The sequence below is a fragment of the Asterias rubens genome, chromosome 6 (genome assembly GCF_902459465.1).
Source record: "Asterias rubens chromosome 6, eAstRub1.3, whole genome shotgun sequence".
Classification (NCBI taxonomy): domain Eukaryota; kingdom Metazoa; phylum Echinodermata; class Asteroidea; order Forcipulatida; family Asteriidae; genus Asterias; species Asterias rubens.
In genome coordinates, this window is record NC_047067.1 from 3,625,161 (window position 1) to 3,898,382 (window position 273,222).

The 273,222-nt window shown below is 38.1% G+C and overlaps 13 protein-coding genes across 25 annotated transcripts in view; 6 read left to right on the forward strand and 7 right to left on the reverse strand.

Annotated features, from left to right (window-relative positions):
- Positions 1-28,465: 28,465 nt before the first annotated feature.
- On the forward strand, positions 28,466-32,925 carry LOC117291285 (caltractin-like). The gene is made up of 7 exons (XM_033772918.1): positions 28,466-28,488; positions 28,542-28,649; positions 29,178-29,282; positions 29,571-29,595; positions 30,953-31,018; positions 31,583-31,604; positions 32,062-32,925. The coding sequence occupies exons 1-7, from the start codon at positions 28,466-28,468 to the stop codon at positions 32,232-32,234; spliced, it is 522 nt and encodes a 173-aa protein (XP_033628809.1). The 3' UTR covers positions 32,235-32,925.
- Positions 32,926-32,997: 72 nt separating this feature from the next.
- Positions 32,998-54,685, reverse strand: LOC117291731 (43 kDa receptor-associated protein of the synapse-like). Its single transcript, XM_033773599.1, has 7 exons — positions 53,223-54,685; positions 51,607-52,443; positions 37,148-37,246; positions 36,074-36,196; positions 35,913-35,966; positions 35,236-35,435; positions 32,998-33,784 (listed from the first exon to the last, which is right to left on the reverse strand). Exons 2-7 carry the CDS (start codon positions 52,291-52,293, stop codon positions 33,706-33,708), a joined length of 1,242 nt encoding a protein of 413 aa, XP_033629490.1. The 5' UTR covers positions 52,294-52,443; positions 53,223-54,685; the 3' UTR covers positions 32,998-33,705.
- Positions 54,686-57,354: 2,669 nt separating this feature from the next.
- LOC117291633 lies at positions 57,355-69,241 on the reverse strand. 2 transcript variants are annotated; one of them, XM_033773468.1, is made up of 7 exons: positions 67,631-69,241; positions 66,744-66,966; positions 63,859-65,122; positions 62,622-62,711; positions 60,254-61,525; positions 58,197-58,446; positions 57,355-57,725 (listed from the first exon to the last, which is right to left on the reverse strand). In XM_033773468.1, the coding sequence occupies exons 1-7, from the start codon at positions 68,690-68,692 to the stop codon at positions 57,501-57,503; spliced, it is 4,386 nt and encodes a 1,461-aa protein (XP_033629359.1). In that variant the 5' UTR covers positions 68,693-69,241; the 3' UTR covers positions 57,355-57,500. The 2 variants fall into 2 exon arrangements, with proteins under 2 accessions (XP_033629359.1, XP_033629360.1); XM_033773469.1 differs by lacking the exon at positions 60,254-61,525.
- Positions 69,242-75,833: 6,592 nt separating this feature from the next.
- Positions 75,834-87,769, reverse strand: LOC117291815. Of its 2 annotated transcripts, XM_033773734.1 has the most exons (11): positions 87,627-87,769; positions 86,161-86,326; positions 84,829-84,988; positions 83,326-83,875; positions 82,065-82,996; positions 80,777-80,935; positions 79,977-80,089; positions 79,127-79,340; positions 78,368-78,643; positions 77,993-78,174; positions 75,834-77,621 (listed from the first exon to the last, which is right to left on the reverse strand). In XM_033773734.1, the coding sequence occupies exons 2-11, from the start codon at positions 86,278-86,280 to the stop codon at positions 76,275-76,277; spliced, it is 4,053 nt and encodes a 1,350-aa protein (XP_033629625.1). In that variant the 5' UTR covers positions 86,281-86,326; positions 87,627-87,769; the 3' UTR covers positions 75,834-76,274. The 2 variants fall into 2 exon arrangements, with proteins under 2 accessions (XP_033629625.1, XP_033629626.1); XM_033773735.1 differs by lacking the exon at positions 87,627-87,769 and having other exon boundaries at positions 84,829-84,983; positions 86,161-86,316.
- A 660-nt stretch (positions 87,770-88,429) lies between these two features.
- LOC117291915 (NEDD8 ultimate buster 1-like) lies at positions 88,430-95,858 on the forward strand. Of its 3 annotated transcripts, none has more exons than XM_033773920.1 (11): positions 88,430-88,551; positions 89,397-89,557; positions 90,019-90,251; positions 90,895-91,121; positions 91,440-91,635; positions 91,973-92,082; positions 92,228-92,412; positions 92,885-93,126; positions 93,696-93,891; positions 94,811-94,946; positions 95,360-95,858. In XM_033773920.1, the coding sequence occupies exons 2-11, from the start codon at positions 89,423-89,425 to the stop codon at positions 95,554-95,556; spliced, it is 1,857 nt and encodes a 618-aa protein (XP_033629811.1). In that variant the 5' UTR covers positions 88,430-88,551; positions 89,397-89,422; the 3' UTR covers positions 95,557-95,858. The 3 variants fall into 3 exon arrangements, with proteins under 3 accessions (XP_033629811.1, XP_033629810.1, XP_033629812.1); XM_033773919.1 differs by having other exon boundaries at positions 89,400-89,557; XM_033773921.1 differs by lacking the exon at positions 94,811-94,946 and having other exon boundaries at positions 89,400-89,557; positions 95,360-95,511.
- A 1,932-nt stretch (positions 95,859-97,790) lies between these two features.
- On the reverse strand, positions 97,791-121,253 carry LOC117291243 (cell division cycle protein 27 homolog). The gene is made up of 20 exons (XM_033772862.1): positions 121,119-121,253; positions 119,959-120,034; positions 119,376-119,523; positions 118,730-118,855; positions 117,421-117,518; positions 117,140-117,300; positions 116,503-116,726; positions 115,057-115,174; positions 114,254-114,375; positions 113,761-113,836; positions 113,064-113,286; positions 112,422-112,594; positions 111,840-111,992; positions 110,716-110,796; positions 109,736-109,863; positions 108,862-108,979; positions 108,145-108,348; positions 106,492-106,666; positions 103,777-103,922; positions 97,791-98,577 (listed from the first exon to the last, which is right to left on the reverse strand). Exons 1-19 carry the CDS (start codon positions 121,140-121,142, stop codon positions 103,816-103,818), a joined length of 2,535 nt encoding a protein of 844 aa, XP_033628753.1. The 5' UTR covers positions 121,143-121,253; the 3' UTR covers positions 97,791-98,577; positions 103,777-103,815.
- A 1,399-nt stretch (positions 121,254-122,652) lies between these two features.
- On the forward strand, positions 122,653-136,262 carry LOC117291866 (armadillo repeat-containing protein 8-like). The gene is made up of 20 exons (XM_033773806.1): positions 122,653-122,738; positions 123,010-123,083; positions 124,012-124,083; positions 124,759-124,898; positions 126,227-126,324; positions 127,037-127,129; positions 127,564-127,644; positions 127,897-127,972; positions 128,306-128,396; positions 128,763-128,823; positions 129,363-129,551; positions 130,060-130,143; positions 130,692-130,774; positions 131,097-131,178; positions 131,731-131,820; positions 132,351-132,593; positions 133,125-133,220; positions 133,749-133,844; positions 134,207-134,373; positions 135,105-136,262. The coding sequence occupies exons 1-20, from the start codon at positions 122,718-122,720 to the stop codon at positions 135,136-135,138; spliced, it is 1,971 nt and encodes a 656-aa protein (XP_033629697.1). The 5' UTR covers positions 122,653-122,717; the 3' UTR covers positions 135,139-136,262.
- Positions 136,263-138,808: 2,546 nt separating this feature from the next.
- On the reverse strand, positions 138,809-176,296 carry LOC117291867 (SPATS2-like protein). Of its 3 annotated transcripts, none has more exons than XM_033773809.1 (12): positions 176,073-176,296; positions 164,082-164,170; positions 160,646-160,754; positions 154,350-154,399; positions 151,146-151,284; positions 147,926-148,441; positions 147,365-147,500; positions 146,458-146,516; positions 145,394-145,503; positions 144,678-144,758; positions 143,759-144,031; positions 138,809-143,600 (listed from the first exon to the last, which is right to left on the reverse strand). In XM_033773809.1, exons 2-12 carry the CDS (start codon positions 164,100-164,102, stop codon positions 142,695-142,697), a joined length of 2,400 nt encoding a protein of 799 aa, XP_033629700.1. In that variant the 5' UTR covers positions 164,103-164,170; positions 176,073-176,296; the 3' UTR covers positions 138,809-142,694. The 3 variants fall into 3 exon arrangements, with proteins under 3 accessions (XP_033629700.1, XP_033629698.1, XP_033629699.1); XM_033773807.1 differs by lacking the exon at positions 176,073-176,296 and adding an exon at positions 174,297-174,473; XM_033773808.1 differs by lacking the exon at positions 176,073-176,296 and adding an exon at positions 170,082-170,353.
- A 2,929-nt stretch (positions 176,297-179,225) lies between these two features.
- On the forward strand, positions 179,226-192,125 carry LOC117291462 (microspherule protein 1-like). Its single transcript, XM_033773174.1, has 13 exons — positions 179,226-179,381; positions 180,651-180,902; positions 181,846-181,983; positions 183,203-183,373; positions 184,179-184,288; positions 185,384-185,492; positions 185,884-186,022; positions 186,615-186,690; positions 187,483-187,511; positions 188,372-188,464; positions 189,004-189,086; positions 189,892-190,107; positions 190,612-192,125. Exons 1-13 carry the CDS (start codon positions 179,349-179,351, stop codon positions 190,693-190,695), a joined length of 1,533 nt encoding a protein of 510 aa, XP_033629065.1. The 5' UTR covers positions 179,226-179,348; the 3' UTR covers positions 190,696-192,125.
- Positions 192,126-192,749: 624 nt separating this feature from the next.
- Positions 192,750-206,289, forward strand: LOC117291463 (endoplasmic reticulum resident protein 44-like). Its single transcript, XM_033773175.1, has 10 exons — positions 192,750-192,914; positions 194,831-194,949; positions 197,745-197,860; positions 198,589-198,773; positions 200,159-200,274; positions 201,792-201,849; positions 202,167-202,283; positions 203,058-203,169; positions 205,437-205,578; positions 205,940-206,289. The coding sequence occupies exons 1-10, from the start codon at positions 192,831-192,833 to the stop codon at positions 206,160-206,162; spliced, it is 1,272 nt and encodes a 423-aa protein (XP_033629066.1). The 5' UTR covers positions 192,750-192,830; the 3' UTR covers positions 206,163-206,289.
- Positions 206,290-209,719: 3,430 nt separating this feature from the next.
- LOC117291464 (tetratricopeptide repeat protein 25-like) lies at positions 209,720-228,107 on the forward strand. Of its 5 annotated transcripts, XM_033773176.1 has the most exons (13): positions 209,720-209,994; positions 214,163-214,294; positions 215,028-215,181; positions 215,652-215,713; positions 216,341-216,524; positions 217,133-217,354; positions 218,420-218,627; positions 219,000-219,283; positions 219,759-220,001; positions 220,440-220,562; positions 223,132-223,215; positions 223,855-224,085; positions 226,383-228,107. In XM_033773176.1, exons 1-13 carry the CDS (start codon positions 209,872-209,874, stop codon positions 226,580-226,582), a joined length of 2,250 nt encoding a protein of 749 aa, XP_033629067.1. In that variant the 5' UTR covers positions 209,720-209,871; the 3' UTR covers positions 226,583-228,107. The 5 variants fall into 5 exon arrangements, with proteins under 5 accessions (XP_033629067.1, XP_033629070.1, XP_033629069.1 ...); XM_033773179.1 differs by lacking the exon at positions 223,855-224,085; XM_033773178.1 differs by lacking the exon at positions 220,440-220,562.
- A 1,911-nt stretch (positions 228,108-230,018) lies between these two features.
- On the reverse strand, positions 230,019-243,376 carry LOC117291465 (protein arginine N-methyltransferase 2-like). Of its 3 annotated transcripts, XM_033773182.1 has the most exons (11): positions 243,294-243,376; positions 240,101-240,253; positions 237,904-238,077; positions 236,311-236,400; positions 235,568-235,639; positions 235,014-235,178; positions 234,567-234,742; positions 233,247-233,376; positions 232,242-232,381; positions 231,512-231,680; positions 230,019-230,962 (listed from the first exon to the last, which is right to left on the reverse strand). In XM_033773182.1, exons 2-11 carry the CDS (start codon positions 240,233-240,235, stop codon positions 230,930-230,932), a joined length of 1,284 nt encoding a protein of 427 aa, XP_033629073.1. In that variant the 5' UTR covers positions 240,236-240,253; positions 243,294-243,376; the 3' UTR covers positions 230,019-230,929. The 3 variants fall into 3 exon arrangements, with proteins under 3 accessions (XP_033629073.1, XP_033629075.1, XP_033629074.1); XM_033773184.1 differs by lacking the exon at positions 237,904-238,077; XM_033773183.1 differs by lacking the exons at positions 240,101-240,253; positions 243,294-243,376 and adding an exon at positions 239,584-239,715.
- Positions 243,377-250,081: 6,705 nt separating this feature from the next.
- Positions 250,082-273,222, reverse strand: part of LOC117291286 (hyalin-like) — a gene marked incomplete in the record, with an annotated part of 39,822 nt that continues 16,681 nt past the window's right edge. Inside the window, 21 exon segments of the mRNA XM_033772920.1 lie at positions 250,082-250,215; positions 250,641-250,716; positions 251,965-252,057; positions 252,257-252,310; positions 252,821-253,075; positions 256,999-257,190; positions 258,104-258,334; positions 259,979-260,218; positions 260,907-261,146; positions 261,949-262,188; positions 262,985-263,224; positions 263,969-264,208; positions 265,005-265,244; positions 266,041-266,280; positions 267,077-267,316; positions 268,113-268,352; positions 269,097-269,336; positions 270,132-270,371; positions 271,165-271,404; positions 271,958-272,009; positions 272,148-272,365. Coding sequence (XP_033628811.1) covers positions 250,682-250,716; positions 251,965-252,057; positions 252,257-252,310; positions 252,821-253,075; positions 256,999-257,190; positions 258,104-258,334; positions 259,979-260,218; positions 260,907-261,146; positions 261,949-262,188; positions 262,985-263,224; positions 263,969-264,208; positions 265,005-265,244; positions 266,041-266,280; positions 267,077-267,316; positions 268,113-268,352; positions 269,097-269,336; positions 270,132-270,371; positions 271,165-271,404; positions 271,958-272,009; positions 272,148-272,365 — 4,010 coding nt within the window.

Sequence of the window (273,222 nt, forward strand, 5' to 3'; positions counted from 1 at the left end):
TCACGTATAAAACGTTTAAGCGGAACGTGCAGCTAAACCTCCCTATTACAGACCTCTGCATAAAGAAACCCCATAGTTTGAGGTTAGTATCTGCACGTACATGTACACCGAAGAAAACCATAATGCAAACCTGCAGGTTGAGGTTGGTCTGCATCTAAACCCCAGATACCCCGTTTCAGAGCTAAGCCCTGTGACCAAAACTTACATTCTGGTCCTCCCACCCCCTCCCACACTACACACACCTGGTCGACCATAGCCACTTCCCCCACCACCCCACTCAAAGAAAGCACGAGTTGTTGTGGTTTGTACCCTGTAACATGTCCATTCGGAATGTGCAAATGTTTGTAAGAAATTATTTTCCAGCGTTCGACTTCCAAGCCATTCACCAAATTGAATGAACACACCAATTGAACAGTCACGTCAGGAATAATTGTCCCATTATCAGATGGTGACAAAAATGTTTTTTTAGAAATGGAGTTCACCCCTGTGTGACTTTTGAACGTGATGGCCGACTGATAACGGACTCAAATCTTGCCAGTTAGAATAAAAAATAACCCAAAACTTGAAAGTGCTTTACGTTCAGCTATGTCGTGTTTCTTACATTTGATTGTTAACGAGGGTTTCATGTTGGGTTTTAAAGGCAATGAAACAAGGTTTGAACAAATGAATCACATCAAAAAAATAAAACTTTCGTCTGTACAATACAGGCCTACAAAACAAGTACATGTACATGTACATTGATGGTTTGTATTTGTCATATTTTTATTTATTCTTTGTAAAAAACTTTTTTGTGGTTTTGGTAAATTGGTTTCATTTTCAGTGACGGAAGAACATTTCTTAAATTGCTTGATCCAAGATGGTCGTCTAATTTAACGATCAAAGCAGGGGAAATTTGAGTTATCCATCTTTGGGAGATGTTCCATCAAAGTGGTATCTCACTTTGTCCGATTCAAGAAATGAACAAAAACACTTTGAACATGGTTTCAATCGGTCATTAGAGTAAACGCCCAAATAGTGAAAAATCTTGTAAAAGTTGTTTGTTTGGGTGTTTGTTTTGGTACTTGGTGTGTCTTCTAGCTTAGTTCTAGACTTTAACATTGCATGTGGATACTTTTCAATGGGAGTTTGTGTCGATATATGTTTTTTTTTATCAGCAAGATTGAAGCTACAAACAAGAGTGTGTCAAAAATAATGCCACGGGTGGTGTCACATAGATAGAATCTAAATTTTCACAAAGTTTGTAAAAAGTAAAATGTATTTATGCCAAAACAATTTCAGGGCACTTGAATTTCTTCCTTTCCCCAAATAATCACAAATAATTACCCAAATATCTACTCTGTCTTCGGGGTTATGGTGCCAGACCGTACATTGAAAAATCTTTATTCCATTGTTTTCATCGTGATGTTTATTTTGAAATTCCTTGCATTGTCCTGAAATAAACAGAACTTTGTTTGGAATTTAAGACAGATCAATGACCAATTTAAGTTTTGTTTATCAGTAACTTTTGTTTTGTTTATCATGTATGTAATTCAAATCATGAACATTCTCTAGTCGAAGAATGTGTTTCTTTGACAACAGTGAATAGCTACTTTTTAATAACAAATACTTGTGTTTTTATACCAAGTGCGATAACGAGGGAAACTGACTGGGTAAATTTTCAAATAATTGTTGGTTGAACAAAGAAAACTTGAGCTTTCTTTGTTGAACAATTTTAACGTATCTTATCATACATTCAGACATTTACGCAGAAAATAGTTTTGTTTACCAACAAAAAGAACTTAATGAATGCAAAAAATAGTTATAAAGGTCTGACGTTTCGACCCGAGCAGAGTTTTTCACGAAGGCTAAAATGAGAAGGATTCCGCTAGGGTCGAAACGTCAACCCATTTACTATTTTATGCAGACAATATTTTGTTCGAGTTAGTGAACAGTCGTCTAGATTTTCTTGCTCCTGGACTCGACGCAAACTAATAGCCCCTCAGCAGGCCCGCGAACTCACTGACCAAATTTGGTAATAATATTGACGGACGCTGGCCGCAGCTTGACCGAATGCCACATCAACTTTTGTTGTGCAGCATAAAGCCACGTATCTGCCAACGGTCATTCAGGGAAATATTATTCGATAATACTTAGGAATTTGTTGCTAGGGACAGTGTTTTGATGAAGGATATACCGTTCACCTAGCAGCAACCTTACGAATCAGAGCAACTTTTGCAGTCATGGATTCCTGAAGTATTATTTCAAAATAGAAAACAGTAACACACCATAATTTTCTTAACTTAGAACGAGTTGTATTGTGCCCAACGTTTAGACTAGACTGTTCTGGTCGTCAACTCGTCGAAACTTTGCAATGAAAAATGTCCCTACCACTAAAGCCTCAAATCCTACACTAAACAAGTTATGTTTTCTTAAAGAACAAAAGAAAACAGCCATGTGATGGTATCTGTCTGGTTTAAAATTTAGTGTTACCCTATATAAAAAAAACTAAAAACCTTGAAAACAAAACACTGTAAAAATAAAAACACAAAGAAAACATTTTGCTTCTTGATTGTGATTTCAACTTTGCAGAAAGCATAGGTCGATCATGGTTTTCAATGCCGGAGTTTTGTTAAAGATGCTTTATTGCACTGGATGGGGAAAATTAGCATTGCACTAAACTTCTACTCCTCAACCTTTAATCGACAGGGTCCATGTTCGGACATTATCCGTTACCCGTTACTCCAAAAACATCGAACCCGCACAGCGGTAGTTTTTTCTTTTGCGATTATATAAAGAAAAGGATCAGCACCGTCTCAGTCGCTTTAAGATTGATTGTAAGCAAACTTTGTGTCCCATAGTAACCGACCAAGACATCTCCAAATTAACGCCAAGTGTCCCGTGTCTCCCGCGAGGCTACTGCACCCAGACACGCGGTGACCTCACAACTTGACCTTATGCCAGCTGTTTTTTCCTTCCTTCGACTTTCTCCAAGCAGTTTTTTACTACGGCTAGGGACCGTATTCGACAACTTAAAAATAACCACCATGTGTTGTTTTGCAATAAAATGTTAAAGGAGTGTTGATTGCAATTAAGGGGCTGAGTGGTAAGCCCAACCCACTGACCTCTGTGGTACCGAGCGAGCTTGTTGTGTTTATTACTTGTGGAAATGCAGGCGAAAGCTTTATAGTAATTGGAAAATAAATTAGATTTTAAAGAATGTTTTGGTTGTGCCTGCATAAAAACATATTTATATATATTTCAAGGCTGTATTTAGCACTTTTTGAAGCTGTAAGCAGAAGACTTTCAAAAGCTGTAAAGTGTATTCACAAATCACAATGGTTTCTAAAGTCATGATTTGGCACACTTCTGTTGTCGATTCATTTTGACATCGAAACTCTACGTTGTGTTGTTTGTGTTTCTCGGAAAAGGAATATTTGCAGCTCCCCCGGGGTTTGGGTTTTAATTGTGAGGAGTCTGTCGAGTTTCAAGTTTCAAACTTTCGCATGATGTTTTCCACCAGGGCCCAATTTCATGGCTCTGCTTTTAATACAGTAAGCCCAGAATCGGCGCTTACGGAAGCAGGGAATTATGTGCATACGACAAGCGTATTTCACGGGTTAGCGGCGAATTTGGGCTTCTGCGCGTGCGTACTCCACGTTATTAGGCATTCTACGCTTACAAGGCTAGCGCAGAAATTCGGCGCTTGCACGTAAGCGGGGAATCGTGATCGTAAGCGCAGAATTCGGCGGTAAGCAGAGCCATGAAATTGGGCCCAGTTATTATCAGGAACCGGATATGGGAAATGCATATCAGGGAAAGAAACAGATAACATATCATGCTTGGTTCTAAGTGTTATCATTTATCAAGCAAGTTATGCCAATTGCACGTTCCAGTATCACTATTAATAAAATCGCCCTATGTTTTAAAATTAGGATTCGGATTAAACACTCTCGATTAAATTTCACAGAAGTGTATTTCTTTGAACCCAAGGTTATCAACAAAGGGCAACCATGGAAACACGAGTACGCCAATTGTTCTTGTGCATTGATGTTGACCCGAGCCACAACGCACAAGTTTGTTTACTTCATTGTTAAACCGAAAGCCCCAAGCGACCGTGATTGGAATGATTTCACCTTGAATGTTTCTATACAACAGGTCCAGGTTGAGAGTAACCATCAAGGATTTGAATTGTGTTCTTTCCTCCGAGAGTAAATCGTCCATTCAGGGGCTTGTGTAATCAATCTAAATAATGACCTTGAGACGGTGTCAGATGCAATTGTGTCCGCCATGCAATACTGTCCGCCTTGGACACTTTTGCATTTGCAATCGTTTCCGGGGCTATGCAAAAACCGTCAGGCGGACATGTATATGACTGTACATGTATTTGCGCGCGTATATTGCATAGAGGACATAAATGCATACACCAACGGCACAACAGAAAAAACTTATACTCAAAGGTTCTTGACACGTTTTGGTAATAATTATTGCCGAATACCAGTCTCACTTGGTGTGTCCCAACATTAAGTAAAAAATACAAATCTGTGAAAATTGTTACTCAGTAATTGGTCATCGACCTCAGTTGCAAGAGAATAATACAAGAAAAACAAAATTGTTTCAGATGCCTATATATTAACTATCTCTTTCTCAAAAAATACATTACTTCAGAGGGAGCAGTTTCTCACAATATTTTATACTATCAACAGCTCTCAAATGCTCGTTACCAAGTAAGTTTTATGCTACAACTACCAATAGTTAGTCGGCTCCAATTTAATATTTACTAATGAGGGACAGTACAAGAGGGCGAATGTTTGAGCTATTTTTCTAATACTTTATTTATTCCGGTATTTTGGAGTTTCACTCATCGGATTATGGCATGGTGGTAAAAACACAGAATGAACTGTTGTAACTGTGTGTGCCAGTTCTTGTGCTGATAAATCTGATAACATAACATATTTTTCGATAATATGTCCTGGTATACAATATAGTACGGGTGGCGTTTTTGTCTTCGTGCCTTGTAGACTTTCACTGTTTTGTTCTTTCTTATTTCTTCATTTTTGGCTAGCTTTCGTAATTATCTTTTTGACTTGATGTACAAAATGTCCGCAATTTCAACCTTTGACTGCCGTGGAATATTTGTTGTTAAGAATATGAACGAACGAACGGATGTTGTTAATGTATTTTTATGGGGGGATCATGTTCCTTCTGTGTGAAAACAAAAATGCAACTGAAATCCAATTGAATTGTCATAGAAACATGACACCATTATAGCTTATATTAAAAAGGCGCGAGCTGGCAAGAGAAACAAAGACAAGTTGTGATGACAATCATTTTTGGCGTGAAAGTCACGGCATGCTTGACGTATCATTCACTCGCACGTCACTTGTCAACACGTGGTCAGCACAACTTGTGCTTAGAAGAGTCTTATTGTGACCTTAATTTGGAGTATGACCTCAACATCAACATCAAAATACCAACTGTCAGAACTTAGATTTCTTGTTTTAAAGGCTGGACACAAATGGTAATTACTCAAAATAATTGCTAGCATAAAAGCTTACTATGTTACGAGAGCTGTTGATGGTATAAAACAATGTGAGAAACGGCTCCCTCTGAAGTAACGTAGTTTTAGAAGAAAGGTAATTTCCTCACTCAAATAGTAAAAGACTTTTATTGAGCATCTGAAATAACACAAGTTGTGCAAGATATTAGTGTCTTTCATTTTTCTCTTGCAACTTTATAGATGACCAATTGATTTCAAATTTTCACAGATTTGTTATTTTATGCATTGTGTTGGGTTACACCAAGTTAGAAGTTGACAATTACCAAAGGTATTCAGTGCCTTTAATACCAAATGCAAATAATTACCTTTGGTTTTTGAAACCGTTCGATGTTACCAATCCTACATAAATGTAGATGATACATAACAAAACTTATTTTAAAAAAATCATTTGAAAAGGTGGTCGCATTTTTAAGATATCGCCGAAAACCCAGAGCACCGGATTCGAGCTCTGCTGTTTGATCAGCGGAGTGTGGGTTCGAATCCCGGTCGTGACACTTGCTATACATAAAATTGGGGAGGTAGTGCTTTCTGCTCTACCGGCCAGGCTTCGGACTGATGATGCCCAAGCCTACCTAACCCTGTTTCAGCTTCCTCCATGTTCAGCCCTAGGAGTAGGTGGAAACGGCCTCTGGACAAAAATAATTGTAGCCCACAACCTGAAGTGGCCTTCAGGCCTTGTGTTTTTGGCGACTTGCAAAAAAAAAAAAAAAAAAAAAAACTTTTCAGATTCAAATGTTGGGGCATAACAACTGATGTATGATGATTGAAGAAAGCACAGGTCGGAGTCGGTCCACTATACTTGTTGCCCTCATTGACAAATTCATTAAAAAAAAACGAGTAGGATGAGAATTGCATTTCACAAGACACAATGTGGTACAAAACATTATAAAAGTAAATGTCCTTGACTTTCTGAAATGAATAGTCCTATTTCTAAATAGAGAAACCCTTGAAGTTATTTTTGAATCACTAATTGGTAATGAAACCAGTGTGAAAAGTGCCTTGCACAGTGGCTCGAAGATACCCCAGAAGGGAAGACGATGAAGAGATGCCACTTTACCAAAGATAAACTTGACGCCTTGAAAGACACGCACAGTTGAGACGATCAGTTTCGGTTTCTGTCTTGTGAGAAAGTATTAGCTTAGAGGATAGATCATAAGAAATTCATTGTAGCAACTCCCCCCCCCCCCCCCACCACCACCACCACCACCACCACCCCATCCGATCATTATCACCACCACCACCACCAGCCAGACTCCAACCTAATCAAGTGCTAATTTTAGTGTGCATTCTCCATTTAAAGGCAGTGGACACTATTGGTAATTACTCAAAATAATTATTAGCATAAAACCTTACTTGGTAACGAGTAATGGGGAGAGTTTGGTAGTATAAAACCTTGTGAGAAACGGCTCCCTCTGAAGTGGAGTAGTTTTCGAGAAAGAAGTAATTTCCCACGAATTTGATTTCGAGACCTAAATTAGAACTTGAGGTCTCGAAATCAACCATCTAAACGCACACAACTTCGTGTGACAAGAGTGTTTTTTCTTTCATTATTATCTCGCAACTTCAACGACCAATTGAGCTCAAGTTTTCACAGGTTTGTTATTTCATGCATATGTTGACATACACCAAATGAGAAGACTGGTCTTTGACAATTACCAATAGTGTCCACTGTCTTTAAAAAGAATATATAATATTATTGTTGCTTCATTGGCAGGGGGCGACTGGTTGTACACATCTTAAAATTACAGGGTTTTTTTAAACTAATATCTAACCTTTTCAAAATATCTAACCTTTTCAAACTGCATTGTGTAAATGTATCAAGGTTAAAAAAAAAATCCCCGAAACATCATCATCATCATGTACAACAATCAAACCAACAATAATTAAAAAAAAAATTATATATCATATCTGGCAAAATGATTTGCGGTTACATTTCCACATTCATAAGAGACACTCCAGACGGGCAATATCTGACCATAGCGACAGTGATCTGACATAGCCGACAGGCCCCCATAGCAACGTGCGTCAATAATTTGGCGGGAAAAAATCATGACACACGTTAGAGCAAACGCGGCAAATGGCTGAACCAAATTACTTCTATGCTTCATGTTGCGGTACTCGAGTGTCGCAAAATCTCCACTGCTTATTTTGATTGCCCCAACAGAAAAAGAAAAAAGTACACAAAACCCATAACACGGTACCCTTGAACCGGTGTTTCCACGAAAACCTGTACCGTTTGTGATGACATTGCGATACCATTGCGACAGTATTTCGCATTGTACTGTAGGCAAACTTGCTAAATTCAAGAGGATTTGCGTTTATTTTCCTATATAGAACACAATTCAAAACACACACAAACCCGAATTTGATCAAATATTTTGATTTGCACTTATAGCTGTTTTGTGCTTGTTAATAACAAGAAAATTTAATTGAAACTAATTTAAAAAACAATTACCAAACTTTCCCTTTACACCAAATCAAAACCACATTGATCATTTGGTTATAAATTTATTAATCTCAAACATACAATATTAGTGATTACTTTTACGCCGGAAATACAAACTGCGTGGGGTCACAGCTTATCCCTAATATGATTTATAGGAGTGTACAAACATGTTTGTTTAGCACTTGTATGTATGGCTAGACAGCGCGTCATCTGACTGACATATTATATTTTTTATAATGCAGTAATCCGAGCGTAAAGAATGACACTGCAATCATTGGTATTCGAAGAATGTTGTTGTTTTGGGTAAATACCTTTGCGCATCACTGGCGCGATATGGGGGGCAAAACACAGTCAGTGAGTGTTCAATTTAGAGTGACTTTGAACGCCAACAACTGGCCCTGGTTGTCAAATTTTTCTTTCATAATTGCAACCCAGTCTGTGTTTAGTTGATTTTTCCCCGTTACCTGTTTGACTTGTCTCTATGTAGTATGTTTGTCGAGGCTGTATTGTTGGTTTACATAGATTAAATATTTCCCCTTCGTCGTATGTGCTTATGATTTTGCTAATCTACGAAATATTTTGTAATTATGTTATATTTTGAAAAAGATTAGTATGAAGTTGATGTAGACTTGAACTGAACTGAAGATCGTATTGTAATTTTGTATTCAATTGATTTACTCTAATTAGAATAACTAATAATGTTAGACACCATTGGTAAGTTTATTCTTAAAGGCAGTGGACACTATTGGTAACGACTCAAAATAATTATTAGCATAAAACCTTACTTGTTAAAGAGTAGTGGGGAGAGGATGATAGTATAAAACATTGTGAGAAACGGCTCCCTCTAAAAGTAATGTAGTTTTCGAGAAAGAAGTAATTTTCACGAATTTTATTTCAAGACCTCAGATTTAGAACTTGAGGTCTTGAAATCAAGCATCAGAAAGCACACAACTTCGTGTGACAAGGGTGTTTTTTCTTTCATAGTTATCTCGCAACTTTGACGACCGATTGAGCTAAAATTATCACAGGTTTGTCATTTTATGTATTCGTTGAGATACACCAAGTGAGAAGACTGGTCTTTGACAATTACCAATAGTGTCCACTACCTTTAAGAAATGTTTGTTCACTGAACTATAATTTCCAATGCATTCCTCTCCGTGTTCAATGCCAGGAATGTGGAAAACAATACTTTCAAATTTTGAAAGACAGAAACAAATACATTGTCAAAAACCTCCCTTGCCTTTGTCCCTCTCATGTATCTTGAAGGCGCTTAGCACATTTTGTCAAAGACCAGTATTCTTGGTGTGTCCCAACATATGTACACACAAAAAAAAAATCTGTGCAATGTTGGACTCAAAATAAGTCATAAAAAAAAAAAAAAAAAATAAATCCTATAGTTGCACAAAATGTCTGGCTTTTCAAATGCCTGTTCAAGTCTTTTAATAATTGAGTGAGAAATTACCTCTTTCTCGAAAACTATACGTTACTTCAGAGGGAGCCGTTTCTCTCACAATGTTGTATGCTCCCAACAACTCTCATTTGCCCCTTGCCAAGCAAGTTTTAATGCCAAAATTATTTTGAGTAATCACCGAAGGATAGACCATCAAAATATTGAACTTGAACCGTCTGACAATAATGACATTGCACAAAGACATATTTTCGTCAATTGTAAACTAAAATTCACTGTCAGCTCGGACACAATTGGTGTTTGCGTAAACAAGAAAGGCATCGGTCTGTTGGCAAATAGTTAATCAAATGACCTTGAATTCAAGTCGAGGTATGTGGGTTTATAAAGCTGAAAACAACAATTAAACTTGAAAAAATGTATTATTCCGGGGGAGTTATGGTAAGTTGTGTGGTGGGTGAGTTCGTGAAAAACAGTGGTTGCTAAAAGCAAAGGTGATTGAACAATACTTTGAACAATACGTTAATATGTTTGTGTGTGTTGAGCCTTTGCTCTATGGTTGGGCATATGATGCTTTCGGTGGTAAAATATTTCCACGAAGATTTTGCAAAAACTGTCAACTCTGTTTTATTTTTATGCAGATATTTGAATCGTATATGAATATGAATCGTATAATATAATACGATTATGATAGAATCACAACAAATCAGGAAGGCATAATAATCATGCAGGTTTTGAACTGGGTGTGAATACAAGGCCTATGCCTTAAGGTTTGCGGTACCCTGAATGTGCTGGTTCAACCAATTTCCACACAAAAAGTGTCAAATATTTTAAAGTAAAAAAAAGCATCCTACAAAACATTTAGAGTGAGGATAAGCATGCAAAACAAGTACTGACATATCTTGAAAGCAAGTGTCTATATCCATAGTTTTGAAGGGCTACATAAATATAAAGTATACATAAGTTATTATCTCCCCATTGAAACATTCCAGACACAAATAAATCATGTGAAAATATAAAACAAGAATGGTATGTGGAATGTGTCACTTCAGCAACGTCATAATGTATCCAAACATAACAGGTTAATAATGTTACATTGTGGGTGCGTTTAAACAGCTGATCCTTAGTGAGAGGTTGAGACATAATCCCTATACATTGTTTGCCTTTAAGCTCTACGCACGAGGCTCGCGTGCCACGGATCGACCTATACCATCTCAATCAACGGAATTGTTTCTCCTTTATCGACCTCAAATAGCTTTCTTGTGTCTCATTTTCCCGCCAAAAGTGTAGGGTTTTCCTTTCTTCCCTTTCTTCCAAAGTCTCTTTGCTCTTTTAGGTTAACATGGATCGATTTTTGTATTTTATTGTTCGCTTTTTAGACAGATGGCATGTCAGGTTATATACCTTCCCCCCCCCCCCCCCCGAGAAAAAAACAAACAAACAAACAACATAACCCACACACACACCTCCTTTGAGGGCGGTGTGGCACCGAAATTTAGCGTTAATTTTCTTTTTTACCAGAGCAGGCGTGTTTGTTGAGTCGTATGTAATAAACCATCGCGCCTTGGAATTTGGGCGCTTTGCGGGCGTATATTTTCAAAAGAATCACTTGGAGCTTTTTTTTAAGTGGAATATAATTACTAAATTTAGCCATAGAAATTGTAATGATTTAGGGGAAGGGGTGAACCAAATCTTTGACGCCAAAAAATTGCGGTTATGTTCCAAAGGTTGTATTCGAAGAGCCACATTGGGGGGTTGGTCCTGAGGTTGGGACATAATCCTTCCATTGTTTGCTTTTAAGCTCTGCGCATGAGACTCGCGTGCCACGGATCGACCCAATGCGGAATTGTTTCTCCTTTATCGACCACCACTCAATAGTTTTCTTGTGTCTCATTTTCCCGCCAAAATTGTAAGTTGTTTCCATTCTTCCTTTACTGAAGTCTCTTCGCTTTTTTAGGTTAACATGGATCGATGCTTGTCTTTTATTGTTCGATTTCAGACAGATGGCATCGTCAGGTTATAACTGCCACCCCTTCAAAAAGCATACCACTGTACCCCCACACATATTACTCCCTTTGTTGGGGGGGGGGCCTGTGCACCATGACAAACCGACATTCACTATAGCATTTCATAAATGATCAGTTTAAAGGCAGTGGACACTATTGGTAATTACTCAAAATAATTATGAGCATAAAACTTAACTTGGTAACAAGTAGTTGATGGAATAAAACATTGTGAGAAACGGCTCCCTCTGAAGTGACGTAGTTTTAGAGAAAGAAGTAATGTTCCACAAATTTGTTTTCGAGACCTCAGATTTAGAATTTGAGGTCTCGAAATCAAGCACCAAAAAGCATACAACTTCGTGTGACGTGTTTATCTTTCAATAATATCTCACAACTTATAGACGACCAATTAAGCTCAAATTTTCACAGGTTTTACATTTTGTGCAATTATGTTGAGATACACCCAGAGAGAAGACTGGTCTTTGATAATTACCAATAGTGTCCACTGCCTTAAGCATAACGGTTGTTGGACCGTAGGTAATAAACCATCAGAACGTTAAAGGTGCACCTCGGGATTGGGCACTTTGGGGCTTCGTCGAATATTGTTATTCGAGAGATTTATTTTTAAGTAGAACAACTCATGAAATTGTGTGTGGGAGAGGGCTCTTTCATGACCGAAAACAGTCCACTATTTTGTTGGCGGGGGGGGGGGGGGTGATCACTATACCCACTTTATGTATTTACAAAACACTGTAAGTGTTTTGCGCATTTACATCTCCTAAAAAGGATAAGGAGCAATTGTAATTACAGCCAAACTATTTTTTTAAAGATTAGAAGGTATACTTTGCCCGTATAGATACAGTCTCCACACACGCCAAGACACCTGCCTGGGAAACCACTAAAGTAACGGAACACCTCGTACACTTTTTACAGCCAGAAGTAAACTTTGTCAGAGTTCTTCATACAGTTAGGTTTGCACATAGGCTTATCACAGAATACTTTAGGAATCTCTTCCATTACTGCGGATAAACTCTTCGCCAAAAGGCACTTTAAATATCTCCACTTTTCCGGGTTCCTCCGGCAGCTGAGTTGGCCATTACCCAGGGTGCCATAAACAAGGTCATGTTTTGTCACACCGAGTTTGTCTCATCATGTTTGTATTTCCTTTCAAAGTTGCGCGAGGTGCCACGCGTGCGGTAAATAAACCAGTCTTGGGGGAAAGGCTTATAGCACCCTTTTTACTTTATCGATCATGGTCATTGCATTAGTTTGTCTTCCTTTGTGCCGGGGGCTGGCTTTCAAGACGCTTCACTTTTGTATCTGGGCAAAAATAGTAAAAAAAGACCCCCGCGAAAAAGTTTGAGCAAACTTAACACGTGAGCGCCACGCGCCGTCCAAGTAAACATCGACTTTACATCAGTTTTTGTTCGTATCGACTTGCTGATTCTCAGTCACTCTCAAAAATCGAACCATGTTCCTCCGTGATCGAACTGCTTAGTTCTTTGTTCCCGCCATTTCCCATATTTATTCATTAGGGAATCTATTGAGCAAGGTGGGGTAACTGACTGCGTGGTTAAAACTTAAATAATTTTGGGTCCATTTGGCGCGTTTATCTGGAAGTTGCAGGTTCAATTCCCACTCTAGTAAATTTGCCTTTGTCCAACTCAAAAGGATTTTTCTTGCAGAGAACCTTTTCTCCGTCAAAACTCTAGAAACTTGTGTAGAAGTGACGTAAGGTTATACTAAAACTGTACTAAACGAACACCCAAACACGCACTTGGATACGAACAACAAAAAGTCAATACGAAATTGTAAAATTGTGAAACAATTAATTACAATTTAATTACGACGTTTTATAGCAAACCAATATCGTTAATTGGTTCAAGGAGAAAGAGGTTGGGAAAACCAAACGATATTATGTGACACCACATACGAAAGAGCTTTAGCGACTGAACATCCTGCAGACACGAATGTCACCCAGCCCGATGGAGGTACACAAAACATTAGGCCTGGGATTTCTCTGTCTGCTTTGTATCGGGTTTGCTATATAGGACTTTGAGGAAAGTGGGCAGATATCATGATATTGTGTTCTATTAACATCTCTCCAGCTAACATGAGTAATTACAAATAGTTTCCAGTGCTTTAAGTGAACATTTCTACAGTCTGTATGGGTATGGTTACGGGTAAATGGCTATAAAGTTCCTCCTTATATTGACATAGGCCTTACAGTACTTCCCTAAAGTCATTCACTCTATGAACAATATGAGTATAACACTCAAGTCATATATTATACTCAAGTATTATATGTTCAACGGCCATTCGAGTGGGAAAGCTTTAGTTTTCCGGGTCATCAATACAAAAACAATTAAGTTTAAAATAAAATAAAAATACACCAGTATCCAGGATACCGGCTCAAGAGGATGCATGATAAAATTGTGAAAACAAAAACACTGGTGATCACACTGTATAAGTTCGCATACGTATTTCGAAGGGCGATTTAGTGCATTCATTGTTATAATGGTGACCAATCAGACGGGTCATTTGTAGTTCAGCCCATATGGCAGCTTGGTTTCGTCACATGCATTTACTAAAATTAATGTCACGTCATCTTTTCGCAGGCCAACTTCTCTGTTCTTTCACGGTCTTTTTAAACATTGAGGTACCTAGCCAAAAGTAACCATTGTCAAACAGGATTACCCTAAAAACACAATCAGTGGGTCGCGTGTACATTTGCATGAACTGTTGTTATTATAATACATGCCGCGCGTACTTAAGTAAATCCTAAACTGACGATCAATGAACGGCCACTGCATCTACTCTCTTTTGTTGTAAATTGATTTTTAGTTTTGCCTGCAGCTGAGGCCTGTTCGACCTTTTGTCTTGTTCAGAAGTAGATTTATTTCTGCAAGAAACAATCAAGCTTTTAAAATTAGCCGAACAGTTTTAAGAGATTCAAGATCAGTGTCTTTCCTGCGGCTTTAAACTTAAACCTTTTTGTCACGAATTGATTTCGGATTTGCACAAAGAAGATCAGGTTAAAGCGCTTACTGGTAATATCCTCTTCTGTTTTTAAGTAACATTATTTCGGGATTTGAAAACCTGTTTGGTGAGCTTAAACTCGGCTTTAGTTTCTTTTCAGAAACAAGCTTAAACTCTTGCCGGGTTTTGAGGCGACATATTGCCTCAAACCCAACAGCAGTGGGCAAAAAGCTCACTAAAGATCACACGGCCGATTGAAGTCCTTGTAATGAATTATAACTTCCTTGGCTAGTTAAAACTAAAGGCGGGCGCAGTTTTTTTTTCTTCCTATAGTAATGGCCCAATTTCATCGAGCTGCTTAAGCACAAATTGCAGCTAAGCGCAACAACATGTTGCTTTCCAGTACATGGGAAAAGGATACCGGCTAAACCACCATGTGATGTTTTACAATATGTGGCTGGTATCCTGCTCATTTCTGCTTAGACACAAACAATTATTAAGCAATTTGTTCAGCTCTATGAAAGTGGGACTTGGTCGCCTTGTACGCGCTTGTATGAACCTCCATCCGTGGCTTATTTTAGGCCTTCCGCTCAAGATCATTACGCTCCTATATAACAGATGCAATGCTGAACAAACTAAGCTCGTATCTTTTGCACCGAAGCACGGTTTCAACGAGCTGTTTGAATATTTGAAAGAAAGCTCGGATATATCCACCATGCCTTTGCTTACAACACGAGTGTTAAGCCCTATACTATGGAGGTATAGGATTGTTCTAACTGCTTGGACAGCTCTGTTGTTTTACCCAGAACTGGCCAATGAGTCGTGTTCCGCTGCCCCAAGCTCCCCAGGTGGTGTCGCGTGCCCTTTGTCTTTACCCAACAAAGCCCCCCTTTTTATGGTAACAATACCGGGTCCTTTTCCCAATCATTCGGTAACCCTTGTGTGGGTACGCGCGTGCCTTAGCTTCCTTTGTTCTGGGTGCACAGATATGGCAAGCCGTCCCATGGTCCAGACTGACGACTGACCACGCCCGGGGCGCAAAAAACAGTAAACCACAAGTAAGCAACTAATGCAAGACCATAATTGCTGATTCTTTTTTTCTGTTAGTTTCTAATCGTAGCTTGTGGTTTGAATAATGAGTCAACAGAACATTGCTACTGCCCCCCCCCCCCTCGCCCCACGCCACATTTACGATAAAGGCTTGCCGTTAATTAACAGGAACGCCGGCTGGACAATTCAACACTCAGCAGCATATGGTGTTTCCCCGTACGTGGTTTTGTTTACATTGTTTGAAACACAACTATGGAACAGCGTTTCGCCGGCTGTCGCTCATTAAAAAAGAAGGGGAAAAACGGTCAAAACAAAGACTAAAAATAACGATGGAGGGCTAGTTCAATGCTCTATGAAATACCAGAGCATAACACAATTTCAGGGGAGACAAATTTTCCGGTTGACCCAATATCCGGAAAGTTTGGCGAAGTTTGTCCAGAAAGGGTCGTCTTTGTTGAATTCTGTTATAACTTTGGATGATTCATGGTTTTGGAATACACTCAAATTTGAGTAACACGTAAGGCGCAGGCATACAACTTCTCAACAGGCGATTTTCTTTTCAGGTTTTTTTTTCAGTCAGTGCTGCAAAACAAGAGGCATTTTCCTCTTTTTTTTGTATGAAGTTGCAAGTGAAGGAGCATGACACGAAGATAATTTTGCCTCACATATTTTCATTGGTTTATGTACAAAACACTACAAGAAATTAGTGAATAACATACTATAACAAATACTTCAGATGGCCACAAAAGACTGATTTAGTGTCACATAAACTATACCAAACCCTTAATCCAGGCTGTACAAGTAAAAACATCTGTAGCTACTGCAAAATATTAAGGTCACCTTGCTGCGGGTTTAAGTGAGATAAATTTCCAGTATACACCAATATTTATGCCCTCAATCGTATTACACACTCAAGTGCTGGTGGTAAGTTGCTTAACAAAAACTGGTTATATATTAAGTAGGATTTGAAACTTTGCATGGTGGAAGTAAGATATAGAAAAGTTTGCGGTAACACCATGTAATAACAATCTCTCAATGAGTTGGGGTGGTTCTGAAAAGAACCGTTGGATTAACTCGACGTTTCGATCAGTATGCTCTGATCGTCTTCTGGAGAATGGTTATGTATTCGAATAGAACGTAGTGTCACAACAGGCTGTCTTCTACACCCGCTTGTTGTACAGAGAACCTGTGACAACAGCTAAGACAATTATTATTCAAACATCACACGCTGCTGGGTCGCGTGGGGGATTAAAATAAATTCTTTGTTACCTCAACATCCAAGATACAAAATTGAACATTCCTTTGTCCAAAGGATTAGAGGACATATGGTCGCTAGGCAACTGACAGGATGAGTCTTTCAGAGGAGCAGGTGCGCCAAGAAGTCAGTTTGTTTGTTCTGGAAACAGAGATTATGAGAGAGAGTTTCTATGGGGGCTTTAATTAGTGCGACGTTGCCCACTTGGAATGAAAAGAGACAAGACGGCTTGTCGAATATACTATCCAACCTTTTGAGAATTTGCAACGGCTCATTTTAAACCATTTATTCGCTGTAATATCTTCCCTTAACTTCCGATGGTGTGAAATCGGCTCAATAATTACAGAATAGTCTGCAAAATCTTCGCATTAAGTGATTCTATGAACATATGTTCTTTATGCGTAGTTTGCTTTGTAAACTGACGGTATACTGCACGTCCTTGGAGGAAAGATGCTTTGATGCTAGGCCTCCACGTCTTTGTCATCTTCTTATTGTGGGTAATGGCCAAACGAAATTTAAGAAACCAAAAGACCGTCTTGTCTTTTTGAATGCACAATGGTTGCCGACTCGTCTTTTCCCTCAAGCATATGTCGATAGTTTGCATAGTTGAGAAACAAAGCTGCACCGTGGAAAGTTATCTGATGTTGTCCAGAAGTTTCACAAGTTTCTAAATACGGGACCCATTTTGCATTGTTGTCAATAATTTGAAGAGTAGCCTACTTTTGTTCTGACTACTGTTAGTGTTAATAAGGTTTTTTTTAACGCAAGGGATAGGGGTTTTCTTCTTTTCGCCCGTTTGCTTCAATCGTTTACAAACCGTGAGATAATTGAAATTATTCGAAAAGGTATAAAATGAGGTCAAGCAACGTGCTAACAATGTGATGAATTGAAACAAAGCTCCTGAAACTTAGAGACAAAGGTATTATCAGCATGCATGCAGTAGTGGTTTTCTTCAGTCTTTTCGTCCATTTTGCGCCTCAATCTAATAAAAACTGTGAAGATAACTGACATTATTTGAAAAAGTCCCAAAATGAGGTACAGCAACGTGCAACTAATGTGTTTAAAAAAAGAACAAAACATTTTTTAGCATAATATGCAACCCATATGGACTCCGAGATCACCACGAAACAAAGCAACAAAGAGTTCACGGCTGTCAAAGCCTGACTGCCCCCTACTGAGCATGGCTTTCGAGCTGTCGTCCACGTGTGTGCTTGATTAATGCTACAGGCTTATTAGCCAAGGGTAGCATAAGCTGACAACATAACTTTGTTGTCAAGTCCTCTGCAGTAGCCAGGTAATTGTATATTCAACATTTTGAGGGTCAGTTTCAACTCAACATTCCTCCATAAAATGGATTTAGTTACTCGATCGACTCGACCCCATTCCAGTTTCTGCCAAGTCAAGTTTCGATAGATAGTGACGTCTGGTATATTATTATCAAATTAATTTATGATTTCATTTTTTGCCTCTACAATTCAGAGACTTTCAAACTTCTGGAGGTTCTTTTGTCTTTTCAGGGATTTGCTTTTCTTTGAAAATTTGAACTTGGAATGACATTGATTGACGCCGGGTCTGCTTTCTAGTCGTGACACTGTGAAAATAATGTCCACACTATAAAACTGTTATTATTAAATACATAGGCCTATTAGTAAAAAAAAATGTAACAATAATAATATAATCGTTTAGATGTACGCCAGAGGAAAAAGTAGTGGCCGCTGTTCGTTGGTTAAAATGCACATTATACCAAAACTGTAAACGTGTAAAAATGTACGGAATGGGGTCTTATCGAACCTCTGTTGAGTCAGTTCCTGCTCGGGTTATCTTTCCGGTCAAGTCTCAATATCTGACCTTCATCCCGGAGGGAAATCCATGATTCGTTATTATTATTATTTTTTTTATTTAGTCGGCATAAAAACACATACAAAGTACAAACATATACAGTACAAAACAAAAGCCAGGGACATATGCCTGGAATTAAAAAAGTTTACCTAAAAACTGTAACCCGAAGGCCTTCAATTCCAATATCCCTGGCCATATATTCAAAATCTATATTTATTTACAATTATGACGCAACTTCAACAATAACAGCAACAACAGCAACAGCAGAAACAACAAAACGTACAAAATACTAGCACTAACAACAATAAAAACAACAACAACAACAGCTTTCCTCAGAAAGCAAATGGTATACAAACGTAATCACAAATGTAGGCCAACGGGTAAACAGAAAGAATAATACTGCCATCGCAAACATGTTTACCGCCACATTACAAAACTTTACAAAACACATCAACGAAGTCAAAATAATGTCAGAAGCATTCGTGGGCTATAATAATTATGAATGGACTGTAAGGCAGTGGACACTATTGGTAATTACTCAAAATAATTATTAGCATAAAACCTTACTTGGTAACGAGTAATGGGGAGAGATTGATTGTATAAAACATTGTGAGAAACTGCTCTCTCTGAAGTGACATAGTTTTCGAGAAATAAGTTGTTTCCACGAACTTCATTTCGAGACCTCAGATTTAGAATTTGAGGTCTCGAAATCAACCATCTAAATGCGCACACATCTTCGTGTGACAATTGGGTGTTTTTTCTTTCATTATTATCTCGCAACTTCGACGACCAATTGAGCTCAAATTTTCACAGGTTTGTTATTTTATGCATATGTTGAGATACACAAAGTGAGAAGACTGGTCTTTGACAATTTACCAATAGTGTCCACTAGATAGATAGAAAACTTCACGAGTGTTCTTTTTCAGGGAACCAATAACGGTGCGTCTCCCTCAAAGAAAACAATTTCTGAAAAGAAAAAATCCCCAATTAATGAGCTTATCTATGTACGGTATAATTAGGTTGTAGTCAATGTATGCTTTATGGATTTCCTGTATGGATTTCACTAATCCCTTATGTAACGTTTGAAAATTAAAATTAGGGTAATCAAAGTACTTTTCCCCTTATTTTTCAAAACAGATCTTGTGGTCTAACCACAAACATCATACCGTTATCCAACTAATAATAAGTTTGCAAACAAATATTTTGGTTAAACCATCTGGCGTAGGGAAATGTAATAATATTTGGTGATGTAATAACTGAGGAGGTTCGCGTGGCTTTAGCATTAAATATGAACCGGGTGTAGGAAATCTGGCTTTTGAATTGACATTGTGGTTTTATTATCTGTGACACCCACTGTTGCAGGTGTCGTTTACTTCAAGCGGTTTTTATTGTCAGATTTGTTTTGTTCAGTTTGCGGTTAGGGGACGTGCTTGAGCATCCGTTATGCAACGAGATGGACATGGTGGTAACTGTTACGAAGAATTGCCGTTTGAATGCTGAATTAATTAACCAGTGACAGAAACAATCTTTAATACAGGGCTATATATAAAATCGATGGGTAGTAAAAACACAAATACTGTTCAAGTGTTAAAGAAAATCCAGATGTAACCGAGTGATAATAATTATTGTGACAAAGCTCGAAATGCAGTTTAACAATATTTGTTTGTTTTATGTTATTTCAACACAGGTGCAATTATTGTATGGTTATATGTATAGGCATGTACAGCATCCGTGTTAACATGTGTTCTTTAAGAAGTAACTATAATACTAAAATAGTAATCTTTTCGGGTACAACCATGTATAAGATATCTTTTGATTGAGTTACTGAAAAGATCCGTGGTCTTTTTCTGAAGACGAGATACTGTTCGAAAGGTCGAGACCACACCGGCCCTTATCAGAGCCAACACTCATAGTTCTTCTTATTTTTCACACCATGCAAGCTCCAAAATTGTTACACTTTTACATTTTCATCTTTAAAAACACGTGATTTTTTTGGACAAATTATTTCCCTTGATCGAGTTGATGGTCGCCACAGTATACGAATTTCATTTCAAGTCAAGCTTCGTTTTGCTTGACCACGTTGCATAAAAAACGCTTTACCGAAATCAAGGTCATAAAAATGTCATAACAATTATGTCATTTCTTCATTATTGTGATGTTGGAAATCCTTCTAAAAAGTGCAATAGCTGACCATTATTGGAGAAGTGCACCGAAGGGTCACCATGCTATTATTAACCAAACAACGCACACGTCAACTTACGTGAGACCAAACACAATACGGTTGCCCACCCATTCAGTTTATTACTGGTTTGAAAGTAAAATCACACGCTCGAAATGTGGTTTAATACTTTGCGCACTTTGTTGACAACCTAGAATATAACTCAGTGACTGGTTTTCAATGTCATGGAAAACATGGCTTTAATAGAAACTGTATAGGCCTATTTTATAATATATTATTGTTAACCACGTACTTCTTAAACTCAACCTGTTGCCTTTTTGCGAAAATCAAACCACTTTGAATTGGGTCCGATACGTGACGTGAGTAGAGATACAGCCGTTGTGTATAAGCAAGTTCTTTAAGAGTGAATCGTTAGAAGTTAAACAAACTACAAATGAAACCAACAGATCTAAAGAACGATACTGAATATTGTTTTGAATTTTTTTGTTCAAAATACCTCAGTTATTAAAGCACTATAGCTCCCAAAAACGCGATTCGAAACAAAATATTTTGTGTTGATGATGGTATGGATGACTATTGATGAATATTGGTTACTCGGCATAACAGCCTGAGCAGCCGTGTATACATTCTGTTCATTGCTCTCAATGTTGTGTTACAAAGGTTTAAAACAGATTGGATGTTGTGTGTATTGTCATTATTGCATAATAATGAACAACTTTTGGTCCATAATGGGTCAACTGAAACAAATTATAATATCGAGACCACAAATGAATATCCAGACCAGTTAGCATAACAGTTAACAACTTCGAGTCAAAAATGGGCCGACTGAAACAAATAAATACACAGACCACAAATAAATATCTAGGCAATTTAAAGTATAACAATAAACAACTTTGAGTCCAAATTGGACAAACTGCAACCAACGAATAATCCAGGCCAAAGCTGAATGTCAGATCATTGAGAAAGGAAAAACATGAGAGCATCCCAGCCAAACAAATTGTGACCCAAATGTGTCAAAGTAAACAAACATTGAGCCCACAATAGTGCACCATGCCAGCTAGATAACAAAACACTCTAACAGCACTCTCAAGGTCTTTGTCTCAGTTTGTTCAATCCCGCTGTTTCTATTGTTGTCCATCTTGGATCGGGAGGTCACATTACTTTAGATATTATTATGAATTAATGATTATGTCATGGTGATTAAGCGGACAGTTGTACTTGCGCAGTGGGTGTTTTCAACAATCGTAGAGGAACAGTGTCACGACTTTATAATCTAAGGATTGTTTGGCATAACATTATTGATCTTGCGAACAATATTCTTGACCGATTGGCCTGACATTTTGTTGTTTTATGCAACAGCCAGAGTGATTGATAAACTTAACAATGACGAAACAAGCAAGCACAGTTAAGCTCTACCAATTCCGAGAATGTGTTCTATGTGAAATGGAAAAACCAGCGAACAGATAACTAATCAAACCTATTTAATTCATAGATGACGAATGTGAAGCATTGTTGACCTCAAGTTGTATTATCTGCAAACTACGGACAATAAAAACACGATTTGGATACAAACGCAAGAGGGCGTACTTCAGACTTATTAACGGTGCACCACACTAAAATAAACTCCCGTAGTAAACAATTCTAAAAGGCAAAATTTTCAAAAATAGTCAATGACATGTTTACAGTCTTTCAGCTTCTTAAAACCAAATCAGATATATTTTTTTCAGACAACTAAATTTCAGATTTCTTTTTGATTTTAAGTAGGTCAGCCATAATTTTGATTATTGTGATGTTGGAAATCCTTCTAAAAAGTGCATTAGCTGACCATTATTGGAGAAGTGCACCTAAGGGTCACCATGCGATTATTAACCAAACAACGCACACGTCATCTTACGTGAGACCAAACACAATACGGTTGCCCACCCGTTCAGTTTATTTCTGGTTTGAAAGTAAAATCACACGCTCGAAATGTGGTTTAATACTTTGCGCACTTTGTTGACAACCTAGAATATTACTCAGTGACTGGTTTTAAATGTCATGGAAAACATGGCTTCTACAGAAACTGTATTGGTCTATTTTATAAGGTAATGTTAAACACGTATACTTCTTAAACTCAACCTGTTGCCTTTCGAAAATCAAACCACTTTGAAATAGGTCCGATACGTGACGTGAGTAGAGATGCAGCCGTTGTGTATAAGCAAAAGTTCATTAAGAGTGAATCGTTAGAAGTAAAACAAACTACAAATGAAATCAACAGATCTAAACAACGATACTGAATATTGTTATGGACATTTGTGGTAAAATACCTCAGTTATTAAAACACTCTAGCTCCCAAAAACGCGATTTAAAACAAAATATTTTGTGGTGATGATGGTATGGATAAATATTGATGACTATTGCTTACTCGGCACGACAGCCCGAGCAGCTGCCTATTCTGTCCATTACTCACAACAGTGTGTTACAAAGATAAAAACAGATTGGATGTTGTGTGTATTGTCATTATTGCATAATAATGAACAACTTTTGGTCCATAATGGGTCAAATGAAACAAACTATAACATACAGACCACAAATAAATATCCAGACCATTTAGCATAACAATTAACAACTTCGAGTCAAAAATGGGCCAACTGAAACAAATAAATACACAGACCAAAAAAATCCAGACAATTTAAAGTATAACAATAAACAACTTTGAGTCCAAATTGGACAAACTGCAACCAACGAATAATTCAGGCCAAAGCTGAATGTCAGATCATTGAGAAAGGAAAAAACATGAGAGCATCCCAGCCAAACGAATCGTGACCCAAATGTGTCAAAGTAAACAAACATTGAGCCCACAATAGTGCACCATGACAGCTAGATAACAATACACTCTTTCAGCACTCTCAAGGTCTTTGTCTCAGTTTGTTCAATCCCGCTGTTTATTTTGTTGTCCATCTTGGATCGGAAGGTCACATTACTTTAGATATTATTATGAGTTAATGATTATGTCATGGTGGTTAAGCGGACAGTTGTAGCTGCGCAGTAGGTGTTTTTAACAATAATCGTAGAGGAACAGTGTCACGACTTTATAATCTACGGATTGTTTGGCATAAAATTATTGATCTTGCGAACAATATTCTTGACCGATTGGCCTGACATTTTGTTGTTTTATGCAACAGCCAGAGTGATTGATAAACTTAACATTGACGAAACAAGCAAGCACAGTTAAGCTCTACCAAATCCGAGAATGTGTACTATGTGAAATGGAAAAACCAGCGAACAGATAACTAATCAAACCTATTTAATTCATAGATGACGAATGTGAAGCATTGTTGACCTCAAGTTGTATTAGGGACTTTTTCGTTTTCAACGACGGATGGTTCTGCGACGGTGAAGATGACATTTGACGTCATCTGCGCATGCGTCGGCTTTGAGGACGGTCGTCCCTCAATTTCTACGACAGTACTTGGGATGAATCTTCGTTGTGCTGAAAACGACAACGTTTAGCTGAACAACCGTCGCAGAACCATCCGTCGCCGAAAACGAAAAGTCCCTATTATCTGCAAACTACGGACAATAAAAACACGATTTGGATACAAACGCAAGAGGGCGTACTTCAGACTTATTAACGGTGCACCACACTAAAATAAACTCCCGTAGTAAACTATGCTAAAAATAGTCAACGACATGTTTACAGTCTCTCAGCCTCTTAAAATCAAATCCGAGATATTTTTTTCAGACAACTAAATTTCAGATTTCTTTTTAATTTTAAGTAGGTCAGCCATAATTTTGAGTTTTTGCTTATACCCCAGAAAAAACGCCCCCAAATAATGTGCTTTTTCCCAAACAGCCTCGCTGCAAGTTTCCTCGAGGCATTCCTTCCATTCCCTAGCCAAATAGTACCAACTTTAAAGCCTAAATTGGAGAAATCACCTCAAAAATTGAAGCACCGAGTCCGCAGGTTGTGATACATTGTTGTAATTTGACAATCTATTAATTGCATGACCCACACAACGTCTTCAAAATATTTGTGTGCCTACAAAATATAATAAAGATCAGCTTGGCGCATGAGTTTTGGTATATTTAGTGTGGTGCACTGCATCGACTGTGATTGTGACACGCATCACCAGCATGAATATTATTTCTTTAAAAATGTTCTTCTCAACATTCTTAAATAGATTACTTGTAAGCTTAGTGTTATCCACGAAACTAGAGGTGGAATATGCCTCATAATTTAAAAGTAATAACCCCATAAATGAGTCATTGTGACCCTGTAGCAAGACAAGTCTTTTTCCGCAAGACAAACAACGCCGTCTTACATTGCCTAATGATATAATTGGAAACATTGTTTTATTGGATAAAATGTGCAGTGATGTAAGGATTCCATATCTGTGTTTTGATATGTCCGAGGTGAAGTTGGTCAGCTTGCACTTCCGGTCGTCTGCATGCAGCGTGCACAATGTTTATGCATATTATGTTATACTTTTTATGTATAAATTTACGTATGATTATCAGCGGGTCCCCATTTGAAGTGGATGCGTGGTCGAAAATGTGCAGTTTGTAATTCACAAGCCTCGAAGTTTGACGTCACCTAGCCTGAACGTCTGACGTCATTCTTGGAGGCTCGTATCCATGAGGATAAAGACAGGGCCCAGTCTAGACGTCACCTCACGCGCACCCTTTGTTCAGAGTTCCGACAAAAGAGGGCGCTATACCAGTTAACCACGAGACGGATGCGCTCATCCGCATGGTAAACAAAAAATTCGCATTCAGAAAACAACCTCAATGACTATACTAAGACAAAAAGATTATTTTCTGAAATCTTTTATTAACAACTGAGAGGATTACATCTTAACGGGTTTCGTGACTACAATACTTAAAAAACATTAATTTACGGAAAAATACTGTGTTGCACAGTCACCGTTACCTTTTTCCCAGTGGACACTATTACTCAAAATAATTGTTAGCATAAAACCTTACTTGGTAACGAGCAATGTAGAGCTGTTGATAGTATGAAATATTATGAGAAACGGCTCCCTCTTAAGAAACGTAGTTTTCGAGAGAAAAAAAGTAATTTTTCCACGAAAAATGTTGATTTCGAGACCTCAGAATTAGACTTCGAGGTCCCGAAATCAAGTATCTGAAAGCACACAACTTCGTGTGACAAGGGTGTTTTTTCTTCCATTATTATCTCGCAATTTCAACGACCAATTGAGTTAAAATTTTCACAGGTTTGTTATTTTGTGCATATGTTGAAATACACCAAGTGAGATGCTTTTTTTATTTTACAATTACCAAAGGTGTCCTGTGTGTTTAAAGGAACATTACAGAATGGGTAAGAAAACAATTATCGTGAAGTTGACAGTTTTAAATAAAACGTACACGGTCCAATGATCCTGATAGCTGATAACATCCCTTGAAAAGTTTCTGCCTGAAATGACATTGTATGCAATGTCAGTTTGGTAGGGTGCACTCCTAAATCTTGCTGAGTTATGTGATTTTCTGAACAGTAGCCTTGTCTAAAAAAGAGTGTTTTATCCTTTAGGCCTATGTCAATCCAATTACCATTAGTTAGAAAGTCCCTTTAAAATCATTCTCCCAAGCTATTTGTAGTTCCATCGATCGACCCAAGTGCAAACATTATCTCCTTGAGCAAACAACCATCGAGTTACAGTTAGCCTTTACACCAGTCGCTACTCTTTAAAAGCGGTTGGAGTTTGCGCCCATAGAAATGGAAACACCACATAGGCCTAATACACAAAAGATGTCCGTCAAAATACTCCACAGACCAGCCCACCTCTCTCCCAACCGTCCTCTCCCCTCCACTTCTCCTTTTCTCTCCCCCTCTGTAGTAACTTGCATGTGTTGCAAAATGGCTGCTGTTTTAGTCGAGTATTAGTTTAGTTCAATGTTTCCACGATAACAGCCATCTCTACTTTTATGAACTCGATTGTGACATTAAAACCGTAAGCGAGCATCTATGTTGAAAAATATTCTTCAATGGAGTTCAAGAAAACTCAGGTACGTTATGTTTTATAGAAATGCTGTCGAGGCAGTGACTGAGCGACTACTGCGCAATAAGCCCGGTTCATACATGTACTTCCTGCGAATGAGAGGCGAATTTTTAACGTTGCTGTTTTCGGAGCGATGTATCGCAGAATTTGAACACACATTTCAAATGTTGTGAATTATTCGTTGCGAATTTGTGACGTCAGAGTTCCTATCGCATTCACATATTTGCAGGAAGTATGAACCGGGCTTTACGTCTGATACGAGGCTAGCAAAGACTACCGCGTACCACAGCATCCATAGTAACCTTTGCAGTGATGTGTTTGTTTCCAGTCGATGATATTGACTAAGTCCATCAAATCACTGCTAAATGGATCCATTTCAAAACGCAGCCATCGAGACTATTTCAAACGCACCAGTTCGACAACAACAATCACCCCGCTCTCTAAAACAAAATTCGAAGCAGAGATGATACACGATTACAAGGAAAGTGCGAAAGTGCTTGAATGGTGATCCAGCGACTTGGCTACGACTTATGCTACGACTTCATGAGCCGTTAGCTGCAACGACCGCGTTGAAGGATAGAAGATTTTGGCGCTCTAGCCATTAACGAAGCCATTCATTCTGAAACGTTGTTGAGATGTGATAAGACGAGAGACACTGTTTATTATTGGGAATCACATTGCGTTGGATTTGAAGGTAAGTTTTCTATTGTATAAATAGTAAGAAACATTCATTTTGCAGAAAGCATCGGTGCCAATTAATGTTAATACACGAGAAACACTGCATTGGTGACAGCTCACATCAAATTTTACTGAATGCATATTTTTTAAACTGAACGCATAATTTTGTTTAAGTATAATATGAATAAGGCACCTATAATACACATGTATGTCAGGCAACTCACCACCATATCTGGACAATAAGTTTCATTACATTTCTGTTTATTTTTATAGCTGGCTTAGTTTGCGTTTATGGTTTTGTTAAGTGCAGCTATCCATTCTATCGTACTGTTTAGCATCATACAGAGGGAATATCCGATAACCACAAGCTATTCATTCCAAATCATTTGGAGTATGGGCAAGATGAAGTCCATGTTGTATATAGGTTGGTGACGGTGCAAAGTCTGGCCATAATGATGTTCTCTGTCAGTGTGAAGTACATCATAGCTATAAATTTAGTCATAATGTGAAGTGTGTAATGAGTATTTGATCGTGGAATAATTGAATTAGCTGTGTCTGGACTCTGAGATGAAAGCACATTTAGATGGAAAGTACCCTAGCGAATACATCGGAACATGTCGGAACATATAGTTGTTGGAACATATGGTTGTTGGAACATAGGGTGTTGGAACATAGGGTGTCGGAACATAGGGTGTTGGAACATAGGGTGTCGGAACATAGGGTGTCGGAACATAGGGTGTCGGAACATAGGGTGTCGGAACATAGGGTGTCGGAACATAGGGTGTTGGAATAATAGAGCATTCACTAGTATAATACTTTTTTGTCTTCCTCAGATTTATCCCAGGCGACGGTCATCACACACTTTTGAGGATTCTTTCATTTCACTAGCAAAATACAACAACAACAACACAACAACAACAACAACAACAACAACAGCACCAACAACAACAACAACAACGGCAACAACATTTATAAATGGAGTCATCAAGGTACAAAAAGAGAACTGTGAAAGTACCCAAAGCATCCCTCCTGGAGTCCAGCGAGCCCATCACTGCCCGTTCAACAAGCCGCAAACAAAAGTCTCGGACCGGTAAAGATGTTCCTCCGGAGGAGCATCGGGTAGACGCCCCCCGGCCAGAGGTTGCAAGACACGCTCTTGAGAATATTAACAGTGTCAAAGAAGTAAACGAAGTGGACGCGAAACTCCAAGGAGAACTCACACCACAGGAAATACGGGATTTGAGATTTGTTTTTGACACATTCGACAACGAACATCGCGGGTAAGTTCAGTTTTTGTAACTTGAGTCTGCTTTTCAGTAACGGAGGCAATTTAATACCTACATAACAAAGGGACTGATTAACCGAAGCTTTTATCTGGTTTTATAGCTCGTGCATAAAGAGAGAAGTTTTTCTTCTTTCCTATTGAAAATGTAACTACTTGCACACACATAATATTTACACCGATGATAATCATGACAGTAAAGTTAGTTTGATATTGAACATTCACATTATGTTTATACAGCGAATGTCGATGTTGCTTTTTAAATGTTGGATATTGGACACCAGTATTCGATGTACAAACATGTGAATGTTCATTGTCCAATATCTTAAAAGCAACGTAGATATTGGCTGCAGAAAACACAAGGGAAAGTCCCATAACCAAAATGTAATGGACCTACGAAATCAAAACGCAAGAACGGAACAATATTGATTTACACCATTACTTTTTCTGGGTTTAGGAGTCATCCTAAACCTAACTTTACTGTGATGATTGTATGTGTAATATTAAATCTTCGTTTTGTGAACAGGTCTATTGATTTCGATGATCTAAGGAGGGCAATGCGAGTAATTGGATTCAAAATCAACCAGGATGATTTAAATGAGGTTTCAGGTGAGGTTTCAGGTCTAGACAGGTCTATTGATAGATGTTAAATTTTCATCGGGGATAGAGAATATTTATTTATGTATAACCCATATACACAGATATGTGTTAGCACCATTGGCCTACTCATTACTTTCCCGAGTTTGGTTAAAGGCAGTGGACACTAATTACTCAAAATAATTATTAGCATAAAACCTCATACAATTGGTAACGAGTAATGGGGAGAGGTTGATGGTATAAAAACATTGTGAGAAACGGTTCACTCTGAAGTGACGTAGTTTTCGAGAAAGAAGTAATTTTCCACGAATTTGATTTCGAGACCTCAGATTAATTTAGAATTTGAGGTCTTGAAATCAAGCGTCTGAAAGCACACAACGACGACCAATCGAGCTCAAATTTTCACAAGTTTGTTATTTTATGCACATGTTGAGATACACCAAGTGAGAAGACTGGTTTTTGACAATTACCAGTAGTTTCTAGTGTCTTTAAAACAAAATCACATGCATATTACTCGAGTCTATGGACGCTTCAACCCATAACCTCGCTACTTTAACCTTACATGGTGTTTTGAATTTGATATTGTCATAATATTCTACATTTTAAGGTAGCATACAAATGTTTCCGTAACTGGATTTTCTACTATACTTATATTCCCTTCTCTGTTTTATATTTGAAGGTGGTATACAAGGCGGGCTGGGTACCCCTGGGTAAGATATTTTTTATAAACGAATCTTCGAAAGCTTTCCATAAAGGAAGTGGACATTTTTTTTAATTTCACAAAATAATTGTTAGCATAACAACTTGAGAGCTGTTGACAGTACAAAACAACGCGAGAAACGGCTCCCTCTGAAGTGGCTTAGTTTTGAGACAGAAGTAATTTCTCACTGAAATATTTGAACTGAATTCGAGACCTCGGCTGAGGTCTCGAATTCAAGGCATCTGAAGGCACACAACTTGTGATTCGAGACCTCGGCTGAGGTCTCGAATTCAAGGCATCTGAAGGCACACAACTTGTGCGACAAGGGTGTTTTCCTTCCCAACTTCGACGACCTATTGAGTCCACATTTTCACATGTTTGCCTATGTTGAGATACCCCAAGTGAGAATACTGGTCTGAGCCCTTTCCTATAAATATAAGTGGATCATTGAGGCAAAGAGTGAAATAGTGTTGTCGTGTATGATGCAGAATGAACTCAACTTAAAAACAATGTGATCGGGAGACTCTTCACCTTTGCTTGTATACGTCTAGACCTTATTTCAAGTCTGAGATTGCGGTTATTTATCAACATCAGCCACGCAAAACTCTCCTACAGATTAGCTAGCAAACGCCTGGACTGGTACCCTGTCCACAAGGATAAGACAGCTCCTTGCTTTCAGAACCATAGATTTCATTGGATACAATGATTTCATTGGATAAACGTGAAGTGACGTAATTTTTCTATATCTGTGTTTTTATCGTGATTGTGTTTGATTTTTCTTCTGAAATGTGTTCAGCTCTAAGATTGGATGCACTTTTTGAAATGCATTACCGTACAACAACTCTACGTTTAACTTGCCCAAAGTTATGATCACGTGACGGGAAAAAAATCATTAAATACCTGGTTGTGTTGTTAAATGTTTGCTGCATCGCAATTCCCGCCATCAGAGGTATTAATTTTGTTTTCTCTTTCACATTGTCTAATTCAGCAATATCGGGTTTCAGCAGTTTCTTGAGTTGGTTATCTACAAGCAGGGAGACGCTCGAGATATATACGGGGATTTAGAGCAGGTATGTGCACCTATTATGACAATAAGTCGTCGTGCAAGTCCAGTAGACGGCGTTCCAGTCCAGACTCGTCGTTCTAGTTTGTTTGTTTGTTGTTATTTTGTTTTGGCTGGTTGTTTGTTGTTGGTTTGTTTTGTTTGTTTGTTGCTTGTTGTTGTTTTGTTTTGGTGGGTTTTTTTTATTGTTGTTTGTTGGGTTTTTTGGGTCGGTTGTTTTTTGTTTGTTTAAACGTTTGTTGGAAGGGGGGGGGGGCACAACATTTTGTGCGGCCGTCAGCCTCAAACTGTGCTTTGATGGTCCTTAGCTTCTGACAAAAAAAAACCCACATCAAAACATGGCAAAGAGAAACACAAAAGAGATAAGGCCTATTCTTTCGATCAACAAAATGTGTTGAGACGATTTTTATTTTCAAAGAGTACATCGTAAACACAAGAATAAGTGCAACGTTGGCTTATAGTCAGGAACAGTGTTTGTGTAACCGGTACGGGAGATATGGATTACAACGCACCAAGTGACAATGTGTCATTAATATTGGTGATATAAATAAACTATTATTCATTTCCACAGGGATTCAGCATGATGGACCTAGGTAAGTTGTTACAGTCCAATATCACTTTATTCTAACAACAATAAAGTTAACAAGGCCAGTCTAATAGATAGTCATTTAATTACCATGAAAGTCAGTTCAAGACGTACCTATACTCTTACTGAGTTGCTAATTATGAATTTCGAATGCGGATTTTGAGTCCTGAGATTCATGTCTTTTGTCCATGTCTCTTCACGCTAATATGTTTGCTACATGTAGTTGCTTCCATCCCCCCCCCCCTCCACCGAAAAAAACCCATATACGAATCTTTTATAGGAATCTTATAGGAATCAAATAACTGACGAAAAATCTATAAGAATCCTATTTGAATGCTATGATTTCGCCTATTATAGATAGAACTTTTTTGTGTACAGGGATTACTAATTAATGGGTTAATCCAGAACGAATTCTTACCATTATAACAGACAACTTCCTATACCCCATGACCTTTAACCTACAGGAGAGAAAGGTCATTTGAACTTTGACGACATCAAGAAAGCTTCGGTGACGGCAGGACTAAGGTTTCGAGACAGCGAGATTCGAGACATGATGGACGAAGCGGACACCAACGGAGATGATCTCATTACAAAGGACGAGTTCTTCCAAATTATGCTCCAAACTAACTTATTTTAGGCGGGAGATTTGTCGTCCGTCGAATTCTAAACAAGGACTAGCCTACCTCAAGTCTGCGCTAAACGTCGCTCTTTTGTCGTTTAACGCAGACTAAGCCCATTTACACAGGTTAGCTGTGTGTACTTTTACAAAGAATAGTCAACACCAACTCCAATCATATTGCCTTATTGAGACAGCTGCAAGCTATCATCAGCATTATTTCGAAACTGCGAATATTGGCTCTGGCTAACGCTCACCAGGCTCCAGCGCCTATACCGGTATTTTCGAAACACATCATCCACTGACGAGTTATCTGCACACGGGTCTCTGAACAGATGATAGTTTGTTAACACTACATAATGAGCTTTGAAACTATATACATGTAGTTTGAAAGCCGCTTTTCATTTATTGCGACCTCTGGCGTTACATCAAACGAGTTGTGTTGTATCGGTTAAAACTAACGCCTGGGTGGGCAGACTATACAACGATTCGTAAATCGGTTTTACCCATAAGAAAATTAGTCATTACGGCGTTGCATGCACTGTAAAAGCCAAATATAAGCTCCATGTTCTATTAAAAACCTTGAAATAGTTGAAAATACATGCAACGGAGTTTACAACGAGACTTTCCATGCATAATCAGGTTACAATAAATATACACCATGTACACGTTTTAGATACAAAATTTGGTCATAGAGGGCGTTTAAAAAAAATACCGTTAAATACATTATTTTTGTACAACGTTATTTATACCCAAGGACATCAGTAATCACCACAGAAACTCAAAGAAGAGTCACTAAAGCTTTCTTTATTCTGATAATAAAAGTACCAGTAAATGTTGTATTTAAAGTCATTGGTTTTGGACGAGAAACTTAATTTCCGCTTTACATCATAATTATAGTCATAAGTCATTTAACCAATTTCTCCAAAATTGTTGGCTGGCCACGTTAAGGCAGAACAAGTTTAGTTCACGTGTTTCTGCATCCACCTGTGCTTATTACGATCTCGCAAACACGAAGAAGAAACCGAGTCCTGGTGACAATTTTGTGATTGTTTTTGTTGCCTCGGTCATTTTCAATCATTCCGACATGCACTACGTATCATCGTCCACCTTTAGACACGGCATTCCAAACGCGGTCTGCAGGAGTAATCATTATCTGAACAACAAAAATCAAACGTTACAGGCCAATGGGGGACTTTCAGGACGCGTGGTGGCAGCAGACTTACCAGGTAAAATCCACTGTTCTCGGTAAAATGTGCTATTGGCTCAGAACTACGTAAACAATGGCAATATACCTGGTAAGTCTGCTGCCACCTAGCGCCTCAAAGTCTCCCATTCACATAAAGCAGATTTAATGAGTACTGTTTCCAGCTGCTTTATTAGCGTGCAGGTTACAAGCACTGCTTGTATTGCTTATTATTTTAGAAGGAAGGCTTTTGAGTGAAGGTGTAGAGGAAACTGGAGTAGAACTCGTGGGTTGCAAGACAGTATTTCAAACGAATATTGGCACCGTTAGCATCTTTTTGCAATTTGGGCACCCTCTCGCCTTGAACGTACTGGTTTCGGAGCACCTATAAAGCAAAACAAAAACATGATAGTAAATATTATTTACTTCAACACTTCCTGAAAATAAACTCTTATGAGTTCAAATGACGGTATTGAAGCAGCTATCAATAAAATAATAACAATAAGTGTTTCATATTATATTATTATTATTATATTATTTAAATGGGGTCTCATGCTAGGCCTCAAGGTGCTTAACACGAAATAAAAATACATGTTTAATATTACTTAAAAAAAAACACGTAATACAGAAAGTACAGTTGATAACTACAAAGAAGAAGAAAAATGATTATTAATTAAACCTAAACAAAGCCACAAGGAGCCCAAAATATATTTTTTTTTAGATAGGCCTACTCAAACGAAATCAACTAAATTAATTAACAGAAAAAATACTAGAGGTGAGGGAGGTTGCCGGCACCTCACCGTTGAGATCCTCAGCATCTGGGTACGGGTACGTAAAAAGACTTAAAATATAATACTATAAAAAAAACAAGTTGAGCTAAAACCAATACAACAGTTAGAATTAAAAGGTTATAAGACTTTAAAAATAGACAAATATGAATAACTTAATACACCAAGATGTATGTATGGAGAGTAAACAAAATGCAAAAGGGAGAAGTCTCTAGCACGTCAACCTTTGATGTAGACGTCCGTTTAATGTGCAGGTTAAATTTTACTTGTGGAAAAATAAAGTTGGAGTCAAAACTGTTATGGAAGACTTTAACGCTACGTGTCGGCAGACTTACCAGGTATTAAATTTCATTGATTACGTAGTCCGTGAATGCGTACATTGGATTTACCTGGTAAGTCTGCTGCCACCTAGTGTCGCCAAAAGTTTCACATGTTTATAGATTCGAGGCTTAGAAATATTTTCTCAGCACAATTGAATTTCGGACTGTCTACTGAAAATGACCTCTCCATGTCTAACTCTTGGTGGAGCCCTATACACGTTCAACTCTAAAACCACGATAAACATTTTATCGCAAAATACTTGGTACCAATCTAGTGGAGCTGTGGATCAAGGTGCATGCTGGTCTAGTTAGCGATCAAGTTAGATTGAAAGCTAGACTAGTATGCACCTCATTCAATTCAGTTCAATTCACAATTATATCCACACAAAAAATCCACAATATTATAGAACTACATTGTATGCATACGTGTATATAAAAGACAGAAAAAGAATAAACTAGCGGGAAACAAGGCCCCAGATAAGCCAGGTAGCTTGTAACGGCTTGCCTTTAAAAAACAAAAGACAACTAATGAGCGCTTGGGCAACGGGTATAAACGCCTCTCTTAATATTTATGCATGACGTCATAATTCTTACCCAAAATGAGGCTATGGGCGCACGTCCCCTATCACTTGCAGTGGCTGCGCCCATCGCCTCGTTTTAAGTTAGCATTGTGACGTACCTTATGCATAAATATTAAGAGAGGCATATACGAAAAGGTCTATGGTTACCTTGTGTGATATATATGACAGCACGACATGACATGCAGACTGTCATGGCGGCTCCCAATCACCTCATGACAAACGCCACAGTAGAGAGCCAAGTCTCTCAGGTAGCGGTCAAACTTGGAGGCGTGGTCTTGGGATGCCTTTGGATTACCCAGGGCTCGGTGAAGCTGGTGCATTAGCCAATGAGATCGCAGCATACACATCTGAAACAAATAAACCCAGTTCATCAAATCAAACTTTTCTAAATATTTTTGTATAGTAGTTTTTAAGTATTTTTTACTTTAAATTGTATTCAAGTGTATTTTATTTTAATCCCCAAAAAAGTTGTATTCATGTTGCAAATAAAACTGCTATTCTAATTTATTCAACAATGAAGACTACATTTTTCAAGCATTCAACAACTCGCCAACCGCAAATTTGAGAATGTATCTATTTATTTTATTCAATTCAAGTTAATGGGTGATTTTGTTCTCTTCAAGTGTTGAACATTTATATCATTCCAAAAGATATTCACATGCGACAGGGACTTTTCCTGTCTTATATCTTGATTTGTTCAACAATCAATAAAAACAATTATTTTTATTTTCATGATTAAAGCTACGATCTTGAAGTGTGAGCTTACAATAAATAATAATCATTTCTATAACTTCTAACACTTCAGATATCAGGGTACAACTTACTTTGTTTCCCATTGCTGTTGCGAGTTCCAAGGCTTGTTTGTTTACATCCACAGCCTAAATAACAAAGAGTAAACAAATTATGATAAACAAAAACTCTGTAATATTTGGTTGACTAATGATGCTTCTGGTAAACAAAAATTACATGTTTTTTTTCAACTTACCTTATCGAATTGCCTCATCATAACAAGTGTCTTTGCCATCCCAGACAGAACCTGGAGTTGTCCAAGTCTGTCGGCGACTTCCACAGCGATACTTAGAGAAGATTCGTAGCGCGGGTAAGCCCTCTGTTGGTCAAAAATAAACAATCATTCCAATTACACAATTTGAAAAAGTAGTCGTAATATTTCGATCGTGTTGTTTAAGAAGTTTTTTTTTATCATCATCATACATTATCATATTGCTGTCCTTACATTTCACATTTCAAAGCATAAGATCAGAAAAATTGATAATTCACAAGATTTTAATTGATCAGTAATACTTCTACACGATAAATATTTATATTAGAAAATACATAATATAAAAAGAAGTAACAACAATGTTAGGCTTAGGTGGAGCTGAGGCTTTCGGGCCTTAACCTATTGACATACAAACAAACATATCATTCAAAAAGTAAAAACAACTGTTATTTTGTATATTCTAGTGGAGAAAACAAAAATTCCCTTAAAAAATGAAGCCATCCGCATTGCACAGCTGAAAAATAAATACCGAATTAATTTCTTGCAATAATATTCATAATATCAATGGTTCCGTATAAGCATGGAAGAAGGAAAATGTCCTTCACCCACGGTCCAAGTAACATACAATTCTCTGTAGGGCGCCCTCTTGTATCATCTGTCAACCAGCTATCTAGCTGCACTGTAGATGAAAGATGATGCCAACATTTATTTTTACGAACATTGTTTATTTTCTCTGGAATTCCGGACGATAAGCTAGTATCCCTCGATATGACTCAATATGTATGCGCGCAAGTTTCTTGATCAGTATTACATACAGCCTCGGGATTTGTTGCAAATAATGATTATGGAATCCCACGCTCCTTCTGGGTCACTTGTACCATGGAGATTAAAATAAAAATGGTTATGGCTACGGTGCTACAATGTCACATACATGTACACATGAAGTTGTGTGTACAAATGAAGGTTTATGAAGAAAAGAAAAAATACAAGGCATTTTATGGTGTTGGGGGGGGGGGGGGGGTGGGGTAGGGGTGGATGAAAGATTTGTTTTTTATTTACCTCACAATCTCCACGTTTCCGATGGATGTCGGCAAAGATACAAAGGCATCGAGCCTGGATGGTTCGATCACTCAGCTGCAGTGCCATTTTCATTGCCTCCTGAAATTAGACAAAAGAAACGACAGAGTCAACTTTGAATTGGTGGGTACTAAGTTATTGTATTATATTTCATATATTTCAGGTTCATACTGGCAGATGGGTACACAAGAAGGCATAGATCAATAAATGGCAGATAATCATTATATTGGAATAATTTGGATCAGGAGGAAGAAGTTATTGGTGCCCAATCGGCAAAATGGGACCGATTAATTTGTGTTCATTCCTTCTTTTTAATTTTTGATTTAGAAAAGACTAATTACTGCTACAAAATAAAACTTATTTCACATTTACACCAAACTATAGTTTTTGCCATTTTCTACGGGAGGAAAAAAAGAACACCGGCTGAGAGCTGGAAAGCTGCAAGTCTGTCTGTGCCCAATTTCATAGAGCTGCTAAGCACAAACATTTGCTTAGCATGAAATTTCTACCTCGATAAAAACAGGATTATCAACAAAATTTCCACATGATTTTCAGGATGAGCAAACATCAGCTGAATACCAGTAACAAGCAATATGCAACAAATGGAAATTATGTTGGTAATCCTGTTTTTATAAAGGCAGAAATTTTATGCTAAGCAAATTTGTGTGTTTAGCAGCTCTATGAAATTGGGCCCTGGTGTGTTCGTGAATAAGAAAAGTCAAGCTCATAAGCTTGCCCCACAGTTATTGAACTATAGATACAAACATGTGTCCACAATGTTTGAATAAAAATTACAACACGATGACCTTGGTGTTTGAGTTTGATAAACCCACAGCGGGATCCGCGGCATTGTGTACACGATTAATATTAAAGGTTTCGCCCATGAATGAAGCAATTCTCCGTAAAGACAAGTAATGATTTCTCTTTTATCTCGGTCCGCAGTCACGACGATTTTTGTTTTGTTATTATTTTTTTATTTTGAGCGAGGAGGAACACGAAACCGGAATAAAAGTTGTTGCTAGGCAACTGGCAGCGATTCTATACTGGGAAGCAGAGCACAGAGAACGTCTATGAAACAACCAGCCTAGAAACAGCCTGTAGGGGCTAAAACCAAAGTCTTTATCCCGGACGCAAATTTAACATATTTTAAACCCTGTGACTTTCAAACTTTTTAACTGGATTTGTTTTATTAAACAAAACTGTTTATCTATTCTCTCGACTCAGAACTGCATGACAATTTACATCAATTACAATCTAAATTTACTAAATTAAACACTAATTTGTAAGTTTTTGATTAATTATCTCGATTGAGATTGTTGTCAGGTTGAAGTAGTAAGGTTAACATTGACCGAAAGCCCATATCTTGCACAGCTCAAGTAGATGGACTGGAGATGGACCCATCAACGCTGCCCTACCCCCATGTTCTCAAACCAATTCCTGACGTCAGATACTGCTCAAACGCTTGACAATCACAATACTCCACACATAAACGTAAAAGGGTCAAGTGATAAGACAACCAGAGCAGACTTGTCATGTCACTAGAACTCCTAGACCTATTTATGTTCACCATCAAATCCTTACACAAAGCACATGGGCAAATACGCTAATTGCCCTCAAACCGAATTTCTGAACGTCAAACACACTGATAAGAAAGTCAAGTTGAAAGAGGTCAAGTTCAGATGTCATGATCTATGACCTTTACAGACAGCACTGGTTTATCTTATTGACAGATTGTTTAGCTTGTTGATTTTGATGCATGTCATGTTGCACAGGGTCACCACCCTTGTAAAACAATAAGAAGTTGGTATTCGTTCGACTGTACATGTATGTGGGAAAAAGGTTACTCAAAATAGCCACTACTTTCGAGAACGAATTCTCTACCCTGTCTCTTTACAAAAGTTTGTTGAACTTTAAGATGGTTATAAATCATGAAGAAAAAATCATTTTACACCTTAATTCGCAATGCAAACAACTTGTGGATACCACCTATACCAGTCCCGAGCAATTTACACAGTGTGTTTTGGCTTGTCACCGTTTCTGGTGTTGGTACCTGTTGTAGATAAAGTGTTTGGCCATGACATGAATCCCTACTCACTGTGATTTTGAACGAAGATGTATGTAATATAATTTACATGCAGAAGTTTGAGCTTCATAAGTCGTGAATGTTTTGAGAAAGAAAGAAATCACAGAGCAATATTTTCAATGAGTCATTTGAGTCGCGTAAATCCGTTTTTATGCTAAAAAAGTATGTTCGTCTCATTACATAGACGAACATTATTTTGTGAAGTTGTTTGTGTTGTAAAAAAAAGTACCCACAACCATTTTTTAAGAATTACTTCTCTATGCTTAAAAAATCTTTTTTTGATTATAGTAGCTTGATGAAATTGGACCCATCTAAACAGCATATCCAGTTCATCTAGTAGAAACCAAAGTTGATTCTGTCTATCATTCCTTTCTACGTGTTAAAAGATACCAGCTTTTATGGATTCAATATAATCCAAAAACTCCTCCCTCAGGACAAGCGGAACCGATGCGGCAAAAATCACCCTAACTCCTTCACAGGTTATCGCCTTGATTATCACACCATCGCTACGTGGTCCGGTGCCACGACCCCTTTTAGTGGGAGTTATTTTATGATAAATAGAATGAAGTTGGTAAACTTGTTTCGAGCTATCCATCAACATGATACATTGCACTCTATGATTATGAACAATGTTAGCTCCAGCTGGCTCTAGATCAGTTCACTTTAGATTGTTTTTAGGTTTTGGGGGTTTTAATTACAGATCAGATCAGGGTCAGAGGTTGATCCGGGTCACCACCGATTTGAATATTCCATAATGTAGGGGGAATAGTTGGTTAAGTAACCAGTATTGTAGAACCTTTCACATTGTATCTAATAGCACTTTATCACTGCGCAGCCATCTTGAATTTCCCCATCGAACTCAATGTAATCTAACCGAGGCTGGAAGGAGAAATAGTCAGGTTCTTTTTTTGTACATTGAATATCGACATCTATTACTGTGACTGGATATAGGGAACATGCCCAAAATGATGGCAGCATGATGAATTACTATTGCGACAAGTGTCTGACATTGAACAAAGATGAACCCATGTAAGTCTTGGAACATGAACTCAACTGAAAAATTTGGTACAAATAAATGTGCAACACGAGAGTACCAACGAGAGGGGCCTTGAGTAACTCAAAGAAAACATGAAAAGGACAACAACACGCAGGTATGGCGTTCCATACTTCATCTATGTTACAAAAGCTCTATGGGTAATACACACTGTCTTTACCATGTATGAAGGAAAACACAATGTTTTCACCCTAAGTAGGTCTACTTATTTCATCAATACTTGTTTTTTAAGGGACTCCGACAGGTAGGATTTGGTATACTGGACAGTGGAACCACCTCCCCTCCCCTCCCCTCCCCTGGACACGGTTCAATCAGCTACACCATCTGTCGCAATTGGACAAAGCAAATCAAGGTAACCTACTCAAAGTAGTGTTCCAACTGAAGTAGTATTTGAGAGCATTTTCAAGGACGCTCTCCCTCTCCCTCTGTACAGATTTCAAACAGAGTCCAGTTTCTTCCCCTTTTTCTCGAAAATCCCCTGAACAGTGTGTCTTAGTTATAATGGTAATCGAGTTTGTCATTTGACGGCTCTTGCTCCCGAAACTCTTGCCGTCGGCAATGCCCTTTTGTCCCCATGAAGACCGCGTGAAGGAGAGGGTCTAACACGATGGATAAAATGGTATTCATCCCACTTTTAGCGTTAAATTGTCAAAATCCACTTAAATTTCTCCAGGCATTTATTAGCCGTTACCTTGGAAACGCATATTATTAGAGAGTACTATAACCTTGAATAGAGTATTAATCAATTTGATTTGAAATGGAGGCTTATCGGTGTTTAATAGCAACGGTTTATAGTTTAAAGGCAGTGGACACTATTGGTAATTGTCAAAGACTAGCCTTCACAGTTGGTGTATCACAACATATGCATAAAATAACTAACCTGTGAAAATTTGAGCTCAATCTGTCATCAAAGTTGCGAGATAATAGTAAAAGAAAGAAACACCCTTGTCACACGTGTGCGTTTAGATGGTTGATTTCGAGACCTCAAGTTCTAAATATGAGGTCTCGAAATCAAATTCGTGGAAAATTACTTCTTTCTTGAAAACTAAGTCACTTCAGAGGGAGCCGTTTCTCACAATGTTCTATACCATCAACCTCTCCCCATTACTCGTAATCAAGAAAGGTTTTATGATGATAATTATTTTCCAATAGTGTCCACTGCCTTTAAAGCTGTTATTCTGTTGGTAAAATACAGTCAATGGTTCATAAAATGAGATACAGTAAAACGCTCTATAAACCCAAAGAGTTAAATTGCAAATACTGATAAACCTAGCATTCTTTCATAATATAAGTTGTTTTTATTACACTCCACAACTCCCAGGTCAGACTTGACCCGGACTCCGGATCCCTAGGGCCTGACCCAATTAAGGGTCAGGCTGACCCGGAATGGTTCAGAAATGGGATATCAACTCAGATTCTGCGTCATTTAGACGCCTTTATTGGTCGTTTTTTAACATGGATTCAAGATAATACTGACCCAGAAATGGTTCAGGCCCAACGGGACCCGGATGGTAAGGATCCGGGTCAATTGTGCCCCGAAAGTTTCAAGAGTGTAGGCTCTTTACAACATCTCCTGTCCATTGGGCCTTCCTGGAACCATCCAAACACCTTTGGATACCAGCAACGACATTAAAATGGCGCCTCGGGCGTTCATCATTCACAGCAACAACCTCACACCTTCGCATTCCTTTAAGTCAGATAACTGTAAATCAGACAAATTCTTCATTTTGTAAACTTCATTTTTATGCCAAAAATGTTGTCTTGTCTATTATACGATTTATTTACAAACAAATTTTACTAACATACCAGCTCCATAAACCACAACATTGTTCTCAAAAATATCTTGATATGAGTAATTGATTGATAAAGTTATTTGATTGATTGATATGTTTAATGAAATTGTATTCATGTTTACTCGATTGTGAAATTACAACTGACGGCCAACCAGCTGGTTAAACCTGGTTGCTCCTTCAACTAATCATTTCAACCATACATCAATTTTAATAAGCAACTGGAAAGCCAAAATATTGCGGATTTTAAGTGTTTGTTTTTTCCGAGAGGCACTTCCGAGGGACGGCCTTGTAACTTGGTGCGTGGGAACAAGACTCAGGAGCTAAGAGGGTACGGGGCCATGGGCGATTTGGACCCACTCCAAATCGTAAAGGGCGACAGACGGTGTAACTTTACATCCACAGACGGGCACTTCAGTGTTTAATCCAGAGAAAATATATTATTTCACTCGGTTGATATATGTTTTTACAGTTCAGAAAATATGCATCAAAAAGAGAAAAAAAAACATTCAAGGAACAATAAGATAATTTTCTAAGAAAAACAAAATCACATTCAAGGACAAAAAGATCACATTCCAGGACAAAAAGATCATGTTCAAGTACAAAAGATCACATTAAAGGACAAAGAGATCGCATTCAAAGACAACAAGACCACATTCAAGGACAAAAAGATCACATTCAAGTACAAAAGATCACATTAAAGGACAAAGAGATCGCATTCAAAGACAACAAGACTATACATTGAGGGAAAAAACATATTTAAGGACAAAAAGATAACATTCAAAGACAAAAAGATCACATTCAAGAAAGACAAAAAGGTCACATTCAAAGACAAACAGATCAAATTCAAAGACAAATAGCGCATGCAAATCAGAAATAAGTGTACAGTTTTTGTCTGACGTTATTGACATTTCCTAAAATTGTATTCGGTTTATTAAATGGTCATTGTTGAGTTGAGACAACTGTCACAATGTCTTCTGTTCATGTGTAGTTGTTTTTTCCTGGGTCGTTGCTTTGTTTTGATAAAAACAGAATGGCACACAATTTAAAAGCTCCATTAGTTGATTGCGCCATCTTCGTGCCGCATCTTAGCATGGTATGTTTCTTACGATTAGGAAACTTAACCTTTTAGTTCTCATGAGACCGGACATTATTACCTGTTTTCGCTTGACTGTCTCGTATATCATCATACAATTTAATAAAAAAATCTGTGGGACTTCAAATAGTTTACATGCAACATTCTCGGAGTTTGAAAGACCTCGTAAATTGAATCACCTTTGGGTGGGATTTTTACTAGCCATGCCAAGCCCTGTGGACAGGATTTAACTGATGTGGAAAATAAGTTCGTATCAGATTAATTGAAACAACTTGGTTCTTTGACCTTTGAGGTTGTTGTGTAGATCCCAGCTATTACCGTCGGACTAAAGGCACTTTCACACGAAAGCAACTTAACAAGGGTCACTTGCTTTATTTTAGCATGGTTGCGAAGTTTTTCAAAATGCACTTCGTGTGAAAGGACAAAAATGTTTATCTTGCTATAAAGTATACGGCAAATATGATAAGAGATTTCACTATTTATAAGAGACCTTTCTTGGACAGTCCAAAAAATGTTGTCCTTTCAACTTGTAAAATGTCACCTCGCTCAAATAAAGCAAGGGACCTATGCTAAATTGCTGCCGTGTGAAAATGACTTTAGAGAAATTTCGACTTCGATGCAAGAGCTGTTTTTGTTTGATCGTTTGTTTGATTGTGTTCTGTTTGGGTGGGTTATTTTGAAACACTTTATCGGGTTGCCTTTCTACGGTATGATTGGTGTAGATTAAATTCTCTCTCTCTCTCTCTCTATCAAATTAAAGTTTAACCAAACATTTACTTTGGATCTCTAAAAATCTCGCATATAAATCCTTCCGTTGCGAGTAAATAATTAAACTCAATATTATTATTAACCCATCTTGAGACGACACATCTAATCTATTGTCAGTTCACATCTGTAAATTTCATCTCAGTCTTATGACATGTTGACATTGTACACATCTAGTATGTGGGTGGTACGAGCATTATGCATGCAGATGTTTTCATCAAATATTCACTCATTAAGAGAAAATAAGAACAACGGGTCTTAATCGGCTTGAAATGTCTCTATCTGGTTTTCCCAGCGTATTTTTGACAATGTATAATAATCTTACTTTTTCTTTTAGATGTATACAACCCGATGTTTGCATGTGCATTTCATTATTATTTTTTGACTGTGGTACATGTTTTATTAAACCATTTTTTAATTTGAAAGAACTTGAATTTGTAAAACAGTGACAAAAAAGTGTCAAACGATACCATATTATCTTGATATTCAACATATTAAGCACTTAAAGGAATGGACATTAATATTCGTACATTAATCTTTACCGTGTGGTTCCTTGACAACTCTGGACATTTTAAAGAGACAGATTTTTCTTTTTGACACTCTGTCACGTTACTTTCAGCTCACTGTAACTTCGGTCATCGTCACCATGTTCCGTGTTCACATGATGGCTACATTATTTATTTCACGGCGTCTATGATGGTAAACCAAAAGCATTCGAGACCCATCGTATGATAAATCGATGTTTTTCATTTCAATATGCATTGCTAATCGTCATCTAGATTTCAACACATCATCAACCCCATGAAAAAAAATGCACCCGGTTTTAGATGGCCGAGTTTGAGATAAGCCGAATATCATTGTTCTTTGTTGTCTCTTCCATTTTGCTTTCATTTTTTTTTTCAGAGGGATCTTCAATTACTAATAATAAATGCAAATTAATTACTACTATTTCGATGTCCGTTCTTCGCCTGCCCCATGCATGGTTCCTTATGATATGATACTGTGTCATGCATTTGTTACTTAGTTTGTTTCATATTACAATGACATTCTTTTGTATTTTAGAGCATTTTATTTTCAGTATAGTTTCAGTTTGTTGACAAGATTGTATATCTTGATTTCCTGCATTTATCACTGGATCCACTTCTATGTAAATGGATCAGTGCTATGATTTAGTACACGTAGCCTATACTCTAAGATGCGAGTCACATACATTTAGGCCAATACATGATTTGGCAAATACTTTGAAACCTTTGGGAACTTGTTGGAATCAGAAGGAACTATTCGCAAGAAACCGAATCGAGTCATGTACAGTAAGCAGTCAGTTTAAAAACAATCACAAACTTGTTTTCGATCTTTCCAAATCACGCAACACATCTTTCCGATTGTTCATTATATACATTGATGTTTCTAGTATCTAAAATATGCCTGGCTTTAACAACTTGTTAACGGGTTCAACAATTACAGTTAAGCGGCCAACTTAAGCCATAGAGGTTGAATTACTAAACCTTGACCAATGGATATGGTTCCAATAAGTAGTTTAACCCGGTAGTTTTATTGAATGTTAGTTCCAACCGTTAATAACTCACGCTGTGGCGTTGTGTATAAGTTTACTGCCACTGCTGTGATATTGATGACGATTTAAGGATGGACTGGCGCCGATTGTGCCACACGTCTAGCTTCATGCTATAGACAAGATGATCCAAAATCATCTGAAGGAATTTTGTCTAAATTGCCTTTGTGATTTGAAGAGGCACTGGACAACTTTGGAAATTGTCAAAGACCAGTATTCTCACTCCCAACATATGCATAAATCTGTAAAAATTTGGACTCATTGATCATCGAAGTTGCAAGTGAATTTAATGACAGAAAAAACACCCTAGTGCACGAAATTGTGTGCTTTTAAATGTCTAATAAAAGGCGTCAGGCCTGGTCTTTTAACATTTTGAGTGTGAAATGACCTCTTTCCCAAAAACTATACGTTACTTCAGAAGGAGACGTTTCTCATAACGTTTTATACTATGAACAGCTCTCTAAAGTTTGTATGCTAAAAATTATTTGAGTAAATATCAATAGTGTGCAGTGCCTTTATTAGACTCAGATCCATGAAAGATAAATCAGATTTGTGATTGGTAAACTGCCGTTAGTGACAACTATTTAGTTCTTAAGTGTACTTGTGTAGTAGTACTAGCAAAATGACAAAGGTACCTCGATATTCAAATGTGCAAGAGTACGCAGAAGTGTGTAGATTTAAAAAGTCAAAAACATTTATTCACACTCCAGAGTGAAATGCACTTCTTTTCGAAATTTATCAAGTTTGTTTTATGTAAAAGTGTGAGCACGATCGGTGTAGTATGATGGGAAGCAAAACAAGGATTATGTAAATGATGCCATGCTCAAGGTCACTTTTCAAATTGGAAAAAAAGAATAATGTACAATTTATATGTATATGTAATTTTAAATGTTTGGTCGCACAAAGTCACGCCACCCAGACACGGTAAAGCAAAGTACAACGAGCAAAAAGTGCAATTCCCCTTTGCAAGTATATTCGAACTGAATAGACCATAACAGAAAATCCGTCAATGTATCATCAATTAGATGCAAACAATTCGCTGAACTTCATGTTGAACTCTATACTGGACCATCTCCAAATTCACAGTGGTTTGTTTTGCTTCAACCCGGACGTCACGCTGGGTGGAAGGGTAAAAGAGGTTAACCACATTGCCCTATCGCAGTGCCGAGAGGGCTCGGGTGGGTGGAGGTGGGAAGTCTGGTAAAAACATTAAAATATCCAACTAAACACAAGGACTAAAATACATACACATTTTATTTTGTTTATAATATCAAATCTGGCTGGAGCCATATTCCCATGAGTTAAAAGGTTAATAAACTGCATTCAATTTTTCTCTCAGAAAATTTGCGGTTTTATCCGATACTAATTTATCTTGTTCTTGTAAATCCATTCATCTCCATCAGCAATGATTCCACTGTTGATTTTCACACAAAAATTGGACTCTTTCAAACTATTGGTTCAAGGTTAACATCGTATTTTGTATTTTGTTTATTTCTTTGCTGTTAATGTTACGTATTTTCAGCGTGTTTGTAATATGAGGAGTGGTCTTAAGTGTGAATAAAAAAATTCCTCCGTGGAACAAAAACAAACAAAAAACATACACTACTGGCATATTATAAGCGTCAACAGACAAATAAACTTATGCATTGCATCGTCAAATGACGTCATCGACAACATGATCAGACTCTCGGTTTCTGTGAGAGCTTGAAAACTTACGAGCCATTATTAGAGCTTGAAAACGTATACGTTCTTCAAAGAACAGTGTATCGTGGCCCTGGCCTAAAAACACATATATCATTCAGTTTCCATTGGGAATTGTAATGACCTTGATTCGTTTAAAATTGCGAACACTGGTGTCAAAATTGTCTGTGAAATATTGAAAACTGTGGGTGAAAAGTTGAAAACTGTGGGTGATAATTTGAAGCTATATTTACAAGTCAAAATTGCCCACTTGGTGAAGTTGACCGTAAATGGTAAAGTAACAAACAAAGTGCCAAACCCTCCGTAAAAAAGACCCCCAAAAGCACTCCAGAAAACCCCATTATGTGTTACACTTAATTTGCCGACAGTCTTTTCGTCATTAGTACGATAAAAGAGTGAGTTTGTATTCGTAGCTGACAGGGGTCGGAACCTATACACTCTTTCTCCAGGCATAACACATTTTGTATTCAATGTTGCAAATTCACAGCTCAGTCCTTTTCTACCCTCAACACAACTTCATCCTTGAGTCCATTGTGTAACAACAAAGCTAAGGTGTGAACCACTCCACCACTTCAAAGGAAACCCTGCTTTTTATAACGAGCTTAGGGTGCGTCTTAAACAGTCATTTCACGTCAAATATATATACATTGTACAAGTCATTTCTGTGACAAATTATCAAGTAATTTCTGCGACAAGTTACATTATTTAAATACTGTACATAAAACGAAAGGTCTGAAGTAGTTCTTGCTCCAGAAAACTTTACAACTTTTATGCCCCCCCCCCTCCCCTGCGGTAACTCACACGAACGCAAAAACGTTCATTGCAAAATCCCAGTTATAGTGTTTCCTAAAACAAGTGATCAGTAATTCCAAGTTACATTGTTTAAAAACTATGTGTATAAACAAACGATCATTGCTAAAATAACAATTCTCAACGATGCTCGAAAGTAGTTCACTGCTCCAGAAAACTTTACAACTTTTATGTTTTCCTCATTGGGTGAAAACTCAAGAAGAGTTGATTGCAAAAGTTGAATATTAACTGTTATTTCAGATCAAATGACTAGTAATTATGTGCCAAATTATTACATTATTAAAATACTATATTGAAAGAAATAGATGCTTAAAGACAGTGGACACTATTGGTAATTGTCAAAGACTAGTATTCACTGTTGGTGTATCTCAACATATGCATAAAATAACAAGCCTGTGAAAATTTGAGCTCAATCGGTCGTCGAAGTTGCGAGATAATAATGAAAGAAAAAACACCCATGTCACACGAAGTTGTGTGCTTTCTGATGCTTGATTTCGAGACCTCAAATTCTAAACTTGAGGTCTCGAAATCAAATACGTGGAAAATTACTTCTTTCTCGAAAACTACATCACTTCAGAGGGAGCCGTTTCTCACAATGTTTTATACTACCAACCTCTCCCCATTACGCGTCACCAAGTAAGGTTTTGTGCTAATAATTATTTTGAGTAATTCAGTGTTGGAGTAATTACCAATAGTGTCTACTGCCTTTAAAAGGCCAATACTCAACGATGTTCTACAGTGGTTCTGCCCCATAGAACTTGTCAACATTTGAACGTTTTCTCCCTTGGGGTGAAAACTCACGAACAAAAAAAGTTGCCCAGTATATCCTGAAAAATAACAGTTTATTCTATCCATAACTTGACAAGCTCAACAGTCAGTCGGCCATGAAAATAATAATAATATCTGTGAACCATTGAACCATGGAGGAGTGTGTAACATGTATGAATAAACTAATTCAAAAGTATTTTTTTACGCTAACAATTATTTTGAGTAAATTACCAATAGTGTATAGTGCCGTTAATGTTGCCCCTTGGGATGAAAACTAACGAACGCAAAACAAAGTTGATTGCAAAACCCAAGTTACAATAGCCTATCATAAAACAAGTGATCTGAGTTTAGTGCATCCATAACTCCACAAGCCGGTCAGTCGGCCATGAAAGTAATAATATCCTTTTAAATTAGTGAACCATGTAGGAATGGCTACCATGGATGAATAAACTAATTCAAAATGCAAATTCAGTATCTGCCGAAGTGGACACTCCATCGCAACCGAATAAGGAATTCCCAACTCTCAATGGATTTGCCTAAAGAGCCAGATGAATAACACCACACTAAAAACAAGGTCAACGATAACTAATGAAAGGCACATCAAACTTCCAAGTAATTAATTCTCAATGACTTCACCCACACCCGCTTGGAATAACACACACAGCTTATTTCCCTCCACGTCATTTTTTTTTAGTTTTGCAACATGCCTCACTCTAGCCCATCAGCCCATTCCCAAATTCGCTATGAGTTATTGGATAATCACCAACAGAGGCAACTTTAGAACCTGGAATGTAATTTACATTCACATAAACATTCCAACAGCTATAAAGAATGAGTCGCTCAATGTTGTTGTATTTACGATACACAGGGACGTCGAAATACAAACCACTCCGTAAAGAATGTTGAAAGTGTGCTGTACGAGTAGAATCACGGTACATTAAATATTCTGCTCGTTAAAGATTATATCCACTTCGGTAATAGTTGAGAAAAACAAATTAACTATTTATAAACGGTACTTCTTTTTTTTACGCCACCAATTAAATTGCCACAAGTACGACGCGCCTAAAATGCAGCCCTTGTCGAGGACATTTTGCCCCCTCCCCCTCCTTCCCGAAACAAAGTTCATAGAGCTTGTCTTTCCCTCGGTTTACGCTGCCACTAACAACTTTTAGTGACGAAATTGTGGGAGCTTTGTCTATTTTTACAGGGCCCAGATTCATAAAGTCTGTGTAAGCACAAAAACCTGGCTTAGTACACAAAAGTATCAATTAACAGAAACAGGTCACCAGCCAAAATGACTCTAACTTCACATTATAGTTGTGACTGGTGCCACAAAGAAATGTGCCAAAAATACTGCTTAAAATAAAAGCTTTATGAAATAATTATTGGTTTGTTACTGATGATGTCTTATTAAAAAGTAAGATCCAGATCAATATGGAGTTCATTTAAATAATGTCAATTAAATTCACATCTTTAATCACCGTCACACCCCTCAAACACCAATTACTAGTGGAGAATATTAATTCAAGTCAAAGAGGGACTGGCGATCCTGAAATGCCAACGGACCATTAGGTAGTACCAGCAGCGTGCATAAGTTGGCAGGATTTAATTTCACGATGATTATTATTCGCTTGATGGAAGTAAAAAGTTTAATACACCTTAGTAATTGGCTGAATTATGAAAGGACGGATAATAATAATCCGTCGACCCAATTTCGCTTTTGCAAAAATAATCCAGCAAAAATAAATCGTCAAGCTTAAAGTACGTTCCTCTCATTATAAGGTTCTTTCCATGATGTATTTATATTTAATTCATGCTTAATGGTTTTACTGTTGACGTTGTGCTACCACAAAACGTTTGTTTCGAGGTTCTCAGCAAAGGGCACAATTGAATGACTAGCTAAACTTTGCTGCTATTAAACTTCGCTGCGAAATTGTTGACCGTGTGAACGCATAAGGTGGCCAATTCGCTGCTAACTTCCCTGTTAACTCCGAAAGTTGACAGAAACACCTTTTACAAAAACTTGCCCAGGGCATAAGACAATTATTGTTGGTGTAAGATTGAAACGGTCCAGACACAATATGCTCAAGTCAAAGGCGGTGACAACAGCCACAGTTCATTGACCCAGGCAGTCCCATGTACACGATGTTAACCAACTCGAGGAATTCCAGGAGGAACATTTTGTTGTTCTCCATTGTTAAAACTTCTTTTAGAGACATCATAATTATTTACTTTTCTAATATCATCATTTAAATTTAGATAATTCTGTTTTGTCAAGTGATGGGGGAGAAAATGGCCCAACCGCCGAAATATATTGTATTCATACTTTGAATCCCAAGGTACACGCATTCTTAAAGTAAGACAAGAATCTTATTTCAAGAAAAAATGTTCACCCCTAAAGTAATTCTCTACACAGATTTCTTGGAGACACACGAGAAAATGTGTTTTTATTTTTGTTATTTCAAGAATACTTTTTTACAGCAGTGAGTGTTTAAAGTGACACACTCCAGCTTAGAACTGAGGTGGATCAGGAGCAATGATAGAACCAGTCAAGGTCGTGTGACTCTCAACGAGGGTCAAAGATCTGTTGTTGACCCACCGTGGAGTCAGACTGACCCCCGTCTGGTACATGGGTCATCTTACCTACTTTACGGCAGAAAGCGACTACACTCTGGTCAGTCTGGTGTCTGATAGTACCTTTTTTGTGTCATGGCAGCTCAGCGGTTGGCAACGACGGACTGCTAAAGACAAACTGAATGTGATGATGATGGCCACATTAAATGACAAGCACAATGGCAACTTACCTCACAATAGTCCATAGCCAGGTCCATCTTTCCAAGCTTTCGATAAGGAGTGGCAAGATTAAGTTGCACAACAGCCCTGAGTTTCTGACTCCATTCCTGCCCCCTGCATCTCACCAGTTCACTCGCCTTCACCGAGTATCTCAATGCTTTATCATAATCCTTCAAACTCATATACACCTCAGCTAAATCTCCGTAAGTGTTACACTCCAACCCCCTGTCTCCCGTCTTCACGGCCATTTTGAGTGCTTTGTCTAAGTTATCCAAGGCCTGCTGGAAGTGTCCGAATCCATGATTGGCGTTGCCAAGACAGAGATGAATCGGCCCCACCAAAGGGTCCTCTTGAGATGCAGTATTGTTCATGCTGTGTCGGGCATACGACATGGCCTTGTGGTACTCACAGAGTTTCTCATTAGCCCTCGCGAGATTTAGGTAGGCCTCTGCACGCAGTTCTGGCTCATCCACCTCGTTAGCGATGTCAATCTGTTGGATAGCGTAGCCGAGCATTTCGCGATGGTCACCCCAGTCACCATAGGCCCAGGCCAAGTGACCAAGGAGCACAAACTTGAGACGTTTGTCTCCTACCTTGCTTAGGGCACCTTTCCATTTCCTCACTGCCTGCTCTTGTTGGGTGTTATTATAAAGCTTTAAACCTTTCTGTATTTGTTGTTTGGCAGCCCTCTGCCCCATGTTGACACACGACACTAGGGCGGTAAACCTTAACAAATGGACGACCCAGTCATGTTTCGGCACCTAGATGTGTTGACTCGGCTTGTGGAAGTTACAAAAGTTGTTCTGTTTTTCCATCAACGCCTTCTCCAGACCAGCATACCAGTAGGTCTAGCAAAGAGGAAATAAAGATTTGTGTGTTACTGCCAATAATTATCTTAGTCCCAATTTGTTGGCTACTCGTATAGGCGTAAAAAGGGAAACAATCACCTCGTCCAAGGTAACCCTCCAGATAGTCCTTACTCTATGGTATGAGCATAGAGCAAGGAAGTATGAGAGGGTACAAAAACAATTTGGAACCAATCTTGTATTTCCGCGTTTCAACTCAATTGAACCGAACCGATTATTTGGAACCGATACTGGAAAGTCTGGTCTGGTCCAAAGTGGTTGTTAAAACTTATGTTGCTAATGAATGTAGTCAGGGAGCTGGATAATTAATGTTTCCTCAGTCAGGTGTAGTGAAACAAGTGATACTCTGAGAACTAGTGACAATAAGCAACTAAATAAAATCATGAACAAAGTACCGGCACTGTTTTTGTTAAAATGGATAACTTTCCGTATGGCGCCACCACTTTTTCACTCATTTTTACAAAAAGGGATATATCAATCAGGTAAATTAGATACTATATTATTTTATTTCGAATGAAAAAGTGGTGGCGCCATACGGAAACTTTTCCGTTAAAATCATCATCAAATCCGAAGTGCATTTACTACTGCATTTTTAGATCATAATTTTACTGATATCCGGATTGGTTTCGCCTAATTTAATCGCACAAATTATTTAATTAATTAATCAACAAGTTTGAATGTACCAACGCATGAATGAAGTGAAAAACCATGGAAACTAATCGAGATTGATAAAACCAGAATAGCAACTGAGCTTCACTCACCTTTTCAAGTGTACGAACAGTGTCCTAGAAAACTAGGAAACACGGACGAGAGCACCCGTAGAAAGTTTTCAATGCTAAACGGATGTTAATTGGGCGATGACAGACTATCTCTTGAAATTATACCGTGCGATACTACTACGGTAATACTTGATTGTAGTTGAGCAAAATGTACACCGAGTATTTGTGGCAGTCATGTCATGCATGCAGTGGACGGCGCAGCCTGAATGTAGAAACCAAGATGTGCCGAACTCACAACCCGCACGCGAGATGCATCAAGCCCCTGCACTCTGCGGACTGAAGGCACACACGAGACCGCCCCAACACAAGAAGAAGCAACACTGTGATTTATGCACCGAGAAAACCAAAACAAATCACCGAGAGAGAAATTCCTTCAGTTCGTCCCTCTCTCTCTCAATGCGAGCTTTCTCGCCTCACCGACCAGAGCTGTTATCACTGCACTCAGGCATGCCTTTATTTGTCAATCCTTAAAGTCACTCCATCCCCAAATTACCTAACACAATAAAGTTAGACGCTTCGTTGAAGAATACGTGGGATGGGATCTGGTTAACGACATAAGTTCGGCGTCCTATGTTGTTATGGTGTGACCGTGGCAATGTAATTATGGTCAGAAAACATGAAGCGAGCTAACAGTACTGAACATCATGGCGCACTTGCTTGGTAGGGAAATTTACGAGCTGAATAAAATCTGGTCGTACGCCGTGAGATTAAATCACAACTGACACTGATACGCCGGTACCAATAATTGTGTTCTGTCCCCACGCAATGGCCTCTAATATAACAACAAAAACATTCTGCAGAGTGTCGAATAGTGATGACGTAACACAAGGATGTTTTTCAACTTTGCTCACCATGCCGCGTCCCTCATTAACGAGATGTGGGATTAGACCTCAAGCATTTCCAAACCGTGAAATTAATTACGAGCTGCCAAGGGAAAGCAGAAACACATCTCCAAGTAATAATTATTCCCTTGCATGTGGATGGGGACGGATATACTTATGGCTTCGTGACGAACCCAACGTACATTGCACATTTATGTTGCATTTAATATGTACAGCAACGTCAAAATGGAATCTCCCAAAAATGGCGCGAAAACATAGTCACTTTCACAATGACGTCATCGTAAGTTTGCCGAGTTACAGTTGCCCATGCAGATGAAGTGGTATAAATGCACGTCTTGGTTGATTAACAAAATGACTATGCCTTCCTCGACTGCATGGAAAGATGATCGAGTAATATTATCGCCTAATGCACTATACACCAGACATGATTTCATAATGGCGTCAAAGACGATGAACATGAGATGTCAACTAGTGTGTTTCAATTATTGTCCGTAACGTTTGACATTAACCAGCTGTGGACGGTCTGATTCCCGCCCGCTTTATCACTGACTGGTTGCTTCGTTGGTTGTGAGAGATCCCTGGCGGTATACTCTAAAAGGAATGTCACCTCGCTAATCGCGATGACCTGCTGTATGGCGTTCGTTTCCTACTGAGCGTCTGGGCAAATGCCTCTGTTGATCTACATTTTAGTTAGTTTCTGATTTTCCTCGTCCCCACCCCGAGTCTCCTAATAAATATTGGAAGAATAAAAATGGGGGGGGAGGGGTTCTCCTACACTGAAGAGAAAAGGTTGATATTTGAGCAAGATTTGGCTTCCCGTCTCAAGAAGAAACAGTTTATTTCAACACAGAGAAAGCACTTTTCTCAATTTAAAAATCAAAACCTTGCTGGCATGCTAAAGTAAAACTACTTCAGTTAAAGTGTGAAGTATTTCGAAATCGACAGCAAATTGTTGTTCCTTTTCTAGTCATGTAGATGCATATAATATTTTTTTGCGAACGAATTAAGAATTGCTAGTACATGTAATTTGGCTAGACTTTGTAACTTTATTGGGAGAAAAATCATGTTATCAAAAACTATGATACAGAAAACGTCTGCCTGTACTCATTCCAACTTCCAACTTCTGCTCGACCACATCGCGGTGTAAAGATTGATTCTGCGAAAATCTTAAAATTCTGCGAACGACACTTCATATCAATCAAGTATAATTATGTTCTCTTGTTTACTTGGCTAATTGGGGGCTTTCCCTTCAACCGCTTGATAACTGAACTAATCTTTGTCGCTGAGGGCACTATGCAGAAGGAATATAGTTTAAACGTCATAAGTGGTCCACCTCAGTAAAACCAGCAAAATTTTGGGAGTCTATGTAAAGGTAGAGACTGAAAACCAAATCAACATGCAACGTATACTCTGAACCGGTGAAAGTTGTTCAGGAATGACTAGGGAAACTTCCTGTATGGCCAACCTTAACTCAAAAATTCAAGATTCGTCTTCAATAATTGCGCATTATGAACCATAAACTGTTTTCAGTTTGGGATATTTCAAACAACTGAATAATTTCAGATACATCCTGACAAGTGATTTAGTTCTGCTACTTTTCCTTTTTTTTATTTCTGAAAGGATTTGTTGACAAAGTCACAATAACAACCAAATGACCCTGATATTTTGACAATATTAACAAATGTTTGCAAGGCAATGGACACTATTGGTAATTGTCAAAGACTGGCCTTCACAGTTGGTGTATCTTAACATATGCATAAAATGCCAGAACCTGTGAAAATATGAGCTCAATCGGTCATAAAAAAAACACCCTTGTCACACGAAGTTGTTGGCGTTTAGATGGTTGATTTCGAGACCTCAAGTTCTAAATCTGAGGTTCTAAATCAAATTGTTGGAAAATTACTTCTTTCTCGAAAACTATGGCTCTTCAGAGGGAGCCGTTTTTCACCATGTTTTATACCATCAACCTCTCCACATTACTCGTCACTAAGAAAGGTTTTATGCTAGTAATTATTTTGAGTAAACACCAATAGTGTCCACTGCCTTTAAACCACAATTCGTTTTAGTTGGTGGGTTATAGTTTGCAATGGATAATTTCTCCGTACAACCCTTAAAATATAAAAGACAAAACATGATTAAAAGACAAAACATGATTTTTGTCAGACTAAATCCTTCATTTTGACAAATATGGCTATGTTTAAAACAAATTCAAAATAATAGTTGTAAAAAACAAAGGTTGAAATCAAGTGGGTAAATTAATTTGAAAACGGTTCAACAAAGCAATATCTTGTTTGAAGGTACTTTCCCGACACTAAAATGCAGGATATTACCTTTCAACAATTCTAATACCTGAACGATTGTCTTTTTAAGATATTATTTACGATAAAAAAACAACCCTTGGAAATAACAATATGAAGTATGTACACCTCCTACCCATTTCTAAATATTTTTGTCTGAACTAATCAGCTTTCAAAAAATCTTGGGTAAACAAAACATATTTTGAACTATATAGATGTACACACTCTCATCCATAATACACATAAAGTATTTACTGAATTCTAACCACAACTCTGTTTTATATACACCGTTTGTTTGAGAAACACAGTTTGAAAAATTTTCTCCTCATAAAAAACAGCTAATGTACAACACTTTCAACTGACTATTAGTCACACCGTTTACTTGAGTAACCAAGTCAACAAAGAAACACATTTCAGACAAAAAACTTAGGATAAAGTAGTTGCAGATCTTACTCATTAAAAACCATTCTTGCTATACAACACCCCACAAAAATAGAAAGAGCTGAATTAAACATTTATAAAGCTGTACTCTAGCATTCACACAAGGGCCACACAAATTAATTTAATCTTTAGACCTGGGGGAATATGGTGCCATGAATAACATCATCTCTTCATTCAAGAGAATATTTCTTTATACAAAACACACAAGTTAAATACAATTTACATTTGGGCAATAACTTCACCCAACTTTTATATGAATACAAAAACTGTTCCCCCTTGTTTTTCATTTTTCAATTTCTTGTGTCAACAACTTTATCTTTAAAATTGGGCAAAAAAGGTTGTATACATGTACTGTATAAAGTAAAGTTTTCTTTGCTCAACCCCAAATTGTTTAAAATTTACCAAGTCAGTTTCCCTTGTGGTTCATTCCTTATAAACTTGGGTGTGATCCCTGGCTACAGGGCAGTTCACGGTTGCGTGGTTTCTGACTGGCACCATCAAACTAAACTAAGTTATTGACAAAATAGAGAGATTGTCAACATAGGGCTAGACAGCTCAGTTGGTAAAATGCCGGCACGTTAATCCAGTAGTCTTTGGTTCAAATCCCTCTCTAGTAAATTTTTTCTTGGCTCAACCCCAGATCATGTATAAAGTTAAATACATGTACAAAAGTTGCTTAACTAAGGCAGAACCTGTGAACGTAAATCATGCATTTTTTGTTCCCTGACAGCGAGCCTAAGGTCTTTCGCTTCTTGATTCTTCTGCTCTTTGTTGTAGTAGTGTTCTCGACGTTGGATCTCGTTGTTTCGTTTTTGGTTTTCCCTGGAAGCTGCTTGGTCATTTTCTTTATTCAATTTCTGCACATGTCGTCTTGTGAGGTCATCTTGTCTCTGCTGCTTGATGTCCTGTTAAACAAAATGAAAAAAGGTGAAAGATTCGTTAGACACACAGATGGCGTTTTAAAAATGTCTTCATTGCCTTTTGCAGTTTTTTTGTTTTGTTTAAACCACATTGTTTCCCCCCCCCCCAATGTGATTGTTCTTTTATTCTTAAATTCTTTCATTGTAAACTTACTTGAAATTCGACAATTAAAAAAAAGAAAAGAAAAGTGAACCCCTGTTCCATCCTACCCTGGAGTAGGATATGGATCAAGTTTTCAGTCCTTAAGAACCAAGGCACTCTGAACAACTGCAACAATCGATCTTTCAACTTCTAGCGCGTCCAGTCACTCATAACTGTTTCAGAGGCTGAACTTTTTACGTACTTCATTCAGAATTAAGCCTGGCATAACTCTGGAGTGCAGTGTCTGAACTTCTTTGCTGGGATTCTAGAACTTTAGATGCGGGAAAGAAATATGGCCTCATCTATCCACTCACCTGTCTTCGTCTGATAGTATCATGAATCTCTCTCTCCCTCTGAGCAACAATCTCTTCCCGTCTCTGCGTCCTCGTCCTCAAAGCGTCTAACCTCTGAGCATTCCTATCAGCCTCTGAATTAGATCGCTCCTGTTGCTGTTGGGCAATGCTGGAGCTAACGGTGCGCTTAGCGTTGTGGATGCTCTTTAACTTGGCTTCACTGTCTCGCTGACGCTGGACGTCACGTCTTGTTACATCCGCTGCAAACTTCCTAAAAAATCAAGACAGAAGTTGAAAAAGTAGTTTTAATATCCAACTACTAGAATGCAGTTTAAACATTTATTCCAATATTGGTAACAACAAACACATGTATCAAAATACAGTTTAAGCATTACATACCTATAAATAGTGATTGAAACATCATTATTAAAAATTTAAGATAACTAGACTGTTACATTTAAGCAGTCAATGCAATTTTCCCATGTTTGATTTGATTCAGAGAATGATATGATAATGATAATGGGCTGATCCTTACTTGTCTCAATTATGTAAATAAATTCTCTGGTGTGGTCAACTTTAAGGAGCGAACCATTCTGACAAAAAGTTTAACATCAAGATAAACATTTGGGCAAATAGTAACACTTGTTCTTGTAATGGCAAGCTGTTTGCCTTTAAAAGGCACATCAATAAGGAAAATGCTAAATTACTAAAACATTTCATGGGGCACCAAGGCAATGGGGCATGTGGGCTGTTACTCCATTGCCTCGATCCTGCAATAAGCATAGACAAATCCTAAATTAAATTAATTAAAGGCTAATTTTCTTCAGAAAGATTTTAAAATTTTAACAACATTAAATAAGCATTCTGTTATGATGCCAAGGTTACCAGTATAAGCAAGGGTTGTTGAGTAAAGAGTTACAAGTAGTTTTTTGTCATGCAGTTGAAAATGTTAGGAAAGGAGAAAAGTGAAGGAACAATTATTGATATGAGAGCATGCAAGGACAGGAAAAACCTATTGGGCACCACTATGACCCACACCCCCTTTATGTCAGATTAAATAGAGCAATGTGGAGAATCACTGAGGCACATTATAAAAAACATAGGCCTACAACTGTACAAGACATTGATGAAGAAATAAGAAATGTTCAAGTCATGCTGACCATGGCCCATGGCTGATTTCACAGAGAGAGAAGATTCTTCTTGAGATGAGTTTTTTTGATGCCAAAGTTCTTCTTTTGTCACATTACACACTGCTTGGTATTTGTTGTTACATGTAGTTCTGGACTATATAAACTCAGCTCTAACATTTAACTATATGTACATGTAGCTCTTTATTTGATCGAATAGGGCCTACCCAATCCACTGACTCTGTTTACCACAGATTGTTGAGCTTACAGCATTAGCCCAACACTTTTCTGCTAGCTATGTAAAGTGAATTTTGTTTAGTTACAGGCAAAATGCACATGAAAAATCAAACATTTGATTCCTTGCTAATCTGTAAAAAACGTTTTAAAGGTAAAGCTTTACAATGGAACTGTTCCCAATGCCCCCGTTTCATAAAGCTTGTAGGCACACAAACTTATTAAGGATATAATAGTATTGCTTTGCAGAAACATGTTAACAACAAAAATTACATGAAGTTTGCAATTGTGGCTGGTGCCCCACTCAATTTTTGCTGAGCCAATAAATTTGTCAAACTTTTTTGTTTGTCCCAGGCCTTGCAGAATAAGACTTGGATGACAATAGAAATGATAAATATGTACTCATAGCATAACATGTGTATATGTACACAAATACATCAGCTTTGTAGTAAAAACATACATCAAATAATCACTAAACCACAACACTAAATAAAATGGAGGAAAAACATCATGCAATGTTCAAGGGTTCAAAGTTCATGCAATGAGAAGAATGATGCGTTTGTAAAGCAGATTATGAATGGGAACATTGAGCGAATCATGCAACACCACATGAAACTGGTATGTGTACCTTTGATACATGACTGCTAAGTAAATGAGGCATGCAGAAGAATGAACTAAACTACTACATGGAGGATGGTTTGATGAGACCACACTTACTGATGAGGTAGTTTAGGAGCGATAGCATTATGGGCTTTCATTCCCATCGACGTCTGAACAGCCGATTTGACCTCCGTGCACACCTCAGATTTTTCTGTTACTGTGACAGTGTGACTAGCTTGACCTAAGTTTTTGTTTGTCGAGTTCTGAGTAACTGTCTGCTCAGAAAGCGACTGCTTTTGAGATACATTTCTTTGAGTGATGGTGTTCTGGGTAATGTCTGGGTGTGTTATGTTTGGCGTGTTACGTGACATGAATTTTCTTTCTGGGTAGAATGTCTGCTGGTAAGGTCTGTTTTGATATGAGTTAGCAGCATGGTTTTGAGTCACAGATGAGCTGGATTTTTCTTCTAAATGTTGTACTATTCTGATTGTTGATTGATTCTGAGTAAATCTATCTTTGGATTGTTCATGAGGTGGGGAGGGGTTCATCAACACAGGTCTTTGGGTAGAGGATTTATCCATTAACATCAGCTGCATAGCATTCAGCATATCTTCAGCATTGTGCTCATGTGACTGCGAGTTCTCAAACAAAGCTAGCAGTGATTTCTCAAACTCTTGATTTCTCATCTGGCTGCTTTTCGCTTTTGTCAATTGAATGTTTTTCTTCTGCCCCTTGGTGGTGCCCTTTTGAAGTTGTGACATCATTTGGAGTGATTTGACCCCAGTGGATTTTGAGCGGTGAATTTTGTCACTTCGAGAGTTCTTTTGTGTTTTCACTACATATCCTTCAGATTGTTGAGGGATTGAATTTGGAATAATAGTATAAGAATGATTTACTATGTATGGATTCGCTACAATCTGTCCTCTTGGGGAAATATCCTGTCTTGTGGGTTGCTGATCATTTAGTTTTGACTCAAGAGGTGGGGTTAAAGTCATCCGCTCACTGAAAACAACATCTTTGACTGTTAATGCCCTTTCATGAGGTCTTTCTTGAACTGTTAATGCCGTTTCCTGAGGTCTTTCGTGGAATGCTAATGCCCTTTTCTGAGGTCTTTCAGTGACTGTTAATGCCCTTCCCTGTGGTCTTTCGTGGACTGTTAATGCCCTTCCCTGTGGTCTTTCGTGGACTTTTAATGCCCTTTCCTGAGGTCCTTGTCTTTCAGTTAAAGGAGACTGGGTACTACCACTGGGGACTCTGTAGGCATAGGTATCAATATTATTATATTCAGGTTCTGATGTTTTGTCTGTAATCTTGAAAGCGTCTTTAGTGTGTGCGAGGTGTGACGTGTCATATCGCATTATCAGTGATTCCTGTACAGCTAGTGATGCACTGGGTATTCAGACATTTGGATTCACACACAAAAATAGGGGTAAGAGAAAAAGAGAGAGATTGAAGTCAACATTAAAAATTAAGGGGAAAAAAAGGTTTGCCATACCATAACTATTTGTTTTCTTTGCATTTATTGTTTTGGGCCTTTCAAGTAGCTGAGCCACAAAAGTTTCAAAAATAGTACATGTCGAAGAGCATCAAATACAATTTCAAAATTTCAATGCCTTTTTTTCGCCTAAAATTCATTGGTATACTGTCCAAGTTAGTGCACATTTCAAATCTGCAATTCAAGAACATAACAAACTACCGTGTGCATTTATTTTGATGACAGCAAAATTTGAGTAAAAGAGAGATAGGCACTCCTTGAACATAATGAAATCTGGGGATGGTCTTTTAGTATTTCCGCTGCCCAAAAGTCCTTTCACATTCACAAATTTTTCACTTTTTTTAGCATTTTAGAAGAGGGAAAGGAGAAAGCAGGGATTCAGTTGTATTGAAAATATTATAGGCAGTGATTTGATGTTATGATTTTTACACTCGCATGCAGGATGGACAACTTATGAATGAATAGACCCATTGCACATGGGGTCACAAGCCTAAACAGCTCTCTCAACGGGGTCAAAGGAAGACCCATCATTGGCTGTTGAGTTATGCACTTTTTCTATTGTTTGGCCTGTGATGGCGGCCAATTCAAGAGGTTTATTGTTAGGAATTTCTTGGATATTCAAAATCCAAGAAAGAAAAAAAAACGTTTTAAAGTTTTGTCGCACTTACAAATTAAAAATTTTGAATTTTTAACTCAAAAGTTCATTTCATCAAGAAACTTGTTTACAAAACACAACTTGTAAAAGAAAAAAAAAAGGGTATCCTTCTGACTGACACATTGTGGGGTTCATAAAACACTTTTTGAATTTCCACAAGAATTTGTAAAATGTTCCACCTGTAAAATTTAACATGGAGGTAAAAAGAAATGCTCTCACCATGTTTGCACAAACAAACAAATATTTATTGGGTACTTTTTGCTAAAGATTAATTGCAACAGCATGTAGTGTTTGATAAGTTTGAAACAAAACTTCAGAATTAAACATTAACAAACCTGCATCGCTCTTCCTTGGCTTCTTTCATCTGCCGTGCACCGTTCTCCAACTCGGCAAAGTGAGCCTCTAACTGCATCACTTGATTTCTCCTGCAATGGAGTTCAGAAATAGGGGAAAAATGTCTTTGGTAAAGAATTTCAGTTCTAGATGACATTTTTTTCATACATGTGCACAGCCACAAGCATGGGTACAAAGTTTTTGTGTCCATTTTAATATTAACAAATGGTTTGAAAAACCACTCATGAAGCAGTTAAAGGCAGTGGACACTTTTGGTAATTACTCAAAATAGGTATTAGCATAAAAACCTTACTTGTTATAACGAGTAATGGGGAGAGGTTGGTAGCATAAATCATTGTGAGAAACGGCTCCCTCTGAAAGTGGAGTAGTTTTAGAGAAAGGAGTAATTTTCCACAAATTTGATTTCGAGACCTCAGATTTAGAATTTGAGGTCTCAAAACCAAGCATCTGAAAGCACACAACTTCGTGTGACAAGGGTGTTTTTTCTTTCATTATTATCTCGCAACTTCGATGACCGATTGAGCTCAAATTTTCACAGGTTTGTTATTTTATGCATATGTTGAGATACAGCAAGTGAAAAGACTGGTCTTTGAAAATTACCAATGGTGTCCAGTGTCTTTAAGCAATGAAAATCGTTTAAAGGAAGGTACACGTTTGGTAATTACTCAAAACAATATGAACTTAAAAACTGACTTGGTAACGAGCCTTGGAGAGCTGTTGATAGTATAAAACATTGTGGGAAACAACTCCCTCTGAAGTAACGTAGTTTGTGTGAAAGAGGTATTTTTTCACTAAAATAATAAAAGACTTTTAGCAAGAAATCCTTTAATTCCTATCTGAAAGCACACAAATTCGTCCAACAAGGGTGTTTTTTCTTTCATCATTTTCTTGCAACTTTGATGACCGATTGAGCCCAAATTTTCACAGAACACTGGTCTGCGACAATTACCAAACGTGTACAGTGCCTGTACCAATCGCTGTGTCATCGATGTCCAATAAAAAGTGCTTGATTTTGTGGAATACAAGATCCGCAAAGAGTTACTCAATACTTATCTGTCGTTCATTTTGGTGTCTTTGTAGAACAAAAAGTGTACCCATGATTGTTGTGGCTGTGCACAAAAGTATACATCTGTGCTCACACAAAAAAGAAAATTGTAAATTTCTCTGCAAGTTTTAGCTGACAGTTCAAACCCCAAAATTACAAAACGTATATTTTACCTGTATTCTAAGTAGGCCTTTTCTCTTGCCTCTCTGACCATATCACGACTGTTGACCTTCCGATAAGCTGGTGCCCCTTGCTTTTTGACCTTAGCTTGTGGGGGTCGAGGCTGCTTTAGGATCCATTCTAGATGTGCCCGATCACTCTTGACAGTGTGATCAACTGTGTTGAACGCTCCGCTGCGATTAACAGGCCCGTTGTCCACCTCGGGTTCATAGGGAAGGCGGAGAGGAGGATGGGGGTGTCGTTGAATCCACTCCAGTTGAGCTCGATCAGTACGAATCTCTTGGTCGATTGTGTCTAAGAGTGCTTGCTGCTTGGCTTTTGATGTTGCAGAGATCGGCTCAGATAAGACGGGTTGAAATTTTGCTTCGGCTGGCGCACTGAGAACTGTGTCACGAAATGGTTTGGCTTTAGAGCTCTTCTTTGCTGATGACGGACGCTTTGATTTGGTATCGGGGTTCCAGTACTGCCAGGGAGGGCGCTCTTCCAATGAGCTATCCGGACGGTAGTTATATAACAGGCTGTAGTCCGTACCCACCCCTGAGTCTTTGAGTGATAATGTCTGCATACCAGTGTCAATCAGCATATCTTTATCTTCATTGTCTGATTCTGGTTCAGACTGAGATTCATAATTCAAACCGGTGCCGGCTGTGTATGAATCAATCCCTGAATCCAACTCTCCATCCTCCCTCCTGAAGGAGACACTCTTCCTTAAGATCCCTTCTTGTTGTGGTGGAGATGCTCTCCTCTCAGTCTCCTTGGGCGTCTTGGGTTCCTTAGGCATTCTACCAATCATCTTGTTATCCATCAGTTGTTGCATCACCTTTCGGTTCAGATCCTCTTTGGTTAAGCTGGTACCCGGGATGAGACGGTGTACATCTTCACTCTTCACAACGCTATCTCTGATTGACGGCATCCTGAATCCAAAAGTGGGTGGGGCATCTTGGTAGACGGGAACATAAACTGGATATTTTTCAACCGTTTCAAACCGAGGGTCGTAACCCGGTAGGTACCCCAAGTCCTGCGTGATCCCGGGTTTCGCGAGGTATCCAGTTCCCTGTCCCGTGGTGTAACCCGGAGGTAGCATGATTGGGTAGTGGGGGTTGTTGAGGAGGTACTGTCGGGCCGTAATAGGCATCTGGATTTCCAATTTGATTCTCTCGTACAGCTGACCAGGAATCCAAATAGAAGTCTGCTTTGGAATTTTGTCAGATTTTCCGTCAAAAAAGCTGACTATGAGACCTTCAGTGTCTGCCGCACCTAGAAGTAAAAGAAAACAATGATACCAAATATTAATCAAAACAAAAAATACACTGAACAACTTTACTATTATGGAAAATTACACACAGATTTCTGCTACAGTGCAGCGCTTTAAATGCACCTAAAAATGGTGTTTACAATCACGGTAACAATAGAATTCTTACCAATTTATAATATCTCAGACAAAAATTCTCGAACAAAAACACCTTACACATGAATTAATTAGTCATAATAATGAGAGTTAATTTCTTCCATAGCCTACTCAGAATAAACCATGATCTTATCCAACCATGGAGAAAAACAACAAGCTCTTATCAAATACTTTACACAGCGATTTCATATAGACATCCACAGCAAATAAATATCAGGTTATTGTGATGACTCAAATATGCAGTGCAAGTGTGTATGTTGCCATGGTCACCGTTTCCATCTTAGCAACGCGCATCAATTATCCTTGATACAAATAACACTGGGCACCATGCTACTCGCTCTCTCTCTCTGGAGTGAGAGAGAGAGAGAGCTGCGACCTTGAAGCTGTGCATAGGTGTTTGCAATTCACTGCTGATGATACAGTTAGCCTTTGTTGCATTTACATATTAATTATAATAATATAACAAGTTCTTAATATAGCGCATAACACAATAACTGTCTCAATGCGCTTAACATTACTGCCCTGGTCATTGGGCCAATAACATTCTTTTAATCTATTCTCAGCTCCCTGTGGAGTTAGGGGCAACCTTAGTGCTCCAAAGGCTTTTGCATACACAGTATCAACCTCTACCCTCACAGGTACCCATTTATACCTCTGGGTGTATCTTGCTCAAGGACACAAGTGTCATGACTGGGACCCGAACCCACACTCAGATGACTAAATCACCAGCTAACTTGAATTCAACGCTCTTAGCCAGTCGGCCAGCAGGACACCCTACAAAATTACCTGATTATGAAATAAAGCAATTTTGACGCCTATTTAACATTATTGTATTGATTGTATTTGGCTGCATTCATCCCTGACGAAATTGCATTACTTTTGGGTCAATGCACGACTGCCCTAGAGTAGGCCTACTGTATGAGGAGGGAACTAAGGCAGGCAAAGTATGCAAACAATTGTGTGACTTTTTGCATTCATACAGATTCTAAGTGAACTTTTGCATAAAAACCAACAAAAAACAATGACCTGAATACATTGATTTGATATCTGAACACATTGTAAACACAACATATTATTAATGGAACATGTTAATTGGTTAAAACATACCATAATGGATGGGTTTATTTTTTGTGTGATTTGGGGTTGTTTTACTGTATATAAGAGGGGGGTTGCAAACTTGGGAGGGAAAAAAGTAATTACTCTAAATACAATTTTTGTAAACGGAATTAATTTTTTTTTAAATAACCAAAGTAAAAAGCAGATTTTTCTTGCAAAGTCTCTTAAACTGTTTTTTTTGCGAGAGGTAAACTTTAAAAAGTTTTCTAAACTTCAGTAAAGTTCTTTCAATTGGATTTACTTAAATGTTTCTTCACAAATTTTTGGGCAGAAATTAGTCCAGATTTACAAACTTATGTACAAAATGACTGACAAAATGATTTACAATAGTTCCAATAATTCTGCCAAACTTACATCCTGAGGACCTTCCCTCCAGTCCTTCTAAGATTGTTCCTGGAGCAAAGCGAAACTTCAACTTCCCTGTCGGAGCGAGCACTTTATCTCCAGCAGCGATGGAATGTCTTGAAGCATCGTTGTAGGAAATGATGTCATAAATTGCAGTTTCTTGAAGTACAGGATGTGCTTTGGAGCTTGGTTCTTTGTCAAACTCAATTAGGAAAGTACTGTTGGCTGTGATCTGCAGAAATAAGAAAAAGTAAATTCACTTTATCAAGGAACAAACATGTGCACTGTACACACAAATGGTTTTTTTTTATAAAGTATATCTGACCTGTTAAGTTTGAACAAAATTTTAAAAATTAAGTAAATGTTAGGCCTTTATGAAGTTTTTTATGTTCAGTGCTCTTCTTCAAATAAATCATCAGCAAATTGTTGTCCCATTTGATTTGTTTTCTCTGGTCATTTTCAAAACATGGCTAAAAACCCACCAATTCAATATTTCTTATGATTGACTTTCTGTTAGTTATTTTTTACCATTTATTTTTGCCAACATGTTCATGTAATTTATCTGTTTTATTCAATGTACTCTTATTTAACTAAAGCTATGTAATTTGTTTTCTTTTTTGTTACTCTCTGGGTTTTTGTTTTTTCGTTTTCATGCGCCTTGGAAAAAGTTTAGTCTTAGATAGATGACACTTCATAAATTTTAATTATTATTATTATTAGTTATCTCTGGTAACTCTATGAATTTCAATTAAAACTGGAATGGTGGCATTTTGTCCATGAGAATTATATTTAGCAATGTTTTACTTTTGTAAACTTTTTATTGCAGCCAGTATCATTTGCATTTAAGACAATGCATAATAAGGGCATGGCTCAATCAATTAGATGTTAATATCCACCTGTTGCTTGACGGATCCAAGACAGTAGAAACCGTCCTTATCTCTCCTGGCCAAGACCCTCATTCCCTGTAGAAGAACTCCTCCAGTAACCGATGAAGTATCAGCATTAGCGAGCAATCTCCGGACGAGTCTTGTCGTTGCTGGACGGTGGGTTTCCCAAGTCATATCGGGATATCGTGAGTGGACATTCTCCGTTCGAATCACCCGCGTTGGGATATTGTCAACACTTATTAGTTTGATATCGATGGGATCGTGATCAACAGCGGTCGTTACACTACAGGTTTTTGTACCCACGCCTTCGGACTCATTCACATAGGTGATGGTGTTTGTTTTGGGAAGGTTTTGGAGAGTTGTTTTGATACTCGTTGCTGGGATATTGTAAGCAGGTGAAGAGCTATAAACTTTGACATTCCTCATCGGTGGGTTAGTGAGAGTTGTATGGGGTGGCGTTGGGGTCGGTTCAGGAGCGTAATCAGAGCGAACGACCACTCTGACGCTTTCGATACATCCTTTATTTGACAGACTGATTGAATGGAAGGTTCCAGCTGTTTCAGTCGCAAGACTTGTTAGAAAATCGCAAGCGTGGACATCGGCAATACCACTAGCTAAATACACAGCGTGTACAGGACGACCGTCACTGGCGATTGCAATGTGCTGCAGAATCTCTTCTGGCAGTTGATCAGGAAGACCATCTGTTACCAAGTAGACTGCGTCACACGCTTGATCAGCGAAACCTGCTAAAAGAGCATCCAGTGTGTTCGTTCCAGTCTTACAGCCTAGTTTCTTTACCCATTCTCCAGCGACGGTGACTGTCTGTGGGGTGCATTTCACCATACGGTCTGCCCACGGAATCACCTCGGATGAAAACTCCATGATGTTAAACATTGTTCCTCTCTCCTTAAAGGAACGTGTTAAGAGGCTTTCAATCAGATGATCCTTGACTACTTCAAGATAAGAGTACATACTCCCTGATGTATCGAGAAGAAAAGTTATGCACTTCTCTTCAAGTTCACCAAATATTGTTGGAATGCCTTTCGGTCGAAGAACAGGAACATCTGCCATGATGGATTTCTTCAGTCTTTGGTAGCTCGCTGAAAACGTTTCAAATAACTTTCCTTTTTCAACTCCCCGATGTCACACAGTCACAGCTTCAGAATATCAACATAACTTTAAACCGAGTGTGAGGTTAGTAGTAAACTACTCTTGATTAAAAAACTTTCACAAAACAACTTCCATGATTTGTCTGCAAGCAAGTGACTGTAAAAGTTTAAAAACTAGCGACCCCATGGCCATATCGACAGCTGGTGAAACTGCAGACCAACATTTTTACTGCACAGTTTGGTTTGATGTATTCATCCAGTCACAGTCATCTGGTCATTGCATGTGTTCAAGTAAGTTCAAAAAAAAACTTTACAAATTCCCAAGGCTCTTCACAACTTTTTTTCTCAAAATAGTTGTCAAGAACATAAACTAAAAGTTTACACCAACATTAATTATTGCTCAGTGCTATCGATTTCTCTATAATTCGATTAGAAGTCAAGTTGTGGAAAAAGATCCATGTGTACTCATCCAGAATCACTCGAGCGAAAATTTTGTGATGCACTATTTTGATTGCTGTTGCCAAGGGCTCTCCCCCATCCAACGCGTAACGAACAGGTTGATTGAAGTCCCGTTTCGCGTAATGATTTGTCTACGACTCTTTTTCGCAAGTTGGGTACCAGACTCGTTGAACGGTAATTGAAGCCACTCAGGACACTCACATTTTTTCACTAAATGTTGCTTGTAAATGTACACACAAAAATTGATTCCATGTTATTAATTTTACTTTTTATACATTAAAAAGTATTTTTTTTCTATAAACACAACGGTTTTATTTGTTATTTTACGGCTTCAAAATGCAAACAGTAAATAACTAGTATCTTGAAGGGCCTTAAGCTGCTCTTGAGTCGAAAACGAGGCTCAAAAGTTGGTCAAAGGTCAAGCTGAAAGTTTGTGCTTCACAGCTAAAATTTTCGGCCGATTTTTTTTCATAATTAGAAACATTATGTTAGGCCTTTCGAAACTTCGACCAGCTTTGGTTTCGTTAAGGTTAGGAGGTGTACTTCGAAATGTGCCGAGTAGGAACCAGTAAGTATTAAAACATTTACAGCTATTTGAAGTGAACGTTGTCGGCATAAGATTGTGTACAACTGCCCAGTTTTCGGACAACTGCTGTGCTGATTTGTATGTGAACCTCCTGCGCGAAAATGCCGAAATGCCGTAGTATGTAGCTGACTTTCGCTTTTTATATCTCTTAATTTGGGTCAAATTATATCCTTACCTTTTCAGAGAGGTTGATAGGATGTTGGAACAGGCACTGGAAATGTTTTATTTCAAATTTAAAACGATGATTGATTGAGTTGAGTAAATATAATTATAATATAATAATTTGTTTGTTGATTTTGATTTTGAATTGAATGTTTGAATGTCATGGGTCGCACTAAATACCGACAACTCACGACCCCTCACGACAACTCACAACAACAATTTTTAAATGCATTTTAACAGAACATTTGAACATAAGTCAACCGTTAAATATATGCACAAGAGTTAAATGCACCCAAATCACTTTAACACTTTTGACAAAATTGTATTTTTAACTGTAAAAAAGGTGTTTTTGTTTACCCTGAATTTAGTAACGAGCGGTAACATCCGCCATGTTGTCTTAAGTTTCCCCTTTTAACTTCGAATTCCAGAGTGGCGGCTTAGTTACTAACAAGAAGGAAAAAATCAGCAGCTAAAACCAAAACGAAAAAATAAAACTCAGCCCTCAGAAATTACCTCGCCCCCTGCGGTGTAATAGAATCGCCCAAGTACATCGAAAGACAAAATGGCGAATATTTCCGTTCGTTACTAAATTCGGGGTAAAAAACACCTTTTTTACAGTTAAAAATACAATTTTTTCAACAGTTTGAAAGTGATTTAGATGCATATGACTCTTGTGCACATATTTAACAGTGAATTACGTTCAAAGGTTCTGTTAAGGTGCATTTAAAAAATGTTGACGTGAGTTGTCGTGAGGGGTCGTGAGTTGTCGGTATTTAGTGCGACCCAATGTCATTGAATTTATTATTTAATTAATTTATGAATTATGAATTTATGATGACAAATTGACATGCATTGTATTGTATGAATTTGATAGAAGTTGATTAAACCCATAAAATTAAAAAAGTATAATATTTATTTAAAAATAATTAATAAATGATTATATTATTTTTTCTACTAAATATAAAAAAGATGCTGCCACTTTTTGCATGTTATTTCACAGACATGTCAACTTTAATTTGTAGTTTCGTTTCTGGGGAGTGCAGATTGCAGATTTTTGTACACACAAAAATATGCAGTTGAAATTGTCGCCATCACTTTTTCAATACAATTTTGAACTTTTGATCTGGGCGGTATAGCTTGATTGAAGGGTTGCACTTTGCATAGTGCCCTCGGCCAAATTCCCAAAACATGTTTTATAATTAAAGCTTCAACTTTGACTCATTTCCTAAAAGCTCTTTGCAGTGTATTGTGCGACATAAACCTTTTTTATTTCCATTGGGCACTAGCTTTGGAAGACCTTGAAGTTGCATAAATTGAAATCAATCTACCTCTGTAAACCCCAGTTAGTTAGTTTTTCTTTATACACTCATTAAAAGTCAAAGTTCTTACCTAAAAATGCACCGAATTGCAAAAAAAAAAAAAAAAAAATCATGTACGCCAAGTTCTCTTATGAAAATGTTTGTAAAGACTATAATTCAGATATCAATGATGAGGTCAAAAACCAAAAGTTGGCAATACAAGTATTTCCCTCAAAGTAGAATTTCACCAAGCAAGATGTCCACAATGTGAGTTTCAAAATGATCAGCACCAATATGCCCATAATATGTCAACAAGGATAATGTACTTGTTCTTCCCAGTTGTTTACTACTTGCGTTTAATAGGGGAAATGTGGCTGAGTTACAGTGACAACAAAATGTCAATGTTTTTAATCATGGATTGGACTGCCAGTGAATATTGTATTGAATCATTTTGCCATCACCGACTATTATTTGCCTATTGTCAATACAACTAATTACACCCTTCTTTTTTTCAAACACAGTGGTTTGGTTTATCGAGGGGCTATTATGCCCAGTCGGAAGCAGTTCTGGAAAGGAGAGATGGTCTGTGGTGCAATGTGGTTCTGGATCTTGTGGAGGTTGTATCACGACCCAGAAGAAGTTACGGTGAGTAGGTATTGGCCCCTTGCACGCGCGTCACACATGTGGACCATGCCACGCTCACCATTTTGGTGTGCACATACATGTAGGTTCACATGTAAACACTGCGTCGCCTAAATGCTCTACACTGAACAACTCACAGGGACATTTCCCACCAATATAGTGCATCAAAGATTATTCTGATGATGACTTCAGGTGAATTGGGTCAATAAACATTCAAACTGGGGGACCTATAACAAGAGGACAATAGGGTCCTTGATTAAGGAAAGGTCCACAGGTGGAAAATGTGTACAAAACTAACCAATCGGAGTTGTTGCATAAAAAGAGTATATCAAAAGAGGGACTGTATGAGGTCCACGGTTTCAGGTGTATACATGTGCACACATGTGTGAGTTGTCAGTACGAGTACTCTAGTGAAAACTATAACCCAAACTATTACCCAGAACATGGCAGAGTCTCATGTAATCTTCGGAAATTAAAACATCTTGACCCAGAGTAGTTCAGGGAAGTACAACAGTTTCAAAACCGTCCAATTTGATTTGGTATAAATCAATTCTGTAATGGTATCATGGATTGGATAAAGTCCCTTAAAAAATTTCCAACAAAATTGTTCATAGCATCGAGAGAGATGCCCTTCAGTACAACATTTTCTAAAAGTTTCTTGATAGTGGAAACCAGTGAAATGCCAAACATAGTTATTTAATCTCAGTTGGTTTGTCTTCTAATGACGTCAAAGACGTTACGAATCAACACAATAAAATTAGCAAAACTTGTGAAATTTTAATTTTTAGGGCGAGTGAAAGTTTAACTGAAACAACCCTCCCCTTGAGTTGGATTTTAATCAGTTAGAGGTGGTTAAAGTTTAGCACTTTTCATTCATTCTAGAAATATCATCTACTAAGAGTACATTATAACTAACCTCTATGATTTATAAACTTTTTGCAGGGACACAACCCATGGCCTGATTCATCTAAGTGGACTGATCAAGAATTAGGAATTCCACCCGATGATGAAGATTAAACTCGTATTGGAATTAGGTAAGCCTTAAGTAGCTTCATAAATGAATGCCATGTTTAGGGTACACTTTGTGTAGAATACTTGCCGAATTTCCAGGTGTTCAGTCGAACGCAAAAAAGGGTAAACATTTGCAAAATTGAAAGTTGGGAAATAAATATTTTAAGCATCTGATGATAAAACACAACTGAATTTTTGTTTCAAATTTTGCAAAACTTGTCACTGATCCCTGCACAGGGTGCTGTGGATCCTTAAACAAAGTATTAAAAAGTGTTAAATTTGACTGTGTTAAGTGCAAAGATACTCTGCTACATTTTCCAGAAACAGAAATACTTGCTTGGTGAGAGAGCATCTTCCATTGCTTTTTTACAGCACCCTGTAAAGCATACAAGGAGTGGTGAGCAGTTCATTTGGTATGTTTTCACGTTTTAATCCTTTCTGTTTTGATACTTTATTTCAGGTAGATCCCCTTATTTGAAGTTCACAGCACATTTATTTGAAGATCATCAGGCTTTCCAGCTACCAATCTATTTCATCTATTTCATCAGAAATCAACAAAGTCACTGGATTGTGGAGACAATATTGTAGCTCTGGAGTCTGCATTGGAAAGGAATACTCAAGAATTTCTTGAATTGAACTGAAGCCACATGTTGCTCCGCTCTGCCCATAGTATGCCATTTTTGGGAGTCAAGTTGCTAGTAAAGACATGGGCATGTTACCTCAAATGTAGGTAATCACATCAGGGCCCAATTTCATGAAGCTGTCTGGCAGAAAATACTGCTTAGCAACTTTCTTTGCTTAGTGAAAAATGAATGGGGTACGGTACCAGTCGCAACAATGTACAGTTTATGGAATGTCTGCTGGTAACATGTTTCTGCTTAGTTTGTTGTGCTTACAGGGTTTATGAAATTGGGGTCTGGTGAATTGGGTATAGTAGCAAGGATTGATTAGTGCAACGTATGAAGAAACATTTTACTGTTTAGACTTTTTTTGTTTTGATCATTTCTTTCATGATGTTGTGCAATGAGACACTACCTTCTTACAATAACAAAGCTAACGATCTCCTCTTATGGGAAATAATTAGGTGTCTGTGAAGTTTGGTTGAAAATTACACAAACATCGTTTTTGGATAACACAAAGATTGAGCTTACATATCTTAATTTTTCCTTTTATTACATGACATGCAGTGTTTCACTTGACAATATTTGCCACATTAACATGCCGCCGCATAATGCAGTAAAATTAAACACAAATGTAGTTGCCCATTACATGTAAATGCAGTATTAAATTGGCAAGTTGGTGAGGCATTCAGCATAAAACAATTGCAACACAGTGGTTGACCTACTTGAAGTTGAATAGAAATGTCATAATTATTGAGTTAATAGATAAGAAGAGAATGTTGCTGTGAAGAAGTTGTACATAGGAAATATTCAATAAAAAGATTGTTTTTGAATTGATTACTCTAAACACAGTGTCTTTGTTTTCTTCTGATGAATACATTGTTTGACTTGGTTTATTAGGTGTTTATTAGGTGTTTATAAATATATAATTTGTTGTCATGCAAACTATTTTGTGTACCAATAACCGTATAAAGCGATTGTATTCAACACATGAACATAATTGGTTTTTGAAGCACATCCATTCAAATTCAAATCCTCCACAGGCCTGAAAGTACACTAAGGTTATTGCCTCTGTTGCCCTTGTCTTGGTGCTTCCCTACACTTTTATCAATGGAAATGCTCATTGCAAAATGAAAATAGCCTTGCACTGCTCCAATAAATATATCAAAAAGTCATCATATTACGGTCTTGAGAAAACAGACAGTGCGTCTCTTATTTCAGTGAAACTAATACACCTTTTACACAAAGTGCCATTTGATTTGGCAAATTGTAGTAAAATCACTATACGAGAAGTGTCTTAAAGACGCTTCACGCATAGTGATTTTCAGATATAATTTCAAAGTTAAACTTTCATTTTTTAACAGCTTTGTTTCTAACATCCCTAATCAGGTATCATGCCCTTAAAAGGGTCAGGTTACACTTTTGGTAATTACCAGAACACTTGATTGGTAAGGAGGACCACTGAAGAGCCGTTGGTACTGAGGTAGTGTACAACGTTGTGGGAAACCACTCCTTTTGAAGTAGTGTAGTTTTAGAGAAAGAGGCAATTTTCGACCCAAAAATTACTTGAATCTGATAAAGGCTTCAGGCATGAAGTTTTTTACGCATCTGAAAGCACACAATCCTATGCAACAAGGGTGTTTCTTCTTTTTTGTAACGGGCAATTTAAACTAACATCGTAATGTTTACAACAAATAATCTTGTCAATACAATAACACTCACTCAGGTACTCTACCAATAAGAATGTCAAAATACTGAACTTTTCTGAAATATTGCACCATCCCCATAATTTCTATAGCACTTCAAACACAATTTTCTTGTAATAATATATAACTGATGACCGTCCAACCATTTCACATTACAAAAAAGGACTCGCCTAAAAAAATTCAGCTACTTTCAAGAAATGTTAAGTGCAACCGAATGTCGTTGTTACATGGGACATATAAATTAAGAAAGACTGTGATTTTTATAAGCATGCAATTCATGCAAGGAAAGCACAACACTGCACATTTTGGTACAGTAGCACAAAATCTACCAAAATAACGCATGACCTTTGAATCCAGAATCTACCAAAATTACTAGTACATGTAGATCATGCAACTTATGTGTAACAAATCGGCAAAAACATTAACAAAGATGTTCGTTTACAGACAGATAAAGATAGTTTGAATTTCAGGAAACGACTCTACAAGAATGAATAGACCGATCCATTAGGCTCCACCCACGACGCACGTGTGAGCAAGAACACGCGAGCCTCTCCAATGCCTTTCTGCACAATCTGCCGCGCGCGCCAAGCATACGCGCATGCATGTCGGACCTTATTTGTTGGACCTTCGTGGCGTTGTGATTGGTCAATATGCAATGAGGCGGGGCTTAATGGATTGGTCTATTGACCTACAAGAATGAGTTGACCTTCAAGTTTGTAATTTCATTTGTTAAGTGCAGCATATCTAATCTACATTTTTCAATGCATTGCCCACAGCAAGCGTTACAAGCATTAGCAGTTAACACTGCGTGTGAAGTTAGCATAGTCACTCCCTACACTTATTGTTGGCCTGCATGCAAATGTCGTGTTGTGTGAAAAGGGTAGACTTCTTCATTTTTAACCAAGCAGTTTATTTAATTAATTCAGTTGACTAATTTCAGACCGAGGCTGGAAGGTGTTATAGTCTAGTTCGAATTTACAAAACTAGTTAGAACTAATGTTTCAACTGCGTAAGAAAGGAATCAAGCGAGAATGCCCCCAGTGTGATACAGAAGGAGCTCTTATTCCTCAACATTTTCGTTGACTGTTCCCGCCCTTTCCTCATCATCACACTGCTCCACGTTACCTGCACTCTCTCTCCTCTGCATCTGCATTGACATTGACCTTGTTGCCATGGGCGATGACCTTGTTGCATATTGACCTGACACCGCATCACCTGATGGCGACATATCTGGCACAGACATTGTGGATGTTTCCAGGGACAACGACCCTGTTGCTATGGATGATGGCTCACTTACACCTGCCTCCTGTACGACAGTAGACGGTATTTCAAGCGAGTTTACCTGGATGGTCGTTTGCCAATCAGAACCCTGCATGTCCTCGCCAACAATCAGGGGCAGCAGAGAGTTTGAAGGGCTCCCTCTAGTGTCCGTAGTATCCCCAAGAATGTTTGAATCAAGCGAATGCATGATGTTGACTTGGTGGCTGGCTGTGCAGTCAACAGCAGTGGATGATGATGCCTCATCAGTGTTGCAGCCTACCTGTTCAGATGACATGGGTATGCTAATCGTTGTGTCCGCAATGCTTACAGTGTAAATGCTGCGGTTTCCTCGTCGCTGCTGGGTATCTTTAACCTGATCTGCTTTCCTATCGGGAGGATGATCTTCATCATTAGTATACCTCTTGGGAGTCTTCCGCCTTCGTACAGGCCGACCACTTTGGCGCTCACTTTGTTGATTCAAACATGCCGGCTCTGTTGCCGCACCTCTTTCTAACCTTCGTCTTTGTTGTCTGTCCTCAGACGAATCATCCAATGATGATGGAACATCAGACTGAGTTAAAGACGGGTTCAAATCTCCATGATAATGCAATGTCGGTTGGTCATGTAAATCCTCACCATCACTCTTACCAACTGGCACCCATTTCACGTCTCTTGAAGGTCCTGCTCTGCATTCTGCAGTTTCTAAGACAATCCTCGACAATTCTCTGTCAATCTCAGGACTTTCTTCCTGATGCGTGCTTGTGAGTTCACCATCAACATAATAATCATCACTTCCACGGAATTGTTCCTCAATACTAGTGTTTGTCCCACAAGCTATACCCTCCTCATGGTGAGTCTGAGACGATGAACTATCAGACGTTCTCCGTTGATGTCTTCCAGGACGACTTCGCCTCATCCTTGGTTTCCTCACCTTCTCCTCTCCATCACTCCTCCTCTTCTCTCGCTTTTTATCCCTCTCCTCTCTGGGACCTTTACAATTCTGGTAATGTCTCTTGGCGTGATAGCGAGTGAAGAAACCCTTGTTGCATGACGAACATTGGTAGTCACGTTTCCATGAGTGGGTCTTGACGTGCTTCTGTAAGATGCGTTGATTCTTGAACTTGCGCTCACACTTCTCGCATTCAAACTGCAAAAGAAAAGATACAAATGATGCCTCATAATAGACTACACATTCATTTTACATGATTATTTTGGGGACATGATTAACAGAAGCATTTTGGAAGCCAGAAGTTGATCCATTAAAACCGATCTTATTATATTTCTAAAATAAGTCATCAGGCCTCCAAATAACATACGCCACCCACAGCAATTGCAGTGGTGCCCTTTGCAAAGTTCCAATACAAATGTTCACATTCTACATAGAGTTGCCCCTAACCAGAAGGAACTTGCTGTGTCCACGAATGTTACACTTCTGAAATGAATATTTGTTTTCAAAAATAATAAGGAAATCAACACCCCTGTCTCTACTTGGGGGGGGGCTGCTTGAAGCTTTCTTACCTCCTGATCGGTCGTCTCATGTGAGTATCTGTGCTGCCTCAGAGTAGAATGAGTAGCAAACGTTAGCTCACAGAAAGGACATTTGAAAAGTTTCTCCCCAGTGTGAGTGGTCATGTGGGCAATCAGGTGGATCTTTTGTCTGAACGCCTTTTGACAAACATCACAAATAAACCGTTTCTCTTCTGCAAAAGTAAAAATCAAAGGGGGTTTTAGTTAACTAATTAAAGATAGTACAACAAAATGCTAATGACTATAATGAGACAAATTTAGCAAAGAATAGAATTGACTAGACCTCTCTTCCGACAACAGTAAAAGGGAAAAACAATACAACTAGGCACATTTAGATAAAATTATTAACATTATCATTTCTCTAACCTGTGTGTATCTTTGTATGAATGCGCAGATTGCTCGGATCTGAAAACTGCTTGCTACAATGTTCACACTTGTACGGTTTCAACCCCATATGGGTCAGCATGTGAAGGTGTAGTTTGGTGTTTGAGATGAAGGCTCGGGGGCACACTGTACATTTGTAGCGACGGGACGCCATGTCTGGGTGCTTGCACCCCAGATGGTGGATCAGTTGTTTACGCTGGAAGAAATGCATGGGGCACTGAGTGCAGTGGAATGAAGACTCGGGTGTTTCAGGTACTCCTGGTGAAGACAGGTGATGATAAGAACAAAATCAATTCGAGTAAAGTGGGTTTTTTTTTCTCAAAAGCCAAAGTCACTGGCATAATAACTCAGTGTTAAAGGCAAAGCATACCTTTGGTTTTTGTAATGTAATGTACAACCTAGATTAATACAATAAAACTAACATGTAATTTCATTTCATTGCTTTATTAGATATCTCAAAAAAATATGTGCATGCAAGAGGAATGAACCCTAATAGGAATGAACAATATCTGAGATGCATTACTGCAGCAAAGCTTCTCAAATTCATATTTTGGGGCAAGAAAATATCAAATTTGTACATAACCACATTACTTAAAAGAGAAATGTTTCTCGAAATGTTTTATGCTTTTGAAAGCAGCTAAAGGCTTTTAACCAATAGTCTTTGCTGCCATTAACTTTAAGAATGATGACCAAACACATACCTTCCTTAAAAAAAAGAGACAACAAAAGAATGAGACTTACCCTGCCACTGTGCGTAGTCTTTGCTATACCAAATCTTGAGCTCCTCCCCTTCCTTGATGAGTTTGTTGGTGATGAAGTAAATTTGTCCTCCACTCTGGTGGGCTACTAAATTCTGTTCACTCGTTCGATTAGCGAGCTTGACATAAATCATCCAATTACAATTTTCGTCATCAGAAACATCTATGCAGTGGCTGACCATACCATTTCGATAGATCTTGAATCAAAGTGACAAGATAGATTTAAAACCAAAGTGAAAAGATCGATTTAGAATCAAAATTAAATGATAGATTTATAATCAAAGTGGCAAGATAGATCTTGAATCAAAGTGACAAGATATATCTTGAATCAAGTGACAAGATAGATTTAGAATCAAAGTGACACTGACAAGATAGATTTTGAATCAAAGTGACAAGATAGATTTAGAATCAAAGTGACAAGATAGATCTTGAATCAAAGTAAAAAAGATAGATTTAGAATCAAAGATAGATCTTGAATCAAAGTGACAAGATAGATTTAGAATCAAAGTGACAAGATAGATCTTGAATCAAAGTGACAAGATAGATTTAGAATCAAAGTGACAAGATAGATATAGAATCAAAGTGACAAAATATTATAAGAATCAAAGTGACATAACAGATTTAGAATCAAAGTGACACTGACAATATATATTTAGAACCAAAGGGAAAGATAGATTTCAAATCAAAGTAAAGATTTAGAATCAAAGTGACAAGATAGATTTAGAATCAAAGTGAAAAGACAGATTTAGACTCGAAAGTGACAAGATAGATTTAGAACCAAAGTGACAAGATAGATTTAGAATCAACGTGAGATGGCAAAGAGATATTGTTACCTTCCACAGCCGATTGGAGTGGGTTTCAACAACACTGTCATCCTTGCTGATAATTTTTCCAATTAATGGCCCAAATTGGCAACGAGCTTCGATACTTTGCACTGCAATTACTCCTACATTGAAATAAGAATTACAACTGTTGTCACAAGATCGGCTTATTATAGTCTAGATACATATTTTTTTGTGAAACTTTTTAAAATAGTTATAACATGAATATTTTATATTGAATTTTCAGGCAGGCTTTCAGGGGGTTACTGTAGTTACAATGAGGACCGACAGTGTAAAGTCTGGTTCATACCTCCTGTGAATGCGAAGCGAATGTTGATGTCTTAATTCAGAGCTTTCCTTTGCAGTCCTGATTCCCAAAGAAGAAAACCCAATTGTTTTCCAATTTAGAAGTGAATTTAATTGAATTAAATTGAATTTGAAAGCTTTTTGACGTATGATGGGACACTGGACACAGTACTAGCGTGGCACTATGTTTGGGTAAATTTGTCTGTAGACATCCAAATCGTGTACTCCCATAATGTCCACCATATCTCAAAATGGATAACTGTAATGGTTTATTGATAAAAAATGTCATATACCATCACAGCCAAGGTCCAATTTAAGACAAATTTTACAGGTCAAAATATGTTCAAATAAATATATTAAAAATGGACATGAAAACTACAATGAAAGATACAAAAATAGAAATGTAGTTAATGACTATGTTACAAAGGCACACAAGAAGAATACAAATTTTGTCAAATGCGCTATTACTATTATTAATAAAAAATATAAAATATAAAAGTTCTCACCATTCCGATTTCCATGGCTATTGACAAGTGTTTCCGAAAGCTTCAACATCGACGGTAATGTTAGTTTAGCTTTGCAAGGAATCTCACTATCTGTGATGGTCGTTGGAGGATCATGAGTTGTACATGTGGTTGGATTGTAGTGGTTACAGTCAATGCACCCTGCAAGCAATTCAAGAAATTCTGTTCTGTAATCGGTGCAACTATAATGACAACAAAATGTATTTATTTATTAATTTCGGTTTAAAAAAACAAAATATGGTCGGTAGTGTTACGTAATGTAACACTTAAAACGACATGCTTAAAGCCATTGGACAGTATGGACACTTTCTGAACAGAACAAAAATTAAAAGTTCACAGATTTACAAATAACTTACAGGGTTTACAGAAGGTAATGGTGAAAGACTTCCCTTGAAATATTATTCCATGAAATGCTTTACTTTTTGAGAAAACATTAAAACAAATATCAATTCTCGATATAGGAAACAAGGGTGGGTTTTCCCGTTATTTTCTCCCGACTCAGATGAGCGATTGAGCCTAAATTTTCACAGGTTTGTTATTTTATAAAGTTGTGATACACGAAGTGTGGGCCTTTGGACACTACTGTTTACCGATGTTGTGCGATTGCTTTAAAAAGTCAAACATTAAGTATTACAAAGACAATCAACAAATCATTCAATAAAAGTCCTAGGTTAGCCGCATAAGGAATAACCTAAAAAAATAAAATGATTAAAATACAATATATTGGAACAGAGAGCATTCAGCAGAGAACTTCAATAGATCAGCGGAGCGTTCTCCCTTTACACTGGTTCGCAGGCCATGTGCAAGTGAAACACCAGGCTAAGGACCAGTCAAACATCACTCTAAGTAGTCCGGCTGGCTAGTGCAGTGTTGGAAAGCATCCCTATTGAATACAAAGTATGGACTAGTAAAAAGGCTAACGGACCAGTGAAGTGACAATCCAACTGGTTCTGCTGGCTAGTCACTGAAAAAGAACACACTGCCAACTGCGAGTTGAGGTTAAACAAATAATCGCACATGTAATGTAACTAGGTGAGGGTTTGGGTAGCATCATGTTTAAATCTCTTTTGAGTAGTGTTGGTTCTGAAAAGAACAAGTGGTTGATAACTCTGAGATGTCACCCATGTGTCAACCATCGGTTCTTTTTAGATCTAACACTACTCAAAAGAGATTTACACATGGTGCTATTGCAACCCTCACCTAATAGTACTCCCACCATGCAAAGTTTCAAATCCCACATCATGTAGTAATCTAAACAGAATTTACTTACATATGTTTGATGATACAACTTCAAAAGGTAAGGCAAGAGTTTCCATTGACTCTGTTGCTTCTAAATTTAAGGTTGCGATATCGTCGGCATTCATGCTGGTGACCAGTCCCTCTGGAGATATCGAGACAAGTCCAAGATCGACCTCTCCTTGTCTCTGTGACTTAGCAATGGGGGTCACTGATGGAACATCAAGGGTCTGTGAGGACAAAGATGGGGTCAGGTGAGAAGTCAATGGAGAGGTCAGCTGAGGAGCTGAGGTCAGTTGTGATCCTTGGTCCAAGGAATGGATGTTCCAGTAGGGCTTCCCTTGCATATCTTGGACTGGGATAACAGCGGGAGCTTGAATCGGTGTCGGCATGGACGCCGTGACTTGCATCGCTGTAGTGATGGGTGCTGTTGATGTGGACGTAACGGAAGGTGAGTTCATAGAATGAGCTTGGAACGACTGAAGCATGGACTGAGGTATCTGAATCTGCTGTGGTGCTGAGCCGAGCTGACAGGATGTGCCCTGCTGAGCGCCATCTGGAAGCTGGATCTGCGAGACTGGAATCGCCTGAGCAAACCCGAGTTGTGACAATGGGATTGACATCTGAGGCTGGATGGATCCAGTCGATTGTCCATGACTTGAAGAAAGCTGTGTCGCAATTTGGGATAGAGAAATACCTTGGGGGTTCGACAACTGCGGAAGAGGTAAGGAGCTTGGTTGGAGAGCCACTCGCTCCTGGGTAGGCTCAAGGGAAACCTGAAGTGGGCCGGTGATCTGCGAGACTGGGATCGGCTGGCCAGTCATGAGCTGGGAGAAAGGGATTGTTCTGGCTTGTTTCTGGGTGGAGTTTGGATCCTTGTTGCTCTGAGTACCGCTGGTTGGGAGGTGGATGGCAATGCTCATGTTGATCATGGGATTCTGAGCGGCTTGTTGGTTGGTTGTAAAACTGCTGGGCAAAACAAATACGAGAATTAGCATCCGCTACTTAAAAAAATTTGACCTGAGAACAAACCAATTCCACATAATGTAGGGACTTAAAACACTATGTGGACTTACACATGTCCACACAGTGTTATTTACAGTGTTGAATAATAGGATGTTCCTAAAGTGTAAATAACAAAGAAATGTTCACACAGTGACTGCAACACAGAGTCGTGTGTGCCTATGTGTTGTTATTTATTTGAATAAAGAACATTGCAAAGGAAATAACCCTGGAACCAATAATAACATTGAATTTACGAGTATGCAGACCACCAAAAATATTGTCATACTAACCTGTTGCTGCTGCTAATTGGCACAAGTTGCAGAACACTGTTGTTACTGTTACCGCTGTTAACCCCTCTGGGGACCTCCGGCTGAATGTTAAATATCATCTGTTCTCCGCCTTGCTTAGTCATGAGTGCATTGGTGATCCCAGCACTCAGACTTACATCCCTCGATACGACCAAGGGGGACCCTAGAAACGTGCTGAGGGGTGCACTCTGGCTTGTAGATCCCGGAACTACACTGGTGATTATTGAAGGGACCATCATCTGAGTTCCCAGCATAGCGTTTAGGGGTGCGTTAACAGGTGCGTTAAAGGGGATCGCTTGGGACCCATTACTGGAAGAGACACTCAACATTTGAGGGCCGAGAACCGTCGTCACTGGATTATTCTGCACGAATGATTGCTGCCTGTTAGGTACAGACGGTGCGCTCATCATCTGGCTGGTCAGTAGTGTGTTTTGTGGTGCGTTGGAGGCTGCGACGATAGTCGGCTGATTGGGTTGTACGGATCTGCTCTGTTGCTGGGTTGGGGCAACAAGAAAGTTGTTTGGAAAGCCACCTGCAGTGTTGCAAATTAAAATCAGTTTGAACATAAGGAACATGAAATCATGAAAATTGATGGAGTTAAAGGGTTTTGGTACCTTTTGTAGATTTAGTTTGTGGCCATGACATGAATCCCTACTCACTGTAAATGAAGACGTATGTATTTATCTGTACAAGTTTCGGCGTCATCAGCCATCAAGTTTTTGAGGGAAAAAAAGGTGAAAACATGCATTCTTGAGGAAAAATATCACTGCGACATATCTTCAGGCCTCAAAATAACCCACGGCACCCACAGCAATCACTAAGGTGCCCTGTGCCTTTGCCGTGGTGCCCTTTGCAAAAAATCCAAAACAAATTTGCATTTTCCTTTGTGCCCCTTACCAGAGGACAGTTGTTGTGCCCCTTGAAGTGCGAAGTTCAAGGCCTGCATCTTGTTAAAAACAGAGGTGTTTTTTTGTGTGTTATATACACACAAAAATTATACTACACATGTACGCCCCTAGAATTGCAGATGCATCAGCTGCTTCATTTTGTTTGACAGTGGAAAAGGATAGAGTGAAGTGGGTTGGATCACACCAGTATAAGACAACATCATTGGGTGAGGGGAGGCAACATTTGTCCCTCCGTTATGGCCAAGGGGTTAAAAGAGCACTGAATTTAAGTTCTAGTGGTTTAGTCATCGAAGTGTGGGTTCGAATCCTGGTTGTAACACTTGTGTCCTTGAGCAAGATGCTTTACTATAATTGCTTCTCTCTACCCAGGGGTATAAATAGGTTGATATTGTGTTTTAAAAAGATCGGGCTGTATACTCCCCAGGGAACTGAGTAAGATTATAGGAATGTTATTGGCCCAATGACCAGGGCACCAATGTAAAGCGCATTGATACGTTTAGGCCTATTGCAAAATGCGCTATAGAAGAACTAGTTATTCTTTTTACAAGATCTAATTTACCTTAAGACATTCACATACCTGAGTTCTGTAACAGCACATTGTCAATTCCTGACACCTCATTAGTTGACACTGAAGGGGGTAATGACAGTTGACTCAACAGCTGTCTGTCCACATGTATCATCACTGTACTTGGAATTGACACTGGACTATTGGTTGGTATATGCAGACCCAGGCTGTTCTAAAATAAGATTAGAAACAAGAGCATAGAACCAATACTTTACAAATTATTTCAGAAAGCAATGCAACAGTTATTACGGCTATGTCACTAAAGGCACTGGAATACAGACCCAGGCTGTTCTAAAATAAGATTATGAACTTGAACAAGGAACAAATATTACAAATAGTTACAACATATCATTTCAGAAAGCACTGTTACAGTTAGGGCCAAGTAATTTGCTTACACACAGCTTGGAGGCAACACTGCAAGATAAAAAAAACAGTTTTGTATTTAAGTATCTGTTTTTCTGACAGTGTCTCTTTACATTATAAAAAAATATATATAAAAGAAAAAGAAAATTAACATGACAAGGTGAATGTGTCTCTTGTTATTAGAGATTTTTTATGGACCTGGTTGCTTGTAAATTGCCTCCTGAGACATAATCCTTACACAGCGATATACTGTTTCCACAAGCTCTATCTGTCATCTTAGGATCTGGGGTCTTGTGAGGGTGGGGCCAGCAGTTGACCTGTACATTACCCCTCCTACTGTCTGACCATTCGATATCATCCACTGTGAATTTGAATGATGGATAAACTAAGCCAGCCTGAAATCTGATATGATGGGGTGGGTGAATACAGTCAACCCTCCTACTGTATTACCATTCAATATCATCCACTATGGTTTTGAATGATGGATAAACTAAGCCAGCCTGAAGTCTGATATGATGGGGTGGCCTGGGTGAATACAGTCAACCCTTCTACTGTATGACCATTCAATATCATCCACTGTGGGTTTTTAATGATGGAAAATCTATGCCAACCTGAAATAGTAATAATAATAAAAATCTGATATGATGGGGTGGGTGAATGCATCTACACAGTGTACAGTCAACCCTCCTACTGTCTGACCATTCAACATCATCCACTGTGGTTTTGTAGGGAGACCACATCAACACAGGAGCACACATACAATTCATTGGTCCTCTCTGGTCATAAAGAAACCCTTTATTTATTCCGGATTTTTATATTTTTTTATATTTTTTATATAAACCACAAGGGAAACTGACTGGGTAAATTATGAAGAATACGATAATATTTTGAGGGGTTGAACAAAGAATTGACTAGAGTAGAGTGGGATACGAACCAAGAATTTTTTTATTTGAACAACTGTACTTCAAAGTCACTACCTACCTGGGCCACAGATGATGTAACATTGAGGCTTTGTTGTCCTTGCTGTTGTCCATTAACAACAGCATTGACGGCATTACTCAATTGATCCACATTAATGGCTGCTAACGAATCACTCATCATCTTGATGATGTGAATTAGAGGTATCTGTTACCACCAGTTCTGTTACCTGCAAGAAAAATACTTCAAAAGCTGAACTCTGATTCTTGAAACAAAACAGTTACTCAGAACAGCTAAGCTTGAAAATGGCACACAAAATGTACAATTTGCAGTTTGTTTTACAAGTGTAACAATATGCTTTTTGTAACACAATAGTTTACCAGTAAACTTTGTTGCTGGTGCTGCAGATTCTGTACACCCATAAATTGTGATATTGTGTAGAATAGCATAGAATATTGTGTACAAAATTTTGCCTGTTTCCATTCGATAAGAAATAATATAGTATCTAATTTACCTCAATGAGATATCCCTTTTTGTAAAAATGAGTGAAAAAGTGGTGGCGCCAGACGGAAAGTTATCCTCAATAAAATCTGCATCATCATGATTACTCCCAGAATTATGAGGTTCGTTCCCAGTCGTCTCCACATTCATGGAGACAATAGCGGTCGTGGAGACGATAGTGGAACAAACCTCATAATTTATAGTCAAAACAGAGTTCTATTTTTCTAGGTAGGACTAGGCCTAGGGAGTACACATCACGATCAAATTCTGCTGCCACTTCAACCTTAGGTCATTTCCCATTTCATACCATGCTTTATGCTAAACGTGCTAATGCGGCCAATCCAATCAAGATCTGAAGATCGTTTTGCTATCAATAGGCCTAAATATCAACATTCTGACTTTTCATTTCCAATGAGGGACATTTTTCCATATCACGCCACCACTTTTTCACTTTTTTTTACAAAAAGGCCTTCTCATTGAGGTAAATTAGAATTAGATTTAGATACTTTATTTATTTCATATCAAAAAAATGGTTGCATGATGCGGAAACTTTTCCCCAATCATATCCAATGGAAAAGTTTCTGTTTGGCGCCACCACTATCATTCGATATGAAATAATAATATATTATTAAATATAGCAATAGGCCTATCTCACCAAGTCAACGAGATATCCCTTTTTATAAAAATTAGTGAAATAGTGGTGGCGCCATACGTAAAGTTTACTCCTACTCCTAGAACTATTTCGGTTTCATCCGGCTATCTACGGGAGACGATACGATAGCCGGATGAAACCGAAATAGTTCTAGGAGTAACGGAAAGTTATCCCACTGAGGTGCTGTGACAATCCATGGAGGAAAAACCATCAAATTTCCCCATCATTCTTTGCATTTTTGCATCAATTGACAGTTCCCACACAAAACATGGGCACACAAAAAACACAGTCGAGTCCATCACAGTTCCAATAATATGGCAATTCTAAGTGTGTCACATTTAGTGTTTACTCGTTAATAATATTATTATTAAATTACCTCAGCCTCCGCAAACTTGTCCTAACTCCAACCCTTAGGGGAACCCAACAGTTGTCGTATCAACACAATGTTTAGGGACTTTAGAAGCCTGTTTGATTTCTGCATTCGAATCCCTGCTGCATTCGCCATTAAAAATGTTTACTTCTTCGCCATGTTGATTTTGTCCGAACTGTCAATATCAAACTTGGTATTTTAGTACCAAACTATGATGGTTCGTCAACGACCGTCAGTGACCAGCGTTTTGTTGAGGCTTACTTTGACACACTTGAGGGCGCTACATAAGTTTATTAGTGGACGCACAGATGCACAATGAGTGGTTTAGAAAATAGCTCCGCTGAAATTTCAACCCAGCTAGTTTGTGAGCAAATTTATGAGCAAATTATGTAAAGCAAGGATAATGTTCCTTTTGTGGCAGCAACACAAGGGGGAACTTTTGAACATTATTGAAATATTATATGCACAAAAGGCCTCTTACCTTATTAAATTTTCAATCATTTTAAATTTCTATTGAGTTGGAGCATGGAGAAATCTCTTTCTTTCACGGTTAGAGTTTTTTGCCCGAAACAGCCTAGCATTCCTTTATTATACTTTGATGTTTCCATTTTATGGATGCTGGACACACCCCTCCCCCTTCCCCAACCCTCAAACAAGAACCAGTGAGTTCGTAGCGCGCGGGAAAAGTTCGAATTCAAACGTCGCATAATTGACGGTCGTTGACTTTAGTTTCATTCTAGCACGGAATTTTTCGGACTGAAGTCGATGCTCTGTTTACGTGGGTACACCATAGAGCTATAGCTCTATGGGGTGTACACTTAACCGTACTTGCCATTACGCTGTTGTTTTTTAAGAATGTCATTGCTTTTGGTTGTGCAACGATTTTAGCACTTGTTTTGCAACCACAGAGAACCTATCATCGGGAATTAAGGTATGAACTTTTAAATATTTTTAGCCGATATTTATGTGACTTAAAATCTAACTAAATAGCTTGACGTTGTCCAAAATACGTGAACAGAAATGTCATAAACATTTTAGAATCCAACAGGAAACAGTCACGGTCCCGCATTTATTGCATTGACTGGAATACTGACATTTGTGTAACAGACGACTGTTTTTATAATTTTTTTAGTTGTTTTTTAAAATTTTAGATTTAGAACTTCTTAATCTTATACTAAAAAGGAGAAGCAATTTTCTTGAGTTGATTGATGTCTTCTTAAAAGGAAAAGAAGATAATCTGATGGTTGTTCCGTTCTTTTTAGTATTATTAGTTACCAATTAGCATAATTATACAATAGTCAATATATACAGAGTGACAAAATGTTTTGCAATAGACCTGTTTAATTTAAAAAAATATTTGTAAACAAATAAATTAAAGTTACAATAACTGTTCCTCATTTTGTTATAAAATAGGGCACACCAAATTAGACCAGTGAAGCAGTATCATAATAATTTCTCTTTCTCGGATTTGTAGAACAGTCAGCCTAAAAAGATGCCTATAAAGAAGTTCCATCAAATTTCGTGACCAACAAATTTAAAGATAACAAAAATTGCAAAGAAGATGTAAACTAATTTGACAGAAGGTCGGTAATAGCAATGCAGAATTTGAAATACATATTTTTGTCATATATAAGCACAGATTTCTAAGCTAAGTTTATCCTAAATTTATTGGGGGTTTTTAAGTTTCTATTTCAGCAGGTTGTTCGATTTTGATTGTTGTTTTATTAGTTATTTTTATTTCCTTTTTTTTCTTTTTCTTTGTCATTTTGTATAAAGCAGTGTTTAAAACCAGACAATAAGCCATGGCAAGCAGTTCCCCCACCAATGATGACGAAGCTACTCAAGTTATTCGTCAGAAATTGATTGCAGAGAAGATCAAGTTATGGGCTCCTCCGTACACAGAAAAGGGCGCCACTTCAAAAGGCGTCTATCCAGAGGTATGTAATAATGGCTTGAGTTTTGTCTGCACCTGCTACTTTGCACTTCAATCTATGTGCGAGTATACTGGAGGAGGTTTCTCTCAGCTGATTTCCTTTTCTTCTTTTCAAAACAGTGCCATAGAAAACTGAAAAACACTGTACAAAAGTTTAGTGTGATCGGTCATTTCCTCTTTTTGTTTGGCAATTAGAAAGTAGCATGTCTGGTATCGGAAGATGAAGATGATGATAATGATGATGATGATGATAAACATAACATGTGTTGGTACTTATTATGTTTGGTTGACCTTTGTCATTCCGACAGTTTAACATAAGAACACAAAACCCACAGCTTCTTAATATCAGAACTGCCAAGCAAATTTAATTTTATATTTGAAGTGAAAATATTTCTATCAAAAGATCAGTGACAAAAAAGCTGAGAACATTAACCAGAGCTGCTGAACCTGTTTTTTTTATTAAAGGAACTTCTTGAGCGCTACGCATCAGAATTGAAACTCCCAAGGCAAGTTGTGGAAGAGACTCTAGAGAGTCTACGGTTACACACCCTGGCTAGACTTGCCACAAGACGTCTACAAGAGGCAACATTGATGGTTAAATTAACCGGCAATATCCCAGGAGGACAAACATCCACAGAGAAGAAGACTTTTGATCTTCAGACTGAGCTGGAAATCACTGGCAAAGATCTTAAACAAAAGTGAGTACAAATTTTGCTTTTTATGTCATGAAATAAGATTAGTTGTTATGTAAAATGAATAAATGTAGAAATTGCCAACTGGGTCCAATATCACAAAGTTAGGCAGAAAATACTGCAGCAAATTCCTTTGCTTAGCAGTCAGGCACCAGTTGCAACAATGTAAACTTTATGGAATTTTGGCTGGTAACCAGTTTCTGTATGGAAGCAATATTTTGTGTATGTTTTCACGCTTAAGAAAATTGCTGCCTGATTGATGTTTCCTGGGAGTAAATGATTTCCTGAATGGGTTTGAGAGTGTAATGTTTGGTTGCCATGGCTACATGCTACCACATTAAGAGGATGAATGGATTATATGGGGATGGACTGTTATGACAATAGACTTCAGAATGTTGCAATTTGTCTGAATGCAGGCCTTGAAATAACCAATGGCACCACAGCAATTGACATGATGCCCTGTGCTTTTGCAGTGCTGTGCTTTTAATTACCTCTGCAAGGTTCCAAAACAAACTGACACTTTCCTCATTGAAGTGCCCCTTATACCTGAGGTAAACTGATGTGCCCCTTCGAAAATCAAGGCCTGTGAATGTGTCTCAAATTGCCAAGAATTCTATAATTTTAAACAAAATATGTTCCAATTTGATAGAATCGCAGAGAGGAGCGGGATACCAGAAGATCATTTAAAGCTCATAAGTTGCGGCTCCGTTCTTCAAGATGCAGCTTCCATTCACAGCCAACATGTCCGACATGGCTCTCAGGTGATGGTCATCTGTCTATCAGAGACGGAGATTGAAGCAAGGGGGCGAGAAAAGCAAGCCACTAATCTCATCAAGACCAAAGAGGCTGCAGCAATTTTGGCAAAGAGGAAAGATGGTAGGTGTCATGATAATTTTTTTACAAAAATTCCTTGGCACACAAACACTTTGAACCGTACCTTCACTAAAGATTGGTTTCCAAATTTTCTCCAACCACGTTCATGAAAACAATTATGGTACAGTGACCTGCGAAAAAATCTATCGGTAAAGATTTAAGAGTGACAGTGTCAACTTAAGTTCTGGGAGAAGAACATAATTATTTTTAACTCCAACCAGTTCTTCTTTATCAGTGTACACCTACAGTAATTAACCCACAAATTAATTACCATAACCATTGTCAATCATGAATCTAATTGATTTCTTTTGTTTTTAACAGGTGGGAGTAGCGGCAGTAGAGAGCGATACTTCCTTCAGATTGCAGACCAAACTGGTAAACCGATAGACATACCTGATGATGAGCGAGAAGCCTTGTCTGTCGCTCTCACACTGAACGAGAAAGGAAAGGCGTGTCTGAAGAGAAAGCAATACGGAGAAGCATTGCTGATTTTATTGGAAGCTGAGAAAGCCTTTAGGTCTGTTTGAGTTTCCGTTGTTTATGCAAATTTTCAAAAAGTCAACAACAAATATTTTGTCTTTGTCAAACCAAAACAAGAAGCGAGTATTTGATGTACAAATTAGAGTTTCAGAAGGAACTGATTTGAATTTAAAGTTTATAAAACTTTGTACTAAATCAAGCGAAGTACAAATAAATATAGTCATACAACCATTCATGTAAAATACCTTTGATTGTGGAGTGGACATTTTATTTGTCAAAGTCCAATTACAAACATTTCCTGGCATCAAATCTTATGATTTGTTTCATGAAGTAAAAGCTTTCTTATAGATTATTCTGGACTGATTATTTTTCAGTCAGTGCCGATCAGAGATCCTGAATACCGTTGACAATTTCGCTGTTCTTTGTCTTGACATTGTGTGGTGTTACCTGTGCCTTCAAAACATGAATGAACTGCCTGATGCAGGTAAGTTAGCCCATTTCAGCTCATTTCCTCAGAAAATTAAAGATGTTTTTCAAAAAGTGTATCATAAAATTATTTGACACATAATAGTTTTTGAGTTGCATTGTTTTATTATAACTGATTTGCCTATTCTTTAATCAATATTTAGAAGCCAAGCTGAAAAGATGTGAAGATTGTTTCAGGCGTAGCTATGGCGACGACCTTCAACGGCTGACTAGTCTTAAAGGTCAAAACACCCAAGAGTTGGCATTATACGTTCGACTGTATCTACTACAAGGCATCCAAGCATTTTATCAACAAGAGAGGAATAAATCACTTGAACTATTACAGAAGGTATGACCCTTAGTGTAGTTCCGATAGACAATCTAGACCTAATTTCCAAAAGCTGTTAAGCAGAAAAGACTGCTTAGTAAATATATGCTAAGCAAAAGTTGGGCACCAGGCCCTTGGTGGTAGAGTTGGCATACTCGTTTATTTCCTAGCCTCCCAGCTCTAGGACCATGGTTCAAATCACACCAGGGGCCATGGCACTATTTGGATTGGGTTTTCAGTACCTGACTGCGATGGTTTTCTCTGAAATAATTAAAACTGAAATTTCCTTCCTTGTCTTCTCTTCATTGGGTTCTTGGCTTGGATTAAGTTCCCTTTTCTGAGAGTACTTGGCTTCACAACCCGAATAAATAAAACGGAATGGTAACTAAACTATTTTTGCCAGTGACAGATGCAGTGTACCCCCCCCCCCCCAATTGTCTTGCTGTAATTTTTGCTATTCACAGATGATATTCCATTTCTTTAATATCAACAGTCTGAGGGTATACTAGCATCTCTACAAGTGGATGAGGGCAAACTCATGCAAGTGATTTCAATGGGGTTCGATGTCCGTGAGGCTAGGCTTGGTTTACGAGCCGCTCATGGCAGCGTCTCGTTGGCTGTAACTAACATCACTGAGCAGAGGGAGAGGAGAAAAGAGATCCAAGAGAAGGAGAAACAGAAACAGAAGAAAAGACGGCTGGAAAAGAGACTAGGGAAGACGGCAAATGGAGAATGGTATGAATGGATAGGATTATGTGTCTTTCAATTACATGTGATTAGTTAACGGCGTGTCGTGGCCGAGGGGTTAAAAGCATCGAACTCAAGCTCTGGTGTTTCTGATCAGCAGAGTGTGGGTTTGAGTCACAGTCTTTACACCTGTGTCCTTATCTGATGCCTCGACCTCCGGATGGGACATAAAGCCCTTGGTCCCGTGCGTTGTGTAACGCACATACCGTGCACTTATCGAAAAGAGAAGGTGTTTGCCCTGGTTGGTGTTCCTGGTTTGATTGGTTGCATATTGCACCGCAGCACCTTGTAAACCAGTACATGGTGCTATGTAAAAAGAGTGGGTCTCATGATTCAAAACAGAGGCCCACATACCTTAAAGGAAAATAGTACTTAGGAGAATACTGAATGTTAAAGTGCCTTGAGCGTCACTGAGTGACAGATATGAGTGCTATAGGAAACCACTACAATGTGGAATTAGGGAAATTTGGGGTTCCACAGTCCTCAGTGGTTGCCAATGCTATTAATAATACTCGGAATTATTAACATAATATTTCATTGAATCCTTAATCTTTCAGGGTCAAGGCGGAGATCTACCACACCCTCATCTCTATGGGATTCCCAAAGACCGCCGTGGTCTCTGCCCTGAAGCAGACCAACAATGACCTTCATCGAGCTCTAGAGGTCATGCAGGAACACCCTGACCTATTGACCATGATGGATACGGATGAGCGACCATGGCAGGGTCAAGCTACAGATGAGATGATTGCCCAGGTAAGCAATGAGCATGTTCGAGTGCGAACATTTAGTCGACCTGTAATTTACCACTGACCAGCAATTTACATGCGCAGTGACACTCAACTGCCTCACTAGGAAGCCTAGTCATATCATTGGTACCGGTACCACATTATTCAACACTATGCCTTCTGCCTTTTCACTTTACAACTGTTATCATGGAACAGGCTTTCACGTGTTGAAGGTATAGTACATTGTTTTCACAGACGTATCCATAGCTGTAGCCGCCTGCGAATGGGAAGCAAATTTGACGTCACAATTATCCTTTCGCAGCGATATTCGCAAGTGAGTTGAGCAGAGCTTAACTGCTGTGAATATTCGTTGCAAATTTTGTGACGTCAACATTCGCTTCTCATTCGCATTCCCAGGAAGTCTGAACCGGGCTTTTGGCAGGGCTTGATCAGAAATACATAGAGTGTTCAAGTATTGTATCTATTCAAACTTTGGGTCCCATTGTACATGTAGTCAGTGTCTTTAAATAGACATAATAATAATAATAATACACGGTTTTTATATAGCGCTTTTTCACGGGGTGTCTCAAAGCGCTTCCGACATTATTACCCCTGGTCACTGGGCCTTAAATCATTCCTTAAACCATCTCAGCTCCCTGGGAAGTATACAGCCTGTGCGACAATTATATGCGCTACATGGCTAAACCAATCACAAGAACCATCTCTGCCCTCACAGGTACCCATTTACCCTTGGGTGGAGAGAAGCAATTATAGTTAAGTGTCTTGCTCAGGGACACAAGTGTCACGACCTGGATTCGAACCCACACTCTGCTGAACAGAAGCATCAGAGCTTGAGTTCGGTGCTCTTATCCACTCGGCCACGACACCCCACATAGAGACATAAGTTTTACAATTTTTTATATGGTTAAAAACTAATTTCGTTACAGGTTAGTGAGCTTGGCTTCAACCGGGATGTGGCACAGCTTGCTTTGTTTCGTTACCATGGTAATGTTGGGAAAGCTGTAGAGGTTCTTCTGTCAAACGGAGGAATGTTGCCTCCACAAGCTGCAACTCCCTCCTCAGGTAATTCAACATTACATACACAAAAAACATAGTCTTTTATAACTTGCTGTATTGGGTGTCTTGGCCAGTGGTTAAGAGTGTGGATCAGGAGTAAGATACTTTACTATATTGCTTCTCTTCACCCAGGGTTATGAATGGGTACCTGTGAGGGTAGAGGTTGATAGAGGCACAAATGTAAAGCGCATTGATATGTTATTGTAAAATGCGCTATACATGTACAAGAACTAGATACTATTATTATTAAGGTATTATTGCAAGTCTATCTTTTTCCTTTTTTTTATCTAAATTGTATTTATTTTGCAAAAAATAGTTAATGGCCTGAGGTTTCAACCCTAGCAGAGTCTTTCTTGATGTCTTTCTTGTATTTATTTTCATAATTTGTTTTTGTTCCTCTACTGGTATCATTTTTAAAGATCCATCAAGAGCGTCTACAAGTCGAACCGATCCATCTTCTTCAGATGAGGAGCTGACAGATGAACAGCGGAAGGCCATTGCCGACATCGCCCCTGACATTCCTGACCATGAAGAGGATTACTTGGACCTCACACTGGAGGAAGAGGCAAAGTTCATCCAGGAATACAAGGTCATGTTAGCATCTCTCAGTGGTTAAGAATTGGGGAAATGAGTGGTGTTGTACACAAATTCAAGCAATAGACCAACAGGAAACTGAACAAGTCATAAGTTTGGTTGTACAAAAAAACAATGATAAGACTAGAACCTGTGACCTCCTGATGAAGAAACAAGCGCTCTACCAACTGAGCTATCCATCTTTCAGTGGTTGAGATAAACTGGAGGAAATTCTTTGAGTTGTTTACAAAATTCAAGCAGAAGTGACCACAGGGAAACTGACTGGGTAATGTTTAAATAAATTTGGTTGAAGAAAGAAAAAATGACTAGAGCGGGATTTGAACCTGCGATCTCCGGATTAATGTGCTGGCGCTTTACCAACTGACTTATCAAGCCCTATGTTGGCAGTCTCCCTAATTTGTCAATATTCTTTTTAGGGGATGCCAGTAAGAAGCATTAGCTCCCATGAAGCCAGGGATTGCACCCAAGTTTACGATACAACCTGGGAAGTGGCAGCCAGGGGATCACCTTTAGTGGATGTAACACTTTATTTCAAATATCAAGTAATAAACCACAACAAAATGGACAGAAATTAATTCATGGTTTGGCCACCACAGATGCGACACATTTTTTTGAAAAAATATCTGAAAGCCACAGTGCTTAGTCTTTGGTTTCTTTTCTACTACTTAATGGAATACCTCATCTTAGTGCCTATTTCAAGTTTTTGTAACAAACCAAAGATCTATCAAGAACCTCTTTTACACACCATTAAAAATCCACATTTGGAAAAACTTCTTGTCTGATAACTCATAATTATTTCTTAAATGAAGTGAACTGAAATATTACAAAATTGTTTTATTTTATGAAGAGAAAAATATTCACATTCTTGGAGTGCCTGTCTGTATGTTAGTTAAATATATTCTTATAAATATCATATAGCATTTAATCTTTTAATGGTAAGACTTCGAAAATATTTGCTTATTAAATTTTCTGCATGTCAAGATATCTACAAAGAGTACCTAAATTTATTTATAAATTGTTTGATAAATCCTTTTGCCAACTGCAGATATGCTGCATGCAGTATACATTGAAGAAGCCATTAGCTTTACATGTAGAGGTCAGACAAGCAACTTTATAGATGCAATTAAAGGCAAATGACACAACTGGTAATTAAAAAATTACTTGGTAACGAGCACTGGAGAGCTGTTGATAATAATTTATAAAACATTTTCAGAATCGACTTTCTTTGAAACAATACAGTTTTAGAAAAAAGGAAATTTCACACTCAAATTTGAATTTGAGGAACACTTCTGGCATGAAGCCTTTGTCGGGCATCTGAAAGCACACAATTCGATGAAACATGAATGTTTTCCTTAACAAAAATTGATGATTTATTGAGCCAAAATCTGTGCAGTTTTTTTCTTGATGCATAGGTTGGGTTACACCAAGTGACAATACTGGTTTGTGACAAACGCCAAAAGAATAAACGATGTGACCTCCGACGTCACTCAAAAACCATAACATGATTCGCGCGCATACCTTTGCGTTTTGGCAGCCAGCTAGAAAGTGTAATCTTACCATGACTCAAATCTTTTTGCCCGGCGAAACATTTCGTATACAGTGTTTTGTCAACAGAGGGCGGTTTGAATGTATAAGATATACATGTAGAGCAATATTGAAAACAAACATGACCGTATTTTAAATAGAAAAACTTGATTATGATTGTATCAGTTAAGAGCCAAGAACTTGGCGTGTCATGGCCCTGCGATTAAGAGCACCAGACTCAAGCTCTGTGTATCTGATCAGTAGAGTGTGGATTCGAGTCCGTGTTGTGACACTTGTGTAAAACCTGTGTGTTGTGTAAAGCTCGCGAGTGCACTTATCTCAAAGAAAAGGGGTTTGCCAGGTGTTCTTGGTTTACTTGGCTGCATGTTGCACCACAACACCTTGTAAACCATTAAGCAAAAAAAAAAACTGTATACCAGTCACAAATTGTACATGTGGATGGTATTTTGGCTGGTAACCTTATATTGATAAGAATAATTTTGTTGTGGTTAGCTACTTTTTGCAGCTCTATGATTGAAATTGAAGGTTTGATAAAGGGCTAAATAACCTACATATTTGCATAAGGTGGTGGGATTGAATCCCACCCGAGTAATATGCCTTTGATTAGTGTGTACAGTGCTAACACACATTGTGGTATATAGGTAAAACCAAAATTAATATTCTACATATTATTATTAAGAACAAAAGGATTGCTGTCAGAGTCTGTGAAGATTCAATTCATACTGTACATTACTTTATTATCATAATTATCCACAAGGCAGCATACTTAAAGTACGTTTGTCATACATACACACATCCATGCACACAATGACATGGCACAGTTTGTTAATTACTACAGAAAGTCTCACATAACACTTGACATCAATCTTTCAAGCAAACTTCTTATCCAAAAAATCTGTTTCTTTTCCTACAAATATAATTGACTAAGATGGCTGATACAGATTTACAATATTTTTCTATGTGAACTTTGATAAAGTGTTTATTTGCTTTCAGATTTAGATCTGTCGTTTGATTATAAAATAGAAAAAGACTAAAATTAACCTTAAGTGGTTAACAACCAAACATTGTGGTCTTGTTGCACAAGGTGAACATTGCAATATTGAGGCACCCAACTATTTTAATACACACAAAATGCTTAAATTGGCGGTTCCAGCTATGGCTACGACTGTTGCCAAAGGTGTTGTTAGGGAAGTCCTGTACTTCAGTGCATGATGACGCGTTGATCAAGCCGTAGTCGTAGCTGTAGCCACCAATTTCTTTGTCAGCAACATCATTAGCTGACTTCAGAAAGGTGGAAACAGAGCAAAACGTTTTGAAAGGGTTCTTTCGGAGTTCTGCATTTAAATCCAAGATGGCAACTGCATAATGGTTGAAGAAACTTAAAAACTGTAATCTATCCTTCCATGGGAGACTTCTGGGCTGTCCTTTTTCTTAGTTCTGTCTGCTGACGCCAGTGCCTCAAAAATCTCCCATTGTTAAATGATCACGGCTGCAGCACCTATGTTAAGAAAAGAAGCTAAATTGGCAATTGACCATGAGGTTATGTTTCAAGTCACCACAATTAACATGGATTAGTTCAAGTTGCTGTAAACTGTCAGGTCAACCAAAACGATTTATGCGTAGTCACATGTAAATATTGTTAAATTACCAGAAGTGACTGCCCCGTCTCTTCATATTCATTTTTTTTTTTAAATGTGCAGTTATGCCAGCTCCCAGATTGGCCTACTTAACAATGTGCAGTTATGCCAGCTCCCAGATTGGCCTACTGAACAAAGTGCAGTTATTTCAGATCCCAAATTGGCCTACTTAACAATGTGCAGTTATTTTAGCTCCCAGATTGGCCTACTTAACAATGTGCAGTTACCCAATTTATGGACTGGCCTTGCAGCTATCCGACCCCCCAGATTGGCCTGCTGACAATTTTCTAGAAAGTTAACCGGATATGTAACAAACCACACTATGATGTGGACTTCATATTGCTATACAAATTATGTAACGCTGAAACCGCACCATTTTAAGTCCAATGAAAATGCAGCTTAAAGTGAATTTAATTATAACTAGAGGTGTTACTGAGCTGATAAGCTCTAGACAAAGCTACAACTGTGCAAAGTAGACACCGACTAGGGTGCGTTTTCGCAGTCGTAACCAATAACTGGTTCCGATGACTTTGTCGTTGGTTGATCACTGGCTATAGATCGCTTGCATTGGCTGCCATCTTTGATGAATCGTGCATGCGTTAAGGGGTATCATTGGCTGAGAGTCGTGCGCAGCAGGTACACATGTTCCATTTCCATTATTTTACATCAATGATGGTGGTCAATGACAGCATGCGCAATCCATCTATTGACCGAAACAGTTATTGTTTACGACCGCGGAACACGCACCCCCTGGTACCGCTACCTACAATATAGAAATATATTTGAACCAACAGCAGAGTGGTAATACTACTACACCATTATCAACGACTATAGGTTTCAACCTACTACAGGAACACGGTAGAAAAATATGGTCATTTTTGTGGATTGCAAAATACATAGAAAAAGAGAGAGAGAACAGGTTCAAAAGGCAGACGGGATGACAAAATGCAAACCGAATAATATCGGTCGATTCTTAAATGAATTTCAAAGCTGCATGTGAAGACATAAGTTGCTTGTTACATTGAGAGCAGTATTATTCAGTTTATTTAAACACATCTAATTGCATACCAGTTTCTGCCTGGATGTATAAACAATCATAACTTTCGGGAATAACACCATTCTGTATGTTGATAGAAATTTTTAGCCAGAGTTTTTTACTGCGCAAAAAAAAGAACAATAATTAGAACTTTTTTGGAACTGAAGTCCCCCCCCCCCCCCCCCAGCGAGTTGTAATGAAACAAAAAGCACATATAGTTTTTTACTCAAACAGGATAAGAACTTTATCAGAAGTGAAGAAACAAGTTTGCTATGTATTTTACTGCTGCGATGCCCCAATATTTAATATTGGACATGACCGCATCCAATGTAAAACAAATATTGTATGCATTTCGTTTGTGCATTGCTTCAGAACAGAATCAATCGGTGAAATCGTGCTTTCTATTTCACTCATCTTCAAGCAACTGAGCAAATAGTCCACTCCGTCGTCGTTTCCAGACTTGACATGTGTAACTCACTTCTATATGGTCTTCCTAATACTCAAATTGAACGACTTCAGCGTATTCAGAACTATGCCGCTCGTGTTATCACCTTAAATAAAAAGTCCTGTCATATAACTCCGATTTTGAAAGAATTACACTGGTTACCCGTAAGCAGTAGAGCTAAGTATAAACTTCTGCTTTTTGTGTATAAATCACTCACCAACAATGCCCCTGCATATATTGATGATCTACTCAAACCATACAATCCTCCTCGCAAACTCCGGTCTTACAATTCTAGTCTCCTTATTGAGCCCATATCCAATCATTCATGGGGAGACCGATCTTTCTCACATGCTGCCCCACGCCTATGGAACAAATTGCCAGCACTAGTAAAATCATCTGTTTCTTTAACACAATTTAAGAAAAACCTTAAGACACATCTTTTCAACCAAGTATTTGAGAAAATGGTTTGATTTCTACCCTTCGATGTTTTCTTTGATATTGCATTTGTATTGTACATTGTATTTCTCTTCAACATGTTCTGGATTTCTTCTTAGCTTAGGCTTACGTTTCAATTTTGGTTATTGTACATGTAAATATTATTCTTTGTATTTAGCGCCATGAGCACTTTGATGGATTTGTGCGCTTTATAAGTTCTCATTATTATTATTATTATTATTATTATTATTATTATTATCTCGTGAAAGGGAACAGTCCAGACATCATCTTGCCATAATATTCTGCAATAAAATACTCATATGCATCCAATATTTGTAGACTAAATTGCACAACCTACGACTCTTAGTGGTTATGTAAATGTATATGAAAATTCATTATCAATCTTAATTTTCCTTTTTCTTTCTTTTTGAAGAATACTAAAAAAGGACAAAAATAGATTCGGGTGAACGTTTATATTGTTTTTATCGATTGTTGCCAATGACTATACTTTCTGGAAACTTAAAAAAAAACATTCCTGGATCGATTAAATATTCACCCAGACCCATGGCTATGATTTTAGTTATTAAATAAGGTACATCAACAAGTTTTAAAACTAAATTGTTTAAATTGAAGCTAATAATAGAGGAATACTATCTTTACTTTTCAGTACAAATCACTATTGGATAGGGGATGGGAATATATCAGTTTCACTGTTATATTTTAGGTCTGCTCTATATGGCCCAATTTCATGGCTCTGTGAATTCTGCGCTTACGATCACCATTCTCTGCCTACTGTGCAAGCGCCAAAACATCTGAGCTACATGTAGCTGTGTAAGCAAAGAATGTCTATAGTAGCGTGTTAACCTAGAGATTCGCTTGAAGTAAGCACGGAATTCCCTGCTTCCGCAAGTGCGGATTCTTTGCTTGTGGCAAGCAGAGACATAAAATTCTGCACTTACGATCACCCTTCTCCGCTGACTGTGCAAGCACCGAATAATTTGAGCTGGCTGTATAAGCATGGAATGCCTAGTAACGTGGAGTACGCACGAGCACCAGCAAAAAGTCCCTTCTAACCCATGGGATATGTTGACTAAAGTACAGAATTCTCTGCTTCCAAAAGCAATAATTCGTTGCATGCGGTAAGCAGAGCCATGATTGGGCCCTGATGTGCCTTCCAATTCCTGGCGAAAAAAATTAACTCAAAGGTACCTCAATCAGAATTAGAACCCACAAATATCCACAGATGTCTTAGACCCGAGCTCTCCCTATTACAAGACGCAAGTGTGAATCCTGTTATAAGTTTGGGGTACAAACAAAGATTAACAGTGATGGGCAAAAATTAATCACAAGTCTTTTTTCCCTAATACAATAATTACACAGACTAGTATTATGTTTTTATTTATAAAATAAAAACAAAACATCAAGTACATCTTAAAACCAATTAAAAAAATTCTTTTTCACTTTCTCCTTCTTCAACGAATATAAATTCAAATTTCTAAACATGTCAAGGGGCAAGTAGTTCTCAAGAAAGGAGATCACTGGAAGAAAAAAAAAAAAGGCCTTGGAAGATTGAGCAGTTTCTTCATACAATAAGATGTGGTTTCAAAAACCTTGTCTTCACAAGCAGCCCAAGTGAATAAGCTTGAATTTGTACAAGCTTATTCATAATAGAAATCTTGATTCTTCAGACATTCTTAATACATCCCCCCTTTAAAAAAAGAGACTGATTGTTGAAGAGAAATTACATCAGCATTAACAGAAACAACGTTCACGCATCTTAGACAGGAGTATTGCAGAGAGAAGGCATAAGAGTTGGGGCCTACTTGGATAAGGCATACTATGTAGAGGGTATGCACTGTACTTGGCCCTTTAAAACAAACTTAAAATCTTACCAAGTACCAAAGAGCAGACAATACACATGATATGGGCGTTTTGAAACAATCTAATCTAAATAGTTTGTTTTTAAGGGAAACGCAAATTAGAAATCAGATTTAAATAGGAAGAATATCACGCCCGATATTCTTAAGCAACGTCTGAATTTGGGCCTCCTATGAACAAGCCGCAGCCACAACCCAGCCACTAATTTGGTCGCCACTTTTCCTTGATCACATTTCTTTGCATTTGATTGCACAATTATGACACACTTAATGAATCTTCAATGCTCGCTGACTGATAATATTTATAAGAAAGAGAACAGTACATTCAGTGTTTCTCTCCCTAAGTTTTCATTCAGTTGAACTTCTTGCAAACATGATACATGTGTGCCAAACTAATTCCAACGTCTGACTTTCTTTAATTTCTTGGTCACTACTAAACAAACATTTGCAATGTTTTAGCAAACTGCTCCCGTTAAAAGACACATGGGCTGCATTAGCTCCAATGGGTAGGTAATAGGAATAGTAAAACCACCAATACTTCCACAAAGTTAGAAAAGGGGGATGTGGTAATTGCAACAGGTAGGTAATCAAGAGTAGATATATCCCCAAAACTGGCACAAAATCATTGCTCATTGACGTTAATTCACTTCACTCCGGTCAAGAAAGTTATTACTTGACGCAATTTTACGACTTTGCTTACAAGTAAAAAAAAATCAGTGCTTACTGTGGCTTAATGTAAGTGCTTTAACTAAGCATATTTCACAAGTTAGTGAAGATTTATTCCTTGTGCTGGTGCAGAGTTCTTGTAACTAAGCATTCTTCACGTACACTTCTAATGAAAATTTGGGTGCAAAAAACTGTCAGGCCGAGAATGGTGACTGTGGACATACGATTACCGGTACATGATAAGCAGAGTCATGACATTAGGCCTTGCTGAACTCCAGCTCATGTACATTCAACCAGGGATGTACATTACTCAGAAATATTGAAGAGCTGAAGAAATAACCTCACCTCTTTATCAACAAAGGTGAAGTGATTACGCTTAGTAAAATGTTATAGAGCTAAAGTTTGATACACATAAAACCAGTTATACCACTCTATATATTATCACATTGCATTTTGGCTGGATGCGCAGCTTTCAACTTGCTATAAAAATACATCTATTAAGTATGTCGTGTTCCTGTGATTGACGCAATGATTTTAGATACTCTTGATGATTGATGAAATGTTACACCAACATGGCTCGTCATTGTGGAGGAAAGTTTACCCAGAGATGCAACTCTTGTGGCGAGAATACATCGTCCGATCATAAACTCTCGTCGCTTTCATTTGCTTGTAGCTGCATATCATCAGGTTCAACGGCACCCTCATGTAAGATGTCACCTTCACCTAGCGCATCGCCATCTCCAACATCTGTGGGTTATAGAAATGTAATAGTTTTACAAAACAGCTCAAATATTGCAGCCTAACAGATGAATTACAAAACAGTTTACATTACGCCTTGAACACCCAGCAGGGTGGATACGTGCGCATTACAAGTCTTATTATTATTTATTATTTATTATTATTACAAATATAAAGAACATAAATAGATTACTGGAAACATTATCACTAACATACAGATGTTTGTTAAAATTATAATGGTTTTACAAAACTGCTCACTGCAGCCACTTGAATTACAAAACATTTTACATTACAAATACAATAAATATAGATTACTGAAAAAGTAAAAGGTAAAAACAAAAAAAAAACCTAAAAACTAAAAGAAGCATTTATGAAATCAATCAGAACATTCAATGCAGATAAAACATATTGCACAGCAATGGATAAAGATTAAATTCAATTCAATTCAGAAACAAAGTTATTTCCATACTTCTAAGAAAAATAATGAATACAGAGTGTCATGGCCGAGTGGTTAAGAGCATCGAATTCAAGTTCTGGTGCTGATTCACCGGAGTGTGGGTTCGAATCCCGGTCGTGACACTTGTGTCCTTGAGCAAGACACTTTACTATAATTGCTTCTCTTCACCCAGGGGTATAAATGGGTACCTGCGAGGGTAGAGGTTGTTATTGTGTATGAAAAAGCCACAAGCGCCTTACAGGCAGCTCAGGGCTGTATACTCCCAAGGGAGCTAAGAAACATTACAGGGATGTTATTGGCCCCATGACCAGGGCACTAATGTAAAGAGCATTGATACGGTTATTGTGAAATGCGCTATATAAGAATTTGTTATTATTATTATTATTATTATAATGACAAGTACATGTAATAATGGAGTAAAGTAAGATAACAGTAAGTAGCAGTAAGCAGGATAAATGCCATGCAGAGAGAAACTTTGAGGCTGGTTTTGATAAGCAGAAGCTTGTAGAAAACAGCCCGACATAAACACACAAAAAATGACACACAACATTAGACTAAGCTTGGGCGGTTCCAGAAATTTGAGGCTCGGTTCCGGTTCCGAAAAAAAGCTCGGTTCTGAGACATACCCGGTTCCAATTCAATATAAAACATAAGCCGCCCGTCCCGAGCTCACACACACACAATTGAGCCGATCTATTTTAACTGAAAATAACCAAGTTAATCAGACATTGGTCCCGAGCTCACACACACACAATTGGAGCCGATCTATTTTTAACGAAAATACCAGAATACCCACCCCGAGTCAATCAGACATCGTGCCACCGAGCACCTATTCTCCCTGCATTTAAACAAGTCTTTGATTTAGCCGGCAGTACGTCCGTTGTGTAGCAGTACGTCCGTAGTGCAGTACGTCAGTACGTCCGTAGTGCAGTACGTCCGTAGTGCATGCAGTGTGTCGTCTCTGTACATACAAGTGTACATGCCTGTACATGCCTGTACATGCATACAGTACTGTGTGTTTTGTGCATGGGGCAAGCTTTTATGAATATGGATATATCGGCAGCCAATCACAACGTGCTGTCTATTTGGACTTTGGACTCTGTACATGTACATGTATATGCATGAGATATACATGTATAGATGCCTATGCATTGGAGGGGGCTGTGCACTGTGTATGCAGCCACACGTGATAGTTGATACTCATGTTGGCTTGAAGCCTTTGCACACTGTATCTGCGGTCACCGCTTTCAACATCAAGCCTCAATTTCTAGAGCCGGTTCGTCGCAGGATCGGCTCCACAGAGCCTTTTATAGTTGGGACTCTTTCTTTTAAAATCGGAACCGACAAAAGCGGGTACCCGGTTCCACAGAAGAGTGGAACCGCCGGTCCGGTTTTCAATTTGGAACCGGGTAGAACCGGGTAACCGAAGGAACCGCCCAAGCTTACATTAGACATGACCTCTTCACTAACACAAGATACATAATATAGATCAGAGATAATACAACAAACTCATAATTGCGAAAAGATTGAAAAACAATTCAAACAGAAGTGAAGATAAAACGTTATCAAACTTTGCAAACTGAGCATCCAGACTGCTTTTTCCCATTTGGTGATGTTCGGACATGCAATGGTCTGAAGTGCGTCCTGTTTATACTTATCTTTGAATTACTACTGACTTTCTACTTACATGTAGATGAATCAGATTTGAGGAATGAGAAAATTCCTGAAAAGTAGCTTCAAGACTTAGGGTTACAATTTAGAAGGTTTACAGACTCTGCATCACTTTTTTTTTCTCCTGGAGACAAGCAGACTATAGTGTTCAAAACTTTGAGACCAAACCGACTCTTAACAGAGCCAACACTCCCCGCAAAAGAGATTACACATGGCTGTACCCGCAAGTTCACAATTTATAGTTAATTCTTATCTTATTTTCCACACCATGCAAATCTTCAAACCCCACTTTCTGCACGAATTAATTAACAAAACTACAGGTTTCCACACAATGTGGACTATTTCTGCCTCCCTTTTGTAATAGCTTTACGTCTTTCAAGAAGGCTCAAGGCTTGAGAAAAAAATCCTGTAATCAGGAAAATTTCTGAAAATTTTTCTTCCTGTACTTACCGGCATCACTTGGGGCTCGTTCAGCTAAGGCTTCAGCCGTTGGATCATCATCGTCAGGTAGATACCTCTTATCTAAAGCTTCCTTGATTTGATTATTTGCACCCTTAGGATCTAAGTCTAAGGCCCACGAGAAATTGGCCAAGGCTAGGTGAGTCTGACCGCACTTTTTGAACACCTGCGATGACCGAGAAGAAGAACAAAAGATAGCATTGTTAGTCTGACAGATAAGACAAGGAAGGTTTCCTCAATTAGACAACTACAAAAAATTGACAGCTTCATAAAACAGTTTTTAAAAAACCAACTAGGGCAACACCACAATAAAAAGACATACAGTCGACTCCCGTTATAACGAGGTCCGCCGGACTGGCCCATTTTCCTTGTATTATCCGAGTCTCGTCTTAAACGCAGCGCGCTAAATATAGATACATACGTCATCATTGTGCATGCACACAACACGTGTACTTCGAATACATGACATAATGGCCGCACGTGTGTACATAGATGCATGGCAGAGCTGCAATTGACTATAATACTGTGTGCATAGAGTAGTATGTGCGATGTACTGCACAAACAAGCACAACGCGGGGATTATAAAACTGTTTTAACTAAGTTGGTTTAGTTTTAAATTCAATTTTAAAATCAATTTACATTTTACAAGATTGATAAAAAGTGAAAGATTTTAACTTGCGTTCATGTTTTGGGAAGTTTCTCTTACAAAACTTTGGTCGCCGGCAGTTTATTGCCAATGCAATAAATAGTCTTGGTTTTCATTGGTAACCACCTGTTTAACACTGGATGGTTCATTGCTGCTGCGAGAAACCAGGGAAATCTTACTGCTGCAATGCATATTGCACACGCTGTGAAAATTTTCAGTCAATAAAATAAAAGCTGGATTTTCATTGGTAACCACTAGTGTAATAATAGAAGGTTCATTGCTAACGTGAGATACCAGTGAAGATTGTGCTATTCTATGCATGTGTGTGCATGTGCAATACACTCGTCGCAGCAACAAAAAATAGAATCTTGATTTTCATTGGTAAACACTGTGTCATGTTAGATGGTCCATTGCCAATGTGGGATACCAGGTAAAATCTTGCTTTTGCATTCAATAATATTGATCACGCAACTAGTTTTGATTGTAAGTTGCGGGTGTTTTTTTCCTTCTGAAAATTTATAACGCGCTTATAAACTCAGTGGATCAGTATCTTTCCTTAAGATTTCTCCAACGTTTGAACCATGCAAACCTTCTAATCCCACCATTGTCCGGAGTTTGGAATTAACAACCTTGCAATCGTGACTCACAATTTCGGATTAGTGTTGCTAGCGGTAGCGTCCACTTAACACCTCTATTGTATGTCTTAAAAGCCACAAATATCGACTTTACCAGCTGTACAGGTATTTCCTTTGGTGGTTTTTGAATTGTTCTCGTTATAGAAGGGTTTTAAACAATGTTTTGCTCGTAATGGGTCTCCCAAATTACCTCGTTATAACCGTGTTCTCGCTACTACCGTGCTCGTATAATCAGTATTTTAATGCATTGAAACACGCATGGGGCTGTTCGGGACCGGCAAAAAACCTCGTATCAACCGGAACCTCGTAACATGCGAGCTCGTAATAACGGGAGTCGACTGTATACAAAAATTTCATACCAACCTTTCCCATGATGAAGTATACTAGCGACTCCTTAGGGATAATCTGTTTGAGTTCCTCCAGCTCTCGTAGAGCGTCTTGATAACGCTCTGTAGCAAAGAAGATGGACGCCCTGTGGAACTTACACAGTGGGTTGTTTGGATCCATCGTGATGGCTCGGTTTAGCGTCTGTAGAGCCTGGTGGGATTTGTGCTGAGCGTGTTGTACCTGAAAATGGGTCAGAGAGTTTTTTAAAAAGGTCACTCAGAATTTTAAAAACAAGTTCCATATTATTTTAGATGTTAAATTTACATCAGGAATATAGAATATTATTTGGTTTTATCCATTACACTGGTGTGTCAAGCACTGTATACTCAGCTAGTTCCAGGGTTCTTTAAAAAAAAAAAAAGTAGGTATATTACTCCGGTTGGATTCAAACACTTGACCTTTGCCAATATAGACCAGATGTCTTGCCAACTAGACCACCCAGATTGCCCGGTAGCTATTCTATGTAATTTACCACGTGAACGGACAAACTGTAGGAGAGTAAAATCATACCAAGTTTCAAACATATAGCACATTAAGTTTTCACAGAGCTACCGATGTCACAAGCTATTTTCCAAATGAGAAAGGTTTTACACTGTAATCAAAGGTTGTTTATTTGGTCAAAGAATTTTACATAATAATTTCTGGTAATGAGTGCCAAAACAGGGCAAAGACTAGTAACTAGACTTCACTTACCACTCCTATATGACAAAGGAGCACAGAGCTCTGTGGATTAATGGCCAGGGCTTTCCGATAGTGCATTTCAGCCAACGCAAACTTCTCTTGTTTGTAGTATATCATACCAACCCCATACCTAGTAAGATGAAAAATACATGCATAAATCATTTGAGATGGTTGGATTGGCACCATATCAATTTTACGATGGACTGATTGATTGAAATACTGAATAAGTAAATATCTATTGCGCTAGAAGTATAACCTACCATGCGTTGTAGAGTCTTGATTGGATGAAATACTGAATAAGTAAATACCCATTGGGCTGGAAGTATTACCTACATGTACCATGCATTGTACAGGAATGAGAGTCATTGCTCACCAAAAAGTCTGAAACTACACACGTAGGATACAAATTCTGCTGATGTTTGTTGAAATTATGGCTTTTCCACCTGAATGGTAACCCCTGGAGTTATAGATTCCACTGAGCTTTAAGGAACAGTGTTCTCAGCACTAGAGAAGTAGATCAAAGAGCAGGTTTTTGTAATATATGGACAAAGTAAGGGCTGATTGTCTTCACCAGGCTGACTTAAAAAGTCTGAATTCAGATGAAAGTCTGACAAATCTCGTCTCTGGTTGCAGTGTCTTGATTTAATGAGTACTGAATAAGTAAATATCCATTGGGCTGGAAGTGTAGGCTACCATGCATTGTAGCGTCTTAATTGAATGAAATACTGATTAAGTAAATATCTACCATGCGTTAAAGTTTCTTGACTGCATGAACACTGAATAAGTTGATATATGTTGGGCTAGAAGTATAACCTACTATACGTTGTAGTATCTTGATCGAATGAAATACTGAATAAGTAACTACCCATTGGGCTAGTAAGCCTACCATGCATTGTAGTGTCTTGAGTTTATTCGTATTGCCGTACGGTAGCACGACATTGCTTTATCTAGTTCTTCTGTGGCTACATACTCGTGACCCAGTAACGTGTAGGCGTACGCAAACTGAGGGTCAACCTGCATTGGGAATAAATGTTGACAAATCATCAAACTCTATCAAGCTCAATGTTTAATCACTAAAGAATACAGTCGAAATTGTTGACAATTTATTCAAAACATAATGGGCGCTCACATCAGAAATGTAAATGTTAACAATATCTTTAAAATTTGAAATGACTGGTCAGGAAGTGAAACTCTGAACCCTGGTTATTTTAAAGGGTTTTACAGACTCTCACTTTTGAGATTCAGCAGGAAGGGTCTGGTTTGGGCATGAAGCAATAGAAATCAATTCTATATCCGCTGCTAAAATATATGATTCAAACTGCCTCTAGCTACCCGATAATCTCAGTGGACTAGTTGGCGAGACATCTGGGCCCAATTTCATAGCACTTCTTAACGGCAAGCAAATTTTCATGCATACTGTAGCAGAAAAAAATTGCTACGGTGCAAGCGTATTTTACAGGTTAGCAGAAGAATTGGACAACCATTTTGCGCGTTTACTGTTGATTTGCAATGTGACGTCATATATTTTCGTGCGGTAAGCACCGGAAGGTTAGCATGCCTTTTCGTATGCTTACGGTTAGCAGCGATATGAAATGGAAATCACACAGTAAGCACAAAATCAGCCGCTAAGCAGCGCTATGAAATTGGGCCCAGCTCTAGATTGGCAAAGGTCGTGGGTTCGAATCCCACCAAAGTAATATGTCTTTGATTTTTGTTCACAGGACTCGGGAATGTACTGAGTATACAGTGCTTACAGACATAGGTGTAAGGGTAAAACCAAATGATAATCTTTATCCCTATGCAAATTTAACATCTTTTAAATTCTATTCCTGATCAGCTTTTAGATAATAACTGTTTGTAACATACCTGAGCTGCTCGTTGGAAGAATTTAATTGCCATGTCGTGTTCTTTTTGCAAACTGAAGCAGTTACCCGTCGCGCACCAAGCCTGTTGAGAGAGCGGGGACAACAATATTAAATATAGCAAAAATAGCAGGCGCAAAATGAAGTAGCTGGACTCCTAGAGGAAGGAGAAAAGATGAAAGTATTAAACAAAAACACAACACAATGGCAACCTGTCTCCAAGAAAAGAAAAAATGGCAGACCTCCAGCAAGATGGAGAGATGAGATAGTCAGCCGTGTGGGATCAACAGCCTAGCAAAGATATACACAGAAAAGCATGATATTTGGTCCTTTGAATAAAGTAGAAACATTCTATTGAAAACAAAGGTTTGAAGTACATGAAAACATGGTGTAGGCTCTTATACAATGTTCAGGCCTTTGTAATAAAAGAAAATCGGAAATCAGATTAAAGTAGGAAGAGTGTCGTGCCTGAACAGAAATACTTTGCACAGTTTGGAACAGGGCCTTCGCCCAGCGGTGGGATGACATGGGCTGATGATGATGAACAGCGGCAAGTTGCCTCCAAGCAAAACACTAAAGACTTGACCTACTTCCACTGAACCCTTGATCACACATAAGAATAAAACAAACAGGAAGGGACAACAGCAAAAAATGTGAAAAAAATTTGTGGAAGACATGGGAGTATTTGTAACATTAACAGGTGAAAAAAATCACAATAACAAATAATATACAATAATATGTCAATTTTATAGACAATTTAACAAACAATATTCGTATTGCACAAGCAAGATGGTAGAATAGAAAAATACAGATGGCCTGTAAAGGTTAAATTGGCTCTATGAAACAGGCTCCTGTTGATTTAAAGCACTTGGCAAAAGGAAGCAGTCTCAGTGAACAAGTTCCCTTGTACAAGCAGAGCAAAATGCTCTGCAAAATGTGTCAGTTGCTATTTAACAATTTTCATTTGCTACTCAATATGACCGTTCAGTGTGCACAAATTTTATTTATTCAAAACATTTTGCTTTACAAAAATGCTGGATGAAATTGTTCCCTAGTGGGGCTTCTACAAGTGTAACTTGCTCATCGTAATCTGTTCTGGGTTGTCAAGGATCCAAACTCAACTCTTACCTCTGGTGAATCCGGCTCAAAATCTGCAAGTTCTTGTGCCAAGGTGGAGAGACCTACTTCCTTGTGTAGATGCCATAAAGCAGTGGAGAAGATCTCCATTCCTTCAAGGTGGTATGGCTCAAGACGACGTACCTCATAAAACAATCTTCCTGCCTGCAAGGTTTAACAAAGAAGGAGTGAGGTTGTGATATTCTCATGTAAGTGGACTGGGAGAAACACGAGTTTGTCCTTTAACGAGTTAGTACATGTATGACTTTACATCAAGGAATGTTGCTTACCAATTTTCTGTGAAGCAGAAATGGGCAGGATACTAGTCACAAATTGAACTTGTGGCATGGTAAGTTGGCTGGTAAACTTATTCTGGTAGCGTAATTTTGTTTTATGCTAAGCTACTTTTTGTGAGCAACTCTATGAAAATGGGCCCAGGTTTTAGCCAGAGTTTTTTTTTTAGGTTTTCAAGGGTTCATCCTTGAGTTACCGCTTGTTTAATTTGGTGCAAATCTCTAATGTTATTGCATAAGTTCTACAGCATCATGGGATGAGTTATCTGTATTACCACAGCCCTTGGTTCCCTACTCATACCTTCTGATATTCCGCTAATTCATAGCGCGCCCGTCCGACCTGCGACAGGACCCAGCCGGTGTTGTAGTGTTGCGGTGGTAAACTTGAGAAGAGAGCGATTGCTTTACGACAGTCGTACTGGCTTAATGCTACATACGCCCTGCCGATCTCTCGTAGTAAGGCCAGAAGACCCTCTGAGGACCAAGCAGAAAAGACACCATAAGTTATAATCTCAGTCACTTTCCCGCGATGTGTCCTTACACATCATGGCGAGACCAATACACTCACTTTCTGTCTAGTGGTGTGTGCCAGATCTTGCATTGCATCAATTTAGTAATAAAATATACAGAAAGAGTTCATCAAGAGTGAGCAGGGGGCATGTTCATAAGAATTTTATGAATTCTGGATTTGAGAGACTGGGCTGATTGGGGTACAACGACAGAAGCAGGTAGTGAGTTCCAAAGCCTAGCACAGGATGATATGAAGGATCTCTGATACTGAGAGGTGCGCGATTTGGGGATGATGACAGTATCTTGTGTACATGACTGCCTACTCAAGCGGCTTGCTGTTTGTAGAGGAAGTTTGAGACTGTCAAATGAATGGGGTAAAAGAGAGCACTGATTAACAACTAAATACATCAATTAAGGACTCTGATGTAGGTACCTGCAGAAGCCCTCTGGAAGCTCATTAACTGCTGATGCTGCGAGGCAGACACATACGCTGCCTTGGTGTCTAACGTTCGATAGTTATCCGGTTTGATCAGATCTTCAGAGTCTGGTGGTTGTGTTATCGTGGACGTACGGCTAGTCTTGCTTTTCGTCTTGGCCTTGAGACCACGAGGTGACCCGATTTTACTCCTGGCTGACGTCTTTTTGGTTGCATTTTCCTGTAGAAGAGAGATGTAATGGGTTATCATCAACCGAGAATATGAATGAGTGGGTTATGTCTCCCACTCTCCCCTCCACAGGCCTTGAGTTTCCCTCTTGGATGGGCACAGCAATTTCCCTCTGGTAAGGGGCACTTAGAAGAGAAAAATGTACTTATCTATAGGAAGGCTTATTGGAGTATAACAGGTAAATTGAACCAATTGGTTAGTTCCTTATTGGACAGGATTCACATCAGTTGTAGTGTAACAAGGTCTTATTGGAATTGAACAGTTACATTGAAAAAGCTTATTGGCAAAGAATAGTAAAACTGAACTGATTGGTTAGTTCCCTATTGAATTGGATTCACATCGATTGTATTGTAACAAAGCTTATTGAACAGCTTAATTGAACTGATCAGCTACACTAGTTCCTTATTGGGATGGAATCATATTGGTTTTATTGTAACGAGATTGTGACTGAATGTATCATCTTACCTTGACTGAATTATTTGTAAAAAGCCTGGAGCTCCTCCTAACTCCTTGAGGGTTTTGAAACAAAACTTGAGCCGCACTGAAAGAAAATTCACAATATCCAAATTTACATCACTCTGCTAAGCACAGAAAAGTATTGCCGAGCAGAAATAGGTTACCCGCCAAAATTACATTAAGTTTAGTCAGTATTACCATAGTGATTTTTATTGTGACATCACACTTTGCTTAGAAATTAAGATTGATACACAGTTAAGACGAATCTTAGCCCTTTGTGAAACCGAGCACTGAGGTCGATTTCACAAAACTCTTCCTGACTTAGGATCGATTCTAGGATTTAGGACAAGTCCCAGCCTTGAGAACGCTCCTACGTACACGATCCAAAGATTCGCAAAACCTGTCTTGAGCAGGACGAGTCCCAAGTAAAATAAAAACCACAAACAAATTCACGGCTAGCGCAACAGCTATTTGATGAGATTCAAGAATCCTTTATTTGTACCTTGATTGTGGACTTGGTGTTGGATTGAGAAGCATTGGTGAGGGATCCTTGTTAGTGTTACTAGAATTCCCAGACTGGCTGAAGACGGCTGGCTTTGTGATCTGAGATCTTCTTGATATTCCCTAATCACACACAGAGAAAGAAAATAATCTTCAATCAATGGATGGAGTCAAATAATCATACAGGCTTTGTGATCTGAGATCTTCTTGATATTCCCTTATCACACAGTGAAAGAAAATCATCTTTAATCATTGCAGTCAAATCATAACACAGGAAAAACTCTCTTAAATCAATGGAGTCACATAATCATACAGGCTTTGTGATCTGAGATCTTCTTGATATTCCCTAATCACACAGAGAAAGAAAATCATCTTTAATCAATGGGGACTAATAATCACACAGGAAAAAACTCTCTTACAATTGAATGACGTCAAATAATCACACGGGAAAAACTTTCTGAAATCAATGGAGTCAAATAATTACACAGGAAAAACTCTCTAAAATCAATGGAGTCAAATAATCATACAGGCTTTGTAATCTGAGATCTTCTTGATATTCCCTAATCACAAAGAAAGAAAATCATCCTCAATCAATGGATTCAAATAATCACATAGGCTTTGTTAACTGAGATCTTCTTGGTATTGTGTAGCGCAGTATAAGTATCATTATTATGTTCCCTAATCACAAAGAAAGAAAATCTTCTCCAATCAATGTTGTACAATCATCATACAAGAAAAACCTCTACTAAATCAATGGAGTCAAATAATCACGCAGGACAAAGCTCTCTTTAATCATCGCCTTACCTTTTTCTGTGGCGCCCTGATTTCAGCAGACTGACTTTCTAACATCGTTGGCGATGGGGTGATATAAGCAGTCATACTGTCACCGCCATTAGGAGTGTCCAACGGGAGAACCCCAAAACTGTACAAAGAAAGAAGGTATGTAAAGTTTCTTTTGTTGGGTTGAAATAAGGGGAATAAAAGGGTAGTGACGAGTTCTTACACGGGCGTTTAAAGCCGGCAGGGTCGAATTGCCGTGTGATAAAGGCCCGAGCCGAAGGCGAGGGCCTTTAGCAGTTGGCAACGACCCTGCAAGGTTTTAAACGGACGTTTAAGAACGAGTCACTACTCTTTTATTCCCATTCATAAACGCCCTTTTGTTACAAAACGTAAAAAAATACAGTTATAGACACTTTAATAATTGAAAATTTGAGGTTTTAAATATTGTTTTCCAAAATTTTGTGAAGAATCTGGTCGATACGCGTGGGTTGTGTGTATAATATGCAAACTAAGTAGGATTTCAAACTTTGCATGGTGGGGGTATAACAAGGTGAGGTTTGCAGTAGCACCATGTGTAAATCTCTTTTGAGCAGTGTTGGTTCTAAAAAAATTGTCAACCACCAGTTCTTTTTATAACACAATATAAAATAAATTTACACACAGCGCTACCACAAACATCACCTAAATATGCAAATTAGTTATCAACTCTAATCTTCAGGCTTATTTACTGGGATACATTCTCATCCAAACCAATGGACCTGGATAAAAGTTAAAGGGCTGGTCTCATTTTGAGTTTCATAATATTAAATTCATTTTCATAAAGCACTGTACATCCATGACTGGATCTGAAAGCACAATACATGATAAAATAGGGATGAGTTTTAACAGCTGCAGCAACTAGCTTAATATCATGAGATACGAATTACATATACATAAGTAGGAAACAAGCCACACAACCGTGTTTAAAATCTCCTTTTTTGAGGAGTGATTTCCAACAGTGTACTCTGCTCTAGAAATGCTTTAGAATTGCAAAGGTATTGGGTTCAAATCCCACCCGAATAATATGCCTCAGGGAAAGCACTGAGTATACAGTGCTAACACACATTCAGGGCTGTATGCTTTGTTTTTGAAAGGGCAAGGGCACCAAGGCATTTTCTTCTTGGAGTAAATTTTTATCTACACTTAAGACCACTCCTCATATTTCAAACACGCTGAAAAAACGTAACATTAACAGCAAAGAAATAAACGAAATACAAAATACTAAAATACAAAACTGCAAATTTGTACTGGAGCATTTCAAGGGCACCAAGGCAATGACCAGGGGACACGCAGGCAATCGCCTTGGTTGCCTCCGTGAAGTATCAGGCCTGGACATTGGTGTAAGGGTAAAACCAAAGTTAACAGATACTCTGCTCGTCTTGAATTAAAAAACATCACGGTTTTGGAGGTTTTCCATGACAACCATCTAACCTTGGTGTGAGAGGACTGAGGGAGACCGGACCCCCTAAGAGATTCCTCCCGACCCTGGGTCTCGTCCTTGGGTAACGTGATGAGCTAAGTGGAGCCGATGGGGGTAGGATGAGAGGCATGTCACCCGGGGTGTGATGGAGGTCAGGAGTTTGTACTGAGTCAGGAGTGAAGAGGTTAGATAAGGGCTTGATCCCGGAGAGCTGTACATTGAAGGTTGAGTTGTCCTGCATAAACAGATCACAATAATATTACTTTGTTAAAGGAACTGGACACTATTGGTAATAACTCAAAACAATTGTTAGCATAAAAACTTACTTGGTAACGAGCAATGGAGAGCTGTTGATGGTATAAAACATTGTGAGAAACGGTGCCCTCTGGAGTAATGTAGTTTTCGAGAAAGAGTTAATTTCTCACTCAAATAATTAAAGACTTCAGGCCTGACGTCTTTTTAAGACATCTGAAGCACACAAATTTCTGCAACAAGGGTGTTTTCTCTTTAACTATTTTCTTAAGAATTTCAGTGAGCTAAATATCGATTTGAAAAATGCTTACTTAAACCATACAGTTTTGGAAGCAGCGTAAGTAAGATTAAATCCCTGCATTATTAACTGGTGAATTACTTTAAAGCTAGCTTTACCTGTGGCGTCTCCATCGCAGGTGAATCCAGTACCAAAGGTTGCTGATGATTGACGGACATGTTTTCTGTATCGATGATAGGGTACAGATCTTGCTGTGTTGTAGATACATCAGGAGTAGACACTGCCATCGTAAATACCTTGCTGGGATCTGGCTTCTCCCCTAGACAATTCAAATTCAATTCAAATCAACGTTTATTTCCACATAATATCAAAAAGTACAGTCAATAATAAATAAATGATGTAGAAAGAGACAAGAAAGAAATATACGTGTTGCTCTTACCTAGATTACAGAGATCTGCAAATGAGGACCACAGGAACGGGTTCATCTTTAAGCTTTGCTTGAGTGACTCTGATGCTTTGGTTTTTCGCTCTGTTTTACTGCATATGGGAAGAAAGTATTTTCAAAGTATTAGAGGCCTCTATTGTGTTAGGCTGAATTGCAAGGCTTAAATTTTAAGAAAAAGTAACCACAAGACAAAAGGACTTGTAGCTCAGAACTTCCACTGGTCCAGAAAAACATTCCAACAAAATCAGAAAACTTTGCTATGCTTCAAGCCATGGACACTTTCAATAAACAGTATTGTCCCAAGGCCCACACTTTGTGTATCACAACTTATATATAAAATAACAAACCTGTGAAAATTTAGTCTCAATTGGTCATCGGGGTCGGGAGAAAATAAAGGGGAAACCCACACTTATTTCTGCGCATTTCGCCGTGTCACGACATGTGTTTAAAATAAATCCGCAGTTCTCGATATCGAGAATTGATATTGTTTTAATATTTTCTGAAAAAGTAAAGCATTTCAAGGAATAATATTTCAAGAGAAGTCTTTCACCATTATCTTCTGTAAACCCTGTAAGTTACTGGTAAATCTGTGAACTTTTTAATTTTGTTTCCTGTTCCGAAAGTGTCCAATGGCTTTAAGAAGAAGGCGTCAAGGGAACACCAAGTGAATAAGTTAGTAATTCTTATAATGTGTCATTACCTTGGGAGAAACACAGATCAATATTCATAAATAGTCTTGCACACTGTAAAGTCAAAACAAAAGACAACAGCACACTAAGTACGAATGATGATAAAACAATCTAGCACGCCTTGAAGTTCGCTCTTGAAGGGGCAAAGCCATTTTCCTCTGGTAAGGGGCACTTCTATGGAGAAAAGGTTGCCATGGGTTATATTTCAAGGCCTGTAAAGCGCATTGAGACGGTTATTGTAATATGCGCTATATAAGAATTTGTTATTATTATTGATGGGGCTTGGGGAGACACTGTGTGCATAAAACTTTCTTTACACATGAGTTGTCTTCAGGTGAAGCAATGGATAACAACTCAACATTTCAATCAGTATGCTCTGGGCCCAACTTCATAGAGCTGCTTAAGCACACAAATAAGCTAAGTAAAACAAAATTATGCTACCAGAATAAGGTGACCAGCCAAAACACCAGGTCACAAGTATAATTTGTGACTGGTATCCCGCTCCTTATTGCTCAGCAGGGATTTTTAGGCAATATTTTCTGCTTTAAGCAACTCTATATAACTGGGCCCTAAATGTCTTCAGGAGAAGCATTGAAGATCTGCGCAGACCTTACCTGCATATTCTGGCCAAGAGTGCAAGAGCAAATGGTGCAGCATCTCCAAACTCTGTCTTGATTTCTTCACAGGAGTGGGGTTTGAGGATTGCATTGCCGACCAAGGCTGCTTCTCCTTCAGCCATCCTGTAGGAACAAAAACAACATAAGGAAACTTAGAAGGGTTGAAGGAAAGAATCACAATTTACCAACACCAATCTGTAAGGTTTTGATCTAGCAAAATATTGTTTGAATCCTCCATAAAATATGTACACTTTCAAAATACTTCAAGGCCATATCCAAAGTGGTGGCTTCAGCTATGGCTACGGCTGTTGCAAAGGGAGCTGCTATGGATGTCCTTTATTTTAACACATGATGGCGTTAACTGGGTATATTCACAGGACTGGAATTGCACGCAGGCCATGGAAGGTCATGGCCTCCGTTGCCCCTAGTCTTGGCCTTGGTGCCCTTTAAAAGTTTCCCATTGACTTTAAGATTTTCCAATGGAAGTGCCCTTTGCAAAATGAAAACGGCCTTGCCCTTTTCAACATGTTCAGAGATGAAATTCCAGGCCTGTATTCAGCATCGAACCACATGGGTAACACATAGTGAATGTGCTACAAGTGTACTCCACGAAAATTCTCAGTAACTTTCCATCGTTACTCACTTATCTAAATCAACACAGCAACGTGCCATGAGATAGCGACACTGTGGGGTGGGACATCCTTTCATCTGTAGTAATGAGTAGGCTCTATTGCCTTTGCCAGAACGGTAGTAACATGTTGCTAATAGAAATAGCGCCTCATCAGAGCCAACTAGGATAAAAAGAAAAAGAAAAACGACATAATTACAAATCACAAGAATCTATGCCCTATGTTGCAGGCCAATTCTTTCATTGCCCCTGGGCATTGCCATGGTACCACTGGTATTTTTATGTGTTTGGTGTGCAAATGAATACATGGGAAATCACTCACTGGTGTAACATATTATATCAGATATGATGTTGCAATATTCAGGTTAAACATAATTTTTTTTTTTTTTTTTTTAAATCACGCATTTTGCGATCATTAAATTTTGGGGGTTTTTTTTTGCAGCCGACCCCCCTTCCCCTTTCATTCAATCTATCAAACTAATGAAAATTTACAAAATGGATCAAGGACAGTTGATGATGGCTCGGCATTACCTTCCTGAAACTGCAAGGTGTACATGTAACTAATAATCAATAATTGTAGGAGTTTTTCAAGACATACCTTCAGCATAGAGTCGTTCAGCCAGGAAGACAGCATCTGAGTAGGCGTAATAATTTAAACACTGCCATATTGCAGCCTGTAAACAAATACAAAATATCATTCTTTCAATTTAAATTCTACAAACTGTTTTAACTCATTAACAAAAACATTTTTAATGAAATTATAAACAACTGAAAATTTGTGCGTGCAGGAAGTCTAGGCTCTGTGGCTCTTTTGAGTGTAGCGTCACTCACTGGCAGACACCTAGGTGAGCCCCATTGCAGTAAGTGTGAACCGAGTGTCTTTTACGTGCATTTACACACACAGGACTAGGCCTGGGCAGCTAGTGAAATTAACTAGTCGACTAGTCGTGCCTCAAATAGTCATGACTTTGACACTTAGTTGCGACTTATTCTTAATTCCCAAGTTGCATAAGATAATGTTTACCACAGGCACAACAATACACTACACTATATAATTTACGCCGAATGGATTGAGAAGGATTGCGTCACTGATGTCTGATTGTGTTTCGAAAGTAAGTTACGATCTCGTGAAGTAGGTAAAATTCATGCAGTTATCATGATGGATGGATTCATGATCATGTGCAAAGCAAAGTTGGATCATGGTTGGATCATGTAGGTAGAAGGTTGGATCGACATTCCACTGGTCTGGACAGTCTAGTCATGCTATGCTAGTCGTGACATTCATTTAATTTCAGTTCTAATCTGGGATGGGAGGAACACATTTGGGCCGAGCACTTGTCCTTGTGCAACTCTGGGCTTTATTTACAAATAATTGGAAACACTGAAAAATTAAAAGGGAGCTATATTCAAGGAAATGTAAACAAAAACGAAATATTAAAAAATTTAAAAAAATAAAAACTAAAAAAAAGCCAAACAAAATAAGCCCTAGGCCAATATTTAACGGAAAATAATAGTTCATTCCATATCTCCATATTTTGCGAAAACTATTCCAGAGGAAAAATTGAACAATAATTTTCTGATCTTAGTTTTCAGTGACAGTCGGCACACGGTCGAGTTGACTCTGTAGTGATTGTTTTCATTTGAACACCGTACACGGATATGGTATGCGAATGCGATTAACGTTAATTTCGTTAAAACTTCGACAGATTAAAATCGCAATATCTCAAAAACAGAATTAATACAATTAAATATTCTTACCTGCACTGGCTCCTGGACAACCATGATATACTACACTAATCTAAAAACGCATGTGAAGTAAACAACTTATGCGAGATTCTTAATTTTGTAAAATATTATTTCCTCTTGCAATTTTCCAACTGTCCGCCATTTTGCACCTCGTTATCAATCAAAGAGACTACTTCAATCTAACAAGTAATCTCATTGGCCAGCTGCTGCAAGTGTGTATAAGTGCTGTTTTGATTGGTCGGGCTTTTACAAGGCGGCCAGCGGGAAATAACAGCATAACTTTGGATAATTATTTTGTTCGCAACAAATTGTTTTTTTAACATCTAATTAATTTGATCATAATGACTTCAGACATAATAAAACAAATAGCAATTTTGTAGTTCTTGTTGTCCTATTCTATATGATGTTTATATATTCGGTGTTCATACATTAGTAGAAAAAAAGTTGCCGGGCAGCAATTTTCTTCTTCTTTCATAGCCACCTGGCTGGAGGGCCGTGAAGGGGGGGGGGGGGGGGGGGGTGAACTAAACAAAATCCGATGAAACGGGAGAAAAGGGAGAAAAGCTCCAGCCAAAACTTTGTACACTTCGAAAGAAAAAATATCAAAAGTTCACAGATTTACAAATAACTTATGAAATATTTTTCCATGATTAAAACAATATCAATTCTCGATATCGAGAATTACGGATTTATTTTAAACAATGGCCGATGACCGATTGAGCCTAAATTTTCACAGGTTTGTTATTTGACATAGAAGTTGTGATACACGAAGGCTGGGCCTTGGACAATAGTGTTTACCGAAAGGGTCCAATGACTTTAAAAACAAAATTTCAAACAATTCAAAACCACGAAACAAAACTGAGGCAGTGAGTAATAAATGGCAACTATAATTAGTCAGCATAAACTGCTCCAGTTCACAAATCAAATCGTACAAGTAACTTTGTCAAACAATTTAGCAGTCTATAATAAACATAACCGGAAAACGCGCGCAATATTTTGAACCAAAGCACGTGGCAAATAAATTTGCAGTAGAATAATTGTGTTTTAATTGTTCGCCAAGCAGAAACACTATTACAATGTTGGCCGGCTCGAGTTATAGTGGTTGTCCTGGAAGGAAGTTTCTGCACAGTATAAATAGGGAAAATGACGAATAACTGCTCATATTTTTTTTTTCATAAAAATTACGATTAACTGCTCATATTTTTGTCTCATAAAAATGACAGTGAACTACTCATATTTTTGTCTCATATATAACAAAAAATGACAGTGAACTAGTGTCCCCCCCCCAACCCCACCCCGCCCCCCGCTATGCAAACAATTATTTATTATGAATAAATCGCTTGGTGGCAGTATCACTTCACTCATCTTGGACATCCCTGTACCGCATGAGTTATACTGAATCTCGCGTTTGAGCAGCGCAATCTCATAATTTGACATCGTGTGCAGTCATTGATAGTAGAGATCAATGTGTGCAATACATACATCATGGGTGTGAGAACTCAATCTTAAGATTGCGCTCAATATAGACACACCACCGTCCTCCTGCAGTTTTTGGTTTTTGGTGTCAAAAAAGTGAAATACTGATTTGAAAATAGTGTTTGGTGAGAAGAAATGTATGAAATTATGATAATGGTAAGTGAACTTTGTGATTTTTTTGTTGAATTATGGGTTGCTTTATAGTCCTTACAATTTCTTTGGAGTTTTAAAACTTTGACAATCGTCAAAATAACGTTTTTAGTTAGGTGATCTTTTTGCGTGTGACAAGAAGTTGATGATGACGGGTTTTTCCCGGATCCTCCTCTGCCTGGTTTTGATACAAATTAAATGTACGGATGGTTGTATTTGTATGTATGTAGAGTAGCTATAAAAGTTCAAGACGGAAATTGTTTGTTTTTGTTCACAGGATACAGGATTAGGGCAATTGTATGTGGACAGTCTGAATGTCAGTGGAACACAACAACTCTTACATAACCTCAAGTAAGTCTGCATGATCTGCTTCATTTACTTTATTTAAAATAATATTAATATTTACAGATTTAAATTTAATTGATTGGTCATCATCATAACTTAAGAAAAAGAATGCAAGATGGGCCTAACTATTAGTATTAATTAAACAAAATTATAATAATTTATTACTCATCAGTCAAAATTACGACAACAATGAGTTGTAAAGCCAGCTTTTAAATAATATTAACAAAAATAATATAAACAATCTCATCAGACATAGGCCCCTTTTATTTTAATTAAATTTGTTAGCACATTATTTTTGTTTTGAAAATCAGTTGCAGGCACTTTATAGTTTTAATAATTATAATCAAAACTAGGAGTAAGAGGAGAGCTCTTTGTGTATTTTCCTCTATTCAAAACTTGGACCCATGTATACTAATTTCTTTAAAAAAAATAAAAGTGATGCCAGACCATTTGGAAGAGGAGGATTACAATAATCACAGCTTAGTAGAGAGTGTGATTGCACTTGCACTCCTTAAAAATGATGGTCTGATCCTAATTCTATTACAAAGTTTGTTTGCCAACCTTTGAGTTTTTTTACTGGCAACCATCACAAGATTGTGAAGGATGAATGTGATCTGATTCTGAGGAAAGCTCAATCCTATCTCAACCTAGTCTTTTTATCTACATCTACATCTGTGATAGTAGTATACTTGTCAAAGCCTTTTGAGCATCTATACAAGGTGAGAAGACAATGAAGAATCTTCAGTTTGAGAAGTGGGAGGAAAACCCCAGAGAATTGTTCTAGGGAAAACCCACACAGTCAAGTAGGGACTGAAAAACCCAATCCACATAGTACCCCCAGTAGGATTCAAACCAGGTTCCCCACAGGTGGAAGTCGATGCAAGACACACTGCGCCAACCTGATATATTTGAGTCATCTCTTTTCATTATGCAGGCAAATGAAGAATATTGTTATCGGCAGTAACAGGCAGAAGGCCAATCTCATGCTATGTGGAGCTGTACCAAGGTAAATCTAAAACTCACTGGCAGGGTGGGTTTGCCCGAAACTTTTCCAGTGACTGGTCAGTCATTTCAGTGCAGTGAGGCCAGTTATTTGTCATTTCACTCTGGTCCCCTAGCCATGGTAGGAAGCCAATGCACTGACGTCCTGGGTATAATAAAGCATTCTTTATCCCCGATGCAAATTTAACATCATTAAATCATTTGCAGTACCCGCTGCTAAAACATAGGATTCGAACTGCCTCTAGCTACCGGGCAATCTCGGTGGTCTAGTTGGTATGACACTGCTCTAGAATTGCAAAGGTCGTGGGTTCGAATCCCACCCGAGTAAAATGCCTGTGATTTTTTTTCACAGGACTCGGGAAAGTACTGAGTATACAGTGCTACACACATCGGTGTATATGGGTAAAAACCAAAAATTAATATTCTTTATCCCCGATGCAAATTTAACATCATTACATCTTTACCCTTGTTTTGAAAAACACTTTCAGAAGCAATCAGTTGATGACTGGTGGAAGAAAAAAAACTTGAATATTTTAACATAAATATTCAGTTTGATACAAACGTAGAGTTTCTCTTGAGTCATTGCTTTTCAGGAAAAATCATCTTGGGCAAGTCTTGTTTGAATCTCAAGACGAACATTGTAAACCTCTTTGCCGGATTTTCTATTTGGTACTTTTAGATTGCTGAGAATCATCCGGAGTGACAAGTCACCAGCAGTCCTCATTGAGAGTGCAATTATTCTGGGAAGCTTTGCTAAGGGGTCAGAGGTCACTAGAAGGAAACTATTGGAAGATGGAGTCCTGTCGGTTATGATGCAAGGTCAGTAGAGATATCTCATCACCATATTTGAACGCTGTAACCTGTTACGGCAGTGGCTGAAATTAGCACTGGACCACGAGGCCTGTAATTTTTTGAACTGGGCCAGTAAACTAACAACCGTCCAAGACTGACGGTGTTGTGTTTTTTAATAAAAATATCTCACTGCATTTTAAATTCAAACTGATGTACAAATATTGTTTAATAGGGGCTATGTACTTTTTGTAGGACAATAAACACAGTGTCTAAAGATTTACACTAAACTTACACAGTTTGAAGATAATGATAGTAGAAAGCTTCCCTGAAAATATGACTTGCTGAGGTGCTGTAGTTTTTGAGAAATGAGTAAAACAATGTAATGAAAATAATTTTTGTCTCAGTGATCATGAGACGAATATTATTTTAGCCTGTAAAAAACGTATTTTCATGACACTGTTTTACTCATTTCTCAAAAACTACAGCACCTCAGCAATTAATATTTAAAGGTACGGTCTCTACTATCATTATCTTCAAACAGTGTAAGTTTAGTGTAAATCTGTGAACATTGTGTTTTGTGTTACAAAAAGTACCCAAATCCTTTAATTCCGTTTAACAGTTATATAAATCTTCATTTAGTGCTTGTTCCCTAAACAGCTCAAAATGTGAAACTGTGAAAATAGTAGTCTTCTCATTTTTAAGTTTGTGTCTACAAGCCCTACAGTCTTATGGACTTGTATTCCAAAATTGGAGCCGTGTAAATTGCATGGTTTTGTGTCCTTCACATGATAAAGCAATGTATGGAAACTGGAGACTCAAAAGGTTCAAACATGTACAAGACAGTGGACACTATTGGTAATTGTCAAAGACTAGTCTTCACAGTTGGTGTATCTCAACATATGCATAAAATAACAAACCTATGAAATTTGAGCTCAATCGGTTGTCGAATTTGCAAGATAATAGTGAAAGAAAAAACACCCTTGTCACATGAAGTTGTGTGCTTTCTGATGCTTGATTTCGAGACCTCAAATTCTAAACTTGAGGTCTCGAAATCAAATTCGTGGAAAATTACTTCTTTCTCGAAAACTACATCACTTCAGAGGGAGCTGTTTCTCACAATGTTTAATACCATCAACCTCTCCCCATTACTTGTAGTCAAGAAAGGTTTTATGATGATAATTATTTTGAGTAATTACCAATAGTGTCCACTGCCTTTAATAGAGAAGAGACCATCAAAATATCAGTGTTAGCATTGGATGAGGGGGTTTGTCGAGCAGTTTCTAGAAGTACATCAATTTGAAAAAGTTAAATTCAAGTTGAAATCCTTTTTTCTCAAATTTGTTTGGCTCGATCAGGATTAGCTCATAGTGAGTTGAAATTTGTTGAAGCCTGCCTGCGATTTCTTCGTACTATGCTGACCAGTTCCAGCGCTCCAATAGAAATACTACACCAGGTGAGTCATGTAAAGTAGCAGAGAATAACCCTCTTGGTTCACACTAATGTACATCTGTCAACTTTCTAGTAATCAGTGAACCTGTATTTGTGTGTTTATGTGTTTAATTTTGCTAGTAAGCACTACACCTGAATGTTAACTGTGTCGAATCCCCAGCCGTGACACTTGTGTCCTTAAGCAAGACACTTAACCATTGCTTTGTCCTTCGGATGGGACGTAAAGCCTTGGTCCCATGTGTTGTGTAACGCATGTAAAAGAATCCAGTGCACTTATCAAACCCTTATCAAACACTTGTAAACGCTTAGAAGGTTCTAAATAATTGGGTCTCAGAATTAATCACTGCAATAACCTATCTTTCTGAAAGTTTGTATATACTCAGCGCCTTGAGTACCTTGTTTGGTAGATACGTGCGCTATATAAGGCTTTGATATTATTATTATTAACTTTCTAGTAAGTAATAACCACAGTGGTGTGTGTAAATGTCCTAGTGACCTTTGTTTTAATGCTGCATATTTATTATGGACCTGAGACTTACCTGAGAGCAAAAGAGGTAGGGGCTTGAAACACTATGTGGACTTACACAAGTCCACACAGTGTTTTTACATTAAAGTCACCACTGTACATGTGTTTAATTGGTAGTAAACTCAATGTAATGTGTGTTGCACAATAAACTTTCAAGTAACCATTGTATACCTGTTTATTTGATCACCAGGACAATACTATCATACCACACATGATCAAGCTCTTACCACAGTCTAAATGTACCCAAGAATGCATTACCAGCATACTAGCAACATGTTGTAAGGTGAGTTAAAACGTTCCATCTTTAAAACCAAGGCAATATCATGGTTACTCACATTTAAACCCCCCCCCCCCAGTTACCTTTGACTCCAGACCCCTCCCATGACTGAGAAAATAAAAATCTATAATATACCTAAAATTGTGCCAGTGAGTGGCAGGAACATGTGACCAGCACCTGTACAAGACTGTCCTATACCAAAGCACTTGCCAACAAATACCCCTTCCCTTATAGGCGTATTTATGTTTGGTGTTAAATCGATCCCAAATGGGGCTGAGATGGTTCAGGATACTAAACAAGAAAAATACAAAATGGTCAATTGGAACAAAGTTGCTGATGTCTTATGATTTTCCATCTAGGTGTAATTATTGATTAGTAGAGTCAGAATCTTGTATTGTCAACTTTAAACTATTTGAGTTCTTGTGATGATTTTCTTTAAGAGTCCTGAAAGCCAAGACATGTTATGTAGACATGGAACAGTCACTGCTCTCATACCCCTGCTGTGTGTAAATGATGACAGGGTAGGTATTATAAATGCTTTTACTGACTCAACTGCTCTTCTATGTTTGAACTGGAAACGCTTGTGTGCATTGTATAATTCACCGTAATCTAATTTCAAAATCTGAAAATGAAAACCTTAAAAGTTTGTCTGTGGTAAAGTAATACAACAATATTTCATGTGTCCATCATTCAACTAAAATGATTAATTACAGTCAATCCATTTAGAAGGTGTTGTATATTTCCTGTCTTTTCTCTTTAATGAATCATTGCAGATTCGGTTACCAACGTTACGATGCTATGCAGCTATGGCCTACCAGAACAAAAATGTTTCTGCAACAATAGCCTCTGGTAAGTTATAATTTATTCTCCAAAAAGTTTTAAAACACTTGCTAGATTTCCACCCTTATTATAAAATATTATGCTCTGTCGATACCTCAATCATCCCAGTTGTTTGGATTATTTGCAATCGTCATTTTCAAATTTAATTTTTGAGTCGTTTTTAAATAAAGTGTAAATATTTTCCTTTGTAAATGACCAATTGAATTTAGTCAAAATGTTCACAGATTTGTTTTTTGCATACATTTGGATACACCAAGAGAGAATACAGTGTCCAGTGCCTTCACAATACCATTTAAATAAGTCAACATAATGCATTTTTTGAAAACATTTTTCTTCAATCAGCCGTACACAACGGAGAGAGCTTACTGCAGTTTTTCTGTGGTCTTCTGAATAGAAACTATTCAGTAGCGATGCAGCTGACAGCAGCCAGATGGTAAGATCAATTCAAAATGAATCACCTCACTTCCCGCAGTAAATATTACATCTGTTAATTTGTTTGTTTAGATTCTCTCCCCGTCAGGGGAACTAGCTGCAAATTTCCCACAAGGGGATATGCCAAGCTGGCAACAGCCAATCTCTCTCTCACACAAACCTTGTGGTGCACAAATCAAGAAATTGTGATTGAGTAACTAGACGTCAATACTTATTGTAGTCATTGTGAAATCAGTGTTGAGCTGGGTAGGATTCAAACCTACAACCTTGTGGTTGCAAGCCCTATGTGCTACACTTTTTTGTATGATATTAGTATTACTTTTGTGTCACTGAGTTTTAAATATAAAAAATGTTTCTTCTTCTCTAGCCTGACTTATCTCTGCAGAGCAGGAGCAGTCACAACGGATGACCCTATCGTTCAATTCAGGGTAAATAATAATCGATTGATAAATCTATTGGTCTATAAAAAGCGTTTGTAACAGTTTTTTATAAAATGCATATGGTTGGCATATGTTTTAAAAGTAGATAACAATGATCCACACAAGTTTGCCTTGAAATTGCGTGGTTTTCCTTTTACTGCGCGAACTAACACGGTCGCCATTTATGGGAGTAAAAAATTTGACTCCCATAAATGGCCGACCGCGTTAGTCGACGAGGTAAAAGGAAAACCATGAAATTTCGAGGCATGGTGTTTCTGGTTCACATAGCAGGCACCCTCTCTTTCAAAGGTTTTCTCAGGCTTGTGAGCTACAGTAATGCATCCTTGGTTTCATTACCAGAAATATATAACAATCGTAATCATAATTTCACCCAAAGACCTACAGTTGTTAATATTTGTAATGAGACGTACTTGCCCAAATCCCATTTTTTCACCGTTTACTGACAGTGAAAAGCTAAACCTTTAGCTAATACTTTCAATGATCCAGATTAAAGATTTTCCCTCAGTAATGATTTATTCTCTCTTCAGGTATTACCCACTTTGGTGAGGATGTGTAAAAAGGATAGAACAGTGGAGGAGAAGGTTGAAGGGGCGGAGACTCTGGCCTATCTGATAGAGGAGGATCTGGATCTACAGAGTGTAGCGAGCATTACAGATCATCTCATTTTGACACTGGCTGCATTTCTTAGATACATACCTGAATCAACAAATAAGAATGTAAGTACGGCTTTGCTCGTACTGATGGCTACGGCTACGGCTATTGCTAAGGGCAGCCTATGTTTAAACGCATGTTAAAAGCACTGGACACATTTGGTAATGTCAAAGATCAGTATTCTCACTTGGTGTATCCCAATATGTCCATAACATAACACATCTGTAAAAACGTGGGCTCAATTGGTCATCGAAGTTGCTGTTTTTGTGTGCTTTCAGATGCCTGAGAAAGGCTTCAGGTCTGAGAGTCTTTCTCAGATTCAAATATTTGAGTGAGAAACTACCTTACCAACACTACTCAAAAGAGATATTAACATGGTTTTACGCAGACCTCTCTTAGTTATACTTGAGAAATTACCTCTTTCGTAAAAACTACGTTACTTCAGAGTGTTATATTGGAAGTGTACATCAAAGTGGGGTTTCAACTTCAGGGCTATAGAAAAGTGTAAACGATTGCACGTTTTAGCTTGTTGTTTTACCAGCATTTAAAAGAAATTTATTTTTCTTATTTCAGGAGGACCTGAGCACTGAGATGAAACAAGCAGCATTTAAAGTCTTTGCATCATTAGGAGCTAATGAAGAAGATATCAGGAAAAAGGTAAACAGTCTTGCATTATTCTATAAAGGCATGCCATCGGTTTATCAAAACCTGACACAACTGCGTATATATGTCCACATCCGAAGGATTTGTTGTGTTTAGTGTTGCACATCTTTCAGCTGCAAATATTGCACAAGTGGACTTTCGCAAATGCATTAAGTTTTGTGAAGTAGGCGGCTGGTGCTTTATTTTCTCCTTGGTAAATGGCACTTCTTTGAAGGAAAATGTAAACTTATATTTGGACATTTCAAGGCAATGACATTTGGGGGACAGAAACGCTTACCTCCATGAAGTATCAGCCTTCATCAGAATAGAATATTCAGAAGTGTAATTTCTTACGATTTTTCATGATTTTAAATTACAATAGCATGAGAGCCCACTGTTGGAACATGCTTATTAATCAACACTTAGTCTCTTTTCAACTGCATGAGAGTCCACTGTTGGAACATGCTTATTAATTAACACTTAGTCTCTTTTCACATGAGAGTCCACTGTTGGAACATGCTTATTAATCAACACTTAGTCTCTTTTTTAATTTTTCATTTCAGATTATTGATACGGAGAGCCTGATGGACCAGATTGAGAAATGTCTCTCAGATCCAAACCTTAAAGTGCAGCTCTCCGCCGTCAGGTAAAAATCCAACCCCTCTCTGTGCACTTCTTTCTTGTAGTCTTTGATCACCTCCATGACCTCCTCTGCTGAGTGGGTTGATGTCTGGATTTTGTCCTAAAAGGCCTTGTCTTTTATGATTTGGATGTCATAAATTCAAACACATTGCAGTAAAACAGAGCTGTGATGTTTGGATGTTTTCAAATATTACAGCCATTTACTCAGGAACCAAAGATTCCACAAAATTGTTAAAGAATTGCATGGACTAAATTAAATGTAGGTGGGGGTCAACAATCATGTGTTGTAAATGAGAATAATTATATTTGATTTGATGATATTGCAGGTGTCTCCACAGTCTGTCCAGATCAGTACAACAACTCCGAACCAGCTTCCAGGATCACGCTGTCTGGAAACCACTCATGAAGGTATCTAACCGATAATTTGTAATTCAACCCTCCTACTGTGTGACCAATCAATATCATCCACTGTGATTTGAAGTCATAAATAAACAATGCCAGCCTACAATATGATATCATGTGGTAAATGCATCGTACATGGTACACAGTCAAGCTTTCTACTGTTTGAATAATCAGTATCACCCACTTCGATTTGGAATGATAGATAAACTATTCTAGCCACAATACAACATGTTGTAGTAGATGCATACAGTACTAAGTTGCCCTTCCTGCTGTTTGACCAAACAATCTTATCCTCTGTGGTTTGGATTGATAGACAAACTATACTAGCCTTCAGTATGACATTATGTAATGAATGCATCTACCCAGTACACAGTCAACCCTCCAGTCTGTCTTACCAATCAATCTGTCTTACTCAATCAATAGCATCAACTGTGGTTTGAAACAACAGATATCAAAACACAATGAGGTATTTTCCCGTGCACAAAATAACAAAAATGAAATTGAAGCCAGCTGTATTACATTCAAAATTAATAATAATTTTTTTTTTTTGCAATTTAGTTACTGCGTCTTGGTCAGCCAGAAGAATTAATGACGATAGCTTCATCAACGCTCTGCAATCTGCTTCTGGAATTCTCTCCGAGCAAAGAGGTATCTCAAATCCTTTGTGTTCCAAAAGAACTATTCGTAAGGAGTTAGTCTGGGATTTAATAATGTTGAAAGAAATGCTTTATAAAAGTTGTTAAAATAATAAACACAATTGGGGACCAGCGTCCTGTGACTCATAGTGGGTATGAATGTAAACAAACCAAGCAAGGGACATTCTGTGTGCATGGACAACCATAACCGCTTCCCACCTAATGGCCGAAGCACTCGGAAGGAGTCATGCTTTTCCACGCACACATAATGCCGCTTGCTTGGTTTGTTTACATTGTATACCTACTATGGGTCACGCAACTCCTGTCGCCGATTGTGTCTGTTTTTTCTGTTCATGCTACAGATTATGGCATAATTATAGTCACAAATTATATTACATAAAACATTGTCTGATAAATGAAAATACATCATGCTAAATAACTTGTCATGATAATTGCTGCTATATAGCCCTGTTCAACCGGGAGAAATTCCCAAGAAAATGTGATTGATTTTCGTAACAAAAATACTCTTGCTTTTTCCTCCAGCCTATTGTAGATGCTGGTGCAGTGGACTTACTGTGTAAGCTGACATCGAGTCAGAGTACACCACTACGACTGAACGGCATCTGGGGTTTAATGAATATGGCTTTCCAATCGGAGCAGAAGATCAAGAATAGCATCTTGACGGCCCTAGGGACGGATCAACTCTTTGATCTCTTGACTGACTCTAATGTGGATATCTTGATGAAGACACTGGGACTTCTAAGGAACCTTCTGTCTACAAAGCAGGTGAGAAAACAAGATGGCGTCCTACACTAATGTGTTGAAAGAACTGTATAGGCCCTACTCAGTACTTCCCCAAGTTCTGTGAAAAAAATTCAATGGCATATTACTCGGGTTGGGTTCCAACCCACAGACTTTGCCATTCTAGAGCAGATGTCTTACCACTCGACCACCAAGATTGCCCCTTCACTAGAAGCAGTTGAATCCTATAAATTATATCCCAGTCACAATTAGCTTGCGAAGGGTTTGCAAGTAGTTTGTGATGGATTTCTAGGCATTTTCGGCCAAGGCCACACAGATTCCTTGCGAATCAGGTGGATATTGAGTTACTTTTAACTTTTTGTCTGGCCGATGTCCGGCAGGGCATCACACACATCGGACAGGAGCCTGGCAAACACAAGGTTACAAATTTACACACAGTTTAGCACACATACACGTAGGCAGGACATTAGACAAAATTTGTTATCGTCTCTGTCTCCTTGCCGTATAGAAGTTTTATGCACGAGTGTCAAACTATTTGTTATATTTTCCTTGCAGCACATTGACAGCATTATGTTATCACACAGTAAGCAGATAATGACTGCTGTTATTATGATTCTAGAAGGAGATCATCCGCCAGACGTCAAAGAACAAGTGAGTAACTTTAATTGATGCACCTTTTGTTTTCATTGCTCTGTTCAATCCAATGAAAGGTACATAATACATAAGTTACTGATTGTATATGTTATAATTTTTACACTCAGATCATGTGGATCAACTGATCATACAGGGCTCAATAGAATAAAGGAATTATTTGCTCAAGTTATTTGCAGGTTAACAAACTTTTTGCATATACATTTGTGTATTTCTAGCTACTAGGCATTATTCGCTTACACAGCTAGCGCATGAATTCGGCAGCTGCCCTGTTGGCTCAGAATGGTGATTGCAAGCGCAAAATTATGGGGGGGGGGGTGTCAGCGGAGTTGTGAAGTTGGGCCATGATGCTAGCCCTACTACTGTCTGACTTTTCAATATCATGTACTTTTGTTTTAAATGATAAAACTATGCCAGCGTGCAATGTTATATCATGTGTTGAATGTATCTATACAGTTTACAGTCAACCCTCCTACTGTCAAACCATTCAATAGATTTTATAACTTGTAATTTTCTCATTGGTTTCAGACTTTATGCATTTTGGCTAACATTGCAGACGGCCACTCAGCCAAGGACTACATCATGTCTAATGAGGATATTCTCAAGAAACTCACTTATTATATGGTAAGATTCTAACATAAACCCTAATGTCATGAAATTAAAAGGCTAGAACCAGTGGCCTCAGGCCTGCATTCAAGGGTTCTAGTTGTGAACTGTGTGCTCTGTAAAATTAGGCTGAAGTGCCTGAATATGCCTTCTAATTCTTCTTGTAAATTGGTGCCCAAACTGTGAATTAAGTCTCTTTCGATAACAAATAATGTATATCGTTATCGCTGATTGAGGTGTGTGTTGTGTCTGCTTAAATATATTTGTTTTCACACTTGGTAAATGACAGAATTTGAATATACTTTACTAGTCTACTCAACCGCATACACCAAAGCCTTCCTCGCTCCCTAAACAGTCACCTCATTATTTTTATTTTACAGAGAATAGAGCATGTGAAGCTACAGATAGCCGCTGTGTACTGCATCAACAACCTGGTGTGGACAGAGGAAGATGGAGCGATAGAGAGGCAGGCAAAACTCAAGGAGTTTGGAATACAGAAACATCTTCAGACGTTACTAGATTCAAGTGATACAGTGCTCTTTGACAAGTAAGTCCAAAATCAGTTGTATCAAGTCTCAATCATATTTATTTGTTACACATTCAACAGCACAATTTGCGCCAATAACAAGATGAATAAGAACAAGAAGAATTGTTCAGTTTTAGATGTTGGAGGAAAACCCCCATTGAGGGAAAAACAAACGCTATCGAGTGATTTGCCTCAAGTTTTTTTCAACAGAACTTGGGAAAGTTGAATAAACAGTCCTTAATACATGTACATATCGATGTAAGAGTAAAAAACTAAATTTAAAACTTGCAAAGAAATGAGAGCTGCAAGGACTTCAACTTAAAAACATAATAAGTTGATATACAAAATATACACCTCCACCCTCAGCCCCACACATGGATCTGGTCTTCATTAGAGGGCCAAGTGTACAACTTGACCACGCCCCAACTCTCTTCCTTTCACAGTTGATAGCAATAATTTTGGATAAAATCCAATTCCAATGCAAAAAATATCTACTTAATAGATAGGATTCACCTTATTTGAAAAATGTTGAATACGTTCCTGGGATGAATTTAGTGATTTGCAAGATGTCTTATAAGGGCCATGTCACAGGAGGCAATTTACAGGCAACCAGTTCGAGGTAATCTCAATGAAGGAAGGGCATTTATATTTGAATGTTCACATCTTTTGAAGTTGCCTGCAAAAGTTACTCATGTGACAAGGCGCTTATAAACAAGATAAACAACTCTTTTTTCCTCTTGATTTATTGACAGAGTCAAGACAGCACTGCAGCAATTCTCATCCTGATGTCACAGAGAAACAAGACTTCAGTCTCTAAGTTGGATTTTTATGGCAGCTGGAATAAAATATATTTGTGGTGGAATGAGTAGCCCTCGTATTTAATAAAATAAGGGTCATTTTCTTTTTCTTGGGAATAGGAGACTGTTTTTAGAAAATGAGAATGATTTTGTGGTAAGCTTGATTGAAATTTACTACTCCTCTAGTCGCTCCTCAAATAGTTGATCCTCAAATAGTCGCTACTTCGACATGACTAATGTTCCCAGGATGCATTGTGGCAAGTTGTTTGCCGCAGGCGCAATGTAGTAAAATTCACTCTAAAAGGATTGAAGGATTGTGTCACTGATGTCTGATTTTGTTTCAGAAGTAAATTTTGTTGTCCTGAATAGTCATGAGTGACAAAACTGGTGCAGGAGTATCTTTGTAGTAGTCGTGGCGGAACGGTTAACCGAGTAGTAGAAAAATGGTATTCACGACTCGACTAAGCAATCACTGCTAGCCATACTCACTACACACAGACTGGCGCCTACGATTATCCTATTAGCTTCTCCAAGAGGATTTATGTTTGAAAAAAGACAAGTTGGGCTCGCTGTTCAGATGTTCTACACAGACTCAGAGTCTTGTCGGAACATTCAGTTTGTGTCATAACAAATGCCTTTGAACGATGAAATTATTGATTTTGGGTAAAACTGCACAGAAAGCTTTAGAGCTAGTGGCCCAACAGTGTGCATACATTAGATGCAGAAGCATGTGACAAATGTATATTGACTTACTTGCAGGATTTGGACTATTCATTGCACAGAGTTAGATATAATGGGTACATTCGATTAGCTTCCCTGGGTCGACCCTGGTGTGCTCATCCAAGTCGCCTATTTTTTTTCCAGGACGAACATGTGCAGATAATTACCCGCGTTCTTCCTGGAAAAAAAATATGCATCCTTCTCGTGGTGGCGTCAGTGCACCTCGTCGGCCAGCCCCTTAGTGCCCCGCTTGTGGATCGGGTTAACCCGGGGAAGCTAATCGAAAGCACCCAGTGTTTGGGAGGTTCACACCCAGATGTATAAATGGGTACCTGCAAGGGTAGAGGTTGATATTGTGTGTGAAAAAAATCTTGTGAACACCAATTTCATAGAGCTACTTAAGCACAAAAAGTAGCACAACAAAATACCAGCCAAAATACCAATGCCTAATGCACAATCTGTGACTGGTATCCTGCTTATTTTTACTAAGCAGAAAATCTTTAACCTACATTTTCTGCTTAAGCGGCTCTATGGAATTGGGTCTTGGGGCTGTATCCTCCCCAGGGAGCTGAGAAAGATTACAGGAATGTTATTGGCCCAGTGACCAGGGCACCTACATGTAAAGTAATGCGCATTGTAAAATGTGCTATATAAGAACTGGTTATTACTATCACATAATTGATGAATACAGCGATAGATTGCTGTGAACATGTAAATATATGTACAGAGATATTACAGACATGCAAAGTGTACAGGTTTGTTGAGAAGTATTTCAGGTTTGTGTTTCAGACTGATGTGGTCTTATAACCCTGTGTCAATAAGGGTTGCACTTACATTATAAATGGGTACCTGCGAGGGTAGAGGTTGATATTGTGTCTGAAAAAGCCTTTGGAGTGCCATGGCAGCCCAGGGCTATATATTCCCCAGGGAGCGAAGAAAGATGGTATGTTGTTGGCCCAATGACCTGGACATTAACGTAAAGCACATTGGTAGAGTTATTGTAACATGCACTATAAATGCTTCATTGTAGTTACTATTATTAGTAGTACAAAAGATTCTACAATTGTCATATTGTACAGACTTTATAAATAAATAAATAAAACCATGCGGTCTGAAATCCAAACTATTGTTTTCAATTTCCTGATAAAGACTTGTTAAACATTGGGATTTGTTACAGTGCGTAGATTTGTTTTCTTCAAGAGGTAAAGCCAAGTATGTGGGATCAAAGTGGTCTAGAATTGGTTGATTATGCACCAGACGCACATGGTGTATTGTATAATGTATATTGTTTTTAAAAGTATTTGCTAAAGATTTCTATAGTACTTATGCAAATGATATCTTTTGACATTGATTTCCTTTCATTGACGTTGATAGACCTTGCCTATGTGTCTTGCTTTCCTGTTGTTCCGACATCATTTTACTCAAAGATCAAGGCTGAAATGTCAAGAAACTCAACACATTACCTCGTGTATGAGCTACATGTATTTTCTTGAACTACATGTGTCAAGAAATCACAATTCAGATGTGTAGATGGAATTGTTGGGGATCTGTTGGAGTGCTGCATTCCTGTCAGTTCACTGACAACAAAATGTTGCTACAATTATCTGTTTAAATTTTGACCTTTTGCTCAAGTTCATCGGCTAGGGTTACGTTAACACTGATCACATTGATACCACATCACCAAAGGCCCTTTTTGAAACGACTGGATTTGGCTTTGGAATCGGCTCAGGCTAGCTTGGCCCCGCGGTTGTTTTGACAATACACATGCTTGCATATACGCACCCAGAATTTCAGACGAAGGACAGAACCTAAAGCCGAAGCCGTGGTTTTGAACAAGGCCATTAAATTAATTTGTAATGAGTTGAGAACAACTCTCTTCTTTGAAAAAGAACATGGTTTTCTTGTATAAATGTACATTGTATATATTTGTATATATTTTGGGGGTTTGGGGTAACACCATGTGTTTCTTCTATGTCCTACGTTATATTCTACTACCACGAAGTAGGTTTTCGGAATTCGAGAGACTTTTCAGTTCTTAACAGAACTGTCCTGCTTTTTTTTTTGTATAGCTCTCCTATCGTAGTAACTAGATTAAGGCACTGTAGATTCTGTAAGCAAGGTAAAGGTCCTGCTAACTTGCCGTCAGATTTTGCTAAAGGAATGATGCAGTGCATTAATAATGGGTGGGTTCGTTTAGCTTCCCTAGGTCGACCCCGGTCTGCCCCCCTGTACATTTGAATAGCTTTGATATCATTCCAGGAGCTCAACCAGGTCCGACCCAAGGTGCACGACGTCACCACAAGAGGGCGAGTGATCGTTCGAATAGCTCTTGTTAGGGGCTCACCCGAGTGAGCTAATCGAACGCACCAGTAGTATGTTTACTGATATGTCAACTTGTTGGTGATATTATTTGGTTTGCGGTAGCACCATATGTATATCTACTTGCCAGGTACAGTTTGTTCTTTAGAGAACTGTCTTGCTATATATTCTACTATCGCAGACTAGATTTTTCAGTTTGTTTTGGGACACTTCTTAGTACTGAGAAGGTAGAAAAACCGGCCGGGACTACTACTTTAGATTATAAAGGATCGTTATTAACTGCATTACCACGGAGTGAATTCTTAAATGGTATCCACAATTCAACTAGCTTGCTCTAGTCGCCCTCAGGAGATGGAGTTATAACTAAAAGGAAATTGTAATGTTAATAATAAAAATATCTTAAGGTTCGTTATAAAGCACGTCTATCCTGTGAAATATATCAAGGCACTTGACAATGGAAACACAAACCGTGCAGGAGTTCTGAGCAATTCTTAACCCAAGTTCTTAATATCAGAAGAGTGATCCAATAATGTAAATGCACTCACAAAGCATTTTTAATGTTCTTAATCTTTTTGCAATTTGACTTCCATTAAATAAATTAAAAAACAACCGCACAAATCTTTATTCATTTGATGAAATATTTATTGAATATCAAGGGTTTTTCAGATTAAGTAATAAACGCAGCTTTAAATACAGTTGTTGATATCTGATAATTCCGGTGAATCAAATCTCTATTGAAAAAATAACAGGTACCTACATAGAGTGCCGTTATCACATAAAATACAAAGTGATTTGGTTGGCAAGTGTAGATACTACGCCTTTGTTTAAAAATAACAGGTACCTACATAGAGTGCCGTTATCAATAACTCCGATAGTCATCACATAAAATACAAAGTGATTTGGTTGGCATGCCTTTGTTTAAAGTATAAGACTAAATTGAGTGAATGCGTTTTATCATTCTGTTAGAAACCCACTGTGTTTGTGCTTGGTTATAGTAAGCACTTAGCATGAGTATTTCAATTCAAATAAAACCAATTTCAATACTTCTTGCTTTGTTTATGTTTAGCGGTTTTTGTTTTCTCTTTCTATTCCCGAGTTGTAGCCAGCTAATTAAACCAGAAAGTAGCAAAGGTTAACGATAAAAAATTCTTAAGGCACTCACTGAAATGATTTGTCAACAACACAAAAACATAAAAGTGATCCCTGAAATCGTGACCAGAATGTAAAAATAATAAATCAATTTAACATCTCTAAAGGTTTTGATTACATATTGATTTTGTTGATTGCCGCATCGGTGAAAACTTGACAAGTCATCTGAAATACGCCACAGCAGTTAGGGAAAAAAACATAGAAAATCAAAGTTTATATAGAAATGTTTAAATACAAGTGCATTTGTCAGTAGGAAAATTTGTAGAAAAGAAGGCATTTGCCAGTAAGCCAAACATCATACTTGAACATTAAGGTTCTACATATTGTCTCTCTTTTTTTTCTTTCTTTTTTTTACCCTTTTTTTTTTTTTACATATTTATACTTCAATATACATTTTTTTATGATCACAAAAATAGATGAGATATCAAAGGTGATCTCTTCATTACATAGGCAGTTTCATATCTGGTTTTTACATCCATTTTACATCGAACGAGTGACTAAAAGCTTGCAGGTAAAAAGTATCAAATGTTTTATAAGTTAAAATTGTAAAACTCCTCAACGATTTCTTTTTATAGATGGGTTGCACTACGCATCATCGAATGCCATATGCGATGAAATGTGCACGTGTGCAAGGCTCTTATTGGCTGAGAGTTGTGCGCAGCGCAAACACCAAGCACTTTTCCTTTGTTTATCATCAAATATGGCCGTAGATGACACTTAGTGCAAACCATCTGATTTTCGATCCCCAAATTGGACAGTCTGAAGACTACTCAACGAAACGGAATAACGCAAACTTTAGTCACTAGTTTTCCTCACTACAGAATACAATGATAAACAAGCTAATCATCTAACCATCGCACAGCTACAAACTCACTGGGTAAAGATGAATCAACATAGAAACTTGTGCTTACTCTTAAGAATTGTTCATTGAAGCTTTCACAATCCCACTTGTAACACCAACAAATGAAAAATATTCACCTTAACTGAATTCAACATGTGTGAATGAAAAAAAAAAATAATAATGAACAGCGCCTTACCACAACAACACTATACTTTTAAATGGTCAAATGTCAACAAGTCAGTTAATTAATTGTCATAAATTATTTTTTTTGTTTTTTACAGAAATACTGTCAACGAATAAATTTTTACGCTCAGCTTAAAACCTCTCCAGACTTGACAAATAAAAAAAAATTGCTGAGTCTAAATACAACCAGACTTTCTCCAAATTGGTTTGGGAGATTTTGGTCTGGAACCACAACACATTTCATGACGTCATAGAGAATAAACAAGGATATTATGTATAAGTCTGGTCCCTAAGTTTTGGTTTCATATCACTTAATAGTGCATACATTACAAGTGCTTACATCTATATTAGGGCATTTTCATCGTTTAGCTTTTTTGTCAAGCTCAAAAAGACAGGTATGATAGGAATGTTAAAGTTTTCATGAATTCCAGACGAAACATTTACTTATTTATGGTTTTTTCTTTCAAAAAACCAAGGTCGAAAGTCACACTAGAATGGTCGTTACGCTCGCAATACTAAAATTATGTAAAATATCAAGTGATAACAAAGAAATGTTTAAATAACACGCTTTGCTCGAGTTATCAACCAACTTAAGACATCTAACTGGCAACATATTCAATCAAGCTTTCTACATTAACTTCCGATTATATTAAGCATCAAAGTTGTGGATGATTAAAGTGAAATGCCAACTCAATCCTCATAGCATATAAAAATAAAATTTATACAATGCTGCCAAAAATAGAAGCAACTTGACATTCCGAGCGTAAATATTTGTCCCAAAAGAAAACAAGTGTCATTTTTAAAAGTATTTTCCCTCCCAAATCAAGGAAAATTCTGCATCCATGAATGTGTTTTCAGAAGGAAAAATTGGTTTGAAGCTAAGCTAATTTTAACATTACTGGTTAGTTATCTGGTCACGGTTTTCGATCTTGTCCATAATGTGTTTAACATGAGTAATTATTTGATTCAAAATACTGTCTATTCAAACATGGTCTGTTTGCAGCGCGTCGTTTGTAAACTTTTTGGCACTTTGTGTAAATGCAATTCCAGGTTCTTTCTTATAAATACCAATCAACTAAAATCGAAACCACTAATAAAGTCAAAATGAGTAGTCTACCGATTGTTTCTGTTTTTGGCTCTTGAGGGAAATTGAGCAAAGAATAGTTAATGGCCTGACGAATTGAAGAGCAGTGTGCATTTTGCATGGGGTTTTCAACATTATTCAGAGCCCAATACAAGACACTTTAAAGCCCCTTGTTTTAGTCAAGTGTCTCTTAAGAAAGTCCTCATAGACATCAACTCTTAAATGAAAGCGCCCTCTATGGCGGAACACCTTCAGAAATTAAACTCTTTGACCTGAAATATTGCTCCAAAATGCAAGACTTTTTGGAAGCGTAAATATGAACATAATTTCATTCAAATTCCATCACTGAATAATATCTCTTTGAAAAGAATTTTGAAAATAAATTTGAATATCTACATAAAGGTGTTAAATGTTTCTGAGGTATTTTACTTTTCTTAAAGTTCAAGTGACTTTCTGCCACTCACTAATAACTATTTTAAGTTGTACTTAGAGCAAGCTTTAGCATTTCCTTTTAATTTAACTTAAGATCCGTTACCTTAAAATCTATGATCAATAAATTACTGTCCACCTGCAGTGTTCATTCTTGTTTTTTTTTAAGTTAACAGCCTCTCTTGTACACTTCTGCTGAAACCAATAGTGTATATCAACAACGACGCCTTTTCTATCATACAGTTTTAATAATCCTCTAAATTATACCAACGCTTTTTAACAGGGCAGCACACACAACATTATTTGCTATTTAAGATACAAGGTTTTTGTTTAAACATAAACTTTAAAAGCTCTAATTTCTATCAAAACAAAATATTTTACGATATGAGTGAATAATATATATGGTTACATTTTTTTTTTTTTTCGACATAAAACTGCAGCATTCAGATTGATTCAAGGTTCAGGACAGGTCATTAAGTACAGAACAAAAACCAAATCCCACATTCAAATGCATGCAAAATCCTCCACGATTACTCCTTATATAAACGAAAGAATAATACAGATGTGTTTCTTTACCTTACCGAGGTTTTTAGTATTTTTTAAGTAGAATTATTGCAAGAATATTCTTCACTATCCTCCAGTAGTTTGTGCTTTACTTTCAGGGACAGATTCAACGTGCAGCAGGATTCAATCATCCCTCAAAATGCCATCTGAGATGCTATATATATTTTTGTTATTTAAAAATATTTGTGATTGACCGCTCACTCAATACTGATTGTGACCTTGACTGTCCATATCGTGACCGCAGTATGTGGTTCTTTCAATGTCCATTGCTCTCTCCATTCACCATGACAGGCTCCGCTTCACCGTTCACAATGCCGTTGACGACCGGCGTCTCCATCACCTTATCCTCTGCCTTCTTCCGGTTGCGATTCTCGCGAGGTTTACGTTGTGGTAGGGCCTCTGTGGGCTTGGACTCGGGGCTGCTTCCTGCGTTCCCGTTCATCATCACAGGGACATCTTTCTTCTCGTTCTTAGAGATGATCTGCTGGTCATGGTGTGCTGGTGATTTTGGCTTGGAGGGCTTCAGGTCTTCTGTTGAGATGCTACCATTCACTGAAGGCACTTCGGTCTTCTCAACAGCAGGAGACAGGGTTGTGTCCTTAACAGGAGCTGCTTTGTCTACAGCAGGTACTTCTTTCTTCTTCTCATCATTAGCTTGATTCTTACCGACTACAGGCGCTGTCTTCTTGTCAGCTACATCTGTTGATGGTCCATTCTGAGGGATGGGTATACTATCGGGGCCTGTCACGGTAGCTCCAACCTCCTTCTCAGTGCTACCTTCTTGATCATGTCTTCTTCTGTACTGCTCACGACGACGGATGTTTCTGTCCTTGTTGCGGGGGCCTTGTTCGTCTTTACCTCGGCTACCCTCTCCTCTGTCATTCCGTGGACGGTCATTCCGAGGACGGTCATTGCGAGGCTTGTCACTGTGTGGTCGGTCGTGATGTGGTTTGTCACTCTGCTGCCTGTTGTCACCTTTGTGTTGGCTGTTTTGGTAAACTTGGTTCCCCTCTTGACGCCCTCTGTTGTTGTTGTTCCCTCGTTGGTCCGGTCTGCTGCCCTCTTTGGCAGACTGACCCTGTCGAGGATTGCTGCCTTGGTAACCCTGTCTATTATTGTTGCCTTGTTGTCTGGGATTCCTAGGTCCTCTCCCTCTTTGGCCCTGTCAAATAATACAACCATTTTGAAATGAGTTTACAATACGTGATCATCACAGTAAAAGTACGTAAAATTATATTAAGAAGTGGAGTGTAATAGGCTAGATAGACAGACAGACAGACAGACAGACAGACACACAGAAGTAGGAGTAGGACCACCCACCTGGGTCTGAAGGGACCGCTGCATCTTGGCGGCCATCTTGGCAACCTCGGACTCGATGTCAACATCGGGGGACGTCGGTGTGACTGGCACAGAACTGGCATCTTTTGGCCTGCTTTCTACGGTTGTCGAAGAGTGGCTGAAGTTCCCACTGCGGTCATCACTGATTGATGTAGGACGGCTTAGGCTTTCTATGCTTGTGAGGGATGTTAGGGACGGACGGCGTGTGGAATACACAGTCTTGACTGGGATGACCTCGCCAAACTCTTTGATTGCCTGGAGATATCAAACATAAATAAGGTTAAGTTTTGAAGCGTCTCACAATGGATCAAAGATATTGTCAGTTTGACGAAAAGAAAAGCTTGGTTTTCTTCATACCAATCGGCAAATCCCAAAATGCACATCGTTATGTATAAAGTATTCATAAAATTGAACTCTCTGAAAAGTAGGCCCCTAATGAAAATTGATTACAATTATGTCAATGAAGCCATGAAGCTATTGATTTTAGTGATTTTTATTCTAATATTGGGCATCTGCCAGGAGATTATCCGCAATAGCTTCGATGTTATTAGTCCTTGCGGTGAGTTGTTAGTAAACATGGTGCGCTACGATTGGAACCGCCTTTTCATTCCAAAGCCAATGGTGTATCATTATAAATTAAACAGATCTGTAAGGGGTATTTTTTTATTATTTTTTTTTACATAAATGGCAATAGCGTTGCCACATAAAGTGAAACATTACATGTAAGTTTTGATGCTTTGGTTTTGGGCTATGGCTTTAACAATAAAGCCACAACCAACAGTCACAGCCACAAGCAACAGTCACAGCAACCAGCCACTCAAATTGTTTGTAATCCTAAATTGTCACAACTGGAGTTAAAAGGATAGAATTTGTACTAAAAGCTAAATAGAGAGCGTCTTACTGTCTGTAGTGGGTCAATGCTTCCAGTAAAACGTGGTGTACGTCCAATATCTTCATCAATCTTCCTCTCAGACACAAAGTGCTGCAAATAAAATCAATTTCAAAATATTTTTTACTAAACTTCATAATGGAACTGTGTGGGAGATTGTTTTCAATCTCTATCTAATAAAATGTACATCAAAAAATACATAGTCTGCATAAATATACGAAAAATAGCTTTAAAAACTTTAAAATGATCACTTCAAAAATAAATCAAATGTAATGGTAACTTTTAATCTTATAAGTCCAGATTTCAAATAAGGAGCATAAATAAGTTGTATGTGTGAGAGAATAGGACCCACACAAATAGTTAACAAAAAAATACAAAAATTCTACAAAAATATCAGCTAAATAAAGGTATAAAAATTAAATTAAATGTTAAAATAAGGACCATCATTGGTGACTAGCAGCTTTTACTGGACTAACCTTCAGCTTGGTCCATTATTATAGTGGCCTGCCACCAACCTGGTCATTATCGCGAAGTAAAGACCGGCTCGGCACACAGTTATTGCTCAATTCAAAACCACAGTGGGTGATAATAAATGGTCAGGTCAGACAGTAGTAGGGGGGGGGGGGGGGGGTTTCTAAAAAATTGATCTGTGCACCAAATGGTTACAGCGCTTTATAGATGCAACGCTTTATAGATGCAATTAAGTTAAGTTACGGCAATAGGCATACCTTGATATCAGCTCTAAGTTCCAGCAGCTCTTGGTCCGTCTTACTGGCTGATCTATTTGTCTCTTGCTTCAACTCAAACGCTTTGTGCTGGCGCTCATCAAGGAGTGATGCTAAACAATACAAAATACATTCATCATGATAGCTACAGGTGTATCTGCTCTAGGTTTATTTTTAACAAGTTAATGGTTCTACATTGTAAGTAGTGGCTGGTCTGAAAATCAGACAAAAACTGACAACAGGTATAATGCAAGTTACAGTGCAGCATTTTCCCTTAACATACATGTTACAGTGGTCTGCTGGCCAAATGACACTTAAAGGCAGTGGACACTATTGGTATAATTACTCAAAATAATTATTGGCATAAAACCTTACTTGGTAACGAGTAATGGGGAGAGGTTGATGGTATAAAACACTGTGAGAAACAGCTCCCTCTGAAGTGACCTAGTTTTGGAGAAAGAAGTAATTTTCCACGAATTTGATTTCGCGACCTCAAGTTTAGAACTTGAGGTCTCGAAATCAAGCATCTGAAAGCACACAACTTCATGTGACAAGGGTGTTTTTTTCTTTCATAGTTATCTCGCCTCCCACGACCAATCAATATAAAATGTTCACAGGTTTGTTATTTTATGCATATGTTGAGATACACAAAGTGAGAAGACCGGTCTTTGACAATTACCAATAGTGTCCACTGCCATTAACATAACAGTGGTCTTCTGCAGTTGAAAAACATTCCTATTCCATTTGAAATATGGACTCTTGAAAAGAGCTTGTGGTGAAATGACAAGCTAGCTGGTCCGACTGGCCAGTCACTAGCTAAGGGCAAACCATGAAACAGATGGACTGCACAGGCAATAATCCAACCATTGTATTCACACTAATTATAAGTAATAATATTTCATATAGATCACATTACAAGTATTAGGACAGGACAATCCCTATGTATTGACTGTCAGAACACACTTTCCTAAAGACTACAAGATGTTATCTAATGGCTCTCACAAACATTCATTATTTACATCACAAAGACACTCAGCTCTGTATCTACATGTAGTAGTCAGACTTACTTGCACGTCGTTTGACCTCTAGGAGCTGTCTCATCAGTTCTTCTTCTTTGGTACTTAAGCTGCAGAAACAAATAAACAAATGAACATCAGCAAAAGGAAACTTACATATCTCTGCTGAGAACACATTATGCAAATAACCCAATCAAAGATCTTAAACTTTGCATGGTGGGGTATGCGGTAGCTCAATGTGTAAATCTCTGTTGGATAGTGTTGGTTCTGAGAGAAACCAGTGGTTGATAACTCAACAATTTGATCAGTATGCTCCTGATAACTTTCAGAGCATACTGATCCAAAACGTTGAGTTGTCAACCACTGGTTCCTTACACAACCACAACCCAAGAGAGATTCACAAAATGGTGCTACCACAAACCTCATCTAAACAAGTTAAAGATGGCGGTTACAATCCAAGCTTAAAGATGGTATGTCAGATTTTTGGCCGATTTAACCCAACAATTTTGATTTAAAATTCAATAGGTATTTTGATGGGGGTCGAGAAAGTTACAAGCTTTCATTTCTGAAAAAAGTCTGCCAAGTATTATTAGCAGTGAAAATAAGTGCACGAAATTATATCACGTGACCAATTCTTATGTGTTTTAAAAGAAATGTTTTAAATTTTTGTCATGGTTCCTGACCATTAAAAGTAAAAGTTAAACTTTTTTTCGTTAGAGAAAGGGTGATACTCTTTGAAATACCATTCACTCCAAAAAATCTAATTTTTAATGTTTGGGGCCAAAAATCTGACATAGCATCTTTAAGTTTTGTACATCAACATTGTTCATCTTTTAAGTCGAGTGGGTTGATCGACCACACCTTGTTTCCTGTTGGACCTTAACTCTTGAGATGGACCAATTAAAGTATTCAGATTGCGAGATTGCGAAAATGGCATTTTTAATTTCCAGATTCTCACCTTGATCTTGCGCCATCGAACGCTTTCTTCAATCTCTTCTCAGCTTTGTCTATCTCTTCAGCAAGAAGGTTCTTGTGACGTGTAAGTGAAACTGCCGTCCTCTGGAGGTCTTTGGATGATTTGTCTAATGTTAAACCTTTCAAACAGAATCACAAAACAAATGTTAATTTTGAGAGGTTAAAACCTCTTTCTTCGACTTTCACAATCATTTGGGATTATCAGGAACATTTAACAATGGGACTACTAGAAGCGAAGTGATGTTTTACTCATCTTCATGATTAAAAAATTCAATCCCTTTATCTTTTCGTAGTGGTTAGTGTTCTTACATGTATACCATCACAATGAGCCAGTATATCCTGATGGGAATGGGACCTAGCGAGCCCGTGCATCAAAGTCATGTTGCGTCTTATACAGAGGTGCACCTTATACGTTAACACTTGATCTTATATGGTAATTTAAGGGTACTGCGCCTTATATGTATGACAAGCGCCTTAAAAAATTTGGTTAAACAACAGAACTATATAGATACAAGTACTGGTTACAAAGGCATGTCAACTTTACCTGGCTTTTTAAATCTTGAGTCAGTCACTGAGCTTGACTCACTCACGGTCCGTTCACGCTTGCTACCACCCTCTGCACTTTGACCTTGCTTTGGGGCTCCAGTTTGACCTGACCTTTGACCCGGGTCATCTTTGCCTTTCCTGCCACCAGCTGCAGGTCCAGAGGCTGGTTTATTGCTAGTTTTATGATGAGCTGATCCGTCTGAAGAGGTTTGTGTTGGGTGCTTCTCCTGAGACTGTTTGTGAACGCTTCGTCCACTCTCGCCCTTTGGTTTGGACGCAGTGTCCACCTTCTTGTTGTTATTGCTGTGTTGTTGTTCTTGTTGTTGTTTGTGTTGTTGAGGTTTGCGCTGTTGTTGAGGACTATTTACAGGCTTAGGATGGCTTTGTTGTTGAGGTTGAGGTTTCTGGACGTTGGATGTCACCCCTGACTTGGGTTGTTGAGTACCTGCCTTTGGCGTTATCTCTTCTGTCTTGGGACCAGGTTTAATGTCCATCTTGGACTCAACAGGTTTATCTGTACAAGAAAAAGGAATAAACAAAAAAACATCAAGGATTGAAGTTTGCTCAGTTTAGAGTTAACAAAACTTACCTTAATTGAGGGGAAAAAAAGCACCATGGGATAACTGTTAATCTGATAGTTGGTTGTAAGCCATGGCCAATCATCGGCTGTGGCTTACCACTGCGGGTTTGCTGTAAGCCATGGATCATTAATGTTTACTTTTTGAAAAATTAAAACAAGTTACATGCAAATTATCAACTCTGTAGGCATAATTGCAAAACAAACAAAAAACTTAACTATGTACAAGTACAAAACTTGTTGGAAAAAAAATCATGAAACTTTTTCATTTGTCTGCTTTCACTGTCAGAGGAAATCGTCAGATGAAACAAAAATTACTCGCCTTCCCACAGCTGTTAATTTATTGTGTAATTCATACATACTTTTTATTGTAATCCAAGGACAACAAATACATGTAACCAACACCCACAAAGTGAAATAAGGTATTATGACTGTTACTTTCGTTTTCTATACACTGTATTACATGTACAATGTACCTCAATATAATATTACATGTATATGTACATGTACTTCCTATCAATCTGGTTATTTCTCACTGTTGGTGGGGAATCCCCTAAAAATGTTTTTTAATAGACCACTGCAGTAGTACTGAAATAAAGAGTTTACAACATTTATGCATTAGCAGGAATACAATTTTGAGAGAGCAAGGCCAGTTCCACTTTTCAAAGGGCACTTTCATTACAGAAAAACAGTTGCAGAGGCACCGAGGCCAAAAGCAGGGCAATAGAGAGAGCAAGGCCAGTTCCACTTTTCAAAGGGCACTTTCATTACAGAAAAACAGTTGCAGAGGCACCGAGGCCAAAAGCAGGGCAATAGAGAGAGCAAGGCCAGTTCCACTTTTCAAAGGCACTTTCATAGAAAAACAGTTGAAGGGGCACCAAGGCCAAAACCAGAGCAACAGAGACCTTAGTCTTCATGTAAATCCAGGCCTGGTACATGTACATTGTAAGTGGTTTTAGAGAACTCTAACCAGAGCTCCTACAATGTAGTATAGAATACAAGTATACGTGTACTTGCTGAGCTGAGCATTTTTTGTCAGACTAAACTTCTAATGACCCATGATCTAGGCAGAAGTTTCCTGGGGGAAACAGAGGTTGAGGGCCAGCTAAACAATGACCCTTGACCTTGTATTGGTAAAATCCTTAGTTAAACTCCTGAACTCATCACAAAATACTATTGTTGAAGATGTAAAACCAGAAACCAATATACAAGTATTTGGTTTTGCGGTAACACCATGTGTGTGTCAACACGATTTTGTTTTTTTAGAGAACTGCCTCGCTATTTATTCTACTACCAAAGAGTATATTTTTAGATATTCAGGACACTTCTCATTTCTGATTTTGAAACCAGAAACCTTCTTTAAAACTGTTTGAGAATTCAAAGCCCAAATGAAGTGCCTAATCCCAATGTCTGGCCGACAAGATCCCATGACTATGTTTCATGGAAGAAAATGAACTCCGAATTTACATAAATACCAGACAAAGGTACACTATCCGTAATGAGAAACACATTGTAGTCCCGCGAACCTGTGTGCCCCCTACACGCATACGGCCGCCTTAGTGAATGCTTAATAATTTGAAGGGGGGTAAAAAAGAAGAAAAAAATTCTTGAAATCCATCAGTTATTCAACTGATATTGATCATCACTATCAGACATCTTGTTGTTAATTGAAGGATTGTTTAGTGATGTTTTGTGCTTTGTATGGTGTGAATATAATCAGAATGAACAATAAATATTAATTAGTAAACTGAATGGTACAACCATGTATTGAATCTCTTTTAAGGGAGTGTTGGCTCTGAAAAGAGCTGGTTTGGTCCCAACGTTTCAAACAGTAAAGGCCTTCTCTGCTCGTCTTCAAGAGAAAAAGGATAGTTTTTAAAGTTGATAACTTGATTCCTTGAAGTGTCAAGAAACAAGACTTACAAATATTTTAGAAAGCTATATTTGGTTCTGAGTAATAAGTACGCCCAAAAATATCGTTTTTGTATCAAACAATATTGTTAATAAGTAATAGCAGATAACCGGCTTGTTAATCCGGAGGTCGCAGGTTCAAGCCACACTCCCACTCCAATTCAAACGATTATTACACATAAAATGTGCAAACAAAGATTCATTGTGACTGAAATCCATTTCTCTTTCTGGTATAAGATCATTGACCCTAATGTTCAATAGACTCACCGGACTGTGCAAATTGTGACCTCTTTTCATACATTGGGGCTCCATTTAACACATTTAAAGGGTGCAGTTTGGTTTTCTTCAAATGTAAACAATCAAGACAATTGCAGCAAGATTCTAAAAATGTTCGGAAATTTACCAGACTTGCACAAGGCTATCAGACCAACATCAAATTTTACTATTTTCTGGTCTAATCCCCACCTTAAAACATGCCCATGAGCTAAACCAGCCAGACATGCACCAGTCTTCAGTAAAAACCAAAACGCACCACATCCCCACATTGACTTGTAATATGCATTAGAACAACCAACATGCCCCAGTGTCCTCCTGCTTATAATTCATAAAATATAACTTTTCTGAACCGCCAAACCAGACAAACTCACTTCCCTTCTGCAGGAAGGATCATGACCTGTCAACCTATTTCTATTTACAGGGTTTGATGAATACAGGAGGCATTATACTCTACCTATATTGTTATTGTTTGAAGGATGCTCTTCCTGTAGACCATTAGAGATCCTCCCCTCGCCGTTCTCCTCTTGGGGTTTCTCCTCTTGGGATTGCTTGGGCTTTCTTTTCTTGTTCTTCTTATTCATGTTATTTCCAGTCTGGAGAAACAATCAAAAGTAACCATCACATTAAAGGAACATTACAGAATTTGTAAGGAAAAAACCTCACCGAAGATCACAGATTAAATGATGATAAAGGAGCGATTTATATTCTGACATCACACTTTGCTTAGCAATTAAGATTGATTCACACTTAAGATCAATCATAGCTCTTTGTGAATCAGATCCTGGTCTTCTTAAACTTCTTTAGTAGGATGTACACAGTGACCACACAATTCATACTGTTCTAACTTTATTGCTACATTGTATTGTAATAGAAATACTCTTATAAGATTATTTAGTGGAAAACATCCCTCAAAATGTTTCTGTCTAAAATTTCATATTTGATGATCCATGTTTGAAGTTTTGTTGCTCAATAAGAGTTTATTTTTTTTAATTTTTTTTTTTAATCGATGTTATGCAAAATAGGTAATCGGTTTTTCAGTATTTTTGTTTACCTAGATGGCCGATTGATCTCAAACTTCTATAGGTTGGTAAGTTTATGTTTGGTGGGTTACTTTAAGTGCTAACACAGCCAGCAACTGTTTTGTTAGCAAAACCTATTTCTGTAATGATCCTGTAATATGTCATGACGTAACTATGCCATATGCCATGTGTCATGGTTGAAGGTCTCCCTGAGACAAAATGGTTAATGCTAAAGCAGCTGGTGATCCTTAATACACAAGTCAAGACAGTCAATCAAAACAAGGCATTGACCAATGACTTTGTAAGGAGAAAAGATCTAAGTGCGTGACAATTGTTGATTTTCCTTCCGTAGGTTCTCAGATGTGATTTAGCTTCGTCTGGTCAGGTGATGTTCATAGTTTACATCTTGAACCAACATACAGCATGGAGACTCGCACGGTTGCAGGTTTTGTTTAGTGTAATAAAGCAGTATTGAATGATGTGCACTTTTTCTTTTCATCAGGGAATCAGACAAAAATATCATTGAAGTAATAAGCACAAATCATTTCAGCATTTCTTATCATGCATTTTATTTGGTCCTTCCAAAAAAGTAGGATCTGAAAAAAAACCGAGTAGGGCTGACCTACGATATATTGTGCAGGATTAGGGTGTGTTCAACTTGATTTAGGCTCTAACAATAGACTTTGTAGGATTATTAATAGCATTTTTCCTCTCTACTTTTTTCCCCAAGTGCAAAACAAATCAGAAAACAGACTTAAGCAGAAAGAATATCACGCCCCTCTTTTGTAGGCTTGTATGTTAACAATTACACTAGGAAATGACTAAACACAGTCATGTTTTGACATGGTTCTAAGAGGACCCCATTGATTTTTACTGTCTTATCAATTCTAATAACAGCAATATACAGTAATTGAAACTAATGGGACCTAGACTTTGAAACTAATGGCATGAACGGTAGACTTTGACATGCTATTTAAAGGACATTCCTAAATTGCCATTGTTTGTGTGGTTCTGAACTTTCAAACCTTCACAAGAACAATGGACTTTTTATCCAGTAAAGTGTGGTACCTCAAAACTTAAAGGCAGTGGACACTATTGGTAATTACTCAACATAATTTTTGGCATAAAACCTTTCTTCGTGAAGAGTAATGGGGAGAAGTTGATGGTACAAAACATTGTGAGAAACGGCTCCCTCTGAAGTGACATAGTTTTCGAGAAAGAAGCAATTTTCCACGAATTTGATTTCGAGACCTCAGATTTAGAACTTGAGGTCTTGAAATCAACCATCTAAACGCACACAACTTCGTGTGACAAGGGTTATTTTTCTTTCATTATTATCTCGCAACTTAGAAGACCGATTGAGCTCAAATTTTGTATGCATATGTTGAGATACACCAACTGTGAAGGCTAGTCTGTGACAATTACCAATAGTGTCCACTGCCTTTAACCCCACCAAATCTCCCACTGCTAAAAGTCAAGGGCCACGGAAGGTTCAACAAACTAACTCCTGAGAAGTAATAAAGCTAACCCTCATGGTTCAATCACATATTCCCAAATAATTTAGACATGAGTGGAGTCATCATTTGCGCAACCTGTTTTGACTTTGCCTACTGTATGTAGCTCAAGAAAAGGTCAAACGTCAACAAACTTTATGTCAGTGGGCACAACAACCTTGCCAATTTGCAGTAACTTTAGACACTTTTAACATGATTTCTGGCAAACAGAACCTCATGTTTGGTTCACATGTTTCAAAACTATCAACCAAACTTTGTCCAATTCACATCAGCTTCTGCCTGAACATATTTTGAATGATAGCTTTTCCATTACACTACTTTTTCATGGTGTTATTTAGCCACTAATGCATACCTTTTAATATAACACATTCAAAGTCAAGCACTCAGCTCATTCATCTTTTAGTTAAGTTACTTGAATGTTCAAAGTACATCTATTAGTGTATCCATGAAGTTCAGCGAATGTTCTTCCAATTCGCAAAGTATGCACATAACTAAAAGGCTTTTATGCAATTACCGAGACTGCACATTATTGAGTATTGTCAGTGAGTAGCGACCACAACGAATGTTGTATCTCTCAAAATTAATACTCCTACCACTCTGTGTAGGTTTTCTTAACAAAATATCATGAAATTAAATCTTTTAAGGAGAGTAAAAGTCATCTTAAGAACACAATTCAATAGTTGTACATATGCTGTACAAAGCAGGTCCAACAGTAGTCAGCTTATGTGCAGGCATGTATGCTTCATTTTAAAAGGAAAAGGGCACAAAAGTATTTTACCCTTCAGAAAGGGCACCTATGAGAAAATTGTAAATTTCTACTGTAGAATCAAGGGCACCAAGGCAATGACCAGAGGGCATGGAGGCAATTGCCTTTGTTGCCTCCCAAGATTTTAGCCAGGATTTGGTAAAAGGGTGTCCAAATTTGCTGGAAATGTTAAAACTTGGTGTCCAAATTGTTCACTTACAATAAATTTACATGTAAATGACAGATGAAGCAGGGTGTCCAAATTAAAAACAGGGTGTCCAAAAGACACCCAGACACCCCTCTGGCTAACACTATGGTTGCCTCTGTTAAGTATCAGGCCTGTGTCTGTAATCAAGGCTTAAATGACAGAAAGCAATTACCTTGCGTTTATTTGGTATATTCCATTCCTTAAGGATATCATCAGCTCCACCTAAAAGAGAGAAAATATAACAAAACAGGAAATTAAAAGACTCAAATTCATGAAAATGGTTCCACTTGTACATAATTATCAATAATATACAGAAACAGAATTTGTGAAAAGCGTCCCTGCCACTATGCAGACCACTGTGCGACCAGGCCCTTCCAATACAAGCAGCCATCTTTGCCATGGTACATTTTAGCCCCAGTTGGCCATTGAAGCCAAGCCAATTGCCATCAGCAGAAACTTTACCAAAGTTAGCCAAATCAGCCCTGAGTGGCTCTACTATTAACAAAATTTTAAATCAAATGACTCAGTCAACATTTCCTCAAATGACTCAGTGAACAGAGTCAACATTTCCTTGGAAAATCTTAGTCTAACTAATCAACAAAGTGACCACACCTTATTACAGCCATCTTGATTCCCTGACCATGGAGGACAATTTCTTTGCATAGTATGCAATACACAAAATAATTACACACAATCATACTACTGAAAATAAATTATATAAATTAGTCAATAAACCACATGATAAACCACAATGGAATCAAATTAAATCAATTGAACAACACTAATTTTTATCATAAACAACTTAACACCAGATTCTTTTCCATTACAGCCACAGTCCTAGTTTGTTTTTCCCTCTCAAGCGCCATGACCGCCTTTTTAAGGCAGATCCTGGCGCTATATTTACATTTTAAGTTGACTTCATTATTATTATGAATTTTAAAACATGTAAACAAAACCAAAGACAGACCTCTCTCAACAAAGTTCTACTGGGGAACAAATATTATGAACTTGTTAGGCCTACATGTACTTGTCTTATAAAACAAGTTTTTCTGTGTTGATTGCTCTATCTTTGTGTATATCTTCCATAATTTTACATCATGTACCTGTCTATGTAGAGGATTAGATTTCTGTATTGATGGTAAGGTTTAGTTTACAATTGAGTAAGCTACGGCCACCCATTCTAGCGGAGGTTGTCCTTGACTCGACCTCATTGGTATGTGTTGTGGTGTCAGTGCGTGGTAAAAATAAATACACGTGCACGTGATAGGCCTACTTCCTAATCATTAATGGTGACCTTCACAATAATTCCTGACAACGATTCTACCAATAAACTATGAGTACGTGTATGTATGGACAACCTAAGATGGATGCAAACAAGTATACCCTGGAAAGGGTTTTGGTAACTTTTGTAGATCAAGTTTTAAGCTATAAAATGAATAAAACCACTCTGTGAATGAAGATGTTTCAGCTTCATTAGTCATCAAGTTTTTTGGGGGGGAAAAGTGTAAATCACAGAGCAATGTTTGCAAAGCCTTGCCAAAAAACAACAAGTTTTGACATACTTCAATATTTTATCCCATCATACTCCCTCGTTAAGGTCAAAACCACACACCACAGAAAGCCTGGCCCACCCATAGCCTCTTCTCTGATCATGGAGGTAGGATATCTGATCCACCACGGGTGGTAAATACTCTCATGTTAGTAAACAACTCACATGGAATTATGTAGTATGAGCTACAGTATGTAAAGCAACATCTTCCACTCGAGATTTATGCCTCGTGTAAGGTAAACAAAAAATAAATCATGAAAACTCTGCCACTTAACACAACTTGAAAGAGTCGTATCCAATACCATCATGCAGCTAAATCTTACCTTACAATTCTACCATAATTCCAACCAGATATTCTGATAACTAAAACCGTTAAGTTTTCCAAATTTCAGAACAACAACCTCTGCTTCATACATTACATATAGCGTAGACAACTCAAACATCCAGATGGTAAAATGCAGAAGAGTTTGGAAAAGCCCCAGCAACTCCCAAAAAGACCTTCAGTAACCTCACCACCAACCTCCGCTAACAGTTGTCTGTATAAATATATGTGGGAGTATTTTTGCAACCTTCAAGTTTTTCTTTGGGAATAAGGTTTGCAGTGGTTGAGAAGTTGCACAGTCGGCTGGACTGGGAAAGTTTTGGGGTGTGTGTTTTTTGTGTGTGTTTTTTGGGCTGAGTTTAAAAGTTCACTTAGGTGTCAAGGACTTCATGCAGGTGGCTCTGCAGTTTGTCCAAATGTAATTTATTAGAGTGGAGTCAAATCTGCAGCAAGACATTAAAGGCGCTGGACACATTTGGTAGATGTCAAAAAGACAAGTATTCTCACTTGGTGTACATCCCGACATCCATAAAATAACAAACCTGTGAAAAATTTGGGCTCAACCCGTTGTCGAAGTTGCACGAGAATACTGAAAGAAAAAACACCCTTGTTGCACAATTTTGTGTGCTTTCAGATGCATAAATAAAAGGCTTCAAGCCTAAAGTCTTTTATTATTGAGTTAGAAATAACCCTTTTCTCACAAACTGTTACTTCAGAGGGGGCCATTTCTCAACATCTCTCCTTTGCTCCTTACCAAGCAAGTTTTTATGGCAACAATTATTTTTAGTAATTTTAAACAGTGGCCAGTGCCTTTAACTACTAAATAGTTACGTTTGAAGTGCATTTGAGGGTGCTGTGTTGTACAGTGGAAAATGTTGATCTCAAAATGGTCTGGAGCAACAATTTTTTATTTATTTAATGCTATTGACACTCAAAAAAATACATTGTAATGTATTCGTTTAATACAGGGTAGCATTATTATCAGTCAATTAATCTGGGGTTGATGCGGCCACCCAGGGGTCCACATTGAAACACAGGAAAAAACAATGAATACACAGATGGTGTAAATTATGAATATTGCCAGGTCACATCATTTTGGTTGAACAAAAGCAGAATGAGTTAGTTTGCTACATCATTGACCCTATTCTACAGCTCTGTGGTTGACATAAATAAGTCTTTTATTCAGCAGACCACTTTGACTGTGTACAATGTAAATGTCACTTTGCAATATTTAACCTGTGTAAGTTCAACGTACGACACCACAGTGAGTGCCCAGCCATTTGTTAATGTTAATCAACTTGTCAATGTCATACATTTATGGAAAGTACAACAGCATCAATATATCACAATATTTCTCTTGTCAGTCAAGCATGGAGCATCAAGCCTGTATTGACACTACGTTAGGATCATATAGGCACTTGCCATGTGCATGACATACTTTTTCTTTCTTCCGGCTGATGATTAATCCAGGAGTTCATGATTGCTTGCATTAATATTTTCTGACCATACGCTGTAAAAACGTAAAATTGCACACAAACTTTAGGCCTACCTATAGCTCTTCATTAATTTTTATTATGCATGTTGTAACATGTGTGATTTTGCGATGTGTAATTTGAACATGTGTAGGCCTTCATATATGAAGTGCACTGACTAGGCCTGGGCGAATTATTCGAATATCCGGTTAATGGCGAATAGGTTTTCCTATCCGTAACCGCGAATGCCTTTTATTTCTTAACCGGATATCCGCAATGGGCACGAATACCTATTTATAAACCGGATAGTTCTGTAATTACAACCAAGTAACCGGATATTCTTTAATATCCGAATATCCGCGGACGTCGGGCGACAACTGATAGGAATGTTTTGTCTGAATCCTTGAGAAACTTCAATTAAGACAGCATCAAACAGCATAAATTAAGTAATTAACTATGCTCACCTCCGTGAAGAGTTAAAACAATGACATTTCTGATGTAATTTGGTCAAAGATTATGAAAGTTTTCCTTTACGTAGAGTCAATCACGATCAAAAGAAAAAGCAAATCGCCATCTTTAAATTAGATCCGGTTATTTTTATGAATGAACCGAGTGACACTGTCTAAAACTAATATCAATCCGCCCATAAGATCTCGTTCACAAACGAACAGCGCCCTCTAGCATTTTTTATTTTTTAATAGCGCCCTCTAGCGGCGAAAAAAACTATTCGAAAAAACACCCTTTTCACACAAAGTTGTGTGCTTCAGATGCTTGATTTCGTGACTTCAAATTCTAAATCTGAGGTCTCAAAATCAAATTCGTGGAAAACTACTTCTTTTTCGAAAACTATGTCACTTCAGAGGGAGCCGTTTCTCACAATGTTTTATATTATAACACCCCTTGCAAGTATTCTGCCTGCTCATTGGTTTAGAGCGCGTCACATGACATGTCTTAGTTTTGCTAGACGACGGCCGTGTGATAGTGCGTGGGTTTGCCATGCGCTAGTCCGAAGACTAGCACACGGTGTGCAGTACCCAGACGTCCGTTGCGTGTGCGAGGATGATAAATTAATAGTCTGTAACCATTTCGGATTGCACGACACTACATGCAGCACAGTAAAAGTGTTTGCAATCTGTATTCGCGTCGTCTGTGGATTGTAGCATTCAGGTCTGTAACTTAATAATAATAGTACAGTATTTAGAAATGTTTGGGGTGTTATAAAACAAATATTGACTGCTTTTACTCGTGCAATGGTTAAAAACTATGACTCCCTCGGTGATCCCCGTAGCATTCTATTTTCCCTCGGCTTCGCCTCCGGAAAATAGAACGCTCCTGGGGATCACCTCGGGAGTCATAGTTTGAACCATAGCACTCGAAGCAGTCAATATTTGTATACTATCAACCTCTCCCCATTACTCATTACCAAGTGAGGTTTTATGCTAACAATTATTTTGACTAATTATCAATATTGTCCACTGCAAGTTTAAGTATTGTCACAAAATAGCAATTTTCACCAAAAAAGAAAAAAAAACACAAAGTACCAAGTGACTCACAATCAACTCACAATGGGACTACATAATGTAGATTTGAGCAAGAACTTCTTGCATCGCTATCAAAATAACACCTGAAAGAACAAACTATCACCTAGAAAAAAAACAGAATCCAGAATTTGTGAGTAAAAAAAAAAAATTGTTGATTGTAAAATGTAGATTGTATATTTCCTGAAGACAATCCTTGCAAGACTAACAATGCACGCCAGTAACCATGGTAACCACCAAGGAACCACTCTCAACAATTACAAGTACCTGACATTTAAGCAGGATCTATTTCAGCTAAGCTTTTATGTTTTAAGTTTTACACAAAGTATGTGCTAACAAGCCATTTGAAAATGGCTCCATCACAAACGATTGACTTGATTGATGTCAACACAGCACGAGTTTCATAAACTTGACATGATGGTGACAAACTGTCTCATTGAACAATGGGGAAAACATTGACAATGTTAAAAACAATAAAATGGGCTAGAACAAAATAATAACATATTTGTTGCTGAAACCTTGACAAGTCTCTCTGTGGAAGATTAATCTTTCACTGGTTTTCTCATATTGCAAATTACATATAATTGCCATGTCCTCCATGCCGGGTCAAATAACATAGAATGTAGGCCACAGGTTGACCTTTTAATGAGACATGTTGATTCCATGTGACCTCAAGATCTGAACCTACATGTAGGTTTCCCCTCCAAGATTGAGATAAATCTCATTTTGAGGAAGTTCTTTTCTCTTTCAGACTTTAAGAAACACACTCTGGAGGAACGAGGAGGAATGTGGATGGAAAGTTTGACTTATAAAAGCCAGCCAGTCTCTGTAAACATACCCGGTTCCTTTCTGGTCTCCTAATGTAGCAAACAATGTCGGAAACAAACTATATAATTTGTCTGCAATGTTTCCATGTATGAAACTGAAACCTTTACAATGCATGCTAACTATACAACTAGGTTTTTCTGAACAACACCTTGTGTTAACGATTTCCGGGAAAAAGTAACAGATGGCCTAAACCCAACCTGATTTCTGTCTCAGGGAAAGTAGAGTGGGTGGCTAATCAGAATTCTAGTGAACAGATGGATAAATTATTGTTTCCACTGATAAGGAAACGTACCCTGATTTTGTTTAATGAGTGCATCAACTCCAATTCTCCAGCTTTCAATAAACACAACAAACACCAAATTACATGTTTTTAGTAAAATCAACAAAAACTCTTTCAGTTCTGTCAGAGATTTTGAGCACAAATCAAGTGTTGTTTCAATTGTAGCTAACGAAAAAAACAACGGTGATAGATGTACATAGTGGGGTAGAAGGGGTATTTAAATACCTGCAGGACCGCCAACCAGACTCCATCCAAATTTTAAACGGTAGACCAGCTAAGCACAGTCTAGTATGTAGTGTTCCCAGGGAGGAAGATAAAACATTTCAAAAGGGGGGAGGAGGGGGGGGGGGGGGGGGTGGCGGCCACCAAAATATTTTATCTGTTAAAAATATTTCTGTGAATGTTAATCTTGTGAAAGTATGTAGGGGGAAAATGAAGTATTATTTATGATGGAAATATAGCACATTAGTTGTAAGTACCTTCCATGAAGGCTTGTATTGTCCTCTGCACATCGCCATCAAAATGTTGAAGGACAAGAAGAATATCTTCTTTCTTGATATGTGGCACAACTTCTCGCACCTTTGCCACCTGTAGAACCAAGCAGAAATAAAGGCAATGAAAATGCTGAAAGTTCAAAAAGTTGTTTTTGACGGGATTTCACAAAGATTAAGACTCATCTTAACGATGAGGTGTGGGTATTATCATTCATAGTAGGCTTTAGAAGCAATTAAGATTGATGCAGTTAAAGGCAGTGGACACTATTGTTAATTGTCAAAGACTAGCTTTCGCAGTTGGTGTATCTCAACAAATGCATAAAATAACAAACCTGTGAGAATTTGAGCTCAATCGGTCATCGAACTTGCGAGATAATATGGAAAAAAAACACCCTTGTCACATGAAGCTGTGTGCGTTTAGATGGTTGATTTCGAAACCTCAAATTCTAAATCTGAGGTCTCGAAATCAAATTCGTGGAAAATTACTTCTTTCTCAAAAACTATGGCACTTCAGAGGGAGCCGTTTTTCACTGTTTTATACCATCATCCTCTCCCTATTACTCGTCACCAAGAAAGGTTTTATGCTAATAACTATTTTGAGTAATTACCAAGTGTCCACTGCCTTTAAGATCAATCTTATATTAGCTCTTTGTGAAATTGAGCCAAGGTGTATACCAGCTGAAAGTGACAAGTGTAAACATATAATGGAACAATGAATGCATTTAAATCCAGTTAAGGCGTACCATAAATCTGTCTGTAGGAATATTGCATTTAAGGGAACAGTCAGACAATTAAACACTTGTCAAAAAAGGTTTTCCTTCCACATAGACAACCATTTCCTTTTTTAAATTAACTCCTGCAATCCTTTCAGTTTTTGTCTGTATGCACAGTGTAAGCTTGTCTGAGAACTAGAACCAATGAGAGTAAAAGAGTTTGAAGTTGTCACTGAGCAATCAGGATAATAAGTGCTTCAAAGGCACTGGGCTCTATTGACAATTACTCAAAATATATGTTAGCATAAAACCTTTCTTTGTAACAAGCTGGTCATTGTATAAAACATTGTGAGAAACGACTCCCTCTGAAGGAACGTAGTTTTTGAGAAAGAGATAATTTCTCACTAAAATAATAAAAGACTTCTGGCCAGAAGCCTTTTATTATTATAACACCCCTTGCAAGTATTCTGCCTGCTCATTGGTTTAGAGCGCGTCACATGACATGTCTTAGTTTCGCTAGACGACGGCCATGTGATAGTGCGTCGGTTTGCCATGCGCTAGTCCGAAGACTAGCACACGGCGTGCAGTACCCAGACGTCCGTTGCGTGTACGAGGATCTTAATGCATCACCATACAAAACTTCAGGGTTGGACCCAATGTGGACTACTCCTTTCTTCCTTTGGTGACTACTTTAAACTTCTTTCAAGGAAATTTGTGGGCTCAAGGAGATTTTGAGAGAACCCTGAAATCAGGAAATATTCTAAAAATCACACACATACAACGTAACTCTTTGCTTATTTGTTTGGGTTTGTTCTTGTTTGTTTGTTGTTTAAAGGATTTGGGTACTTTTTGTAACAATGTCCACAGATTTACATTAAACTAACTTACACCGTTTGAAGATATTATCTTGATAGTAGAAAGCGTACCTTAAAATATAAGTTGCTGAGGTGCTGTGCTTTTTGAGAAATGAGTAAAACAATGTCTTGAAAATACGTTTTTACATGCTAAAATGATTTTCGTCTCATGATCACTGAGACAAAAATTATTTTCATGACATTGTTTTACTCATTTCTCAAAAACTACCGCACTTCAGCAAGTAACATTTTCAGGGAAGCTTTCTACTATCATTATCTTCAAACTGTGTAAGTTTAGTGTAAATCTGTAGACATTGCATTTGTTGTCCTACAAAAAGTACACAGACCCTTTAAAACACGTTTTGATGAACATGTATACGTGACAATTTTTATATGAAAAGTTTCATCTTGCATACAATTTTCAAAATGCAAAATAAAATTTGTTTTTTAACAAGTTGCTTCCGTAAATCGCACCTAGGCCTACTGTTGTTATTATTCCATTATTTCACAAACAAGACCACATGTTGAATGCAGCGATATTCTACCTTGAAAAACAGGAAGGGTTAGCATATTCCCAAAAATCAATTTAGATTCTTCCCCTTAAAAAAGGTTAGCCACCCCTCTTTTCACATCAATATGTACACCAGACACCTGTGCTAAAAGACTGCTCCACTTAATTCAAGGGGTGTTAATGAGGGGGAAACTGTTTTGCAGTTGATATCTGCAGTTTATTTGGGATCAATAAGCGCTGGTGCAGCTGTGCCTAAGTTTATTTATCTAATATTAAGCTATTGATTTCAACAGCTTACACAATTTAAATAGGAGTTAGTTAAATTATCACACACTGGAAGAGAAACTGTCAGGGAAAAACACAAATAAAATTATATTATGTTTTAATTCACTGACTCCCAAGTGAAATAATTGAGCGCTTCCCTACAATGTCATTTAAAGGGTCTTTACCTTTAGTAATGACTCTGAAAATAAATGATTTATAGAAAAGTACAGCAGCTAAAGATTGTACAATGCATTTTGAGAAACATTTCACTTATATGGATATCACTTTTTATCCCCCAAAATGTTAATACAATGTATTCCTACAGGAATTTTTCTTCCGGCGAGACACAAACTGGCTCCGCGCTTTTTTCGGCGATATCACCCAAAACAAAGGTATAGAGCCTACATTGCCTTTTATAAATAAAATAAAAAATTTTAGGGGGGGCGGGAATCCACAAGACCGTAGGATTTGTAGCTTGAAATTTCTACTCAGTCTAACAATTGAACTTTTAAAATTTCAACAATCACTATTAAGAGTAGATTTGTTTAATTTTTAATGAGTAAGGATTCCTCAACACCCAACAGAACAGATTTATCAGACTAAAAGTCAACATTTGAACAAGACCACCGGACTTTTCCAGTCTCGCGCTACATATAATCCACTCCAGCCCCCCCCCCCCCCCTGTCCTGTGTAAATTTCAACCCTGCCGTGTGTAAATTACTTTCTGACAAAAACTACAAGATGTAACAAAAATAATTCCAGAATTGAACATGGACAGCATTGAACTTGTGATGTAACTAGGACGGCTCAACAATACCTCCATCTTTTTCGTTAATATGAAATTTTTTTTAGTATACTTTAGGTCCTGTGAAACAAAGTCAGGCCGTGTCCGAAAGGGCGCCTTTGGCTACAGCTACGGCTAGATCAGCGTGTCTGCCAGTGTTGAAGAATAGGCAGACAAGCGTATCTAGTCATAGCTGTAGCCGAAGACGACATCTCGGACCTGGCTTTTTTTTTTATCATACATGTAAGGCCAAAATAATGTCAATACTCAGAAGATTAAAACGTAGTTTTGTTACCTGTTCCTTTACGTTCGCCATGGAATTATGTGATGTTTGAGTAAGCACTGCTTTGGTTCTGGTATCAAAGTAAACGTCTGCTGAAGAATCTATGGAAACAAACAAAATGACAAAAAATAATAAATCTCTCGAAATATTCTTTGATGACAGACAATGAGATTAAACGAAACAAGTCTTACAAAACTAAACCCAGCATCATTTAAAAGCCCACTTTAAATGCAGCTGTCAAAACATGTGTGAATTGTCTTGTAGCACTCAGTTTGAATTTGTAATTAGTCAATGCAAATATGCAAACGGATCAATTGTTTGATAGAGCTCCATTATGAAATTTGGTTTTCATGTTTTTATTATACCCATTATAGACCGTATTGAATAACCTCTTTTTTGCTATGAAAGTCGCCATCTTGTAGGGCAAACCGAATGCGCATCCACACGCGTATATCAATGAAGCATGTAGCATTCCCAGTTTGATTTCTACAGCACGTGCACGCACACACCCACTCAAACGCGCACAGACGCCATGTTGAAGGGCAAATAATTATTTGAACGGTGACGCCATATTCAACACGGTACTCTTCTCAAGTACACTGTACTTCAACGAGGGTAAGTTTCCTTTCAGTTTAAGCAAGCCTGATGCTTTACACACACTTGCAAGCACAATGCAGATAATCAAATTAATATCTAATTGTAGTAGGTCACTACTGGAACTACCCTTACAGAGTGTGAATCAACCATAAAGTGGTCAAACAAACAACAATGAAGCATGCCTGATACTTCACAGAGGCAAATGGTGACTGCCTGCATGCCCCTGTTCATTGCTTTGGTGCCCTTGAAATGCTAAAAATTCCAAGTGAGAAGACTGGTCTTTGACAATCACCAATAGTGTCCAGTGTCTTGAAAATAAATAAAGAAGGCATGTACTACAGTACATACATGCACTATAGTACATGCAGGCCTATATTGTTTTGTATAATTCAATGCATCTTAAGTTAAAAATGCAGCAATAACGATTTCTGCTAATATGTTTTCACAAAGCAAACCCATTCAAGGAAAAATAGATCTTGGTACCACAAAGATTACGCTACACAACCATGCAACCATGGGCATTGCAAGAGCTTAACACCATCAAGATGATTCTTTAGTACATGTACAGTACGTGTACCTAATAATAGTGAACCTGGTAGGTATCCCCAAGTCAAGAAGCCTTTCCCAGGCAAGCACTCTATCCAATGGCCAGTTAATTTGCATTGAAAACAACACAGGCACCTCACTGCCTAGTCTAACATTGACACGTAGTCATCCTTCAGGTATCCATAGCACTGTGTAGACATCACCTCTTCATCCCCAGTGCAGTGTACAACAACACTCCACTGTATTCATTGGCATATCTACAATGTAGGCCTATTATAGCAAGGGTCAAGGCTAACCAATAACATCTTTACTTCATTTCTATGCAGACCTGGGTAAAATTTTACTCAAGGTGTTTAAACATTTTAGGACTTTCTTACGAAACTATTATTGTTGTTCTTTGAATGCCTTAGAACATGAGTCAATGAAAGGGTGTACAAATGTCATTATACAATGTACATTAAATAATTTTAGACTCGTGCTCTTTTCATTGTGAAAAAGAATTGAATAAATAACAAAGAAAACTGCAACACAAAAACACTGCTCAACAATGCAGTGCTTTATCTGCGTATTTACCTTTTTTTTATTCAATAAAAGCCTTTTAAAATGTTTAGATCCTTCTTATCAAGCAATGAGATAACATTACTTTAGCACTTTAAACGCAATAACTGTGAAGAAATTTGTGTAATTGTTTAAGTTATTTTGCAAACATTTAATGTAAAAAGCAAACTTTACATTCATTAAAAAAATATCTGAAAGATAAAACAAGGAAGTAACATAAAGTATGTGGTAGCACTTGTACGATTGAAAAATAGCATTGGATTATTTTTTAGATCATCATTGCAAAAACAATGAACACTGGACTTAACTCTAGTAATGTAGGCTGCTAAAATGTACACGTTTTTATAGGCCCTACATGTTCATATTATTGTTTTCATTTAGTTGATGAAAAAATACATTAAATGTATGCCTAGTCAAGACAAAAAAACAAATAATTAAAGCTTTCTCGCAGTCGCAGTGAAGATCAAACTCAAAAACACAATTCTCACCTTTTTATGTACAATAGAGAAAAATACTACAACTCTCCTTTATTTTCTCCCAATGTGACCAAAACCTCAGGAATGTAGGTCTAATGAAATTGTTGGAAATGGTTCGCACTTTTAATACACCAAATGCTGTTTTGACATCTCTTTGGTATGTGGGGCAAGCAGTGGCACCCAGTACTAGGTGACCAGTGCAAAAAAACAGGTACCGTAATCAGCTAATTGTCAATAACAAACAATGTATAAACCCCCTATCATTCTGTAAGTACATTAGGCACAGCATACAGAGTTGGTAATAGATAGTTCAATGTCCAGTGATCAGACAGAACAATAGCAAGGAGCTGAACAATAACAATTCTCCTAACTGTATTCTGAAATGTTGATGTACCACCCCCAGATAGTGTCCCTACAATGCCTAACTGTTATCAACCTCATTGTTTACTTTATATCACTAGTTCTGTACATTACACACACTAGGAATGTGCACCAACCGCTGCAGCTTGACTCACCAATAGATCTGATCTGGGAAAGGACGTTTTACAATACTGATTTTTTTTTTAGTGGAATTGTTTTTTTTTTACAGGAAATATGCAAAGGCCTACAGAAGGTGTTGGTGCCTTTGTTGCTACCAGACATTTCTTTTGACAAACACTATAATAAGTACAATAATCACAATGACCGTTATCACGTTGAGGTCAAAGATCAGAAGTAAACAAAGGTTCACATCCAAGCAAAACAATGCAGAAATCTTCAACGGTTCGCTAAGTTGTGCAATCACGATTTCCAACAAATCTGAAGCTCAGTCATTTGATCCAGACTGTATGGGATTTTTACTTAGACTTCTTTGCTGAGACGATCAACAACAAAAAGCTCAAACTTATAGGCCTAGTGCACAAAGCATTTTCATGACCTACAACATGTACTAAGTTGCAATCAAGAAAACTCTCAAATAAAGGGAAGATTTACCATAATATGGTGAAAAATTGACCTTGATGACTCACTTATTTGCCCCCTCCCCCCCCCTCCCTTTATGTCCTTCCTTCTTAATTTCAGTTCAGCAGAGACCGTCACCCATGCAAACATTACAGAAATGGAGATCCATGCCAAATGGGACAAAGAACATCATACTGAGAGTACATTATATTAAAAGTTTTGAGGATAAATAATATCACAATCAACAAATTTGATTAAAAAAATAACAAAAACAGCTAACAGCTGTAAAGGGTGTAAACAGATTGTACCATACACAGTTTCAGAGATGGAGTGATTAAGAACTTGAAATCATTTGATTTTTTTCAAATTTTAACTTTTCCAATACAATTGGACAAAAAACTACTATTATTAAACATAAGTTAAAATAGGCCTCTAGGCCTATTTTATTTTTTAACAAGAATGTATTGATACTGAATGTGGATGCTGCATACAAATAGCCAGTACAAACAGACTGACAGTAACAGATCAACAAACAGACTAACCCACGGTTACACTACAACAGTAGGTTATATTCCTCCATGATAAATTTGGCTTTCTCGTATCATTGCATTTTAAAGGTATATCTGGGAAATGAATGAAGACAGCTGCTTGGACAACTGTACATTACATAGTGTACACTATAAAAACTGTTTTCTAGTACAAAATCCACTGGATTTAGCAGAGGGTAACCCTGCCTGCATACAGTCAGCAACTCCCTTGAGGAGCTACAATAACAACAAGAGCCCAGCAATGGTTCACGACTTCACCAAAATGGCAAAAGATCTGACTTCACTCACCAGTGTGGCCTGTGTGTAACAAGTAGGCATACAAGGGAAGTAACATTGTACTAAACATTAGCCATGCTTTATTTATTTAATAATTCCAGTCTAAAATCTTTGGTTTTGAGTCACATGCGACACAATCATGTTTGTCAATTCTGTTTCCTGAAAGGTTGGGTCCACAACACGTAATCTTATAGCATGTAAATTTAATACTGTCAGTCATACTGTCTAAACAAATAATAGAGGAAGAACAAATACAGTAAGAGCTTGTACTAACATGAAGGAATAATTTTACGACTTTCCTCAATGATAAAAATGCAATTTTATTTTCTTCAAAAAGTTTCTCAGTGCATGGAACGAGCAAAACAAGTTGGCAAACCTAATGATCTGCCAAGATGAAGGGTAGTGTCATTTACCTTTTAACCAAGTGCTTTTAAATAGTGTATCCATGTCGATAAATAGTTTTGTACTCATCTTATTCTTATCTGTTACAGTGTAAATTGAGAACAAGATAATTCATTTGTAAAACAGTACAGAAGTACCATCTTACATTCATAACATCAAATCCGGAGGGATGGTTAACAGTTAGAATACTGCTTCGGATGGGACGGTTAAAGTTAGAATACTGCTTCGGATGGGACGTAAAGCCGTTGGTCCCATGTGTTGTGTTACGCATGTAAAAGAACCCAGTGCACTTTTCGAAAAGAGTAAGGGGTCGCCCCGGTGTTGCTGGCTGTGGCTGCTGTATGCGCCGTAGCACCTTGTAAACCATTATAAGGTGCTAAATAATTGGGTCTCAAAATTCATCACTGCAATTACCTATCTTTCTGAAAGTTCTCAGCGCCTTGAGTACCTTGTTTGGTAGATACGTGCGCTATAAGACTTCGATATTATTATTAATATTATTCATACCCCTGGTGTTATGCAACTGTTATGGCCTTGTCACACGAAGCAACTTTCACAGGCAACTTGACAGCAACCAACTGCAGTGACAACACATGGTTAATTTTTAAACCAGTGTCTCAGTATACCCAAGAAAAATAAGTGAAAATTCACATGTGACTGCCTTTTCTATTTTGAGATTGCTTGGGACTGGTTGCCTGTAAATTGCCTCGTGTGACATGGGCCTAAGTGTGTGTGCAAATAAACCACATGTGGGTCCCTAGTTTTACCAAGTAGCAAAGCTGCTAACATTCTGGGTTTTTTTCTTGAGCTATACAATAGACCGATCCATTCAGCTCCGCCCCATTGCGTATTGACCAATCACAACGCAACGAAAGTCCGACACTAAGGTCCGACATGCATGCGCGTGTGCTTGGCGCGCGCGGCAGAGTTGTGCAGAAAGGCATTGGAGAGCCCCACATGTTCTTGCTCACACATGCGTTGGGGGCGGAGCCTACTGGATCGGTCTATTGAAATGCAAATAATGAAGACTGTACAAAAATGGGATTCGAGGAATTGCATGGTGAACAGTAACATCTACTTTGCAATGCTGTGAAGATTTTTTCTTTTAACAAACTTGTCTTACTATTTGTTCTACTGACTGCAGGGGGTAAGTACTAAACTTGCTTGTAGACTTTTGAATTCAGTGCTTGTCTTACTAATAAATACATGCATTTAAACATTATAATATTATATACATCACCATGATATGACAGTTTATCGATTCTTAATGGTCGAGAGGAGATTGACACATAGGGCCATGTTCAAATGTGTGACAATGTTGGTCACTTTGTACCCCAGTATGTGTGACTTAAAATGCAGCTAGCTTGGTTGTTAAAATGTGTACAAATGTAAATAAAGGTACAAATGTCCATAAGACATGTATCTGCTCTAGCATGACAAAGGTGTTGGGTTTGAAACCTGCCTGACAGAAATGTATGCCCCCCTGTCCTGGGTTTTTCCCACAGAACTCAAAAAAGAACTGTAGACAGTGTTGTGAGGGCAACAACAACATGTAATCTGTATGTTTCTCCGGTGCAAAATTAACACACAAATCTTAAATGTTACTTGTTTTTATAAAAATACTTGGTGGAAAATAATTATTCCGATGTATACATGAATAGGAAACTTACCTACGTGTCAGAAGGTACTTGTAGTAAATATAGGCCTTGTATTGTAACTCACAATTATCAAATCAAAACACAACTTGTAAGATCAGCAGTTCTGGTATTTTTTCCTTATTCAACAGCCAGAATTCCCCGAAGTTGTTACATCACATGGTTAAAGTAAACAAGGTTGTATTCCTGACAGATTGGGGGTACACCCATTTTACAGCCATCCAGAAAATCATGGAACTCTTGAATGGACTACAGAGAACTACACAGTACAGAGTCGGTGAACAATGGTTTCTCTCGCCTCGCTTCACCTGAATGCACATGCATTAAGCCACACTTATTATTCCCTGGTCTTTGTTGACACGATTGTTCTGGTTAACAATGATGGGTGGAGTGCACAAACTTTGTCAAAAGTAGTTCACCCTGTTTTCATGGTGCAAAAATTAAAACATTCCCCTTCCTTTTTGTCATAAATTCCTACTAGTAAATGATGCAAAGCAATTTCTATTATTTAATACATACATTGAACAGCAATACAAATCATGTAGTTACATGAAGTTGGACTATAAATGTTGGTTAACAAAACTATTGTATCTTGAATAAGTGACAAAGATACAAGATTTAAGTGACAAAGATACAAGATTTACAATGTACGCTGACTAAACAAATTCTAACAGATGAACTATATTTTTGAAAATATATTCCCAGGAACAATTTAATCCAGCAACCTTGCATAGCAAATGTATTTTGCAAACGGAATTTATAGAATCACTTTTGATTGGGTAGCAATTGATAAATTGTGTCTCAACTGATAACATTCTATGTAGCATTTTGCTCTCAATTCAAATGGCCGAGATCAGATCCAATAAACAATTTCCCTTGAACATCAGGAAATCGGTCAACTATAGACCGATCCATTAAGCTCCGCTCCATTGCGTATTGAACAACGCAACAAAGGTCAACAAATAAGGTCCGACATGCGTGCGCGTATGCTTGGCGCGCGCGGCAGATTGTGACGAAAGGCATTGGAGAGGCTCACGTGTTCTTGCTCACACGTGCGTCAAGGGCGGAGCCTAATGGATCTGTCTATTGTTTGGGCAAGAACATTCATCTTTACAGAAGAGCATTGTTCACACTAATCTAACATGTTATTATTACAAGTGTCCACTTCATGAACAAGACATTCATTTAACTTTAAGCTACTTTTAAAGACATTGTACCAGTGCAATTCAACCTATCCGTTGCCATACTATACATTCGTTTTAACATTGTTGTTTTTAATAACATTCCTTAAGTTCAAATAAACCATTGTTTAGCATGCCACTCGAGAAACATGGGTAACTTATTTATCTAATAAGATAAGTTTGAGGTGTCTAATTCACAGAAATACTAAACTTGTCAAACTTGTGGTACATGACCAGTTTTTAAACCCAAGCTGTAGTCCTTGTTGCATAGTTAAAACTCAACACTGAAAAATGTGGGAGTAAACAGGAAAAAACAAATAGGTCTATGGAAGTTTCCAAATGCCATGACCCTTTTCAAAACCACTACTTAGGCCTAGTCCATACTTCCTTCAATATGCAATACAAAATTTCTAGCCAGGATTTCAAGGCCATTTTCATTTTGAAAAGCGCACTTCCATTGGAAAATCTTGCAGTCTATGGGCATTTTTTTAAGGGGCACTGAGGCCAAGACCAGAGCAACTGAGGCCAGGCCATGGCCTCTGTGAAATTTCAGGTCTGAATTTTTTCTCCAAAAAATTGACCAATTAATTCGCAATGCAGACTTTGAGCTTTGCTAAACTCCTGTGAAACATTCGCAGGCAAAACATCTCTTGATGTCAATTTTTCTATACACTTCCTTGCAAGAAGTGAATTAGGCTTTAAGGTCCAATTTTGGCCTAAGCTGAGGCTCCGGTTTAGGGTCTGGCTCGGGCTTTGACAATAATCTTGAAAATAACTTTGTGTCTGTACTGAGCTCCACAGATGGGCCTGAAGTCAAAGGTGTGGTTTTGGAAACGACCTCATTTCATTTAACTCTTTTTTTCAAATGGCTGGTTTAATGTAAATCACCACACAAAAACAGACCATTTGTTGCAATAATAGTGGGTGTTTTGGGGTGTTTTTTTTTTATTCTGTTTCATGCTTTTACATGTATTTCAAAAGCTAAAATCCAACCTGAACTGCCCTCAGATTTAGGCACTTGATGTTACTTTATCATTGCATTTGTACACAGGCTGCCATTAGTACACTAAGATGGAAGTTCAGTTGGACTGTTAAAGGAAATTACTAATTTTCAGTACAAAATTTACACGTATCAATTTAAAAAACTATAAATCTTCCCCACACATCTGTGTTTAAGAAGCGAACAAGGAAAAAGGTAATTTGTGTTTTTTATGTTTTTATTAGGGCTTTTGTGTGTCTTCACTTTTACAAAAAAACCTGAATGGGTTTCTAATAAAGGTAGTCAGCCTTTACTTTTTGCTCTTAATTACCACAAAGGTACTTAAGAACACAATTTATTAACTTTTAATATAACACAAATTCACAAACACTAAAAGTCTCCCATGAATCAGTGAAACTAATGCCTTGACATTAGGCTTTTAGCACGCCATTATATAAGCTATCTTTGCTTTAAGATATATCACACATGAGCAATCACCCATGCAAAAGTTGCACACAAAAAACAGGAAACTAGTCAAATGCACTTAAAACTTTGTAGTGTTGAAAAAAATTCTAGGGCAATATTTTTAAATAACAAAAAAGAAACAGCTGACTCTGATCAGATTGCCCATTTAAAGCAATGTAACGGAAGAGTGAGAAATCAGAAATGAATGGAGGGCAGGCTTATACCAATTAAAATTTATCTTCCGCGAAGGTTACAAATGCCTTACGAGTGCCTTTACGAACATTGCAACAGCTTACGCATGCTTTACAGACGTTAACAATGGCTTACCAATGCTAACGAATTTCGAGGTGAATGACCGTCTTCGCAACATTCGCTGAAATTAACAAACCGGTTTGTAAATTGACCGATCTTCGTAAGGAGATGCGGCATGACGGGTAACCGCTCCGAATTTGATACGAACGCTTACGAAGACACGGCGAATGTTGCGAAGTATGAGCGATTGTCAAATACTTTCATTCGTAAGCAAATTCACTCTAATATTATTCGCAACAGTGTAAAACAGCATTGGGAAGAGCTTGTTAATTTCAGCGAATGTTGCGAAGACAGTCATTCGCCGTAGATTTTCGTAACATTGGCAGCCATTGGTAACGTTGGTAAAGCGTGCGTTAGCGTTGGCAACTTTCGTAAGCTATTGTAAGGCATTGGCAATCAATGGCTAGCATTGTTAAGCATTCGTAAAAATTTGTAACATATTGGTTCGGACAGGTCGAGGGGTGACCGAGGGCGAACGTGAAAATATTCACTATCATTCAATTCGCAAATTTTGGGCGAATTCACCGCGAATTTCAAATATCCATATTCGCAAGAATATTCGCCCAAGTGTGAGAGTAGCATTAGGACTAGTCCTAGGCAATGCTAAGATATAGGACCAGTCCTAAGTTAGGACCAGTAACTCATCCTAACTTAGGACTGGTCCTATCTCTTAGCATTGCCTAGGACTAGTCCTACGTTAGGACTACCTTTGTGAAATCCACCCCTGGACTGTCACTGTCAGTGTCAATTGTTGCTGTGTTTTTTATCATGTGTGAGTTACAAACTTGATGCCACCAGAATCGCCCTACACTACACACACTATCAATGACTATGCAAACTAACAAACATTAACAATAATTTAGATGGTAACCGCGTCAATCGACTCAATGACACTCATTTGGTATTCATGCGTTTACTTACAGACTTTTAAGTTACTCAGCATGCTCAGCTCAGCCTCAGGTCTAAATCATGTCAAATTATTGGGGTGTTCAGAGCAATTGAATGAGAAAAACAACATCAGAATTTCAGATTCAGACATTTTTGGATGGTGTCAATTACACTCATTTGGTATTCATGCGTTTACTTAATTAAGAAGTTACTCGTCTCACAGCATGCTCAGGTTTAAATCATGTCAAATTATTGCTCTGTTTTATGATTAATCAAAGAGGCTCTATCATCATACCCATAGAGTCTATGATTAAATTAGAGCAATTTAATGAGAAAAACAACATCAGAATTTCAGATTCAGACATTGGAATGAATCTTCATATCGTAAAAAATTAATAAATTTACCTCCGGTCCGTTGTTTTCTAGCCATTTCACACGTAAGTAATGGTGTCAAACTGATGCCTCAAAAATACAACTTGGTCACTTGGTACACAATAAACTGTCAAAGCTTTAGTTTCGATTGCACTCTCCCGTCGCGTTATAAACGTCATGCGTCGTCGTCGAGAGTCGTCGTTTCGTCGTTTACCAAAAATTATTGCGCTGTGTATTTTCGAAGAGCCGGTAAAAATCACTGGTTGCCGTATTTCCTTATGGAACTTCTATGATCACACTGGTTACCAACTATTTTATTTAATTATAACGTGTAGATAGTGTCATAAAATGACGTCCATTTACCGTTATACAATTAGCGCTTTACATAAGGTTGTCCATTTGCACGCGTTTCAACCAAAATGATATGCTGTAATTTTTTTATTTTGGGAGCTGTGCTCTCTTCGTCGAGATCTTCTCATCCAGCGTGTGTAAAAATGTCACATTATTGTATGACCATGATAATGAACAAGAATTTGAAACATTTACTACCTTGTCTAAAATGGACTAGACAGTCCGGAAATAATATGAAAGAATTTCCTTTGCATTGCAGACAGGGGTTGACGACCGGATGCCCCTTTGTTGGCAGTGGCAGAAGGGTCTGGATGTTCGTGCCCATGTTGTATAATTCAGAATTTTAGTGGAGGTAGTATTTTGTGTCGCCGAAAAATTATATTTTAGTACAAAGTGCGACAACTTTGAAATTGTTCTATGCAACAAATAAGGCAAACCGGATTCAAGCTGTAGTGTAGGCCTACTGATGATTGGGAGTCGAGATCGCCCTGAGATGCTTCGAGCCATCAATTGATCTAATTTAATTATACAGACTCTGCTAATCCCTAAAAAAAAACCGGGAAGGCACCCCAGCATTGCAAGCAGCAGAGGCCTACTTTTGAGTCAGTGCAGTGTAGTGTAGTGTAGTCGTCTGGACGGAACACAACTACCTACCTAGTTTCACCATAGAGAAACTACCCTATCGGAGGGCCTACTCCATCCTACCTACATGGTTTACCAAACTATCGTGTAACCCGCTGTAAGTGTCCCTATGGCCTCTACTCCGGGACCTTACGGGTATAATAGGAGGGGGGCCGAACTTGTGATTAATTAAAAAATAGTATAAATTACGAAATCGTCGGGATCCTGTGTCATTACATCCATTTATGTGCAAAACAATTCTGTAGAATTAGCTGGATTAAAATTTGGCAGTGTAAACTGTTTTATGATAGTATACGAACCAATTAAAACGGCCCGATTTTTCTACTATATAGCATAATACGCAGGATAAACATATTCTGTAGTGTTTTATTCGTGCATTGTCCCAAGGTAGCGAAAATTCTGCGTATGCTTTTCCTTTTAAAAACAGCGTAATCTGACAAAAAATAAGTTCCAGCCAGCTAAAACAAAAATTATTTAATTCAGGCAGAAATCTGATACAACATAATGTTCACGCAAGCCCTCTGAGTGCTCGCTCGCTGACACTTCCCCTCCACACCGGACAGGCACCGACAACACTTATCCGTTGGTAGGCATCGCCTATGCTATTGAATGTTTGGTAAAAAGTTTCATAACAAACTAAGTTGGTATACATTTGTATAATGCATAGGTGGGTGCATGGAGGTAGGTGGGTGGGTGCTCCCTGCCCCATGCTCGACCCCATCCCCCATTACGGATTGTTTTTTATTCACAACGATCCGGACATGTTACGCCAAAGTTACCACAAAGATAAAAAAATATACATTCGATTTTACTCACCGACTCTTTTCAAATCCACGTCAGAATAATGAAGAAGTGCAGTCCTACAAAATGATCCAAGTGATTGCTACCAATCGGCACGCAGCGAATGGATGTCAAACTTTACAGTTAACACTATTGAAGCTGTTCAAAAACGTTGTTCTCTCGATCGCACACAGGCTGGGAGCAAGGTCTCTTTGAAGTTGCGTAATCAGTTGATATAAGAGATTACTACTGCGTTCGGACAAGCTGGGGCAAGCTGTACTCTATCAGTATAATAGCAGTGATTGCATGGGTGAAATAAAACTGAGAAATTTCCCCTAGAGTTTATTAATCTGTACTAAATCGGTAGCAGTCAACACAAACCACAAGCTTCCTGCATCTACGCTATGTGGTCCACCAGCCGGTCCACAGTGAAACAGTGTCCTTGTTTTAATAGTTTGTGGACTCAATAATAATATCAATATGATTTACCCCCCTGATTTTTTGTACGCTTTGCTTTAGCACTGAGTGACCTCGCGGTTCAGCTGTTGCTGACGAAGCAAGTAATTCTCGAAAGGTTCAATGCATGCCATACACACGAAGTCTCTTTATGAACAATATGAAGGTGGACAGAAAATCAACACTATTATACAATACTTTTATTTCGCTTTTCATAAATAACTTTTACATACATAATAATAAAACAAAAGTTTCGTGGCTTCACGATCCAAAAGGCACTTTGTCGATGTCGACCATCCGGCTCAGTGATTGATTCTTTTTTTTCCCCGCTGAGTTCTGCTGTCCGTGGAAAGGGGCGCGGGGTATGTCACGGCATCAACTATTTTAGTTGTTCATATCTTAGACTTTGATTCGAGAAAAAAACAATTCACAAACGGATCTCCAAAAGCTGTTTTATTAATTTCAGCCAACAAGAAACAGGAAGGAAAACATAACTCACATAGTTGGTTCATTCAAGATAAGTTATTTGTATTCAATGTACAGATTTACATAAAACTTACACGGTCTAATGATGATGATGAAAACATCCCTTTCAATAATATTTCTGTCTGAAATGTCATATTGATGGATGCAACTTGCAAAATTTGTAATCGGTTTTTCCACTATTCCCTGACCCAGATGGCCGATCGATCTCAAACTTTTACAGGTTTGTCAGTTTATGTGTAATGATTATGGTGGAACTGCCTGTCAGCAACTGTTTTGTTAGCACACAAAAAAACTGCAATATTATTCCTTTTAAAAAGAGTAGGCCTACGCAGCGCATGCAATCATTTTATGGTAATGGTATTCATTTCCACCTCATTAGACTACAGCAACCTGTAAGTAAGCCTATGATGTAACAGTATTGTTTTTCTTTTCTTTACATCAGTTCGTTTGTGTGAGCTAGGCCTTTAGTGTTCAAAAACATAATTCGCATCTTTTACAGCAGGCCTATATTTTATTTGCAACACGTTAGTTTTTCTGATTCCTTCGTCAGATGAAACCATACCATTATCGACCATTAACAGTTAATTATTATTCAAAAACAACAACAAACACACTATTATGTCGATTCTAAACTTCCTCAACCCTTTTCGAAACCACGGATTATTTGGGCTCCGCCACCTGAGCTCCATTAGGACATTGAAGCCTAAAGCATAACCCCTGAGCCCATCCATCCGATGTTTCGCGAGGGCCTTTTAAAAGTATCGACTATTGTGTAGCAGGGCCGCGGTCGACAGGTGCCGTTTCTTCACAGATGGAACGACGGCCATTGGTCAAAGGGGGAAATAACGTCAGTGATCATGCGTACTTTTCGCTTTTCATTACGAAAACGCATGCATCAATAAAGATTTAAGACAATAAAACGCACAGTTTTTCAAGTTCATTGTTTACACCCCGATAAGTAGGCCCTACATAAAATTTAAAAAAAACACATTTATAATATTGGTATAAAGTCAACAATAAGCTTATTTTGAAAGTTCTTCAAAATCACAGAGGAAGAGCAAATAAATAAACAAATACAATGTTCTAACAGTCTAGTTGGTAAGACACTGCTCTAGAATTGTAAGGGTCGTGGGTTCGAATCCCACCCGAGTAACATGTCTGTGATATTTTTTCACAGGACTCGGGAAAGTACTGAGTATACAGTGCTAACACACATCGGTGTATGGGTACAATTAAAAACCAAAAATTAATATTCTTTATCCCCGATGCAACTTTAACATGTAGTTAAATAACCTTTTGAAAAGTGAACGACAATCCCCAAATCCAACAACAATGAACATGTATTTTTGTTTCTGCGGGATGCTCCAATCGATGACAAGTGGTTGCGTTTGTTTTTGTTTGTTGGTTGGTCATGCAACGTGAATTATGATTTTAGGACTTATTAATTGATTGATATTAACTGTAGTTTTTTATTTTGCCTGATGGTGATGATCGGTGCACCCAATAGGCTCTAAAAGGCACTGGACACCTGGTTTACCAAAGTGGCGATTGAGAATAATGCTGCTCTATTTTTATTTTTGGATAATTAGAGAGCTTTTTCTCTCTTTAATTCACCCATAGTATGATTACCCGTTCTTTGAGTGCTCCCACACAGCATCCAGACCCGGTACATAAACTAGTCACCATTTATTACCTATCCTAACTGTAATGAATTGAGTTCGCTTTCGTGTAATGTGTTTCTGATGATTGTGTCCTTTTTTTAACCGTATATAATTATGATTTCTTAGGAACCAGCAGAGGCTGGTGCTGTGATCATGGTTCATATTAAATCACAATTCTTAATAAAAAAAAACTTTAATTTCGTATGTTTACCGCCAGTCTCACATCTCATTCGACACTTCATGAGTATGGGCAAACCCAAATAATAAATAAAATAATATTGGAATAAATTTTGACCAAAAAACGACAACAAAAACAACAACTACATCAACATCAAACAAACAGTGACTTTCATACACAAAAAAACGAAAAAAACTTTATTTAGACATTATTTTTCCCATTGGTCAGGTCACAGAACTCCCATGCGATGCGGATATCCGTTTTTATCGGAGTACAATAATAATATCCAAATCCAGCAGAGAGAGAAGAAGAATGCGTTCATGAAATCGCGCCCTCTGTTGGTAAAAGTGATAAAACTAGTCTGCACCCCAATACCACTTATCACTCGTAACTGCTGATGTACTACAGGGAACCAACCAACCTTAAAGCGATTGCATGACTGTGACTGAAAATCGAAGCATTATCTTTTGGGATTTAGGCTGCTAAAAAAACAGCAGAAAACTAAATCCTGAGGTGAAACCGTGTCATTAAATGCGTCATTCAATAGGCGATGGTGTGGTCGAAGTAAGTATCCGACTCATGTTAAGAGAAAGTGAATTATATATACGTTTATATAATGAGTAAGACGGGATTATAATAATATTACTCGTGAACTGAAATTGAACCACGTACTTATTTATTTGACATTCCAACATTGAACAGGTCATAGAAGAGACAACTCGCCCTCCCTTTTCGGGTAGAAGTAGAACCCTTGCTCTACATTAGAACGCAAGATTAAGCCGTGTCTGAGATTGAGGACTGAATTATTAATTGTATTACTATGATTATAAGTGACTTGGCTGTACTAACTAGGATTTCTACCCAATCCGTACGTAGGCCTAGTATTTTTTTAGTAAGTATTTTTAAAATAAAGTTTGACTTTGTTGACTAGTTTGAGAATCAGTAAGTTTTGACGTTATTTTAGTAGATATTTATTAAAGGCAGTGAATACTTTTGGTTATTGTCAAAGACTAGCCTTCACAGTTAATGTATCTCAACATATGCATAAAATAATGAACCTGTGAAAATTTGACCTCAATCGGTCATCGAACTTGCGAGATATGAATGAAAAAAAAAAACACCCTTGTCACACGAAGGTGTGTGCGTTTAGATGGTTGATTTCGAGACCCCAAGTTCTAAATCTGAGGTCTCAAAATCAAATTCGTGGAAAATTACTTCTTTCTCGAAAACTATGGCACTTCAGAGGGTGCCGTTTCTCACAATGTTTTATACCATCAACCTCTCCACCAACCACTGCCTTTAAGTATATATTATAAATTAAATTTAATTAAACTTTAATTTTAAAGGAACATTATATTTGGTTTTTGCTAACAAAACAGCTGGCAGTGTAGAAACAGTAATTCGTGCACTTTATGTAATCGGATTAAACATTTAACTGACAAACCTGTTAAAATGTGTTAGTGTCAGTCAGTACAGAGTCTAACCCGTATTTCCATTAATCGTGTAATACTATAGCACGAATTCGCGCAGTCGCCAGATTTAATTTTCCGCGCATAGCTAGAAGTCCCTGCCACGGCACGAATTGAAAACTACGGTAGCTAATGCGGCCAAAACGCCTTACCCGTGGGACTTGTAACGTGTCTAAAAATGATCTATGCACAAAGACTCTCTAAGTTGCCGACATTGTTTTATTTCTACCAACAGGTGCTAATTTTATTATTTACAGTCACAGTTTCGCTGATATTTTCAATGGAAAATAAATTGCTGAATAAATCAAACAAATATTGGTATAACACATTTTAACATTTTGATGATTTTATTTCACCACACTAGTGCAAAAACACCATGTCTTTGCCAACATCGAAGCCTGCAACAAACCCAAGCCAAACACCACCACCTGCATCAAGTTCACCCCTCGCCCGTAATGTAATAACAGCAGCAGGTATTGCGTCCATCCCAAAGATGACTCCCAAATACAGCATGTCTCCTCTCGTCAGTGACAGCATGACAAAAAGACGTAGTTCCTCACGGTCGATTAAACGCAAGAAATTTGACGACGAGCTTGTGGAGAGTAGTCTATTAAAGGTATTCTTACAATCATTCTTAAATTACTTGCTCAAGTTGTGACAGATTGTTAGAAAATAAGCAGTCAACCAGTTTGAATTATAGCAAGGCATGCACAAGCCTTAATAGGCCTGTATGCTCTGTATTTGAAAGAACAAAGGCACCAAGGCATTTTCTCCTCGGTAAAGAGCACCCTATGAGGAAATTGTGATTTTCTACTGGAGCATTTCAAGGGCAGCAAGGCAATGACCAGGGGCATGGAGGCAATCACCTTTGATGCCTCCGTGAAGTATCAGGCTTGCCTTGAACTTCACTCTTAAAGGGGCACAGCAAATTTTCCTCCTGCAAGAGGCACTCTATGAAGAAGATTTGAATTTATATTCAAGCTTTTTCAATGGCACAACAGCAAACGCACAGGGCATCATAGCAGTGGCTTTGGGTGCAGTGGGTTAATTCAAGGCCTGCATACATTTACTTTACATTCAAGCAAAAAAAAGTATTTTATCACGGCTAAAGGGGGTTATTTAAGTGGTTGAGTGGTTGTTTTTAGTGGCACAACTGTGCACTGAACTTACTGTGAACATGTATAATCTAAGTAGCACAATTCACAAAAAAGGGTGATTAAAAAGCCTGAAAATCGATTAAACCCTGCACCATAATTATGAACAAGTTTGTCAGCCCTTGTGCTGAAAAGAATGTCTTACTTCCCAACAAATAAAAAAATCTTGGCTGCTATTGCAGGCTGGCATTCGTAGTTCATGTATCATTCCAAACCACATTGGTTGATATTGAATAGTTGGATAGCAAGATGGTTAAAACAGTAAACAAAAACAGCAACGAACACCCAAGTAAACCAATTAGTTAATTTCTGCCTTGAAGTTATGTCAACATTTGCTTATTATGAGATAAAGTTGATAAGATGAGTCTTAAATGTCATCTTTTATGTTTGTATGTGCATCTTCAGACCTCCAAAGGAAAGGTATCAACAACAACGTCGCCTTCTGGCCCATCCCAACCGGTCGAGAAAGAAGAGAAGAAAGAGAAAGAGAAAGAAGTGGTTAAACCTCCTCCACACTTGCCTCCTGCAACAGAGAGAAGAAAGGTTGGTTCTCATCTCACTGTGGCAATCATAGCCTTCACCCTAAACCAGCTCATAGACCCCGTTCCCACTGGACCCCGCATTGATCTCCCAATTCAAAAAAAAGGGCGATCAATACCCCGAAAGAGCGATCAAAGAGGGCGATCAAAGAGAAATAAGCTCCAGTGGGAACGCGAGGGCGATCAGGATCTGACTGTGCAATTTTGATCCTCCTCGGGAGTAGGATTAAAGTGGGATCTGATCGCCCTTGTGGATTGATGGGCGATCAAAAGTCTAGTGGGGACGCAAAGGGCGATCAGACCCCGCAATTTGCTAGCAAAACAGTGTTCTTTTGAACCCACTTCCGTTCCCCAAAAAGGGGATCAATGCACGATCATACTCAATTGGGAACGCGACCGCGATTTCACGCCTGCAACCTCGCAATTGTGGATCCAGTGGGAACGCGGTCATAGACTCTTCACCCTCTTGCACCAGTGTCACACACTCCTACTGTTGCCTTGGTCTCCATATTTGGAGGCAGTGAGTGAAAGCCACACTCTTATGTCCCAACAGGATGAGTATACTGTAAAAAAAATTGTTTTATGTTTATGCAAGTTTGCCCAAAACAAGGCTAAAAGCTTCTCTAAGTAAAGGGCTGCAAAGAAGAAAACAAAGAAATGCAGTAACTCAGTGGAGCTGAAGGTAGGAATTGATATTCCTCTTAAAAGATGGTACCAGATTGCTTTTTCCTCAACACTCTATTCCATCAGATTCAACTTCAAAATATGTGAATCCCATTTCTCGGAAAATAATCCAGCAACGCATTGATTGCAAAGTGCTCCTGCTGATATTTAAGGCGCTGAACAGAACAGCTACAAGTTACATCATGTGGCTGCTCCACCGACATCAACCTCCTAGACCTCTTAGCTACTCTTCCAAAACTGCCTGACCACCACCACACCAAGGACTTCATCATATGGCTCCAAAGCTTGTTCACACACCTCACCCAAGTTGTGGAATGTCCTCCTGTCATCTTTACTTAGAACAGCTGCTACCCCCGGACAACTTTAAATCCAACCTCAAAAGCCATCTGTTTCAACTTGCATTCTCTTGTTCTTTGTAATTTTCACTTTTGTCAAGTATGTCGAGATTTCGTCCAGTTCGACGGCTTTATCAAATTATTTAGTAATATTATTATTATTAAACCTAAGTTCCTCTGATTTTCTCTTAATTCTTCCCACAGATATCAACAAGACCTTCTTCATCATCCCACAACCATCGTCCATCCTCCTCCCATCGTCCTTCATCTTCATCAAGACGGACTAAGAAACCCAAATCTCTTACGTCGGTCACTAAGGATCTTGGCCGGTGGAAACCACAAGATGATTTATTACTCATCAGTGCTGTGCAACAGGTATGCAGTATAAATGGCTCCAACCATCTCAAGTTATGTTGATCAACAAATTATTTCATACTCAGAGTTCTCTCCATGCATCACAAACTAGCAAACCGGGGCGATACAAGTAAATGGCAAATTTGGCTGTTACTCAACAAAATATTTGCATTTTTGAAATGTCAAATTTTAACAAAAACCATCAAGATAAAAACCATTCATAATGCTCCAGAGACATGAATGCATTACGTATGAGGGCATTTACAACTAAGATTAATACCAAGTAAAAAACCTTCCAATGAGCTTGTTTCAATTTAGCATGCTTTGGCCAAACTTCGAAAAAGTTTGGTCCAGAATGCCCCACTCACAGTTCTGATAAAAATCGTGGGAAGAATCCTGACACACCTTAAAAAAAGAGGAACAAAAACTTCAAAGCTTTTGGTGAAATAAAAACAAGCGTGAAAAATTGTAGATAATAGCATCTCATTTATTTAAGTACCGGAATCATTTCACTTATTTATGTTATGATATACAAACTGATTTATTTAGTAAAAACATTTACATCACCAAGGACCTGCTGCTTATTGTCCCATCTGGCGGATAAACAGTTACGGTCAAGAGTGTTGCTCAAGGGCTCGACATGTGCATCTGTCTTATTCATATGGAAGTGTCCCATCTTTATTTGAGCATACTTTGTGATAAAACCTGAAGACGATCTTTGTTAGAAATGTCAAGGTATCTTCTGAAATGATGAAAGCATCATATGTTTCATGTATTCTTCTGGTTTTGATTTGAGAATGTCTTTCGTTTTTTGTTTTTTTAACAGACAAATGATATTGAGTCAGTGTATCAAGGAGTAAAGTTCTCATGTCGGTTTACTCTGAAAGATGTAGAAGAGAGATGGTACGCTTTGCTCTACGACCCAATAATCTCAAAGTAAGTTCAATTGACTTTAATTATTGTGTAATTACAGGATTGGTTTTAAGTATGTTTTAAAAACAATCATTGGATTGCATACTCACCATGGGGCGTCTGTCCCAAGATTGACTGATGTACCTGTTTTGTGTGATATGTTCACATGGCATAATTTTTAGTTATTTGCATAAGTGCTCCTTGTTTGTGAAGTCTGTTTAATACCAATATAGTGAGATAAGTTAAGTGAAATAACTTGGATAGGGTAGTTGAAATTTGTGCATTGTCCTAGTCGGACTTGTCGTTTATTGTTAATCTAGAGTAAAGTGAAGTTCCCCTCATGTAGGTCTGCCTGAGAATGCCACTTATTTAGCGTCAAACCCAAGAAGATATTTTTTTTATATACAACCTCAGTTCACTTCCCAAAAACTAATCTTCACAAAAGGTTGTCCTCTTTTTTAAGAATAACAAATAATTTTTCGACAGATTTCATGACTACTTTTTGGTAAATTGAGATAAATAAATCTCCTCACTTTCAAAGCTCTTCATTCCCTTTCTCATGTCTATATTTCTGACCTTTGACACAAATGCATTCCTGTTCATCCTCTTCGCTCTGCTGGACAATCTCTACTGACACCAACTTCCTTTTCCCCTAAATGCTATGGTCAAAGAGCCTTCAACTTCATTGTACTTATGTTATGGATCGCCATGACTCTTTAAAGACACTGGACACTATTGGTAATTGTCAAAGACCAGTCTTCTCACTTGCTGTATCTCAACATATGCATAAAACAACAAACCTGTGAAAATTTGAGCTCAATCGCTCGTTAAAGTTGCAAGATAGTAATGAAAGAAAAAACACCCTTGTCACACGAAGTTGTGTGCGTTTAGATGGTTGATTTTGAGACCTCAAATTCTAAATCTGAGGTCTCAAAATCAAATTTGTGAAAAATTACTTCTTTCTAGAAAACTACATCACTTTAGAGGGAGCCGTTTCTCACACTTTAGAGGGAGCCGTTTATACTATCAACCTCCCCCCATTACTCGTCACCAAGTAAGGTTTTTATGATAATAATTATTTTGAGTATTTACCAATAGTGTCCACTAATTGATCCCCAGGTTATCCCAGCAGGCCATGAGATCTTTACACCCTGATGTTAAAGCAGTTGTCCTCAGTAAAGCTATCTACAGTGAAGATGAGGAGACCATACTTGGTACCGTAACATCTGTAAGTTCAGTCTCATGTCTTCCTTGTTCTTATTCTACAAAAAGATGGATTGCACTTAGCGTCATCAACCGCCGTATTTGATGAAATGTGCTGGAGTGCAAGGCTATCATTGGCTAAGAGCTGTGCGTAGCGCGTACACGTATGTACTTTTGCATTGTTTATACATCAAATTATGGCAGTTGATGGTGCTTATTGCAATCCATCGTATTTGCAAAAATATTTAATGGCCTGACATCTCAAGATTTAATCTAATCTAATCTAATCATTTATTGTGTAAAGTACACCACATACAATTGTCTCAGTGAACAGTACCAGTTAACATTAACATTTGTGTTAAAAGGGTAAAAAGAAAAAGTTTACCATTTTGTAATTTGTAATTGTTGTTTTTTAGACAAGTCAACCAACAGCAGAAATATTTCAAGAGTTGATCAACAAACACCCCACATCGTTTCATCCTGCAAGGACGGCCAAGGTGCTCTATAATCATTGGCTGCTAATGAAACAGTATCACCTTCTTCCTGACCAATCAGGTGAGTTTTGCATCAAAATTTGGCTAGAAGCAAATATAAGAAAGGTAAAAAACTTACTAGCCTCGGATTATGTCAGCCCCAAGAGTTGGTGCATTTTATCTTCGTTTGACTTCCTCCAACTTTACCGTGATTTGCTCTAGCATTTACTATACCTTGAAGGCACTGGACACCTTTGGTAATTGTCAAAGACCAGTATTCTCACTTTGTGTATCCCAACATATGCATAAGTTAACAAATCTGAGAAAAATTGGAATCAGTTAGTCATCGAGGTTACTGGAGAATAATGAAAGAAAAAAAAACCTTTGTTGCACCAATTTGTGTGCTTTCAGATGAGTAATAAAATGTTTCAGGCTTGAAGTCTTTTAATATTTGAGTGAGAAACTAATTCTTTCTCAAAAACTTCCTTACTTCAGAGGGAGCTGTTTTCCACAATGTTTTGTGCCATCAACAGCTCTCCATTGCTCGTTATCAAGTAAGTTTTTGTGCTAACAATTATTTTGACTAATTACCAATAGTGTCCAGTGCCTTTAAATTCCATTGTGTCATTGGATATAAACATGATGCTAATGATGTCAATTTGTTTTGTCTGCAGTTCAACCTATGCCAAGGGGTGACCATGTTCTGAATTTCTCAGATGCTGAAGAAATGTTGGATGACACCCAGCTCCAGTAAGTGCGGACTTTGTCATAATTATACAATCCATGAATTTAGAGTAGTTATTTCACACATAATTTTCACTGGACATGGCTGATTTCTTGACACAAATCCAGCACTGATTTGGGGTTTTGGTTGCGAAATTAGACATTGAAGTTGCAAACGATGAACTTTGTAGTTGAATGGGTGCATTTGATACATAAACTTGTGAGCACCATGGTCTAAAGCCCGGCTCAAACTTCCTGCAATTCCCAATTCTAATGCGTTTCAAATTTTTACGTCACAAATTCGCAGAGAACAATTGGGAACAGTTGAGATGTATTAAACTCCTGCAAAACCTCTACAGCGAAAACAGCTGCGGTGTCAAAATTCACATTCGCCTTCGTAGGAAGTATGAACATGGCTTTACATGGGACATAAAACTGTTTTTCACAGACTGATCCTATAGGATGGTACCAGGGTCCGATGTCATACAGCAGCTTAATAACAACACAAAGTAGCTAAGGACAACGGCATTATGCTTACCAGAACAAGGAAACCAGCCAAATTACCATTCCACATGTACGTTGCGTGACTGGTTTCCTGCTCATTCATGCTAAGCAGAAAATTTTTAAACATTATTTGCTGCTTGAGCAGCTCTATGAAATTTTAATCTGTTTGTCAACTCTTTATAAAGATACTAATTCATGACAGATCATTATCCTACCAGCATTATCCTGTTATTTAATGTAATTTTATTGTGGATTAATGAGTAGTTTACAGTTCCCTGAGATGTTTTTTGTATATTTTGGTTGTATTTCTTGCAGGGATCAAAGAGATGACATTCTTGAGCATGGTAAGAAAGTTCTTCTGTTTGGGGTAGTTAGATGTTGAACTGTGTGGTCGCATCATTGTGTTTTAAAGAGCATTGAGATTATTTGTTGATGTAGTGCGTGATATGGACATGGTACATTATTGAAATATTATTATCATGAATGCATTAGCCTTTTGCGCCTAATTAAATAAAATCACAGCTGGAAGGGTGAAATAATAGTCTAGAGTACTCTAGGACTAAGAGAAAGGTGTTAATTGCATAGTTAATATTGTCTTGCCTTTACACAGCCAAGGCCATTGCCAAGGTCATTAAAAAGACTGGCGTAGTAAATAAAAAGGTGTATCACAGGCCTGGGATTTCATCTTTGAGAGGGCAAGGCCATTTTCATTTTGCAAAGGGCACTTCCGCTGGAAAATCTTAAAGTCTATGGGGAACTTTTGAAGGGGCACCAACGCCAAGACCAGGCCACATAGGCCATGGCCTATGTGGTCTCCGTGTAGTTCCAGGTCTGGTTTATCAAGTTAAGGGCTACTGCCCTTCGTCTCCACGAAAAAAAAACACTCTCATTTAAATTGATTCCCTTATTTTTCTTTGTGATAGTAAGGTCGTATCCCAAATGGTGGCTACAGCTTCGGCTACAACTGTTGCTCTGGGTGTTGTTAAGGATGTCCTACATGTGTACTTCAAAACATGATGACATGGAGACCCAGCCGTAGCCGTAGCTGTAGCCGTTAATTCAGACTCTACCTAAGCCACTGGCAGAAAAATATCCCTTGTGCTACCAAGGTGTTCCTTCTACCTGCATTGGCATTGGTTTACTTCTAGATAAATTATTTTTTCAATGTCCTCATTGTTTTTTATTTTGTCTTCTTAAACTACAGAATTATCCGTATTTGATAGGAGACAGAAACGTGAAATCCGACATCTTGAGAATGAGATTACAAAGTGGCAATATCTTGTGGATAGTGTGACAGGTAAGCTGATGACCTTAACACAAAAACATAACAAAATAAGAAACCGTACCTTTCAATAAGATGATGTGAACAGTTTTGAAAAAATGGCAAAAGTTACTTCCTAGTCAAAAGATCTAGTGCATTAATAAGACCCTGCCCCTTGAACACCCAGCAGAGTAGATATGTGCGCATTGCAAGTCTTTAAATCGTTATTATTGAGCTCATCCTGCTGTCATGTTTGAGACAAATTCTGGATAAAATGCTTGACATGTAAAGTGTGGTGTATAGACTGGTCAATGAGCAGCTTGAGGGCACCTTGGTGCCAGACTAGTTTTGTTACATCATAAACATAGATCAATACAATACGTTATTATAAGCACATAGTACCGCCATTTGCTGTTCCCTGACGAGTTAAGTGTTTTTCCTAAAATCCCATTATGTTCTGCATTTTAGTTGGAACATTTCAACAAGAAGTACTTCCAACACACTGTGTCTGTGTGATATGCAAATTTCATATGCAAATTCCACTTTTGAACATTTGTTCTTTTTTCTTTCTTTAGGAATCACGTCACCAGCGTTTGATAATCAAACTCTAGCAGTTCTTCGAGGACGGCTGGTCAGATATCTCATGAGGTCAAATGAGGTCAGTAGAAATGTATTGTTTTTATAAGTAAAACATTCTTTGTGCAGGTTCCCATTTCATAGAACTACTTAAAGCCATTGGACCCTTTCGGTACAGGAAAAGTTAACAGATTTACAAATAACTTACAGGGTTTACAGAAGGTAGTGGTGAAAGACTTCTCTTGAAATATTATTCCATGAAATGCTTTACATTTTGAGAAAACGGTAAAACAATATCAATTCTCGATATTGAGAATTACGGATTTATTTTAAACACATGTCATGAGACGTCGAAACGTGCGGATACAAGGGTGGGTTTTCCCGTTATTTTCTCCCGACTCCGATGACCGATTGAGCCTAAATGTTCACAGGTTTGTTATTTTATATAGAAGTTGTGATACACAAAGTGTCGGCCTTGGACAATACTGTTTACCGAAAGGGTCAAATGGCTTTAAGCTCACAATTTTGCTAAATAGATAAGTTTTTAAGCCAAAATACCATAGGTTTGCTCTGTAGAACAAAATTGTCTGCCCTTTGAAAAGGGGCCAAGGTAGAATACATAATTTGAAGATTGAACAAAATTCTTGCTTATAAGATTGGAAGCAAACCACTTTTTTCCAAAATGGTAAAATTTCTCTTCAAAATATTTATCAGGATGATATTAGAACTTGTTCTAATATCTTGTTCTAATAACTTGTTTTTATAACTTGTTTAAAAAAATGTTTTGCATTAAAAAAAAAAAAAAAAAAAAATCAAAATTTCTGTGAAGATTATTATTGAACGTGCTACCATGTCTTAAAGTTATTACAAATGTTTACTTGTAACAGATAACGATTGGTCGATCCACCTCGGACAGTACCATCGACGTTGATTTGTCTCTTGAAGGACCTGCCTGGAAAATCTCTAGACGACAGGGTCTTATCAAACTCAGAAACAATGGAGAATTCTGCATCGCTAACGAAGGGAAAAGGGCGATTCACATCGATGGAAAACCAGTCCTGAAAGGCATGAAGTGCAAGCTTAATAACAACTCTGTTGTTGAGGTAAAAATATATTTGAATCAAATCTCATAAGTTGAACAAAATCTAGGTTGTAGGTAGAACAATTTTAGTGGTGGGGTCTTAATCCAATTTAGTCCACCAAGGGCAACAAAGTTATTCATGTTTAGATATAGGGCCATCATTGCTATCTGGGGGAAATCTGTGCTGGGCAAAGTGTGTTAGTTCCAAGCCCATGGCTAGAATCCCTTATCATCAAACTCATTTTATAGGTTATTTTTCTTTCTGAAAACCATTAACTAAAAACTTTAACAAATCCCATAAAGAGGCAGTACATATTTGTAGTTTTTTTTTCTCAATTTTTTTCTCTTCCAAATCTTAGATTGCCGGGTTGAAATTCTTTTTTTTTTTCATTAACCAAGATTTGATGTGATTTATGTTTTTCTTTAAATGCATTGACTAAAAGCTTATAAAATCTAATAAATATACAGTACATGTTAGAATTTGTTTTTCTTTTCTCAATTTCCTATTTTGTTTTCAAACACCTAGATTGCCGGGTTGAGATTCATCTTTCTCATTAACCAAGATTTGATCAACGTCTTAAGAAGCGATTCATTGAAGGGAACTACCTGACGACTGACATGTGGATATCCTAGACGAGAGCCTTAGCATTAGCAAAAACAGGCACATGCTGCAACAAAAAACAGTCCCTCAGCCATTAGAAACATCTAGACTTTCATTGCTTTTTGAGCAAGCCACCTTTTCTTTCTATAAAAGAATGGAATTCAGCTAGACAGAGTTCTCCCTTAACAGCTGGCCAAATTCTAGTCAAAATACTCAAGGTGGGTCCGGCTGGTTTGTTCAGTGTTGAAAAGTATCATCATTTCATTTGAAACATTTTACTTTTATAAAAAAAGCCTCTGGACTACTGAGACGGCAAGCCGTTTCTGGAGGTGCTGGCCAGTGACTAAGTAAGTTAATGGCAAACCCTGCAAAGTTCAAAGCTAATGACAATATTTGAAAAGAAACCTTTAAATATGGACCACTGAAAAAGCTGACGGACCAGTGGAACTACAAGCTAATTGGTCCTGCTATGCTGGCTGGTGACTGCAAAGGTTAAGGGCAAACCCTGCTATAGAAAATTAGAGAATGTATTCAGGAAAATCGTTAAAAAAGGGCAGGACAAAGGAGGACACATTTTTGGACCCAAGGGTTTTTGCGTGGCCTGTACATTCCAATTTGACCTCAGCGAGAGGTCAATGATTTGTGTGTGGAGTTCAAGTTTCCTAAACTTGTCAGCTGTGGTACCATGATTAGCGGATATTCTCTGATTTGGTTTTCAATGTCTTTGGCTAGATGCCATGGCTTGTGAGGGGGCATGAATAATTTACCTACAGGGGGGCATCAATGTTTACATTACTCTAAAATTGTGGGTTGGTATAGCAAAGAAAATTATTGAAACTCTGGGGGAGGGGGAGTGTTGTTTTATTTATTTATTTATTTATTTTTTTTGGGTGGAGGGTTGAACAATGGGTTCAGTAGATTTGTTTTTGGAAAATAAAAAACATTGATAATTCTGACTGGTCAAATAAGGTTAATGTTTTGTTGGAACCTTGCCTCCCTAAAATTCCTACTTGAGTCATTGAAGCAAAGTTGGAACATGATGAACCTATAATATTAGGCCTCTTCCAAAATCCTTGTGGATCTATGGCGCTGAGCAGGACTATTGCTAAGCACAACATACAGGACACCTTTCTGCTAAGCTAGATTTGTGTTTGTTGGCTATTTTGTTCTCATTGATGACCGCTTCTCTCCATTCTTTAGAATTGAAAATCAAGCGACTGGCTATAAGTGGCTATATGCCACTATAGCCACAGCCAGACAAAAACAAAGTTAAAACCTGAAAAATGTTCCTAAAAAGAAGCCCAAGACCCGAGGCCCAAGATGATCAGGGAATTAAAATCCTGATAGCCACCAACTGCTTTCCATTTAGAGACATAACAAATATTTTGTAACATATTGATTGTAAATAAAAGTGGAGCTGCTGAATGCATTGATAATTATGTAGTCTCCTGGTGTGATAATTATTTGATTATCTGGTGGTTTTATTGCTAATAACCATTATAAAAGATTTGTTACGCCATCAATGATTGGATTAGTGTTGATTTGTTTTTATAGTTAAGGATAATTGGTTACTTCTAAAGAAACACACATGCAGAGTATGGTTTAAAGAAATTACTCTTTCTTCTATGGCACAATTATTTTAAAAATGAGGAGATCTGCAGATCATCTTATATTAGCATGCCATGGAAATGTGACCTAATGGAAATGTGACCTAATGGATTGACTATTTCTAACGTTAACTATTTCCCTGAAGTTGAACTTTTCCACTAAATGGCAAAACATACACAGTACCCACACATCGAAGTTGAAAAACAAGTCTGGTTCCCGTCAGCTTGAATTTGTGACGTCGTCATGTATGGGTTTAATACACGTGTTTGATAATGAAGACAGGGAACCAGTCCAATTGCGTGGCTGGTTGTCAGTGGTGGTTTTCACGTCTCGTAAGTACACATAACACTAATCTATTTCGGTCGATAGTGGCGCCCTGCATCTTCTTAACGGACGGTCGGTGTGGTGCACTGTGTGTGATGTGTGCATGATTTCCGTCTGCTAGAGGCTGCCTTTTCCCCCGGCCTAAAAAAAGCATCCACACTGCACTGCACTGCACTTACCGGTCGACGAAACCCTGTAACAGATTGCTAAACATGGCCCCGGCTGACAGCAATATGGGTTGGTTATTACATGTGTCGATGCTTCTGAAATGTATACCATTCGTGCTGCTTATATTGGTGAGAAGTTATTTCAAAATAATTTAAAAATAATATGAATTTAATTCATGAATTATGATTGTATTTTGTCTTAACATTTTCAACTCCCTGCCTGGGTTAATTTTCTAAACCGCTAAACCGCCATGACCGATGACCTCACAACCATGACAACATTTCTCTCAAAACCTCAGTGCAAAACCTTAACAACAGGGACCTGAGACTAGAGTAGTGCCTAGTACAGTAGAGCTAGGCATTGCAACCAAAGTACAACATGTCACTTGTCGGGAATATCATTAATGGGGTAGAGAACTATGACTATGACTCATGAGGTTCGTTCGGCTGTCGGTCGTCTCCGTAATGATAGAGACGATAGCCGAACGAAGCTCATGGACATGATGGATCTAGTTTTAGAAGTACCGGTAGGCTACATCATGATTATTGGGGTTCCTTCCACTATTGTCTCCAGTTTTTGGAGGCGCGATTGCGGAACGAACCTTAATAATAATATGTAATAGTTCTAGGAGTACCGGTAGTATATAGCCCCACTTGTGTGGCCAAGGATTCAGCTATCCTTGGCCACACAAGTGGGGCTACGATAGTATACTAGTACTAGGTAGTAGTAGTACCGTAGTAGTGAGCGTAGTCCTCCATTCATAGGAATGTACAGGGGTACAGCTGCAGGATAAGTAAGAAAATTATGTCAAGAGACAATGACATCATCAGTTTATTAAGTTGTTGCACCCGAGGCACCGTGTCGTGACCATCATGACTATTTTAAAGGTTGCTGCACCAAAATCAAGAGGATTTTCTTCCTCTTGTCATGGTACTCATGGGGGTTGTTCCGATCGTACTGTGACAGTGACACCTGTGACCCACTCGGTTCTAGAACTACATGCAATCATACTATAATGTATATTTAAGTAGTAGAAGCTGGGTACTCTATTTGAGGTTTGTTAAGGCTTACGCTATCGTCTGCGCGATACCGATAGATGATCGCAGAACAAACCTCATATAGTTCTAGGAGTAGTAGCTTGGTAGGGCGGGGAGCATCACCAACTTGTCATGCATGTTGGGCTGTCTGTAGTGTTATACATGTATATAATAAGTTAACTTATATGGTTCTCTTGTTAATGATGCATCCCAATCGAAAGATGTTGAAATGAAAGAGAGCCATTAGTAGCCCATAAGGATAACTTTCCGTATGGCGCCACCACTTTTTCACGCATTTTTACAAAAAGGGATATCTCATTGAGGTAAATTAGATACTATATTATTTCATATCGAATGAAAAAGTGGTGGCGCCATACGGAAACTTTTCCGCCCATAACACAGCCAGACAAGGTAGGATATTACCGGTACCCATACCACCACCACACACACAGAGTCATTGGTTTTTTAAAGCTATTACTTTTTAGGCCTAAAAACATGAATGTTGTAATGGTTCAAACGCATCACTTCTTCTAATCATCACCCACAAGGTAACTAGAGTACCTTCCACACTGGGGTACTCAGCAAAGTCCACTTGGTCAGCTGAGGTGAAGACTAGTTTTGTGAAGTGCCCGAGTTGCGTATGGAATATGTAGAAAGTTGTGCATAGTACTTCATTTGTAAATAAGTCGAAAAAAAGACTGAGGCCTAAAGCCCGGTTCATACTTCCTGCGAATGCGAATGCGAATGCGATACGAATGTTGACGTCATAAATTCGCAACGAATAATTCGCAGCAGTTCAACTTTGCTCAACTCACTTGCGAATATCGCTCAGAAAGGACGGTTGTGACGTCAAATTTACGTCAAATTCGCTTTGCATTCGCATTCGCAGGAAGTATGAACCGGGCTTAATGAGCACAAATGAGCCAGAATTGGAAAGCAAAGGTTTTGCGTACAAAACATTTTCAAAGCTTTATTTTAAATGTGTTTCTTTCTGTTTTCTTTTCAAGGTGTCTATGGTATGCCGCACCTCTTCACAAACTGGGCACATCACAGAACTTAACAGTGCAAATTTTGACAAGATTATAACATCTAATGAAGTAGTATTTGTCAACTTTTATGCTAATTGGTAAGTCACAAAGTGGAGTGCACTTTACATGAACAATAATATCCTGTCCGCCAGTTGGGGAGTCAAAATGTACACATTGAAATTGCCTCCCAAAATGGTGGAAACGGTAGATGCGCATTGTCAGAGGTGCATACAAATCAGCAACAATACTTTTATCATTTACAAGGTAGGAACTACATACAACTTGTTGTACACCACCCATTCAACTCGGTGTAACTTTATTTAGGCCAGAAGGCAAAAATAGTTTAGCTCCTTCTTGTTTTATGTAAATTTGCTTATCAGGGATGAAGAATCTTTTGGGGTTTTACATTGTACCCTAAAGCACTGCTGTATACTCAGTATTTTCCGGGAGTCCTGTGAAAACAAGAATCCACGAAGGCATAAAACTTGGATGGGTTTCAAATCCACAACCTTTGCCATCATAGCAGATGAGATGGGTTAAAAAAAAAACATTAAAAAAACATAGACCACCGAGATTAATGTTTCTACATCCGGGCTAAAAAACTTATTTCATCCGAAAGGTGTGTTATGATTGTATTGTGTTTTTGTAGTTGTTGTGGTTTTTATTATCACTTTAGGTCTCTTTTGGCACATATTTTCTATTCTTTAATTAGTTAATTTTTTCCCCCAGAGTTTTGGTGTATGTCTCTTTTTACAATTTTATTGTGGTCACAGCTGGTCTGTTTTTACAATCCCTTTACATTTGTTTGCATTTAAAGATTTGTATACTCCTGAATTTTTTGCTGATATAAACCTTATTTTTATATAGGCCCTATATATTTTTTAAATCTATATTTTAAATGTTTCTCTGTATAAGTGCCATGGAGCATAGCTCTCGATGGATGGCACTTTATAAATTTTTACAATTATTATTATTATAAGAATAAGCAAAAAAAACACTCCCATATTTAGGAAACGACAATCTTGTACATTTTGAAATAATATTTCAGTGAAGTTTGTTAATCAAAAAAATGGCAGCACCAAATTTCCCTTGGTCAATTTCAAAATTATGCAGGGAATACAAATTGTAATGGAAATATCAAAATTTGTTTAGAAGGGGAACATTTTAGTAATTTTTATTGCTACAAAGCTTGAAATATTACTAGCTGAGGTGCTGTAGTTTTTGAGAAATGAGTAAAAAATTTCCATTAAATACCTTTTAAAAGCTAAAATAATTTTCGTCATTAGAGATAAAAATTGTTTTCTTGACTCGCTTTACTTATTTTTAAAAAACTAATATTTTTAAGGGAAGCTTTCCACCATCATAATTTTCAAACTGTGTTAGTTTAATGTAAATCTGTGGACAATGTGTTTTGTGTCCTACAAAAAGTACCCAGACCTATTAAATATTCATGAACTGGACTGGTAAAATAAACTTTCCCTGATGGCTAGTCACAGAAACAGTCGAGGGCAATCCCTATATGTACTGATTAAAGTTAACTTCATTTATTAAATTTAGTATGTACATGTATGATGAAAATAGCATTTAAATATTAAAAACTTGTATGATTTGCACTTAATGAACAGTACAAAACACTTGTCAAAGAAAGCAAAAAAGTCACAGCTTAGACAGTGCTCGATAATAAAATATTGTTTAAAACAAACAGTCTGTAACTGGTTGCTTTCCAATCACAGCCAAACAAATGAATAAATAAACAAATGAGTAACACAAGGTGTGAATTGAACAAACACAAAATCACATGAGACTTGAAAAGTAAAACAACATACTATGAAAAACGAAAATTTTGCTATAATAATAAATAATAAATAAAAATACAGCTAGCAGAAAAAGTCAAAACCAACAATATTAACACGAGAACTCGCTAGACCAGCAAGGGGTTTTTAACAACCGAATTAAAAACCAAACTTTAAATAGAAAGAAGTAAGATGATCAAACTAAAATAAATCAATTTTAACAGTAGTAATGATTATAAAAAAAAAAAATAAAAAAAACTAGTAGTAAACTATCATATTAACAAGTACACGTAGTGTAAGACTGGAAAATTATTATGTTTCAAGGTATTTTTAATTAAATTATTGAGTGGTAATCAGACACTGTGGTCATATTCTTTAATATCGTATGAGTGCTAATTGCTTTGATGAGGTACTGGTGGATACATGTGGCATGGAGGTCGTTCTACCATGCATGAAAGTTTCCTTAGACCTACTACATGTACTGTGATCGAGAGTATTGTGTTAGGCGTGTCAATTACATTGTATTGTTTATGTCAAACAAAGCAACTTAATAACATCTGTGACACTAGCTCTGACAGACAGAGATGTGTTTGGTCAGTCGTACAGTGCAATGCTTACATATTAGTTAACTGAAGTGATTAAAATTTGTACACAAAGGAAGGAAAACGGAAAACATTTAGATACAGTGCACAACAATTGTATTGTGCCACAAACATTGATGTACACATTTTGGGGGTAATAACCAGGATTTCTATAAAAAGAGTTGTGGCTTTTAGTTGACAAATTGGCAAAAAAAAGCTTTTTTACAATATTGAAATTGTTTTGACCCAACCACCCAGCCCAAATTAGGCTCCAAATAGGCCTACTAAGAAACAAAGTTATGCCTCAATTGAGGTTAGATCAAAGGTAACTATTTTTTAATAATCTTTGGTTGGCTGGGTATTTTTTCTTCTTTTTATGTTTTAAAATATCTATATTTGTTTCAGAATGTAAACTTAATTTCAATTTTCAGTTCGTTCTTTTGAACCACCCACCTACAAGTTGTGACTATTACTTTTCTGAATGGCCGCTTACACTTGATTCTGTTTGTTGTTCTGCAGGTGTCGCTTTAGTCAGATGCTGAAACCTGTGATTGAAGAGACGGCTAAGGCAGTGAAAGAGGAGTTTAGGGAGCCAGGGCAGGTAGTCGTGGCTGCCCTTGATTGCCAACGAGAAGGTAAGGATCACTGACCTACCCAAGTCTGTCTTATAGATGACCACCAGAAGCAGAGCCCAACAGTTTGAGTTAACCATGCTGTTGGATTTTGTTGGAGTGAGAAAGGACCCTTATAAATCACTTGAGGGATTTAAAAGATGTTTGTTTTGCATGAGGGATAACATAATTTGTTTTCCCCCCTTAACAAAATCCACGAGCCAATCACTTGGGTGGGATTTTAACTGTCTCTAGCCACTGGGCCACGGTGGTATAGTGGAAAGACGTCTGCTCAAGCAACGCACTAGCTACATAAGCACCATATTACCAAGTAGACTAGTTGTTTGGTTTACCCAGATGCACTAGCTAAGAAGTACCGTAATACCAAACAGGAACCTATCCACCTTATTGGCATCCCTCTAGCGTTACTCAAGCTCAACCACCACCAATAGTCCAGCGTTCTCCTGAAGATGAGCAGAGTATACTGTTTGAAACGTCAAAACCTCGCCGGCTCTTTTTCAGAGCCAACACTCCCTCAAAGAGATCTTAGACAACGTTGTACCTGCAAGTTTACTATTTGGTATTTTAGTTACTTAGTAACGGAACTTTTTTGTTAAAAGTACCATGGATGTGTTGTATTTCTTGAATTCTAGATAAGAAGTTCCATTCCCAAGTAGACTTTTTTTGTATTTCTTGAATGTAGTTGTACTAGATAAAATATTTACCATTGTAGATTTGTTTGGTTTACGCAGATGCTCTAGCTAAGAAGTATCATATAACAAAGTACCCAACACTAAAGATGTTCCGTAATGGACAGCTTGCCAAACGAGAATATCGTGCACAACGTTCCAAGGACGCCTTCGTGAAATACCTCAAGGAACAAATGGCAGATCCCATTGTCCGCATGCAGACGCAGGATGACCTAAAAAAAATTGATGTGAGCACATTTAATTTCTTTGTTATTTCACAATATTTTGTAGGTTCTTCCATGACGCAGTGTTATAACAACTGAGGACCAGTAAAAACTTGACGCTGCTGTTTTGTACTTTTTTTTCTTGTTGCTACCAGTATATTGAGAGATTTCATTGAACCATTTTCTCATTATTACAATTGCTACATTTAGTTGTCAATTCCATGCCCATTGTGCTTTCAGACTTTTATACCAGTAGCTTTTCTTTTGTTTTGTATGTGTCTTCATGTTGCTATTGTTTTTTGCCCTGTTTTTTTTTTTATTTTTTAAATTTTTTTATCAAAGTTTTAAAATGTGTACAGCTAAATCCTTTGTGTTGTAGTTTTGAAGAAACTTTAAAGCAATTTTGAAGCAAGTGTATTATATCTAACCGTTTTTATTTTAAGGTCGCTATTCTATTCTAAAACAAGGAAATACTGAGCAATCTGGCCTGCACCGGTTGTTCATATTTAACTTACAGATTTATATCAAACGACAAAATTGAGAGGAAATCTTAAGATATCGATCAGTGACAAAGCTGACAGGCTATTGAAACCTCAAGCAATAAAGGATAATATTATACAATCAAAAATATGACTGGTGATAAATGTCCCAAATGCTCCACAAGGTGGCGCTTTCATACGTCGCTGTCTCCTTTGTCACACAAAGAAATGTAACACCCGTTTCAGACAGGCGCCCCAGAGTCCCATCGAACCAAATTCTGGAATTAAGTACACAAAAAGTTCGACATCTGAGACACTTAGGAACGACTGGACGAGTTAGAAGTCGAAAGTTCAACTGTTGTAGTCTGTCGGAACGACTCTGGAGTGCCTTGGTTTCAGACGTTGATCTTGTTATTCATTCATTCATTCATTCATTCATTTTTATTAAAAAACCAACTGGCAGCACGAAGCTGAATAATGTGGCATTACAAGATAACAATATTGATAAAAAAAAGCATAGATAAAAAAACAAAAATTGCACCACCGCGGGGTACAAAGGAACATTATATAAGAAGACGACAATAAGTAAAAATAAATATTAGATAAACCACTAAAAGACACTTTAAAAAATGCACAGGGTGTTGGGGGAACCCTCTTATACATTGAAACCCCACTATGGAATAAACCAGCTAAAAAAGAGAAACCCTAGCAATTAAAAACTGAACATATGACAAAAACAATGATAGCAAAAAAGGGAATGAGCCAATATAAATGTTATGTTAAGTCCGCCTGACTTAAACAGGAGTAAGAGTAGATTAAAAGTACAATGTAGTTGAAATGAGTGATGTCTACTTCCAAGAACCGAGTTTATAAATGTACTTGTAACCATCCATTCATTAACAAATCAATTTACAAATCTTATATTTCCAGGAGTCAAAGCGAAACATCATCGCCTACTTTAAATCTCCCAATACCAACGAGTATGCAATCCTTAGACGAACTGCGAGCTCATTACGAGATGATTGTAGCTTTTATGTAGGAGTGGGGTAAGTTACTGCCATTAATTAACGTGTTAAAGGCAGTGGACACTATTGGTAATTGTCAAAGACTGGTCTTCACAGTTGGTGTATCTCAACATATGCTTAAAATAACTAACCTGTGATCTCAATCGGTCATCGAAATTGCGAGATAATAATGAAACAAAAATAACCCTTGCAACACGGAGTTGTGTGCGTTTAGCCATTTAGCCACTGTACCGCCCAGCCGCATATAGCGATACACTGTATGCGGTACGAGGAAACCTCGCTAGCTTGTGTTTGTAGAAAAAAAGGAACATCAAAAGAAAACTCGATAGTCATTAGTAGGTCTACGCATTTGTTAATATATCTAGTTGTTATACTAATTCTCCCTTCACAGTTGACTTGTCGAAGCTAATGATGATGAAATAATTTAGCTCTTACGAAAATAAAAACCCTCATTAGTAACCAGGAAACTGTTCATCATTTATGATGATATTGCCTTTGCATTTAATCAGTATGAGCATTGAGCCAGACAAAAGCCTTGAAAAGCTATTGTGTTCATTTTATCCGTGCACATAAATATTCGCCATCATAATTACCGTAGCCGTTTACCGAGAGGCATTTATTGTTCCCATGAGAACTTGTACTTTTATACAAATATTACCGAAAGGGTAAAAAATTGTGCATACACATTAAGCCATGGCTATCTTTTAAAATTTGAACTACGATTCCAGTAATTTAGTGCAAGAATCTTGAGAAATTGGATTTCAGCAAACTCGGGCGGTGCAGGGACTAAAGGGTTAGATGGTTGATTTCGAGACCTCAAGTTTAGAACTTGAGGTCTCGAAATCAAATTCGTGGAAAATTACTTCTTTCACGAAAACTATGGCACTTCAGAGGGAGCCGTTTCTCACAATGTTTTATACCATTAACCTCTCCCCATTACTCGTCACCAAGAAAGGTTTTATGGCGATAATTGTTTTGAGTAATTACCAACAGTGTCCACTGCCTTTAAAGGCACTGGGCATCTTTGGTTGTTGTCAAAGACCAGTATTTTTACTTCACAAATCTGTGAAAATTTGGACTCAATTGGTCATCGAAGTTGCAAGAGTACAATGAATGAAAAAACACCCTTGTTGCACAAAGTTGTGTGCTTTCAGATGCCCAAATAAAAGGCTCTCTTCATCTTTGGTTGTTGTCAAAGACCAGTATTTTCATTTAACAAATCTGTGAAAATTTGGACTCAATTGGTCATTGAAGTTGCTCATTGGAGTACAATGAATGAAAAACACCATTGTTGCACAAAGTTGTGTGCTTTCAGATGCCTAAAAAGGGCTGCAGGCCTGAGGTTGTGTAGTATTTAATTGAGAAATACCCTTTTTTCTCAAAAACTACTTCAGAGGGAGTCGTTTTTCACAATGTTTTATACTATCAACACCTCTCAATTGCTTATTACCAAATAAGTTTTTTTGAGTAATTACATGTTTACTGAAATATGAAGGAGTGTCAGATAATATTTTGTGCTTTTTGTCTCATTTTTACAGCGATAACTTCAAATCGGACACAGTTTCAGGAGATAACATAATGTTCAGGCCTCCGAGGGTAAGTAATGGTTACACTTTAATACTAAGAGCTGTCTTTAAGCTAGCCTGAACTATGACGTCACACTTTGAGGCTTGTGAATAATGCAAGATACCAGCTTGACCTGATGTTTGGATCCTTACGAATGTACCTTTGACCTCCATTCATTTCACACAGAGATTTACAGTCAATTCATACGTACATTCATGTGTTCATAGTGAATTAAACGATGTTGAGTCAACAATGTTGATCTATATATATTTTTTTTTTAAAGAAGTTCCATTTTACATTGATGATTGTAATGATTCTTCTTATTGTTGTTTTTGTTTACTGTTTAGACTAAAGATCAAGACATGCTATATCTAGGCTCCATGCTGAACTTTAACCTTCTTCACACCTGGGCTAGCGATAAATGCATTCCCCTAGTACGAGAAATAACCTTTGAAAATGGAGAGGTACGTACAATAACTATGTGTAAGTCATTAATTATTGTTGTGTAAGTGCAGCAAAGGAGGAAGGCCAAAGGCGAGACAGATAACATTCGTGCACTTAATGGGGGGAGTCTGTATGGCCTGAGGGAGACCGCACTGGACAGGGACGCGTGGAAGGAATTCACTTCTCGGATCACCACCGGACGGCTGACGCCCTAATGGACGAAGGAAGAAGAAGTGCAGCAACGTTGAAACTCAGTTTGGTCAAGATGTTGTGTATTTTTATTACAAAAATATTGTGCTTCATACAACTAAGTTATATCTTAGGCTACTGGTTCTGTGTTTTCATGTGGGAGTTTATTAAAGGAGTTACAACCTTGTCTCCAAATTGAACATTGTGTTTTCAAGGAAGTTGTAACTCAATATCAGCTCAACGGATCCCACCCTGACGCGCTCGTTTAAAACCGACAAGTTCGTGGCCGTGGTTTTAAAAACGGCCTGAAATAGCCAGTTCAACTCAATCTGTCCTTTTACTTAGGTCTTCTAGCACATTGTAGAACTTGAAATAAAATGAGTAAGAATAATTACAACTATGTTTTTTTCTATAGCGCTCATAGTGTCACTCAGTGATGCTCAAGGCGCTCCCACATCCAGTATTTCCTGCAAGGTATTGTGGAGCTCCGTTTTTGAAGTATGAGACCAGTTCATTTGCATTACACCATGTAATAGTTTACAAATTGCTGTGGCGCAATATGCTGACTGATCAAGTACTTTCTTTTGTTCGACTTTCTTTGGTAGGAATTGACTGAGGAGGGATTACCGTTCCTGATCCTGTTCCATAAACCAGATGATGTGGATATCGTCAAGAGATTTAACAACATCATCAGTAGGGAACTTGTCGGCGATAAAGGTATGGATCACAACTTCAAATATTCTTTGTAAATGAAAAGGTTTAAACCACAGTTGATCCAGTTTATGAGAACATTGAGCTTGACCGCCCTGTGTGTCTTCTGTGGAGGCGGCTTATTGCATCATGTGACTCGCTTGTATGGCAAAATGGTCATCACGTGACTGTTCATAGACCGTTTGTACGTGTACTCATTGGTCAATGTTCATGACCCTCAAAAATGGCATACGCACATCAATAAAAGTGGTCTCACAATGAAATCGCACAATTTCACACTCAACATTCTTCGGGCTCGATTCCTATGATCCAGTCTGATACACCTTTTGTGTGATTTCTGTAATTAACATAAAACTGATGAACAGAGACTAATTTACATGAAATGGATAAATGGAAACTAGTTTACAAGAAACTGTTTAGTAAATGTTCTTTGCTAAGCAGAAATAGAACGGGAACCTGCTATGAGCAGTGTACATTAAATTGTATTTTGACTGGTATCCCATTTCTGCTTGGAGTATGATCTTGTTCACAGTAGTACCAGAGACAACATGATGATTTTAGAAATCTTAGGATTGTATAAGACTTAGTTTGAAAATGGTATTGGTATAATTTGATGTTCAGTGATGTGTGTTTGTAACTGCTGTTTATGTATCTGACATTATTATCTTTGGATTTTCATATTTCAATGATAGCCATCAATGGTACGTAAACTCTTTATGAATGAAACTTCCGTCAGTTTTTTTTTCTGTGGGGATTTTCTTCTTCAGATTCGTTTAGGGTGTACTTCTTGTTAATTTTAATGTTGACTTCTGACGTTGTTTTTGCCTAGAGCCATAGGGCTACCAAGGTGTCTTTTTCTTTGATTTTGACAATTTAAGGAATATTTTTCTGAGAAAGTATTTTTAGAAGCATCCGGTTCTTCAATTTACAGCAAAATTTGATTTTGCATATTTTCAAATTCTTGCCGAAACCCTTATTTTAAAACAAAATTAAAAAAAAAGTTTGGTGTTTTGAACTGGTGCATGTATGTTTTTCATTCTTAGGATTGAAATACCTTTGGGTAGCTTTTTCATTCAATCGTTTTGGGTCACTGAGGAGTTTCTTCAGCACTTTTGTCACAGGAATTTTGTTGGTTTTGGAAAAACACTTGAAGGTGTTAAAAGCATGATTCAAAGGGAAGCATAGTGTTAGCAAATAAGAGTACAAGTCTGCTAAGTTTGTAATTGACAATTTCAATTCTTCTGTAACTTACTCACCTTGACTTTCATTAAAACCCAGGACTGCTGTTTTTGAAAGTAGAGCATGTTATTTTTGTTGGTTTATCAGGTATTTCCAAGAAGGCATTTTAAGTAATGGTAATGCTGGTGTTGAAAAGCCTTCCCTGTAATGTTTTTATTTATTTATCTAACAAGGCAGTTATTCAAATCATTAATATATTGCACTGCACAACTCATCAATCACTCTGTGCTGGTTTTGTCTTTCAATATTCAGATTATTAATTTTGGTTTTTACCCTTACACAAATTTGTGGTAGCACTGTACTTTCTTGAGTTCTGTGAAAAAAAATCACAGGCATATTACTCAGATGGGATTCGAAAATACAACCTTTGCAATTCTAGAGCAGTGTTATGCCAACTAGACCACTGAGATTGCCTGGACTTGAGGCAGTTTGAATCCTATGTTTTAGCAGCGGCTACTGCAGCGATTTAACAATGTTAAATTTGCATCGGGGATGTGAATTCACTGTACTGTACACGCTTACAGACAGTTCCGTGCACATTTGTGCCACTTTAGACAACTTAAGCAGTTGAACGGTCTCAAATGGTTGGTCGACGCATTGGAAATGTAAGCCAAGATAAGGGTTGTCAATATACCCCTTGTACATATATGATGTTACACCAGGCCTGATACTTCTCGGAGGCAATCTCCATGCCCCCAGGTCAATTCCTCTGTGCCCTTGAAATGCTCTAGTAGAAATTTACAATTTCCTCATCATAGGGTGCCCTTTGCTAAGGAGAAAATGCCTTGGTTTCCTTTGCATACGAAGCATACAGGCCTGTCACACTCTCGAAAAGTGACCCTAAACTGAGGTTAAAAAAGCACCCTTACTGAGGCCAAAGGAGGCAAATCAGTTTACGACAGCTGTTCTTTGAGTGTGAAACTGTGCGCGTGATCTCAGCATCCATGTAGCATTTCGCTTTATCCAAGGGGGTGTATTGATTGAAGGGAAGTAACTTTGTTAAACCCAACTCTACCTTTGTCTCTTGTCATCAGGTAGTGTCAATTTCCTGACAGCCGATGGTACCAAGTTCTCCCATCCCCTACATCATCTAGGAAAGACGGCAAAGGACTTGCCACTGATTGCCATCGACAGCTTCAGACATATGTACCTGTTTCCCAATGTCCAAGAATTGGAGTAAGTCACCTTTTTCTCCTGAAATTCGTTTCTTCTTTAGGTTTTGTCAGAAATTGTTGATTTCCGTTTAGGTTTTGCAGGTCTCAGATTTGTTATTTGCCTGTGGTTTCCCAATTTCTGCAGGGAAATATCCATTTATGTATGCCTAGTTTCATATGTGGTCGGTTTGGCTATGCATCTTAGATGCTCAGTTTAGATAGACCCGGCCAAAGCGTCGAGCTACTTATTGGTTTCAACATAGAAACGCATCAACACTTGGCAGTGTGTTATTTTGAATCACTAAAATGTAACTGTATTCCTGAGGAGAAAACTTAATTGTGACACAATTTAATAACACCAACTCTTTTGTTTGTAAATCCAGTGTATCCGGAAAACTTAAACAACTCATTCAAGATCTTCACTCGGGGAAACTTCACAGAGAATTTCACCACGGTCCAGATAAACAAGATCCAAATAAACAGATAGTTCAAGGGACGGTGGGAAGCAAGACAGCCGGGAAGGACGACTCCACAGATCCCCCAGAGAGTACGTTCGTCAAACTCAAGCCAAGCACCAATAGATACTCATTCAGAGATGAACTTTAAGCTTGATTTGTAGATGGTTCACTTTTAACTAGCAATCTTTGGTGAAGCCTTTTAAAAGATTATAACAAGATGATAGTAGTAGGTAGATTACAGGGTTCTGCCCAGAATTTCTTCAGTGGTGGACACCATTGTGAGATGGAGCAGTTTACATGGTGGATCTTATAGACTCAAATCAAAGGGGTGCTCACTCAAAATGAGTGGTTTCAGATACCATTTTTACTGGCCAATACCCAATTTTACATTGTGTTGAAATTGAACGGAAATCACAAGTGTAGTTTTAAAATTAATTTGGGAAACGGTGGTGGTCGGAAACAGAGGAAATTATTCCAGTGGTGGTTGGGAATCCCGAGTGCTGGTATGGGTTTTCTGGCACTGACCACTGCGGGCAGAACCCTGGTAGAATGTTTTTTACTTTTCATTGGGAAAAATTCAGAAAACAAAAAATTATCTTAAATTTTCACTGATTTGATCCATTGCTTGATATGTAATGAATTTTGATTTGATTTCCACTTTGTCCTCTTCGTCCTGTGCTCGTGTTAAGTAGATATTAGATAAATATAAAATTCCTGGCAAACGGCGTTTGAGTTTGTTTTTTTTTCCCTTCATTTTTTTAATTGCTCTTTTAAATTTTATAATCAAGGCAGTATCACCATGGAGATATGTTTAATCAGGTGAACTTTTGGAAAGTTTGGGCAGTAGACCATGGAGGTAATGTGCTCCAAATTCAGACTTATTTCAAATAAGGGTCAAGTAATGCGGTTTCAAGTCCCAAAACACAGCCTCCTTAAGTTATACTTCAGCATGATCTTTTTTTTAGTTTCCAATCAATTACTTAATAATAATTAAGTGATTATTTTGTCTGTACGCATGGGTAATTAATTGAGTAACTCATTCTGCAAGGTCAGTGAATGCTAGAAGATAGTGGGGAAAAAAAAGAGTATAGGAGGAGGTCACAAAACTGAATGGTTTCCCTTGTCACTACTTCAACTTTCTACCTTTTTATTTTTATTTTTCAAATTCTGTATTACGTAACTATTTCATGGTTGTACCAGTGATTTTAACAATGAGATAACCCCCCCCCCACGAAAATTAACAAGAAATAAATGAATAATAAATACAAATTAGTAATAAATGGCTGACTTCCTACAGGTCTTAAATCAGGCAGGCCTGGAATTTCTTCTTTGAGGATGAGAGGGCAGGCTAATTTTTATATTGAAAAGGGCACTTCCAAAGGGGAAAGTAGATAACACATGGTGTTACCGCAAACCAAATATATAAGGAAACTTATTAGTGAAAAATACACACATTAGCCTGAAGCCCCAGATCTTCCAATGCATTAACATCTATTTCAAACATGTTTTCACTGTTTACATGTTTTGACCAATGGTGAAGTGACTTGGTGGAAAGAAGCAGAAAATATTGCTTAGCATAATTTTGTCCTAACATGCTTTATAAAATTGAGCCCTGCCCATAGATAACTTTAGATGTTAAAAGTGTTGGAAAATACTGAATAAGAAACGGTTTGCAAGGAATTCTATATCTTTAGATGGTTGGGTGTAAGAGATTCAAAAACCCTAATTCTTGTATAACTTTGTGACTTGAGAAAAGTTAATGTAACATTTAATTATTTCAACCTATGCTATAAACATTTCCAGATAGTTTTATTCTGTAGCTTGACCTAAGTTTGTAGGCCTTTTGTTTTTATTTATACATTTGACTTTGGCACTTGTAGGCTTATGTTGTTTCAAGTTATTAAAATCTTTGACTTTTCTGCTGAATTCGTTTTACACTTTACAGTAAGGATGTACATGATTTATGTGTATATCTCAAATTTTATTTATTATTAATTGAAACAACACAATGAACAAGTTTAGACCGAATAGTACAGATTATCATAAAACTCTACAAATTCCAACCTTCCCTGATAAATTCAATGTTTAGAAATGTTGCCTTTATGCCACTATAGATCTTTCTTTCGCAACATCACAGTCCGAGTTTTTTGCCAACAAAGGTTGAAAGACTATACAAAGCCATCAATGCAAAACAAAGCACATAACAATTTGTAAACAAAAATGGCACACAACTATTCAAAAACAGTGATGAATTTGTTGAAAACAAAGCAGCCAATCATAGGAGATATCTTGTTTAATTAAAAGTTTGCATTTTTTTTAGAAGAATTAATTTTGGTCAAAAACATGTCACCAAGTAGCACGGTTTGTTCATCAACACTGGAAAGGTCTATAAAACTTTGAAGTTAGTATAAAGGTAACATTTTGATTCAATAAACCATGTGGTGAATCTGTGATGGGAAGGAACCATAGAGTTATATATAAGAACTAGAGGGCGCACGAGTGATGCTTCGTGCACAAACGCCACGGGACCGCAAGATGACAAGCGCGTCATTCTGCACGCGCGTTGAATATGAAATACACGTTTGAGGTTTTTTTTTATTGAACGCTCACACGATGCTGTTTGTTCAACTTACAAAATGGCCGCACAAACACACGCTGTGAGATAGCTGTTTTGTCAACTTGGAAAATGGCCGCCTGCTCGCATACCGGGGCGCGTATATAGGCCAGTGCGCGCTCTAGTTCTTATATATAACTCTATGGAAGGAACCTTTATAATTAGTCTGTGTACTTGTTTTACTTTATCCAGTATCGTATTGCAGGATGTTGATTACCAGGCAGGTTATCAGAGCGAGGCATTAAAACCACATTATTGTGGTAACTTTGGAAGGAAAAAAAAGCAAATTGTAGAGGATATTTTGAGTCATGAGTTCTTCTGGGATTATTAACTGATGACTTTAGTGGTGAATGAATAAGACAAAGTTAAAACAAAAAATGCTGCGTTTTCTTTAATAGGTCCTGAGTTTATCCTGATTAAAAATACCTGATTATTCCACCGGTGATGGTAAAATGCTTGAAGTGTCAAGGGTGTTTAATCTTTTTGTCTATTCTTGTCACTAATTGGCTTTGAGGAAAATAGTTATAAATCCGTATTTCGTTGACAGGTTGTTGTGCATGCTTTATGGTTTCTATATAGGATGGGGAAAGAGTTGAAGCGAAGGAGATTTATAAAAACTATTAACCAGAATTTTCTGGACAAAGTTTTGCTTCCCTCCTTCCTGAGTGCAGCCTCACATATGCAAGGATATCTGCGTGTTTGCGCATGTGTCCAATAAAAATAAGTAGCACATGCTGTCGAGTGAGTGTGGAAGTTCAAGCATATAAAGCCGCACTGGTGATCTACCTACATTGGTGATTTCCATTCACCATTAATTGACTGCAACTTTGTTCGATTTTTGAAATGCCTATGAAGTTTAAAAACAATAATAAAACCTGATTTTAAACCAATTTCAGTAGTCCTTAGTTTTCAAAGCAAGTTTTTAAACAAACATTGTACAGGGCCCCAAAAATTCCTTTTCACTATGCACAAAGTCGATTATTTTATTTGTATTTCTTTATTTTCCCAGCGAACGCATGGTGGCGCCACAACCACATTGCAAGTCGCTGGTACACATTCACAGGGTACCAAGTTACCCCATTGAACTGTGTTGTTGCTAAGGAAAACCAGCTGCAATGCACACAATACAATCTGCGGATAATTCATGGATTTGTTTTGTGTTGACTTCGACCAGAAGTTGTTGAGAAATCTTCTCTGAAAATCAATATTTCACGGTTTCCTCTTAATATTCCATGTATGGAAGATGGATTACGACGAGCACAATTCAGACGGGCTCTCCAAAGATTCCTTTGCCATTTTTGTAGCTGAGGGAGATGTACTGTTCAAGCAAGGCGAATATAGAAAAGCTTTGGAAAGTTACACCACAGTGAGTGCCGAAAATTTAATTAAAATTTAGATAAAAAAGAAAAGAGCCCCCCCCCCCAGTACCCCACACCGAAATTCCCCCACACTGAGTGCTCATTAAAGGAACACGTTGCCTTGGATCGGACGAGTTGGTCTTTGGAAAGCGTTTGAAACCGTTTGTTATAAAATGCATATGGTGAGAAAGATGTTTTAAAAGTAGAATATAATGATCCACACAAGTATCACTCAAAATTTCATGGTTTTCCTTTTACGTCGCGAACTATCACGGTCGGCCATTTATGGGAGTAAAAATTTTGACTCCCATAATAAATGGCCGACCGCGTTAGTTGACGAGGTAAAAAGAAAACCACGCAATTTCGAGGCATATTTGTGTAGATCAATATATTCTACTTTTATAATATCTTTCTAACCGTGCATTTTATAACAAACAGTTACAGAACGCTTTTCAAAGACCAACTCGTCTGATCAAAGACAACGTGTTCCTTTTGTGCAATATTGCATGGAAAATAAACTTGCTTCATTAAAAAGCTAACCAGTAGGCCTAACCTTCAATTCTCTTTATTTCAGTTAACTTTAAACTAGTAAAGTAATTGTTTTGATTATTTATCTAATTTACCTAAATAATTAATAACTATTTATTTAATGTTTAAAAAGATATTTTTTCTTGGTCATTTTCCCAGACAACTTTTTCATTACGTTTATTAACACTTACAAAAATTATGTAAGAAGAAACATTAAAACACGTTAATGATGTCAATGATTATGTTGTATGGGAATGATGTTTCAAGGGAGGGAATGAGCTATGACGTGGTTATTTTGTCTTTAAAAAACCTAAGATTTAATTTAGACCCGACACGATCGGTATGACGGTGGCAGTCGGCCCATGCAGGCTAATCTTTGGACTGACACGGAAAAACCTCCATAATCAATACATGATCAGTATTGGATTTAAAAGAAATCAATTTAAGCCGAACACAATGACTACACCCAAAGCTGATCAATCAAATACCCGAGGAAGTCTCTACTTTATGAATATTAATGAGACTAGATGTTGTTGCTATAGAGCTATCTAGCTAGAGAGAGTGCAATGGAGATCTTTTCTTCTGCTACCATGGACGGATAAATGGGATTCTATGATAACCTATTGAGCAAAGTTGTTTTTGTGAGCAATTTGATCATTTTCTCAGCCAGTGAAATTCATATACTTTGCTGACAAATTTGCTGACAAAGAGATCTTCTCGCCAACGAAGTAGTGAAGTTTGCACAGATACTTTATATTCAGCCCGGACATTGGATATTTTGATACATCGATGGCAGTAATGTACATCATTCCTGGAGTTTGATGGCAAATAATTCCGCCATTCAGGATTATTGTCATTGTAGAACCTACTACTGGATTATTCCCCAATAATTTGATCTTCTTTTCCTCCTTGTTTAAATGCCAACTGGAGATTGAGGACTCTGGATAAACTAAGCCAACTTTTCCAACTCATTGTCAAAGAAAACATTGGGGTTGTTCAACTGATGTGACAACTGCCAGTTTAAATACTTGTGCCTGTTAGAAAAACACATTATCTGACACTTTAAAAACAAAATCCAAGAATCATGGAGTACGTGGATCCAATGTTGGAGCAAGAGGAGCAGTTGAAGCTCCTTCAGTCTTACATAGGTGAGGCTGAGGATCATATGAGGAAAAGAGACTATCAACGAGCAATGGAGAGCTACAACCTTGTAAGATTTAATGTCTAACTAATCAGCACCTTGTTGGTTTGAAAGTGTTTGCACATTGCACATCTTGTAGCAGTTAATATGATTTTCATCAGAAGTGAGGAAAATGTATTAAATTTCATAACATTTATGATTTTTATACAAATGTGTGATTTTAGTATTGTAAAGGAATGGTTCAAATTGTCTTAAAAGATGGGCTAACCAGAAAGAATGAATGAAAGTAAGGTTAATTATTTAAAAGAGGTAATTATGTTGTTGCACATAACTAATTCATACATTATCGTAAGGAATTTACAGTAGTGTAGTCCTTTAATGTAGAAAAGCCTGGTTCATACTTCCTGCGAATTTGACGTGAACTTGATGCCACAACTCTGTTTTTGCAGCGATATTCGCAAGAGAGTTGAGCACAACTCAACTGTTGCGAATTATTCGTTGCAAATTTGTGTTGTCAACATTCGTATCGCATTCGCAGGAAGTATGATCCGGGGTTTTAAAGTCACTCAAATTATGCCATTTTGGCAATAGTGTTTGAATTTGTTAGATTTATTCACACACTTATGGTTTTAATAATATAATCAGAATTTGACTAATTTGCCATTCATCAGTTCATGTGCAATAAGCCTACTTGAGATATGGCGGACACAATGCTACAACACTATTTTAAGGTGGGTAAATTTGTGTGTATACACCCAAACCAAAACAGTGCACTCCTATCACGTCCGCCATACCTCACAGAGGCTAATATAAGGATGTTTTAGTCTCAGGGATTCAAACAGAATTTTGCAAGCCGGGATGTCATTGCTTTGGTCAGACAATGGAAACGTGCAAGTATTGCACACTGTGACGAGGCTCCATGGTGTTTTGTACACCCGAGGGTGCAAACTGCACCTGAGGCGGCAAAGCTGAGTATGCCATTTGCCCCAAGGATGTACAAAACCGATGGACCTCATTACAGCGTGTAACAATTGTTTTTTCTATACTGTGGTAATAATTGCAGGAGAAAACAAACAAGGTGTTATGTGAAATGATAGCAGCCGTTAACACAGTGGCAAACGTAAACAAAAATTGCACAGCTTAAACAAAATTTTGTTGCTTCACTATTCCCGACAGTACAACACATTTTACTTATGTACAAACTTAATTACAACCTCATATCCTTGTTCTGCTCATGCCTGTGCCATTTTAAAATATCGTACTGGTCACTGGAAACGACCAACAGTGGGAATGATCAAGGTAATGTATCCTGGTGTACTTCAGTTTTCACGTTACCCGGCCCCCGACCCATGTAACAAGCGTCTAGTATTCTGTAATTGGCTCTCTACCAATACAAATTTGCGATCTGTTACCGTGTTATTACAAAAATGTGAGTTGCACCATGCACAAATCTCAGCACAACTTTCTTTTTTAGAAGTTCAAACTGCTGGTTTCAAAATGTTTCTTTTAAGAAGGTGGTTGCTGCCCATTGCCATCAGTCTTATTTTTGATGGCCAAGATGCGAGAGAAATACGAATGAGTTTTTAGTTTTGAAACCTCTAGCATACAGGTTCTTACTTCTGGTGAGAAGTGAACATTAAGTGTTACACTAGAGCCCTTTTCACACAACTTTATTTCCCGGGTGTGCGCCTGGGGAATATACGGCCGGCCTTTTCACACTAGGAGCGCTTTACCCACTGGTCTGCCCTCTGTCTGCCCCCGGTAAAACCCATGGGGGTATTCTTTTAACATGCAGTAGGGACACAGTGTTTAACACCCAGCCGGGTGGATTCATGTATTTTACATAATATATGCACATTACAAGTCTTTATTATTGTTATTTTTAGTGTGAAATAAAATTGTGCCAGTTTATCTATGGGATAAAAAAGGTAGTTCTGTGGCCTCCTCTTGGCTGTATTCCCTGGGGTTATGAAATACAACTGTACAGTGTGAGAAGGGCTTACAAAGGATTAGCAGAGCTCAATATAACAAGCAGAAACCCAAGCACAGATTAAAGGAACACGTTGCCTTGGATCGGACGAGTTGGTCTTCGGAAAGCGTTTGTAACTGTTTGTTATAAAATGCATGGTTAGAAAGATGTTTTAAAAGTAGAACACAATGATCCACATACATTTGCCTCGAAATTGCGTGGTTTTCCTTTTACTTTACGAACACTCCCATAAATGGCCGACCGTGTTTGTCAACGAGGTAAAAGGAAAACCATGCAATTTCGAGTGATACTTTTGTGGATCATTATATTCTACCTTTAAAATATCTTTCTATTCATGCATTTTATAAAAAATGAACACAAATGCTTTTCAAAGACCAACTCGACCGATCCAAGGCAACGTGTTCCTTTTATACAGATCATGCAGATTAACAATGCTTTCCTGACAATCTTATCAATTAACCCATGAAGCCGAAAATACTAAAATTAATCCACAAATTGTTAACTCTTCTTTCCACAGGCTCTGGAAATAGAACCATCAGACAAAAATTGTCTTGTTGCTCGTTCGAAATGTCACCTACAGCTAGGAGATTCCAAGGCAGCATTACGGGACGCTAATGCCTCGCTCAGCGAAGATGACAAGTACATTAAAGTAAGCAGTTAATATTAATAAGATATTTAAATGTCTTTAACCAGCTAGATGCAAACTCTCAGATGCATTGCCATAATCTATTTTCTTAATGGCTGTGTTAGTTTAGCTTCCCTGGGTCGACCCGGGTCAGCCCCCAGTGCCCTGCTTGTGGAGTGGGTCACTTGGGGGCTGGCCTCCCAGGTGCATTATGCACGACATCGGTGAGTGAACGTTCATTTACCTCTTGTCAGGGGCTCACCCGAGTGAGCACTGCGGGGTAGACCCAGGGAAGCTAATCGAACGCACCCATTGGTAGTTTGTTAGACTTATTAAACTTGCACTGCAGTTTCTTGAAAAAGTGTCCCTTTTCATTTGGCAAAAATTTCCCTAGTCGGTTTCCCTTGTGGTTCATAACTTGATATGAAGAAGTTGCATCCCCTGGCTGCTGCTTCCCAGGTTGTATCGTAAACTACACGTGGCTACACTGCAGGGTTGAATGGCTTCTGACTGGCACCGCTAAACAAAGATATTGACTTTTTAATAGGAAGACTTCCAACATAGGTCTAAGTAGCTCAGTTGGTAGAGCTCTTGCGTGTTAAAGCAGAGATCGTTGGTTCAAATCCCGCTCTTGTCAAATTTTTGACATCACGACATTGACATACATGTATCAAGATTTTGCTTTGAAATTGTTAAAATGTTCTCACTGGATAATTTTGGTGATCAGTTGTAACAAAACGTTGTGCATATATTATAGGGATTACTCCACAAGGCAGAGGCCCTGTACCAGATGGGTGACTTTGAATCAGCATTGATGTACTATCACCGTGGCAACAAATTGAGACCAGAGTTGCAAGATTTCCGACTTGGCATCCAGAAAGCACAAGAAGCCATTGAGAACTCGGTGGGAAGTAAGTTTTTACTATATACATGTACACTTAAATTTCATCCAAAAAGGTTTAGTTTACAGCTACAAGGTAATTTCTATATAAATTTGGTTTGTGGTAACACGTGTATGACTTGCTAGGTAGATTATGTTCTTTTTAGAACTTGTCTTGCTTTTTACTCTACTGTCTGGGCGAAAAAGATGTTCAGAATCCGGGAGACTAATCAGTTCTCGAAAAGAACTGTCACTGCTTTTAACCTACCACCTGGGCGGAAGGTAGAAAACCGCAGGGACTACTACTTTTGCTGTAGTGGATTGAGAGTACTTTTTCGTTATTCACTTCACTTCCGCGGAGTGAGTTCTTAGGTGGTCTCAACAAGATTTTTTTCTAGTACAGCTAATTCCAATGTTTCCCTTGTCTACCTGTATGGTTTCTGCTGTGATATTTTATGCGAGTGTCTCATTTTCATGTTGACTCGTTCGTATTTTTTTTAGGTCCGTCGGTTGTTAAACTAGAAACCATCGGAGATCTGTCACACTTCCACAAACAGGATGAGGTAAGTTGAGACTGGGTACCCTACCCGAAAACTAACTGTGTTCTAATTGCCATTTCATAACGACAACCAAAAGACTTGTGACTTTTTCCTTTTTTTTATCCAAACCGATCATGTATTATGTCTTTTAAAAAGCAAATTCTTTTAACTTGATCTCAATTCAATTCAATTCAGTTCAGTTTATTGGTCCTACCATGGAAAACAAATTCCTTGCATAGATGCATTACACAATATAAACTACAAACAAACATAAATAACATACTGAACATGAACTAGATCAATTAAACAACACATCAAATTTAATAAACCACAAGGGAATCATTTAGACAACATTTTTGTAACAGAAAGTAATTATGTAAATAAGTCTGGGCTGAGCATTGAGGAGACAGACAGCGTATGGTATGAAGAAGTTGAGGTAGCGGTTTGTTTTGCATTGAAGTGACTGCCATCTCCTACCACTCCTTAGTCTGAAGAAAAAATTTGTTCAATGGATGGTCGATGATTACTTTTGACTGCCTCTGCTTCAGATAGAACCCTTTCTTTACAATTTTTGTCCAGATCTATGTCTATCCCCAGGATTTCAGATGCTTGTTTCAGAACCTGTTTTAACTTTATCCAAATCTTCCTCAGAGTAAGACGAAGAAAGCTCCTAGGATGGGCTACAGCAAACCGGCATCTAAACAACAAGATAACAAGAAGAAGAGGCGGCAACCCAAAGCAGAGAAGTCAGAGAAAGAGAAAGAGACAACTAAACAGCTACTTGGAGAACTTTACGCCGATAAAGTGTTTCTGGACAAACTCCTCAAGGATGAAGGTAAAATAGATGCTAAGAAATCTTTCCCCATTAACCCCTCTTTTAGTTGAGTGAAGTTAACCAGGATTTCCAATTCCTTGGACCTGAGGTGGATTTCACAAAGAGTTGAGAACAGTCTCATCTCGAGTTTGGACGAGTTACTCGTCCTTACTTTGGATCAGCCGTAAGTTTTTAATAGCTCCTTTGTGAAATCCACCCAGGCACTAATAATTGTGTGAACTGTGCCATGATTACATCTTAGCGGCTTTTCTATCACCAGTCAAGAGCGATTGAATAAAAACTTAACAATTGCGATAACAAAAAGATACTATCAAGAGGTTGCATCATATATGATGAAGCAGGAAAATAGTCGTAGCAATAGCCAATGCGGACACGGCCCAACAGTTGAGATTTTTTAAATTATTTTTTAAATTTTTTATTTTTATTTTTTTATATACTTTACTTTGCCACAATGATTTTTTGCCATTCGATTTTTGAGATAAACAAAGACAAACAAAGAATAAGTCCACTTTCCTCAATCTGATTTTATATCATTTTAACTGAAGACCCTGTACTCCCAATTAAAATGTCAATAATTGAGTCAATTCAATCCTATCCTGACCTCACAGATTTAACGAGGATGGACACAGAGAGTGGCAACCACATCTACGAGCTTGTCAACCAAGGCATCGACTACCTAGACACACGCACAGAGTTCTGGCGCCAACAGAAACCCATGTACGCCCGGAAACGAGAAAAGGAAGTGGCCAAGGGCCAGCAAGATAAGAATAAGTCTAAGCCGTCTGATCCTGCCAAATACGTCTTGAAGAATCTTGAAGAGATTGATGCAGGTATGTGTTGGTGTTGATGCAGATGTTGGTGGTGTTAAGAATTCAAGTTTATACTGTATTAAGAATTTGGGTTTTTAGTTGTTTTTATGCAACCTTACAGAAGTCCCATCATGTTAACTGGTGGTCGCGATTCTCGTCTTGATGACCCATTGTCCCCAACCTCAGAACATTGGAATTCCACACGAAATCGGTGTTTAAAAGGACGGACAATACTCACGACTTGGCAAATTCTAAGTTTTGATTTCCAGAGATGTGCGGGTGAGAACCTCAACTGCCGGGCTAGCAGACGTGGCCCCGATGATTTCGAACATCTAACATAAATAACATACAGGAAGTGGGTGGTCAGGGCTCGAATTTGGCAGGAAAATGCACTGCAGGGCTTGTAGATCAACAGTTCAACTGGACCTCCATCTATTTTACAAGACCAGATTGAAAATGAGTTGAATAAGCAACAAGTGAGGATCTATCCCATTTTGTCATGCTTCTTCGATACTCAACAGAATTGAAAGATTTAAAGTGTTAAATTCGAGAGTTGGTGGTGTTGGGGTAAATTTAAACTACATAACTCTGTATAGAAAGCAGATCTTGCATAGGCCACTAGTACCACTACTGTCACTGAGGTCTGACAGTGAAACATGTACGTGTACACCAAGGATACACCTTTCTTTTGATCTTGGTAATGGGGTTGATTGAGCTTGTGACATCATATGCTAAAGGTGTATGAAGTTTTAATGTAGAAGTGAAATAAACAGATCACTAACGGTATTTGGGTACACAGCTAAATAGTAAGACCGCCTGCGCCCAATTTTATGGCTTTGTGCGTACTGCGCTTACTATCACCATTTTCCCCAAGCGCAAAATTTCTGTGCTAGCTGTGTAAGCGAAGAATGCCTAGTAATAGGGAGTTCGCTGCACACGCCAAAGCTCCCCGCTAACCCGTGAGAAGATACCTTTTCACTACTGTATAAATCAGTGAATATAAATGTTATTACTGTGTACCTTTAAGTAGATAGAAGACAGTTCTGCTGGAGTTAACTAAAAGTTATTATCATTGTTTCCCAATAGGCTTAGCTGAGGGTCGGCCAAAGGAAGCCTTGAAACAAGCTCAGAAGGTCTTGAAGAGTGTGGAGAAGTGGAGAGATGAAGATGTTTGTGATAAGCAGGAGTTCTTATCCAATTTACATAGCTCTATTGGTAATGCTAACCTTGATCTGGGTAAGATGGGAGAGGCACTTGAACATCATCGCATTGATCTTCAGATCTCCAAAGAGAAGTAAGTCTTTGATTCCTCTAAGTGACAAAAAAGTTATATCAACACAAACTGTGGCTTATTTGACTTTAAATGATTTGGGGTTGAACAAAGTAATTTTGCCAATATCTTTGTTCAGTTCTGGGTGCCAGTCAGAAGCCATACAACCATTGACTACTGTGTAGCCAGGGATCACATCTAAGTTTACGATACAATCTGAAAAGCTAGGGGATCACCTAAAGGGGATTCGACTTTTTAGTTAAGACTTAACTTTTCATTCAGATTAAATTTGTCAAGTATTTTGTTCCAAATTCTGTGTTGTCAAGAGAAGTCGATGAGATACTCTAAATGTTTGTGACCAAAAATTAATTAAAATCTTGTTTTTTGCATCCACAGTGACTTTGAGGATGGAAAGTCCAGAGCTCTTGACAATCTCGGTCGTGTCTACGCCCGCGTGGGGAAGTTTGACCTTGCCATCGAGAACTGGAAAGAGAAACTCCCGTTGGTGAAGTCCCCACTGGAGGCCACTTGGCTGTATCATGAAATCGGCCGTTGTCATCTGGAGTTGGGTAACTACACTGAGTCTCATGACTTTGGTGAGAAGAGCTTACAGGCTGCTCAGGAGGCGGGGGATGATGTGTGGCAACTTAACGCCAGCGTCTTGATTGCACAGGCAGAGGGTAAGAATGACTAAGAATCTTTGTTTAGGGATTGACATGATGAATATGTCATGTGGTCTTGAGTCTTGAGTGGAATAACTCCTATACAGCTCCATTGGTCAACGGGGCAAGGTGCAGAGAGAAATAAAATAAAAAGAAAAGAAAAAGTTGTGCACCATTTACACTGTGCAAGAGCCAGACTGGGTTTACAGCATCCTAAAAAGCCAGCCATAGGTTCGCAGGACTCTAGTTGCTGGCAGGGCAACCTGAATGAGATTTTGTATTGGTCGTTTGAGGCATCTGGTATGAGGGTGTGATCCTGTCTGGTAAAAATGTATTCAGCTGCAAGGTGGATCGTGACATTTGGATGTTGAATTCCATGACTTTTCAAATAATGGAGGATAAAAAACTCTTAAACTTTCATCTGATATCAACTATTTATCAGTCTTCAATCAAAGCCAAGAATATTACCAGTATTTTTTATTTTTTTTTGAAGTGAAACTCGGCGATCTTCAAGATGCTATAGAGTCCTTTGAGCGAGCACATGAGATGGCAACGGTCCAAGGAGATGAACCAGCACAAAAGGCAATCTCAAAAGCCTTGGAGGAACTCAATCAGAAGATTGTTCAAGGAATCCGTGATGGAGACAATAAACAAGAAGAAGAACAAGAGACAGTGAAAGAGATAGAGGAACCGAAGGAGAAAGAAAAGCCAGCAGAGGAATTTGAGCAAGTAAAAGGTTAGTACAAATGTTTAATCTTAGTGCTTAAAGACACTGGACACTATTGGTAATTGTCAAAGACCAGTCTTCTCTCTTGGTGTATCTCAACATATGCATAAAATAACGAGCCTGTGAAAATTTGAGCTCAACTGGTTGTCGAAGTTGGGAGATAATAATGGAAGAAAAAACATCCTTGTCGCACAAAGATTTCTAAATTGTATGCATCATTATGCTCTTGCAGTTGCATGATTTTCTACTGAAAGGGTAAAAAAGAACACAAACAAGTTTTTGACAACAGTAAACTTGACGGTACTTTTACCCACTGATGAACAAAAATAACCACAGACGATTAATTTTCTGCAAACCCCCCCCCCCCAAAAAAAAAAAACCCATCATAATATTATTATAATGGGGTAAAAAGAAAGCAAATATTGACATTAATTGGCCATCCTCTAGAGCGTAAGCAGCAGGTTGCGGAGGCGGATGTGGAGGCAGAGGCGGAGAAAGAGTATGAGGAACAGTTTGAAGATGAAGATGAGGAAGAAGATAAGAAGAGTATTGGGAGACAAAGTACCCAAGGTTAGCAATCATCATCTTCACCCCATCTCAGATTCACCATCATCAGTTTCAGCGTCTTACTTCTTTGTCTCATTGGGTTCATCGTTGTCTTCTCATTTCAGCTGTTCTTAATAACGCCGTTATTAATTCATTGTTCTGTTTTCAGTTACTCTTCAATTTAACCACCTTTTAACTACTTGTCAATACTTTGATAGACAAAAGTGAAGTTCAGTAATTTCCTGCAGTCAAGTTTGAGCGATAAACTAAAGTCGACCATTGGACTAGTGGTTGACAAATGGTCGCTACTCGAACTTGTTCCATGCCTTTTCTTATCTGACTTTCAAAAGTCCCAAAAAATCACTACGTTTAATCTAAACATTATTCCCTGTCTTTAGTATATCATCATCATATTCTCGGTTTTCAAAGTTTCAGCTTCTCCTATCTAAACTTTTTCTTGGCTATTTGTCTATAAAATTTCCTCAAGCAGCCCTGATACTTCAAGAAGGCAACAGAGTCGATTGTCTCCATGCCCCTTGGTCATTGCCTTGGTGCCCTTGAAATGCTCCAGTAGAAATTGACAATTTCCTCGTACATGTAGGGTGCCCTTTACCAAGGAAAAAATGCCTTTCAAGAATGAATCATACAGGCCTGCTAAGGAGAATGTTTGCAAGAATTTGATCCTATATCTCTGAATGACACTAGACCAATTCATGTCAACGATATGTGTATAGTTATGGGTCCATAGTGTAGCATTGACCAGGGGGTTGCAGTGCACACAGTTTAATGACACAAGAAGGTACAATTAACTAGCTTTTCTGCCCTCATCCCGGAGCTTTGTTAACACTCAACAAGTCATACCAAATACACGAGAGAGAAGCCCTAAGCCAGAGGACGCCCTCTGTGGAGATCAGATTTACCGATCGGCCTACAGGGGCCGCCAGCAGTGCTCCGACAGGAGTCGTGCTAGTGCCCCTTACCGTTCGATCGGCACCATCGCTACAATAGCATCAATTTCATACCGGTGATTGGATACAAACACCAACATCATTGTGCTTCTCGCCATTTTAGCTTCATTTTGACTTTTCTTGTGCAGTGAACGCTTCAATCCATGTCTACTCATTATTGTGATAGAAGAACATCTCTTGCATCTCTTTACAATCTTATCCCAAGTGTTTTGGTGTATGCATCATTATCTTTCTCCAAACCACACAATGAATGCTTCAATCTATGTTACTCCTTACTGTGATCATGGAGGTGGAACTACCTCCATGCTGTGATGGATGAAAGTCTAAACCTTGAACCTCATGATCACCTTCCTCCCAAGTGTTTTGATGTATACATTATTAGCAAGTTGTCAACCACTGTTTTTTCAGAACCAATACTACTAAAAAAAAAAAATTGTGCTATCGCAAACATCACCTAATGATACTCCCAGCATGCAAAGTTTCAATTCTTACTATTTATCTTTCTCCGAACCATGCTCCTTCCAGCTGTCTACCTACCATTTAACTGTTCTGTTGGCAGGTTCAATATGCTAATAACTCATGTGTTCATTATTATTATAATGACAGACAAAAGAGGACACCATGATGGAGCCATTCAAGCATAAAGCTTGGTTCATACTTCCTGCAAATTTGATTGGAACACGAATGTTGACGTCACAAATTCGCAACAAAATTCGCAGTTGTGCTCAACTCTCTTGCGAACATCGCAGCGCAAGCAGTGTTGTGACGTCAAATTCACGTCAACTTCGAACCGCATTCGCATTTGCTGGAAGTTTAAAGCGGGCTTAAGTGATATGATCTATGTTGGCGTACGTAATCAACTCTCAGAGAGCCTACTAATTTTTTGTTTAATAACGGTTTGAATTTATTTATGTATGTTTTTTTGTGTCCAGTATTTGGATGCATATGTACCAGTTGATTGGATAAGACTTTTGCTATCGTCAGGGTGTCAATAATACATGTGCTTCATGTTCATAAACAGACTGATTTATTTACGTGGATTTATCTTAGATAGGGTAGCGCCATCTACATTTTTGAAGAGCATTTTCATTGGAAAATCTTAAAGTCTAGTTTATGGGAAACTTTTGAAGGGGCAAACCCAGGACCAACAGAGGCCTTGGCCTGCGTGGCCTCTCAGCAGTTTCTGGCCATAGGCCACAGCTGAATTTGACATAAAGAAGAATGTATTATTTAGTATCCACAAAAAAGCAAGGTTAATAAAACTGTAAGATTTGTCAAACTTTTCCTCACCACTTTGTTCAGAGAGCAGGAAGTGATCAAACAGTGCATATTTAAGGATGGCAAACGCAACATAGTGTTAACCAGTAGAGGGGTGTATGTGTGTCTTTTGGACACCCTGTTTTAAATTAAAACACCCCGTCTTATCTGTCATTAACATGGATAATTTTGACACCCAGTTTTGTCAATTTCCAGCCAATTTGACCAAATCCTGGCTTAAAACCTGTAACAAAATTAAATTGATTGAACGCAAATTGTTTCACATCAATGTAGCTGTAACTTAAGACAATCACTGAGGAATTGTTGAGATGATCAAGTCAGCTGAATATCCTATTCTAAACCCTCAGAAGTTGCACAAGAAACACAGGCTGAGCAGGTGGTGGAGCAGCAACAACCTGAAGCGCAACAGGAGGCAGTTGTAGATGAAACAGGTACCAATTCATTTGGTGGTGGACAAATAACATGGCTTAACGGAACAAAGGAAAATTGTATTGAAAGTGTTAACTATTATTAAGACTGAGCTCTGGGAAGTAGCAATGTCTTGGCCGAGTGGATATGAGTGGATGGTGCTTCTGTTCAGCAGAGTGTGGGTCGTGACACTTGTGTCCCTGAGCAAGACACTTAACTATAATTACTTCTCTCCACCCAGGGGTAAATGGGTACCTGTGAGGGCAGAGATGGTTCTTGTGATTGGTTTAGCCGAGTAGTGCATATATAGCGCACAGGCTGTATACTCCTCAGGGAGCTGAGATGGTTTAAGGAATGATTTAAGGCCCAGTCACCAGGGGTAATAATGTCGGAAGCGCTTTGAGACACCCCTCGGGCGTGAAAAGCGCTATATAAAAACGGGTTATTATTATTAATGTCTATTATTTTATAGCAATATATTTTGATAACAAAGTGCTGCAACAGGCAAGCTTCCATGAAATTTGTTAAGGTCCTGGTGCATTGCCTTTACAAGTAGTTGATTCAGACGGTGAGAGCATTCGTAATAAAGTCTTTGTAATTTTACCAAAGTGCTTTTCCGGATCTGTATTTGACCCCAATTGTAAAATGTATTGAAATTCAAGGGGAGGAAGTCCAGTCTATAGCCTCTGCGGTGCAGGAGGAAATTCCACCAGAGGAAAAGGAAGGTACTGCCGCTGATACAGATAAACAGGAAGGCACTGCCGCTGAGACTGACGGACAAGAAGGCAATACTAGTAAATTAGAGCAGGATGATAAGCCAGTTGAAGATGTTGGAGATAAACCGTTGGGTTCCGAGGGTTTAACAAAACGTGAAGATGAGAAGGGATCGACTGGTGAGCACAGAACTATTATTCCTTGTCCGGAAGCACTTCATGACATCTGCACTGCTTGGAACGGGATTGTGGGAAATGCGGTTCTTCATTTAATTATTTTAGTTTCAGCTAAGAAGATTTTTCCCACGCACTGGTCATACTCATCACATTCTTTTCATTTTTATCTGCAGCTAATCACTGTTAATCACGACCTGGGAGCTTTCGTTTTCAATGTGGGAGTTTCTTATGGCTTTTAATGACAGACAATCATATGCTAACATTGTCAATTGATTAATTTACCCATGCAAAATTTTGGAAGTTGGTATATCAAACTGCTAGATTATCATGGCTCTTTTCATGGACAAACTCTGTTATGTCATGCCTGTTGACCCATTTCACCCGACGTCATCATCAGAATAATCTTGGGTGCGCCATTTTGGTGGTCAATGTCACTGTGCGTTATTCAGTGAAGTGCCCACAAAAATCCTATTGACAACAAAAAGGGTTAGCGTGGCACAGTCGCCGCGTATGACGTGTGTGCAAGGGGTCAATAACATATTGTTAAATGTCATACCTACTGACAGACTTGGGATTCTCCCCCCCCCCCCAGTTTTCAGAGACAAACTTGGTTATGTAATGCCTGTCACATCACTTGTCATTGCATTTCATACTACAGATTTCCACCTGTTTCACTCTAAAGTTTTTTTTGCAGAACATGAACCAATAGATATTTCACTTTATTTTGATTGAAGGAGTGGAAGTTATGCGACGTTCATTCTTGACCACACCATTTCATGCCTACGTTATTAAGTGTGCATTTTGGTATATCCAGCATGCATTTTCGTTCCATCCTTTTTGCTCTACTGCATGCTGTAGACCTCTACAAGCATGAAAGCGTAGGCTGTGTACGGGCGGCTGAAAACTTGATGCATGATCATTTCAGTTTATAGTTATAGCTGAGGCATCATTGTCTATTCGCTGAAGAAGCTCGGGACCTCAGCATTGATGATTATCAATCGCAACCAGACTAAGTACAAAACTGGCCTTTCACAGCTCTGTAAAAATGGCCACACAATATGAGTTGAATGGAACATTTCATCTTTCAATGAACAAATAATTCACTCATAAACATTATTTCATAAATACCCAAGACAGTTTTGCTATAAAGTGACTCTTTCTTAAACGGCTGTTTAAAACCTTGCAGGGTCGTGGCCCTGATTGGGTTTTACACAGGCGTTTATAAACTCGTCACCACTCTTTTATTCCCTTAGTGAAGTTGGGGTTAACGGCCCCCAAAAATAGGGTAGGTAGGTAGGGATTTTTTGTATTTCCCCACCCCCCCAGCAACGAAAATGACATGTTTTCTAATTGTTTAAGCCGGTTGTTTACACGATAACAAAAGAAAACAAGGCTGCGCACAACAATTTAAACTCTTGATGACATTTATTTTATATTAAGGTGTTTAATATATTTTTTTATGCCTTATAGTACATGTTCGATTTGCAACGGATAGAAAGGAAGCTAATTGCGTCATACCCAGTCACTGATGTGTTTTAGGCCTGTGTGTATACCAATTACAACCTCTCTTTATTCATCAGCATTATCATTTCTAATGTGTCACAACATCACTGTATATTCTTCCTTAAATCGTTGTTTCCTAATTTCATTTAATAAAAATCGTAACGTTTTTCTGTTAAATGGACTTACATTTATTTCTCTTATACATTGTATAACTGTTAACAGGAAAATAACAATTCTCCTTTTTCCCTCTTTGATCTTCATTGCTTAGCCAAAGCTTGTATCAATTAATATTGTAACTTTATTTGTGAAGGCGAGTTTTGGATTTACAACTTTTTAAGCTTTTTATTTAACACTGACATTCCATTAGTATACTGCCTTTCATCATCCATTAAACTCACGATCATGTGTACATGTACATGTAAGCTCTTGCTGTATGAACTTTGTTTACAATTGGTCCTTTCTCTATGGTGTGACCTTGTACATTCTTTCAGTATTCTGGCAGGCACAATGCTGTACAGGTCATATGGGAAAGTTTACATTTGTTGTCATAATTTCCATATATATTCAAGAATTATAAAAGTAAAAGCTGGACAAGTTTTCATTATATCAAAAGATAAGAATTACAGTGCAATCTCCATAAATATACAATTTTATGTTTTCTTCCATAAGCATAAGGCTGTGTACAAATCATGCCTGCATGAAGTCAAGGCTAGCTCTGTAGCTCTTTTGTAAACTTGTGATGTCACAGGTCACATCGTCTATTTGATGTAATACTTAAATATGTTTTTAATATTCAGATGATAATAAGGGCACAAAGGAAGAGCAGACTGGTGGAGAGAAACAACAGATCACCCAAGATGAGGATGCCACAAAGAAAGAGCGACCAGGTTCAGCAGCATCATCAGTATCATCCAAGTCATCAAAATCATCGAAATCATCGAAATCATCGAAATCATCTAAATCATCATCCAAATCATCCAAGTCAGATAAGGACTAAATTTGAAAAAGGATAATTTGGTCAATGGTCTGTTTTGACTTTGATTAGAAAGATTTGGCCCAAATTTTGGTCTTAGTCTTATTCATACCGATAGTGTTGTTGGACACTCTTTAAACAATTGATTAACTCGTTTTACAATGCAGGGTTGATAAAGACACTTTGATAATTTCATTTTGGGTCAGATTGAGGTATAAATTTGTATGAACTCTAAACTTTGAAATAGCACAAAAGGCTTACATCAATTGTATACTGTTTACTCCTTCAATAAATTCAATCTTCCAGACAAAGAAACAAAAGGAAACCGCTTTTTGTAATTGTTGTACTGATATTCCTCTGGGAATATCATTTAGCTTCTATGGAGAAAGCCAGAGTTTAAAGAATTTTTTTATTTGAAACTTGTTTCGTTAACAGTGTAGAGCAAGTTCGAGTGTGCGCATTAGTCAACTACTGACCAGCAATGTACATGCGCACTGACGAACTCTCGCGAATGACTCGTTTGGAAGTATAGACAACCATCCATGTGACGTACTGACTCGAACGACTCGTTTGGAAGTCGAGACAACCATCCATACAGTATTCAACACTTCCATTGCCTTCTGCTATAGTGTCACAGGTTCCCCTCTGCGCTTTACACACGTTTGCATGGAATAGGCTATCGGGACCATGGAAGAAACAATGGTCATGAGGCTGGTTCCAAATGATAGACCACAGTAGTCAACCAATGGTCGACCAGCCTGGGTTCGAGTGAAACTGGACAACCTTTAGTTGACCATATGGTGCACACTTGAACTTGCTCATAGATTTGTCTTAGGTCACCATCGCACTCTCGGTCTCTCCATGGGACGGCCTCCCCCTCGGACTTAAAGGTGTCGATCTCCTTAGACTTTGTGGTCTTTACTACAATGACTCAATGTTGGTAATTTTTAGTCGGTTAAATACTCGCCATGTTGTTGCATAGTTCAATAAGTAAAACCAGACACAAGTTAACTTCACATAAAATCAAGTCTTCTCTTCAATTTAGTTATTCATTTCAACTGGCTAAACTCCTTAATATTCCGTCCAATGTCCATAATTTTGCCTTTACAGTTCGTCAAAAAATGTACAGTAAATTTACATTGTCTTCTTGTCAGAGTGCCTTTTCTCTATTTTGATATCGGTTTGTAGGTTGTTTCTGTTTATTGTAATTAAACTATTTGTATGATGGTAAAGGAACTGATTCACAGTTACGTGTTTTATGAGCTGTTAAAGATTGATCACTATTTCAAGATTGTATGATATTCAAAAACAACGGTGATACTTGCTATTTCATTTACAAAATGATTGCACTTCCAGTTTATGTAATACTCACTTGTTTAATTTTTGTTAAACTTGTAAAAGTTACCAAAGTCCTGCAGCACCATACATATTAACTTATTTTGGAAGGATTTATAAAAATTAGTTAGTGTATTATCTATAATTTAATCACTACTTGGCACAGGTTCCAATTTCAAAAAAGACCTGTTAAAAATAAAGTGGATTTAACTAATGAAACAAAAAAAACGATGAATAAATTTCTGAAGGTTTAAGACACTTCATTAGCACAGCGTCATTATGAGCACCAAAATGGGAAGTGTTGAAATGTTTCGTGGCAGCAGACTTACCAGGTAAATTTTCAATGTTTATATAGTTCTGAGCTTGCGCACATTACCCAGAACAATGAACTTGACCTGGTAAATCTGCTGCCTCAAAGCGTACCGAAAGTCCCTCATTAACAAGAAAACAAAAACCAACCCAAACATTATGGTTAAAAAAAAATGGTTTGCTCATAAGATAAGTAACTTGGATTTATAAAACTTAGTCCTCAAACTGTTCTTGAAGGCTGCATACATTTAGGAAGGTTCCTTGTGAATAATGAGCAGGGCCCAATTTCAATGCCCTGCTAACCGTAAGCAAAGAATCTGTGCTTATATAAAAGGAAGGAATTACGCATTTATGTTTAAAGGCAGTGGACACTATTGGTATTTGTCAAAGACCAGTCTTCTCACTAGGTGTATCTCAACATATGCATAAAATAAACCGGTGAAAATTTTAGCTCAATTGGTCGTCGAAGTTGCGATATAATTATGAAAGAAAAAAAACATCTTGTCACACGATGTTGTGTGCTTTCAGATGCTTGATTTTGAGACCTCAAATTCTAAATCTGAGGTCTTGACTTGAAATACAAAATTCGCGGAAAATTACTTCTTTCTTGAAAACTACGTCACTTAAGAGGGAGCCGTTTCTCACAATGTTTTATACTATCAACCTCTCCCCATTACCAAGTAAGGTTTTGTGCTAATAATTATTTTTAGTAATTACCAATAGTGTCCACTGCCTTTACCATACTTCACCTATCAGCAGGTAGTGTTTTGCTTGTGCCCCATGCGTACTCAATGTTACTAGGCATTCTTCGCTTACATAGCTAGAGCAGAAGTGCGGCACTTGCGCAGTAAGCGGTAAATGGTGATCATAAGCGCAGAATTTGGCAGTAAGCAGACCCATGAAATTGGATCCAGGTCAGACATCTTTACAAAACCAAAATTTTGATTGGAAAATTCCTTATTTGTTTAATTCTGCTTTATCTGATAGGTCAGCTTGAACAACTTCGGTTATTTGATTGTTTACTTTATACTTAACTTCTGTATAAACAGAAAACAATGATAACTTGTATTATACACTTTTAGTTGAGCCTCCTTAAAACTTGTATAGTGAGTGAGATTTTAAATAAATAGTTTTTCTTGTACAAATACTCTTGTCTAATTTAATAGTATTGCTGTATGTTAAAACAAACTTTTTAGAAGTTCTGTCACCAAATAACAAGTTCAACTTCAGAATTCATTTCAACAATTTAGAGCAACTTTATCACAGTGAAGGTCACACTTAAACAAGGAAAAATACATTTCATTCAGGAGATTTGTTTCATGAAAAGAAAACCATCCTTTAAACTCCAACCTTTTTAATACTTGCTTGTCAAAGATACATACAAAACAGTCTGTGTGCTAGTGTGCTCTTTAACATGTAGTTTTAAATTGACAAAGACTACTTCTTAATATAATAATAATAATAATAATAATAATAATAATAATAATAATAATAATAATAATAATAATAATAATAATAATAATAATAATAATAATAATAATAATAATAATAATAATAATAATAATAATAATAATAATAATAATAATATGACTTGTAATGCGCACGTATCCACCCTGCTGGATGTTCAAGGCGCAGACCTGATATTTCTTGAACCTGATATTTATGAAAAATAATTTCACCCAAATATGATAAAACACAAACCCATAATTCTTCATATTTGAGAACATTAACATCTAAATTTAATACATGTTTGGCATCTGAGAAAAATTTGCACAATCATATCATGGCGAGAACAACAAATTTACAATAAATTTAAATTGGATACAATTCGAGGAGTTGGTGGATGAGTTTTGCATGTAACGTAGACCCTTTTCGAAACACCTGGATTCGGCTTTGGATTCAGCTCAGGCTAGCTTGGCCCCGCGGTAGTTTTGACAATTGCGCATGCTTTGGGTATAGGGGCCCAAGGTTTCAGACGAGAGAGCGAAGCCTCAAACCAAAACCAAAACCATGGTTTCGAAAAGGGCCCTAGAGTCATGCATACAGTTTCTTCTCGTGGCCACCGTGTCTGTGCAAACAAAGTTACACAAAAAATAACCTTCCCTCATGGTTTGTTACTTTATATTTGAAACGAAAAGTCCCATCCTTAAGGTGATCCCTCTCCTGCCGCTTCCCAGGTTGAACTATAAACTTAGGTATAAACAAAGTAGTAAGGCCCTAGCTATTATTGGTAGCTACAGGTTAAATGTCTTCTGACTAGCACCTTGAACAAAGATATTGACAAAATAGGGAGACCACCACCAACATTATGGCTATATATTCAGTCGGTGGAGCACTGGCAAGTAAATCCCGAGGTCAGCGTTTCAAATTCCACTCTACAGTAGTTGCTCTTCAAACTCCCCCCCCCCCCCAAATAAAATAAAAATAAAAATTTTAGAACCCATATTTTCCATTTTCACACTTTACGCCAGATTGTCTTATACAAAATAGTAAACTATATGAAAAAGGCGCTAAAAAAAAAGAAAAAAGAAAAAAAAAGGCAACCAGAAACTTGCCCATTCTCCCAACCCCATGCACTGCCATAAACTCAATTGAGGTCAAACCTAGATGTACTAATAAAGTAGATGGAGATACATCTTTTATGTAAATGGCCACTGATACAGCTGAAGATCCAGTGTGTCCACTTCAAGTGAGTACAAGGCACATTCTACGATCCCGTGAAAAGTGCTACCTCCATATGGGAAAAAGTTTGGTGAATGTCTGAAAATAAAAATGAAAATAAAAATAATGATAAATAGCAAGTGTTGTGACCAAGCGGTAAAGAGCACCGAATTCAAACTGTGGTGTTTCTTATCAACAGAGTGTGTGTTCGAATCCCCAGCCGTGACACTTGGTGTCCTTAAACAGCCAATAAAGGATGATCTCAAATATATAGAAATTACAGTTTTCTTATAGTTGCTGTCCAAAGGAAACATTAAAAAATAAAACGAGTCTCTTACCTTGCGTTAAAACATGGTAAAATGGGTTTTTCTCCAGAACGCTCCAAGCCAAATTTCAGAAAAACTTTGATATTATATACGCTCATGTTTAGTGCATCATGATCATGTGATGTAGAATTTCAACAAAAGGCTGTATGTCAACCACCGGTTCTTTTCACAATCAACACTACTCGAAAGAGATTTCAAAATGGTGCTATTGCAAATCTTACTTAATTATACTACCACCACTATGCCAACTTTGAAATCCTACTAATCCTAATAGATTTGTACAAACGCTGTATCGTCTTCAGGATAAAAGTCAAGGGAATACCTTTGCATTTTTGCCGGAGACAGATGAAACACTCAACGCCAAATGAACCTCCAGATGCCGCCGCCATTCTTTATTTCTTGTTATTGTTATAGCGCCCTCTACTGTATCTCCTTGCTCAACGGTAATGGGCGAGTCCATCATAAACAAGGTCTGCTTCCAATGAGTGAGGCTGAAAACACATAATATAGTAATTAATCAAACCCACATCTTGGCCAGCTGAGTGATGCATACAATTAAATACAATACAATAAAACTTTACTGTCCCTGCATGGGAAATTCCTTTTGCTATTTTTTTCTCTTCAAAAAACAAACAAAAAACCAACACTATAAAAAATAAATGTTAAGAAGGGGTTAAACAGAGAAAGAGTAGGGTCAAATAAAAAGCTTTAAGTAAACCCAAGAAAGATACCAGGGCAGATACTGAATAAAGTACACTACACAACAACAACAATAACAACAACAGTAAAAAGGTTTTATAACCACACTGGTGTTAGAACCTGAATGATACCACAGCTCACCGGTCCAGCTGTGGGTTCTGATGTCTCATTGAAGAAACAATGCTTCTCAAGCTTTTCTTTAATTTCAAGTGAAGCCGGTGAGAGCACGGAACTAATGAATTTTGTTTTATTTGAATTGAGAGTGTTGTATAAATCATCCGGTACAGCTTGCCTGCTGAATACCGGAAATGTTATTAGCCAGTTTGACTACTCTATACACGTATGTGACTTACGGGTAATCTGGACCAGTGTTGAGGAATACAAATGGCTTGGAGTTTACAGGAAATCCAGCGAAGTCAACTTGGAACCAGGAGGCAAATCCGTGCATTGTCCCAGCCTTGCTGATAGTAAAGTGAAAGGTGTGGCTAACTTCCTGAAATGTCAAAATGTGATTATTGTTTCCCAGTAATCTTATTGTTAAAATACGGGTGAGAGCATAGAGTAATATACAAGAACTAGAAGGCGCACTGGCCTATATACGCGGCCTGGCATGCGGCCATTTTCTTAGTTGACAAAACAGCATCGCACAGTGTGTGTTTATGCGGCCCGGTGTGCGGCCAACTTTGTAAGTTGACAAAACAGCATCGTGTAGCACTCAAACACAAACTCCAAGGTGTACTTCATATTCAACGTACGTACAGAATGGCGCGCGTGTCTCCTTGCGGTCCCGTCGCGTTTGTGCAAGCAGCATCACTGGGTGCGCCCTCTAGTTATTATGTATAACTCTATGGGTAAGTCTGAAACTTGGATCTTAAGAAGCACATTGAAATGTTGGCATGTCCACCTATTAATAACTCCTCCTGGGGCGATTTCACAAATTCACAAAGAGCGAAGATTGATCGTAACTGCAAATCAATCGTAGTTGCTTCTAGTAAAGTGTGATGTCACAATACAAATCACTATGGTGCTACTGACAATTGTCTTACGATGGATTTTATTGCTGCATACTCCCCACCAGGAATTCAGATGAAGTCTTATAGACGTTTCTTATCCCTGTAGCATGGTTTGAAACCAAGGATGTTTAGTTGGGCTACTTACTAACCACTCATGCCATTCTTAAACAATACAAGTAGAAAATTGAAACTTTGCATGGTGGAATTATAACTAAGATAGGTCTGCTGCAACACCATTTGAATATATCTTTTGAGTAGTGTTGGTTCTGAAAAGAACCAGTGGTAAACGACTCAACTTTTCGATCAGTGTGCTCCGACTGTTTTCTATTAACAATAAAGTCCTACCTCAAGGTCCTGTCTGGTGACAGTTTTCATGTCGAGTTGGAACACTTGTTGAGGAGTCGCAAGGCTGTCTTCTTGTTTCATGACATGATTATATAAAGGACTGCTGAAGAACTCGTCTTTGGCAAGAGGCCTAATTTGATTAAAGCATACAAGTCACAACAATGTGTGTTTGGTTGTGAACGATATAAAATGATGCCAATTCAGTGACACTCCAACTCTGTTGACTCGAAAGATAAACATAAAACAGTAAAGCAGATTTTACATGTTTTATGGACAATGTCTAGGTTTTATGTCTGTATTTTTGTCAGGTTGATGGGGGTAGTTGACAAACATAAAAAGAACCAGAAAAACTTGTTGTGAGGGGATGACGTCTGTGTGATCTTAATGATTTTATTGTTGTAATGAGCACTATAGACTCATTCCTTTAGTGGTTTGTCAAAAGGCATTTTTTTTATCTGATACTATCTTAGGCATTTGAGATACTTTGTAGTATACATAAAACAAAAACTTTACTTTTACCAAAGCACTTAATGATTGAAGTTTACAAAAATAATATGCAAAATAGCATTCATGAATATTGCTATAGTAAATGGTGAGCACATACATGTTCACTTCATTACTCTATTACATATTTTTGGTCCCTTGGAAATTACTTAATCCAGTTTTTTATATATTTTTTATTGTTTGTGTGTTTAATAAGATATCGCCCAACTCACAGGGCCGGACAGCCACTTCAAGGTGAGGGCTCTTAACCGATTTGTGCTATTAACGCAAATCAACTGTTACCAGGGGGAACTTTGCCACCTATTCCTATAGGGCTGAAACAGAGTATAGGAGGCATGGGTTATCATTCACTGTAGGAGCCTGGTAGGTGGAGCAGAATGCTCAAAAAGTGTCATGACTGGGACTTGAACCAACACTCTGCTGCTGACAACACCAGAGCTTGGGTCGGGTGAACTACATGTAGACAACTTGGCCAAGACATGCCAGTTTGGGGTGTGGTGGCCGAGCAGATAAGGCTCTGGTGTTTTTCTGTTCAGCAGAGTGTGGGTTTGAATCCCGGTCGTGACAGGACAGTAAACCTAGGGGTAATGGCTACCTGTGAGCGCAGATATGGTGATTGATCTAGCTAACTGCGCAACATATTTGTTGCACAGGCCATATACTCCCCAGGGAGCTGAGATGATTGAAGGAATGAATTAAGTTGGCCCAGTTACTGGGGGTTATAATGTTGGAAGCGCTTTGAGACGCCCATTATAAAAACTGGTCATTATTATTATTTATGAGGTTGCAAAGAAAAAGATACAAAATAAAACTTACACTAGGGAAGAGAAATCAAAGTCCTCCACGGACTCCCAAAAGGACACTTTGTTCTTATAAAGTTCTCCTGCACAGCATGGCACAAGATATAAGCCAGCATGGGATGGCCATACAACACCACCATCTTTTAACCAACGATCTCTGGCAAAAATAACTGACTCTATCATCCATTCAAACTGCAGTCAACGAAAGGAGGGAAGACAACTAAAAAACAGCCGAACAAAGTTGAAGGGTTAAAAAAAAAACCACAGTATGCATTAATTTCAAATCCCCCAAATATGTTGACTTTGAATTTGCTTTTTAAACAATAAAGAAATTAAAAAGTACGTATGATTACTGTGAACACAATGTCTCCGATTAATTTGACTGAGCAAATACTTTGGTATTATTGCCATACCAATGTAAAAAAAAGAAGAAGCTAATTGAACTGATTGATAAACTCCTTACCAGAAGAAATGTTCCCATCCACTCCGAGATAATCAGATCCACTTTGTGAGATAGCTGAACCGACTCAATTTTACCATCAAATACCTGGATCTTGTCAGACATTCCATTTGCCTCAATCAGCGTTTGAGTGTGCTCGGCAAACCCACTGGCCTCCACTGCAAACACCTGCAACAACACTTATAGTCACTAAAGTCAATCAACTATAGGCCTGGGCGACTCAAGTAAAATTTTGTACTCAACTGGTCGCAGTTTTATCAGGTCTAACAAACCAACTAAGCTTTCCAAACAGGCATGAAACAAATGTTTCTTCCATCTCATATGATATAGTAAAGGCCTCCAGCAACACCATGTAATGATAATCTCTAAATTAACAGGGGGGGGGGGAGTTCTTAAAAGAACCGGTGCTTTCAACTGTTGGTTTTCAGGACCACTCCTACTTATTATGAGATTATCATTCCATGGTGTTACTGCAATCCTTTACTATAGCATATTTCCACCATGCAAAATTTCAAATTCTAACGAACTTATAAGAACAAAAACTGTTCAGAACTAACCTTGGAAGCCTTCCCATGCTTTACGGACATCATGCTTAATATACCTGTCCCACAGCCAACATCTAAGACAACCTGAAGATGTAACAAAACTTGATTACCTTCATGGACAGCATTAGTGGAATGTTCGTTTTTAAACAAAAGTATTTATAGAACAATGACAAGATTATGGGTCTCTCCATAAAATGAATTTTCTTTAGCTCCTAGATATTAAATTAGATCTTGACTTTACAGGCTCGATAACTCAAACAAATCAAAGTCATTAGTCTCTCTTCTCTTGGTGGCAGATTTATCTCTTTCACAAAAAACTGTCAGCATGGTCGACCAGTCAATATGTGGTGTACCGTGGCCTAGTGGTTTTTCTGAGCACCGGACTTGAGCCCTGGTGTTTCTTTTCAGCAGAGTGTGGGTTCGAGTCCCAGTCGTGACACCTGTGTCCTTAATCACGACACTTAGGAATGATGCCTCGTCCTTCGGATGGGACAAAACGCTGTTGCTCCTGTGTTGTGTAATGCACATAAGAGAACTCACTGACAGAACGAGAAGGGGGTTCGCCTCGGTGTTCCTGGCTTGATTGGCTGCATAATGCACCACAGCACCTTGTAAACAACTACATTGAGCTGTGTAAAAGGAGTAGGTCCTTGCACATACCTTACAGGAAAGTACTGAATGTTGAAGCACATTCAGCGTCACTGAGTGAGGACCAAAGCGCTATGTGAAAAGCCACTACGATTATTAAAATGTACCTTGTCTTGGATGTGCTGATGATTTTGCATGATTGCTGAACGATAGGCTACATTCCTAGCTTTGTCTTGTAACATCTCATGATGCAGCTTCTGTTAAATCAAAATAATAAATTCCATGAATGAGATCACAGTAAGACATTCTGTACCACTATCATGTTTTATTTCATGATTAAGACAATTAAATGTGTTATTCCATGGTTAAGACCATTCTGTACAATATTTTATTCCATGATTAAGACCATTCTGTACCATGCTTTATTCTATGAAGAAGACAATTATGTACCTTGTTATAATCTATGATTAAGACCATAGTAAGATATTCTGTACCATGTTTTATTATGCACGCAGTACTAAGCATCAATACTTTAAATTTAAGCCAACTTAGCAGCAAAAAATATCAGCATGAAATGTAAACAGCTGAAAGGAGCATATTTTAGCAATATGTTGGAGTGCAAAATAATCTAACGGTGATATTTCCCTTAGTTAACATGTGGCTGAAAGATAAAGAAATCTGCACTCTTTTGTGCATAAGGAAAATCAGCACAGTCTAAACTAATAATCTTGTTCAAGGTTGGCTTGCATGCTTTCCTTTTTGCCCTGGGCCCAATTTCATTAAACTGTTAAGCAGAAAATACTGCTTGACAAATTTCTTTGCAAAGCAAAAATAGAGTCGGGCACCAGCCATAACAATGCAAACTTCATCTAAGTTTGGCTGGTAACCTGTTTCTGTTGATGAGCTAAACTATTCTTTGCTAAGCAGTCCAAGTCTGTCTAGTTATACACACACGTCATGTCATGAACAAACATCTACACACATGCAGATGTACGTAGTAGGCCTGGGCAACTAGTTGTATTTACAACTCGCACTCGGGCCTCAAATAGTCATGACTTCGACACTATATAGCCATGACTAAATTTCAATTGCATTGCAGCATACTGTATGCCGGTGGCACAATAGTAAAATTCCTGCTGTACGTTTTTAAATGGTTCTGTCACTATACTGTCTGATTGTGTTCGTAAATAATTTATGTTGTCGTGAATAGTCATGAGCGACACAACTGGTTCACCAAGCCAGAAGTCCCAATCATTTTTGTAGTAGACTACATTTAACTACTAAGGGAATAAATGTGTCAACTAGTGGTTTAAACTGCTTCAGCTGTTGCTCTCGACCAATAGGAATGAAGAAACTGTCTTATAAGCGCTGTGTGTGATGGTGCAAGCTTGCGTGTCACGCCTATGTTATAACACTTTTTAATGGTGTTATATCATCTGTTCAAACAACCCCTCTCGACCAATCAGAATGAATAAACTGTCTTAGGTATTTATGAATAAGCAATCAATAGTCACGACTGTGCCACTAGTTGCACAGGCTTATATAGTACATAGTTTGTATTGAAGAGTGTTTGGACCAACGCAGTGTGAGCATGGGGTGTGCTGCGAGTTTTGTGCATTATCATAGCTAAAGGTGTATACAGTGTAAAATAGGACTATACCGTTTCATTCGTCGAAAGTGCTTTGAGAGCTGAGCTATGGCCTACTGTTGCATAAAAGGAACACAACTTAAACCCATCCCTTTTGTTTTTAAAAGCTTACCATTGAGTTATAACTACTAAAGTATTCACCATCTTGCCAACCAGCCTCATCCCTTGAGAGTGATGTGATGTGATTGGTGGGGATATAGCCACAAGAATGACCTTTCCTTGCCCACCACCAATCAGCATTGTTCTTAGAAACAATGAGCACCTTGTCACCTTTTTGCAAGCAAAGCTGTTACAAAATAATGTTTGATGAGAAGCAACAGTTTAAAACAATAACCTATGAAATTTGTTTTAAAAAAGCAACACCATGATGGGTTGCTTATACACCCAGTGACTTTTTACATGTTCTCCAAGTGTACAAGGCCTCCTGTTGGAATTAGTCACTGGAATTGTACGAGACCTGAGGGGATGATTTCACAAGGCAACAAAGTTCATCGCAAGACAAAATATCAGTATCACCACAGTGATTTGTACTGTGACATCACACTTTGCTTAGCAACTAATATTGATATATATGCAGTTAAGATCAATATTAGCTCATTGTGAAATCATCCCCTGGGGAATTCACAAAGAGCTAAGATTGATCTTAGCTGCAAATCAATCTTTAATAGTTGCCAAGTAAAGTGCGATGTCGCCATACAAATCACGATGGTAATATTAAAAAAAAATTTATACAATTAATACATAGTTACTGCTTTGTGAAATCAAGCCCTTGGCAATATGAGTTAACTACTAGTGACTTGTATTTTGACATCACACTGTGCTCAGAAATTAAGAATAAAAAGAATTCCCGTTTCGATAGTTTTCTCACAGTGTTGTCTGTCGTCGTGCGTACACGTATACATTCGCGTGCAAGACGCACGCTGCAAGCTTAGACGCATGAATTCTTGGTCACCGTATCTTGACTGCACAGCGTTAACAACACAAATCAAAATTTGCGCCACCATTTAAAGCCACCATGGGAGCAGACATGTTTGATGTGTTGCGTGACTACGGAACGCTTTTTATTTTGAGAGAACACAATTGCTGCGATTTTTTTTACATTCGCCGTGTGTGCTTCTGTACTCGACTGCCTATTCGCGTACGCCGCGATACGAAAATTGTAAGTTCGACTTGATTGATATACTAAAAAAAAAGCATACGCGCCTTTTAAACATGACGCACATGGCGCTTGCAGTTAGTACGCTCATCAGCAGATTGTGCGGTCACATTTGCTGCATTGTTTAGTTCGATTACACAATGAAAAGAACAAACGCACTATTATGCAAATATCCGTACAATTGTCGTACAAAATGTCAAGCTTTTGTATTGTTAGTACATAAACATGGATGCACCCACACGGCTTCAAAACGTTAGTGCGTGTATTGAACCCTTGCACGCGCATCACACGCGGCGACCAATGTCACGCTCACCATGTTGGTGGGCAGTTAGGTTTTTGTGTATTAATGCCGCGTCTCCTAAAATGCACACGTTACTGCATAACGGGCAGCATTGAGTTATATATGAAAACGCACAGTGAAATTGCCCACCAGTATGGCGCATTCAAGATTTTTCTGCTGATGACATCAGGTGAAATGGGTCAATAACGGGGTGTTAGCGCTCTAGTCATTGGTATACACACCCAACCACACTCCTATAGGCCTAGTGTCGACCATATTTCAGAAAGGCCAATTGAAGTGCACCCTGCAAAATGAAAATGGTTTTGCCCTCTCAAAAATGAAATTCCAGGCCTTACCCCAGGCATCAGACTCTATCACATACTTTTGATCACAAGAGTCGGCAGTGGACTTACCAGGTAAATCCATTGTTCTCCGATATGTGCTCATAATGGAGAACCAGGTACACAATGGAAATTTACCTGGTAAGTCTGCTGGCACGTATAGCGTTCCAAAGTCTCCCATTGCAGTAATGTTTATATGCAAGGCTGCAAAGACTACTTCGCATAGTACTCAGTGCGCATGTGTTAGCCGCGGAATGACATGCATGCTGGTCAGTTTTGCAACCAAATGTGTCACTAACTACATGTGGACCAGCATGCACCTCATTCCATGGCTTATAGCGTGCACAAACTGAGCATTATGGATACCAATCAAAACCTACAAACATTACCCTGGGTAAAGAAATGGAATGAAGAAAGTTTAAATAATTGGCTAGCATTTAGAACTACAGGCAAGGACAAGTGCACACAGGGTTCTAGTACTTATTATGTCATAGGCATGCGGCTTTGCTTTAAAAAATTGAGTTCCCTGAACCTGATTATCCTCTGTTGGATAGAAATCAGCAAATGCCATCACTTCTTCGAGAATGCCATCTTCCTCATCGGTGGATTCCGATGTGCATTCTTTCTGCAATGATTCGTTTCCTTGTATCATCTCTTCATGGCACATCTCTCCATCTTTTCTAGTCTTGAAAATCAAAAGATAAAAGGAAAATTGATTTATAAGACAAGTAGACAAAAATGTACCATTCCGGTTATGTTACCTAATCTAGAGAACCGGTAGTGTAGTTGTATCGTAATGTAATGTGTGGCGTTACAGAGAGGTTACTCGAGATGAAGACAAGAATCACAGAGAGCAAAGGCATTGATGCTACCTAGTATAACAGGAGATTATTTATTGTCTATCCTGGCCTGGTTACTCAAAGAACGCAGTGCCAGACTTCAGGAAAGTAAGGACATTATAGGGGATTAGGAAAGCTTGGTCCATGACCAGTTCATGCTGATGGTCAAGTGCATGGTCCATGACAGGTATTGGCTGTGCAGACCTCTAAGCCGATTTATGGCCCTATGGGGCTTTCAGATATCAGTGCCCTACTTCTAGAAACTATAAGGCTCCCCTCACAGGGGTCTAGAAGTATCAGCATCCCAGTTACTGGGTTTAGGCTACTGGAAGAGGATGATTCAAATAATTATGGTACGTATGTACATGTAATAATAATAATAATAAGACTTGTAATGCGCACATATCCACCCTGCTGGGTGTTCAAGGCGCAGTAAAACCAAACACAAAAACAAAAACAAAACACAACACAAAAGAAAAACAGACACAACAAAATTAGTCATTGAAAACCTGTGACATAAGATAAGTTTTGAGAAGAGACTTGAATTTTGCAGTACAAAGACAAGATCGAAGATTAAGTGGTAGAGAGTTCCAGATGCGTGGCGCGGCTGAAGAAAAAGACCTGTCACCCCATGAGTGTCGAGACTTGGGTTCAATGAGGAGAAGCATAGAACTTGATCGAAGATTCCTTGATGGAGTGTAAACTTGAAGCAGTTCAGAAATATAGTGGGGAGCCTTGCCATTAAGAGCTTTGTGGACAATGAGCATCAGCTTGAAGATGATTCGTTGAGAGATAGGGAGCCAGTGTAGTTGTTTCAGAATGGGGGTGATAGAACACGATTTTCTAGACAGTGTCACAATGCGGGCAGCAGTATTTTGGAGCCGTTGAAGTCTGGAAATCTGGTTGTTAGGAAGACTGTAGAGAAGAGCATTTCCGTTGTCATAGTGATGTATCACTATGACTATCATCAAAAGAAGTTTTCTTCCTCCATGTTTCTACACAGTTTGCCATAGAGTGGAGACCTTTTTCACAAACCCATGCCCATAGCGCAAGCGATGAATGAGGCGTATGCTGGTCTAGCTAGCGAACAAACTTGATCGCTAGACAAGCATGCATCTCATTCCACGTCTTAGGGTGCGTTCCATTGGCTTCCCTGGGTCTACCCCGCGGTGCTCACTTAGGTGAGCCCCTGATGACAAGAGCTAAACGAACGATCAATCACCGCCTACGTAGTGATGTCATGCACCTGGGGCAAGCCCCCAAGTGACCCACAAGCAGGGCACTGGGCCTGAAGGCTGACGCGGGTGAGCCCCTGGAATGATGTCATAACTATTCGAACGCACCGGGGGCAGACCAGGTCGACCCAGGGAAGCTAAACGAACGCACCCATTGGGCCAATGTCTAAACTTTTAAACTCGCGTGTCGTGTATTTTGCGAAAGGTGTATCAGTATTACTGTAGAAATATAGATAGGCGAACAATGAACATGCATGACAACTGTCTCTGACACTACTGAGGCCAATTTGTGCAGGAAAAACATCAAGATCAAGCAAGCAAGATCAATCTTCTGCCTCTCTCACCGGGCGGGTTTTCCAGCTCGGCTACGACACGTTTGTCTCAATTTAATTGTTATCTATCTATCTATTTGGTAGTAAGGGTACATCCCAACTTGCTTGTTAAGTCCTACTGTGGCTGTGCAAAGTGCACCATCACTCATCAGTGTCAGTACATCCGTCATCAGTACTAACTTACTACATGTACAGTGACAGCAGAACTATCCTGGTGTCATGTGTTTTCAGTAGGATAACAGGAAAATTGTTCACAATCAAAAACTAAAAAAAAAATTTCAAATCATCTATCCAATTTTTAACAATAACACTTACACTTCATGGTGTGTTGAAATTTTTCAAGTTTTGGCTTTACGTTGCGAGAGACAGTCCGCCATTAACAGTGCTTGTGCATGCACGACATTGGAGCAACGTCACATGTTTTCACACCTTTCATTGGTTGGTATTTTATTCAATATTCAGAAGCTAGTATGGCGTGCAAAATAACTCAAAAATATTATTCAATTACTACTTAACAAATTTAATTACATTTTTGTCCTAAGGCATTTTGGCTACTATATTAGAATCCAGAGATATCATAAAGCATGAAAGTAAAACACCCCCCCCCCCCCTTGAAACACACACACTTCATAACAATCCGTTTTCCCCCATTTCAGACCAGTAATGTTTGGTTTCAGGAGATAAGAAACCAATCTATGATATTTTCTCTTTGTTACGCTTATCGGAATTTATTACAGTATTCAGTAAAAAAAATAAAAAAATTGGGGGTCATTTTCACTTATGACTTAAAATATTTTAATATTTTCCCCATATTGGCACACCACAGAATCCCAAATAGTAACCACCTCACGTGATCCATCTAGTAACTTAAGCAGAATGAAACTCAATCTAGCAGATAGTAATTTTGTTTTGAATTTTTGAGGTTGGATGATGTTTCTTTGACTCATTTGAATGTTGGCATAATAATGCACTAGTGATTAGTACCAAAAATCAATCATTTTATAAATGTTTTAGCATGACCAACGACAGGAAACTTTTTTCTCAGCAAGATTAAGCCTGATGAAAATACAGACTGTGAGTAAACTGCATAGCTTCTGTCACCGGTGCAGCTTGCACAATCTCACGGTAAACGGGAATCAAAGTTGGGGACCGAAAACGTATGACGCTACGATAGTTTAGAACTATTTAGAATAGTAAGTTAAAAAAGTGCAAGTAGAAACGCCACCCATTTGATATAATAATTAATATTATTTGCTCATAATGTAAAAGTTGCTCTACTCGCTCTACTGAGGCTATAACCATTATTTAACAAACCTCACCTTTCGTGAGCTTACAATACAAACAGCACGCACATGGTGATCACATTATTTTTTTTGTCGTCGATCGATCGCGTCGTATGGACGGCCCGTTGTTGATTTGCCACAATTTCCCCACGAGAGGGCGCCATAGACAGCTCGAGCTGAAAACGTGCACCTACTACTACCTCCTGGCACGGGATCGGCGAAAACTTGTCTATGATGAGTATTACGACCAGGCACAATATCTGGAAACTTTTATGATTAAGTTTCAGAGAAACTTTGGAAAGATTAAGCATGGTGTTAGTGGAGTAAATTGGTTTCATTGGGTGAGAATATCAGTTTTTGTAGTGTGAATTCAAGACCATTTTGAAGGATTTTCTTCCCCATATAGGGCATGTCACTACACAGTTTTTACCGCCCTATTATGTTGGTACCCGCGTTTTAAGTTGGCGACCAGTAGCAGTAGGCACAGTATAGTCTGAAAGCAAGACGTTCAGTGCGAAGTCGCCGATTGGTTACTGTAGGCAACATCATGCGATTCAACTCGTCTTACAAAAAACGGTACGGACGTCTTCTGCCAAAGACTAACGGTCACACGCTGTACTGTGTACACACGTGGTGTACTACATACAGTGCAGTGCATGTCAACACACAATTTGGAGGCGGACAACGAGCTGTGACATTATAAACTTTATTTGTTAGTGAATTCTGAATTCAGGACATAACTTCAGTTTTCAAAAGATGACCCCGAAAATGCCTCGGATCTCTTCATGCTGCACGATTTGAAAGGGCCTCGAGAGCGATATGAGTGAGTATTTTACATTTAAATACATTTACGTGCAAAAAAAAGCTTCATGTATAATTTATGTACATAACAATTATAAGGCTGCTGCCATCCAATATTCTGTGTATGTACCGAACATGAGATGTACCTGTTTATATAGCCCTGGGCCCAATTTCAAAGCGCTGCTTAGCGGCCGATTTTGTGCAATTTCTATTTCATAGCGCTGCTAACCGTATAAGCACACGAAAAGGCATTCTAACCTTCCGGTGCTTACCGCAAATAAATGACGTCACAATGCAAATCCACGGTAAACACGCAATATGGCCGCCCAATTTTTCTGCTAACCTGTGATATACGCTAAGGCTTAAGCAAATTTTTCTGCTACGTAAGCACGCAAATTTGCTTACCGTTAAGCAGCGCTATGAAATTGGGCCCAGGTTGCACTCTTCCGTTGCACACGAAGAGTCAAAGGTATAATGATTGAAAGGGATTATAACAAACATTTTGGAAAAGTTTCTGCATTGTCTGCCACCACTTTTTTCCCGTTAGATATAAAAAAGGTTTCGTAATAGTATATTTATCTAAATGAGTTATTCCCTTTTGTAAAAAAATAGTGAAAAAGTGGTAGCAGGGAGAACACGGAAAGTTTTCTACAGAGTCTCCTGCTATAACACCGGCTTGGTGGTCAAACCATGTATTTATACAGCATGTACTGGGCCAGTACCGGCTTTGTATGTATGGTCAATGGTCAAAAACGTCAGGACGGTGTACTTGGGCCAGTGATACACAGTCTGTAAAAAATGCTTTCATTTGTAAAATATTGAGGCAAACCTAGGTACAGTTAGCGTGTTCGAATCGTTAGGAAAGGCAGTATAATTGAGGTTGTATGGCAGTATGCCGTGCGCTTTATCGTGAACTTTTAATACACTCATGCAATTTTAGTTACTAACTGTCAAACTGATGTCTGAAACATCGACCACAAGCTTAAACCATGCTCAAAAAAGGTTTTGTCATACTTTGGTGATAACCCAGCTCCCCTTACCACCAAAATAAACAATATAATTATTATAATAATTATGCGAAAGCATCCTTGTTAAAAAGTAAAGCGTCTTCCAAAATTCTTTTGTCTGAAACTGATAAAAAAAAACTAAAAAAACTACGCTCAACAGAAACGGTCGGGAAACATGGATTAATTTGACGTTCTTGAGGATACTCTGACAGTGACAATGTTTTCTAAAACTGTTTTCTCAAAAATGAGGAGACACGTGTACTGAAACTATCACTGTGATACCTGTGAATTTTTCACAGGTGACTTTTGTGGTATCTTTGGTTATACTTTTGCCTGTAAAATAAGCATTATAATAATATGACCCGCAACCAATTAAACTACTCACCGGATCCACTGCCTGAGCTCATGATTTGACTTAAAGCCATTGGACACTTTCGGTAAACAGTACAGTCCAAAGGCACACACTTCGTGTATGACAACTTATATTATATAAAATAACAAACCTGTGAAAATTTAGGCCCAATCGGTCATCGGAGTCGGGAGAAAATAACGGGAAAACCCACTCTTGTTTCCGCGCATTTCGCCGTGTCATGACATGCGTTTAAAATTAATCCGTAATTCTCGATATCGAGAATTGATAATTGTTTTCTCAAAAAGTAAATCATATCATGGAATAATATTTCAAGAAAAGTCTTTCACCATTACCTTCTTTACAGACGGTGGACACTATTGGTAATTGTCGAAGACTATTCTTCACAATTATTGGTGTATCTCAACATTATGCATAAAATAACAAGAAAGGTTTTATACTAATAATTATTTTGAGTAATTACCAATAGTGTCCTTTGCCTTTAAACCCTGTAAGTTTTTTGTAAATCTGTGATTTTATTATTTTTTTTACATTTGTTTCTGTTCCGAAAGGGACACTGTTGGTAATAATTGTCAAAGACTAGCCTTCACAGTTGGTGTATCTCAACAATATGCATAATAACATAGAGTAAGGAACCTGTGAACATTTGAGCTCAATCGGTCATCGAAGTTGCGAAATAATAATGAAAGAAAAATAACCCTTGTCGCACGAAGTTGTGTGCGTTTAGATGGTTGATTTCGATACCTCTTGTGTGAAACTTTCTAAATCTGAGGTCTCGAAATCAAATTCGTGGAAAATTACTTCTTTCTCGAAAACTATGGCACTTCAGAGGGAGCCGTTTCTCACAATGTTTTATACCATCAACCTCTACCAATTACTCGTCACCAAGGAAGGTTTTATGCTATTAATTATTTTGAGTAATTACCAAATGACAGATATTTATACACTATCACTAATCGTGTCAGTCAACGATCTTCCATTTTGTAACTGTATGCGCACACAGCATATACTGGCTGCTACAAACATGGACCCCAAGCATGCATTCCCAACTTCCCTCAGACAGTCACACACATAGCAAGTATGGCAGCTTCAAATTCCTCCAACTGTCTCTAAAGGCAATAGGAAAAGCCCCAGGATGATCCAATAAATCAAGGCCACTCAAACGTTTCAATTTGTTTCTCGAGCGTTCAATAAAGGAAGTCAGAAAACAATTGTGTAGCGGAGTAGTAAAAAAAAATTATGTAAAATTTGGCAGTTATTGACTGTCCCTCTCCTTAAACGCAGGTTTCAAAATGGACCCACAATTAATAATAACTTACTTTTAAAGGCAGTGGACACTATTGGTAATTACTCAAAATATTTATTAGCATAAAACCTTTCTTGGTGACGAGTAATTGGGAGAGGTTGATGGTATAAAACATTGTGAGAAACGGCTCCCTATGAAGTGCCTTAGTTTTCGAGAAAGAAGTAATTTTCCACGTATTTGATTTTAAGACCTCAGGTTTAGAACTTTTAAATATAATTACTAAACAACCTGGTTTCAAATGCTGCAACTTTTAATTTTCCTCCTACTAATAAGGGCTCATGTAAAAACAATAAAAACTTCGATGAATTCTTAACCACCGCTTCACAATGAGCCTCCGAAAACTGTAACGCGTGTTACCATGTAACGCGTGTTACCAATGTAACGCGTGTTACCAAGTCCAACACACTGTATTCAATGGCCAGATGGGCACAGCACGCAGTTTAAAAACAAATATATTCCTGCCACGTTCCATGGCCTGGTAGGCAAGCACAATGTGAATGAGGTGGAATTACTTTTCAACATCCCATACCAAAAGACATGTCGATGGAATGGGGGGGGGGGGGGGGGGGGGGGGTCAACGTATTAGCGTTGGGAGATGTTTTTTGTGGTTAATGCTTGGGATTATTTCCGTGGTGAAGTAATGCAAGTAAGTGAAGAAAATGACTTCAGTGTTTGAGGGATGCCCCCTGCTTGAAGGAATTGGAAGTTGGCAAGTCCTAAAGATGACAAAACATTTTATTTTAGGAATCATATTATTAGGAAACTGGAGAACCGGTGATAGTAAACACTCACATGCACTACAAAGTTTGGGATATGTAGAGCAACTAAAACAATAAATGAATAAAAAGGTCTATAGCTACTGTTTTGCTCTTCAAATATGATGTGCAACTATTATTGGTTGATAAATTTGAGAAATTGTAACTCGACAATTGAAATAACACCAATAATGTAGCAAGACAAATTGTAACGCGTGTTACCTTAAATTGTGTGATATGAAGAGCAAAACGTTAAGAAAAAGGTCTACTTAATTTTTTGATCTTTAAATATGATGTGCAACTGATATTGGTTGATATTTTTTGAGAATTTGTAACTCAACAATTGAAATAACATATAGACATGTAGCTGGGAAAAATTGTAACGCGTGTTACCGTAACGCGTGTTACCGACTATTTTGCGATTTACTAAAAGAGTTACACTTGGATTATTGTTACTATTCCGGTATAATAAACCTTAGCATAATACTTGATGACAAAAGAAACAAATTTGTAGTAGACTGGTTAGTTTTAGGACAACGTTGAAATGAAGTTAGGTATTTATTTGGTCCTTCCATTCAGCGTAACGCGTGTTACCGATTTTTGCAGAGCTCTCTCAGCTAAACCAGTTGATCTTTCACTTTTGTGTGAACATGAGGATCTAGCCTAGATATTCAGGTTTTATAATACAAAAGATGAACACTTAAATCAAAGTAGTCTTGCAGCCAGAGAATGGAGAATGATGAAGGACCCGCGGAATCGCCCATATGTTGATATACACCAACTGTAAAGGCTAGTCTTTGACAATTACCAATATGTGTCCACTGCCTTTACGGATGTCGTGGCATAGTGTATACGAGCACCGAATTCAATTTCTTGTGTTTCTGTTCAGCAGAGTGTGGGCTCTAGTCCAGGTCGTATGACACTGACTTGTTACCCTTACTAGCAAGATACTTAACTACATTGCTGCTCTTCACCCGGGGGGGGGGGGGGGGGGGGGGGTAAATGGGTACCTTCGAGGGCAGAGATGGTTCTCTTGTAATTGATCCGGCCTGGGTACTAGTGCTTTGAGACGCCCTACGAGTGTGAAAAGCACTTTATAAAAACTGGTCAATAATAATGTTTTGAAATAATAGACAACGATTAATGACATACATGTAGTCATATACTATCAATATCATTTCATGCAATTTATTTTTTAATTTGCCAAAATAAAAACCACAAACCAGATGTAATCTGTAAAAGATTTAATGATACTATGAACTAATGAACTAACTGAACAGGCCGGGATTGAGGGACGACGTTTGAGGGTCTTACTTCAATCCAACCATTTTCGGAGACCAGCAGACGTGTTGGGATGGTAGGCCTTCCACCAAGTACGGTTTGGCTTAAAAAATATTGTTGATATTTTCACAAATGTTTCCTTTAAATAAGTTCAATGTGTAGTATAAACATTACTCTATTATGAGACAAAATATGGGTTAAAAATGCCTTAGTGCAAATAATACTCACGTTTTGGTAGTGAATATAGATTCCTCTGATATTATATGTGTACCTTATCCTAGGGCAGGCTACTCGCAATTTTAACACAAGTGTAGGTAATTTGTGCAACAATTTTGTTACCAATACATAAAGTTCTGCAGATATCTGGGTTTGCCTCTTAAAATGTTTGAATTGGATCGTATTAGTGATATACCAACACAGCAATATAAGCACTTTAAGAATCGTTAAAGTTCCTTTCACTGCGAAATAACCGAAAAGGTCAAGATGAATAATGTCTTATGTGAAATTCTATTGTTATAACCAACAGAAATTGCAGAGATATACATATCTAAGTATTATCTACTACTGTTGTATGTGTCAATAATGTTTGTTTGAACAGAGAGTTATGACTAAATTAAAGATGAAACAGCCAAACCTTACTGATACTCAAAACAATTTAGATTATTGCCGTTACGTATGTGTAAACAATCGCTAGTCCTACTGTTCCGGGTTTTGAAACATAAAAGTAATGCAATGAATGCATGAATATTTTTAAGTAAAGAAAAAAGGCTGACTGTGACGCGTATTAAGGCACCATTGTTTTGTTGTTTTGCAGGAAAAATAAATAAAAACAAAACCTGAATATTTTTCAAACGACCCTGTGTTCACTCAGGATATATGCAAGGGATTAAGATAAGGGATTTAATTGCACATTTCATAACACATTACGATTTACCCATACCCAAAATTTAAATATTCCTGTATCTTTCTACGAAGTCATTAATGTGGTGCAGCGTTGTGTAACGTATTACATATTTTTGACATTCACGATGCTGTTTTACAGTTTACTCTATTCTTAAAATAATACCTCACACCGACGAACAAATTGAGACCCATTTTAACGGTCATTTAGTTACTTGATACTTAAGATTAGTTACTTGAAATAATTATTATTTACCATGTCAGAATCTGAGACTGTGCAGAAATAGCATGTGAGAAAACACACGTGTTGCGCAAATGAAAGATTCATATAAAGAAGTTCTGTAGCCGCACAGCGTTGCCGGGTCCATCATTACCATCATGATATTATTTCATCATTATGGAAGATTATTGTATACGCGAGATTTATTCCGTGACAGCTATTTCCGTCAACTATGAAAATAACCGCAGCGACAGCAACACAGGAAAAAAGTGTCCAGACGAAATGTGAAGAAAATCAGGTTAGCCCTCGTCACCATGTCTTTGGAAAAATAACAACGATAAACAAAATGCGATATTATGAACTATTCTGCACACAATGTGGATAAACTATAAGATAATAACAATAAAACAGTTTATGGACTTATACAGCGCACATTCTAAAATAAACTATTATAGCGCTTCGGTAATATTGATGAAAAAGATGTACAATGGTTAAACAATGTAATAAGTTCTGTTTTGAAAGTCTCCAGAGAAACAGTATTCCGGATGGACTTGGTTAGTTTATTCCAGAGAACACGGGACCACTAATGTGAGAAGGCCCCACGTACCGAACATGCGTTCAATTAAAAAATATGTAAACAGGTTTTGCGCTCTACGTTTTTAGTGATGATACACAGGAAGATCACTCTTCCAAGACTTGAGGACATTTAAAGTCGTCAGTTAACATGGCCCCTTCCAGCTCACCCATTTTGAGGTTTCAATCCTACTTGTTCGTTTTCTTGCACTTAACGTCGGCGTCTGTTGACTTTGTTGAACATGACTGCACAAAAAGAAAGTAAACGAGTAATGATAAATCAAAGGGCAGGCCTCATTACGCTACCTGGGTGTAAACCCAAGGTATCAAAGGGCATCACTACGCTACCTGGGTGGTAACTCAAGGTAACAAATGGCATCACTACGATACGCCACCTGTGTGTAAACCCAAGGTATCAAATGGCATCACTACGCCACCTGTGTGTAAACCCAAGGTATCAAAGGGCATCACTACGCCACCTGGGTGTACACCCAAGGTATCAAAGGGCATCACTACGCCACCTGGGTGTAAACCCAAGGTATCAAAGGGCATCACTACGCCACCTGGGTGTAAACCCAAGGTATCAAATGGCATCACTACGCTACCTGGGTGTACACCCAATGTATCAAAGGGCATCACTACGCTACCTGGGTGTACACCCAATGTATCAAAGGGCATCACTACGCTATCTGGGTGTACACCCAATGTATCAAAGGGCATCACTACGCTATCTGGGTGTAAACCCAATGTATCAAAGGGCATCACTACGCCACATGGGTGTAAACCCAATGTATCAAAGGGCATCACTACGCTACCTGGGTGTAAACTCAAGGTATCAAAGGGCATCATTACGCCACATGGGTGTACACCCAAGGTATCAAAGGGCGTCACTACGCCACCTGGGTGGTAACTCAAAGTATCAAAGGGCATCACTACGCCACCTTGGTGTAAACCCAAGGTATCAAAGGGCATCACTACGCCACCTTGGTGTAAACCCAAGGTATCAAAGGGCATCACTACGCTACATGCAGTCGATTTCACAAGGAGTTAGAACTCGTCTTTTCTCCAGTTAGGACGAGTAACTCGTTCTCACTTGGGATTAATCTTGTTAGGTCTGCATGCTACAGTGCAGGGTTGGGACTCGTCCTAAGATTAGTCTTAAGTTAGTAAGTTTTGTGAAATCAACGGCTGGGTGGAAACTCAAGTTATCAACGGGCATCACTACGCTACCTGGATGGAAACTCAATGTATCAAAGGGCATCACTATGCTACCTGGGTGTAAACTCAAGGAACATCGATTATGGGTTTCACACTCGAATCATACCCGGTGTAAACTCAAAGTATGAGTTATGGACTTCTACCATGCTACTTGGGTGTAATTTTAGTTAAAGAGCATCAAACTCCAATCAGGTCAACATGGGCAAAAAAAACCCGTAACGGGGTCACAACTATAAAAAGAGACAATGTTTAGGATGGTTCGAAGCATAATCTTACCTCTTAGTAGACCATTCTCATCACTCTGATCTCCCCAGCCCGGACCCCCACCGCTCCTTAGTGAACCTGCTGCTCTGCGACGTCTAGTTGTGACTGCAAAGAAACACAATAACACACACATAACCCAAATGGTTTTTGCATGACTTAAAAATTCCAAACCCAAAACAAAACCGGGTAGACTATCTTTCACCAAATGCGTCCCTTGAACGGCCTGTTTGTATGATTTTGATGCTACATTTCTATCTTTATTACTATTAGATATATTTATCAAATGAAATATTGCCGGAGTTACCCTTTTTCAGAGAGTTCGGTTCTTCAGCCACTGATCGACGGCGCCGGCTCGCTCCTGAAGGTAAACAAGAAGATAAAGATACATAAGTTAAAGCCATTGGCCCCTTTCGGTACAGAAAAAAACGGTCACAGATTTACAAATAACAACAGGGTTTACAGAAGGTAGTGGTGAAAGACTTCTTCTGAAATATTATTCTATGAAATGCTTTGAGAAAACTGTAAAACAATATCAATTCTCGAGAGCGAGAATTACGGATTTATTTTAAACACATGTCATGACACGGCGAAATGCGCGGATACAAGGGTGGGGTTTTCCCGTTATTTTATCCCGACTCCAATGATCGATTGAGCCTAAACTTTCACAGGTTTGGTATTTGATATAGAAGTTGTGATACACGAAGTGTGGGCCTTGGACAATACTGTTTACCGAAAGGGTCCAATGGCTTTAAAAAGGATAATTGGGTCGGGCAGGGTCCCGAACCAATTTTTCTGACTGTGTACTTGCAGGGCCTATTTATACGACTTTTGATATAAATACAAAACACTCAAATCAAATTTGGATTACCTTGTGGTCCATAGGACGGTTGCACGATCCATTCTGCATCGTCGCTAGATGCAAAACCGATTTCAGTCTCTTCTTCTGGCTCAAATGGTACAGTCCAGAGCTCTTCATCATTGAACGAGATCACGACACTGGATGGAAACCTGGTGATGCACATGCTCTGTTCACCATCGCCGAAGCCGGGTGTAGATTTGGTACCACTGACTGGACCACTTGCAGTCGTGTCACCACCGACCATATCTTTAGAAAGATGATGCACTGAAAGACTTTATATCTTTGCTACTTCGTTTAAATTTGTTCAATTCAACAACACATTCATTTCCATACTTCCATGAAACAATATCGACAGGTATTTAACCATGGAGAAAAGCAAACATACCATTTTAATGCTAGCTAAATACAAGTGGCAGTTAGCAGGGTAATGTAATAAAGTATTGGGCTCGATAGACATGCAGACAAAAGGACAGAAGAACATAAGACATGACAGCTACTCTGCTGACACGGATAGATCAGAGCGTAATCAGTTGATAAATATAAAAAAAGGAAACAAAATTGCTCAAAAAGACAACCAGGGTTTTTGACGTTATTGAAAGCACCACAAAGACAAAGCAAACTATACATTGAGTTGTTGTCAACTACAAAAATCAGGTGTTCGGCTTCCGGGAGTACAATCATGGTGAAAAAGTAGTAATAGTATGTGTTGCAGTTGCTTTGTTCTCAAGATATGGCCGAATTTACAAAAATTGTCAACAAAAACAACATGATGACGTCACCATGACGTCTAAACAATTTCAAACAAGTATTGTACTTGACTAACAATGCACCAAGTTTCACCTCAGTCAAACTTTTGGTTTGGTAGACACACATACACATGAAAAGAGCACCTTTAAAGCATATCACGTGACACTTGATGACTTCATCAATCTAAGCGTCCACATATATGTTGCTAATTAAGAAGGAAACTATTTAGGCCCTATACCATAATGAAACATTTATCATAAACTCTGACACAAACATCTACTAAACGTATATTTTTTAGATGTTTTAATCTGTCGGTAGAGGGCGCTCTTATGTTTGGTGTCATTTTATCGGTATTATATTTTTAAACCAGACATTTGCCAGACTTGTATGCTGTGATGGTAAAGCATCAAAAGGTGTATATTTCAACCTAAGGGCCATTAAAACGCGTTTTCAAAGAACTTTACAGTCACTTTCAGTTTAATTAAACAGATCTAAAGGTCAAGAAAAGTTCACCAACATATCCATTTTTGTGAATGGCGTAAAGCCCTTTCATATGATGTATAGATTGTCAAATAGCTTATTGGGTTGAGGAAATATGAACCTTTGAAATACTGACGACTGTAGACGAGACTAACTTATTGAAAGTGGAAATGTTTTAACATGAGAACGCCTTGAATGCAGACACTGCGAGCTGTAAAGGGTGCTCTAGGGATGAGCATTGGAGCGTGACACTATACACTGTTCTACGTGTAAAATCTTTGTGCACGAACAATGGGGGATTGGCGTAATTCTTTAAATTTGAATTCTTTACTTTTGAACTTGTGATTTGAACCGGAAGACAAGGTCAAAGTTGAATCATATTTGTGAAGCATTTAATGCAGTTTTTTAATGACCGATCCGATGATGTAATGATTGTAAAAATCCCTTTTGTAGATAAAAAGTTATGATTTGTTTCAATAATAAACTTTGAATTGGTGTATCTCAACAACTGGTGACAACATCGTGACGTAACAACTTGTGTATCATTTTAAAAAATTGTTTAGATACTTTTATTTATGCAAGTCGCCCGTAACAAGGCTAAAAGCCACTCTAGGTTAAGGGAGAAAACATAAACATGCAGAAACTCAGTGGAGCTGAAAGTAGAAATTGACATTCCTCTTAAAAGATGGAAGATCATAGGATGAAGGGACACATGCACCAAGCAGGGAGTTCAAAAGAGATGCAGTACGAGGGAAAAAGCTACTGGAGTAGCTCTTTGTTTTACATCTCGGCACGGCCACAGTAAGGACGAGAACAAGCAGAAAGCCTGGTCCCGCGCTCAAACACCCTGACGGGAGGAACAAGGTTGGATAGACTGGTGGAACAATTACCATGGAAATATCTGTAAAACAGGCAAAGGCTGGCTACAGACCTTCGGTGAGAAACGGGTTGCAGTGTAGTTCCTAACTCTTCTCCAACCAGGTTTATCCAGTAAAGATAAAAGGCAGGCAGAAGCTCCAGCCCAAATATGGCAACAGTACTCCATGATGGGACGTATAGTTGTCTTGTACAGGTAGAGAGTAACCTCAGGAGGTAAGAACTTCTAAGCTCGATACAGACAACCTACTCGCATGGAAGCACTCTTGGCGATACCCGAGATATACACCTCCCAACCCGTATTACTGGAGATGTCAAGTCCAAGCAGGCGCAAGTGTGAAACCTCATGCAGAGTAGATGAGCCCATACAAATGGAGGGAAATGTACCTTCTTGAGAGCGTGAAAGGGACAGTAGTTTGGTTTTCTTGGAATTAAAGGTTACCGGCTAGTTGTTTCCCCACTTCAGTGCATTCTCTAAATCTTTATTGAGTGAGGCACCCACCCCACCACGAGAAGTGCTAGAAGAGTTGGAGAAAACACAGTAGAGGGTTGAATCATCAGCATACATGGCTAGCTGAGATAAGATTACATCAGGTAAATCGTTCATGTACACAAGAAAGAGAGAAGGACCAAGGACCTAACCCTGGGGAACACCTGAATTTATAGAGCGAGTAGGAGAAGATTGACCCTCAAGCACAACCTTTAACTTGCGGTTGGAAAGGAAGGCAGAACTTATAGCTAACATTCTTCCTGACACACAATATGAATAGTCTTGTGGAGCAGGCCAGTATGCCAAACTTTGTCGAAGGCCTTTGAGATGTCCAAAGCTACAACACGAGCCTCACCCCTGCGGTCTAAGGCCATATTAAAATGGTCGGTAATAACAGACTGCAGATCACCGGTCGAGTGGAAATGGCGAAATCCATACTGGCAGTCATTTAGAAGGTCGTCCTCCAAAAATCCAAGGAGCTGTTGATTGACAAAGTACTCAAAGATCTTACTTATTACGGGAAGGAGACTGATAGGACGGTAATTAGCAGAATCTGAACGCGCAACGGCACCCTTGAAGATAGGGACAACAGATGCCACTTTCCAAGAGGACGGGAACACGGAGTCAGCCAAGCACAAATTGAAAAGCTTGGCAAGAACAGGAGAAAGTTCTGGAGAGCACATTTTCAAAACAATTACAGGAATTCCATCAGGGCCAGTCGCCTTCGAGGCATCCAAGGTAAGAATAGTCCGAGCAACCTTCTTGGGAGTGATGAGAGGATTAGGAACCTCAGAGGGTGTACGGGATGGAAAGGCAGGGAGTAAATGTCCCTCATCATTGAGAGTAGAGTTGGAAGCAAAATTGTTAGCAAAGAGGTTTGCCTTATCTAGAGGTGAAGTAAGAATTTCGGGTCCATGAAAGAGAGGAGGAATTGAGGATTTGTTACGTTCAGTACACTATTCGCAATCCGCCAAAAATCCCTAGAACCAAGTCGCTGTGTTGAAATGGAACATGCACTGAGTCTGCATACTGCTTCTTAGCATCCTCTAAAACTCTCTTACAGCGATTACGAGCTTCATGGAAAAGACGTTTACTGTCCAAAAGTCCTAAAAGATGGTACTTCTTGAACTTTCTTTTACGATGAGCAATTGCTGCAGCACAAGCTGGGGTGTACCAAGGTTGAGAATGAGCCTGGTTGAGAATAATTTTATGAAATAATAAACTTTGAATTAGTGTATCTCGTCAACTGATGACTACTGGTTATTGTCTACCTGTGTGCAAAGTTTCAACTTAATGCAAGCTTCGCAACTATGCTTTTTCTTAAGGACAATCGACATCGATAGGAAGAATAAAAACTAAAAAAAGAGAAAAAACAACAACGAACAATATCAACGAATTACCCCAACACCTAAAAAACCCCGAACAATAACAAAGAATTGCCCGAACACCTAAAAAAAAACCCAAACAATATCATAGTGTTGTTCGGGCTGTTGGCCCGCACGCCTAATATAATGTATTCAACACTATGGATCAAACTCTATGATTATACACATTTTGAACTGACACTTTTATTTTGAAAGGAAATTTTACTCACCTAAATCTATCATGCCTGGCATAAATCCTGTCTCGCTCTGCTCGTTCCAAATTGATATGAATACATTGTAATCGTTTGCCTCGGCCAAACGGTAGCATATTTTAGACAAACCGTCCGCAGTAAGTGGTGTTGCACACGCTACGTATTTATTAACGTCGTTCGACAAAGTTGGGAATCTACACTCTTCGGGTACTGTGAACAAGATACAAAAACAATTATAACGATGATGAAATGGGTTATACAAACGTTGATCATCGTAAAATTACGAGGATACTCTTTACTCATACGAGTATAAATATATTTAAATTTTATAAAAAACAACCATTTCGAATACCACCCAGTGCCCCAAAGCTAATTACGTTCTGATTGCTCCACGCCGTGGGGCCATATAACAAGCTTCCGTTACACGGACTCTTTGAATGCGAATCTTACGTTAGATTTTTCACCAATATTTACATTTTGTAGCGATAATTTGAATACATGATCTTTTTCGTCAATTATTCGTTAATAGTTTTGCAAAAACAAAAAGTTAAATTTGGTTAAGTAAGTTACTTTTAGACGGCTGGAAGTAAAACTAGCCCGGAAGGTCACGTGATTGTTTGTACCACCTTTTGGTTAGAACAATCACGCGACCTGCGATTTTGTCTTAAAATGCTCAAAAACGGCTAAATTTGATGATTTTTTTTAAGGACTGTTCTTCTGCATTCCTGGAAGACCGTGGAAGTCTTATCTTAGTCTATTTTGTAGCCAAAATAGCCCAATTCAGCCGGTGTGTCCCTTTAAAATAATAGCTTCTGTCCAATGATTGCGTTTTTATGACTCGCCCGGTATAGTCGCTTTGTTGCAGCGTGGAGGTGTAACAAAGCAAACTACCACACATGACGTCAAAGTATTGTCATTTTGACGCACGCCGTCAACGGCAGAAGTGTGTCTAGTTTTTCAGTGTACAAATATCAAAATTACATTTCAGTGGTAATCGAACACGTTATAAACATGTTTAAAAGAGCGAACCCGTCACAAACGAAGTCGCTCAAGTATTTTATGTAGGGGAAAAAAAAACGTTTAAATTATTGCAAACATAGGAGATCATGAAACAAAAACTTACCCATAATGATTGTAAAGCTGCACTCGCCCCGGTTACCGGCGGTGTCTAATGCTTCACATGTGATAACATTGGCGCCATTTGTATACACCATGGAGGCTGGATTAGATGGATTGCAGGTTACAGCAACATTCGATCCATCGTTATCAACCGCAGTTGGGATTACCCATAATGCATTGGAGGGTACAGACACTGTCATATCTCCCTGACACTCAACAGTTGGGGGCTCTTCATCTGTATGACGTGAGCGAACAAACTGATATTATAAACGTTTGCATACATTAACTTTACCACTAACACTCGTTTGCCCGGAAATCTTCTCCAACATTTATCTTTTTGCAGTTTCGAAAACAGATGGTCCTTTTTGTAAAAAACAAAGGTGAAGAACCGAGCATCATGTAAAAAGGACCTGGCCATGTGCTACTATAGATTGTGCGGTAAACAAAGCAAAAATAAAAATAATACAAAAATGAAGTCAATGACGTCTCGAACGTGCATTCCAACAAGTTACATTGAAGTGTGTACCATGTTCACCAAATTATTAAAGAAAATGGTAACAATGTGAAATGAAACCAACACTGAAGAACCTTTACCTCATTAAATTTACAAATGCGTGCTGAATACTTTTATGAGGACAACGTGCTGAACAGTTTCACACTTTATAGTATTTTTCTCGCCAGTTAAGCATTGTCAAAGGTAAATTACATACGATTTATGGCCAATATGTTCTTGTTGACAGTGGTCTGGGTATGCAAATCTTTCGATGGCGGTTTGATATTTTTGTACCTCCCTATACACATCCCCTGTTCACACTTTTCCGTGTAAGTCTAAAGAGAGAGAGAAAAACAAACTGCCGAAAAGTAGGGTTTGTTCTTTTGAGGAGAAGCACAGCTGACAAAATTCGTTCTCGTTTTGTTCTCGCGAAATATAAGCAAAATAACGAGAAAAACCAAAAAACAAATGCCTGTCATTAAATTCAAAGGGGTTGGTTGTTGTCAACCAGCCCTCTCCCCACTCATTGTTTACCCCTTATTTATGTATGTGTGGTTTCTAACTCCATTCAAGTATGTCCACTTCACTGCTTATGTTACACTAACTTAGTTACCTGTTCATGTTTGTTGTGTTGCCTTCGAGAAAGACTCGGCTAGGGTCGAAATGTCAGGCCAGTAAGTATTTTTTGAAATTCAAAGTTATTAAAGTAATCAGTTTCGTAAAAGAAACGCAAACCGTCAATAACAGTTTTTGATCAGCCGCCATTTAACTAGGTTCCAGAGTTTCGTACGAAGTGACATCACTGCATGTCATAAAGCGAAATTTTGTCTTAAAATCTTGTTTGTAACGAAGCCAAAACTTTACATTGCAAAATGATTATAATAGTCACACACGGCCTTATAATAAGAGCAGTATCAACAGCCACACACACAAAGTTGTTAGGGCCAAGTGCCGAAGGTACCGACCCTGGAGTGCGGTGTGGATCCAGAAATTATTATTTGTGGCTTTGGCCTATGGAACAAGTGCTGAGGGACTGTTTGTCATCAATTCATCTGGACACATGATATCTTACTTTTTGTGTTGACCACCCGGTGCAATAAAGAAACATTTGTTTACTTGCCGCAAGAAATAAAGTTTCGTTGATAATTGATAAGTTATGAAGCTTTCATATTGCTGTTTAAAGTGGTCGAACAGACATATGTTTGTTGGGCTTCGGTCATTAAGAGTTTCGGTCATGAGATAAGCGTTCTGACCATGTTTGTCAGCAAAAAGAAAGCGAATAATGTTCTCTTGTAAGCATACCAATCCAATGTTGATTAGGTGTATGTAACACTTTAAGAATGTTGCCAAAATGTTTTGCAAGTTTTGTAATGCTTAAAACGTTACCTTTTACGGTTACTGTGTACGAGCATTCCACTGACAGTCCACCAGAATCAGTGGCTGTGCATGTAATTGTGTTTTCACCAAGTACCATAGGGCTGTTGTCAGCGGTGCATACAACTGAGGGTTCGCCGCCGTCATTATCTGAAGCTGTTGGATTTTCCAAATCAAAGGAAGAAGTAGGCAATCCTTCGTCTGTCGGTACGTCCATGTCTACTGGGCATGTCATCTTTGGCGGTTCTTCATCTGTAGAAAAGAGAGAGAAGTAACTATAACATGGAGTTAAGACATTTGGTACTTTTTGTGTTGTTCCCGGTGCAACAAAGAAACATTAGACGGTGATGCAATCAATTAAAAATGATATCTTGTTTCTTAAAATTGTGAATAGATTTTCTTATAAACTAGTCATATCATGTCCAAATTCTTTGTACATTTTGTATATGTTTTGTATCAAATTGATAAGTTACGAAGCTTAAACACTCTAGACAAGAATTGTATCTTTGCAAAGTGATAAGTTACGAAGCTTAAACACTCTAGACAAGAATTGTACTTTGCAAAGATACACACAAGGTCATCAACAGCTTCACTCATAATTTGGTTTGGACCAAGTGCCAAAGTTACTTTAGTTTGTGGTCGATCGACCAAAATGATGACATAACTTCTTTCCGGTTTCACATTGCTGTTGAAAGTGTGTGCTCTTCCTTTACGGTAACTGTTGTAAACTTTTGTCGACTTCGAACAAACATATGTTTGTTGGGCTTCGGTCATTAGGAGTTTCGGTCATGAGATAAGCGTTCTGACCATGTTTGTCAGCAAAAAGAAAGCGAATAGTGTTCTCTTGTAAGCATACCAATCCAATGTTGATTAGGTGTATGTAACACTTTAGGAATGTTGCCAAATTGTTCTGCAAGTTTTGTAATGCTTAAAACGTTACCTTTTACGGTTATTGTGTACGAGCATTCCACTGACAGTCCACCAGAATCAGTGGCTGTGCATGTAATTGTGTTTTCACCAAGTACCATAGGGCTGTTGTCAGCGGTGCATACAACTGAGGGTTCGCCGCCGTCATTATCTGTAGCTGTTGGATTTTCCCAATCAAAGGAAGAAGTAGGCAATCCTTCGTCTGTCGGTACGTCCATGTCTACTGGGCATGTCATCTTTGGCGGTTCTTCATCTGTAGAAAAGAGAGAGAAGTAACTATAACACGGAGATGAGACATTTGGTATTTTTTGTGTTGTTTCCGGTGCAACAAAGAAACATTAGTTTACTTGCCGCAACAGATAAAGTTTCGTTGATGGAACTTTTGTAAATGTTAATTAAGTGGGCTATTTACTGTCTGTGAGCAATCCTCATTGCTTAAGAAAATGAGCAAACGGTGATGCAATGAATTAAAAATGACATCTTGTTTCTTAAAATTGAGAATAGTGTTTCTTATAAACTAGTCATATCATGTCCGAATTATTTCTTTATTTGTATATGTTTTGTAGCAAATTGATAAGTTACGAAGCTTAAACACTCTAGACAAGAATTGTATCTTTGCAAAGTGATAAGTTACGAAGCTTAAACACTCTAGACAAGAAATGTACTTTGCAAAGATACACAAAAGGTCATCAACAGCTTCACTCATAATTTGGTTTGGACCAAGTGCCAAAGTTACTTTAGTTTGTGGTCGATCGACCAAAATGATGACATAACTTCTTTCCGGTTTCATATTGCTGTTGAAAGTGGTTGCTCTTCTGCTACGGTATTTGTTGTAAACTTTTGTCGACTTCGAACAGACATATGTTTGTTGGGCTTCGGTCATTAACAGTTTGATCATGAGTTAAGCGTTCTGACCATGTTTGTCAGCAAAAAGAAAGCGAATAATGTTCTCGTGTAAGCATACCAATCCAATGTTGATTAGGTGTATGGGGGATGTAACACTTTAGGAATGTTGCCAAATTGTTCTGCAAGTTTTGTAATGCTTAAAACGTTACCTTTTACGGTTATTGTGTACGAGCATTCCACTGACAGTCCACCAGAATCAGTGGCTGTGCATGTAATTGTGTTTTCACCAAGTACCATAGGGCTGTTGTCAGCGGTGCATACAACTGAGGGTTCGCCGCCGTCATTATCTGTAGCTGTTGGATTTTCCCAATCAAAGGAAGAAGTAGGCAATCCTTCGTCTGTCGGTACGTCCATGTCTACTGGGCATGTCATCTTTGGCGGTTCTTCATCTGTAGAAAAGAGAGAGAAGTAACTATAACACGGAGTTGAGACATTTGGTACTTTTTGTGTTGTTTCCGGTGCAACAAAGAAACATTAGTTTACTTGCCGCAACAGATAAAGTTTCGTTGATGGAACTTTTGTAAATGTTAATTAAGTGGGCTATTTACTGTCTGTGAGCAATCCTCATTGCTTAAGAAAATGAGCAAACGGTGATGCAATGAATTAAAAATGACATCTTGTTTCTTAAAATTGAGAATAGTGTTTCTTATAAACTAGTCATATCATGTCCGAATTATTTCTTTATTTGTATATGTTTTGTAGCAAATTGATAAGTTACGAAGCTTAAACACTCTAGACAAGAATTGTATCTTTGCAAAGTGATAAGTTACGAAGCTTAAACACTCTAGACAAGAAATGTACTTTGCAAAGATACACAAAAGGTCATCAACAGCTTCACTCATAATTTGGTTTGGACCAAGTGCCAAAGTTACTTTAGTTTGTGGTCGATCGACCAAAATGATGACATAACTTCTTTCCGGTTTCACATTGCTGTTGAAAGTGTGTGCTCTTCCTTTACGGTAACTGTTGTAAACTTTTGTCGACTTCGAACAAACATATGTTTGTTGGGCTTCGGTCATTAGGAGTTTCGGTCATGAGATAAGCGTTCTGACCATGTTTGTCAGCAAAAAGAAAGCGAATAGTGTTCTCTTGTAAGCATACCAATCCAATGTTGATTAGGTGTATGTAACACTTTAGGAATGTTGCCAAATTGTTCTGCAAGTTTTGTAATGCTTAAAACGTTACCTTTTACGGTTATTGTGTACGAGCATTCCACTGACAGTCCACCAGAATCAGTGGCTGTGCATGTAATTGTGTTTTCACCAAGTACCATAGGGCTGTTGTCAGCGGTGCATACAACTGAGGGTTCGCCGCCGTCATTATCTGTAGCTGTTGGATTTTCCAAATCAAAGGAAGAAGTAGGCAATCCTTCGTCTGTCGGTACGTCCATGTCTACTGGGCATGTCATCTTTGGCGGTTCTTCATCTGTAGAAAAGAGAGAGAAGTAACTATAACATGGAGTTGAGACATTTGGTACTTTTCGTGTTGTTCCCGGTGCAACAAAGAAACATTACTTTACTTGCCGCAACAGATAAAGTTTCGTTGATGGAACTTTTGTAAATGTTAATTAAGTGGGCTATTTACTGTCTGTGAGCAATCCTCATTGCTTAAGAAAATGAGCAGACGGTGATGCAATGAATTAAAAATGATATCTTGTTTTTTAAAATTGAGAATAGTTTTTCTTATAATCTAGTCATATCATGTCCGAATTCTTTCTTTATTTGTATATGTTTTGTAGCAAATTGATAAGTTACGAAGCTTAAACACTCTAGACAAGGATTGTACTTTGCAAAGATACACACAAGGTCATCAACAGCTTCACTCATAATTAGGTTTGGACCAAGTGCCAAAGTTACCTTAGTTTGTGGCCGATCGACCCAAATGATGACATAATTTCTTTCCGGTTTCATATTGCTGTTGAAAGTGGTTGCTCTTCCTTTACGGTAACTGTTGTAAACTTTTGTCGACTTCGAACAGACATATGTTTGTTGGGCTTCGGTCATTAAGAGTTTCGGTCCTGAGATAAGCGTTCTGACCATGTTTGTCAGCAAAAAGAAAGCGAATAATGTTCTCTTGTAAGCATACCAATCCAACGTTGATTAGGGGTATGTAACACTTTAGGAATGTTGCCAAATTGTTCTACAAGTTTTGTAATGCTTAAAACGTTACCTTTTACGGTTATTGTGTACGAGCATTCCACTGACAGTCCACCAGAATCAGTGGCTGTGCATGTAATTGTGTTTTCACCAAGTACCATAGGGCTGTTGTCAGCGGTGCATACAACTGAGGGTTCGCCGCCGTCATTATCTGTAGCTGTTGGATTTTCCAAATCAAAGGAAGAAGTAGGCAATCCTTCGTCTGTCGGTACGTCCATGTCTACTGGGCATGTCATCTTTGGCGGTTCTTCATCTGTAGAAAAGAGAGAGAAGTAACTATAACACGGAGTTGAGACATTTGGTACTTTTTGTGTTGTTTCCGGTGCAACAAAGAAACATTAGTTTACTTGCCGCAACAGATAAAGTTTCGTTGATGGAACTTTTGTAAATGTTAATTAAGTGGGCTATTTACTGTCTGTGAGCAATCCTCATTGCTTAAGAAAATGAGCAAACGGTGATGCAATGAATTAAAAATGACATCTTGTTTCTTAATATTGAGAATAGTGTTTCTTATAAACTAGTCATATCATGTCCGAATTATTTCTTTATTTGTATATGTTTTGTAGCAAATTGATAAGTTACGAAGCTTAAACACTCTAGACAAGAATTGTATCTTTGCAAAGTGATAAGTTACGAAGCTTAAACACTCTAGACAAGAATTGTACTTTGCAAAGATACACACAAGGTCATCAACAGCTTCACTCATAATTTGGTTTGGACCAAGTGCCAAAGTTACCTTAGTTTGTGGCCGATCGACCAAAATGATGACATAATTTCTTTCCGGTTTCATATTGCTGTTGAAAGTGGTTGCTCTTCCTTTACGGTAACTGTTGTAAACTTTTGTCGACTTCGAACAGACATATGTTTGTTGAGCTTCGGTCATTAAGAGTTTCGGTCATGAGATAAGCGTTCTGACCATGTTTGTCAGCAAAAAGAAAGCGAATAATGTTCTCTTGTAAGCATACCAATTCAACGTTGATTAGGTGTATGTAACACTTTAGGAATGTTGCCAAATTGTTCTGCAAGTTTTGTAATGCTTAAAACGTTACCTTTTACGGTTATTGTGTACGAGCATTCCACTGACAGTCCACCAGAATCAGTGGCTGTGCATGTAATTGTGTTTTCACCAAGTACCATAGGGCTGTTGTCAGCGGTGCATACAACTGAGGGTTCGCCGCCGTCATTATCTGTAGCTGTTGGATTTTCCCAATCAAAGGAAGAAGTAGGCAATCCTTCGTCTGTCGGTACGTCCATGTCTACTGGGCATGTCATCTTTGGCGGTTCTTCATCTGTAGAAAAGAGAGAGAAGTAACTATAACACGGAGATGAGACATTTGGTATTTTTTGTGTTGTTTCCGGTGCAACAAAGAAACATTAGTTTACTTGCCGCAACAGATAAAGTTTCGTTGATGGAACTTTTGTAAATGTTAATTAAGTGGGCTATTTACTGTCTGTGAGCAATCCTCATTGCTTAAGAAAATGAGCAGACGGTGATGCAATGAATTAAAAATGACATCTTGTTTCTTAAAATTGAGAATAGTGTTTCTTATAAACTAGTCATATCATGTCCGAATTATTTCTTTATTTGTATATGTTTTGTAGCAAATTGATAAGTTACGAAGCTTAAACACTCTAGACAAGAATTGTATCTTTGCAAAGTGATAAGTTACGAAGCTTAAACACTCTAGACAAGAAATGTACTTTGCAAAGATACACAAAAGGTCATCAACAGCTTCACTCATAATTTGGTTTGGACCAAGTGCCAAAGTTACCTTAGTTTGTGGTCGATCGACCAAAATGATGACATAACTTCTTTCCGGTTTCATATTGCTGTTGAAAGTGGTTGCTCTTCCTTTACGGTAACTGTTGTAAACTTTTGTCGACTTCGAACAGACATATGTTTGTTGGGCTTCGGTCATTAAGAGTTTCGGTCATGAGATAAGCGTTCTGACCATGTTTGTCAGCAAAAAGAAAGCGAATAATGTTCTCTTGTAAGCATACCAATCCAACGTTGATTAGGTGTATGTAACACTTTAGGAATGTTGCCAAATTGTTCTGCAAGTTTTGTAATGCTTAAAACGTTACCTTTTACGGTTATTGTGTACGAGCATTCCACTGACAGTCCACCAGAATCAGTGGCTGTGCATGTAATTGTGTTTTCACCAAGTACCATAGGGCTGTTGTCAGCGGTGCATACAACTGAGGGTTCGCCGCCGTCATTATCTGTAGCTGTTGGATTTTCCCAATCAAAGGAAGAAGTAGGCAATCCTTCGTCTGTCGGTACGTCCATGTCTACTGGGCATGTCATCTTTGGCGGTTCTTCATCTGTAGAAAAGAGAGAGAAGTAACTATAACACGGAGTTGAGACATTTGGTACTTTTTGTGTTGTTTCCGGTGCAACAAAGAAACATTAGTTTACTTGCCGCAACAGATAAAGTTTCGTTGATGGAACTTTTGTAAATGTTAATTAAGTGGGCTATTTACTGTCTGTGAGCAATCCTCATTGCTTAAGAAAATGAGCAAACGGTGATGCAATGAATTAAAAATGACATCTTGTTTCTTAAAATTGAGAATAGTGTTTCTTATAAACTAGTCATATCATGTCCGAATTATTTCTTTATTTGTATATGTTTTGTAGCAAATTGATAAGTTACGAAGCTTAAACACTCTAGACAAGAATTGTATCTTTGCAAAGTGATAAGTTACGAAGCTTAAACACTCTAGACAAGAAATGTACTTTGCAAAGATACACAAAAGGTCATCAACAGCTTCACTCATAATTTGGTTTGGACCAAGTGCCAAAGTTACTTTAGTTTGTGGTCGATCGACCAAAATGATGACATAACTTCTTTCCGGTTTCACATTGCTGTTGAAAGTGGTTGCTCTTCCTTTACGGTAACTGTTGTAAACTTTTGTCGACTTCGAACAGACATATGTTTGTTGGGCTTCGGTCATTAAGAGTTTCGGTCATGAGATAAGCGTTCTGACCATGTTTGTCAGCAAAAAGAAAGCGAATAGTGTTCTCTTGTAAGCATACCAATCCAATGTTGATTAGGTGTATGTAACACTTTAGGAATGTTGCCAAATTGTTCTGCAAGTTTTGTAATGCTTAAAACGTTACCTTTTACGGTTATTGTGTACGAGCATTCCACTGACAGTCCACCAGAATCAGTGGCTGTGCATGTAATTGTGTTTTCACCAAGTACCATAGGGCTGTTGTCAGCGGTGCATACAACTGAGGGTTCGCCGCCGTCATTATCTGTAGCTGTTGGATTTTCCAAATCAAAGGAAGAAGTAGGCAATCCTTCGTCTGTCGGTACGTCCATGTCTACTGGGCATGTCATCTTTGGCGGTTCTTCATCTGTAGAAAAGAGAGAGAAGTAACTATAACACGGAGTTGAGACATTTGGTACTTTTTGTGTTGTTTCCGGTGCAACAAAGAAACATTAGTTTACTTGCCGCAACAGATAAAGTTTCGTTGATGGAACTTTTGTAAATGTTAATTAAGTGGGCTATTTACTGTCTGTGAGCAATCCTCATTGCTTAAGAAAATGAGCAAACGGTGATGCAATGAATTAAAAATGACATCTTGTTTCTTAAAATTGAGAATAGTGTTTCTTATAAACTAGTCATATCATGTCCGAATTATTTCTTTATTTGTATATGTTTTGTAGCAAATTGATAAGTTACGAAGCTTAAACACTCTAGACAAGAATTGTATCTTTGCAAAGTGATAAGTTACGAAGCTTAAACACTCTAGACAAGAATTGTACTTTGCAAAGATACACAAAAGGTCATCAACAGCTTCACTCATAATTTGGTTTGGACCAAGTGCCAAAGTTACTTTAGTTTGTGGTCGATCGACCAAAATGATGACATAACTTCTTTCCGGTTTCACATTGCTGTTGAAAGTGGTTGCTCTTCCTTTACGGTAACTGTTGTAAACTTTTGTCGACTTCGAACAAACATATGTTTGTTGGGCTTCGGTCATTAAGAGTTTCGGTCATGAGATAAGCGTTCTGACCATGTTTGTCAGCAAAAAGAAAGCGAATAGTGTTCTCTTGTAAGCATACCAATCCAATGTTGATTAGGTGTATGTAACACTTTAGGAATGTTGCCAAATTGTTCTGCAAGTTTTGTAATGCTTAAAACGTTACCTTTTACGGTTATTGTGTACGAGCATTCCACTGACAGTCCACCAGAATCAGTGGCTGTGCATGTAATTGTGTTTTCACCAAGTACCATAGGGCTGTTGTCAGCGGTGCATACAACTGAGGGTTCGCCGCCGTCATTATCTGTAGCTGTTGGATTTTCCAAATCAAAGGAAGAAGTAGGCAATCCTTCGTCTGTCGGTACGTCCATGTCTACTGGGCATGTCATCTTTGGCGGTTCTTCATCTGTAGAAAAGAGAGAGAAGTAACTATAACATGGAGTTGAGACATTTGGTACTTTTCGTGTTGTTCCCGGTGCAACAAAGAAACATTACTTTACTTGCCGCAACAGATAAAGTTTCGTTGATGGAACTTTTGTAAATGTTAATTAAGTGGGCTATTTACTGTCTGTGAGCAATCCTCATTGCTTAAGAAAATGAGCAGACGGTGATGCAATGAATTAAAAATGATATCTTGTTTTTTAAAATTGAGAATAGTTTTTCTTATAATCTAGTCATATCATGTCCGAATTCTTTCTTTATTTGTATATGTTTTGTAGCAAATTGATAAGTTACGAAGCTTAAACACTCTAGACAAGAATTGTACTTTGCAAAGATACACACAAGGTCATCAACAGCTTCACTCATAATTAGGTTTGGACCAAGTGCCAAAGTTACCTTAGTTTGTGGCCGATCGACCCAAATGATGACATAATTTCTTTCCGGTTTCATATTGCTGTTGAAAGTGGTTGCTCTTCCTTTACGGTAACTGTTGTAAACTTTTGTCGACTTCGAACAGACATATGTTTGTTGGGCTTCGGTCATTAAGAGTTTCGGTCCTGAGATAAGCGTTCTGACCATGTTTGTCAGCAAAAAGAAAGCGAATAATGTTCTCTTGTAAGCATACCAATCAAACGTTGATTAGGGGTATGTAACACTTTAGGAATGTTGCCAAATTGTTCTGCAAGTTTTGTAATGCTTAAAACGTTACCTTTTACGGTTATTGTGTACGAGCATTCCACTGACAGTCCACCAGAATCAGTGGCTGTGCATGTAATTGTGTTTTCACCAAGTACCATAGGGCTGTTGTCAGCGGTGCATACAACTGAGGGTTCGCCGCCGTCATTATCTGTAGCTGTTGGATTTTCCAAATCAAAGGAAGAAGTAGGCAATCCTTCGTCTGTCGGTACGTCCATGTCTACTGGGCATGTCATCTTTGGCGGTTCTTCATCTGTAGAAAAGAGAGAGAAGTAACTATAACACGGAGTTGAGACATTTGGTACTTTTTGTGTTGTTTCCGGTGCAACAAAGAAACATTAGTTTACTTGCCGCAACAGATAAAGTTTCGTTGATGGAACTTTTGTAAATGTTAATTAAGTGGGCTATTTACTGTCTGTGAGCAATCCTCATTGCTTAAGAAAATGAGCAAACGGTGATGCAATGAATTGAAAATGACATCTTGTTTTTTAAAATTGAGAATAGTTTTTCTTATAATCTAGTCATATCATGTCCGAATTCTTTCTTTATTTGTATATGTTTTGTAGCAAATTGATAAGTTACGAAGCTTAAACACTCTAGACAAGAATTGTATCTTTGCAAAGTGATAAGTTACGAAGCTTAAACACTCTAGACAAGAATTGTACTTTGCAAAGATACACACAAGGTCATCAACAGCTTCACTCATAATTTGGTTTGGACCAAGTGCCAAAGTTACCTTAGTTTGTGGCCGATCGACCAAAATGATGACATAATTCTTTCCGGTTTCATATTGCTGTTGAAAGTGGTTGCTCTTCCTTTACGGTAACTGTTGTAAACTTTTGTCGACTTCGAACAGACATATGTTTGTTGAGCTTCGGTCATTAAGAGTTTCGGTCATGAGATAAGCGTTCTGACCATGTTTGTCAGCAAAAAGAAAGCGAATAATGTTCTCTTGTAAGCATACCAATTCAACGTTGATTAGGTGTATGTAACACTTTAGGAATGTTGCCAAATTGTTCTGCAAGTTTTGTAATGCTTAAAACGTTACCTTTTACGGTTATTGTGTACGAGCATTCCACTGACAGTCCACCAGAATCAGTGGCTGTGCATGTAATTGTGTTTTCACCAAGTACCATAGGGCTGTTGTCAGCGGTGCATACAACTGAGGGTTCGCCGCCGTCATTATCTGTAGCTGTTGGATTTTCCAAATCAAAGGAAGAAGTAGGCAATCCTTCGTCTGTCGGTACGTCCATGTCTACTGGGCATGTCATCTTTGGCGGTTCTTCATCTGTAGAAAAGAGAGAGAAGTAACTATAACACGGAGTTGAGACATTTGGTACTTTTTGTGTTGTTTCCGGTGCAACAAAGAAACATTAGTTTACTTGCCGCAACAGATAAAGTTTCGTTGATGGAACTTTTGTAAATGTTAATTAAGTGGGCTATTTACTGTCTGTGAGCAATCCTCATTGCTTAAGAAAATGAGCAAACGGTGATGCAATGAATTAAAAATGACATCTTGTTTCTTAAAATTGAGAATAGTGTTTCTTATAAACTAGTCATATCATGTCCGAATTATTTCTTTATTTGTATATGTTTTGTAGCAAATTGATAAGTTACGAAGCTTAAACACTCTAGACAAGAATTGTATCTTTGCAAAGTGATAAGTTACGAAGCTTAAACACTCTAGACAAGAATGTACTTTGCAAAGATACACAAAAGGTCATCAACAGCTTCACTCATAATTTGGTTTGGACCAAGTGCCAAAGTTACTTTAGTTTGTGGCCGATCGACCAAAATGATGACATAATTCTTTCCGGTTTCACATTGCTGTTGAAAGTGGTTGCTCTTCCTTTACGGTAACTGTTGTAAACTTTTGTCGACTTCGAACAACATATGTTTGTTGGGCTTCGGTCATTAAGAGTTTCGGTCATGAGATAAGCGTTCTGACCATGTTTGTCAGCAAAAAGAAAGCGAATAGTGTTCTCTTGTAAGCATACCAATCCAATGTTGATTAGGTGTATGTAACACTTTAGGAATGTTGCCAAATTGTTCTGCAAGTTTTGTAATGCTTAAAACGTTACCTTTTACGGTTATTGTGTACGAGCATTCCACTGACAGTCCAGCAGAATCAGTGGCTGTGCATGTAATTGTGTTTTCACCAAGTACCATAGGGCTGTTGTCAGCGGTGCATACAACTGAGGGTTCGCCGCCGTCATTATCTGTAGCTGTTGGATTTTCCAAATCAAAGGAAGAAGTAGGCAATCCTTCGTCTGTCGGTACGTCCATGTCTACTGGGCATGTCATCTTTGGCGGTTCTTCATCTGTAGAAAAGAGAGAGAAGTAACTATAACATGGAGTTGAGACATTTGGTACTTTTCGTGTTGTTCCCGGTGCAACAAAGAAACATTAGTTATTTGCCGCAACAGATAAAGTTTCGTTGATGAAACTTTTGTAAATGTTAATTAAGTGGGCTATTTACTGTCTGTGAGCAATCCTCATTGCTTAAGAAAATGAGCAGACGGTGATGCAATGAATTAAAAATGATATCTTGTTTTTTAAAATTGAGAATAGTTTTTCTCATAATCTAGTCATATCATGTCCGAATTCTTTCTTTATTTGTATATGTTTTGTAGCAAATTGATAAGTTACGAAGCTTAAACACTCTAGACAAGAATTGTACTTTGCAAAGATACACACAAGGTCATCAACAGCTTCACTCATAATTTGGTTTGGACCAAGTGCCAAAGTTACCTTAGTTTGTGGCCGATCGACCCAAATGATGACATAATTTCTTTCCGGTTTCATATTGCTGTTGAAAGTGGTTGCTCTTCCTTTACGGTAACTGTTGTAAACTTTTGTCGACTTCGAACAGACATATGTTTGTTGGGCTTCGGTCATTAAGAGTTTCGGTCCTGAGATAAGCGTTCTGACCATGTTTGTCAGCAAAAAGAAAGCGAATAATGTTCTCTTGTAAGCATACCAATCCAACGTTGATTAGGGGTATGTAACACTTTAGGAATGTTGCCAAATTGTTCTACAAGTTTTGTAATGCTTAAAACGTTACCTTTACGGTTATTGTGTACGAGCATTCCACTGACAGTCCACCAGAATCAGTGGCTGTGCATGTAATTGTGTTTTCACCAAGTACCATAGGGCTGTTGTCAGCGGTGCATACAACTGAGGGTTCGCCGCCGTCATTATCTGTAGCTGTTGGATTTTCCAAATCAAAGGAAGAAGTAGGCAATCCTTCGTCTGTCGGTACGTCCATGTCTACTGGGCATGTCATCTTTGGCGGTTCTTCATCTGTAGAAAAGAGAGAGAAGTAACTATAACATGGAGTTGAGACATTTGGTACTTTTTGTGTTGTTTCCGGTGCAACAAAGAAACATTAGTTTACTTGCCGCAACAGATAAAGTTTCGTTGATGGAACTTTTGTAAATGTTAATTAAGTGGGCTATTTACTGTCTGTGAGCAATCCTCATTGCTTAAGAAAATGAGCAAACGGTGATGCAATGAATTAAAAATGACATCTTGTTTCTTAATATTGAGAATAGTGTTTCTTATAAACTAGTCATATCATGTCCGAATTATTTCTTTATTTGTATATGTTTTGTAGCAAATTGATAAGTTACGAAGCTTAAAACACTCTAGACAAGAATTGTATCTTTGCAAAGTGATAAGTTACGAAGCTTAAACACTCTAGACAAGAATTGTACTTTGCAAAGATACACACAAGGTCATCAACAGCTTCACTCATAATTTGGTTTGGACCAAGTGCCAAAGTTACCTTAGTTTGTGGCCGATCGACCAAAATGATGACATAATTTCTTTCCGGTTTCATATTGCTGTTGAAAGTGGTTGCTCTTCCTTTACGGTAACTGTTGTAAACTTTTGTCGACTTCGAACAGACATATGTTTGTTGAGCTTCGGTCATTAAGAGTTTCGGTCATGAGATAAGCGTTCTGACCATGTTTGTCAGCAAAAAGAAAGCGAATAATGTTCTCTTGTAAGCATACCAATTCAACGTTGATTAGGTGTATGTAACACTTTAGGAATGTTGCCAAATTGTTCTGCAAGTTTTGTAATGCTTAAAACGTTACCTTTTACGGTTATTGTGTACGAGCATTCCACTGACAGTC

What these genes read in the sequence shown, in the direction of transcription:
- LOC117291731 (XM_033773599.1), bottom strand. Translation starts at nt 52,293, where the DNA reads ATGGGGCAGAGGGCTGCCAAACAACAAATACAGAAAGGTTTAAAGCTT. An exon ending in TGGCTATGGACTATTGTGAG is followed by an intron (nt 37,247 to 51,606) that starts GTAAGTTGCCAT and finishes GTCTAATTTCAG; the next exon opens with GAGGCAATGAAAATGGCACT. An exon ending in TGTCATATATATCACACAAG is followed by an intron (nt 33,785 to 35,235) that starts GTAACCATAGAC and finishes TTTGCTTTATAG; the next exon opens with GTGCTCCGAAACCAGTACGT.
- LOC117291462 (XM_033773174.1), top strand. Translation starts at nt 179,349, where the DNA reads ATGCGTCATTCAATAGGCGATGGTGTGGTCGAA. An exon ending in AGATGACATTCTTGAGCATG is followed by an intron (nt 187,512 to 188,371) that starts GTAAGAAAGTTC and finishes CTTAAACTACAG; the next exon opens with AATTATCCGTATTTGATAGG. An exon ending in ATAACAACTCTGTTGTTGAG is followed by an intron (nt 190,108 to 190,611) that starts GTAAAAATATAT and finishes TCAAACACCTAG; the next exon opens with ATTGCCGGGTTGAGATTCAT.
- LOC117291463 (XM_033773175.1), top strand. Translation starts at nt 192,831, where the DNA reads ATGGCCCCGGCTGACAGCAATATGGGTTGGTTATTACATGTGTCGATG. An exon ending in CATTCGTGCTGCTTATATTG is followed by an intron (nt 192,915 to 194,830) that starts GTGAGAAGTTAT and finishes TTTCTTTTCAAG; the next exon opens with GTGTCTATGGTATGCCGCAC. An exon ending in CCCAATGTCCAAGAATTGGA is followed by an intron (nt 205,579 to 205,939) that starts GTAAGTCACCTT and finishes TTGTAAATCCAG; the next exon opens with TGTATCCGGAAAACTTAAAC.
- LOC117291285 (XM_033772918.1), top strand. Translation starts at nt 28,466, where the DNA reads ATGTTCCTCCGGAGGAGCATCGG. An exon ending in TTCCTCCGGAGGAGCATCGG is followed by an intron (nt 28,489 to 28,541) that starts GTAGACGCCCCC and finishes GAATATTAACAG; the next exon opens with TGTCAAAGAAGTAAACGAAG. An exon ending in GAGGTTTCAGGTCTAGACAG is followed by an intron (nt 29,283 to 29,570) that starts GTCTATTGATAG and finishes TTTGATTTCGAG; the next exon opens with ACCTCAGATTAATTTAGAAT.
- LOC117291464 (XM_033773176.1), top strand. Translation starts at nt 209,872, where the DNA reads ATGGATTACGACGAGCACAATTCAGACGGGCTCTCCAAAGATTCCTTT. An exon ending in CTTTGGAAAGTTACACCACA is followed by an intron (nt 209,995 to 214,162) that starts GTGAGTGCCGAA and finishes TTCTTTCCACAG; the next exon opens with GCTCTGGAAATAGAACCATC. An exon ending in GGAATTTGAGCAAGTAAAAG is followed by an intron (nt 220,002 to 220,439) that starts GTTAGTACAAAT and finishes GCCATCCTCTAG; the next exon opens with AGCGTAAGCAGCAGGTTGCG.
- LOC117291243 (XM_033772862.1), bottom strand. Translation starts at nt 121,142, where the DNA reads ATGGTTGTCCAGGAGCCAGTGCAG. An exon ending in ACACCAAGTCCACAATCAAG is followed by an intron (nt 113,837 to 114,253) that starts GTACAAATAAAG and finishes ATTTTCTTTCAG; the next exon opens with TGCGGCTCAAGTTTTGTTTC. An exon ending in TCAAGACACTACAATGCATG is followed by an intron (nt 108,980 to 109,735) that starts GTAGGCTTACTA and finishes TCATCTTACTAG; the next exon opens with GTATGGGGTTGGTATGATAT.
- LOC117291866 (XM_033773806.1), top strand. Translation starts at nt 122,718, where the DNA reads ATGTATGAAATTATGATAATG. An exon ending in TTCTGCAACAATAGCCTCTG is followed by an intron (nt 127,973 to 128,305) that starts GTAAGTTATAAT and finishes TTCTTCAATCAG; the next exon opens with CCGTACACAACGGAGAGAGC. An exon ending in CAGCTGACAGCAGCCAGATG is followed by an intron (nt 128,397 to 128,762) that starts GTAAGATCAATT and finishes CTTCTTCTCTAG; the next exon opens with CCTGACTTATCTCTGCAGAG.
- LOC117291867 (XM_033773807.1), bottom strand. Translation starts at nt 174,321, where the DNA reads ATGGCTAGAAAACAACGGACCGGAG. An exon ending in ATATACCAAATAAACGCAAG is followed by an intron (nt 151,285 to 154,349) that starts GTAATTGCTTTC and finishes TTGTTTCTCCAG; the next exon opens with ACTGGAAATAACATGAATAA. An exon ending in CTCAAGATTTAAAAAGCCAG is followed by an intron (nt 147,501 to 147,925) that starts GTAAAGTTGACA and finishes TCTGTTTGAAAG; the next exon opens with GTTTAACATTAGACAAATCA.
- LOC117291633 (XM_033773468.1), bottom strand. Translation starts at nt 68,692, where the DNA reads ATGGCAGATGTTCCTGTTCTTCGACCGAAAGGCATTCCAACAATATTT. An exon ending in GCCAAGGAAGAGCGATGCAG is followed by an intron (nt 61,526 to 62,621) that starts GTTTGTTAATGT and finishes CTGAATACCCAG; the next exon opens with TGCATCACTAGCTGTACAGG. An exon ending in ATACTATCAGACGAAGACAG is followed by an intron (nt 57,726 to 58,196) that starts GTGAGTGGATAG and finishes TTTGTTTAACAG; the next exon opens with GACATCAAGCAGCAGAGACA.
- LOC117291815 (XM_033773734.1), bottom strand. Translation starts at nt 86,280, where the DNA reads ATGATGAGTGATTCGTTAGCAGCCATTAATGTGGATCAATTGAGTAAT. An exon ending in AGTTGTATCATCAAACATAT is followed by an intron (nt 80,936 to 82,064) that starts GTAAGTAAATTC and finishes AATTGCTTGCAG; the next exon opens with GGTGCATTGACTGTAACCAC. An exon ending in ACTCCAATCGGCTGTGGAAG is followed by an intron (nt 79,341 to 79,976) that starts GTAACAATATCT and finishes CTTTGATTCAAG; the next exon opens with ATCTATCGAAATGGTATGGT.
- LOC117291915 (XM_033773920.1), top strand. Translation starts at nt 89,423, where the DNA reads ATGGCAAGCAGTTCCCCCACCAATGATGACGAAGCTACTCAAGTTATT. An exon ending in GAAGCTGAGAAAGCCTTTAG is followed by an intron (nt 91,636 to 91,972) that starts GTCTGTTTGAGT and finishes ATTATTTTTCAG; the next exon opens with TCAGTGCCGATCAGAGATCC. An exon ending in CAGATGAGATGATTGCCCAG is followed by an intron (nt 93,892 to 94,810) that starts GTAAGCAATGAG and finishes ATTTCGTTACAG; the next exon opens with GTTAGTGAGCTTGGCTTCAA.
- LOC117291465 (XM_033773182.1), bottom strand. Translation starts at nt 240,235, where the DNA reads ATGTGCCATGAAGAGATGATACAAGGAAACGAATCATTGCAGAAAGAA. An exon ending in TCACCAGACAGGACCTTGAG is followed by an intron (nt 232,382 to 233,246) that starts GTAGGACTTTAT and finishes TTGACATTTCAG; the next exon opens with GAAGTTAGCCACACCTTTCA. An exon ending in AACACTGGTCCAGATTACCC is followed by an intron (nt 231,681 to 232,241) that starts GTAAGTCACATA and finishes ATGTGTTTTCAG; the next exon opens with CCTCACTCATTGGAAGCAGA.